Source organism: Notamacropus eugenii, chromosome 1, assembly GCF_028372415.1.
Source record: "Notamacropus eugenii isolate mMacEug1 chromosome 1, mMacEug1.pri_v2, whole genome shotgun sequence".
Taxonomy (NCBI): domain Eukaryota; kingdom Metazoa; phylum Chordata; class Mammalia; order Diprotodontia; family Macropodidae; genus Notamacropus; species Notamacropus eugenii.
In genome coordinates this window covers 210,170,937-210,448,374 of record NC_092872.1, presented here as the reverse complement: position 1 = coordinate 210,448,374, position 277,438 = coordinate 210,170,937, and the positions used below count along the sequence as shown (strand labels likewise).

The 277,438-nt window shown below is 38.4% G+C and overlaps 5 protein-coding genes and 2 long non-coding RNA genes across 11 annotated transcripts; 3 read left to right on the top strand and 4 right to left on the bottom strand.

The window, feature by feature from the left end:
- Positions 1-17,105: 17,105 nt before the first annotated feature.
- LOC140515005 (uncharacterized) lies at positions 17,106-23,092 on the bottom strand. Its single transcript, XR_011970801.1, has 3 exons — positions 22,986-23,092; positions 19,695-19,840; positions 17,106-18,277 (listed from the first exon to the last, which is right to left on the bottom strand). It is a non-coding gene; the product is annotated as an uncharacterized lncRNA (long non-coding RNA).
- Positions 23,093-39,864: 16,772 nt separating this feature from the next.
- Positions 39,865-99,695, top strand: LOC140514974 (protein FRA10AC1). Of its 4 annotated transcripts, XR_011970789.1 has the most exons (15): positions 39,865-40,663; positions 43,675-43,748; positions 52,981-53,076; positions 53,205-53,250; positions 54,986-55,062; positions 55,719-55,802; positions 57,701-57,785; positions 62,507-62,552; positions 70,493-70,606; positions 73,729-73,771; positions 75,396-75,520; positions 77,524-77,636; positions 80,646-80,684; positions 92,097-92,175; positions 92,687-95,285. XR_011970789.1 is itself a non-coding variant. In XM_072625518.1 (14 exons), exons 1-14 carry the CDS (start codon positions 40,631-40,633, stop codon positions 92,727-92,729), a joined length of 984 nt encoding a protein of 327 aa, XP_072481619.1. In that variant the 5' UTR covers positions 39,865-40,630; the 3' UTR covers positions 92,730-99,695. The 4 variants fall into 4 exon arrangements, 2 of the variants coding, with proteins under 2 accessions (XP_072481619.1, XP_072481629.1); XM_072625518.1 differs by lacking the exon at positions 77,524-77,636 and having other exon boundaries at positions 92,687-99,695; XR_011970792.1 differs by lacking the exons at positions 80,646-80,684; positions 92,097-92,175; positions 92,687-95,285 and adding an exon at positions 75,620-75,750 and having other exon boundaries at positions 77,524-77,600.
- PDE6C (phosphodiesterase 6C) lies at positions 98,079-185,027 on the bottom strand. Its single transcript, XM_072625543.1, has 22 exons — positions 184,427-185,027; positions 176,490-176,642; positions 175,061-175,150; positions 173,486-173,626; positions 172,220-172,294; positions 170,805-170,869; positions 170,613-170,679; positions 167,543-167,590; positions 163,412-163,561; positions 161,530-161,673; positions 157,672-157,740; positions 151,018-151,164; positions 150,473-150,580; positions 147,434-147,543; positions 139,750-139,837; positions 123,617-123,717; positions 121,375-121,482; positions 121,220-121,283; positions 113,109-113,183; positions 112,539-112,622; positions 111,645-111,795; positions 98,079-98,631 (listed from the first exon to the last, which is right to left on the bottom strand). The coding sequence occupies exons 1-22, from the start codon at positions 184,904-184,906 to the stop codon at positions 98,567-98,569; spliced, it is 2,583 nt and encodes an 860-aa protein (XP_072481644.1). The 5' UTR covers positions 184,907-185,027; the 3' UTR covers positions 98,079-98,566.
- On the top strand, positions 148,453-185,897 carry LOC140514999 (uncharacterized). The gene is made up of 4 exons (XR_011970799.1): positions 148,453-155,698; positions 178,126-178,206; positions 179,625-179,773; positions 184,938-185,897. It is a non-coding gene; the product is annotated as an uncharacterized lncRNA (long non-coding RNA).
- Positions 185,898-192,358: 6,461 nt separating this feature from the next.
- RBP4 (retinol binding protein 4) lies at positions 192,359-209,324 on the top strand. Its single transcript, XM_072625511.1, has 6 exons — positions 192,359-192,944; positions 196,857-197,616; positions 197,727-197,866; positions 198,226-198,332; positions 207,305-207,517; positions 209,046-209,324. The coding sequence occupies exons 2-6, from the start codon at positions 197,497-197,499 to the stop codon at positions 209,057-209,059; spliced, it is 594 nt and encodes a 197-aa protein (XP_072481612.1). The 5' UTR covers positions 192,359-192,944; positions 196,857-197,496; the 3' UTR covers positions 209,060-209,324.
- A 1,349-nt stretch (positions 209,325-210,673) lies between these two features.
- Positions 210,674-222,038, bottom strand: FFAR4 (free fatty acid receptor 4). Its single transcript, XM_072625496.1, has 3 exons — positions 221,389-222,038; positions 214,732-214,860; positions 210,674-212,067 (listed from the first exon to the last, which is right to left on the bottom strand). The coding sequence occupies exons 1-3, from the start codon at positions 221,983-221,985 to the stop codon at positions 211,672-211,674; spliced, it is 1,122 nt and encodes a 373-aa protein (XP_072481597.1). The 5' UTR covers positions 221,986-222,038; the 3' UTR covers positions 210,674-211,671.
- Positions 222,039-239,247: 17,209 nt separating this feature from the next.
- Positions 239,248-277,168, bottom strand: CEP55 (centrosomal protein 55). 2 transcript variants are annotated; one of them, XM_072625468.1, is made up of 9 exons: positions 277,035-277,168; positions 269,369-269,557; positions 265,654-265,926; positions 262,888-262,956; positions 249,042-249,192; positions 244,557-244,870; positions 243,571-243,642; positions 242,461-242,586; positions 239,248-240,412 (listed from the first exon to the last, which is right to left on the bottom strand). In XM_072625468.1, the coding sequence occupies exons 2-9, from the start codon at positions 269,543-269,545 to the stop codon at positions 240,218-240,220; spliced, it is 1,377 nt and encodes a 458-aa protein (XP_072481569.1). In that variant the 5' UTR covers positions 269,546-269,557; positions 277,035-277,168; the 3' UTR covers positions 239,248-240,217. The 2 variants fall into 2 exon arrangements, with proteins under 2 accessions (XP_072481569.1, XP_072481578.1); XM_072625477.1 differs by lacking the exon at positions 243,571-243,642.
- Positions 277,169-277,438: the final 270 nt, after the last annotated feature.

The following is a 277,438-nucleotide window of genomic DNA, read 5'->3' as shown; positions in this document are numbered from 1 at the left end:
TAATGTTTAACAATCACTGCCATACAATTGAGATTTTATCCCCCCCACGCCTACACCCCACTACCCCCCTCCCTCCCCACAACTGCATACAATTCTGTATAGATTCTACATATACTTTCCTATTGAGTATATTTTCACTATAGTCATGCTATGTAGTCAGACTAAAATAAATGAAAGAAATCGTATAACAAATCAGAACATGATACACAAACACATACACATACACAAACATGATCTGCTACATTTTGTGAGTGACTTCCATATTTCTTTCTCTGAGTGTGGAAGGCATTTTGCCTTGAGGTCCTCCATTGGGATTTTTTTTTTTTTGGTAAGAAGTTCTTGTGTTATTACAAAAATCTAAGTCTACCAGAAAAAACTCTCACACACTGTGGTTGTTGCTGTGCACAAAGTTCTCCTGGTTCTGCTCCTTTCACTCAGCATCAGGTCATATAAGTCCTTCCAGGCCTCTCTGAAGTCTTCTTGTTCATCATTTCTTATGGCACAATAGTACTCCATTACATTCATATACCATAATTTATTCAGCCATTCCCCAATTGATGGACATCCCCTTGACTTCCAGTTTTTGGCAACTACATAGAGTGCTGCTATAAATATTTTTGTACATGTGGGACCCTTTCCCATTTTTATGATCTCTTGGGGATATAGTCCTAGTAGCGATATTGCTGGGTCAAAGGGTATGCACATTTTTGTAGCCCTTTGGGCATAGTTCCAAATTGCTCTCCAGAATGGTTGGATGCACTCGCAGCTCCACCAACAATGAATTAGTGTTCCAACTCTCCCACATCCTCTCCGGCATTTATCATTTTCTTGTTCTGTCATGTTTGCCAATCTTATAAGTGTGATGTGGTACCTCAGAGTTGTTTTGATTTGCATCTCTCTAATCAATAGTGATTTAGAGCATTTTTTCATATGATTATAGATATCTTTAATTTCTTCCTGTGAAAATTGCCTGTTCATATCCTTTGACCATTTATCAATTGGGGAATGACTTGTATGATTATACATTTGAGTCAGTTCTCTATATATTCTAGAAATGAGGCCTTTATTCCCGAGCTTAGCTGTAAAAATTCTTTCCCAATTTACTACATCCCTCCGGATTTTGGTTGCATAGGGTTTGGTTGTGCAAAAACTTCTCAGTTTAATGTAATCAAAGTTATCCATTTTGCATTTCATAATGCTTTCTATCTCTCCTTTAGTAAAGAATTCTTCCCTTCTCCATAGATCTGATAAATACACTATTCCTTGCTTCTCCAGTTTATTCATGGTATCAATCTTTATACCTAAATCATGTACCCATTTGGACTTTATTCTTGTGTACGGTGTCAGGTATGGGTCTATGCCTAATTTCCGCCACACTGTTATCCAGTTTTCCCAGCAATTTTTGTCAAACAACGAGTTCTTATCCCAGAAGCTGGGGTCCTTGGGTTTATCAAACAGAAGGTTGCTATATTCCTTGCCTACTGCATCTTGAGTGCCAAGTCTATTCCACTTGTCTACCTCTCTGTTTCTTAGCCAATACGAAGTGGTTTTGATAATTGCTGCTTTATAGTACAGTTTGAGGTCTGGTAGCGCTAGGCCACCTTCTCAAGCATTTCTTTTCATTAGTCCCTTTGATATTCTGGACCTTTTGTTTTTCCAAATGAATTTTGATGTTATTTTATCCAGCTCTAGAAAGTAATTGTCTGATAGTTTAATTGGTATGGCACTAAATAAGTATATTAACTTAGGTAGAATTGTCATTTTTATTATATTAGCACGGCCTACCCATAAGCAACTAATGTTTTTCCACTTACTTAAATCTGACTTTATTTGTGCAAAAAGTGTCTTGTAATTGTGTTCATATAATCCCTGGATTTGTTTTGGCAGGTAGACTCCTAAGTATTTCATACTGTCTACCCTAGCTTTAAATGGGATTTCTCTTTCTATCTCTTGCTGTTGGACTTTGCTGCTAATATATAGGAATGCAGAAGATTTGTGTGGGTTTATTTTGTAACCTGCAACTTTGCCAAAGTTGTTTATTAATTCAAGTAATTTTTTACTTGAATCTCTGGGATTCTCTAGGTAAATCATCATATCATCTGCAAAGAGTGATAACTTAGTTTCTTCTTTGGCTATTCTTATTCCTTGAATATCTATCTTTATCTTGTCTAATTGCTACAGCTAACATTTCTAGTACCATATTGAATAATAGTGGTGATAATGGACAACCTTGTTTCACCCCTGATCTTATTGGGAATGCATCTAGCTTATCCCCATTGCATATAATGCTTGCTGAAGGTTTTAGATAGATACTGCTTATTATTTTATGGAAAGTTCCCTTTATTCCTACGTTCTCCAGTGTTTTTAGTAGGAATGGGTGTTGTATTTTGTCAAAAGCTTTTTCTGCATCTATTGAGATAATCATGTGGTTTTTGTTAGCTTTGTTGTTGATGTGATCGATAATGCTAATAGTTTTCCTAATATTGAACCAACCCTGTAGTCCTGGTATGAATCCTACCTGATCATAATGTATTAATCTCATGATAAGATGCTGTATTCGTTTTGCTAAAATCTTATTTAAAATTTTTGCATCTATATTCATTAGGGAAATTGGTCTATCATTTTCTTTCTCTGTTTTGTCTCTTCCTGGTTTGGGTATCAAAACCATATTTGTATCATAGAAAGAATTTGGGAGGATTCCTTCTTCCCCAATTTTCAAAAATAGTCTATGTGGTATTGGAATTAACTGTTCTTTAAATGTTTGATAGAATTCACTTGTGAATCCATATGGCCCTGGAGATTTTTTCCTAGGGAGTTCATTGATGGCTTGTTCAATTTCTTTTTCTGAGATGGGGTTGTTTAAGTATTCAACTTCCTCTTCTGTTAATCTGGGCAATTTGTATTTTTTAAAATATTCATCCATCTCGTTTAGATTATCGAATTTGTGGGCATAAAGTTGGGCAAAGTAGTTTCTAATTATTGTTTTAATTTCCTCCTCATTGGAGGTGAGTTCACCCCTTTCATTTTTAATATTAGTAATTTGATTTTCTTCTTTCTTTTTTTTAATCAGATTGACCAAAGGTTTATCAATTTTATTAGTTTTTTCATAAAACCAACTATTGGTTTTATTTATTAATTCAATAGTTTTCTTAATTTCAATTTTATTAATCTCTCCTTTGGTTTTCAGTATTTCTAATTTGGTATTTACTTGGGGATTTTCAATTTGTTCTTTTTCTAGCTTTTTCAACTGCAAGCCTAAGTCATTGATCTCCTCTTTCTCTATTTTATTTATGTAAGCATTCAAAGATATAAAACTTCCCCTAATAACTGCTTTTGCAGCATCCCATAAGTTTTGGTATGTTGTCTCACTATTGTCATTCTCTTGAATGAAATTGTTGATTGTTTCTATGATTTCTTCTTTAACCCAACCCTTCTTTAGAATTAGGTTATTTAGTTTCCAATTGATTTTTGGTTTCTCTTTCCATGGCCTTTTATTACATGTAATTTTTAATGCATTATGATCTGAAAAGGATACATTGATTATCTCTACCTTTCTGCACTGGATTGTGAGATTTTTATGTCCTAGTACATGGTCAATTTTTGTAAATGTTCCATGTACCGCTGAGAAAAAGGTATATTCCTTTCTTTTCCCATTTAATTTTCTCCAAAGATCTATCATATCTACCTTATCCAGAGTTTTATTTACCTCCTTAACCTCTTTCTTGTTTATTTTGAGGTTAGATTTATCAAGTTCAGAGAGGGGGAGGTTGAGGTCCCCCCTAGTATAGTTTTGCTATCAATTTCTTCCTTCAACTCCCCCAACCTCTCCTCTAAGAATTTGGATGCTATACCACTTGGAGCATACATGTTTAGTAATGATATTGCTTCATTGTCTATGGTGCCTTTTAGCAGGATATAGTTTCCATCCTTATCCGTTTTGATTAGATCTATTTCTGCTTTCGCTTTGTCTGAGATTAGGATTGCTACTCCTGCCTTTCTTACATGAGCTGAAGCACAATATATTCTGCTCCATCCTTTGACCTTTATCCTATGTGTATCCCCCCGTTTCAAATGTGTTTCTTGTAAGCAGCATATTGTTGGATTATGGCTTTTAATCCATTCTGCTATCCATCTCCGTTTTATGGGAGAGTTCATTCCATTCACATTCACAGTTATGATTACAATCTGTGTATTTCCCTCCAACCTCTTTCCCACCATTTGTGCTTTTAGCTCTCCCGTCTCTCTTCCCCTCCTCAATAGTATTCACTTTTCTCCCCCTCCTCCTGCAGCCTTCCCCTCCTTCTTTTAGCCCCCCTCCCTTTTACTCCCCTTTACTCTTATTGCTTCTTTCCTCCCTTTGAGCCACCCTCCCCTTTCTTCCCCCTTCCCCTCCTTATTGTTCCCTCCTTTGAACAAATCAGATGAGAGTACCTCTCAAACAATGCTCATCTCCCCCCCCTTCCCTCTACTATAGTTTTGTACTTCTTCCTGTGATATAATTTGCCATTTTCTGCTTCCCCCTTTTCACACCTCCTATTACAATCCCTTCTCATACTTAAATCATATTTTTGACATGACATCATTTACTTTATGCCCATTCCCTCTACATATATCCCTTTTATCATAATAGCTGCACAGTTCTCAAGATTAACAGGTATCATCTTCCCTTATAGGGAGGTAAACAGTTTGCCCTAATTGAGTAGCAAGTTTTTGTTTTTGTTTTTTCCCCTCTGTTTATCTTTTTATGATTCTCTGGAGACCTGCATTTGAAGATCAAATTGTCTATTGAGTTCTGGTGTTTTGGTCAGGAAGCTCTGGAAATGCCTTATTTCGTTGAATGACTTTCTCCTTGCCTGAAATGTTATGCTGAACTTTGCTGGGTAGTTGATCCTTGGTTGAAGTCCCAACTCCTTTGCCTTACGGCATATTGGGTTCCAATTCTTTCGATCTTTTAATGTAGAAGCTGCAAGGTCCTATGTGATCCTGACTGTGTGTCCTTGATATTTGAATTGTTTCTTTCTGGCTGCTTGTAGTATTTTCTCCTTCACTTGATAGCTCTGGAATTTGGCAACGATATTTCTTGGGGTTTTGAGTTTGGGATCCCTTTCGGGAGGGGAACGGTGGATTCTTTCGATGACTATTTTGCCCTCTGAGTCTAGTACTTCTGGGCAGTTTTCCTTGATGATTTCCTGGAAGATATTGTCCAGACTCTTTTCTTCATCATGGGTTTCTGGCAGGCCAATAATTCTTAAATTTTCTCTCCTGGATCTATTTTCCAGGTCAGTTGTTTTTCCAATTAAATATTTTACATTTTCTTCTATCTTTTCATTCTTTAGATTTTGTTTGACTGATTCTTGTTGCCTCATTGAGTCATTAGTTTCTACTTGCCCAATTCTAATCTTCATCGTATTGTTTCTTCAGTTAGCTTTTGCATCTCCTTTTCCATCTGACCAATTTTTCCCTTTAAGGAGCTATTTTCTCCATTTAATTTTTGTACTTCTTTTTCCATTCAACCAATTTTCCCAGTTAGGTTTTGGGTTTCCTTTTCCATCTGATCAATTTTCCCAATTAGGTTTTGAGTTTCCTTTTCCGTTTGATTAACTCTTCCTTTTAGGGAATTATTCTCTCCAGTTAATTTTTGAACTTCCTTTTCCATTTGTTCAATTTTCCTTTTCAGAGTGATGTTCTCATCAGTGAATTCTTTTTTTATAATTTTAAAATCATTGGCCAGTTTTTCTTTTATTTCCTCCTTCAGATGTTCCAGGTAATCTAGTTGTGCTTGCGAGAAGTTCATAGTCCCTTCTGAGGTTTCAGATGGAAGTACAGTCTCAGCTCTGACCTCTTTGGTGTTTGTGTTTTGGTCCTTATCCCCATAGAAAGATTCTATGGCTTTTTCACTTTTCGTCTGCTTTTTCTGATTCATGATGTTGGCTGAGTGTTGTAGCTTCTGGTTCTTTCAGTCAGAAGGTACAGATCTTTAAGTTGAGCTGATGTGTGTCTAGGCTAAAAGCAGGCTTTTGTTTTTTGTTTCCCAGATCAACCCTGGAGTTAGCTTGTTAGGTGTGTGGGAGGGGTGGTCTGGTCTCAGGAGATCTCCTCAGCTGACCTGAGGCAAAGGCAAGGTCAGGGGATGGTGATCCCAGCTTCCCTATTGTCTTCCCTTTTCCCCTGGAGGGCTGGGGCAAGCCTAGAAGCTAATGCGTGTTCCTGCCCCTCCTGGGGCTCGTCTCCGGGTGCTGAGGCTTGCCTGGGTCTCAGTGCGAATTTTCTCTGCCCTGGGCCATCTGTCCTTCCAGATCGCCTCCGCCACAGTAGGAAGAATCCCCCTTTGCTATTTTTCTAGCCTCTGGTGTTATGAGACTATTTGCCCCCTTCTGCTGTTCCCGCTGATCCAGGATTTATCTGGGGAAGTATTTTATGGTTCTTTCACGGTCATCAGGGGGGAGGAGAGAGCATTTACTGATCACTCCGCCATCCTGGCTCCCGGAAGTTCAAGTAGGTGACTTACTGAAGTTTAGTCTTCAGGCTGAAGGTTTCAAGGGCTGCTGCGCTGATATCTGGCGCTCAGCGGCTCTCACTGGCTCGGTTTGGCTTGTCTCCTGCTCTGCTGGTTTCGCCCGCCACTCTCAGGCTTCTCAGGTCCCTTCCACCCTGCTGCGCTGACCACGCTGCTCTGTGCGCTGGGGGCTTACCCCTGCGGAACAGATCCTTCCCGTGGACCTTCCAGTACAACTTGGGCTCCAAGTCTGTCAAAGTCTGTCACCCACTGGATTCTACACCTCCAAAGTCTGGTCAGATTCTCCTTTCAGAGATATCCAGAGGAGTTTGTCCAGGAGCTTAGGTGAGTCGTTGCTTTCACTCCGCCATCTTGGCTCCATCCCCAAACCCTCATTCTTACTACACAAATTCTCCTTTTCCAGTCATATGCCTTCTTAATGATGTCTTTTCCACCAGTTGTATGCAAGTCATCATTGGTAATATATTGCTAAAATATCAGCACATTTATATTCTTTGTATGTCTTTCCATTCCTCTTTGGGACTCTTACAATTGATTCTCCCAAAATGAGATTGTTTCATGACTTTCAACCATATATCATGACCATGAAAATATGTGTCCAAAAGAGGGACTTTGGCTGCAAGGAGTAGCTTGAGAAAGAAGGTGATGCAGTTTTCCAAATGCAGCCCAGCCTGCTGTTTTCCTTCTGTTTGATTCTGGGTCACATTCATAATCAGTCTCTAAGGTCTGTCTGAGTTATATGAATTAACTCAATGGTCTGCCCATAATCTAGGCAATAGGTATTCCTTCTCCATTTGGGCTTCACTTCAGCTGTGTGTGGATTAATGCACCAGTCACTGTTTTAGGTGACCATGGATCTCACTGAGGAGGTACTTCAGTGTTCAGGGGCTTAATGCAATCAGCTGGTCATCTACAAGCAGGAACATCCAGAAAACATCCCTTCTGCTTTGAAATCCCTCTTTCACTTGTATTTTGTGGAGGACATTCTTTATGATCATGGTGAGCACCTTCAGTGAGCTTCTGTCAACAAGTTTTATACCTCACTTGATCCTGGTAACCGAGAGATTGCTAGACATCTCTTTGGTGGCATCCATCAAGGAATCTTGTATAATATATATGCATAGGAGACACCTCATTGGAAAAACATCTCTTGAAATGGTATTTCCTCTGTTGAGTCAAATGCTTTTTCATGTAACCAAAAAAATAATAAACATAGCAGGATATGCATTCTTTATAAAATATATATATTATACTCTCTGTGTGTATCTATAAATGTTTATTCCCTTTCCTCTTCCTTCTCTGTACACCATGGTATTAAGAAACCATGAAGGTGTATTTCAGAGAATTATCTGCCAAACACTGCCTATTCTATTTCTATGTTTTCAATAAGGATACTCTCATACCTAGACCATTCTAATAACGATGGTATAGGGATGGATACTAAATTTTGATTTCTTTGGTGAAAAGAACTCTGAGTGAGGAACTTCCTGATGTTGGCACGTTCTCAGCAGCTTTTAGGGCAACATCTAGGGTAATGAGAGGGTTACATGACTTGTCTGCTGTCACATAGCCAGCGTGCATCAGGGGTAGTAGGGCTGTAACCCAAATCTTCCTGGTTCTGAGACTAATTCTCTATCCACTATACTCTGCTACCTCTTAAAGATTTTATAGAGACAAGATAAAAGGGATATGGATCATTTTTTAGTGACACTATTGTCTTCTTATCTTTCAAATCTTTCCCTCTTTGAGATATCTTGAAAGTTGATCCCTGCATGTTACAAGCCACTTAAGTACAGATTTTCTGTTAGGTCAAGCTGTGCTTCCTAATTTTATTTTGTTGAGGGCTATTTCCACTCCTTCAGTTGGTACATTAGGTTTTAAAGAATTCCAGTCTAAATGTAGTGGTTCCTCTGTCATCTGTAATGAGAATAAATTGCCATGGAAATGCTGATAGATCTGTTCCATTTTACAGCTAGTTGTTACTTACTTTCCAATTTCATCTTGAAGTCTTTTCGGATTAATTGATGTGGTTAGCTCTCATGCCAAACTTTTTATAAGGCTCATTGTCTCTTCCTGTGTTTTTCTTTGTTTTGTCAGACAGTTCTATTCGTAATCTTCCATAATTTGTTCTAAAATGTTTTGCAAGTAAATTTGTATTCTAAACCAGTATTGCCTTTGGATTTTATATTTCTCCACTTGGCAAGAAGATCAATTCTTTGCTGCCTGAGGTGGTTTCTGGTATTTTTCAGACTTTCTGTTTCTGGCCAATATCTTATAACAGCTTAACTTCTCTATGAAATAGCTATAACATGGTAGGGCGGGGAGAAGAATCTCACAATCGCCTTTGAGTATGAGTGGGAGAGTGGGAAGTACCACTAATTGTGTCCCTCACTCCTTCCAAGTTCCCATATGAGTATTCTGGGAAATGGATGGGAAATTGTGCTATGAGGAGTACTGAGATGGGTTATGACAGAGAGTGGGCATATCCCTGAATGGGTGTGTCAGGGAATCTAGTTTGATAACTATCAGTTTGAGATCTTCTGCTAATCCTTATCTGCTTGGAGAGAGTTCTGGTGTGAAAAGAATTTACTACTGATGGAGTTATGTATTTTAAAATAGATAAAAGATGAGACTGTGGCTCCTGGGGTAATTCCAGGACAAGGTCTCCCCAGAGCCTGACAATGGACTAGAACCCAGAATTCCTAACCCTCAGAGTGATGTTATCACTAATAACATGCTACTTACTTTTTTTATATATACAAAGATAATTATATGGCAAAATCCAAACTCCTTAGTTTGCCATGCAAGGCTCTTCACAAAATGGCTTCAAGAAATCTTTCCAGCCTTATCTTAAAGCAGTCCCTTCATATACTCTATATTACAATCAAATTATTCACTATCCTCTAAACACATCCTACACTCTTATACCTCTGAACATATGTATGTGTGTGAAATGTCCACATTAAAATTTCCAACTAGTAAAATCCTGTCCATGATTTAAAGCCCACCCAAAATACCATCCTTTCCATAAAGCCTTTCTGAATTTTCTAATTGTATTTTCTTTTTCAAATTCTTCAGAATACTTTATTTATAGCTCTTTTACAGATCTGTGGACCGCTATGAAACTCATGGGTATTCTGTTTTATATTTTATATGTGTCTTATTTCTATATTCATTTTAATTCTATTCAGCAAATAACTACTACTCATCTATTCTATGCTAAGCACAGAATAGGCAAGTGTTGAATCAGCAGAGAATAACAGGTAGAGTTCTGGAGCAGAAATCAGGAAGATCAGAATTTAAATGTGACCTCTGAACCTTACTAGCTTTATGACTGTGAGCAAGTCATGGAATCTCTTTGTCTTTTAGTTTCTTTATCAGGAAAAAGAACATAAAAAAACCCCCTGCAGTGTCTACTTTATAGGATTATTGGGAGAGTCAAATGAGATAAAAGTTTATAAAGAAGTATGAAAAATTTCAAGTACTGCATGAATCTCAGTTACCAGTATCATAGGCACTGAGAATATAAAAGCCGAAACTGCCTTAGAGAGTTTATAATTAAATGCCTGGGCTAAGATGTGCAAGAATAAGCATGATAAAATGTAGAATGAGAAAAGTGAAAAGGAAAGATATAGAAAAGGGGTTCTAAGAAAATTTGAGTTGGGAGAGATCACTTTTGTCTATGGTTTACCTGAGCTAGGTCTTGTAGGAGGAGAAAGATTAAAACAGGTCTAGGCCTAGAGGCTTACCTCTATTAATGCACAAGGTGTATGGATGGGAGAGTTATAGTAGTTTAGTCTAGCTGGAATGGAGGGTATGAGAATGGAAGGAATGTGAAAGTGTTACGAAAGTAAGTTGGACCTAAACTGGAGGGCCTTAAATACCAAGAGAAAGTGCTTATATTTTGTTCTATGGACAATAGGGAACCATGGAAATCTTTTGAGCTGGGGAGAGTGGATAGTTGTTCTGTGTATTAGGAAGGTCCTTATTCTGGGGAGAAGGTGCTCTACAGAGAAAATGTTCTGAGCACAATTCCTGACTTTTACTGCTATCCTGGGAGAATTGATTGCATGGACTGTGACAATTGGTGCGAAGCCACTCTCTATGGGACATTTCTGGCAGCACATACACCAAGCATGTCTTTGTAGTATTTGCTATTATTGATCAATTATACGTCCAGCAACACTGATATTTGTCTATGCCTACGTGACTAGGGTTTGAGATAAAGAGAAAATAAAATGCTTATGGAAAAAGGCTTCACCAGATTTTATAAACTGAGGTGGGGATTCAAAGCTAATTAATTAATGAGAGAGTGTTTGCATTTTTAGAAATTTGTAAGGAAATATTACAACATACCTTTTGACTGCTTTTGAGTCTAGGGAAAGAATCAATAAAATAATGTGCTAATAGCAGGCTACAGGGTAGGGTTTGGTATGTTTGTGTTTCAACTACTCAGCATCTTTTATCATCACAACACCCCATCTTCCCCCCACAACACACGCACTATGGAGTTGTTTTATAAGGAGCAGCATAGAAATCTGCCAAAAGTAGGGGGGCGGTCATATCAAAGGGGAAGGGGAAAGGAAGGGAATACGCATTTATATAGTGCTTCCTATGGGCCAAGCACTATGCTAAGAGCTTTTTACAAATATTATCTCATTTGAATCTTACAACAACCTTGCAAAGTAGGTGCTATTATTATTTCCATTTTACATGAGGAAACTGAGGCGAACAGAGTTTTTTTTAAGTGGCCTGCCTAGGGCCACACAACAAATGTCTGAGGCCAGATTTGAACTTAGGTCAATCAAAGCAATGTAGTATACTTATGATGGCCACGTCATGGTGGGTAAATTACACAGACCCTAGTCCTGCAAATTTCAACCCTTGTGAACCTCAGATGATTAATTTGATGGGAACTCAGTGAAGATGACATGTCAGCTTCATGACTTAAATTCCTCTTGTATCATCTCTCTAAGTAAAAAATACTAAGCAACGTGATAGCTGACTTTCAGTATTTGAAGGCTTATCACAAAAAAGAGGAATGAGATTGAGTTGACTTGGCTTTAGAGAGAAAGACTGGAGCAGTGGGCAAAAACTGCCATAAGGCATAAGGAAATACCTCCTTATAGACTGCCTTAGGAGGTTGAGGGTATCCTCTCACTTGAGGTTTTCAAGTAGAGGCTGGATGGTCGCTCCTTGGGAGTGTTAAAGAGGAGATGCCTGCATGGGAGTGGATTGGTCTATCTGGTCTTCCACTCCTGAGGCTGTGACCCAGTGCCATGATCAAGACCAGTAGCAGGTTCTGGAAAAGTAGGGCAATGGAAGTGGTAGACAGATAAGAAATTGTGATTAGAAAGGGGCAATTCTGAATCTTGGAATTAGGGCAGCACTCGTGCTTTATAGTCTATATATAAAATAAGGCAGGGCCTCTAAATGTCACCCCAGTGTGGTTAGACTCTGCCTGGACCAAGACTCTCAACCCTAAAGGCTCTTAAGGAGGTTTCATTTTCAAAGAAAAATGTCTACAAATAGCCACCATTCATGAACTGCATTAGAATGGTTTGAAGATGCTATCTGGTGCCAGCAACAGCTGGTCCCTTGGTTTTTAGATGTTCCTATGATCAGTTCTCTTCCATCATAGAACTTTCCTCCTTTCTCCTCTTCCTTCCTCTCTCCTTTTATCCTCTGCTGCCCCTTGCTTCCTTTATCTTCCCTCCTCATCTTCTGTCCTCTTCCTTACTTCTTTTTCTCATTTCCTCTCACACATCCAATTTTTTCAGATTGAAAAGTGCCTGACCTGATCCTAGTGGATCCTAGTACATCTCTGCTTACTGGAGCTGGGGGCAGAGGAGCATCTGTCAGGATGCCATTAGTACTATGGCAGGAGGGAGCAGGATGGAGATGAGATGTAGGAAAGGGTTTGTAGAATATTACAAAGGACCAATTCAGAGACTGAGACGTGCTCCAAACAAGCCATGCTCAGTTCAGAGGGACTCCAGGAGATCTGCTGTTGAGGGATGCTAACTGATTTAAATATTAGCCTACCCTAGGGAATGAGCAAAATTTAAGGTAGTAAATGTGTTATAAAGAGAGTAATGGGATATATTCCAAAGCCCAAAAGAGAGAATAGCTATTCTGTGGCAGAGATGCCATGATGCAGCTAGCATAGCCTTGCAGAGAAGGCAGAATGAGCTAGTTAAAAGAATGTGGAAAGTGAAAATGTTTATATATGTATATATATATATACATATATATATGTATGTATGTATGTATGTATGTATGTATGTATGTATGTATATATGTATATCTTCAAGGCCAAACAGAAACATAATCATCCTGCTTATGGTATCTGAGTATTGGCCCTCAGGCTGGGCAAATCTTCAAAAAGAATTTCCCCAAGTGTTTTTAGGAAAATGAATGAGATAGAAACAGTTCTACTCTCAGGTACTTTTCCTGGGAGGCAGGTAAAGGAAGGTCCAAACTCATTTGAAAAAGAAAAAGACTCACTGTCCCTTTTGTAGGAGTACAGAATGCTTATGCAATGGTATTGGGCGCTTATGCAATCTAGGTATTCCTGACACCCTAGGTCAGCCCCAGGCAAAATGATGCTAGGGTTGAAACTCTTTGGGGCTTTCTTTCCTACCCTCCCCTTCCCCAAATCTCTGGTGCCTTAGGAGAACAATATGAGACTTCCTACTTTGGCATCAGAGGACCTGGGTTCTAATTTTGGCTTTGGAATTTTTCACTTGGGTGAGCTTTGGCAAATCACATCCTTATTGGAGTCTGGAGATCTGAGTTCTAGTCCCAACTCTGGTAACTCATTATGTGAACCTAGGAAAGTCACAGACCCATTGGCTGCAGTTCCTTATTTTGAAAAATGATAAAGTTAAATTAGATGACTGCTAAGGAACCTCTTGCTAAAATTGCTAATGAGATAATTCACACAAAAGTATTAATTAATGACAGGAAACACCAGAGTATTTTAGTTTTTCACTTTTTCTTTTCTCAGCAGAGGTATGTGTGTGTGTGTGTTTGTCCTTCATTGCCGAAGAAGACCATGCAATAAATCCAAAAGAAAGAAACTCAAATTGTAGAATTTCAGGCATTAGCTAGTAGGGAGAGTATTTGAGGCCAAAGGGAATATTTATGTTTGAGAGCAAAGGGAATGCATCAAATCATCACCAGGCCCTAAAAAAGATATGGGTCACAGCAGGAAAGAGGAGTTAGTGTCTAGCTGGTAGGATCTACCCTTTTCCCTCATCCTGGCCATATAAGCACAAAGATGGCTGCTGGTCAAAAGAGGAGTTTGTCCCTTGTTATATAGAACAAGGAGAAAGGAGAAAAAGAAAGGTGGACAAGTTGCTAGAAGGGATCAAGAAGGCCTCAGGCTCTGTTTTGGCCACAAAGAGAAACTAAGGCCTAGACAAGGAAGTGATTTACCCAATGACACATAATTAATTAGCAGAATCAGGAGCAGAAACCTGGCATCCTGACCCCCATCCACTTCCAGGGTTCTTTCCAATGATCTTTGTTGTGGTGGTAGTGGTCAATTTGTTTTTGACCTAGACCTTTGATTTCACCAGTGGAGGAAACTCCCAGTTGTAGAAACTTCCTCCATAAATGCAAATTTTCAACTAGCCTTTGACAATTGTCTGGGGGCACTGAGAGGTAACTTCCCCATAGAGTCACGCTGCCAAAGCGTGTCCTTGGCAGGATCTCAACCCAGAGTTTCCTTATTCCAAGGCTTATCCACCACTGCTGGCTGCCAATTACACGGTGCTGTTGATTGTAAGCTAGGAAAGAAAAGAGCAAACAAAGGGGCAGAGGGTCATCTCATATTTGGAAGACCCCGTGAGGGCACATTAAGAACATCTTTGGGAAATTCACGTGCATTAATCAATAATCCATTAGCTAAAATCAGCCTAAAAGCTGTCCATGCTGAGTCCAAGATAAATCAGATGATTTTTCTCTGGCAAAAAGCTCGGTGATTTCATCTCTAGGAAAGGGAAAATCTCATACAGAAGTCACCACCAGCGTTTTTGAGTTCCTATTTTTTTAAAAAAAATAAAATTTTAGAATGGAAAAGTTCTCTTATTTTACAGATAAGGACAAGGAAGGGACTTGCCCAAGGATCACAGAGGTGGTAAGGGCAGAACCAGGCTGAATTGATGTCCTTTAACTCCAAATCTAATGCACTTACTACTGTACTGTGATGTGTATGAAGTAAATGGGCTATTTCCTTTAGAAATGTTCCTAAGTTATAATGGAAAAATGGGAAACTGTGATCCTCAGATCTCCATAAAACATCATTTCAACTATTCAGCATAAAGAGATAAATGTGGTCACAGTGCTGGCCCTGTACCTGGCTTTTCTATAGCTTTTGGTGTTGTTCAGTGGTTTTCAATCATGTTCAACTCTTTGTGACTCCATTTGGGGTTTTCTTGCAGAGATACTGGAATGATTTGTCATTTCCTTCTCCAGCTCATTTTACAGATGAGGAAAATCAGGCAAACAGGGTTAAGTGACTTGCCCCAGGGTCATACAGCTGGTAAGTAACTGAGGAAGAGTTACTCCTGACTCCAGGCCTGGCTCTCTATATACTATGCCACCTAGCTGCCCTTTCTATAGCTAAGGGATAGATTTCAGTCAGTCAGAGGATCATTATTTATTAAAGACTTACTATGAGCCAGCTACATTGCTAAACACAGGAAATACAAAGAAAGGCAAAAAGATGGTCCTTGCCCACAATAAGCCCACATTCTAAAGAGGGAGACAAGATGCAATTAATTGCGTCCATACAAGTTATATTTGGTCTAAATGGAAAGTAATCTCAGAGGGAGTACACTAGCAGTGGGAGCCACCAGTAAAACTTCTGGCAAAAGCTGAGATCTAAGCAGAGTCTTGAAGGCAGCCAGGGAAGCCAGAAGAGGAAAGAGAGGATGGAGGGCATTCCAGGCACGGAGAACAGCCAGTGCAAAGACAGGATTTGGAGACAGAGTGTCCTTGGAGAGGAACAGTCAACAGGCCTATAGGGAGCAGAAGACCCATTTGGCTCCCTATGTGACTGACACTGCTCTGATTAGGATGGCTCCAGAGGTTTCTAGGTCAGGTGCAGATGTCTTCAATCTACCTGTCTCATCACTCTTCTCCCCTGCACCTGACCTCCTCCCTACCTACTTTGCCCCACCCCATCCCTAGTGCTTTATGGCTTAGAAACAAACAGCTCCCAGTCTAATTTCATAGAAACAAAACCAAGGTGAAAAAAATGGTTAGGGCCTTATATTTACCCACCACTACGTAGTCTGCGGTTTGCTTTTACTTCCATTGTATTATTTGAGCCTCACAATAATTCTATGAGGCAGACAGGGAAGGTACAGTAAGTATCATTTTACAGATGAGGAAACTGAGGCTCCAGGAAATGGAGTGAATCCCTCAAAATTATAGCGCTTTAAAATGGCTCTGTCCTTGGCTAAGTTCTGAATTCTTTCACGGTTACTTTTCTTTGTATTGCTGTGGTCATCTTGTAAACTGTTTTTGTTCATTAAAGGTCTTCCCAAGTTTCTCTGAATTCTCCACAGCCATCATTACTTGCATACAATAATAGTCTGGCATATTAATAGATCACAATTTGTTCAGACAGTCCCCATTTAAAGGACAATCACTTTATTTGTAGGAATTTACTTTTTTTTTCTACTCAGTTAACAGCCAGTGTTTACACTGTGGTAAATAAATGTTGGGGACTGAAAGATATGTGAAAACAGTCCCTTCCTTCAAAGAGGGAACAGTCTAATGGATGAGACAAATGAATATCTTGGTATATACAAAATATAGCTACAAATCATCTCAGAGGCTGCTGGGGCAGTGGGGGACTGGGAAAAGTCTCCTAAAGAAAATGAGAATTGAGCTGAGACGAAAGAAGCTACAGAAATCCAAAGGCAGAGGTGAGAAGGGAGGGCATTCCATCAGGGGACACAAGGGGAGACAAAGCGCTGCCATGAATGTTTATATTTATGGGATCTTTGTTCTGTCTTTGGTTTCCTTGGAATAGATATCTAGAAGTGGAATCACTGAGTCCAAGTACATCTTCAAAATAGTAACATTACCAGTATAATTTTGAAAAGCTCACCTTTCCATTAAGATCCACTCTTGAAGGGATCCAGATAATGAAGTTTTACTATCTGTAGTGCAACCAACCATAGCATTTCAAAACTCTTCCTCTAAAAATAATTCAAGTAGCAGATTTATTTTCCCTTAGAATGCCTTGCTAGTTTTCTGTTATTATTAGTGCTGGTCTGTTTCTCCCTAAAGAAAAACTGACAACTTTCATTTATTTGTATGAGCCTTATTGGTTTTGGAAATGAGTGGTAGCTAATTTTTAATATGAAAATTTGTTCTCTGTTTTATCCAACATATTCCCAGGTTACCTCCTCATTATTATCTGAAAGTGTGTGGTCAGAGAATATGAGCTAAATTAAATATTGAACTAAGCAAAACTTAAGGAAGTTGCTTTGTTGCAAAGATAATAATGGGATGGATATATTCTAAAGCTAAACAGAAAGAATTTGGAATTATTTTGTATCTTGGAAAATCTGTCACTTGGGTACCCTGTTCCATTAGTATAAGTACTTGTTTTAGTGTTTTAAGGATTTATGATTTAATCTATGTAAGTACTTACAGATGCTGTCTCAGTTCCTCCATGTTGCCTACTTAGGAGTAGGCAGCTTAATGGGTTGCCATAGTGAAACACAAAAATCATTACCTGGTGGCCAACCCTCTAGTGACAAGCAGCTTTGAACTTAGCTAGGCTGGTTCTTGAATGGCTTAGGTGTCATCCATCCTCAAACTCATACTCCATACTTTTGCATCTTCATAGAATGTCAATCCATTGATAAGAAACTATGAAACACTTACTATGTGCCATGCATGTGCTGTGCCATGTGATGGGGATACAAAGACATAAATGTAATGGTCCCTATCCTCAGGGAGATTACATTTCCTTTTGTGGTTTGTTGTTCTTTCATTTCAATAGTGCCTGATTCTTCATGATTCCGTTTGGGGTTTTCTTGGCAAAGTTACTGAAGTGGTTTGCCCTTTCCTTCTCCTAGGGGTAGACAATACTTACAGAGTTTATGTTCTGTTGGCATGGACTTTGAGTCCTTAGGGTCTTCTTTATGCCCCACAGAGGTATTATAGTAGGATTTTCTCCCTAGATTTATTAATTTATTTGTTTTCAGTTTTCAACAATCACTTCCATGAGTTCCAAATTTTCTCCCCCTCCCTCCTCCCTCTCTCCCTAAGACAGCATGAAAATTTTATATGAGTTCCTCACAAGTATTCCTATTAAACACATTTTCACATTAGTCATGTTGCACGGAAGAATTAAAACGAATGGGAGAAACCATGAGAAAAACAAAACGTAAAAAAAGAGAAAATAGACTGCTTCATTCTGTGTTCCAACTCCATAGTTCTTTCTCTGGATGTGAATGGCATTTTGCATCACGAGTCCTTTGGAAATGTTTTAGGTCCTTGCATTGCTGTGAAGGGCTAAGTCTTTCAAAAACAGTCCTCACATACTATGGTCGTTACTGTGTATAATGTTCTCCTGATTCTGCTCACTTCACTCAGTATCAGTTCATGTAAGTCCAGGTTTTTCTGAAGTCCACCTGTTCATCGTTTCTCATAGCACAATAGTATTCCACTACATTCATATACCATAACTTGTTCAGCCATTCCCCAATTGATGAGCATCTCCTTGATTTCCTACAGTAGAATTTTAGAGAAGTCATAGATAACTTGGGATCACCTGTTAGAAGTAACAGATGAATTATACATATTACCATATAACATTTCTTATAGAACAAACTTTTTCTTGTTGATGGTGGAAAATACCAAGTTGCCCCAGGTTTTTGCCAGTAGGCATTAAAAGATTGCTTGGCTGGAACCTGAACAGCACAGAAGTCCTGTTAATAACAAGGAAGAAAAGGTCCCTCTGCAAGTCTCCTGATTGTGGGATCAGCTCACTCAAGGGACTCACAATAGGTACCCTTGGGTCCCTGTTCAAAACTAGCAAGGCATTCTAAGGGAAAATAAATCTGCTACATTGCTAAACACAGGAAATACAAAGAAAGGCAAAAAGATGGTCCTTGCCCACAATCAGCCCACATTCTAAAGAGGGAGACAAGATGCAATTAATTGCGTCCATACAAGTTATATTTGGTCTAAATGGAAAGTAATCTCAGAGGGAGTACACTAGCAATGGGAGCCACCAGTAAAACTTCTGGCAAAAGCTGAGATCTAAGCTGAGTCTTGAAGGTAGCCAGGGAAGCCAAGAGAGGAAAGAGAGGATGGAGGGCATTCCAGGCATGGAGAACAGCCAATGCAAAGACAGGATTCGGGAGATAGAGTGTTCAACAGGCCTGCAGGGAGCAGAAGACCCATTTGGCTCCCTGCGTGACTGACGTTGCTCTGAATAGGATAAATTATGATAAATAAATCTGCTACTTGAATTATTGACTACTGTATAAAGTTTGATGAATGTAAAAACTGTTTGTTATTTGGTGGATAAGCATCATCAGTTGGCATGAATAGATTCTTCAGTAAGAGCTCATTTTCAAGGAGTGAATGTGAGATGAGATCAGTAAAAGCTAAAGGTATTATTGCTACTATGATATGTGTGTGTGTGTGTGTGGGGGGGTGTTTTGGAGAAAAGGATGTTCGCAGAGTCAGTTTCTGTTTAAGTTCTTGGCTTAGGCTATTTTAGTGTCCCTATTCTGCATGGGACCAGGGTGGGGAGGGAGGGGGGGAAGAAATGATAATAAAGCCATGAAGTCAAACCTGGTCTAGTATTGCTTATCTAAATTGTCCAATTGAATTTTCTCCTGATTTTCTACCCTTAGAAAAGGGCATCCAGGGAAACTAGGATAAAATGAAAGGAAAAAAGCAGTGGAAGCTGTTGTGACAGTGGCAGATATAGGACAAGCAGTGCTGGGGGTGGAGGGTGGGGGTGTGGCAGTTTGAGTTGTAGAAAACAGCAGTGAAAGACCTCCGTTGTGTAGCCAGCCTCCTTACCGAGAGATCTCATCCAAGGACTTTTATTCACTTCTTTATCATGTTCTAGAGTCAAATGCTGAACTTATTCAATCAGTTGACAAACATTTATTAAGCACCTAATACTTACCAGGGGCAGTTGGGTGGTATAGTGGATAGAGGGCTAGACCTGAAATCTGGAAGAGGCATTTTTCTGAGTTCAAATCTAACCTCAGGAACTTATTCACTGTGTGACCCTGGGCAAGTCACTTAACCCTGTTTATCTCAGTTTCTCATCTATAAAAGGAAATGACAAATCACTCTAGTATCTTTACCAAGAAAACTCCAAATGGGAACATGAAGAGTTGGATACAACTGAATATTACTTACAACAAATATTACTTACTTACAAACATTACTTACCAGGCACTATGCTAAGTACTGCAGACAAAAAGAAAGGCAAAAAATAGTTCTTTTCTTCAAGAAATTAGCATATATTCAAAAATAGGAGACAATATGTATATAATTAGATAAACTTTAGATGTGTATGTACACATATATGTATATTGTTGTTATATGTGGCAATGATTGTATACATACTCACATATTCTTGCGGATATGTATATGATGTGTGTATGTATATATATCTATATGTGTGTACATGTATATATATATATATATATATATACATAGAATATATACCTATATAATAAACACACAGAGACTACATTAAAGGTAATCTGAGAGGAAAAAGCACTAGCATGTGGGAAGTCCGATTCAAGCTGGATCTTAAAGGAAGTCAGGAAAACCAAGAACAGGGCACTGCATTCCAGTTCTGGGGATATTCTAGAGAAAGTCATAAAGAAAGGAGATGGAGAGTCATATTTCAGGAACTCTAAGTAGGTGAGTATAGGTAAGTTGTAGAATAGGTGGAAGAGAATGAAGTATAAGTCTAGAAAGGCTGGAAGGCAATGGCAATGGATTATATGAATGGAGTGAGGAAGAGGGAAGAGTCCATGATGACATCAAAATAGTGAGCCAAGATGACTGGGGAGGGTGAAGGTACCCTTGACAGTCATAGGGAAAGGAAAGAGAATGAATTCTCTTTTGGATATGTTGAGTTTGAGATGTCTGTGGGACTTCCAGTTCCATGTGTCTAAGAGGCAGCTCAAGGGAGAATCTAGGATTGTATGTATATATTTGGAAATCATATGCACAGGGATGATAGTTGAACCCATGGACACTGATGAGATACCCAAGAAAGATGATACAGGTCCAAAACAGAAAAGGCCCAGGGTAAAGGCTTGGGGGATACCCATTGTTGGAGTGTGTAATTTGGATGAAGAACTAGCAAAGGAGACAGAAAACGACAGAGGCAGAGACAGGGGAGAGCAGTGTTCTGAAAACTTAGGGAGGAGAGTATTCAAGAGGAGAAAGTGATATAGCTGATAGAGTGCTGGTCCTGGACCTGACTCCAAATCAGATACTTGCTAGCTCTGTGACTTTGGACAAGTCATTTAGCCATTTTTTGCCTCAGTTTCTTTGACTATAAAATGGGGGATAATAATAGCATCTATCTCTCAGAATTGTCATAAGGATCAAATGAGATAATATTTGTAAAGTTATTAATACACAATTCCTGGCACATATAGTAGGTTATGTAAATATTAGCTACTATTATCCAATAGTGTTATTATTTTAGGTGTCAAAAACTGTAGAGAAAGCAAGGGGGAAAGTTTGAGAAAAAGTTATTAGATCTGGAAATTTAGAAATCATTGATAGCTTTGAAGAGGCTAGCTGATGGAGTTTGAAGCTAGCTTGCAAAAGAGAGTGAGAGAAGAGGAAATGAAAACTCTCCATGTAAATGAATTTGTCAAGGAGTTTAGCATGAGGAGAAATAAAGGCCAATAGCTAAAAGATATGGTAGGGTCATAGTGAGGGATTTTTAAGAAGAGGGTGAAATAGTAAGATTTCTAAGGCAGCAGAGGAGAAGCCAGTAGATAGAGAAATGTTGAAGAGTGGGGGAGAAAAAGATAGTGGCAACAACTTACAAGAGAAGTTGGGAGGGGGTGAGATTAACCTTGACAAAGGTGGGGACAAATCTTCATCTGGAATGAAAGAAAGAATAGATAAAGAAAGAAAGAAAGTGAAAGAGGGAGGGGGAGGAAAGAAAGAAAGAAAGAAAAGAGGGAAGGAGGGAAGGAAGGAAAAGGAAGAAAAATGTGAGAAAAAGAAAGAGATGGAAAGAAAGAGAGGAAGGAATGAAGAAAGATAGAAGAAAGGAAAGAGAAAGAAAGAAAAAAGAAGGAAAGGAAGAGAGGAAGGATTGAAGAGAAAGAAAGACAGGAAGGAAGGAAGAAGAAGAGAGACTCCTAAGATGGTAATAACTAGAAATTGTTTTTAATTGCTTTATGTGGCTTTTCTTTTGGGAGGAGGAATTTGGTAAGGGGCAATTTGTCTTTTAACAGGAAACAATACTTTAATCCAAAGGAATGAAAATGATGATAGAATTCCTATAATAGAAGAAAAACCAGTGTGGGTAGTACCTTAGGGCAAAAGGAGCTTTCCCATAATTCCTTAAGCCAGAGCTGGTTACTCTTAACTATAGGTTAATGGTTGACTCCAGTTACATATAGCCCTAGGCTCTTTTCCCCCCCCACACTTTCCTTTCCTTTCCTAGTTAAAATTTGGAAATATGAAAATGCTGAAAGAACTTTTTTTCAATGTTTTCTTCAGTATAGCAGGTTGTGTGGCTCACTCATGGCAGCTCACAGAGAAAGAAAGCTAAAATGGAGCTGCTCTGAAGGCTGCCAATTGGAATGCTTCACACATCGGACTCATTTCAGAACCATTATCATGTTAATAGAAATGCTCCCCCATCCTCCACACCAATACATGGCATGCTTTTAGAAAGGCAGAGTTAAAAGAAAAGCATGAAATTAATTTTAGTATCTGACTTCAAAATAAAGGCAAGAAACGCCAAAGTGAGTTGATATTGTGTCAAATGGGAGAAATCATTGTTTACATTAAAATGGGAGGAAAAAAGTTCAGGTATCTAAAACAAAAGCAGTTCTTAAAGGTAGCATATCAAAGATTTTTTTGACATTCCTTTAGTAAACAGTACCTCTTGGGGTGGGGATAAGGGTATACCTGGTAACTAACGGGATGCGTTCCCTCTTCCCGTGGTCCCGCCATGAAAAAACTGACTTCACCATGCATTTTCCTTTATCTAACTAGGTAAGGTATATCCTGGCCTGCTGTAGAAGTCCCTAATGTGGTTCTAAAAATGCTGAGGAACTTGAAAGCTTTCATCTTACAGAATGGAGACAAAGAATCCTACCCAAATACATAGAAAAAGTGTTTTCTGATGAGGCGCTGAGGCAGCATGGTTCAGTAGAAAGTATGCTGGATTTGGAATCAGAAAAGCCTTGCTATTTATTACCTTGGTGACCTTAAGCAGATTATCCCTTAGGGCTTCAGTTTCCTCATCTATAGACTCAGTTGTTTGGAGATGACAATCACTGAGCTCCCTTGCAGCTCTAAATCTGTTAATTGGAAGAAGCAGAAAAAAAAAGTCTCTTTCAATGCCAGAGTAGTCATTCATTATCTACTCCCTAAAGGAACGTGTTGAGTCTCCAGAATGTGAGGGTACCAGCTAGATTTACCTAATGTATTCTATGTCTGCTACAGCCTCCTGGGAATTTCTATTCTCAGAAACTGAGAAATGCCTGTTAGGTGGGGATGGAGCGTAATGTCTTCTCACCCCTCCCCACCACCTCAAAATGATAAATGGGGAGTTCTCACTTGGAATCCTCTTGCCTGGTGGAGGGCTCTGGTTATACACTGCAGCAAGAATATTTTGTCTTCAAGTCTTCACAAATATACCCATGTCTGTGCACATATATATATATACGTATGTGTGTGTGTGAATATTTATATACATGTGTGTCTGTATATTTCCGCCTCTGGAATCCCTTCCCACATGGTGGCTACTACTTTCACAGGTTCTACACAGGATTTCCCTGTGTAGAGCCAACTTATTACAACTATAATTCACAAGCCTTCAATAGTCTCCTTCCCATTAACAGTCAGCCAATAGATATAATTAGGGCAGCTTAGGTGGTGTAGTGGATAGAGTGCTGGGCCTGGAGTCACAAAGAATCATCTCCCTGAGTTCAAATCTGGCCTTAGATGCTTACCACTTGTGTGAATCTGGGTAAGTCACTTAACCCTGTTTGCCTCAGTTTCCTTATCTGTAAAATGAACTGGAGAAGAAATTAGCAAACCACTCTAGTATCTTTGCCAAAGAAAACCCAAGATGAGGTCACAAAGAGTCAAACTTTGAATCGTAAGCCCTAGCTATCTCTTAAGGCCATAGCTGACCCTCTTCTCTGCTACCAGGGATCCATTCCTCAAAGCAAAGTCTTACTATGAGTATAAATAACAACTGTTTTCTGTTCTGGTCAGAGGGCCAGAAGGAGGGTCTTCCTTCCTCTCCCAGACCGATATTTTTGTGATAATAAGTTAGGCCATATTTTGCCTCAATTGTTACCTAACCCTTAATCATTGAATGAGCATTGCCTCAGACAAACTGAGACCTGGGAAACGCCTTATTTTAGAAAGGCCAAGATCTCCCACTGCATGCATCACCAGTCATCTGGACTTCCATGACTCTGGAAGAGAGAATGAGGCTGACTGCCCAGCCCTGTCTCACTTAAATCTAATTCATGAGCAAGTCAAGACATCACTCTTGTGATGTCATCGGTCCTCTTCAAGAATGAAAGAAGAACAACTACAATTTCTTCCTTTAGGTACTGACTCTACATCCACATCTATCCGGAGCATGCATCTCTGCTCCCTGCTGGATGCAATGTCTCTACAGATAGAGAAACTCCATTTCAAAGTAACATGGATGATGGGATGTGGAAGTGTGGTAGGGTGTGGGGGAAGGAAAAAGCCTTTTTTCCTCCCCTCCCCCAGCAATTCTCTTTCAAGTTTGGGTGCTTGTTTCACTTCTGGCTCCCTGCTTGGCCCAAGCAGCTTTGCTCATGGAATCTTGGCCCCCTTCTTTATTGTCCCTCAATTATCCCAGCTATACGCAAGTTTCTTACAGATCCCCTTTCTCCATCTTCTACTCATCCCATCAGGAACTAGGTTCCTCTTCTAGTCTGTTTTCTGAACTTATTAAACAAACTTTTAAAGGTCACCCAAAGGTGTGGCTTCTCATTCTTCATGGTTTGGTTTTACTTCCCTTCTGATTCAATCAAGGGACTCATTTGAATTCCATAAAGGGTTCCCCTGGTATAACTGTATTGTTATAGTTAATTTAACACGTCATTATCTGGCTCCTTTTCTGTGATTAGGTTTGTGAAAGACTAAAGCCTAGCCATAAAGATAATACCTTATATTTGCATAATGCTTTTAACTTTTCTTAAGTACTTTCACATGTTATCTCATCTTTCCTCATGACAATGAAATGTTCACAATGTTCTAGAAAAACTCAAAGGCATTTGTTTGCTAGTTTATTTCTATGCAAGGAAACCTGCCTTTTATTAATCTCTCTGGTTCTCTAAAAGCACAGAAGTCTTCCTTTTAGAAATCTGATATACTTCTCCTCCCTGAGATGGAGTAATCTGTTACTTACTTGGTACTAGCTAAACTTAACAGTGGTCCTCAGGTCAGTGAAGCTGATTGCCATGGTTACATGGGATCTTCTGTTATTTCAAACTCTACATGGTAGAAACATACAGAGCATTACTACATTTAGGTAAACACTACCTTTTCCTTGACTCAGAAAGCCCAAGTTAAAAATCAATAAGATGGTGCCTGTATGCTTGGACAGTGAAGGTTATTTTCCCTCAAAAAAAAACATAGCAACAAATCTAAATGAAGCAGTGTTGGGCTTGTTGGCGGGGGTGATGGAGGATGAAGGATGAAGCAGGTGCTTATTTAATTGCTGCAGCTGGTACTGAGCGTTTGTCTCCACTTTTGACTTCATTTCCAATTATTGGCTCTGGTATTCATTAACTTTTTAGTTGACGCATTTTAGGAGAGTCCAAAACAATTCCTCACTTCTCGTTCATCTTTTTATAGGAAAATAAGGAAGCAGTACTTTGGTATGGTATATTTTTTGAAAATGACAAGTTAAATTATAGGCCTTTTCTCCCTTCAACAAAAAGGCTCCTTGAAAAAAAGAAAACTGACCTAGATGCAACTAGACATTTAATTGAATTCTGCCCAAATTACCATGGGCCAAATTTCAGGATCTGTTTCAAAAGACAACTTGGTAAAACTTGTCCAGTTCTATATAACTGAATGGACAAAGTGATGAATGATTTGATTTGAGAATTATATATTTGAGACCATAATTTTCCAAATCCTTAAAAATATAATAGGTCCCTAAATAGATATGTTAAATAACAAATACATAAAAACAGTAAGAATAAATAAATAAATAACCTTATTAGCTTATTGTCCTCTTTAAGGGCTGGAGGACAATCCTTTAAAAATCATTTAATTTTTAAAATAAAATCTAATTTAATTTAATGATTAATTTAAAATATTTATATTATAAACTTAGTATTCCTAAAAATACAAACAAACAGAATAAAAGATTTAACCTCAAATAAAACCATAGAATGTGAACTTTACATTTGATTTGAAAAAATAAACACATATTTTTATATGATAGATCTTATTTAGGAGGCTCTGAAATGCTGATATTATAAGCCCCAGAACAATATGATCCATAAACAGGAGAATATGGAGAAACTCACTGCCTGTAAGGGATCGGTCTTCCATTTGCCCTCTCTTGGACATCCTCCATAATGGTAGCAAAAACCTTTGGCAAGCTTGCATCTTCCTGTCTTGTGCTTTGCTTGATGTTCATTGATCAGAAGGTTATTGAACAAAGGCATCTTTTTTGTGACATCTCTTGAGGGATCTCATAGGATTTTTGATATGCAGGGTAGGCATCTTGTTGGAGGGCAGCCTATAAGATGGCATTATGCTTTACAAAAAAAAAATTATAGAGAAGTACAGTGGAATCATGTGTTTCTTAAACCTTTCAGTTTACTGCATGACTACAAAAAAATGTCTGGTGTAGGCTGTTTGTGAAAGCCTGACTACTCCCTTGGAGTTCGTTCATCATGGATATTCTCAATGTATGTAGAGATTATTAATGCCCTGACTAGAATGTGCAGTTGGATGGACAACTCATAAGAACTGGTCTTGGGTGTGGACAAGCATTAAAGACAACTATGTCTTTGTGAGCTTTGAAAGATCAGAAGATTGAGCTACTTGGAGATCTGGGAACTGGACCCATGCCAGAGTTTGCCAATGGATGAGTCCATTGTGCTTGAGAAGTGTCCTTGACTGAGGTGAGCAGTAGATCAACACTGAGGTTTCCTTTCCTGCAGTAAAGGAGCTTCTCATCCAGAATCCTAGGCTGAATCGAGGAGCAAATTTGGTGAGGTGAATGCTTTGTAGCAACCACTTTAAGTTTGAACCCACTCTCCCTAGGGACTGAGGTGGCAGAGAGAGAAGTACACCTCTGATGTTGAGGAAAATGTGGGTTTTTTTTATACTTTCCAGCTTTGGTATTTCCAGAGTAGTAGTTTACCCTTTGTGAACTCCCCTCCCCTCCTATCTCCTTCCCTCCCCTCCCCTCCTCTCTCCTCTCCTCTCTTTACTTGAGGGTGTTTTGCCCAAAGGAAGGTAAATTTTGATGGCCTAAAGCTGCCTAACTTGGGGTTTACTAGCTAGATTTCTTTCTCATAGACCAAACCTTAAACCCATTTCATTCTGAAGATCATAGATTGCACAACAATAGGTCCCTGCCCAAGTTCTACTTAATGGCTATTTTGGGGGCCCTCCTGGCTCAGAATGAATGTAAATAGTAACTGTTTCTCTCAAACACAGCACCCAGGAAAGAATAGATACAATAAAGACAGAAGCAACACTAGGGACTCATACTTACAAACCACATGGTATCAGTACAGGTGGGGAGATAAGGACTGAAGCCTCTGTCCCCACCTAGAGGTTTACAGCATTTTGTCCTCACTAGAATGTGTGTGTGTTGGGGTGGAGGGGAGAGGCAGAGACTAAGAGATAGACACAGGGAGATAGAAAGAGACACAGACAGAGATAGAGACACAGAGGCAGAGATGGAGTCACAGAAACAGAGAGACAGAAACAGAGAGAGAGAGAGAGAGAGAGGAAAGGAGGGAGGGAAGGAGGGAGAGAGAGAGAGACAGCAGAGACAGAAAGAGAGAGGCAGAGACACATACACACAGAGGGAGAGGGACAGACAGAAACACACACACAGGGAAAGAGAGAGAGAAAGAGAGAGAGAGAGAGAGAATAGTCAATCGAAAGACCTCACAGTGATACCATAGTAAGCAGACAGGAAACATTCTCCAGAGTAGAGATCAGGACCCTCTGATTTACAGATAAATAGACAGAGAGACAGACAGACAGATAGAAAACCCTCCGATGCATATGTATTTATGTGCTTAGAACATTCACCAACCATTCACGTGCAGAATCCGTCAGGCAGTGTGCAGTGTGCCTGCTACCAAGGAGTGGGCCCTCATTGGCCAGTCCCTCTTTGGACTTGGGTCTCCTAGCTCCCTTTGGGGCTCAGCTCAAGCATCACTTCCTCCAAATGACCCTTCCTGGTTTCCTAAGTTGTTATTGGTTCATCTCTTTCTCCAGTATTATTTTGCACTTATTTCGCATACATTTTGTTTACTTGTGTACGTACATGCTATTTTTCCCCAGTGGAATATAAGTTCCTTGTGAACAGGGACTGTTTTGTTTTTCTTTTTTTATAGTGTCTCACACATAGCAAGTGCTTAATAAATATTTGTAGAATTCAATTGAATTCCTAATGAAAAGTATTAAAATTTACTGTTTCCTCATAATTCCATCCACACTAAATATTATTATATTTAGTGATTTATATCCTATGGATAGTTTTTTCACAAATAAAATATAAACATTCTTCATTTTTCTCTCACAGAATGGTCCTTAAAGTATTTTTTTTTTTGCTCAAGCAACAGTCTTCTTTGACTTGAGGAATTAGAACATACAATGTTTAAGTTAGTGACAAAGGTTTCTTGAGTATTTGGGCCTCCTGACTCATTGTCTGTGGATCCTATGATTCCTCTGCTTTTCCTTTCCTTTTCCCTCCTCATTCTCTTCTTTACTTCCTTTCCCAGAATCCCCAGTAGAGGAATCATTCTTCATACCTCCACAGATAGAACTTCTATCATGATTGATCTGAAGCCAAGCTGGGAAAAACAGGCTGCAAACTGTAGCTGGGGATGGTGGTTCAGGATTTCAAGGCACATTCTGGGAAAGTGAACACCACAGTCACACCATTTGGGAACTACTGCCTTCACAGTACAGTAGCAACTGGAAAGTGTTTTCCAGAGAAATAATACACTGACTTTGTGAGTTAAATCACCTAGCCCCCTAGGGTCCCAGGCATCTCTTTAGGAATTGGCAAAGAGTATTATTCCTCAGTGGAAATGCCCTCACTCATGAAAGTACTCAAATTGTCCAAATTCTCTCAAATATTCCTAAATTTGGGGTAATGTTACTATGTTCTTCTCTACTTTGATTCTGAATAAGTATATCTTGTATTCAGGGGCTCCTCTCATGTCTCACATCTTTTGTTGTGAGAGAATGATGAGTGTTTTCACAAGGCAACAATTAGAATCCATGACTGAGAAGACATAGGGCAAATATGGGGGGTGGAGGGAGGGAGGTGATGTGGAGAGGTTAGCCCTCTTAAATATCAAATTACCTTGTAGACAACTAAGTGGTACAGTGGAGATGGTGCTGGGCCAGAGCTTGGAAGATGAGCTCAAATCTGGCCTCAGATACTGACTAGCTGTGTGACCCCAAGCAAGTCATTTAGTCTCTATTTGCCACAGTTTCTTCCACTGTAAAATGGGAATAATGACAGCACTTACTGTGCAAGATTGTGATGAGAATTAAATGAGATAATATATGTAAAAAAACCCTCTTAGTATGGTGCCTGGAACACAGTAGGTACAATATAAATGCTTGTTTCTGAAAATCAAGGAGATGCCCATCAATTGGGAAATGGCTGAACAAGTTGTGGCATATGATTGTGATGGAATGCTATTGTGCTGTAAGAGATGATGAGCAGGCAGAATTCAGAAAAACCTGGAAAGACTTCTACAAAGTGATGCAAAGTGAAGTGAGCAGAACCAAGAGAACATTGTACCCCATAACAGCAATACTGTGCAATGATCTACTGTAAATGCTGTAGCTTTTCTCAGCAATACAATGATCCAAGACAATTTCAAAGGACTCATGGTGAAAAATGTTATCCATATTCAGAGGAGTAAGTGATAGAATCTGAATGAAGCTAGAAGCATACTAGTTTTCATTTTATTTCTGCATTTTTTTGCTCTTATGGTTTGTCTTCTTTCACAGCATAACCAATATAGAAATGTGTTTAATCTTTATCAAATTGCTTACTGCCTTAAGAGGGGGAAATGAGGGAAGGAGGGAGAAAATTTGGAACTTGAAATTTAAAAAAATTAATGATAAAAATTGTCTTTAAGTGTAATTGGCAAAAAAAATTATTAATTCCCTTCCCTTCTTGTAGAGAGATAGCAGTATACATAATGTTGCAATGAGTGGGTTTGATTTATTTTATTTTTGATTTATTTATTTTATTAATTCAAAGGAGACTTTGAAGCCCAAAGGGAGGATAAACTAGCAAGGAAAAATTTATGGGTTGGTTTATACTGTATTTAGTTGTAAGTGAAAATAAAGCATCCAAGATATGTGGAGTTTGTTCTCATAGGACTAACAGAAGTGACAGTGGAGGGTGTGTGGAATGCAGGCCCAGGCTCAGCTGTGGGAAGAACAATGTCTCTCTTTTCCTTCCTCTTGCCTCCTTCCCACAGCCCCCATCTATCGGTATTTTTTTAAGTGATAATTTTATTACATTAAGATAAGACTCAAATGAAAACAGTGAAAAATCATCTAAGTAGTAAACAGAGGGAATTTCACAAGTACGGGGTTGAACAAAGAAACCATGCCAGGCTTTCACCACCTTGCGCCTGAATTTATGCAAATTGTCTCCAAATGAGCTCTTCTGTTTTTCTCAATTTGCTTTAGTTGTCAGGAATTATTTCCTTCAAACACCAGTTTCTCATCATATTACTTTCATACTTAAGGATCTACAGTGTGTCCCTATTGCTTATCATATCCAGTCTAAACTCTTCATTTAGGAATTAAAAGTCCCCGCTAGTGGGATGGCAAAGGAGAAAGGGCACTGGGAGGAGGTCTCTGGTTTTTTTGCCTCATCTACGTGTATACCCTTTGTAAAATCACATCTCTTAACTCCAGTTTCCTCATTTATATATTAAGGAGATTGGGCTACACGATTTTTAAGGTCCTTTTCATCTCTAAAATTCTATGTTCCCCATAAACCAATCTGGAGTAGGTAAATGTTATCCCAAGCACAGATAGAAGCAGTTAGGTGACTTACGGATGGCACTCTAGCCTGGGAGTCAGGAAGACCTGAGTTCAAAATCCAGCCTCAGATATTTACTACTTGTGTGACCTTGGATGAGTCACTTAACCTGTTTGCCTCAGCTTTCCCATCTATAAAATGGAGATAATAGTACCTAACACCTAGGACTATTATGAGGATCAAATGAGATAAGATTTGTAAAGTTCTTGACACACAGTAGGTGCTTTATAAATGCTAGGTATCATTATTACTGTTATTTTGTGCACCCACAACCCCCTTTCTATTTTCTTTTCCCCTGTACTGGCATCCTCTATATTCCTCCAGGCATTTAACTCTCTACTGGGTGGACCATTCAACTGGGCTCCCAGCTTCTGCTGCTGTCTTACGTCCATGTCTGGCACTTTTTCTGCTGTAAGAAGCTGAAGGGAAGGTCACACTCCTTGAAAGTGCTTACTTCTTCTGGTGACCATCCTTGGGTATGTGCCTCAGGCTCCTGGCTGGAGATGGCTCTTTCTTACTTGTCCAGTAAATCCAGTGATATGGCAGATGGGGCATCAGGAGGAGACCAAGTTTCCTCCTTACCATACCCCAGCCACCAAGGATCTCCTACACAAAATGTTCCTGAGCCTGGATTCCTCAACTTTCAAAACTGGAACTCAAACTGGGCATTCGTCCAAGCTATTTAAAGTTCCTACAGTTGGGCCCAGTGCTTTTCCTGAAGCAATTGTGCTTCTCTCTTCTAGGCTAATCAAAAAAGGATCCTTAGAAGGAGATGCATCTTATTTGTTCACTGTCGTTGTTCAGTCTTATTTGATGTGACCCCATTGGGGGTTTTCTTGGTGGAAGTACTGGGATGTTTTGACATTTCCTTCTCCAGTTTATTTTACAGATGAAGAACTAAGGCAAACAGGGTTAAGTGACTTGCCCAGGGTCACACAGACACTAAGTGTCTGAAGCCAGATTTGAACTCAGGAAGATGAGTCTTCCTGACTCCAGGCTCAGCACTCAATCGACTCCACCTTAACACGGTTGTCTACTTGAAACAAAGTAGAAGAAATTTTGCTTACAGGTAGGCAGAATAGGCAGCCAGTTGAGTGGCATAATTTTAGAATCTCCAAGAATACTTTTCTATGCCCTCAAAAACCTTTCCAACCTGTTCTCTCAGTCTGAAATTCTTTTAACAGGAGACAAAGCCTTTCATTCTAAAATTAGAGTTTTAAAAAAAGACAGACTGACTTAAATTCATTCACAATAAAGTGCAAATGCCTGAGAGCTAGTTCTGATGACAGGAAAAGGATAAAAAACTCTGAGGGCATGAATACCAGAAGATTTTTTTTTTTAACTTTACAAACTTACATAAGGAGGCATCTTCACTTAGATCAATCAATCAATCAATGTTTATTAAGTACTTGTAATCTGCCAGACACCAGGGCTAAGCACTTGGGACATAAAGACAAAGCAAAAATAGCCCCTGTCCTCAAGTAGCTTAAATTCTTATGGAAGAACTAACCTACATAAATCAATGCAGATGTACACAATAGCATTAGAAAGGAAGTCACTAGCAACTGTAAAGATGTTGGCACTAGGAAAGGCCTGGAGGAGGCGTCTCAAGGTCAAGTTAAATGTGTGTCAGAAATGAACTCATTACGCTGCTTGCAAATGAGCTTCTCTTTTCAAAGACCCCACTTCTCTTGGTGGTACTACGGTCCTTCGTATCCCCCAGGCTAGAATCTCCATGACCCTTTCCTGTTTAACCCAGAACTTTAAAGAATCAGTTACCAAATCATGTCGTTTTCTTCACTGAAACACCCTTGTAATTGATCCCTTTCCCTCCATGTCTAACACCTCACACTTGGATCATTGCCACAGTCTCCGAGCTCCGTGTCTCCCCACCCCCCTCCCAACATCCTGCATTATTGATGTGAGAATAATCTTTGTAAATGATCACTTTGCAAGTCTCCCTCCTCCTCAGAAACCTTTAATGGTGCCCTCCTATCTACAAAATGAAGTCTAAATCACTTCAGCTGGAATTCGCCATCTGGCTCTCCTACCTAATGTATCTGCCCCTTCAGCATTCTCTTTCAGCACTTAAGGGTTTACCACTGCTAGGCAAAGACATTTAATATGCTTCCTTGTTGTATTTATTTTCTCAACTCTAGGACTTCTCAGCTTCAGCCAAATTGAGTTACTCATTTTATTGTTGGTGTTCAGTGTCCAACTCTCCATGACCCCCTTTCAGGTTTTCTTGGTAAAGATAATGAAGTGGTTTGTCATTTCCTTCTCCAGCACATTTTACATATGGGGAAACTGAGGCAAACAGGGTTAAGTGACTTGTCCAGGGTCACACAGCTAGTAAGTGTCTGAGACCAAATTTGAATGCAGGAAGATGTCTTTCTGACTCCAGGTCTAGCATTTGATGCACTATGGCGACCCCAGGCTGCACTTATTGTTTCACAAATTAACCTGCCATAGCCTCGCTTTTGTTCCAAGCTCACAACTCCCCCCACAACTGCCACCATTCCACCCAGGGCCTTCTTTCTTCCTTTCCACACACCTATGTCTCACTTTCTCAGGCCTTCCTAGACTTTCTCAACCTTCAGTGTTCATTCTCTCCTCTTAATTCAGGAAATACTTCTTAACTGGAACATTTATTTGGAAAATGTATAACAACGCAAAGTGGAATATATCATCTTTTTAAGTATATGCATTGATTGTCTTTCTAATTAGATTTTAAGTCGCTTGAAGGCAGAGACCATATTACTTCTTTGTATCCTCAGTGCCCAACACAACAGATAATAAATAAATGTTTGTGGTGCCTCATGGAGATGATGACATTGTAATTAAGATAATGTGCTTTTTTTCTTGCATATTTCAATTGTTCCTAGAGAAGCAAACTCTTTGTTCCAGGATATATGATTTATCCCTAATATAAATTTTGTTTTCCAGTTGAAATTGCTGTCACATTGGCAAAAATGAAAGTACTTGCTAAAAGTACAGCTTAGACACAGTTCTAGAAAAATGACATTCCTTGGAACCACAACTTTGAATCCTAGATGGATTGATTCAGCTCTGTGTTCTAAGATAGCCCAAAAGTCAAAAAGAAAGGTAATGTCTCCTAGAAGCAACATAAGGTGCTGGGAGGCCTATATTCTAGTTTTAGCTTGTTCCTTAACTGGATGATTGACCTTCATTGAGCTCTAAGGCTTAGGCTCCTCAACTATCAAGTGGGGAAAAAAAATGTAGCTGCCTTACAGAGTTGTTTTGAAGATAAATTAAGAGGTATGAATGCTTTTTGAAAAAAAAACAAAACCTAAAATTTTATGCAAAGAAAAAGGGATATAAAGTAAATTAGGGGCACATAGGGTATTTTTTTAAAAATAAATTTGATTGAGGAATATGGTGATATGATATATAGGGATGATTATTCACATTACAGAATTCTTTACTAAATGATTCACCATAGAGTACCTTCAAACACTAAAGTTCTCTATTGCATTTAAAATTGCTAAATTTATAAAATATTTATTTCCTTGAAAATTTTCAGGACCACACTTATGTCTTGTATCATAGACTTTAAAAGAAGGACTTAAAACTTTAAGAATATCTTCCCATCTTCTCTTAGAAGTAATCAATAGCTGATGACACCTTAGATATTCCCTACAGAGAACTTTAAAGACCAAACCTTTGTCTACAAGTAAAATTTCATCATCTGTTTCAAAAGGAAATGTGCATATATATATATACACACACACACACATATAAAGACACACATGTATATTTATATATGAATACACATTTATGTGCATACAAATCTACTTTACATATTTAGGTCTACATTTATATATTTTTTCATATCACTACATATATGTAAGACATAGAACCAGGATTAAAAAATTATTTCCATATCCTTTAAAAATATAGATTATGAAAAAGTAAAATTTTTCAAAGTTTTACCTTTAGGCAAACCTCTGACCTTTAAGATGAACTCTAAGATGTTGTTGGCATTTGCTTACTTCTTTTGCCCATAGAGAAAATGAGAGGATCTCAATGATTTAAATCTTTCTTTTAAAGCTCATTACACAATACACAAGTGTGTTGAAAAATATATATGCATATTAAATGTTGTTAAACAAATAGGTATGAATTGAATCATATGTGTGTCTATATATACACCCATATACATATATTTATGCCAGCTTCTCATTAAAGTCTTTTTATCTTTCACTTAAGCCTCCTAACTCTACACTTGCTATTTCCTGGGCACTTTAATCAATAAATCAATAACTAAACCTCTATTAAGGCATTCCTATGTGTTAGGTACTATGCTAAGCACTGGGGATGCAAAAAGAAGACAGACGCTGCCCTCAAGGAGCTCATAATTCAATGGGAAAGACAACATGCAAACAAATATATACAAATCAAGCTAAATAAAAATAAATAGGAAATAATTAACAGAGGAAAAGCACTAGTATTAGGAGGGGTTGGGAAAAGCTTCCTTTAAAAGACGATATTTTACTAATGGTGAGGGGAGAAGCTTTTATATAGCACCTACTATGTGCCAGTTACTTTACAAGTTTTATCTTGCTTGAACCTCATGACAACAGTGGGAGGTAGGTGTAATTATTATTATTATCCCCATTTTAGTGTTGAGGTACCTGAGGCAGATAGAGGTTAAGTGATTTGTCCAGGGTCACACACAGCTAGCAAGTGCCCAAGGGCACATTTGAATTCATGTCTTCCTGAACCCAGGGGCCCAGCTTTGTATCCACTGTGACCCTTGGCTGACTCAAATGGGAGCTTTAGCACCAAAGGGAAGAAACAGACTCTTGCTGCCCAAGTTTTTCGTACATTGGGCTTAAATCTACCTCTGTGACAAACCCAGTGCTCTCATTTCTGGCCTTTGAGACCAAGCAGAATAATTCTAATCTTTGTTTAACATGATAATCTTTCAAATCTTTGAAGAAAGAAATCACATCCTATCCCTACACTAACCCCCCTCGTCCATTCCTTCAAATGATCTTTAAAGGGCAGGCAGACCCACCAGCATGCTATTACAATAGTCCAGAGAGGTGATGAGGCCCTGTACTAGAGGGGAGACAATGTTTGGGGAAGGAAGGGGGATTCTTGGAGACATGTTGCAAGGTGAAATTGATGAGCCTTGGCAATGGTTTTGGATATATATGGCAGGTGAGAGAAAGTGAGGAATTGACGATGGCACTTACAATGTGAGCATGAGGGATGGCAGGATGGTATTGCCCTCTACAGTATGTTAAAACAGGTTCTGTAATGATTATACTGTATGTTAGAACTTCCCTTCTTTACAGGGGAGCAGGACAATGGAGTTACACAACCATTCAATTACAAGGTAATTTGTACAAGGTAATTCTGAGGCTAAGCACTACTGGACATATTTGTGATCCTTTGTGAGTGAACTTTAGCCAAATTTGGAGATGCCTGTAGCTGCCAGAAACCACAGAACCAGACTTGATCAGCTCAAGGGCAACCTTGAGCAGAAGCTGCAGACTTAAGACCTTGCTTGGAAGTTTCTAAACATGCTGCTCCCTGGCTTATTATATCAGTAGATGTCTTCTCCTTTAATTCCAGCTCCCTGCACAAAAGCATCCAAAAACCGTAATATCTCATTCCTTTTCCACTCCTTTTTGAGCAGTTGAACTTTCTCCTTCTCTGCTCCATTGTAGGATCTTCCCTCCCCTACAAGCCTATTCTCAGACAATAAATGCTATTAATTGGTGTATCCGACTCTACTTCATTTCCAGTTCCTTTATGGGACTGGGGACCATTTGTTAACAAATAATAGGGAAGGTGTGTATGTGGTTGTGAGGTTTAGGGGGAGAAGTCACAAGTTCAGTTTTGGACACAGAGTTTAAGATGTCTCCTGGACATCCAGTTCAACATTACTGAAAGGCAGTTGGAGATGCAGGTATGGAAGTCAGCAAAGAGTTTGGGGCAGGATAAGTAGGTCTAAGAACTATCAGCATAGAGATGGTAGTTAAGTCCATGGGAATTGATTAGATCACCAAGTGAAGTAGTATAGAGGGAGAAAAAAAAGGCACAGGACAGAAACCTGAGGGACACCCATGGTTAGAAGGCATGATCTGGAGAAGCATCTGGCAAAAGAGACAAAGGAGACATCAGTTAGACAGGAAGAGAACCAGGAGAGAATGTTTTCCTGAAAATCTAGGGAGAAAAGAGTGTGTGGGATGACCCCCTTAACAAAATTAGAGTCTTGACCAAAAGAGTAAAAAGGAAAGATATTTATTCAGCTTTCTCGAGAAAGGGCATTCCTGTCTGTGCTTAAGATGGCGATGGCTGAGGAGGGCAAGGGTGTGCCCTGCACAGCAGTTTTTTATACACCCTGACCACAATACCCCCAACCCTAATCTCCTTCCTCTTAGCCCATTAGCTAATCCTTGAGGGTACAATCTATCCACGGAAAATCTACCCCAGCAACAAGGACCAGAGCCATTATTGGCAAAGAGGGGTAAGGGAGTCAAGGACTGTCATGTGGCATAGGGTAATGTCTGGGAAAGGAGATAAGGGAGTGAACAAAGGCAGTCTGGGAGTAAGCAAAAGCAGTTTCTGTTAAAGACTATCTCATAACACAAAAAGAATTTTAAGAGAAACAGAATCTTTATTGTTTGGTTTCTTAGGGCTGGGTGAGACAAAAGGAGCTGACACAAGGGGCCCCTGAGTAGAATAGGTCTTCACCTATTCTGCTCCCTGAGGGGTCTTCACTAAATATACTCGTTCCACTCAGGGAGTATCAAGGAGAAGAGAATGATTAACATTATGGAAAGGTTGCAGAGAGGTTGAGGGAATGAATGACATTGATTTTTAGAGAGGTGGTAGTTAGAATAAATTGGAGATTGGTTGGTTGTTGTCCTTCGTTTTCGAAGAGGACCAAAATGACATCACCACTGTAAAGCGAAATTTCAGTGTGTCTGACTATGGTTGATCAGACCAATGCAAGCTCGGAAGGCTCTACCACAGGTTGGGCACAGATAGTCCATTTGAACATTTGGAGTGGATATCCCAAATCTTTGCATCCTGCGTTTACCTTGTGCTATCTCAATTCTGCTTTGCTCAAAGAGCACAGCACCTTCTCTTATGTAAGCATGCCATGCTGAGCAGTCCTGTGCCAGTGTCTCCCATGTTGCACAGTCAAATCCAAAGTTCCTGAGAGAGATACCTTGAGAGTGTCCCTGTATGGTTTCTTCTGGCCACCATGTGATCTCCTGCCCCATGCAAGTTCTCCATAAAATAGTTTTTTGGCAAGTGTGCATTTTGCATTCGAACAATGTGGCCAACCCATTGGAGTTGCGCTCTCTGAAGCATAGTTTGAATACTTGGTAGTTCAGCTGAGCAAGGACTGCAGTTTCTGGTACCTTATCATGCCAGGTGATCCTCAGAATCTTCCTAAGACAGTTCAAATGGAAGCGATTCAGTTTCCTGGCATGGCGCTGGTAGATTGTCCACGTTTCACAAGTATATAACAATGAAGTCAGCACAACAGCTTTGTAGACCTTCAGTTTGGTTGTCAGTCTAATACCTCCTCTCTCCCAAATCTTTCTTCCGAGCCTCCCAAACACTGAGCTAGCTCTGGCAATGTGTGCATCAACCTCAGCCATGTTGACAAATGCTTTCAATGAGGATGAACAAGGCATCAAGGTCAACTACAATACTGATGGTAAGTTCTTCAATTTGAAAAGGTTACAAGCCAAGACCAAAGTGGAGGGAGTGTTGGTACATGATTTTCTGTTTGCAGATGATTGTGCACTCAATGCAGCCTCTAAAGCTGAGATGCAACAAAGTATGGATCAATTCCCTGCTGCCTGTGCTAATTTTGGCCTAATAATTAGCACCAAAACAACATAGGTGCTCCATCAGCCACCACGACACTGTCCATGCATGAAACCATCAGTTACAACAAATGGAGAAGTTTTGAATGCTGTGGATCAGTTCACTTACCTTGGTAGTATACTTCCTGGGGATGGACCATAAATTGGAGATAATCTTAGAGAAAAGGCATTCAGCATTAAGGGGAATCAGGAAGACCTTCCAATAGATGGTGGGATTTTAGCTGAGACTTGAAGAATGACAGGAGGTAAGTCAAATACCTCTTAGAAGGCTGCTTTGTACTTTTGAGTAAATAACTAAATTCATTTAACATTCATTCCATGTTACAGTCAAACAACAAAGGTTTTTCAAGTGCCTACTATGTGCCACTGCTCTAGAGGTTGTTTAGCTATATTTTTATGAAAAAAGCAGATGACTAAATAATTATTTGACATCTGGGATTTTCTTTTTTGTTTTATGGAAAGAAGATGGGAGACAGTGTCTGTCCTTAGATGACAGCTATACACTCCATCCTATCAGAGCTTACACTTCACTGGCACAGCCTTTGAGAACCCAGGATTTTCTCCACACCATGAAGATTTAGTGTAATTTCTTCATAAAGACCCTTTGAAATTTCATAGTGTTAGATTTGGTCCATTGTTCTAACATGTCAAGATCTTTTTAGATCCTAATTCTGTCACGCATCATGTTAACTATCTCTCCAAGCTCTGTCATCTACAAATCTGATAATGTGCTTTTCTATGCACTCTTCTTACGATGAAGGGGAAGCCAGGTAGCATAGTGCAACGAAGAGCTTAGTTCCAATCCAGTCTCGGACTCTTACAAGCTGTATGACCCTAGGCAAGTCACTTAACCCGTTGCCCTAGTTTCCTCCTCGGTAAAACGGGGATAACAGCACCTACCTTATAAGGTAATTGTGAGGCACTTGGCACATAGTAAGCACTATCTATATAAATGTTAGCTGTAATTATTACTATTATTTAAATCAGAAGAAGAAAATTGAGGGTAAATAGGGGAGCTCACAGGCTTTCCTTGGAGAAGATGGGGCTCCTCACACACCTGAAAACAAAAAACCCATAATCTGATGGGGAACGGGTGTGGGAAGGTAACAAGCATTTATGAAGCATCTACTATGTGCCGATATCTCTTACAAACGTCTTCTCTTGTAGCGCTTAAGATTAAAGTATTTGCAAATACCCCGCCATGGCAACAATTTCAGTTTAGGCTGCAACAAAGTTGCAGATTATTGGAAGGTGTGGGGGAGGGGCTCTGCAGGAGAGGAGGGGGAGAAAAAGGGAGGGGAGAGGAAGAGTGGAAGGGGGAACGAGACTATTTGTGGAATCTGCTTATATCCGTCACAGCTGGTTCGACAGCGGGCCTTTCTAGGCCAAAGCACCCTATGAGGCCGTGGCCGCTGGGCACCCGGAGCTGCCGCGGGGCCCCGGAGCACATTCGCCTAGCAAGGTCCAGCGCGAGCGAGAGCTCCAGGCCGTCTCTTCCCGCACCCTCGTTTCCCACCGGTGCCTTTAGGCGGCAGGACGCGGCTGCAGCGGCCTTTTGCCGGGGCGGGACCGGTGACCGGCGCTTTTCCCCAGTGACACCAGCGGCGGAAGAAGCCCCTGAGATCCGGTGTCCGGGGAGAGCGAGGCTGGAGGGGCGGTTCCCGTGAGGCTGTGCGGCTGGCGACCATGGAGCCGGCCCAGCAGCGGCTCTCTCAGGCGGTGCGTGGTCCCTGCAGCGTGGGGGGCGGAGCCGGGGTGTGTGCGAGCTGCGGGAGGAGAGGCGGGGGCGGCCACGCGGAGGGCCGCGGGGCCTGCGAGGCCCGGCCCTGACCTTTTATGGTTCCAAAAATCTAGGGCTTTTGGAAGCGGGCGCGTGAGGCTAGACCCGGGCCGTCGGGGTGGGGAGGGCAGCTGGAGCCCCTCCCTCATCCACCACCTCCCTCTTCCCTTCCCCACACTTAGCCCGGGAGAGGCCGGCACTCCCCGCGGTACCTAGACTTGCGAGACCCCACCTGCCCTCAGGGAGCTTCCTCCGGGTTTGGGGTGGGGGAAGGGGAGTGTCCGTGTGGTGTAGACCGAAGTCCGGGCGCTCTTGGGAGGCAGTGACGTCATGGATGGAAGGCCGGCCTGGTTTCCCATCATAGGCAACGTTTATTCTATGGCCCGCGCCGCCGAGACCCCAAACCAAAACGCAGACGGACGCCAACGCGAGGCTCGTCCTCGTGGACACGAGCCGTGACCATGTAGGGACGTACAAGGACGCCGGAGAGAAGGGGGAGGCCTTGGCAGCTGGGGGAGGGGCAAGGGCCAGGGCAGAGCATCCCGGACGCGGGGGAGGCGGGCAGTGTAGGAGGACCTGCACGGAGGCCGGCGTGGCCCTCCCCCTGACTGGCAGAACCAAGTGCTTTATCAACCTCAGGGCGCTCCAGAAATATGAACTGTTATTATTAAGAGCCTAAGAAGTTGTTTACATTTGGGAAATAAGATCAGATTCTATTATGGAGACCTCTAGGAGTTAGCACTGTGGAAAAGGGTTGAATTTTATTCACTCAGTTCCTTCTTTGTAACTTTTCCTTTTTACGCCGTATTTTCCTTGAAATATTTTTTAAAAAGCTTAGTATATTTCTTTAACCTCACTTGACCCTTTCCAACAATCAATCTCACTGATGTCTGTTACTAAGTCACATGGCATAGGGGACGGAGGGGTAAGGACTGAACATTTTAAGTTGTAGTTGCTCGGTTAATTGTTCATTAAATTGAGATGTGTGTATAATAGAGAATTAGTTATCACCGAAAACTGAATTGAAAAAGAGCATGTCTTTGTTAAAATAAAACAGACCATGCAATGAAATACCTGGTTGAAAGCTGCTTTGTCATTTTAACAAAAAAATTAATTTTGCAGGGATTCATTTACATTTGATATTAGAATCAGCAAACGTATTAAATGTCTACTGTGTGTCACTACCCTGGAGGTTATTTAGCCTTATTTTTATGAGAAAAAGAAGCAAATGACTAACAATTTAATGTTTGAGATTTTTTTCCTGTGAAAATAAACAGTTGGTGTATTGGTACGCATTCATGCACATATCCAACCCTGCCTGCATAGAGATTCATAGATTTGTAGCTTATTAGAGCTGAAAGAGACCTTCGACGTGATTATGAGTTTTAATGAAAAATTATATTCTACATATATATACATATATATGTGGCAGAAAAAGTTAAATAAAAGAGGTTTAAATTTTTTGAGATGGTGGGTAAAGGATTAATAAGCATTTTGTTTTTGACTGTTGGATAATATAGAAGTTATTGTATAGAATGATAACTATTTCACTGATTATGTAAGAACACCTGGGGATAGATTTCAGAGACTCCACAAACTTGGATGGGAAAAATGACATCTTTATTTCAATATAATTTTTTTGGTAATCTTTTGAATTTTATGCATTTGAAAACATTATTCTGAGAAGGGATTCCTAAGTTTCACCAGAAAGGAGCCAGACACAGAAAAGGTTGAGTCATTGTCCTGTAACTAAATGTGTTGAGAATCTTCAATCTCTAGTCTAGACCCTATGACAATAACGCTTATACTTTTAACTTGAGCACTTTAGTGGATCTCATCGATAAGAAGTGCTTCTAGTGGTACAAGCCATAACCTGTCCCTGCCTTCTTTGTTCATAAATCCACCACAGGAGGTCCACCCCAAGTTCAGTTGGCTTTCCTCTAGACTTCTTAACATTACATTAGTAGCAGTGGATTATGTGGCCTGTCTATTGTCTTGGCTTGGCTATGTATTGATAATAGTAATAAAACCTAACATTCTTATAGCTCTTTAACATTTACAGAGTGCTTTATATTTGTGATTTCATTTGATCCTCACAATAACCCTAGGAGGAAGGTACTATTATTATCCTCATTTTAGAGATGAGGAAACTGAAGTTGAGAGAAATTAAGGACTTGAGCAGGGTCATACAGCCAGTAAGTATCTGAGGCTGGATTTGAACTCTAGTCTTGATTCCAAAATGTCACTCTATTAAATCACATTTTCCAGTCATATTTTTTAAAAATTAGATTGCTTCAAATGTACAGTTTGTCATTGGTAATATGTTATAGCCTGTGTATACCCAACATATTATCCTGTTATGTGAAAAAAGGTTTTAGTATAGACAGTATGATTTTAAAGCAAGAACTTTGTTATAATGCCACATAATATTAATAATAATAATTTTTTCAGTCATTTTTCAGTCATATCCAATTTGTGACCTCTTTTAGGGTTTTTTTGGCAGATATTGGAGCAGTTTGCCATTTCCTTCTCCAGTTAATAATAATAGTTACCATTTATAAAGTGCTTAAAGGTATGCAAAGTTTTACAAATGTTGTTTTGCTTTATCCTCACAGCAACCCTGGAAGGTGCTAATAGGTGCTATTATTATCCCTATTTTACAGATTAGGAAATTCGGGCAGTCAGAGGGTAAGTGACTTGCCCAGGGTCACACAACTAGTGTCTCAGAATAGATTTGAAATCAAGTCTTCCTGACTCCATGATCAGCACCTCTATCCTCTGTACCAACTAGCTGCATTTTGCTAGTTGTTGAATTTATTCTGTAAAAATTGTCTCAAGCTAAATTTTATATAATTTCAGATACTATTTCAAATGTTAGTTCACATTGGCAAATAATTTGTAGTCAATTCCTTGTAGTAAGGTTACATGCAATCAATTTCTCTCTTTTCAGATACATGGCCATGGAAGCTATGACTCTGATTTTAGTGATGATGAGAACTGTGGAGAACCTAAAAAAAGAAAAAGGTACCTAATTTTAAATTTGGTGCAGAATATTTGCATGCTTCTGCAAATGATTCCATTTCTAATGAATAAAATTTCTTTCCAGTGAACTGTGATGCTTTGACTCAAATGCTAAGAACTGTTTTGAAAAATTAAGAAAATGATGTTGGTGCTATAGGATGGATTTGTTGGCAGTGTATGTTTTTCAGAAAACAGAAGGAAAAAAGATCAAAGCTGTTAGGTCCATCTGTTGCATATATTATTCATTTATGAAACATGCTTTGCTTAAGATTTTGTTAACTCTGAGAATTTGCCTGATCTATTTTTTTCCTAATGCTTTGCTGCAAAATGGAAGCCAAGAGTAGAAGGCCAAGTTCAAATGGGTAACTTGGATGAATAGACTGAACCTTTGATTGTAATTAAGATGGGTAGAGAGAATCTAGCTGATTAATTCAACTGGGCCTTTTGGGTGGCTGTACCTTGGCAAGATCACCATGTTCCAAGGTCCCTTAGCTTTGTAGGTTTGGAAATTTGACTTTATAAATTCATCAGAGGGTGGTCAAGCTTTTAGGGACTGATTCACATTAACCAAACTCAGAAGCGACTGACTTAGGTTGTCAGTTTATTAATGTATAATGGAAAATATATACTTGTTGTAATAACTGGGATCTGTCATGTATACACAAGACACTCCTGGGAGATGTATTTACTAGTACCAGATTATAGTTAATAAGGTTACTTATTGAGAAAAGAATTAGAACAAAGGGAGTTTGATGTTCTTCTAGATGTATTTCTGTCACACTGTGGTAGCTTGGTGAATTGCCTTTCCCCAGTCCAGAAATTTTCTATTTAACTTAACAGCATTTATTGTCTGGAATCTTGGAGTTTGTCTTCCTTTGGATTATGCTAGAGAAACGTTATTTATTAAATTTCTGGCTTTACCTGAAGTTATAGTTTCCCAGACTGCATTATTGTATAGTAAAAAGGACACTAGTTTTGGAGTCAGAGGACCTGGGTAGCGTTGTGGCTCTGACACTTCTTTGCTGTGTGACAATGAGTATGTCAGTTTCTTTAAACCTCAGTTTTCTCATCTCTAAAATGGGGATAATAGTGCTCACACATTTATATATCTCTTTACTGCCCCTCATGGGGTCAAGTAAACTGTTCTGTAAACCTTAAAATACTGTCTAGAAGTGAGTTACTATTATGAATTCCCCCTAGCTTTCTACATTTAAAAAATGTGTCAATATGTTTATAGTTCTTTCCTCATGTATGTCAGCTCCTTGAGATTAGGGACTGTTTCTTTGTGCCTAGTACACAGCCTAGTGCATAGTAGCATTTAATGAATATTTGTTGCTTGAGTGTTTCCAAATTAAGGAAGTGTACCTTGTATGAGGTCTCTAACTTTCGCTGTACTTGCTGCTAATAAGAACATGTTAAAGCTCTGGAGTTGTCCATGGATGTATGCTGCTGTCAACAAATTATATCACTTGACTTATACTAGGCAAGTTATTAAATCAATTTGAGGGTATTATCATACTTTATGTGCTATGTGGATTGCATTTTCATTACTAACCTCAACAACTGAAGTAAGATGTTACATTCCATTAATTTTTGTGTTGTTTAACTGGATATATAGGTGTTTTTTTACCCCAGAGCTTTGTACTATAGAAAAATGTTTTCATGATCCACCATCTTCTATTTGTGATGTTATCCAGTACAGCAGAACTATGCTGATGTTCCATTTCTAGAATACTACAATTTTTGGAATATTATCTTGCTATTTGGTATATAATAGGGTCATTCTTAGAATCCTAGACTTAAAGCTGGAAAGGGACCATAATGATTAAGTCACATTCTCTCATGTGTTGCTCCTGTGTTTGTGTATGTGAGATTTGTCACTTTTCTAATATAATGATAGTACAAAATCCACTTTTCCCAGTTGTAAAATTATTGAAAAAATTGTTCATACGTTTTGTTTTCACTTCTGACGTTCTTCTTAATTGTTTTCAATCCTTTTCTCATTTCCCAAAAGTCATCAGTGACTTAATTACCAAATCTGAAGGCCTTTTTTGGGTCCATATTCTTCTTTATCTCTCTTCAGCTTTTGACACAGTTGACTGTTCCCTCTACTGGATACTTTCTAATCTCTTGGCTTCAGTGATCCTATAGTCTCTTTTTCTGCTATCTTTCTAACTGTTAGTCTTCCCTTTCCTTTACTGGCTCCTCATTATCATTTCAAATTCTTTGTGTGCATATTATTTCATATCTTGAGTGATGAACAAAAAAGTTAAATTTTAACATTTCTGACCTCTTGGTGGAAGTACTTATAATACAATACTTATGTGTGGACAATAGTAACCAGTAATTGAATGTAGTGTTAGCAGCTCATGCTAGCAATAAAACATCAAAATAAGAAGTGGAAAACATACCAAAACTTTAATATAATTCATTTATTTGTCTTTAGTTTTCAACATCCACTTACATAAGATTTTCAGTTTTAAATTTTCTCGCTTTTTCATCCTTCCCAAGACAGCGTGCAGTCTAAAATAGGCTCTACTTATGCATTCATATTAAACATGTTTTCACATTAGTCATGATATAAAGAAGAATTAGAACTAATGGGAGAAACCTTACGGAGGAAGAAACAAAACAACAGCAAATAGTATGCTTCCATTTGCATTCAGACTCCAAAGTTGTTTCTCTGGATGTGGATAGCATTTTCTCTTGTGAGTCTTTTGGAGTTGTCTTAGATCCTTGCATTGCTGAGAACAGCTAAGTTTATCAAAGTCATTCATCATATAATGTTGTTGTTACTGTGTACAATGTTCTCCTGGTTCTGATCGTTGCACTCAGCATCAGTTTGTATAAATCTTTCCAGGTTTTTCTGAAATCTGCCTGCCCATCATTTCTTGTGGCACAACAGTATTCCATTACAGTCATATAACCATAACTTGTTCAGCCATTCCGCAGTTGATGGGCATCCCCTCAATTTCCAATTCTTTGCCACCGTAAAAAGAGCTGCTACAAATATTTTTGTGCATGTGGGTCCTTGTCCCATTTTTATGATTTCTTTGGGATACAGACCTAGAAGTATATTGCTGGAGCAAAAAGGGTATGCATAATCTTATAGTCTTTGGGTAGTTCCAAATTCCTGCCAGAACTTTAAATGAGTAGATATGTTAGATTAACAATTGAATTTGTTCACTAGTTTTTTTGACTAGTTTATATGCTTTACTCATTCTAAATACAGTGTAGTTCATATAGTACACACTCAAATATTTGTTGAATTGGATTTAATTCATATATGGGTCAATTATTTTGTGTAAGGTGCTGTGTTAGGTAGTGTGGAAGAAGAAGAAAGGGAGTAAATGAAGCATAGGCATAGAATGTGATGATTGGAAGGAACCTTAGTTATCTACTCTAACATTACAAAATTCTTTTCTATAACATCCCTACCAAGCAGTCATCCTTTGCTTGAAAACCTCTAGCCCATTCTATTTTTGGACATCTCTAATTATTAGGAAGTTTATTCTTATATTAAGTGTATTTGCCTTTTTTATGTGTGTGCCCACTACTTCTAGTTCAGATTCTGGGGCCAAGCAAAACAAATGTCCCTTTTCTGATCATAGCTCTTTAGATAATCATAGACAGCTATCTAGTTTTCCTTAAGTCTTCTCTTTTCTAGCTAAAAAGTAGTAGTTTCTTCAGCTTATTTATTTATGGTGTGTTATTTGATCCTCTGACCATTTCTGGTAAGGTGGCAGAAATGAGGAAAACTTGTTTCTATTCTGAAGCTGATTATGACTTCCTTGCTAGGAGAACTACTTTATTGGCCTTTGAGGTTTTCCTAAGTCTTTCTACATCAGCAGTCCTAGTTTGTCATATTCAGGTTGAGGTTCATAGTCCTTCCTTATTTTTCTTTCTGCCTTTTGAAGGATAAAATTATCAGTGAGGCATGTCACAAATTTTCAGCTCCTATCCTTTTGGTAGTGAGAGAGTTCCAGCAGATGTTTGAATAGTTTAAGTCATATACTGCTACAATATCCCAATTTTATGATGTTTTCCATAATTTTCATTTTCTATATCTAGTATATCCCTGCAACACTGTCATTTTTCATGTTCCCTCTTATTATTCCTTACCTAAAGAGACTCTACCGTATTTCTCTCCTCTGGCTAATGGATTTCTTCACAGGAGCTTATTTCATTAATATACAATATTACTTTACCTCCCTTAATTTATTCAGTTCCTTTTAAATAATTCATATTCTTGTAAAGCCATATTCAAGTTCTGTGTTCTATCCCCTCAAGTGCCTGTGAGATCAGATTTTCCTCCTCCTATTTGTATTAAGATCTCTAGTTGATCCTGTTTATTACCCCATACTTTGTGTATTTGTATTTACATATCTGATGTCTTGAGTGTTATTGCTGGCCCTCTTCTTGGATGTTGTTTTCTGTGAATAACTGATCTTTTCTTCTGGTATTCCCAGAATTATAGGATTACAGAAGGATCTCTCTGTCTTAGTCCAGCCCATATCTGAAAAAGAAATACGACTACAACACACCTAACATGTGATTACCTAGCCTTTGCTTGAAGACCTCTAATTAGGGGGAGAACCTAAGGTCTCTAGAAGCAGCTCATTTCACTTTTGGATAGCTCAGAATGTTAGGAAGTTTTTCCTCATACCAAGTCTAAATTTGCCTTGTTGTAACTTCCACCCACTGGCCATCTGGGGCCAGACAGAATAAGTCTAATGCCTCTTCCACATGTCACTCTTTCAGGTTTTTGAAAATAGCTCTCATGTACCCCTTGAATCTTTGTTTTCCATGCTAAGTATCCCCACTTCCTTTAGTGCATCCTGATGTGGCATGAATTTGAGGCCTCTCATCATTCTAGTCACCTTTCTTGGAACACTGACCTTCCTAAAATATAGTGCCCAGGACTGAACTAATACTACTAGAAACTTTCCCTACTTTAATGCAGCCCAAGATTGCATTAATTTTTTTAAAGGACTGTAATATCACATTATTGAATGAGTTGCTAAATGAGTGAGTGAAAAAGAAAATGAGTGCCTGCTATGAGCCTGGCATTTTGCTAGGTGCTAAGGACAAATATACGAAAGTAAAACAATTCCTGACCTCAAGGAGTTTACATTCTAACAGGGAAAAGAATACATATTAGGCAAAGATGACCAGAGAAGGCAGGGAAAGGAGTTTTGATCTTTGGAGTCAGAGGGATTAGGAGTAGAACCAAAGGGTAATAAGTCAGTTGTCACTTCTTTTTTAGTAGCAGTGGTAGCACTGATTTTTTTTTTATTGTTCCCAGAGCAAGAGATGGAAAATGCATAGAGTATACCTGTCATTTTTAGTTTACTTTAAAATCTACTTTCCCAAAATTTAGAGTGTTATGTCAGATTATAGCTTCACCTCTCATAGCACAAACTCTGTAACTGATGGTCAGTTTACATCATTTCTAGTCTGGCAGTCAGTTCTTTCTTGTTGGTGAGAATCAGATCTTGAACTCTATTCTGGAACTCCCTTGTTGGTTCCTCTTCCTATATTGTACCTGCTACTCCATGTGGAACTAGGCTTTTCAGATGTCCATGGGCTGTTCTCCCTTTCCCTCCCCTTTTTTTAGTTTAAAGCTCATGTTTTTAGATTCATATGACTTCAAGAAACCTTGAAGCTTATTTTAAGCTGTGATTTAGAAATTAAAATCCTATTCTTGGATACCATCTTTTTAGTTTGTTCTTCACTTTTTCAGTTCTTCCTATCTTTTCTGAATTTCCTACCTTCAATCAACAGAAATGATTTTTAAAAACCACAACAACTTCATATATGCTTCCACAGTTTTTAATTTTATTGTCTAGGAGTTCAAAACCCTTAGCGTTAACAAAGTGCTTTTCACTTCATGGGTTTCAGAGGAAGGAGAAGCAACAAATGGTTGGGATATCAGGGAAGACTTCATGAAACAAGCAGTATGATTTATCTTACAAGGCTAAATAAAGTCACCTAAACTAATTAAGTAGAAATTCTGAAGTTTTTAAGAAATTCTTCATGACAAAAATGGAATGAATTATACATCAGTGATTACCTTCTTTACCATGATAGGGTTTTGTACAGTAGGCTTTGTATGAATCAATTTTTAATGAAAAAATAGTGTCACCTAGTTTGATCATCCATCTTATTCGACACGTAGGTCTGAATTGCCTTCAGCCTCATTCCCAAAGGATAATGATTTACCACCTTTGAGACTATTCAAAAGATTATGTTGCAAGCCATGAAGAACGTTACAAAAGGAGCTCCAAAAGTGTTTTGAGCAACAGTAGCTTCATTGGAATGTGTAAAGTCTACCAAATTAGTTACTTTGAAGGGGATAATGTGTATTTATTTATGTACATTTTGGTGTGTTTGCTGTTTAAAAAAATTTACTAACAACACGTATGGGCTACTGATTGTTCTCTTAAACTGAATGTTTAGACCTGCTAATGATACTGAGCCGTTTTGCAAGAGTCTTAGTCATTTTGCATAGTCTTATGGTCTAATGAATCATGGAGTCTTAGAGTTGCAAGTGATACTAGAAACTATCTAGTCCAACTCCTACCCAACAAGAATCTTCTGTATAACATACCTGACAAAATGGTCATTCAGTCTTTGCTTGAAGTTCATATACTATTAGGCTGCATTGAGGAATAACTGCATAATGTGAAGAATTTTACTTAAATAATATTAAAGGTTTCCATCAACACTATTAAGCTGAAAACAGTTAATCATTTCTTGTATTTTGGTATCGTACTCTTCAGTGATGCAGTGATATAAGAAAGTATAAAACTGAATCTAGGTTAGCATGTCATTTTGGTAATTGATATAGTGTGGCATTATTAACACTAAGTTTCCAGATTGAAGATTCTTTGTGCCTACTTCTACTTTGTATCTCTCCCTCAGTTTCATCACTGTTCTCTCTATACTAGTCTTAATCACAAGACAAATCTATCAATGATAGGTTTCTAGGATATAGCCAGTTTATTGACATCAAAGCAAAGTGTAGCACTGCATGTCTCTTCTCCATTGAATGTGTACAGAAAATGTATGATATAATAGCCAAGAGTAAATATATGGCAAATAAAATAGGGTAACCACAGCCAAGGAGGTCAAAATTCTTCAAAAAATGTATTAAGGCTAAGATTAAAAATATGTAGTACAATTGTACCTTTTACAAACAGCATAGAGATATTCTTGGTGAATGGCATTTGGAGATGGGGCAGTTCTTAGTTTTAGTAAATATCAGTGAGTAAATTGTGAGTCTGAGGCAAGAGTAGTAATCTGTAACAATTCTTTAAATAGTGGCTGTAACTGCAAATATAAGAATGATCTTCGTGTGTGCAATATAAAGGTTACTGACAAAACTTTGTCTTCATTATACCTGCATATGTAGCCCACAGCAATCATTATCAATAAAATAATCTTTTAAAATGTGTGTAATATGTTTATAACTATTGAAAAGACAGGTCTTTGCTTTCATGGGAAGCTTTATCCACTGCAGTAAAAATCATCATATATTTAAAGATAAGAAGGAAGGAAAAAGAAAAGGAAAAGAAGATGAGTTGGTCACTTAGCAGAAATTAGGGATGACAGATGGACAGCCAGAGTGTTGCACAAGTACCCTTGCAGCGTCAGGAGAAAGTGAGGAAAACTTGCAGTACTGATGGTCACCTTCCTGGAGAATTTATGAAGGACATAAACAAGAGTCAACCCAAAAAAGTGGGCATAGATGGTTTACAATCCACATATCTGGAGGGGTTGGAGGGATCACAGATCTGTTTGAGGATAGGTGACTTTCAAAGAGAGAAAAAAAGTCTCTGTTTAAAATCCTAATTATTACTATTAGTGTTACTAATGAAGCAGAGTATCCTAGTGTCTAGAGAACCAGCTTCAGAGCCAGGAGACTTGAGTTCAAGTCCTACTTCTGACCCATATTGGTTGTATGAACCTCAGAAAGTCATTTAAGCTGTTCATGCTATGGGCTGCTCTTTGCGGAGAAGGTGCTGACTTGCCCTTGGAGAGGAAGTTTTCTAATCTAGGAGTTCTCTGTACTAATCACAGATCTAGTCTCTGTCTCCTAGCCTGCTATACTTGATATCAAATAGATGAACTATAAATTGACATTTATATAGTGCTTTGAAGTTTATGGAGTACTTTGCTTGTGTTAGATAGTGTTATTATTATTATTATTCCCATTTTACAAGTGAGAAAACTGAGTAGTAGAAAAGTTAAGTGATTTGGTCAAGGTCACAGAGCTTGGACTCAGTCCGAGGTCTTATGGCTTGAACTCCAGTATTCTTTTCCTATAGCATGCTGCCTTTCTACTATGTGATTGAGAGAACTGAGTCCTAAACTCAAGTAAAGTCAGTACTCATTTATTAAGAACTTCCTATGTGTCAGGCACTGTGCTTAGCACTGAAGATACAAATAGAAGTAAAAAGACAGTCCTTGTCCTCAAGGTGCCTTATATTCTAGTGTGGGAAGACACACATAAAAAGGAGTTTAAGGGAGGGAGAGGGAAGGAGAAGAGAAGTAACACAATTTGAAGAGCAAAAAGCAGAACCAGGAGAGGAATGATGGATGACTGACTGGCACCATTCTTCAAAACGGATGGTCTCTGGGAGGAACACACCAGTGGGAGAAGGAGACTGTCTGGGCAGAGGGATGCTTCAGGATAAGAAGACCACAGGTACTGACAACTCCAGGGTGAGAAGGCAGCTGAGGCGTGGTGGCAAAGTCTGGAGAGTCAGAAGCAGAACTAGAAGGGAAAGCCTAGCAGCACATTGTCTTTCTAATATATTATTGAGAGAATTGAATCCTAGACTGAGGCTTATGGATCATGTCTAATTTATTTTGATGGTCAATTGAATAATCTTGCCCTTATGTAATCCTCTCTATGAAGGAATTAAAAATGCCTAAAGAAAGCTCATCATCCTAACATGATAGGATTCGAGAGCTAGAAGAGCTCTCTAAAGATCTTTATACCATGAAGTATGAAGTAAGGATATGGTAAATGGTTTTTTTCCCCCATTTTTAGAGGTATGAAAATTTAAGTTACAGAGATAGCAAATTATTATTTCAAGGTCAGTAGTTTCATTTGGAATTTATTGCTGAGTGTCCTAAAATATGTTACCCATTTGCAAAATATAAAATGCCAGAAAAACTATTTTAACTAGAAACATTTATTCTGTTTTCTTCCTACTTAATACACTAGGACAATTAATGAAGATTCATTGCTCAAAAAGCCATTTCAGAAAGAAAAATATGCGAAACTGCCTCATAGACATGTTGCAGCAGAGGAGTTGGATCGGTAAGATATTTTATTGTGAATTTTTGAGTGTAAATTTTTTTCATGTTTTATATAATGTTTATATAAACCTAGGGAATTTGAATATATAAAAATTTTAGAACTTTTATTCTTAAAATTCCTTTTAACAGGGAAGAAGCAAGAAATAGGAGATTTCATCTAATAGCTATGAATGCTGTATCCTTTTAATGGTTCTCACTCCTCTAATGAATAATGTAACATTGAAAAATCTTTTAATTTTTTTTTTTATTTCAGTGAAATCTTATCTAGAAACTTAGAGGTATATGTTTCATTACTGAATATATATATGTATATACATATATATATGTCATTATTGAGCTAAAATTTTACCATTTGTCCTAATGGATAGCATTTTGCATTTTGTTAACACCTAAAGTTAAGTTAGTGACAAAAAGAATTAAATATTTCTAAAACCTTAGAGAAAGATTTAAGAAATTTACTGGCTTGAATAAGTTTTTTCTTGCCTTTCCTACCTCATTTTATCTGGTCTGTAATGCCCTTTCAACTCATGACCTTTTACATTTAAAACGTCGGCAGAACCTGTAACCTGAAGGCTTTAGTTAGGTCAGTTTGTGGTATGTTCCTAGGCCTGCGGTGGCTTTTGACTCCAAAAATAGCTTTTTAAAGTTTCCTTCTCCCTACAAACCTCGTACCTGAAAAAACTTGGTCCCAGTTCAGATTCTGCATGGGACTGGCCCACATTTTCAGTTTTTCCTTACTACTGGTCAGTCCATATTGCTGTTGAAAATACTGGGAGATGAAAAGAACCTGATTGAAACTTGATGTAGGTCAGGACAACTATTTCAATAGCCAGGGGTGGGAAGTGTCAGTGTTATTTAGATGTTTTGTTTTCCCTCTCCTCCCTTTTACTGCATTGCCTGAGTCAGTTTCAATTTACTGGAGGTGGGGGAGGAAATTGGGGAGGGGAGGGAAGAACTGATGCATAAATGAATGAATGAATTACTCTAAATGCCTTGAGAAGTGACTCATCTATGAGAAATCTTCATTGATTTTCCCACTGTATTAAAGTACTACTTAAATGTGAGTAACTATTATTTATGAATTTTATTTAAAAGGCCTCATGCAAAAGATATTTCCATTTACAAAACTGAATGTGTGACTGTTGTTAGGGAGGTGTGGTAGAAGGATTCATATTTCAGCCAAATTAGAGTTAGATGCCTTCCAAGTTCCCTTCCAAATGTAAAATTTTGTGATTCTAAGTTAAAGGTTATAATCATATTTTAAAATTTTTAGTGAGTTGTCCATCTTATTGATTTATAAGTTTTATATATATCTTTAGAAAAATTTAAATCACACTCTATTCTGGAAACAATTTTGCTTTTGTTTATCATTTGTAAGTAGATTTTTATTTCACAAACCTAATAGTGAGATTGCTTTTGCTTAATTCAACTTTATTTTCAGTTCCAAATCCTCTTCCTACTGTCCTCTTCCTCTCCTCCACCCATTGAGAAAGCAAAAAAAAACTAAGCCTGCTACATATATATATAGTCAAATTGCCACATTAACCATGTCTAAAAAAATGTGTCAGTCTGCATACTAAGTCTGTCACCTTTTCTGTCTGGAGGCAGACAGCATGTTTCATCATAAGTCCTCTGGCATTGGTTCCATTGTGGTGTTCAGATTTCTTCAGTGTACAATTCAGTTTTAGAAGTTGTAGTTTATCCTCTCCAATCTTGAATTGTGCCAGGTTAGCTGACTCTTATTTTTCTGGGTGGAAAAAGTGAATTCTCCTTATGTTTTTAGAAATTAGAAATTCCCTATTTCATTATTTGGTTATTAGAATGAATGGCATTATGAAGCATTATATCATTCATTAATGAAGTAATAATAGCTCTTAAGGACAAAAATTCCTTAATTTTTCGTATTTCAGTATGAAAGACATAAGAAGTTGGTGAATGATTATATTTTATATTATGGTGGTAAAAAAGAAGATTTCAGACGTTCAGGGTAAGTACTGTAATGACAAATTTATGTAAATTAGAAGTGTTATAGTTTATATATCTTTACTGAAGGTTATGTGAATTAGAGGTATAGCATTTCTTAGTTTCATTGCCTTGAGGATGTGTTGTACTTGTGTCTGCCTTGGTCCTTCAATTTGTCCTGCTGGAGCCCAGGTTGCCATTTCCCTGTTTGTCCCTTATCATAGTGCTGTTCTTCTTCCATCTTCATCATGCCAGAAATTTGGACTTTACCCCTGGATCCTCAGCTCTGATAGGTGAACTTTTTGCCTTGTCTTGCTGAGATCCAAGTCTCCAGGCCACTTTCAGCTGTCTCCCTATTGTGCTTAGCACATAGAAAGTGCTTAATAAATGCTTTATCTTTTTCTTGATCTGTTAATCATGGATTTACAAATTGTTTTATATAGATAGCATAAGGATCTGTATAACATCGCAACTTTTGTTCCAGGAACAACTCTTGGACCCCTTTTGTTCTTTCTTTGACCAAGTAGCATTGTACAGTTGACCATGCATATTTGTGATTGTAATGTCTGCTGAATGGCCTCTTTTGGATAAGTTCACCCCAAATGCTGGTGAATCTGGGCATGCACTTTTGTTTGAAATTATATTTAAATTAAATAATTCCTAAAACATTACCTTTTCTAGGGAAAATGACAAGACAGACTTGGATGTTATAAGAGAAAATCATAGATTCCTATGGAATGAAGAAGATGAAATGAACATGACTTGGTAATTTTTATTATATGGGACACATCACATTGAGATTCTTTGATGGTTAATTTTCAAATTCATATTGTTACCTTTTTTTGGAAAAGTAGGGAGGAAAATGCAAAAAAAAATCTAACCTCTTCAACAGTTTGGTTTATAAAAACTTTAGTAATTCGGAATAGAGCCTTGAAGGTGGGGTGATAAAGTGGAAAGAGCTAGGCAAGAAGTGAGGAGAACAAAATTCTAGTCCTAATTCTATTACTAATTAGTTATATGACTTTGGGCAATTTTCCTCCCTTCTCTTATCTTCATTTTCCTCCCTGATGGAATAAAGGGGCTGGTCATGAGGGATATACGTAGTGAATTAAAAACAACAGATTGCTGTACAAGCAGACTAGTGTTTTATTGAACCTCTTAAATATTGACAGTGTAAGATTAAACACTCACTGAGGGCATTACTTTGAACAAAAAAATTTGAAATAATATAGTCAGAGGAGATGCTTTTGTAAGCTCTGAGGATCTTTATCCCAAATCACATTTGCTTCTGGTGGGGAAAGCCAAAGACCTCTTACTGTTTACAGCACTGTCTTTTTCATCAGAACAGTTGCCACGAATAAAAGAATTGTAACAAGAGCCTTGCTTTGACTTGTTTAGTGCCTTTTGATACCCTACCCCTACCCCGACTCCTACCCCAGGTCTGACTCCATAGACAATTAAAAGGTCTTTCTTCACCATTTGGTTAGTGGACCAGAACTAGTTACAGAGTGCCTCTACATTCTCTAAATGAGGGAGTAGGGTTCTTCCCTTATATGCTATCTGATGCCCTTCTGGAAGCAGCCTCCCATCTCTGTCATGTGGGAGATACTGGATCTGTTCACCAGCTCCCCATTCCATGTAATGTAAAGCACTTTTCAAATTGTTGAAGTGCTATATAAATGTCATTACTACTGTGTCCAGGTCCTCTACTTTCTGATAACCTAACATAATAGAAGATGTCTTGGTTGAACAATAGCAGATCTTTTGTCATAGTCAGTTGATGATTGTCTTCTTTAATAGTAAGCAGAGCACAGATAGTCTGTGTTTTTGGTTAAAGAAAATGTTATTTCCTTTTGATACAAGAAGACCCAAGGTGCCATTTTGTTATGAAAATTTAAGAGCTGGTTTTAAATTCTAACCTGGACAAGATGTGAATTCACTTCAGTAGAAGTGTAGACAAGCAAGAATACTTCAGGTAGAGCCATTATTTTCCTCAGAAAATGGACTTTTGATATTTTCAAGTTCTTGGCTGGGATCTTAATGTTCTGTGTCGGTATGGAAAGGATTGCTTTAGCCTGAAAACTTTTTAGTGCAAGTATTAGCAGTTCACCATTTCATCCACAAAATAACTTTATTTTCACTGCTGTGGAACATACTTTTAAGAACTGCATCCTCATAGCCATGCCCAAAAAGCTGACTGAATTGACTTATTGAATGTGGTTATTTAATATTGTCTATTTAAATGGTGAGAAACACTTTTAAAATGAAGTTCTTTTAAATATGGTATAATTGCTATTGAGCCGTTCCTGTAACTAACTGTTGAGCTGCTCAAGTAACTAGCCAACAGGCCCAACTATTTCTTGGGACTTCTTCTAGGCAAAGATTGGAACATTTTAGGATATGAGTGTTTATTGGGTCTTTTGCTAGTTACTGGCAATTTTATTTAATCTTTGATTTATTTGACTTGCAGCTTTAGAAAGTAATTTATTAGATTTCTCAATAAAATTGTATTTGTAATGCACTTCTATGTATTAGAAATCAATAATTTCTTTTAAAATCAATAATTGTGTTTTCTGTTTATGTTGTTTTATTTGACCTTGCTTCCAAGTAATATTTCTGGTTGGATTTCTTAAATTGTAATATTTATATATTTCTGGCTCCAGGGAGAAGAGGCTTGCAAAGAAATACTATGATAAATTATTCAAAGAATACTGCATAGCAGATCTCAGTAGATACAAAGATAACCAGGTATAGCTTCAAAATTCATCATTATTATGAATTATTTTTCTAAATTTGATTTTTATTTGAGTAAAATGTTAACTTCTATAACCTATTGTATTAGTAACCTTTTAAAGATTCTGATTCTACCCAAAGCAATCTTACATTTCTGTGTGTTCACATGGAATGTGCAAATTACAGTACTGGAGTATGTAATGTGTGCTGAGATGGAACACTTTGTAGTGGGGTTGTGGTAGGAGAAGCCTACGACTGAATGCTTCCTGTGAAGTGATTTCTTTTGTTCTTTCGCATGGGACACTGGGAAGTAGAAATTATTCTCTAAATTAAGGTCAGGCAATTTATTCTGTTGCACCTGAGCTTATTCAAGTACAATTAGCTCTTGGTTATTTGTGCTAAATAGCAACGGCAGCTTATGTTACATTTTATATATATACACTAATTTAAAAATTAGTTTGCATTCTTTAAATTAACATTTGACTGCTGATGTAATTTAGAAAATCATCTTAATTTATTATTGTCTAATCCATTTCTCTCCATTTCTCTGAAAGAATAGTATAAGATATTCTATCAAAAGCTTTTCTATTATCTAGGAAACTATAACCACAGCTTTCTTTGCCTCTACTAATTTTGGAATCTTTTTTTTCCTTTGGATTTCTTGATGAAGACTCAGTTTGGTGCATTTTCTAGGTATTTGTGGAGGAGTTTTGGGGGAGAGCTTGACTGATCTTTCTTGCTACTCTGTCATCTTCTCAAGCAATTTTTCTAAAGCATAGGTCTGACTCTGTCACCATCCTTCCATTCCCCCTCATTAAACTCCAGGGGCTCCCCATTCTAGGAGCAAATATGAAATTTCCTGTTTGACATTTAAAACTCTTCATAACTTGGCTTCTTCCTACTTTTCCATTCTCCTTACACCTTAGTCCCCTCCACACCATCTGTGATCCAGCTACACTGGCCTACTGACCCTCCATCTGCTGTTTCTGTGCCTTTTTATGCTTGTTCTCCATGTCTGGAATGTGTTCTCTCCTCCTGTCTGACTCTTAGGTTGCTTAGATTCCTTCAGGATTTAGCACAGATCTCATATTCTGCAGAAGGCTTTTCCTGGTCCCACCAGCTGTTGGTGCCTTTCCCTCAGATTATCTTCCATCTATGCTTTCTTTATTTTTATTGTATCTGATTATTTACATGTTGACTACTGTATTTGAATGGAAACTCCTTTAGGGCAAGGACTGTTTGTTCTTTCTTTCTGTCCTCAATAAAAACTTGCTGAGACTGGGTATGGTGGCTAAGCTCTATTTCCTGCTACCAAGGAAGTTTAGGCTAGTGGAGCTCTTGAGCTAGGAATTCTGTGCTACAGTGGCCTAAACCAAACAGGTCTATGCACTTAGTTGGACACTAATAAGGTGATCTTGGTGGTGGAGGTGGAGGTGGTGGTGGGTGGTGGTAGTGGTAGTGGGGTGTCCTATAAGGTTGCCTAAGGAGGCCTGAAATATACAATCTTGGAAACAAGTTATAGCTGTACCAATCAGAGGCTTAAACAGCCCATGCACTTCCAACCTGGGCAAGATAGAAAGACCCACTTCTTTTAAAAAAAATACTTGTTGACTTTACTGACTGTGGCTGATGGAAGTGGCCCAGGAGCATAGATTAGTAGACGTTGGAGAAATATTTTAGGATTAAATATTTGTTATGGAAAATCTACGTGTACATAATTTGAAATCAATTATATTAGAAAAGGCAATCTGGGATTTGCTTATTCTGAGAGTCTTTTTATGTTCAAGTGATAATTAGATTTTCACTGGAATTATGCTTAAATGAAACTGTGGTTTAATAATAAATGTTTATAGTGCCTAATTGGACTTTTCACCTCTGTCAAGGGGAATGTTCTTTGTATTAGAAAGGACCAAATAAAAATAGTTAGGTACCTGAGAACCAATAATTAGAAGAATGGTCTGAGAATACCTGGCTTCTTTCCCAAGTTCAGGTTACCAGTTCCAAATATATTACATCCACAGGTACTAAAAAAAATTGTCCAGTGTGATTGCTAATTCACTGCCACTGATCTTTAAAATATTGGGGAGAATAGCACAGGTGCTATGACCTCAGTATGTGACAGGAGTATTATGTGACTGCCAAAAAATCTAATGTGATATTATGCTTTATTAAGAGAGATGCAGTGTCATGGCTAGGATGGTAATAGTTCCAGTGTACTTGCTCCTGGTCATACTACATCTGGAATATTGTGTTCTGTTTTAGGCACCATGTTTTTGGAAGGACATTGATAATCTGGACAATGTCTAGTAGAGAACAAACCATGGTGGTGAATGTCCTTGCTCATGAATATTATGTCGTGAAGTTCATTTAGAAGAACTGGGTTTTGGTAGAAGAAGAGAGCTTTTGGGTTGAATCTTTTGGTTCTCTTCTAGTGTTTGATGTGATGTTATTTGGAAAAGGGGTTAGATTTATTCTAGTCTAGAGAAGATAACTAGGAGTAATCTATGAAAGTTGCTTAGGGAAACTAAGGTTCAGTTACAGGAAAAATTTAGTTAATTGTTAGTCATACAAAAGGGATGTGGGCTATCTTGGAAAGTTTCCCTCACCAAAAGTCTTTAAGCAAAATCTAGATGACCATTCATGGATTTATTAAGTATCTACCATGTGCCACGCACTGTGCCAAGTGCTGGGGAGACATAGAAACTCAACAGTCTTTGTCATCAAGGAGATTACATTCTTCTGGTGGAAACAAACAAGAAAGTATATGAGTACCCAAAATATGCAAAGTAGATAATGATTTACACTGGGAAATGGCACTAACAGCTTGGGAATCAGGATGAACTTCCTGTAGGAAGTGTTACTAAAGATGAACTTTGAAACTCTTAGGTGGTAGGCAGCTCCTAAATATATTTATAAGCCTAATTATAGATTTAAATTGATCTGCCTCAGGTTTTTTTTTGTTTTTCCTGTTTTGGCATGGACTGTTCTGGATATTCTATTAGGTTCATATATTTATTAAATGCCTCTTATGTGCAAGGCACTGTACTAGGTCTTGGGGATGCAAAGGCAGAAACAAAACTTTCTTCCTTCTAAGGGCTTACATTCTCTGAAGGGAAACCATATGTAAGTAAATATGTATGTACACATGAGTAAATATATTTACTCTATATTTTTGGTGGAGGTGAGAGGAGGCCCTAGCAGCTGGGAGGAATTAAGAAAGGCCTCATAGATCACATGACTCTTGAGCTGAACTTTTGACAGAAGCCAGGGATTCTAGGAGTTGGAGGTAAGGACAGGTGTGTGGGATAGCCTTTACAAAGGCAGAGAGAAGAGATGGAATGTTAAGTTTGGGAAAGAGCTGGGAGGCTAGTTTGACCAGAACATAGAGATATGTGAAGGGTAATGACAAAGAATTCTGGAAAGGTGGGTGAGAACTAGATTGAGGAAGGCTTTAAACAGTCTGAAGAGTTTGCATTTTATTCTAGTATTTCATTTTTGTTGGGCTTTATACATTAAATTTTTTTTACTTTGTTTTCTTTATTAACATTTAATATAGAAAACAGAGTGCTTACTATGTACCAGGCACTGTGCTAAGCTGTAGGGATACACTACAAGCAGAAAGACAGTCCCTGCCCCAAGGAGCTTACATTCAAGTGAGGGAAGACAATACATAAAACAACTAAAAAGGGAGAAAGGTGTGCAAATGACGGTATCCATAGTGGAAACATGGTACAGAAAATCCTGTGGAAAATCAGGAGTGCATCCTGAAGAAGAATGACAATATGACTGGCCTGGGCCTCCTCCTCAAAATGGGTGTTCCTGGAGGAATCAGCCAGAATCGGCCAGTCAAAAGGAGAGGCCTCAAGGGTAGCATGGTAATTCCAATGTGAGAAGTAGTCTAAGTCTGGTATGAGCTTCCAGGAGGAAGCAAAATAGTCCTAGTTCCCAAGGAGCTAACATTCTAATGGAGGAAGACAGCATATGAAGGGGAGCTGGAAGAGGGAGGAGTATAGGAGAAAGTTGGTAAGTGTTGTGGAGGTCCTAGCAAAATAAAATGGAGTAAAAGAGTCCTGAGTAGAAAAATAGATCATTTGCTAAAATTATAATCAAAATGATATGTGAATGTCGGAGTTCTTGGAAGAAAACATGACTAGCTGTTTGGAGTAAGGGTGGGGATTGTTACTTTTTCACTAGGAGTCCAAAAATGCTTCACTTCTTTTTGCTGAACATATTTGGCCCAACCTTGTGGGGAGAAAGAGGAGTCTACTGAATAATAGCAAGGCTGAGGTCAATAAAATGCCTTCCCAGCTGAGGTTGCTTAGACCAGGAGTTTAACCTGAACTTTTTAATTTCAAAATTTCTCTTGATAGCGACAGTCATTTGCTCTTTGTTTTCAGCTTGATGTCATCACAGCACCAACATTTCCATATTAACAACATTGAGAAAAATGTATTATTCACTGAGCTAACCATAGAGGGCATAAACAGATACTTATTAACATCTGTAAACCCTAGTAGTTTCAGTGTTGGGTTGAAGTAAATAGAAGAAATGAGGAATGATAAGTTGATAATTTATCCTCCTGATTTCACAGAAAAAGAAATGCTGTAGCTTTTTTGATGAGTTATCTTTTTAATTAGATTGTATTGTCTCATTATTCTAAATCCAGGCCTCATGTTTAATTTGATTTTAAAATGTTAAAATGTGTTTCTCTTTTAATATAATTTTTTTCTTGTTAGTTTGGATTTCGATGGCGAATAGAAAAAGAAGTAGTTTCAGGAAAAGGTAATTTTTTCCCTTTCAACATACAGGCTATTTATTATGCTTCTGAATAGTTTTGGTGAAGGTTATTTCTGGGTTTAGACGATAAATATCTGTAAGACTATATAGAAGATGTGTTGTTTAGTTGTTTTTCAGTTGTGTCTGACTCTTCATGACCCTCTTTGGGGCTTTCTTGGCAAAAGTACTGGAGTGGTTTGCCATTTCCTTCTCCAGATCATTTTAGAGATGAGGAACTGAGGCAAACAGGGTGAAGTGACTTGCCCCGAGCTAGAGTTTGAGGTCGTATTTGAACCCAGATCTCCCTGACTCCAGGCCCTGCATTCCATCTACTGCTCCACCTTGCTGCCTGTAAAGCAGATGCACATGTGACACACGAGCAGACGAGTATAAGGTTATTTTACTTTTCAGCAAAAATGTAATCAGCATGTTAGTCAGCATGTTGATAAACTTCTTACTAGAGTTATTCCTTATCAGATAGCTTCTGAATATTTATTTTATACTTTTTTCTCAGCAGTTTTTCTCCGTTATGGCATTTTATAAGATTACTGTGATCTTAGGTTCTTAATTGATTGATCTTCCTCACTTTTTTGTCACTTTTTTGATCGTACTCTTTTTTTTATATTTGTTTCTTCTAATTTAAGCAGATTTTTGGAACATGTAGTTAAGGATTCTGCACCCTAGCTTAGGAAATATACTTTAGTTTTTCTTTTGCCTTCTTATATCTCTTCCAGAGGCCAAGTTTGTTTTTTATAATTTTGTAGCCTTCATTTTTAGTAGTTGTATGGTAGTGGTTCTTTCCATTTATATTGTTGTAGTTGTATATTTTATTTTCCTGACTTTTCTTGCTTCGCTTTGAATCGGTTCACATATTTTCATGCTTCTCTATATTTATCATGTCTGTCTTTTTAAATCATGATAATATTTCTTTACATTCATGTACACAGTGTATTTAGCCATTCCTCAATTGATGGGTATCTACTGAAAGTCAGAGTTTTCAGTTCTTTGCTTTCCACAAAAAGTGTTCCTATAAGGTTATCACCATTTCTTAAAGTGTTTTAACCAACTACAGGATCTCACTCTTGAAAGAGATCTAAGAAGTCATCTTAATTCCCTGAAGGATGAAAACAGATTAAAATAATTAATCTTGTTCTTAAAGTTCCTCCATAATATACCTGGCAAATAGACCTCCATTCTTTGCTTGGAGATCTCCAGTAAGACAGAATCCTCTCTCCCAAGGTAGTCCATTCTACTTAAATAATTAAAACGTTTTTTCTTTGCATCAAGCTTAAATCTGCCACTGGAAGTTTCCAGTTGCTCCTGGTTCTATGCTCTCCTGGTTCTGTGTTTTCAGGCAATCCTTCAAATATTTAAAGACAGCTATCATGTCTCACTTCGCTATTCTTTTTCACACAAATAAACATTCCTAATTACTTCATTCATCATGCTAAATGAAATTAAAACCTTTGCTATCCTGGTTTTCTGACTTTGCATACTTCTATAGCTTTCCAGTGTACTTAATGTAATTGAATAGAATACTCCAGATGTGGTCCAACCAAGGTAGGCTTAATCTAGACTATCATCTTCCTAGACACAGTGCTTTTCTTAATGCAACGTAAATTTGCATTAGCTTCTTTTGGTTTCTTTTTCAAACAAGCAACTACATAGTTATTACCTCCCCAATCTTGTGTTTATGAATTGATTTCTTTAACTCAAGTAACAGACTTTACAATTATCACAGTAATGTCATATTATCTGGTTTGAAACAGTTTCCTAGCCTGTCAAGATTCTTTTGGATCCTGTCATTTAGTGTGTTAGCTATCCCACCTAACTCTGTGTCATAATTCCATTAATACTTTTCTCCAAGCCTTTGTTAAATATTTTAAATAGCAGAGAGTTAAGCACAGATCCCTGGGGGCTCTGCCTTAGGGACGTTATTCCAAGTTGCCATTGAATTATTAATGACATATTTCAGGCCTGGTCTGTTGACAAGTTTCTCTCTTATTTTAACCTAAGCATTTTTATGGATATCTTTTTTTTACATTATCTTCATTTTTGTATACATTCCTTTCTCCTCTCTCCAGAGAGCCATGCTATATTAACAGAGTTTAAATAGGAATAAACTCATCTTGGCAAAAAGAAAAGGAGATGTATTTTCAGAGGGGTGAGGGACAGGCTTGTTCATTATAATTATACTGTGTTCAGTTGGAGTTTTTTATTGTTGTTACTCATTCCATTTGTGTAATTTAAATTGTTTTCCTGGTTTTGTTTACTTCATTTTGCATCAGTCCATTTATCTCCCTAAGTTTGTCTCTTTTCTTCATCTACCTTTTTTCTAGTTCTTTGTTCCTACAGAAATGCTGCCATCAATATTTCTTGTGTATATGCTACTTTTCTTTCTGCCTTTGACTTAGCAATAGTATCTCTGTGTCAGAGGATGCTATGAACACTTTGGTCACTTTCGTAGCATAATTAAAATATTTTTTGAATGATTGAACCAGTTTATAGGTTCACCAGCAGTGTGTTAGTGTGCATTGTCTTCGCACAGTTCCTCTTTACTGCGCTTTCATTTAACTCATATTTTCCTCCCCCTCCCCCCAAGAATATCAGGAAAGACTATCAAAATACTTTGCCAAAATCTAGATAAATTCTAGCTAATAATCTAGTAATTCAATGGGTCAGTCCAGTAACTATCAAAAAAAGGAATTAATATTAGTCTGGTATAACTAGTTCTTGATAAAGCCAGTTACTTGTTAATTAACTACACTTTTAATAATATGTTACAGCATTTTGTCAGGAATTCAAGTCATGTTGATTAGCTAGTAGTTTGCTGACTCTTTCCTTTTTTCAGTCAGGATATTTGCTCTTCTCTAATCCTGTAGTCCCTCTTCCATTCTTCTTGTTGTTTCACAGATTGCTGCTAGAGGTTTGGCAATCTGTTCTTTCATTACCCTAGGATATAGTTATCCAGGCCTAGTACCCTGAGCTCCTAAAGGATAGCTTGGTTCTTTTTTGTTGTCCTCCTAATTATCATTCATATTAGTTCCCTGTTCTTTCCAGTTCAGAGATCATTTTCCTTAGCACAGAAAACAAGCAAAATAATAATTAAAAAGCTATTCTTTCTCCATTGTCCATCGCCACCATCCCGTCCCTTCTTTGCTCTACTTCTCCCCTCCATATAGTCAAGAAGTTAATAAAATAAAACACTTTTGTTACCCTGAGATTTTTTCCACCATCCTTAGTTTTCTTTGATGGCCATAACACGTTGTTTGCTTTAATGTTCCTGTCACTAGTCTTTCAGGACTATACCACTCACTCTTTAGTAGTCACCTTCTTTTACTTGCCCTTTTGTGCATGTTTATTTTATTTACTTATTTTTTCTTTAATTTTTAAGTTGGTTTAATTTTAAATTAATTTTAAATTTAAATTTAAATTTAATTTAAGTTTGGTTGATGAGTTCCCTTTGTATCCACATCATTCTCTTTCTCTTTTCCTCACTGGAATTGTTTCTCTTAGTATTTTCAGAATTTAAATTTTTAGTGCTTTTAATCTTTAGTGCTGACTTCCCTTATAGAATTATAGTTCGTAGATCCTAGTTATCTTTTCTAAACTGAACCTTTTAAAATTTGCTCTTCTAAAATCTAGGGTGTTATGTCAAACTATGCCTGGCTTTCTTCTTGTGTTATAAAATTTAAAAATGGAGTAGTCACTTTCCCTTATGGTTTCAGTCATTTCCACCCAAGCAACCAGTTTTGCCTTGTCAGTGAGAATTAAATCCAGTATAAAAGTTGCCCTGGTTAGTTCCTCCTTTTTTTAAAGGATGAAATCAGCATTAGAGCAAGTCAAGAAGATATTAGTTCCAATTTCAGCCTAAAGGGTAGATGTTTGAGTAATTGGAAGTCTTCCATCACTTACTGTTATCATGCCTCTGTGCTAGGCTTTGATCTGTTCCTCAATCTTACCTATTTGGACTTTTTGCCCCGGTGGCCTCTTTAATATTCCTTCTGACAATATTCCTTCTGTTCCTATCCGTATTGAGCTTCACTCAATATTTGCTCCACAATTCCCCTTAAGAGTTCTTATATTTCTTCACATGAGTATGTTCTCTTAGAGTATGCAACTCTGCCACACCAACACTCCCTATTATCTGTCCTGTTATTTGTGAATAAGATAGAACCTTTCAAAGCCACATTTCAGTAGTTGTTCTCATTCTACCAGATTTTAATGATACCTATAAGGTCACTTTTTTTCAGTAGGAATGCTAAATGTCTTGCTTGTTAACTCAAACATTGTGTATCCAAGACTGTGGTTCTTTTTTTGGCATTTCATTTCCTGGGAATTTCTGATTATCATTACTCCTTTTTTTCTACGTTGTCAGCATTGCCTGTGGTATCTAGCTTTGTGGACATGCCTAGGCAGTTTTTGCCCTCTCTTTTTCTTTTCCATTTTAAATCCTTTTTGTATTTCATGATATTCCTTTTATATTTCACGCTGTGGTCTAAAACTCTAAATCCTTTCCTCAGATGGTATTTTCCTCCTTTTTTGATTTGGCAGTTTATGTCTTTTATTGTTTATCTTATTTTATCTTTTTGTTTGTTTTTGCATCATGTTTAAAATTTTCAGATATATCCATATCCCTACCCAATAATCCACCACCACCAAAAAAGTTACCATAATAATTATTTTAGCAGAATATGCAATAATACACATGCATAGTTCCCCAGTGTGGCAAATGGGAAGGAGGTACATACACTTAGTTCTTCTCTGAGGACAAACTTGGTCATTATAATTCTACTTGTTTCACTTTATTTTTCTTTGCATTGTTTTAGTCATTGTGTATATTGTTTTCCTTACTCTTACTTCATTCTGTATCATTTCATTTAAGCCTTCTCATGCTACTCTGAATTCTTCATATTCAGTTTTTTCTTACAGCTTAGTAATATTCCATTACATTTATGTGCCACAATTTGGCTGTTCCCCAATCACTGGGAGAGTCCATCTCCTTAAATAACTGTTCTCTTTCTCCTCCAAAGCCCTCACCTTTGACCAATGGCAGCAGTGAAAATATCACCTGTGTCCCAAGTTTTTGTGCTGAAGACTACCTTCTGTTTAGAAATGCATTGTAGATTATATCTGGTGTTATATATGTCCATGAGAATTACTCGAGGTAAGTGAGAAGTCATCTGGTTTGGCAGTTCTTGGGAATGACCCTGTCTCATGTTGTTTATATGCCCCAGGAAGATAGAAGAACCTGCTCTCAGTATCAGATGACAGTTACCTGCCTCAGTCTCTCTCAGTCTGGAGTCATGAGTCGTTATCTCTTCTTGTGACCATTCCTGGGTTCTCTTCACCCTGTAACCCAGTGGTATCCTGCCAGCCTCCTCTTCAGGCAGGGCTTTATAGAGATTAACAAGACTGTTCTTCTGTTTTGTTTCTTGGCAGGATGTTTTTTTTTGCCTCCGTCCTCCCAAAAGGGAGCAAGATTCTCTTCTGCCTCTTCAGACTTCTGTGTGTGGTAGTGAGCAGATCTCTTGGCTATGTCAGAAATACAGGCATTACACCTTCTGTACACGTCATGGCAAAGGCCTCCATTCACATTGTACTTGTTCCTCGGTCAATTGTCACTTTTGCTGACAGCTTCCCATGGCTGCTGTGGGGCTCACATTCAGTTTTGCCTCACCAGAAAGTTGTCCCTTTCTCAGTACCACTTTTATACCTCCTTAGGATTTTCTTATCCCCTTCACTTTCTTGTGCCTTTTGTGTGCACCGTCCTATCTATTGCTTTGTCTTCCTGCCTGCTGCAAAGACCTGGTCTTTCCAGTTTCTCCCTCTTTTTCCCCAGAGTCCTCTCAGGTCCTTCTCTGTCTTCCTGTTAGGTCCTCACATTTCCTTTCCTTTGGCTTGAGCCCTTCTCTCTAAACTTTTCTAGCTCTCCCAAATTTCATCTCTGGTTTTCTTCTTAAGTCTAAAATATATCTCCTCTTCAGTTCAAACTTTTCTCCCTTCCCTGTTCCATCTGGAACCATATGAAATGCAAATTTCACCACCTGGGATTTAAAGTTCTCCACCTTTGCAGCTTTATTTCGTATTATTGCTTTTCATGGACTCTACTTCCTGGCCCTACTGAGCTATTTGATGATGCACAAACAGTCCACCTGCTGCTTTCCATTTACAGCAAGCTTTCTGGGCCCAGTGTCTTGCTAAGTGCTGAGCTGGGAAGACAGAAGTGAAACCATTCCAGTCCTCACAGGGCTTACACTTTGTTGGGGTTGGATAGGATAACATGTACACATGTAAGTCACTACCTGTATTTGCCCAGGCCTGGAGTGTGCTTCTTCCCCATTTTTGCCTCAGAACTCTTTTTTTTTAATTTCAGGTCAAGATCTCTACTTATGTCTCTCTCTCTATGCATTGTGTTCCCACAGTAGCTCATATTCATAAGCTCTCTGAGGGCAGGAATCATTTCCTTGTTGTCTTTTTATCTCTAGCTCATGTAGATCTTTGACAGAATAAGTTAAAGGTTAATTGATAAAAACTCAGAGAAAACAGCCTCAATGATGAGTATTCTTGCACATTTGATATTATTTTAGTTTGTATCTTATGCTGTTTTTATAATGTGATGCTCCTCCCCCCCTTTTTTTTTTGACATCGTGGCATGCATGACTGTGCCACCTCTTACTTTTTTTTCTCTTAATGGTTTCTGACAACAAAGTACGTTAATGGATCCTGTTTACTCTACTAATAGAGGTATTGCTGTATGATAGCCAAATCCACATTTTGAAAACAGTAAATATTATTTTGATACTAATGGGTCTTCTAGACTGCCTGGCTCCCATTGTTTAGAAAATGGTTCTGTTTGATTATTTTACATTATCTGTAGAGGAGCAATTAGACTCCTAAATCACCTGTATTACCTTTTCATAAACTTTCACCTAAAGGTTACATCAGTATAGTGTTTCAAATAGTAAATAGTTAGAAGTTATTATTTTTGCTCAACAATTATATCATGATATTTTAACATCTTTACTAATAACTTATATTTGTATAGTGCTTATATGATATCTCTATGTAAAATCATATAGAGACCTTTACAGTATTTTGAAAATATTATTTTTGTTAAATTGAAAATCCAGGTTAAAAATTTTAAATAAGTTGTTTTTATTTCTCCTGTCAGCATTAGTGTCTGTTTGATATTGTCCAAAGTTAAGTACATGGAGTAAATGCTTTGCTTGTGTCAAGTATGAAATTAGCTGTGCAAAGATGCAAGCTAAATTGAAAGGCAGGAAATCATTTAATACTAGAGTATCCATTTTGCAAGGAAATTGAAGAATATATAGCTGAATTTTTTGCTTTTCAGCTGGTCATTTTGACACTGCTGACATAGTATATTTTTTGTTTATGGGAGCAATTTGGGCCCGAAATTTTATTAGGGTAGAGAACTCCCAGAAAGAATTCCTTCTATCAGTGCAGATTGGCATGTCTTCCACAACTTAACCTTGCAGAGGGTCCCACAGCCAGAATGTGTCAGGGGCAGAACTTAAAGCTAGATTTTTCTAACTTCAAGACTGACCCTGTATCCTAGACTGCCACAGCATTAAGAACAAGTGATATGCGATTTAACATGGCCAGTTTTGTGTGTGAATTTTTGGAAAATTGACTTTATGTTGCCTAGGATATGTTTCCATTTCAAATCTAGATTAGATCTAAACTATTTTTAGATATGGATTTTAGATTTAGGTAACAGCTAATGCTACATCATGCCAGAGAAGGAAATGGCAAACCACTCTAGCATCTTTGTCAAGAAAAACCCAAAATGGGGTCACAGAGTTGGACTTGACTACAAACAACTGAACAACAATGCTACATTATATAGGTCAGAAATGAAACATAAGCACAAACTATTTTAACTAATTACTTAAGGATAATTTTCTGTGTGATTTTTACAGGTCAGTTTTTCTGTGGAAATAAACGATGCGATGAAAAAGAAGGATTAAAGAGTTGGGAAGTGAATTTTGGTTACATTGAACATGGTGAAAAGAGAAATGCACTTGTGAAATTAAGTAAGTTGATTTGAAAAGGGTTGTTTTTAATTTACCATGACATCTAACTAGAACTGCTTCTTAAAACTTAATGTTCATTAGCAGATAAGGGAAAATTGGAAATAATATGTCAATCATTAGAAAATGAATTGATTCCTAATTACAAGTTAAAATTAAGCAACTTCCTAAAAATTGTCGTTTACTTCATGATCTCCAATGGACTTCTTGGTTCAAGAAGCTCTAGTGACTTTTTTTTCTCCTGGCTCCCTGTTGCTTTTAAGTTAAAACAAAGTCTTCTCTGTTTTGTGTTTAAACCTCTTCACAGTCTGGCTCTAACTTGTCTTTACAGGTTGATTACCCCTTATTCTGTATCCTCAGGAATCCCACACTCCAGCAAAATTGGTCTACTTCTTGTTCTCCATTTACAACATCCTTTGGACATCCCTCTATATCTGCAGTGCTTCACTTACTACTTTGATCTCTTGAAACCTTTAGCTCCCTTCAAGGCTCAGTTTAAATGTCACCTCCTGTAAGAGGCCTTTTCTGAATTCCCAGTTATTATTTGTTATTTTGTTTAAATGTGGAGTATTCCCCTCAGAACACAAACTCTTCAAGAGCAAAGACTGTCTCAATTTTGTCTTTGTGTTTCTGGAACCTACCACATATTAGTTACTTAATAAATTCTTGTTGTTTAATGAAGTTAGCTTGTTAATATTGTGTTATCTCTTCTTGCTACTACTCAATGTGTGCTCATCTCACAGGATTGCTTTAAGGAGCAAATAAGCAAATAACGTACATAAAGTGCCTTTTAAACCATAAAGCATTGTATAAGTGTCATCTATTATTCTTGTTGTTGATAACTGTACATCAGCAATTTGTAAAAATAATTCTTTATCTGTCAGAGTGAAGTACCACTGGTTTTAGGGTTAAGATATATATCCATGTGATAAGGTTTGGAAGTGGGGGAAATTCCAAGACTGGAATTCCCTGGGTGGGCCATCTGGAGAATTCATGGACTCAAGTATTATTGAGGTCAGGGTAAAAATTTATTACACTTCTCAGCAGGCAAGAGTTCTTAGGGAACCTGCAACCTTAGAGGGGTACAGATAAAGTTTATATAGGATATTCTATAGTGAAATGTACCAAATATGCTAATTAGTGATTTAGGGTGAGATTAAGGAGTGGTTAAGGGGTAGTTAGCTCTTAAAGGAACATGCACTTTTGATATCTACTATGCAGTTAGTTCACCCAGAGTTCATCGAGAAACAGCCCAAGACAGGGCTACGTAGAGGTGTGATTTTTAGACCTGAAACATCACTAAGTCAACTGGCGATCAGGGCTGGCTAAGAAATAACAGGCTGCTCTCATCAATGTCTTGTTAGACAATATAATTGTAAGGGAGTATACGTATGTTTAAGTCTAGGATACATATGATTGGTCGGTGAGTAGTCAATGTCGATATGACCCAGTGCACAGCCAGTTCAGTCAGTACACAGCTGGTTCAAACAAATAAGTTTGATAGGTGCAGGCTACTGTAATAGGAAGGGAGATAATAGTTGTTTCTGGGGCATCCTGTACCATTGGGCTGGGGAGAAATTGCCTGGGATAGTGTTTTGAGGTTAGGGAGAAATGTGATTTTTTTAAAGAGAAATGTGATTTTAGAATTGGGATCGAAGCACATGCACCCAAGCACCCCATCACTATATTATCAAAAAAAAAAAAAAAGCTTTTTAAAGTCAGTTCTTAATTGTCTGCATTTATAAAGGGGAGCATGGATAATCTAAAAATAATTTCTGAAAGCATGGGACTTTGTCTGTTCAAAAAGACTTGCTTCAGTTTAGAAAGTATTGTGAGTTTATTTATTCACCACTCATGTGCCATAGTGGAGATAAGTCACATAAGTACAGTGAGAGAAAGCTGTTTTATAAGATATGGTTCACTGTCTCCTGACTGGCAAAGTGGAACTGTCACAAGAGATTTTGGAGATTAGCATACTTAGTTATCTGTGCATTGGAGGGGAGAGGACAAAAGTATGGATAATATATAATAGTAGATAATTCAGAAATCTTTTATACTTGACTTTGGAGTGCATTAGGAGCATGCACATTCAACTGTTCATACACTACACCAACTTTTCATATATGGTCCCAGACCTGGTTTAATTTGGCCTTCTTTAGGACCTGGATGGACAAGCTAGGAGGTAAGCTAGCTACCACTACTTTTTTCAGGTGGGAATACTAAATTGGAAATCAAACAACCAAGGTTCTAGTAATTTACCACATAAATCTGAATAAGATATTTAGTTGCTCTTGCTTTACTATTTCTGGGGCACATGTATGGGAATAGATCTTTGTCCTTTCCTGAATCATGTAGATATTTTGAAGAAAAACAAAGTAGCATTCCTATTACATGTATTAATAGACTGGTTGATACTATGGATAAAGGAAATTCATAGATAATCTCCAAATTTTATTTTATCAGTGAAAAAGCATTAATATTGTGTCCACTAAGCACTATTTGCTGGTAAAAAAAATATTTTTTTTTTTAAAAAAGAAGGTATTTGAATCTTATCTCCATTCTTTGCTTCTGATCATTTCTTAGTGTTATTTCATCTAAAGGTCAGCCAGTTGGATCAAGAGCAAGGAACCTGGATAATTAAGCACCTAAAAGATGGAGCTTTAGCTGCATTTGCAAGCTCATTGGTCTCATAAGAATAAAGATATATGTGTGTGTGTGTGTGTGTGTGTGTGTGTGTGTGTGTGTGTGTATATGTATATATATGTATATATAAAACTGGTTGTTCTTAGATTTCTTTGAATTGAAATAGGTCAGTGTGGGCAGCAACCTCTGTTAATTTGTTTATCAAACATACTGATAACCTTTTTCCCCTTTTAATCAGTTGGATATGCTTATCTAACTTTATTTCTCCCCACCCCTTCTTTTGGTTATGCTTATAACATCTTTTTGAGTTTAGGAGAGATAGATAATATGCCCATTATTTCTTAAGCAGATTATTTCCATTAATACTGCTTGAGAAAAAACATTTGGAGAAAAAAAAGGAGAACCTGCAAAGTTAAAAATGGCATGGTAATTTGTTTATTCAAATTCAATTAAATAAATTCTACCGCTTATATTTCTTTTAGGACTATGCCAAGAATGTTCCTTCCGACTTAATTTTCATCACAGGTATTGTAATCTTTAAAACATTTCAGTTGGGCATTTCAGGTAGCATATCTACTACTTGATCAGTACTCTTGAAGTAGGTGTTTATTTACTTACATTAGGTACCTAACTATTGGTTCGAAGGTTGTTTGCTTGACCAAGTGATTGGATAGATATATAGAATGTCAATACTCCTTTAAATGCCCTTATAAGCCAGGAATTTGGTGCTTGTTCATCATCCATTCTTGACCAGTCATTCAGCAAGCATTTAGTACCTACTGAGTACCAAGGACTGTGCTAAGTATTTTAAGTATATATAGTCCTATACAGCTCTAAGCTGGTGGAGAGCCTTTTCTCAAATAATATAACAAATAGTTCTAGCTTTTTGGTTCAGTGCCTTTCAGGAAATTATGTCATAAAGCATCTCCATTTTACATTTCAGGAAATTATGTTATAAAACATCTCCGGTTTACATTTTCCTGTGGGAACAATGTTACAGTTGAAGTGCTTTGTTTTTGAGCAAGGACTGCTGGCCTTAGATTACAGATAATGACCACACTAGTATGTCCTAAAATCAAAGATAGAAAAACTGTAAAACTCAACACTCACTTAACATAATAAAATTATGGACCAAATCCTATAAAATGAGTACTCATTGATTAAGAAACCGAGCATATTATAGAGGACTCAGCACATAAAAAATAATATTCTTGTATGTCACAAATTTGACCTATCTACAGATGTTAAATGTCGTGGATGTTCATTCATTTGCTTACTGCTTTAGAGTTTATTAGTATTTTTAGTGAGATTTTAGATGGACTAGGTCTCTTAAAAAGCCATTAATGGAAATGTGAGGTAATATTTTCTTTCCCTTTTAATAAATTTATTTGCAGTAAGTTGTGACATTCAAAATAATTACATTGACATTAGAGATCAGAGTCATTGCACCATCGAAATATTTGGAATCTTCATTTAATATTCTACTTGTTAGAGTTTGGAAAAAAAGAATTTCTTCAGGCTAGCCTTCTTACTCATTCTTCCCAACACCACCCAACTGCTTTGCCTCCTGATGTCAGGAACAACCTAGAAAGAAAAAATAAGTTAAAGAAGGCAGGGAGGGGTTTGAGTAGGTCATGGTGTTTCAGTGCGTTTTTCACTCTCAACTGGTATTGGCTATTTCTAGTAGCATAGTTTCTGTGATAGAAACCTTTCAAACTAACATTAAAATATGATTACATTTATAATGTCCTATTATTTCACTTGCATTTTTAAAAAGGCAACTGTTTCTTGGTGTCATAGAGGGTAGAGTCTGGACTGACAGTCGGAAAAACTTGAGTTCAGATATTACCTTAGATACTTAACTAACTCTGACCCTAGGCACTTAAGACTCTTTCTGCCTCAGTTTTTTCCTTTGTAATTTAATGATATAACACCTACCTAATAGTGTCAAGAGTACTGAATGAGATAACATATGCAAAGCATTTTGCAAGCTCTAAAGCACCATATACAAGTGCTTTTATTATTATTACTTAATCATCATCATTATCATTATTTTTCCCCATTCTTAATTGACACTTTTTCACACATTGCTGCTTCTTTGGAAAAATCAATATAAAAATCTACTCTTTGTTTAATTTTTAACATAAAGGAGAAAGGAAGTTAAACCAAAAAAGAAAAGAGATAGAACTGAAAAAGATTGTGAAGAATCATCACATAATAAATCTACATTATCTTCTTCAAACATGCAGACTTCCAAGAAAAAGAAGGGAAAAGGTATGAGGAAATCAATATGCAATTTATGTTTATAAAAAATTTTAAAATATATAAAATCCATTTATGAACATAAAATTGAACCTGACTTCTGTTCTTCAGATGTAAAATGTAAAAGATGTGAGGTGAAATTCTAAATGTCTTCAACATGTCAAAAGTTGTCATTTGCCAGTGGAAAGAGAGTCAAGAAAATTGAATCCTAATTCTACCTTTGCTACTTTCTGTGTGGCTGGGTAAGACTCTTCTCTGTAAGAAAAGGGAATTGGACCAAGTGGTATCCGAGGTTACTCACACATCTAAAAGTTGAGGTCTACCTTTAAAAAAATTTCAGATAAACTTTGTCTCACTCTGAGAGTAACTTTTTTTTATTCTGTGGGCTCATGATGATTGTTTCTATGATTTGTTGTTTAACCCACTCATTCTTTAGGATTAGATTATTTAGTTTCCAATTAATTTTTGGTCTGTCTTTCCATGGTCTTTTATTACATATAATTTTTATTGCGTTATGATCTAAGAAGGATGCATTGACTATCTCTGCCTTTCTGCACTGGATTGTGAGACTTTTATGCCCTAGTACATGGTCAGTTTTTGTATATGTGCCATGTACTGCTGAGAAAAAGGTATATTCCTTTCTGTCCCCATTCAATTTTCTCCAGAGATCTATCATATCTACCTTATCCAGAGTTTTATTCACCTCCTTAACTTCTTTCTTGTTTATTTTGAGGTTAGATTTATCAAGTTCAGAGAGGGGGAGGTTGAGGTCCCCCACTAGTATAGTTTTGCTATTTCTTCCTGTAACTCCCTTAACTTCTCTAAGAATATGGATGCTATACCACTTGGGGCATATATTTAGTAATGATATTGCTTCATAATCTATGATGCCTTTTAGCAGGAGATAGTTTCCTTCCTTATCTCTTGATTAGATCTGTTTCTGCTTTTGCTTTGACTGAGATTAAGATTGCTACCCCTGCTTATTTTACATCAGGTAAAGCACAATATAGTCTGTTCCAACCTTTTATCTTTACCCTGTGCGTATCCCCCCATTTCAAATGTGTTTCTTGTAAACAACATATTGTTGGATTATGGTTTTTAATCCATTTTGCTCTCTGTCTCTGTTTTATGGGAGAGTTCATCTGTGGGCCCATTATGAAAAATGGACTTTTAAATTCACTAAATTCCCCATCATTATAGTGAACAATCATTTGAAACAAGGAGACAACTTAGAAAGAAAATAGCTTAATGAATTTGATCCTGTCCCATGCTAATGTACAAATTTCAAATCTATGGCTGAATTATATCTTTGGACAGGAGAGGGCTGTCTTGTTCCACTTATGGAAATATGCATACCGCATTTTCCCCTTTTTATTTCTAGTGAATTATTCCATGGTGAAGTATAGTAGTCTGAAGGCCTGTTTTGAAATTAAGAAGTCCTGATGGTATGTTCTACCTGAGATCAGTAATAGTTATGCCACCCTAGATAAGCCAAGCCTTTCAGTATCACTGACAACTCTCTAAGGCTGTCAGTTATAGATGACTTGCTAGGTTGCATCAGTAAACGGTGTTTCCACATTGTGAATTCCCCACACTAGTGAAATCACAAGTCTGGAATATAAAAGCAAATAACCAAATTATAAATAAACCAAACCAACCCTTCATATATTTTGACCTAGGTTTAAGCTTGACCAAGTCATCTAAACTATTGAGGAAACATATCATTCACACTGTGCTAAGAAATAGGGCTAAGAGCAGAATTCTCATTTTATCTCTTGTCTCTCAGCCTTTTTTACCAATTTAAAAATAGTAATAGGAATTGTAGAGATTTATTCATTCAGCATGCACATATGTACATTATAATTTTTAATAAAAATTTAAGTGGTTTAATTTGGAGTGATCAATCAGTTCTTAATTATGTTATAAGAATTAAATTTTATTAGTTTAGACCATTTTATTTTAGAGTCATTAATAGCCAATAATGTGCTCACTATTCTACATACTACATTTTTTAGAGCCCCTGCCTTGTGAGAATATATATGATACCTATAAGGTAGTTATTCAAGCAACTAGTCAACAAGGAACATGTTGGATCTCCCTAAGTTCATGTACATATACGTAAAAAAAGGTAAGTTATTGTTTGCAGGTGCTAGTTTGGTTGCAGGATTAAAGAACTAGATGAAAATATATCTGAGAAGTTTGTCCCAAGCTTTATCTGGGTTTAAGGGGCCAGGAATGTAGGTAGAATGTGTTCTAAGGCCATTTCTGAGATTCAGGTTTACTCTGAGCTCTGAAACAGGATAGGATGTTGAATAAATGAATTACATAATCAATCAGGTTGGCCTTCTTGGTGTTTCTCCACATCAAATTACCTCAGCCTACCCAAAATTATAGTATACATATGTGCTTATTATTATTATTATACGTATGTGCTATTGAATGAATAAACCTTTTTAGTAGGTTGTTGCCGAGTGTTTACCTACTTTTTATTTGCTTTGTTATTCATATATGGGAGAAAATGAACAAGAAAAGAACATTTGTTTGGGTTTTGACAGAGCAAGCCATACCTACCTTATAGATAGGTGCCTCTGCCCACTGTTTCTCTCATGCAGGCCTTAAAGGGGCTATGCCTGCTGAGCTTTGACCTATGAGGCATCCACTTGGAATGGAAGGTGATTGGGGAAAGCAAAACTGTGCTTAATAGTCAGGGGAGATCTGACTCTCTGCCTTGCTGCTAGTTTTGTTTGCTTAAGTAACTTAGAAAAGGGGTGAGGAACCTGTCACAGGTCTCCCACCCCTGCCTTAGAGTAACCTAGGATATCTAAATGGCACAGTAAATAGAGTGCCAGCTCTGGAATCAGGGAAGATTTCATTTTCCTGAGTTCAAATCCAGCCTCAGAGACTTACTAGCCATGTGGCTCTGGGTGAGTCACTTAACTGTTTGCCTCAATTTCTCATCTATAAAATGAACTGGAGAAGGAAATGGCAAACCACTTCAATATCTTTGCCAGTCAGTCATTTTTTCAGTGGTGTCTGACTTTGTGACCCCTATATGTGGTTTTCTTGGCAAAGATAGTGGATAAGTCTTCCTGATTCCAGGCCCAGCGCTCTATCTACTGTGGCACCTAGCTGCCCAAGTATCTTTGCCAAGAAAATCCAAATGGGATCACAAAGAGTTCAACTACTGAAATGACTGAACAATAACAACAAAAGATTAACAGCTTAGCTCTATAGAGAGCCTGGTATGAGGATCAAATGAGAGACCATGTGTAAAGCATTCTGTAGACCTTAAAGTGCTCTATATATGCTAGCTATTTTTTTTTTTTTTTGTAATTTTACCTCCCTTAGGAAATGCAATGGAGTGATTTCATTAGTTTAGGGAACTCCCAGATCAGGGAGGTCCTTATACTGATTCAAGTCACTACCTTCCCTGTAACTGAAATTCTTAAAAAATTGCCTATGGAGGTGAAGGTCTTTGTTTTGTGCCTCTAATTGTGTATGCTACTGACTGGTATTGAAAAACAGCTCTTGCCTCTAATGTCTTTGGGGTGTTATGAAAACTGTTTGTTTGCAATGTCCTTTAAGGAGTAAAAATTTCTCTAGAAATTTTTCTAATAGTTGTGTACAAACATAAATGTTTTTGAGGCAGAAATAAAGGTAACCACTTAAACTTCCTTTTTTTAATGTTTTCTGGATATTTTTTAAGGCCAGATACGTATTTATGTGGGGACAGATAAGGTAAAATGATTTTAGGTGGAAGTGTGTGTATAATTATGATCTTATATAATGAATTTTCCCCATGGCCAGGAATAATCTCATTATACGGAAGTATATAATGTGGTAGTCCTTTTATTGCTTTCTCAAGGCTTATCTGTTCCTACCCAGCCTACCTCCATTTTGTACTTCTCTTGGGATATACTTCTGAGCCCCCAAATGTCACATATGATTGAGAGAAATGACAGGTAGGCACTTGTGTAAACAAATATTCGAAATTCCGCTTTGAATACTGATGGCTGTCCAGCTTTCACATTCACGTACATGTCTGCTGCTGAGGGTGGAGATGTTGCCTCTTGAACGCTGTCTAACACAGCTGACTCACAACAGTTCAGCAATTTCCTGATGTGATTATTACCCTGAAATTACAACCTGATTTCACATCAAGAAAGAGATTATGTAATAGATGAAGAAATAGGAGACTAGGCTATATCCTAATCTACTTCAGTTTATTTTTTAAAAATTGGCATTTTGTTAAATGGCTTTTGCTTTTTGCATCAGTTATTTCTAGGTGTAATGCCCTTCCCCCAATCCAGTGACCCTTTCCTTGTCAGAAAGACTATAAAACAGTAAAACCAAGCAGCATCGACTGTATGACTTCATTTAGAATTAGAATTGGTTTCATTTACGTTATTGTTTTAATCAACAAGCATTTATTAGGCACGTACTATATGCTAGACATGCTAGGACCCAGGGATATGACAGGCATGAACATAGTTTGCCCTCAAGAGACTTTCATTCTTTTGGCATATATCTTGTTTTCCTGGTTCATTCTCCTTCATTTCTTTTAAATTTTCATGGTGTAAGTATTGTTTTTCTGGTTCATTCTCCTTCGTTTTATTTAAATTTTCTTATGTGTCTCTGGATTCCTCATATTTGTTTTGTTATGTTTTGATTAAGTAATATTCCATTATATTTGTATAGCTCAACTTATTTAGCCATTCTGCAATCTGTGGTTTTTTGCTGTATTTCTAGTTTTGTTAATTTTGTTTTAAGAAGTAAAAGATCTGTAGTATAGACAGGCGAATGGAATCAACTATAGTTAGACAGATGTGACCCCTCCCCCACTGAAGCAATTAATTCACCTTGACTGCCCAATCAATCAATAAGTGCTTGTTGCATGCCTGACTTAAGTTCCGAATGCTGTGCCTTGCATTCTGGAGAGCAGATGTATGCAAAAGGGATATGAAACACAGGCCTTTGAGGAGATTTATATTCTAGTTGGGAAGACACAACTGACAAATTTGAAACATTCAGAGAACAAAGAACCTAAACTTCATGGCACAGCTTATCAGTACCATAGCATGTTATTGCAGAAGTGTTGTATAGTAAAGCTTTAACAAGTGTGCAATTTTCTTTGCAGAACATTCTCCCTCAGAGAAATCAGAAGGGTCAGATAATGGTAAGTATTAGATTTGGGTTATTCCCATGGAATTCTAAAGATTTGAATTGTGAATTATTAAGGGGCATCTTAGCATACTGATTGGGAGGGCTTCATTTGGAATCAAAAAGACTTTGGTTGAATTCTTCCTCTGATGCTTATTGGCTAGGTGACCTCTGTATCAAAAGGTAACACTCTAGGCCTGATAAATATAGTTGGTTGTAATCTGGTAGAGGGTCCCCATTCTGGGAATTCCAGTGATGGTGAAATCATAGCTCCTTTGTTTGTTTGATCAAGTTAATGACTTCCATTTTGGAGTACTTGAATAGTGTGGATCATGTTATTAACTGTGACTAAAATTTCTTCTAACACTTAAAAACATGTCAGATTACCTTGTTTTTATTTTTGAGAGATTTTTAGCTGCTTCATTCTTTAAGGTCTCTACAAATTAGTGGAGAAATTTAACCAGGAACATTAGATGATTAAATACAAAGTCAGTAGATTCATGTTAATTCTAGAGACAAACAGAAAATGTGATTTGAGGAGTTTTAAAGAGCTGGTAGAAATAGGGAGGAAGCACATGAATATATTTTTAATCATCGTAGCATTAGAGAATAGCAGGATTTTAACTGTTTGAAGATAGTCCTAAATTATCAGGAGACTTAATTTGATTAATTCATCATCCTGTAAAGTACGTCTACTTTATAGGTTCATATGTGCCTTGGAGCATGTTTTCTCATAACTCCAAAGTGACAAAAAAATGTCTCTTCACTTTCCTTGAGACCATTTCCCCATACTTCCTTCCCCTACTTTTTAAACAATCTTTTCTTATAACTGTGGGAATCTCCTTTCTTGTCAGGGGCCACCTAAGCAATACATTTAGTAGTATATGTGGCACTAAAGTGAATACTGTCTAAAAGTCCCTGCTTGATTTTTGAGCAGATTAAATTTGGAGCAACAGGTTATCTCTGGCCAATTAAAATAAAATAAACCTTTAAATAAGAATGTTTAAATTGTTAAAAAATAGATGAGGATTCATCATTGCATTACTGAATATAAGTGGTAGCTAGGTGGTGCAGTGGATAGAGCACCAGTGCAGGAGTCAGGAGGACCTGAGTTCAAGTCTAACCTCAGATACTTGACACTCATTGGCTGTGTGACCTTGGGCAAGTTACTTAACCCCAATTGCCTCATCCTGGATCATCTGCAGTCATCCTGATGAATATCTGGTCACTGGATTCAGATGGCTCTGGAGGAGAAGTGAGGCTGGTGACCTGCACAGCCCTTTCTCACTCAAAACAAAGTCAAGTGCAAGTCATGTCATTATTTCTCTGATGGCATGGTCTTCTTGGGCAACAAAGGACGAACATACACACACTAAATATAAGTGTTTAATAAATCCTTATTGAGTGGAATCTGGTGCTTTGTAAATATTTTGTAGAAATGTGTTGTGGATTTAATTGTAAATTTCTAGAACACAGGTGAAATTTGTAGTTACTCTTAGAGTTCATCCTTAGGAGATGGATAAAATTAAATGGGTGATTTCTTGGAAGTTAATGAAATTTTTTTTCTTTTTTTAAAAATTTATTTATTTTAAGTTTTCAGCATTCATTTCCACAAAATTTTGAGTTTCAAATTTTCTCCCCATCTGTCCCCTCCCCTCTAAAATGCCATGCATTCTGATTGCCCCTTCCACCTATGTGCCCTTCCTTCCAACACCCCTCCCTTTCCTTATCCCCATCTTCTCTCTTGTCCTGTAAGGAAGATAAATTTCTATACCCCATTACTGGTATTTCTTATTTCCCAGTTGTATGCAAAAATTATTCTTAACATTTGTTCCTAAAACATTGAGTTCCACCTTCTCTTCCTCCCATCCCCACTGAGAAGGCAAACAATTCAATATAGGCTATATATGTGTAGTTTTGCAAATGACTTCCATAATAGTCATTTTGTGTAAGACTATATTTCTCTCCATCATATCCTGCCCCCCATTTCTTCTATTCTCTTTTTTGACCTTGTCCCTCCCCAAGAATGTTTATTTCTAATTGTTCCCTCCTCCCATTTGCCCTCCCTTCCATCATCCTCCTCACCCTGCTTATCCCCTTCTTCCCTACTTTCCTGTAGTGTAAGATAGATTTTCATACCAAATTGAGTGTGCATGTTATTCCTTCCTTGAGCCAAATGTGATAAGAATAAGCTTCACTTTTCCCCTCCATTGGAAAAGCTTTTTCTTGCCTCTTCTATGAAAGATGATTTGCCCCATTCCATTTCTCCCTTTCTCCTCCCAATATATTCCTCTCTCACCCCTTAATTTTATTTTTTAAATATGATCCTTTCCTATTTAACTCACCCTGTGCTGTGTGTGTGTGTGTGTGTGTGTGTGTGTGTGTGTGTGTGTGTGTGTGTAATCCCTCCACCTACCCAGATACTGAGAAAAGTTTCAGGAGTTACAAATATTATCTTTCCATGTATGAATGTAAATAGTTCAACTTTAGTAAGTCCCTTGTGATTTCTCTTTCCTGTTTACCTTTTCTTGCTTCTCGTGTTTGAAAGTATCCTGATTGTATTTCTACAATACTTGAATTGTTTCTTTCTAGCTGCTTGCAATATTTTCTCCTTGACCAGGGAACTCTGGAATTTGGTCACAATGTTCCTAGGAGTTTCTCTTTTTGGATCTCTTTCAGGCGAAGATCGGTGGATTCCTTTAATACTTATTTTGCCTTCTGGTTCTAGAATCTCAGGGCAGTTTTCCTTGATAATTTCATGAAAGATGATGTCTAGGCTCTTTTTTTGGTCATGGCTTTCAGGTAGTCCCATAATTTTTAAATTGTCTTTCCTGGATCTATTTTCCAGGTCAGTTGTTTTTCCAATGAGATATTTCACATTCTCTTCCATTTTTTCATTCTTTTGGTTTTGTTTTGTGATTTCTTGGTTTCTCATAAAGTCATTAGCCTCCATCTGTTCCATTCTAATTTGGAAAGAACTATTTTCTTCAGTGAGCTTTTGAACCTCTTTTTCCATTTGGCTAATTCTGCTTTTGAAAGCATTCTTCTCCTCATTGGCTTTTTGAACCTCTTTTGCCAATTGAGTTAGCCTATTTTTCAAGGTGTTATTTTCTTCAACATTTTTTGGGTCTCCTTTAGCAAGGTGTTGACCTGCTTTTCATGCTTTTCTTTCATCTCTCTCATTTCTCTTCCCAGTTTTTCCTCCACCTCTCTTACTTGATTTTCAAAATCCTTTTTGAGCTCTTCCATGGCCTGGGGGCTTTGGATTCTTGATGGTTGTTTTGGCAGAGGTATAAGCTCAGGCAGGTCTTCCATGCTCAAAGAACAAACATCCTAGCAAACGTATGTGTTCTGATGACCAGTTTAACTAAGCATGGAGAGGATTATCTCCAATTGCTTGGACAAATTGTAACAAATCTTTTGCAAACAGTAAAATTAAAAAAAATACAAAGTGACTTTCAGCCTTATGAGGCTCGTTTCTGCTTTTGTAGTAATGATGGAAGAATGGGTGGAAGAATGATGAGACTCTGGTGGGTAGAGAGTGCTAAAAATCTCAGTTTGTAGACTGGAAACATAACTACTGAGTAGCCTTCTCTGCTGTTAATTCATCAAATTGTTATCTCATTTGGCTTCTTGGTGTCCTAGACCATGGAGACAACTTGAAATTGCTTCTTCTTATGTACATAATTTCAGTCTTGGAAAGGTTTTACAAGTTATGAAGATCAGGAAAATGTCTAGTCTTTCATCTTTTTGGTCACATGACCTGTAAATCTTTTCCTTTAGGTTTTCTAAGTAAAGCATGATAATCAACTTGCATTAAAGGGCACACTGGATGAAGGTATAAAGGGAAACAGGTTTTCAAAAATGGCATTCTATAGCAGATAGCAACAACAGTAATAATAACTAACATTTATATAGCATTTACTGTGTTCCACGTGCTTTACAATTATTTAGTTATTTGATTATTATTCCTATTTTACAGATGAAGAAACAGGCAAACAGAGGTTAAGTGACTTGCCCAGGGTCACCTAGCTAGCAAGTGTCTGAGACCAGATTTGAACTCAGGGCTTCCTGCCTCCAGGCCTTGCTCACTATCCACTGCACCACCCAGCTTTATATTTAATTTATCTTTATATTGAGTCAGTTAGTGAAAAGTCTTATAGAATACAAGATTCTATTACTTTTTTCACTATAAGAAAACATTTGATTTGTCAGAGCAGAAAACTGCCTTAAAAACTCTAACAAGATATTGCCTATGCATATGTCAAAATCATATACAATATTCCTAGAAAGATAATAGAGCAAAGGTAACTTTGTTCAACAGTCCTCTGGTTGTTAAATCAAGTGAGGCATGACAACAATAGCATGAAGGATCAGTGTAAGTCCAAATGAAAGAAGACTTCCCAGCTGACGGTGAGGTCCTCCAAAGGTGCTTATTTCTGGAGGATGACTTTACAGTGACTGCATCTAGCCCTCCAATATTGTAGAGGCCTCCTAAACAAGGACTCTTTGGGAAACTGCATAGTATTTTTAATGACCCTAAGCTTTTCTCTAAATAAGGCTCCATCTTTATTTTTCTTTTCTTTTTTACATTAAAATTTTTTTTACCATTTATTTTTTTGAGTTCCATATTTTCTCCCTTCCTCCAGCCCCTCCCCTACCCATTGAGAAGGCAAGCAATATGGTGCCCATTTTATATGTAAAGTCTTGCAAAGCATATTTGCTTTTTAGATTTCTTATTATTTATTTTTAGCACTCTTTTAAAAAGATTTTGAGTTTTGAATCTCTCCCTTTGCCCCTCCCCCACATATTGAGAAAGTGAACAATGAATTTCTCAGTTATGCACGTAAAATCATGTAAGGCATATTTCTATATTAATCATATTGCAAAAAAAGCAGAAATAAAATGGAAAAATTATTTTCAGATTTGTACTCAAGACTTTCTCAGTTTTCTCTGTGGAGGTGGATAGCATTTTCATCATGAGTCCTTTGAGATTGTCTTGGATGTCTTGGACTGTGTTTATCAGAGTAGTCTTTCACATTTCACATCATCATTACAATATTGCTGTCCTGTGTACAGTGTTCCCTTGGTTCTGCTTACTTGTACTTTCCATCAATTTATATAAGCCTTTCCAGATCTTTCTGAACCTATCACCTTTGTCATTTCTTACAGCACAATGGTATTCCATCACAATCATATATAATTCATTCAGTCATTCCCCAAATGATGGACATCCTTTCAGTTTCCAATTCTTTCATATAAAAAGAGTTGCTGTAAATATTTTTAATATATAGGTCCTTTCCCTTTTTCTTTCATCTCTTTGGGATACAAACTAAATAGTGGTTTTGCTGCATCAAAGAGTATGCACAATTTTATAGGCCTTTTGGGCATAGTTCCAAATTGTTCTTCAGAATGTTTGATCCAGTTTGCAACTTTACCAATAATGCAGTAGTGAACCTATTTTTCTAAATCCCCTCCAGCATTTGTTATTTCCCTTTTCTGTCATGTTAGCCAATCTGAGGGGTATGAGGTGATATCTCAGAGTTGTTTTAATTTGCATTTCTCTGATTATTAGTGATTTAGAGCATTTTTTCATGTGACTCTTGATAGTCTTGATTTCTTTTTCTAAAACTTCCTGTTCATAATACTCTTTGACCATTAATCAGTTGGGGAATGACTCTTGTTTGTATATATTTAGTCCAGTTCCCTATATGTTTGAAAAATGAGGGATTTATCAGAGAAAGTGGCTATAAATTTTTCCTTCAGTTTCCTATTTTCCTTCAAATTTTGGCTACATTGGTTTTATTTGTACAAAACCTTTGTAATCTCATGTAATCAAAATTATCCATTTTACCTCCTGGTGATCCTGTCTATCTCTAGTTTGTTCATAATCTCTTCCCTTACCCAAAAATCTAATAGGTCCTGATTGGCTTATGATATCACCCTTTATGTTTAAATTAAAATGTATTTTTATTTTATCTTGGTATATGATATGAAATGTTGATATATGCTTAGTTTCTGCCAATATGCTTTGTAGTTTTCCTATCAACTTTTTGTCTAATGATGAATTCTTGCCCCCTAAAGCTTATATTTCTAGGTTTGTGTTCGTCCTTCATAGCTGGAGTTCTGTGGTCATTTGCTTCCATATATTGTGCACCTACCTAGTATTTCCCACTGATTAACCACTCTCTTTCATAACCAGAATCAGACTGGACATCTTGCTTCACCCTTGAGCTTACTGGGAAGGCTTTTAGTTTATTGTTCTTTGTCATTCATTTTTGAAGAGGACCAATGACAATCATAGGTGATGTCTTCACTCACACATGAATTATATTTAAGGGAGGCAGAGTTGCAAGAAGTCATCAGCTTCACTCTCTCTTCTAGAGACATCAAAATCCAATGGCAAGACAAAAGTCAGGATGGCTAGCAATGGCCGAGGATATAGTAGATGATATTTGCATGTTGAATGACTGACCAAGTTCAAGCACTCTACAGTGCCTGCTTTAGCCACCTTCATGGTCATTAGAGCAAATTGTTCTCATATACCCATTCTGCTGGGGGGTATTCTTCAATGCTTGGGGTAGATAGTCCCCTAACTCACCAACCAGCCCATTGGTTACCCTCAGCCTCCTTTAGCCTGTCTATTGAGATGGTTTACCAGGGCATGACCACTGTGCATGCTGCAGCTTTTTGGAGCCATTGGTGAGAGTTGAGTGCCAGAAAAACACAAAATGTGGATGAGCAGCCCTCAAAAGGGCTTGACAAGTCTTCCCATTAGAGGTGCTGGTCCTTCTTGAATACCCCATTTAAGCATTATAAATAATGCTTGCTCTTAGTTTTAGATAGATTACTACTTATCATTTTAAGAAAAGCTCAAATTGATGAATTTGTCTCTTCCTGAGTTTGGGATTTTCTTGTCAAAGATACTGGAATAGTTTACCATTTCCTTTTCCTGCTCATTTTACAGATGAAGAAACTGAGGCAAACAGTTAAGTGACTTGCCCAGGGTCACACAGCTACTAAGTGTCTGAGGTTGAATTTGAACTGAGGTCTTCCTGACTCCTCCAGGCCTGGAACTCTATCACACTGTGTTACCTAGCTGGCTCAATTCAGTGGTTTCTGCTTTGTAATATAATTTGGAATCTGGTACTGCTAGGGCCACTTACCCTTGCATTTTTTTCATTGATTATTGATATTTGATAATTCTCTTTCCTTCACATTTTTTTCATTGATTACTTCAATAATTCTTGACCTTTTATTCTTCCAAATGAATTTTATTATTTTTTCTAGTTCCATGAAATAATTCTGTAGTTGTTTGATTTGTGAGAAACACTAAGTAAACTAATTTAGGTAGAACTGTCATTTTTATTATGTTGGCTTGGCCTACTCATGAGCAATTAATCTCCAGTTTTTCAGTCTGTCTTTATTTGTGTGAAAACTGTTTTGTAATTGTGTTCATGTAGTTCCTGGCTTTATGCTGGCAGGTAGACTTCCAAGTATTTATATTGTCTACAGTTATTTTAAATGAAATTGCTCTTTCTATCTCTTTCTGCTGAGTTTTGTTGGTAATATGTAGAAATGCTGATGATTTATGTGAGTTTATTTTATATTCTGTAAGTTTGCTAAAATTGTTAATTGGTTCAATTAGTTTTTTAGTTAATTCACTAGAATTCTCTTTATCACCGTATTGTTGCCTATTCTTATTCTTTCAGTTTCTTTTTCTTTTCTTTATTGCTATAGCTAACAATCTGATATAATATTGAGTAATAGTGGTGATAAAAGCACACCCTTTCTTCACCCCTGATTTTAATGGAAAAGCTTTTATATAGATACTATTTATCATCTTAAGAAAAGCTTCATTTATTCTTATGCTTTCTAGCGTTTTGAATAGGAATGGGTATTATATTTTGTCAAAAGCTCTTCCACTATCTATTGATATAATCATGATTTTTTTTTTTTTGCGAGGCAATCAGGCAGGGTTAAATGATGACTTGTCCAGGGTTACATAGTAAGTGTCAAATATCTGAGATTGTATTTGAATTCAGGTCATCCTGACTCCAGGGTCAGTATGCTATCCTCTGTGCCACTTGACTGCTCCAGTCATATGATTTTTGTTGCTTTTATTGATGTTAATTATGCTTTTAGTTTTCCTGATATTGAACCAGCCCTGCTTTCCTGGTATATGAATTCTGCCTGATCATAGTATGTGATCTTTGTGATATATTAATGCTGTCTCCCTGTTAGTATTTTATTTAAAATTTTTGCATTGATATTGGTGAAAATGCTCTGGATGAGTTGCAGTATGTGTAATTGAAGGAAGTACTTACACTGATGAGATCATAGACCTATCAGTGTATTCAAGTTAGTTGTAGGAGAGAATATTTATTTTGCTTGACCTCATAGAGCAGAACTTGGAGCAATAGTTGGAAGTTACAGAAAAGTAGATTTTATTTGATATGATGAAGAACTTTCTATAGTAAGAGCTAGCCAAAAGTGTAATGCCCAAGGAAAATATTCCATTGTTGAAAGCCTTCAGTGGAAGCTATTGGATCACTTCTTGGAAATGTTGCAGGTTCTACTAGATGACTTGTGAGGGCTTCATACCCAAGAAAAAGCAGCTAGGAAGTTGAAGAGCTGAGACTGAAACTTGGGTCTTATGAGCAAGTCTTTGAGCTCTATCAAGTCAACCTAGTTGAGCTCACTTATTTTTTACCTTATCTAACATTCCCCCTTTGAACCTATGATTGTAGAAATATTTGCCTAGTGGTAATTGGTTTAGTGGTCGTATAAAATCTATCATATGACCATGCTGTAGGCACCAGTTAAAGAGACTTCTTTTGCAAAATTTTGGTGAATGGTTTTTTTATTCCCACATGGATGCCAGTGGTTACCATAGTAGGTTCTCTTTATCAAGCAAGCATTTATTAAGTCCTTACTATGTACTTGTATGTTGTACTGAAGACTGGGCATAAAAAGATACAAAACAAAACAGTCCTTGCCTTCAAGGAGCTTACAGTCTACAGAGGGAGTAATAACAAGGACAGCCAGATGGCATGGTAGATTGAGTGACAAACTGGGAACTGGGAGGACCTGAGTTTGTATCTTGCCTCAAAAACTTAGTTGTGAAAGCTTCTACAGGTCACTTAACCTTTTAGTCTCAGTTTCCTCATCTATAAAATGGTGATTATTTAATAGTACCTGCATCAACAGGATTATTGTGAGAATCAGGTAATATTATATCTGCACAGGTGCATTGTGCAGATATGTATATTAGCTATTATTATTCTCTGTGCCTCTACCTCTTTTTTCTGACACCTCATTCAGTTCAGAGAGCAGCACATACTTTGGTCATGGAAGAAGTACTTGATCATCAAAGAGGACTACCATTCTGAGACTGCATTCTTTGCAACATGACATAATTTAAAATTTTTAGCTTATCCCAAAAAGAATCCTCACAAAATGATTTCAAGTGTATCCATTTTTTCTGTTTGAGGACAGACACAGAGCTCATTCATTGAGTTGTTTCTTAATGTATTACTAACTGGAGATTTTAGTAATTTCTTCACTAGAATTAAAACATTTTCATATAGGCTTCATTTGGTCAGGTAAATGTATGCATATTTGCCAGTAATTACTGAATAGTTTTGAAATTGGAGTATGACTCCTGCTTTGAACTGGACATTGTTTAGCCATTGTTTCTGTGGTAACACCATTCCCAAATTCAACAGATAGCAGCAGGCACTGTTGTAATAAATTGAAACCATTGTCATTTTTGAGGAAATCTTATATCTTTGTAAAATTGGTTCTTTGAAGATACTTAGCCATGGTCTTGTGTTTATAACCCTTCAAAGTAAAAGAGATGTCTGGCAAACCAGGGGTGGGGAACCTGTGGCCCTTTAAGTCCTCAAGTATGGTCCTTTGAGTGAATCTAAACTTCACAGAACAAATCCCCTTAATAAAAGAATTTGTTCTTGTAAAACTTGGACTCAGTCAAAAGACTGCACCTAAGCACCTAGAAGGTGTGGTCTTGAGGCTGCAGGTTGCCCACCCCTGCATTACACTAACCTCTGCTTATTTTTTTCATTAAACTCAGTTGATGTGATTCCTTTCCTTCCCCAAAACAAACTGATAGAAAGTCTGCCTTCAGGGAGGATCCTTGGGAAGGATGTAGAGAGATGGAGTGGTCAGGTTATTAGCCCATTGAAAGTTGGTTCAAGGACTCTTGGCATGAGAGCTTTCAAAAGCTTTATAAATTTTTCTCTCTAGAGAATTGAGTGCCTTTACAGTAATTGCTTGACTAAAGAACCAACTCCTAAATAAGTGCCTTTTTCTTTTTTTACCTTATTGCAGTGAGATTTAGTAGAAATGGAATAAGTAGATTTTATGTTCTCTTTTCATGTAGTTCAAATTGAAATGCTAGTAATTCCCATTTAAATGCTCATTATTGAGTCTGAGATTGATTATTTGTTCTCAAACTTTTATTACGATATTTTCTTTGCATTTAGATAATCAGAGTGTTCAGTGGTTCTTTTTTCCTATCTATTTTTGTTATTGTAGTTGGCATTCTGTGCCAGAATGGAGTAGGTTAGGACCAAAGTTCAGATACCTGTGTTTATATAAGGTTCGGAGTCCAACAGATTTAGGGCCATCATGGCAAATCAATACTACTTTGTTTTCACAGTGTATTAAACTAAGTAACATTGTGCATTGACAAAAAGAATTCTTGTTGACTCCTTTCTTTCCTTTTTTAACATAACATTCCTTTTAACATAAATGGTTGTTATTGCAAGGAAATCATTTCCTAATAATTGCTTTGTGTAGGCATAATTTTAATGCTGTATGGTATAGTACTTAACATTTTGTAATACTATTTAATACAGAAAGGACCACCTAAAATTAGTTGTAAAAATACTTTTTTTCTTGGAAATTTTTATCATAATAAACTATGGTAATTTTTTTTCTAGAGCTTCTGGAATCTTTGCCTAGAGCCAAGAAAATCAAGTCCCTTAAATGTTAATTCTGCTGTAAGCTTGAAGTCTACAGAAATAGTGATTTAGAGCCTAAATATATTGGAAAAAAACCCATAAAAGTAAAGCCCAAAACTATAAAATGTAAGCATCCTTTGTGCATGGCAGGTAGATTGCCACTCTCAGAAGTTCATTAGTAAGACAGTTGTTATAGTTACATTAGCTCACGTCCCATGAACCACTAAATCTTTTATCTTTCTACTGAGAATTTCAGTGAAAGAGCTGATTGGTACACATCTATTATTTTACTTAATTTTTTAAAAAGGTACTTAATGTTTATTGGCTAATATAGTTAAGTTTGCAAGATGCTACAAGGATAGAGACCAAGTTGCAATTAGATTCAGAGTTAATTTAACATGTCAGTGGTCATAATGTGAACTGTCAAATTTTAATTTCCTCAGAAAACTGTGATGAGGAAGAAGGTACTTCAGAAGCAGAACTGTGGAAGGGTCCTCTGCAGGAAACAGATGAAAAATCACAGTAAGTTTTGTTATTGATAGGTAGTACAACAAACAAAAACCTGATCTGAAAGTTACGATCCTGCCCTGTCTTTAGCAACTAATACAGAGGTTCAGTATCAAAAATGGCTGCTTTTATGGCAGAGATGACATGGCTTAGGGAGACCAGAATCTATTCCACATTAATTGTCTGTAGCTACAAATAGGATAAAATAGAAATGATCCCAGCTCCTGTTATAAATACACCTCTTGGCTGTGAGGCCTGTGTGTATTTAGTAGCTGTCACAAAAAGTAGACAAGGTTGCATAGAAGACCCATGGACTCTTAGAGCTAAAAAGACTCTGACAGGTGGCCATCCATACACTCCTTACATCTCTCTAGTATATACTTAAATAGTGTATAAGTAGTATATATTTTAAAAACTCCTAGGATAACCTGTCCCATGTGGAAAGAAATGGTAACAGTCACCTTCATTTTCCATTCTATTATAAAGATTTCTAGGAAAATCTCTAATCTTTTTTTTCTTTTAACAGGGAAGAAGAGTTTGATGAATATTTCCAAGATTTATTTCTGTGAAATATCAAGGATAGAGCCTTTATTCCTTAATGTGAAAATCTGCCTTGAACCTCTTTTTTTATTAGATTTTCGTGTTTTCTCTACCAAGTCAAAACTTAAGTAGTTTCTCTTTAGAAATAACCAATAATCCAGTTATATCTGACAGTAAGGTATTTAAATATAACATATTAACTCTGTTACAGAGTGCAGTTTTGCATAGTCTGTAGAACTAATTGCTTCTGTGGAGGCTTAAATCACTTGGCCACAAAATTATCGCTGGTTAAATCTAGACAGATTTTCAAGAAAGATGACGTGATTTATTTTATTCTCGTTCATAAGGAAATACTGTTTGTAGAAGGGAAGAAAACCTTCCTGCTTTGCTTTCCCCCCAGATTTCTTCCTCAAGTCCAACTCATATTTGACTGTAGAAGACAATTCTTATTATGTAGCTATTTCTCTGTAATATTATGAAAGCCGTACAAAAGAATCTCATAGTTAGGAGTGGAAGTCTGCTGGAGAGGACCATAAGAAGCATACTGGTTTCCTATCTCTGTCTTTTTCAATACATTCCTAAATGGAATTTGTTTTGCTGAGGAACAGAGGAGCCAACTGGTTCTTGCAGAACCTCTACCTGAGATGGAGAGGGAAGTGGGATGTAGGAGTTGGGAAACTATTGACAAGATAGTCTTTCCCTTCTGTTAAATTTACAGAGGGTTATCCTTAGAAAGTCAACTTTGGTATGTGTTTTGTTCCTTGTTGTTATATTATGTCCTTTGTTTAAGTTAAGTGTGTTATAGGTGAAGTCATTCCACAGGGAATATCATCACAGTGAGGTGTGGCCAAGTGCATTGAAAGCTGGCCTCTGTTTTCAACAGAAAAACTTGGTTTCATGTCTTGCCTCTGACACATACTGGCTCCGTGATTTGGGCAAGTTGTTTAACCTCTCAGTGCCCCCTAGACAAATCTCAAGACTCCCATGTTGCAGAGCAGATGTCAGTCTGCATTAGTAGAGGGTTTTGCTATACCAATGAAGTCACAGGTCTGGTCCATTGCTGTAACAGAAGACTCCATATTATGAAACTGTGGGGATAGCCTAGGGAAGTGTTTTTACTGGTTTGGTTAATTGCCTCCAAAAATATCCTGCTACAAAAATTCTTTTTCTGATCTCTCTATCCATGAAATAGTCATTTTCTATAAAAGTTTTTGATTTTATAATGTTTATGGGGAAGAGGAAAAGAGGGGTAAGAAGTTACTTCTAGCCCCCCCCCCCTTGTCCCTCCTACCTAAATTTCTAGACCATTTACTTCAATAAAATAATAACACAAAAAGTTTTACAGACTTGGAGGTGGGGTGAAGAAGTTTAAATGACTCCCTTTACTTAGTAATTTACTTCAGAGAATCAGAAACTATATTTCATCCCTTAATTCTTAGTAGAAGTATGATTTCTAGTAGTATAATCATAATCATATTGGCTCATATTACATAATTCTGGCTTATTTACCATGTTGTCACAAAATCCTTATGAAAAATGTTATCAATAAATACAGCATGGTTCCACAACAATTACTAAAATATTTTATATATATTTTTAACCAGTTCAGACTGGTTTTCCCTATTGCAGTTATTCCAAATTTTACTTACTCCAAGTTTTATGGAGCCAAAACTAGGAAGTAAAGTCAAGTTTGTCTTCTCCATTCCCCTCTCATTTCACTTTTCGTGACCCATTCCCCCATAATTTTGGCATCTTCTTTTATGCACCTATTTCTGTCTAGTTAGGGGTGTGTCTAGCAATCTCTCACTTTAGGCCTACCTTTCCTTGCCTAGCATCCTCCCTGTCTTTCCACATTTAGTACCAAGTGAAATTTGTTGCAATGGAATTTAGCTTACAATAAGTCAAGGGCCACTGAGATCCCATGTACAAAATTATTGCTGTTGTATATTTCAAACACTAGCTATAATCTTGACCTCCAAGAGTTTGTGCACTTTCAAAAGCTTCTGAGAAAACACTTTATATACACTGAAAGAATTTAGCTTATATACATACATATATTCTTGGATTTATGTAATAGTACAGATAACCTGTAAGAGAGAGTAGGTTGGTAGATAAGTGATGGATGGTAATGAGAAAATGGGTTGGAAGTGAGTACAGAATTCTAGTAGTTTCATTGAAACCCATATCAATACCACATTAACTTTTAAAGACTTTTTTATAGAGTTGATCAGTTATTATTATATTAAACCATAAAATATATACTTGAAATTTTTTTTTCTTTTTTTGCTGTTTACTATACTCATTTATTTAGTCATCAGGTATGATGTATCAGGCACTGTGGAGGACAATAACATTATGCAATTTGTTCTATGCCGTTAGGAAGAAGTAAGTAGTCCATTCCTGGGTTAGTTACTATAGTATGTGATCTACATTGTGGTAAATGAATTCTCTGCTCAAATTACTATTAGCCTATTGTAGTGATTTTAAAAATGTGATTTTTGAGAATGGAAAGGATTTGATATGTTTGTAAATAATAGGAATAAGATATAACTAGTTGAATATACAATAAAAATATTTTAATAAGATACTCACATTCTTTGTATCTTCAATACTGAAAAAGAGCAAAATTCCTGTAGTAACATTGAAAATCATAATGGAAAAGATGATTTTAATAATTTGTTAATTAGGTACAGATTTTGAATGAAATTTTTTGAATGAAAAATCTTTAGGTTCAGAGACAGATTTACTGTTAATTGGACAAGGAGGTGGAGCCAAAGTGGCACAGCAGGAGGGAGCAATGCAGCTGAACTCCCATCCACAAAACTACTTCAAATTGTTCTAGAAATTGCACCAAATTGAATCCTGAGAAGGAAATTCCAAAATTCTAGCTCAGTCCTTGAGTCCTTTTTCAAGCCAGTTTCAGTATAGGAAGAAAGACAGGTCTATGGATACTGTGTATGGGTCAGTTCAAGAGCACATCATGCATGGAACACTATAGTGCCTAGAGAGAGACTGTATACCAAGACAAGAGGAGGTCATAGACCCAAATCAGTGTGCCTCCTACCCATATCAGGGCACTGAGATGGGGACAGGTGCCAACTGACAGATTTGTCACCCACGATTCAGTTCGGGGTCACCTATCTAGGACAGACAGAAATAACATCTGCTCTAAGAGGGCATTCCTCGATATACCCTGGGCCATATACTGAGAAACGAGGAGATTTATTTAGAAGGAAGCAGCAGCTTTGTGACTCAGAACACAGGAATATAGCAGGATCCCAGTCCAGCATCTAACCCAGCCTTTGGAGGTATCAAAATGTAAAGTATTTCGTAACTAAAATAAATGATCTGGAAACAGGTCAACGAGAAAATGTTATGAATCATTGGATCCCCTGAAAGCCATAACTAAAAACTGAGCTTATACATCCTATTTCAAGAAATCTTAAAAAAAAAACCCTCAAATTTCTTCGAACCTAAGTGAAAACCACATATCACTTCCTGAAAGATATCCCTAAATGAAAACTCCAAGGAATATTATAGCCAAAATCCAGAGCTTCCAGGTCAAAGGAAAAATTGCTTCAGGCATTCAAGAATTCAAGAACCAAGGAGCCATACACAAGATTACATATGATTTAGCAGCCATGATCATAAAAGAGCAGAGAGTTTAGAATATGACATTCTAGAAGGCTAAGGATATAGGTCTCTTACCAAGAAAAAAATGAGTATAATCCTATGGGAGAAAAAAAATTGACATTTAAGAAATAGAGGATTATACATATGTAGTTGATAGAGCAAGGAAATATTTAAGTTATGTTTATGTAACAGAGAAAATCTACTTAAAGGCCTCTTTAAAATAAGCTAATGGATTTAAAGGTTAATTCTTTGTTATAACACAAGCTTTACTAGAGCTTAATCCAGTGGGCAAAAGACAGTTAAACAGTGGATCTCTGGGGACTTTTGAATTAATCTATTGCTATTTTTTACTGCAAAATATGTAATCTAAATACTTTGAGACAGAAGGTGAGGATAAGACCAGAAAACATTTACAATACCGTTGTAAACTCAATACTTCATTTCATAATTGGAAATTTGAAATATTTATTGAAGGTATTTATTGAAGGAAATTGCCTTCAAGGACTGCAACACATTTTTCTGAATAGTCCCAATGATAGCAAACTTTTGTGTTTTGAAAGTAAAAGCCTACATGGTATCATAGAAAAACTGCTAGACTTAGGCTACCTGATTTCAGTTTCTGACTGTAACTTATTAGCAGTTTGACCTTGAGCCTGACATTTTACCCCTTTCTGTTTCTCTATTTATAAAATGAAGGAGTTGGATTAGATGACTTCTAAGGTCTCTTCCAGCTCAGGCTATAAGTCTGTGATTTGACTTCTGGATACAGCCATAAATAAGGTGGTGGATCAAGCCAGTCAACATCAAATTAGATTTAAATGAGGTATAATTAACAAATGAGATTGATTTTATGTGGTCCATTAGCTGGCCCTGAAGGCCTGAATAAGGTTAAATCTTCCAAATGAATGCTTCACAGGAAAACAGTCTTTTAGATATATACATGCTATGTTTTGAGTATTTAAAAAAAATTAGTCTTGTTACTTCAGATTGTGTTTATTCCATTGATGTACCATTGAATAGAGGAAAAACCAATTTTAGGGTATCAATTACTTGTACTCTAGTATTTTAAGGGAGCCATGGTCTCATTGGTACAATTACACCCTATTATATCAGTAGATTTTGCCTCTGCTCTTTATCCTGTGCATTTTTTATCCAGGTTTTCCATTAAATCCTCCTTGGAAAATCTTCCAAGTTTGAAGAAAACCTTCTTTTAATATTTTATGCATACCAGTGAATTGAGTCTATTTCCTACTTCCCTATCCAGTTATACATGTCTTTAATGATTCTATATTAGAGAATATTAGGATGGGAATTTGTCAATAAAGCTTTATTTTGCTGCTTAAGGTAAAACTATTGGTGCAGACTAGGATATATTTACATTCATTTCTAAGAATAAAATGAGTCCTCCAGGTGTCTTGAATTGCTGTCAGTCTATTCTAATTTAGACATCTTTTGACATTCATAAGTCTTTTTTTTTCTGTGTTAGTCTGATTATTTCTGTTTATTTTTAGCTTTAAGTTACTGTGGACTCAAGAAATTTACCTTATGTTCAAAGTAATGTTTCCCCCAGTTTTATTTGTCAAAATAACACTTTTTAAATGTCTGGCAAATGATACAAGAAATATTAAAAATTTTACATAAATACACGTGTATGTATATGAAGCTGAAGAGATGATAGTTTTTTGTGAGGACATGAGCTTTTTTTAACTTAAATATTGTCACAAAGGTTCAGGCAATAGGAAAGATATGCTTTGAACCTCTCTTGGCACAAAGCTATGATTTATTATAAACTGCTGGGAAATGACATAATCTAGACAAAGAATCAAGTGAGAAATATGGAGGAAAAAAGGATGATTTTTATTCCAGATGGAGGAAATCTTGAGTAGTAGCTATCTTCATCTTGTATTCCTTGTTTCTTGTATCCAAACTTTTGTTGACTTGAAGAATTTTGACTGTGGAAGCTTTCAGGTATTAAAAGGAAACTGATTTCTAACAAATAGTTTATTAAAGGTTTTGTGGATAGTGCATAGATTATACATGATTTAATTTTAAAACCTAAGATTTGAGATCCAAAGGTTGTACCCATTCTTTGTACATTGTACTTTTGCTAGTTTTGATGGTTCTTTTGTTTTACTGTTCTGTACTTAGTTAAAATCCATGGAAGCTCTTTGATCATTTTCAGTTTTTCTCCTCAGCCAGAAATCTTTGTGACTTAGTCCCATTTTGGATTACATTACAAAATTTGACATGTTTTGGACTTTTTGTCATCACCAGTACTTCCTAAATCTTCTTCAGCTACTAAAAAACATAATAAACATATTAAGACAGGTTAGTTTACATACGTCTTTTAAATGTCAATAACCTTTTAATATTTGCTTTCTAAAATTAACTTTAATATCCAAATTAGTCATTTAATTTTGAGGAGCCACAGTATTTGACTAATCAAATTTGACTAAGTTGAATTCAGATTCACTAGTTGTAAATTTTAAAAAATAGATTAATTGGATAAATGGCTCCCATTAGAGGATGATGTATTCATTGACATCTTCATTTTTCAAAAGACAGACACTCTCTGAACTCTCTGTATTGGAAGAGTATAATAGATAAAATGCTTGATTTGGCATTTCAAAAAGTGATAAAAATGTATATTTTTTAATTATTCAAGGGCGCTTTGTGCATGTGTCAATATGTGTGGTGAAACTTGAGTAGAGAATTAAATTAAAAGATGCAGAGGTATCACTTCCAAAAGACAAAAATGAATCAAGAAAACAAGACAATTGAGTTAAAAAAAAAATTAAGTAGTTGGTATAAAGAGTATGTGACCTGCTTATTGACTGGAGAATTAAAAAAAAATCCATTTTCTAAGAAATTATATTGCTTATTACTAATAAAGCACTATGTCCCATTTGAAAGTTTAGTAAATGTACTTTTCCTAAGTGTTAGCATTTCTGAATGATTCCACAGATTTGATTTTATTGGTCTTATTTATGTTCTTTTCAGTGGAAACTGATAATGTTGGTTGCACTTACGTTAACATAGCAATATCAGAATTAAAACTTACATTTGAAAGCTGTGGATCACCATGTTAATAGGTTATTTTCGACCCTTTCCACCTGTATTAAAACATGTCACATAATCAGTCTCCTACTTTGGGAAACATTTGGCTATATTTCATAGAATGAATGAAACTGATTAATTCTAATTTAGCTTTTATATGTATGTTGAACTTTCCACTGACGTAATTCAGCAGAAAAGTAGACCAAGATAATCAAAGCTAAGTGGATATTACCATTCAGTTCCATTAACTACTTATTGCGTGTTTTAAATATTTTTTAAAAATATTCATTAAAAAATTAAGTCTCCTTTCAGTTTTGGTTTTGTCATATCACAGAGTACTTTCAGTTACTGCAAGGGCCATCATGAAATTTTCTAAAAATTGTCTTTTTTTTAATGTAATTCCTCTTCAGTACGTGTGTGTGTGTGTGTGTGTGTGTGTGTGTGTGTGTGTGTGTATTCTTAATGAGATTTGAGAAGTGTTAAAATCATATAGAGATATCATTACCAAAAACCTTACCAACAGTCATAGCTGCTATCATAAAAGCAATTGTGTTTTCCTTTAAAATAGACATCTTATTCATGTGCAATAAAACAATGTAGCACATATGATAGGACAACTAGGTAACATAAGAAGACTGGTTCTTGTTATCCCATAATCAATGAGAAGGGGAGGGGGAAAACTACTTATTAAACACCTACTATGTACCAGGAACTGTACTAAATTCTTTACAAATATCTCATTTGATCCTCAAAGCTACCCTGAGAGGTAGGTGGTGTTATTCTCCTTGTCTTACAGTTGAGGAAACTAAGGCAAATGGAGTGACTTGCCCAGGGTCACACAGCTAGTAAGTATTTGAGGCCAAATGTGAACTCAGATCTTCCTGATTCTAGGTACATTTCTCTACTATAACACCTAGCTATCTCAATGGATATCTGCTGATTCAAATTTTTATTTATTTTGATCATTTATTTACATTAAATACCTCATTATGCAGGACATTGTGTTAAATGTGATGGGAGATATGTAAACCAATAAAACGTTTTTTTCTCTGTCTTCCATATCTTGTAATGTAATTGGAAAGTTAAGATGCAAAAATCTGTACATATCTGGTAAGCACCATTTGAGCACTATAGGAATTCTAGACGAAGAGGAAAATAATTTCTGACAATGGTAATCAGGAAAGGCTTGGAGCAGAGTAGGGCATTTGAGCATGGTCCTGAAGGACAGATAGAATGTTTATTTCAAAAGGGAGCAGAGGAGAGAGGGGTCTGTGTATGTCTAGGGGTGTGTGTATGTGTAGCAGCATGAACAAAGGCACAGAATCAAAAAAGTAATGAATATACATATGATTAACTAGTTCTATCAATGCAACAAGAGGATAACTTTTTAAACTAAAATAATGATTTTATTTACAAAACAACACAGTTGCCCATGGAAAGAAAAAACATTTTTAAAAAATAAGTAGGTCAGTTTTGTATAAAGGGTTCATTTAAGTAGGAATGAAAATTGGTGGGTTTAGTACCATTAAATGTTTTTATAAGGAGACTGATGTGATCAGTAGATTTTTAGGAAAATTAATCTGGCAGCAGTGGATTGACTAGAAGAGAAACTAAGACTTTGGGATATTAGTTAAAAAGCTATTGGAACAGTCCAGGTCTAAGATACAGAAGTTTAAACTACAGAGGTAGCAACAGGAATGAAAAAGAGGAGAATGCATGAGAAATTGTCTATGAAGAATCATCAGAAACTGAGAACTGGAAAAAGATGTTAGATTGTCACAGGAGGGAATACACCTCCTTACTATCCTCAAAAATAGCAATAGAAGTGATCAACTTAAGGAGAGTCCAAAAATAATCATAATATAATGGAAGAAAAAAAGCCACCAGAAGAAAGATATGCTGAAAAATAACATCGGAAACAAAGCAAGATGTCCCTCAAGATGTAACAAAATGGATAGTCTACACGACGAGGGAATTAAAGGGATGAGAGTCAAAAGATGAGAGAAAAAGAAAGGAACTAGGTGCAGCTAAGAAATGTCAGAAATCTTAAGTGATGAACCTTAGGAACTTAGAAATCTACACTAAAAATAGAAAATCATCAGGAGAAACTGAAAAAAACTATGTTGGAAGACAGGTTGGTAGAAGACAAATTTGAAAGAGAAGAAAGCCAAGAAAACTGGCAAAAGATTGGGAAAGGATGCAGATGTAGCTCATAAATATAAGTCCAGGGTTGTTGAGGTTTCAGAAACTTTTGAAGAAGATAAATAATTTGACCAACGTATTTTAGGAAATTGTACAAGAAAACTTTCTGGAAATATTAAAAATAAAACAAATACTAGAATTGCCAGGACACCAAGGAAGAACTCAAGATTAATCTCAGGCAACTATATCATTCATTAATTTCAAAACTACTCTGGCAAAGAAATTAAGAAAATTATCAGTCTAGTGCCAACAGAATTGAGATTCTAAAATAAATGGCTGAATTTTAAAAAAATAATTGAAATAAACCTGGAATGCAACAAACAAGAAATTTTCAAAGTATCTATTAAATGAATGGAAAAAATTATCGGAGGCAAAAATAGATCTATTAGAATATAAAAACAAAGTTATTTTTGTACAACAAAAGCAGTGTGTCGAAGAAGAAAAACAAGATACTGTAGAGAAATCTTTACAATAAATGTATCTGATAATAACCTGACATTCAGTATTTACAAGAAACTTTCAGGAATTTGCAAGTTTAATTCCTATCCCTGACAGGATACAAATAGTAGTTTTTGAAGGAAGAAATGCTATTTTTCCACCTGAAAACTTCAGTGCAAGTTATTCCGCTTGGCAAAGATGGCTTAAAAATAATATAATTAAATATAGGGGGAAACTGAGTCAGGGTAAGAGGGAACAGAAATGCTGTTACGTTGTTGGTGAAGTTGATTTGTTGTAGTCACTTTGGAAAGCAACCTGATAATATAATAAGAATGGTAAAAACCAGTCCAGTAATCTGAATGCTAGGGCAATATACTTAAGGTTTCTTGTTGAAAGGGGAAATAAACACTTATTTGTACAAAAATATTCAACATCTGTATTTGTAGTGGCAGAAAACTGAAGGTAACCTCTTTGTGCAACAGTTAGGGAATAGCTAAATGAACTTTGCTGTACTAGAGTAATAGAATATTTTTGCACCAAAGAATGACAAATATGAAGTTAGTTCAATAAACGTTTAGTAAGCAGTTACTCTGTACCTTTGCATTGTGTTAAGCACTGGAGACAAGGAAAGGCAGCCTCCCTTTCCCCGCTCCCCTCTCCCCCTCTACCCACCACCCCAAATCACTGTTTTCAAGGACCAGACATACTAATGAGGGAGGCAAGATGTAAATCTCTAGCTACATACAAAGATACGTGTGGAGTAAATGAAGGTAATATTAAAGCATTAGCAGGGGGCAGGGCAAAGAACAGCGTCCTGAAGAAGGCTGGATTTGAGCTGAGTTTTGAAGGAGGCCAGATAGTCTAAGGGAAGGTAAGAGGGCAGGGTGTTTCAGGCATGGAGGACACCCAGTGTAAAGGCATGGATTGAAGGGAGATAAAGGTTGTATTGGAAGACATTCAAATAGGCCAGTGTAGCTAGGGAAGTAATATGTCAGGAGTCTGGAAAGTTGGAAGGGGCAAGATTGTGAAGAGCTTTGATATGAAGGGTACAAAGCAATATGGAAAGACATGGGAAATGCTACAGAACAAAGAAAAATCAGAAAAATGACACTGCCATTATATAAAAAAAAGCAATAAAATCTGATAAGTAGACAAGGAGAAGAACAAAGAAGCAAATAAGTATTTTAAGGTCTGTATATATATGTATATATATACATACATATATAAATACTGCACTCATATTCTTGCCATCTAGCAAATAGTTGGGCATTTATAGTTTCATACATGATTTAAAATTTTTTCATATTTTATTGACTGCTAATGTTTGAGGTTTAAATTTTTTGTTTTGAACTGGATTTCACTGGTGATTTTACTGGTATTTGGATACTGGCTCAGTCGTTAACAGCACCAGGCCTGGGGCCTGGAAGACCCAAGTTCAAATCCAACCTCAGACAGTTACTAGCTATGTGACCTTGGGAAAGTCACTTAACCTCTGTTTGCCTCAGTTTCCTCATCTGTAAAAATAGAAATGATAATGGCGTCTATACCTCCCAGTATTGTTGTGAGGATCAAATGAGATAATAATTGTAATGCATCTAGCATATTACCTAGCACATAGTAAGCGCTATATAAACGTAAGCTATTATTATGGTTGAAACTCTTGGGTGAATAAACCCTCTTCCAGTGCAGATAGCCACCTGTTTTGTAACTTCTAGTCTTGAAGAGTTGCCTGAGAGTTTAACTGACTTACTAAGTCCCAGAGCCTGTTATGTGTCAGCTTGGCTCTCTACGTACTCTATGCTGCCCCTCAAAATTTATGCATCCTGGACTGGGATCATAAAAATGGACACAGCTCAAGCAAACAGTCTCTGGCCTAGAATCAAAGGCCAAAACTTCATTTGTTAGCAATGGTCTTCTTGGGACAGTGTCACAGAATTAAAACACTGGAAAGAAATCACAAAGGGGCAAATTTAGACTTGATCACAGGATCACAGATTGAGAAAACTGGAAGGAATCTTAGAGGCCATCAAGTTCAATGCTATTATTTTGAGGAAATTAGGGAAACTGAGGCCCAGGGAGTTCAAGCCACTTTCCCAGGGACACACAGCTAGTATATATCCAAGACAGGATCTGAACTCAGGTCTTTCTGACTCCCAGTCCAGTGAACTCTCTGCTACACTGCCTCTCAATGTAAGGAAGAACTTTTGAGCAGTTGAAGGCTGGATTTCTCTTCACTGTAAAACCCTAATGATCTCTTGTTAAGTATATTGTTGACAGAGGTACACCTGTCATGGGCCAGACATGCTGGCACACCCTGGAACCAGCCCTACCTTTTCCTTGGAGAAAGGGAGAAGGATTGCTTGGGGGAAATCAGAGAATCTTGAAATGGTAAAGTATCCCACAACCATGGGGAATCTAGGTGGCAGAGTAGATAGAGCTTTGGCCTTGGAATGAGGAAGATTCATCTTCATGAGTTCAAATCTGTTCTCAGACACTTACTGTGTGACCCTGGACAAGTCACTTAACCCTGTTAAAATGAACTGGACAAGGAAATGGCAAACTACTCCAGGATCTTTGCCAATAAAACCTCAGATGAGGTCACAAAGGGCTGGACACAACTGAACAACAAAAATACTGAAATTGTGGGCTGAGAATTCTGATCCACCAGGCTTCTACTTACTACATACTTATGATTATAGAGGGGGATTGATCTTCAGTTCTAATTGGGAGTAAGTAGCCTCTGAGGTTCTTTCCAAGACTGAGATCCTGTGTTCTGTGTTTCTGCGACCTATCCCTTGTTCTTCTGTGACTTTATCTACTTTCCCAGACCCTGAGCTCTGCTTGCCTTTCTGGATCCAACTTACCCTTTCATTGTTTCTTGCCTTGATCTCCTAGGCTTCCATTCCTATTTCCATCTATGGTATACTTCACTGTATCCTTACTATGAAAATTGATGCTGTAGTCTTAACTCTTTGTCTGAAGTATTCATTCATGCATTTGTTCACACTCTGGTGTGACCTTACCCAAAAGCTTCCATTCCATTAGGCAGTTAGGTGGCTTAGTGGGTAGAGGGCTGGGCCTGGAGTCAGGAAGATCTACATTTGGCTGTGACTTCAGACACTTACTAGCTGTGTGGCCTTGGGCAAATCTCTTAAACTGTGTTTGCCTCAGTTTCCTCAACTGTAAAAAATAGGGGTAATATAGCAGTTACCTCCCAGGATTGTCAGGAGGACAAGTGAGAAGATATTTGTAAAGTGCTTAACATAGTGTGGTACATAGTAGGTGCTATATAAATGTTAGCTATTATTATTAATCCTTTTTCCTCTTTGTAGATGACTTTCTCAAAGAGTTTAGTCAGACATATATAGTATGATAGCCAGTGGGGATCAATGGATAAAATTAGTAGTTTTTGAGGTTTTAGACAGGGAAGCAGCCAGTACATAGGGAAGGATTTAAATAAGAGTGGTATGTATATACACATATTCTTGCCATTTAGTAAATAGTTTGGCATTTATAATTTCATACATAATTTAAAAATTTTTCATACTTTATTGACTGCTAATTTTTTGTTTTTGGACTGGATTTCACCGGTGATTTCACTGGTATTTAAGCAGATAACTGGCATAGTCATTAGAGCACTGTGAACAATATGCTGGAGGAAAAGATGTGATGTGCATGTAGAGGGATTTGCTTTGGCAATGAGAAGGGCCACCCCTTGAGACTGAAGTGAAGGAGATGATAGTTGTAGAAGGCATATGTATGATGTGAGATCAAGAGAAGGGGAGAAAAGGGAGTTTTTGGTTAATGGCCTCCATTTTTCAGTGAAATAAAGAGGCAAGGTTTTCAGGTGAGAAGGTGTGGGGTAGGAGAGGGATGGAAAATTTGAGGAGAAATGAAAAAGTTTGGAAAAGGTACATGATCAGTGGAATGAGATTTCATTAGTGAGATTCCCTTGCTGCAGTAAGATCCCAGTTGAGATTCTGGTAATCTGGACTCTTAGGAAATGAGGAGGAGAGATAATATTGCTTGTATTAAACTGAAGTTCCCTATAAATAAGTGAATTAACATCTCAGAAATTTACCAGAGGCTCCTAAGTGGCTTGGCACACTAGATTTATGTACAATATCCACCACTTCAGTTAAGCTTTGAACAAGTATCCCCTTCACTGTCAGGAAGCTAGACATCTCTTTATTTTGCGGTTCATGTGAGTTGAAGGGGCCTTCTAAATTCTTTGCTAAGAAACCCAAATTAATCTTACAACACCAGACTAATGTGTTTATTTTCTAAGTAGTTAAACTTAGTGCAGTCATCAACATCATCCTCCCTCTCCACTGCCCTTATCACGTCAGCACCTAACATAGGGATCACATGGGGAACATGATGACCTAGTTACCCTAAGGTCAGGACATCAAAATCCTATTTGGACACCAAGGGGCTAATGTCTAGCAGGAAAAAAATAAAGAGTATATTTACTACTTAATAGTCTGTTTACCTTTCTGTTTTCAGCTCTAATCATTAGCTTGGCATAAGCTCTCTAGCCTTCACTAGGATCATTATTGCAAGGCAGTAAATCATAACCTTCAAATTCTACCAATTAACCTTCTACCCACTTTGCATTTCCTGTAGGTTCCTTTAGTATTTTAAATTAGTGATACTTAAAAATGAAGCATGAAATCTCTTCTTAACCTAACAAATCTTTATCCATCAATGGATGATATGCATAACTGCAGTTTATGAATGTGCCAGTTTTTACCAGTTAAAGATTAGCCATATATGGTTTTTAGCAATGATGTATAGCTGCTGTATTCTGTACAGTGTCAAGCATAGAAATAACAACCCTAAAGTTTCATTGTTAAGACAACTGAAACACAGAGTGTGACTTTTAATTAATTTTTTTCAGTGAATATTTTCTCTCTAGTCAATAGTCAATATATATACCTACTATGTGCCAGGCATGGCACATGCTAACCGCTGAAGATATAAAAAGAAGCAAAAGATATTGCCTGCCTTCAAAAAGCTCAAAATCTAATGGTGGAGACAAGCAAACAAATCTGTACAAATAAACTATATACAGGATAAGTAGGAAATGATTAAAAAAGAGGAGGCGCTAGAATTAAGAGAGATTGGGAAAGGCTTCCTGTAGAAGATGAGATTTTAGCTGAGACTTAAAGAAACCAGGGAAGTCGATAGGTGAAGGTGAGGAGGGAGAACATTCCAGGAATGAGGAACAGCCAAAGAAAATACCTGGAGCTGAGAATTGAAATGTCTTGTGTGTAGAACAAAAACATGGCCAGTGTCACTGGATCAAAGAGACCATGGAGGTAGGTAAGGTGCAATAAGACAGGAAAGATGGGATGGGGGTAGAATTTTATATTTGATCCTTGAGGCAATAGAGAACCACTGAAATATATTGAGTGTAGTGGGGGAAGGAGGGGAGATGACATGATCAGACTTGCTTTTTAGGAAAATCCCTTTAGTGGGAAAAGAGAAGAGGCCCCAGAAAACCTTAGAAGGAATCACAAAGAGTCAGACATGACTGAAAAATGACTTGACTTAAATAAGCAACAAAAAAGAAGTAAGACCACTTCATCATGTGAGATGAGTGAAAGAGGAGAGAGTGGCAGAAGGTATCTGAATGATAGGAGATGAAGAAGAGGGAGTTTACAGAAAGTATCCTCAACTTTTTCTGTAAAATACTATGCATCATATTTCTGTAAAACATGAGTCTCTCAGCTGACAGACTAGGGGGAGGGGGACTCAGGAAGTTTGAAGAGAGATGAAAAGGTTTGGAAGTAAAAAAAACAGGTTTGAAAGAACCCCAGTGGAGAGTGGGAGAGAGAATTGATAAGACAGTTATAGTAGTATTGCCTAGCATCAGTGAGGGCCCAATTGAAGTTACATAACATAAATTTTTAGTGGATATAGTCAGAATTGTTGCATGATTTTTTCTACCTTTGCTGAGTAACACATATGTAGGACCAAAAGCAATGAATGGAAGGACTGATCCAAGGCAGAGGCTTCAGTGGGTATAATCAGCGATATGATAAAAGTGCTAGGGATTCAAGAGAGGAAGTCAGTATAACTAAGTTGAATTGATTCAAGAAGTCAAAATGGGGAGATGAAGATTGTGGTTAATGCAAGGGAGATGGCCTAGTAGATAATTGAGGTGTAAGAGGATTGAAGGTCATGGTATATATGAAGAATAGGGTTTGATAAGAAAAGGCAGAAGAAAGCAAAAAGCCAATAGATTATGGTCAGATAAGGGGATTTCAGAATTCATGAACATGGAGGTGGCACATTTGTGGGTGACAGATCAAGGATGTGATCATCTTTGTGTGTGACTAAGGTTGGGTAGAGGAGTCATTCATGGGAAATGAATAGGATGAAGAACTAAGTGGTTAGAGTATTTGAGGGATAATTAATATGTATGTTGAAGCCCCCTAATATGAGAGCGGAAGTTGGAGAGAAGAGAAAAATGTCAAATTCATTGAGGAAGGAAGAATGACAAGGGGATCTATTGACAACATCTACCAGGATTTTGATGGGATGATAGGTAGGGATAACATGAAACTCAAAGGAAGAGAGATCATTAAGTGATAAAGGAAGGGGGAGAACCTGAAAGTGGCAATGTTGTGAAACAGGCATTCCAAGTGCTCCACCTTAAGAATGAGTAAAGGTGCAGCCAGTATTGGAAAGGGTAGCCAGGGAGGCTGTATCATCAGGACGAAGTCAGGTTTCAGAAAAAGATGAATAGACTTAAGATGAGGGGAGATTTGTTGCCTATGGATTCCAGAAGACACAGTGGAAGAGCAGGGTGGTGTTAGGATAAAACTTTGGGGTGGGAGGATTAAGGGGGTGAGAATGAGGAATTGGGTGGTAATGGATGAGGAATGTGTTTTGGATGGTGATCTACAGAAGTTCAGAATCACTGGGATATGATGGACATGACTAGGTGTGAAATTGTTCATCATTGAGTAAAGGAAACCACTCCCTCAAAAGACAAGCACAGCATAAGATGAGAAGCCTAAAGCTGAAGGGAGGGTTGCTTTTCTTTACACAGAATGTTATCTACATCCCTGCTTGGAGACTGGGCTGGCAGCAGGAAGTGACAGATGCCTTGTGCTGGTGCAGATGGAAGAGCCAGCTTTGGGACATATGGAAGATGCCTGGACTGGCCCCAAGTAGGGGACACCTTGCAGGATATGGAAGGCTCAGAGCACTTGTTTGTATACATGGGGTTTGAGATCTTCTCACCTGAGAAGTCAGGATGGAATGAGATTGCTTATTCTGATGAACACATTAGCCTAGTTAAGGAATAAGGTCACTTCTTCATGTGAAACAAGGGTGAAGGAGAAGGGAGTGGCAGAAGGAAAAGGGAGAAAGGGAGCTCATAGTCAATGTTTTCAGTAAAATACAGAGTAAGGTTTTCAGCTGAGAGGGAGAGAGTAGGGAAAGCCCTGGGAAGTTTGAGGAGGGATGGAAGATTTGGAAGAGGCACTGTGGACAGTGGGATAAGGAGTTGATGAGGGAGCTATAGTAGGACTGCTTGGCCACAGAGAGGGCCCAGTTAAGGTTGTGTACATAAATTTGTAGTGGACCCAATTAGAATGGTTGTGTGATTTTTCCCCCACCTTTGTTCAGCAGCATGTATAAAAGTGAGGTAGAAACTTGGAAGGATGCAATTGGTGATATCAGTGAGCTAAGGACTCAAGAGAAGAAGCTAGTGTAGAATTGAACTGGTTCACTGGGGTCAAGATATGGAGAAGAGGAGAAAGTGGCTAGTTCAGGGGTAATGGCCTGAGAGACAACTGAGGGGTCAAGGGATTACAGGTCACAATGTGGATAAAAATTAGGATTTGGTAAGGGAAGTCAGAGAGGTGGAAAACCAGTAAATTATGGTCAGATAAAAGACTTTCCAAGTTCCGGAATACAGAAATGGTACATTTGTGGCATGTGGTTGAGGTGTGGGAGAGGAATAGCTCATGGGAAGTAAGCAGGTTGAGAAACTGAGTGGTCAAGGCATTTGAAGGAAAAGTTAATGTGTATGTTAAAGTTCCCAGTAGGAAGGCAAGAGTTGGGAAAATATAGAAAAATTGTGAACCAGACTTATTGAGAAAGGAAGGGGAGTAATCTGGAGGTCTGTCTGTAGCCAACAACTATATGACTTCTGACTGGTAGATATTAATTGCATGAACCTCAAAGGAGAGTGATGGAGGTAGTGGGAAAACATGAAAGTGGCAATGGGAAGCATGCAGTATTCCAACCCTCCCTCCCTCTGACCCCCATCCCCAACCGGTGAGCAAAGGTGCAGCCAGGAGTGGAAATGGTGGCCAAGTAGGTGGGGTCATCATGGGAGAACCAGGTTTCAATAACAACTAGAAAACAGAGTGGAAGAGGAAAAATTTTAAGAGAAGAGAAGTTTGTTATCTGTGGAACAGGCATTCTAGAAGATTCACTGTGAAGGGTGAGTGGCATTCGATTGCAACTTGGAGTGAGAGGGTTGAGGGGAATGGGGATAAGGAATTGGGTGGTGGAGGATGGGGAATGGGGTTTGGGCAGTGGCATACAGGGTTCAGAACTACTGGGATGTGTAGGGTCTGACTAGGTGTAAGAATGTTGATCATTGAATTGAAGAAAAGTGGAGCATAAGAGGGAAAGCACAGTCAGATGATCACATAGGAAGTGCCATTTCACTACTTCTCTTCCTTCAAAGTCTGGAGATTAGCAAGAAAATGGTACAGTAGGTGATGGAAATCCTTGTTCCCCACTGGCTTTGTTCTTCCTTTACTCTTAAGGGGCTGATACAGCTAGAAATCACTCTGCTGGATTCTGGCCCCTTCAGAAGACCTGCACACAAGAGATGGAGGACCTGGGCTCAAAGGAAGGCCTTGTTCCTCTTCTTACCCATGACTGGACATGAGGCAGGTGCAGGACATGAAAGCCTTCTGGGGCAGAGGGAAGTCACTCAGCCCAGCCAGGCTCTTTGCTGCCTTCCCTCAGAGGACACGCATAGCAGTGTCCCTCCCATCTTGAACAATTGAAATGTGCTTCATTTGGTGCCACTCCATATTTTTTTAAGTGATTGTTTTTTGTTTTTACATCACGTACATTTCCCAGTACATCCCCTCCCTTATAGTACAGATTTTAAGTGGAAAAAATAAAAAAAAAGTTCTGCAGAACTGACCTGTTCCCTTCAGATTCTGTAGGTCTTAATGTGGGATATATGAGAGCTCTCTCTCTCTCCCCCTCTCCCTCTCCCTCTCCCTCTCCCTTTCTCTCTCTCCCCCTCTCTCTCCTCTCTCCCTGTCTTTCCTCTTTCTCTCTCTCTCTTCTCTCTCCCTCTCCCTCTCCCTCCCCCCACTCCCTCCCTCTCTCTCTCCCTGTCCCTCTCCCAGAGTAAAGAGAGTAAAGCTCAGAATAATGGAGCACACTAGAAACCAAGTCCTGTTTGTATAATATAGGATATCCCAAAAGTCTTGGTACAGTATTAAGCTTTATTTACTTACAACTTTTTTATTTTTAAGCTTAAAACTGCACCAGAATTTTGGGGAGCACCCTATTTATTCTAGTGGTTAGAAAAGAAGTTTCACATGACATTTTTTTTTAAGTCTCACCCTTTGGGGCTGTGTCAGCTTCTTGCTTTTTCTTTTCTTCTATCACCTTCATTTTTTCATCATATTCATCTGCTCGGGATTTCCACTCTACTCTGTTGTTCTGAAGACCATCCAACATTGGTGTAATTTCTTTGTGAAATCGGGAAAATTCCTAAACAAATAATTGTCAATGGGAAATTGTACAATTCAAACCTGAAGCTTTTTATAAATTTAGAATAATGGCAGGTGTCACTTGGGGGTTAATAAGCCAAAGTTCAGGACTGACCTAGAAGCCCAGGAACAAAGGTATGACAAATTTTGCTTTCCCATACAAAGGTCAGATGATCTATGGAATGAACAAGAGCTAGGTTCAGATTCCAAACTTTCTCTTTAGGTCCTGGTTACTCTGAGTAGTCTCATACTCTCTGAGCCTCAGTTTCCTTTTCTGTAAGGAGGGGATATTAATGTTTGTACTATCTCCCTTGGTGGTTGTGATGAGGTGAAATAATGCATGTAAAACAGGGTGTCCCAAAGTTTTAGTGCAGTCTAAATCCTACTGTAGTTGAAAACTGCACTGAAAACTGTAAGCTGTTTTTTGTTCTTTAAACCTGACAATAGAAGTCAAGTGGGCAGCTAGGTGATGCAGTGGATGGAGTCAGGAAGACTAATCTCCCTAAGTTCAAATTTAGCCTCAAACATTTAGTAGTTGTGCGATCCTGGGCAAGTCACTTAACCTGGTTTACCTCAGTTTCCTCATCTATAAAATGAGCTGGAGAAGAAATGGTTGATCATTTGAGTATCTTTGCCAAGAAAACTCGAAATGGGGTCACAAAGAGTCAGACATGAATGAAACTGAAGAAATGGCCTTTCCAACAGTGATAATCACAATGAAAGAATCAAACTGAGCCTTCTTACCTTGTATACAAAAGTACACACAAAATCGATGAAGCCAACTTGGAGCTTGGGTAGTTCATCTCCTTTTTCTCTGTCCATCATCGGCTAGAAAGGAAGACATTTCCTTATTTACTATTTCTAATTTTTCATCGCTAAGTAGACTATCTTATTATGACTGTTTCTGGAAGAACATGATTCTGTAATTCTTTAACTATCTGTCATTCATTGTGGGGTTCCCATTTCCACCAGTGAAGATTCCACCTGTTCTGTCCCTTAGCAAGAGGTTGTGTGGGAGCTGTTATGGCTAAGAAATTCACCACTCTCTGATGAGGTGGCCAACCTGGGCATGTGCCTATCTGAACTTAGCTAGGCTGGTCCTTGAAGGACAGACATACCATCTGTCACCTTGCCAGTTCTCACCCTCCAGCTTGCTAGGATCCAGCAGAGATTATGCTCTGCCAGCACAGTTCTGGAGTGCCCAAGTGTTGCTCCATACTGTGTGAGGCATCAGGGTAGGATACAGTGTAGGCTTTCATTGTGATTTTGATTTTTATAGTATATTAACGCTAGTTAACACATCAAACCCCTTACAATTGGTTGTTGTTGTAACACTGTTCTCTCCAGGTCTCCTTGTTCCCAAAATTCATTTGCAACCATGAGGGCTACCTGCAAAGAAGAAAGGTTTAATTTACCAAAATCTAGTTATTAACAGAAAAAAATGTCAGTAGAAGAGGCAGGGTTTGAACTCAGATTTTTGTGACTCCAAGAAACTTCTACCTGTTGTTCCCAGTCCTCTCTTCCAAGACCAGTTGGAACAAATCTAATCTCTTTTCTATTCATGAGGAAAATATGCTTCATGAGGGCAGGAACACTTGATTTGTAGTTGCATCCCTATCAGTACTTTGCACAGTGATTTCATATGGCAACTTGATAAACAATTATTAAGTACTTACTGCATACAATGGAGTGAGGCAACATAGCATAATGTCAAGAGAACCTGACTCAGATGTGAATTCAAGTCTTATCTTTGACACATATTGCCTTTGGAACCATGGGCAAGTCACTTAACTAAGTGCCTGAGGTAACCTCCCAAAGCTATAAGTTGAAGTGGGGCAAAAGAAGAGAATAAACTTTTATATAGTACCTACTATGTACTAGGCACTGGGCTAAGTGCTTTGCAAATATTATCCCATTTGATTCTCACAACAACCCCCTATGGTAAGTCAAAATTCTCCATTTTATAGTTGAATAAGCTGAGGCAAATCGAGGTTAAATGACTTCCCCAAGGTCACGTAGCTAGGGTCTGAGGCTAGATTTGAACTCAGCTCTTTCTCACTCTAGGCCCGCACTGCATACCACCTATCTGCCCTTCGCTGAAGAATAGCTATGAAAAATAAAAATAAAAAGAATTACTTTAACCTCTGCATCCGTGGAAAGGGTTCTTTACCAAAAGTTTCCTATACCAGTGAAATCATAGGTCTGAACATGTCCTCAGTCCATTTCTCCACCCTCCAAAGAATATGGCACTATGTTAGGTTCTAGGGATGCCAGGGCAAATATGAAATAGCCATTATCCTCAAGGAGCTTTCATTCTCCCGTACATGTATGCAGTTAAATACAATACATAGAAAATTAAGGTGTGATTAGTCCTAGTATCTGGAGGCATCAAGGAAGCCTTCTTGGGGGATGTGTCACCTGAGCAGATTCCCAAAGGAAGACCAAGATTCTGGGGCATAGATAAGGAGGGAGTACTTTTTTGCACATAGGACAATCCGTGAATCCATGAAGATGGGAGACAGGTGGAACAGCAAATCTGGGGAATAGCTTATAGGCCACCTGGGCTGGAATGTAGAGTTCATGAAGGGAATAACGTGAAATAAAGCTGGAAAGGTAGATGGGAGTCAGAGTATGGAAGATTTCAAATATCAGTATGAAGAGTGTTTTGGGAGAAGAATTAACATGTCTGTGCCTTAAGAAGATTACTTTGAGACATATGGAAAATGGATTCAAGAGGGAGAAAGACTCCAAGTAAGGAGGTCATTTACAGCCTTGGGGATAGCAAGAAGGGGACTGAAGCAAGAGATGTTATGGAGTTAAAACCAGTAGAATTGGGTAACTGATTGACATGGAAGGTAAGAGAGAAAAAAAGAATCAAGGCTCTCTCTGAGGTTGCAAACTTGGGTGACCGGGAGAATGGTAGTTTCTTTGATAGAAATAGGGAAAGATTTAAAGAGGAAGCTAATAAGTTCCATTGGAGTTTGAGATGGCTATAGGATGTCTAAGCAGAGATGTCCAGCAGGGAGCTGCTTGATAATGCATAACTAGAGTTCTCAAGAAAGAGAGCTGGATATATACATACATACATACATATATCCACATCCACAAATATATGCATATATACATACACATATGCACACACACACACATGTACACACAAGCCATCTGTATAGAGAAGATACTTGAACTGACCAGAGTAGAAAACATCACCAAACTGGTTGAGGAAAATTGAGGTAAATTTTTGCATAATTCCTTGGGCACTTCCAACATCCCACTCAAGTAGTGAGAACATACCAGCTCTCATGTTGGCTTTCTTCCTTAGATGATGCTTCTATTTCTTAGTCATTGAAGAATTTTCAAAGTTGAATTTCTCTAGAACCTCCTTTGAGCTGGAAGGTCCAGGGTTTCCTTGATACATCTCACCAGCATTTCTTCTATCTTGTTGTCAACTTTCACTATGGAGACTCGGACTGTCAGGATGATTTCCCAGCCCCTGTGCCTTTAGGGCTCTGCTAGTACCTTGAATGGGCTAGAGTTGGTCCCAATCACCAGTGAAAATCCAGAAATGTTTGCTAGTTATAGATACATAGAGGCTACAGTGTGTCTCTTCCTGATACTTGCATCTTCCCTAAAGAATGCCAAAATGAGCTAAGCATAACCCAAATATAAGTGTTCTTGTTCAGTATGAAGAGGCTCAGTTCCTAGATGGTCACTGTAAGTGCCCTTCATAAAATGACTGAAATAGAAGTGTCTTTTGAGATAAATGTCTAGCACAATAAGCATCGTCTCTACCCCTTCCAACCTAATTATCACTGCCACGTAGACTTCAGTGACTCCTGATGTAAAGGATCCAGAAAAGTTAATGGGATAGATAGATGGGAAGTTCCCTTGGCCTAGGGCAGCCCATGTCTCCCACCCCCTCTATATTTCCTAATATTAATTTAGTGGGACTCAACTCTTCATTCAGGAATTCCAAATACACTTTATCTTTCCAAAAAATACACAAAGTCTTTCCAAAAAGACATGTCCAGCTAGTCTTCAGTTATGGCAACTGAGGGCTACCCATCCTCTTTAAAGCTGCTGTATGTGGATGATGATGACAACAGCCTTGAACTTCTACAAATAAGGACTCAGGCAAACAGGAAGCTTGACTTGACTTTACCCATAAGACTGGCATCTACTTTGGTCTCTAAGGACCATATTGGTGGGATCACTTTTCATTGCCTTAACATATCTATTCTCTCCATTCATATGCTTTTCCTTTACTTCCTATATTGGCAGTTTTCGTTTTGAGTGACTTTTCCTACCTTTTATGCAGCTCCAGGTTCATTAATAGTAGGACTTCATGCCCAGTCCTCTGAGCCGCTGAGTCAGCCCTCTGTGTTCCACATATTCCATGGACCCTACAACCTACTCATGGCTTTTCTCTCCCTGTTGAGCAGTAGAGAGGCACTTCCAGGCATCCTTGGTGTTCTTATCACTACCAAATTAGCCAACACTGACCAACGTCCTAGCAACATAACCTCAAGGTCTGGTTCCCTAACACTCTCTAGTTATTGCCCCTTTCTATGTTTCTGTCCCTTGTTCCCCTTGTATCATGTCTGTGGTATGGTCTGTCAAAAAGCTATCAAAAGCTTTCTCTCCATGTAGTGTCTCCTTGAGAATATTCTTAATTCCCTAGCTCTACCATCCCCCTACTTGGGTGCCTAGGGATGTCCCAGTTTTGGGCACCTCAGATAATATAATATCATATAATATAATATAATATCATGATCCTTCAGCTCTTTATATTTCCCCTAACCTCAAATCCAAAATGTTACATCAAAAGCTTCTAATATCTGCATCAATTACAGTCCCCCACATCAAAGGTTCTCACTGAGGTCCTGGTCTCACCATGGAGCAACAATTCTCAAATACCTGTCTAGTCATCCCAGACCACAAGTATGCAGTGTACAATGACAATTCAATCATGTCACCTCAACAAAATATACACTTTAGCATGTGTATCAATGTGTCTGTCTGGATACTTGGTGTCCATCTTGTTATCTATATGTTCTTCCCCCTCCTCATTAGAACCTAAGTTCCTTGAGGGCAGGGACTTGGTCTTGCCTCTCTTTGTATCCCAATGCTTGGCACAGTGCTTGGCACATAATTAGCACATAATAAATTATTGACTGATCATCAGGTGCCTTAAATCAGTTTGGCTAGATTTCTGAGAGAATCTGCACTGGAAAAAAATTGTCAAACTAAAGTCTAGACACTAAAAAAATTAAAATTGTTCCATTAGTCCTCATATTCTATACACGTATATTTTATTATGTATCATAATATATAAGTCAAATACTCCCAGATTGACCCAATAACAAACATAAATATTAATTGTCATATATAACATAGATGAAGTCCCATGAATGGAACATGGGATCCAACTCAGCTCTGTAGCCCCTTACCATCAGGGTTCCATGAGATTGTTTTGATAATCTTAACTATGCAAATATAGTCATTTGTTATTCAATCATTTTGGTCTCATTTGACTCTTTGTGACCCCATTTGAGGTTTTTTGTAGCAGAGATACTGGAGTGGTTTGCCATTTCCTTGTCCAGCTCATTTTACAGATGATAAACTAAGGCAAACAGGGTAAAGTGACTTGTTCAGGTCACAAAAAAGTGTCTAAGGCCAGATTTGAACTCAGAAAGATGAGTCTTCCTGACTTCAGGCTCTATCCACTCTGCCACCTAGCTGCCTAGATTGGCAGCTAAATTATGGTTACAAGTTCTGAATACATATATGTACTGCAAAGAACATGTCTTTGTAAAGGAGATTTCAATTTTTAAAATCGTGTTTGAGTTAGAACACACACAAGATTTGTTTGCTTACATGATCCATTTTATGAGAAGTCTCACTGTCTGGGTCTCTCATTCTAACACAATTAAAATAACAGTGATGTAGAAAGTACATAAGCATGAAAAGTCCCATAAGATTAATAATAGCCAACATTTATATACCATACCCCGCTCCAGAAGGAAGAGACCTCTTACTGCCCTTGTTGAATTCAAGTGATGGGACTGAGATGAACCTAGGGCACTGAAAGAATTAGCCTTTGTGATTTTAATATCTGAAAGATCATAGAAAACAAGAGTGGATGCTTTCTGTCCTCCAGTGCATTAGCCAACCCTCCCAGCTTTGTGCTATTTTCAAATCTAATGAGACATCAGATCTATGGCCTCCATCTATATGTCTTTACCCAAGGCACCGATAAAGACGTTGTATAAAGGTATATAGATAAAAAGGATCCCAAGTAATCTTAACAGACCCAGAACACTGAGATGGATAAAATGAAATTCAACTGGATAAATGTAGTCTTATACTTTGGTTGAAAAACAAATGATGCCAAAAGTGAAAGCTGAGGGAAGCATAGACAGTGGTTTGTCCAAAAATGATCTGGGGATACCAGCAGACCACAAGCTCAATATGAGTAAGCAGTATGTTATGACAACCAAAAATACTGATATGAATTTTAGCCACACCAAGAAAGGCCTGACTTTCAGGAATAAGGAAGCTAGTCCCCTGTTCTCTGCCCTGGTGGAACCACATCCAGAATACTGCATTCTGTTCTGAGTCCTATGATTTAAGGAGGATGTTGATAAACTTAGGAGTGTTCAGAGTAAAACAGTCAGAATGGTGAACATTCTCATGTTCGTGTAACAGGAGGATCAGTTGAAGGAACTGGAGAGCATTAACTTTTTTTTTTTTTTAAGAGAAAACTCAGGGGAAAAACATGATAGCTAGAATATGTTCAATTTTTTGAAGAGCTGTCATGTAGGGGAAGATTAGATTTGTTCTGTTTACTCCAGACAACAGAATCAGGTTGCAAAGAGGCAAATTTAAGATTAACCTAAGGAAAACCTTCCTAACAATTGTTGCAGTTGTATCTGACTCTGTGACCCCATATGAAGTTTTCTTGGCAAAGATACTGGAGTGGTTTGCCATTTCCTCCTCCAGCCCATTTTACTGATGAGGAAACTGAGGCAAACAGGATTAAGTGGCTTGCCCAGGGTCACAAGGCTAGTAAGTATCTGGGGCTAGATGTGAACTCAGGTCTTCCTCACTCCACGCCTGGTGCTCTATCCACTGCACCACCTATCATGGTAGTGTTATTTTATGTGGCATTCTTCCCTTCTCTACCCATCTACTCCAGTCTTATTTGGTTATTCAATGTTCACTTCTCCACTTTTTAAATTCTTTACCTCTCAGAATACATCTCCTCCATTAGTCCTCAATTTCTGATGCAACAGCTCTACATCTAAACCATGTATCTTTGCATCACAAACTTCCAGAAGCAGGCTCACCACACGTCCATGTGGGTCCCTTGGGCATGCTCCCAAGACTAGTCCCTCATTGGACAATCCTCCATTACACTTATACCTGAACCCAGATAACTTCAGACCCTTCTGTTGCCTGGGTTTCCTTCATGATTTCATTATTCCTCTAAGGGTTCTATTTTTTGGGGACACAACCTTTGTCACAGACTGAGCATGTTTTTGTACTTAGAAATATTCTTGAGAGACAATGTGGTATAATGAAGAGAGTCCTTATCATGAAGTCCAGAAGACCTGCATTCAAATCTGTCTCTGACACTTCCTAGCTGTGTGTCTATGGGCATTTAGCCTCTCTGAGCCTCAGTGTCCTCATCAGTGAAACTACAGTACTCACCTCACAAGGCTGCTGTGATAACCAAATGAGCTTATGTATGGAAAATACTTTATAAACCTTAAAGTGAAGACCTACCACCATACTAAAGAACAGACTCCTTTCCTGTCCCTGACCTCTGATCTCCCAGAACTCCTCTGGGCTGTCTGACTATTCATATGGCTTGGATGAGATGGTAGTCACCAACTATGTTCCTTCATGTGAAATGGAAAACCTCCAGGCCTTACTGTCTACCCTGCAACTGAACTTTCTTTTCTATGTCTTGTCACCCCCAAATAAAATGTGAGTTCCTTGAAAGAAGGAACTGTCTCAGGTTTTCCATTTGTATCTCAAGTGATTAGCACAGTTCTTGGGATGTAGTAAGTGCTTAACCAATCAATCAATCAATCAACATATTATTGAATACCTGCTATGTGCCAGGTACTGTGCTAAGTGCCTGGGATACAAAAAGGGGCAAAAGCCAGCCCTTGCTCATAAGGAGCTTACACTCTAATGGGGGAGACAAACAAAAGAAAAATATGTACAAACAAGCTATATGCAGGATAAATAATTAGTAATTAATTTACCTTATAATTATTTATTAAATTATTATTATAGATAAATCATAATGTATGCAATTATAATATATAATAAAATATACATTATGTAACTATTTTTAATATAAATAATAAATTAAATATTCATGAAATAATTAATTAAATAAATGAGTGCATAATTAGCAGAGAGAGAGGGCACTGAAATTAAGAGGAGTTGGGAAAGCCTTCTTGTAAAAGATGGTATTTTAGTTGGAACAGGTAGAGTAGAGGAAGGAGAGTGTTTCAGGGATGGGGAGAGCCAAAGAGAATGCCCAGAGTTGAGAGATGGAGTGTCTTATTCATGGACTAACCAGGATGACAGTGTCACTGGATTGAAAAGTATATATTGGGGAGTAAGATGTGAGGCTGGAAATGTAGGAGAGGGCTAAGACATCGTGGGCTTTAAAGGTCAAATAGAATGCTTAATAAATGCTTTTTCATTCATCATTATCACCATCACCATCATCATCATCAGTGGTACAATGGAAAAAAGCCTTCTGGGAATCAGGAGACTCAGGTTCTTGACTTAACTCAGTTACCAAGCAACAAGGTGATCTTGCATTGTCTGTGCTTTAGTACTCTTGTTTTGTAAAATGAGGGATTAGGGGAACTCAGAGGTCCATTCGGGCTCTGATTCTGAGAAGTAGCATGGGGGAAGGTATTGCTTTCCATTCCTGCCTACTCTTAGCAGGGATGTAACTGCTCCTCCCAAACAACTCTGAAATTCCCTGAATGAACTTCAAATCCATTTTTATAATCTGTTTCATCATTGGTAATGCTTTCAGATAAGCTTTTATGGTTGTTAGCTAGGTTACTCAGGGAAACCAACCTTCCCTCCTGTTTTCCTTGGCCAGGATCTGACCCGATGACTCGTCGTCTCCCTGGTATTTGAAACTATCCCAGTGCCCTTTCACATTTTGTACTCACGGAGGTATGACAGAAAAAAACATATCTTCTTTCTAACTAGACCTGACCTATTTGTCTCCCTCTTCTTCCTCTTGGCTGAAGAGACAAACTTAGCCAGGCAATACAGTCCTCATAAAAGACAAGTGTGCTGAAAATTGGATGGAATAGTCAGAGCCCCTAGGTAAGACTTGGGCTGTAGCCAAGAAAAAACTAGAGGAAGAGACTCCGACTCACCTGACTTTGAATCTCCCAAGGCTTGGTTATAGCTGAGAGGTCACACCCTGTCATCATCATTGCCCTTTGTGAACAAAGCAAAGGAGGGATAAGCAAAATCATGGAAAAATGTAGATTCACGTATAACAGCCTGGAATGAAAGGCTGACCACCTACATGATAACCTCCTTTTTGGTTGGGTCAATGGATATGTACTTAATGACCTCCTCCTCAGTTTCCATTTGTTCGCAAGCGTCAATAATCTTCTGAAACATGGTTCTTTTCCTGCAAAAGACACAAATGTGTAGGTGTGACAACTGGGACAAACAGGAAAAATGACAAGATATTTCTCATTCTTGAGCATCATACTTCACCAACACATATTTAATAATAGTAATAATAAATAACAATAATAGCTAACATTTAGATAGTGCTTATTATGTGGTAGGCACTATGCTAAGCAATTTGCAATTATAATTTCATTTGATCCTCACAACAGCCCTGGAAGAAAGGTGCTATTATTATCCCCATTTTACAACTGAGGAAACTGAGGCAAGCATGTTAAGTGACTTGCCCAGGGTCACACAGCTAGTGTCAGTCTCAATTTGAACTCAGGTCTTTCTGATTCCAGACCTGGTGCTCTATCCACTGTACTGTACCACCTAGCTGCCCCTTATATAACCTCAGCAGTGGGATGTCCATGGATGGGAAAAAATGTCAAATCCTCAGGGGACCCAGAAGGAAAAGAGGATCTAAGAGGGAGATGAGATAGGAGAGTTGAAAGATGAGGAGTGGCTGGAGATTTGTGACATGGGTGGGGTAGCATTATAGCGCTAGTAAAGTAGGAAAACACACCTTGTAAATTTAGAGCAAAGTATCAGGATGCAAAATGTCATTGTAACTAACATCCCCATCAGATTTCACACAGCTTTTTTTCAGGGCTCCTATTATGTAATGTTGTGTATTCTACTGATGTGTGTTTATGTCTTGTTCCCCTATTAGGCAGAAAATTTCATGAGGGCAGGATCAGTAAATCTTATTGAAACTTTAAATCTTTCCTAGAACCTAGCACAGTGGTCTGTATACACTAGGCACTAAATAAATGTTTGCTGAATGAATGGTCTTATGGCTAGCTCATTGTATGTGTATGCATGTGGTAAGTTTGCCATGTAGCCTATTGGTCTACCATATTGTTCCTAAAAAAGCCTACCTATTCCTAAGGTGAGTGAGTTAAAGATTCCCATTTGCTAGTCACCATGAAGGGTGCTTCCCTTCATCTAGCCCATCTAATGCATTCTTGAGGACCTAGTGGGCCACATGTGGTATTGAGGTGACAGGTTCCACACCCCTGAGTTATTCTAGCCAGATGTTAAATGGAACAGGCACTAATAGAAGAACCAAGGAAATTTATTTATCTTGTTTAGCCCAAGAAGGGATCAGTGGTCTGATAAAAGTTACGAGTTATTCCATGCCATCCTGTTTGTGTTGGGGTTTTGGAACATTTGGATTTTGCCACATTAAGTCCATCCCTTAGTGGGTTGAAGAAGAAAATTAAGCTTACTCTGAATTAATGGAAAATTTCATCATCATGCTCAAAATGCAACCTTGTATTACAGACCGGTGGTCTCAGCATCGGGTCTAGTGTGACCTTATTTTCACTGTTGTACTCACACACTTCCTTTTGCCTTTTCTGGGGAAGGTGTAGATGTGAGGTTCTTATCCTTTTGTGTGTCATGGATCCCTTTGGGAGTCTGGTGATGCCCATAAACTCTTTCTTAGAATAATACTTTTAAATGCATAAAATAAAATACATCGGATTACCAAGGAAACCAACTATATTAAAATATAGTTATCAAAATTTTAAAAGAACAAGTTCATGGACCCCAGGTTAAATGGCCATGCTCTTAGCCAGTTTTAGAAGGTATGAAAAGGTGAAAAGATCTTTTGGGGCGGGGGAGAGCAGTGTTAAGGAATGGGACCTGTTCTTTATTTTTCAGGACAGGACATTCAGAAAATAGGAAACCCTATTTTGTGTACTCAGGGCCAAGCTGGATTTCTATACCTCTTTTTGTGAGTTAAAATCTCTTTTAAAGAACTGAAGATTATGCTTTACAAAGACTAGGTGCACATGAAAATTGTCTTGAACTCTATAAAGATCTGTCTGGTAGAAGACAGATTAGGCCTGTTTGGCTTAGCCCAGAGGGCAGATTTAAGCGACAATTCAAGGCTATCCCAGAACAGAAAGGTTCACCTTACTGAGAACTCAGGAGGAAAATGAACAAGTCTGTTTGCTTCAGAATAATAACCTTATAAACACCAGCTCTGCAAGTATCTCAGGGAAGAAAAAACTCCTAGCTGAAAAGCATAGCTTAGTCTCAGGGAGACATGCAAGGAAACTTATGGAGACCTAAGGACTTACTTGAAATATAAAGCCAGATCAGTCGCTATTATTGCCACTTCAAAGAGATGAATAACCGTTTCAAATTGGCGCTTATTGAGATTCTGGAAGATGTTTAAACTCTGTAAGGTGGAAAGTCACAACACGATGTCATCATTCATGTCTTCAGTTCTCTAAACCAAACCAGATAATGATGGTAGCTGAGATTCCCACAATGCTCCAAGACTGGCAGAGTGCTTTGTGTACATGATTCTGTTTGGAGGTACAGCAGCCCTGGCAGGGAGACAGGACTGAGTGGGTTTTGTTACCCCACCTAATAGTGTTAGCATCTCCATTTTATAAGAGGTTGAGTGACTTGCCACAGGCCAAACAGATGACAAGAGACTGATTTAGATCCTCCAGGGCATCCAAATCATTCTATGTTGTTGAGTCATTTCAGTAGGGTCCAACTTTTCATGACCCCATTTGGGATTTTCTTGACAAAGGTACTGGAGTGGTTTGCCATTTCCTTTTCCAGCTCATTTTACAGATGAGGAAACTGAGGCAAACAAGGTCAAGTGACTTGACCAAGGTCACAAAACTAGTAAGTGTCTGAGACTGGATTTGAACTCAGGCCCTCCTGACTCTAGGACCGGCACTCTATCCACTGTACCACCTAGCTGCCCCAAAATTATTCTACATACTCTTAATAAAAACTTATTAATTGGTTGACAAGGGTAGCTAGGTGGAGCAGTGGATAGAGCTTTGGGCCTAAAGTCAGGAAGACCCGAGTTCAAATTCAGCCTTTGACTCTATGTGACCCTGGACAAGTCACTCAACCCTGTATGCTTCAGTTTCCTCATCTATAAAATGAAGGAAATGGCAAACCACTCCAGTATCTTTGCCAAGAAAACCCCAAAGGGGGTCACAAAGAGTTGGACATGACTGAAATGACTCAACAACCACAAAAATTGATTGATAAGGTAATTGTTGTTGCACTTTAGAGAAGAAAAACCCCAGCACCTCTTTATTTTGGAATTTCCCCTGAGGAATGAATCAGAATGTCCCCACACATACCTCCGCATTTCATCATCCTCTTGCACTTATATATTCAAAAAATGAGGTTATGAAAGTCAAAAGACTCACCATTCTGTGGACCCCAAGTAGAAATAGTTATTTCCCTGACAAAGGTATCATTTTTGCTGTGAACAGCTGTGTAACATTAAAGTGGTGTGGTGGACCGTGACCTGACCCTGAAGTCAAAAAGACCTGGGTTCAAGTCCTGCTGCTGACTCATATTGGGTGCGTGATCCTGGGCAAGCCGCTTAACCTCTAAGCGTCCCAGACCGGTAAGTTGCTGAGCAGGCGTAGATCTGCTTAGGTAGAGGGCTGTTCTTCAGCTGGAAGTTACTTCTACCAGGGAAATCACAGGTCCATTCTCTTTCCTCCTGCTAAAGTATTAACAGCCCCGGGACTAAATTCACAGCCTTGGATGAGCAAATAATGATCCTTTCCATATAATCCTTTAAGATTTACGAAGTGCTTCCCAGCAGCCTCATTTGCTGATGAGATAATCCTTTAGAATAAAATATAAACTCCTTTGTTTGATTATTAAAGCTCTTCACAACCTGGTTCCAACCCATGTTTTCAACCTCACTGGGCATTACTCCTACTTCAGTCTTTAATCTAGCAAAACTGTATGTTCCTCACATACAACACTCCATCTCCAATCTCCTACCTCCTTGCCTTTGTACTGACAATCTGCCATGCCTGGCATGTAATCCCTCCTCACCTCTGCCTCATAGAATCCTTCTCTTCCTTCAGGACACAGGTCAAGAACCACCTTCTACATGAAATCTTTCCTGATTCCCGTCAATTGCCAGTGTCCTTCCTCATTAAATATCTTATAGTTGACCAGTTTGCAGTTTTTGTATTTCCCTTCTTTGAAATTTCTTATTTTTTATCCCGTGGGTAGCTTGACTTTACTGAAGGGTATTTGAACCATAAGTGTGTTTGAATTCATCTTAAATGCTAAAACCTCATTGACTTGGTATCCTGCTGTATTTTTGGTCTTACCACTGATGACTTGCTATTGCCTTTTATGGTTCATAGCTGTAAGTCTCAGAAAGACACAACAGTTCCTTTACAAAGTCTGGAATGTTTTTCTTCCTCTATGTTCCTATAGCTACCACCTTCTTCAGCTAACCCAGGCCACCTTTGCCTTAAACTTGGAAAAATGTATCATCCCCTTGGCCTAACTTGATTCTAGTTTCTGCCCATATCCCTACCCCTTGAGTATACTGGACATACCAATGCCAAATTCATTTTCCTAAAATATTATTTCCAGAATGTCACTCCCACTCAAGTTCCTTAACACAGGAAAGGATGCTGGATGAAACTCCACTGTTTTATGAAACAATACAGTTCCTACTGACCACTTCCAGGCAAAGTTCCACTGGGCAAAGGGGTGGAGAACTTATCTGCTTCTGGCTTTTGACTTTAACATTCTCTTTTCCCTAAGTGAGTACCTGCAAAGACCTTGGCCTAAAGGGGCCAAGGTCTCCTAGTGCATCCTGGGTCATTTCCAGTCATCCTGATGAATATCTGGTCACTGGATTCAGATGGCTCTGGAGGAAAAGTGAAGCTGGTGACCTGCACAGCCCTCCCTCACTCAAAACAAAGTCAAGTGCAAGTCATGTCATCATCTCTCTGATGGCATGGTCTTCTTCGGCAACGAAGGACACAGTTTATCTTCTTTATTGCCTATAAATATTTATGTGTCCTCTTCCTTGTTAGAATGTGAGATCTTTGAGAGTGGGAATTGTTTTTTTCTTTGTATTTGTAACACCACCTGACAAAGATGATCTTTTGTGATTCTTACAACACTGGGAGTTAGGTGCTGTTATTATCCCCATTTTACAGTTGAGTAAACTGAGGCAGACAGGTTAAGCAACTTGCCCAGGGTCATGTAGCTAACAAGTGTCTGAGCTGGATTTGAACTCTAGTCTTCCTAACTAGAGTTGGTTAGTGCTCTATCCACTGTGCCACCCAGCTGCCCATAGATTTTTTAATAGAAGTTTGCTAATTAATTGAAAAAATAGTCATTGTTAGAGTTTAGGGAGGGAAAAATCTACTTATGGCCTTCTTTGTCAGCACCTTTTTGCTTTGGAACTTCCCTTGATGTACTGTAAATTCAAGATATATATTTTTTGAATTAGACCTACGATTTCTTTGTCACATGGAACTCTCCAGTGAGGAAACTTGTGCTACCAACGTAAATCAGTGCATGCTTGGTCCACCTCTTAGTACTCCCCTTGGTGTCCTGTGTGGCCCACTGCATGGAGTATCGACAAGAGGGGATCTGAGCAGTGATGATAAGTCCTGCAGAGAGTGGTGGGGGTGGGGTGGAAAATAGACCTTTATATGGTGCCCACTATGTGCAGGCCCTCTTACAATTATTATCTCTTTTGATCCTCACTACTACCCTATTATTATTCTCATTTTACAGCTGAGGAAATTGAGGCAGACAGTGGTCAAATGACTTGCCCAGGATCACGCAGCTAGTAACAGTCTGATACCAGACTTGAACTCAGGACTTCCTGATTTCAGGCCCAGCTCTCTATCCACTGAACCACTAGCTGCATCACTGTATATCTGATCTTTTACAGTTAATAAATCATCAAGTACCATGCTGGGGATACAGTCACAAAGAATGGAAAAATTCCCTGCTTGCAAAGAGCTTACATTTTAATGGAGGAGACAAGAAGGACCCTCCCCCTACCTCTCTCTTCATATATATCTATGTATGTATGTGTAAATATGCATATACTTATATGGATGTGCATATGTACATGTATGTGTATATAAATACAAATATTCATTCATATGTATATGTGTATGTATGATCTCAATATCCCATCTTCGGGGAAGACTGCCTAGAAATGGAAAACTTGGTGAGGTAGATGGAACAGAGATGGTGTGGAGGTGGGTTTGACACCCTTGGCACCTGATATGGGAAGTGATGGAAAGTCCAGCGTGACTTCAAGTAGGGCACAATGAATCACCATTCCACCCCTAACAGAAAGATGGAATCTTATTATAGTTAAAGAATGCCCAAGGGCAGACCGGGTTCACTGTTTTTAATTAAGAACTCTCTAGATCCACCAATTAGCTGTTTGTTTACTCAGTTAATGGAAGAATCATAAAGATCAAAGTATTAAATTATAACCTTCAACTTCATCTGAGAACCCTGATTACCCATTACTGTCAGCATTCATTTTTCTAAAACAAGTACTCCTCACTTCAAGAAATCAGATTATGGTTATAAAACTTAGAAAACAAAATTCAACCTTATAAAACCTATCAACTGGGGGTGATTTATCTTCATTACAAAAGGTGGATACCTCACTTTATAAAGGAATTTGTCCCTGGTTTCTTTTTTTTTTTAAATGCTCCCAGAATCACAGAATTTGGGAGTTGAAAGAGATCTCAGCTTCAAATCCAACCCATATGTGAAAAAAAAATCTCTGCCTTAACAGTGGATCATAGAATCATTGATTTTAGTGCTGGGCAAGTGGTTAATTATCCAACCTCTGCTTAAAGACCTCCAGAGGAAGGGGAACCCACTACCTCTCATTCCATTTTTAAAAAAGCTTTAATTTGGAATTCAAACAAATGTTAAAAATTGTTTTTTTCCATGTAACTGGGGAAAAATAAAATACTAAATTAAGGCAAAAAAATGTAAAGTTTTACTTGTTAGTAATAATAATAATAATAGTTACAATTCACATTTATATAGCACTATGTGCCAGGCACTGTGCTAAGCCCTTTACAATTAAAATCTCATGTGATCCTCACAACAACTCTAGGATATATGTCCTATTATTTTCCACATTTTACAGATGAGGGAATGGAAACAAGCAGAGGCTGAAATAGGTACTCTTATTATCTCCATTCTACATATGAGGAAACTGAGACAAAAAGGGTTAAGTGGCTAGCCCAGGATCACACAGCTAGTAAGTCTCTGAGGCTGGATTTGAGCTCATGACTGTGCTAACCAATAGGCCTCCAGCGGCTCTCAGTTTTCCATTACATCCAGACTAACCAGGCCTCTTTATAACTTCCACCCATTGCTCCTAATTCTTCCTTCTGGGTCCAAATAAAATGTCTTATCCTTTCTGCTCGTTAGAGCCCTTAAACAATATATCTACCATGTCCCCTTCTTCTTTGGGCTATAGATGTCCAGTTTCTTCAGTTGATTCTCATATGACATGGGGTCAAGACCCTTCCTTAGTCTGGCTGTCCTGCACTGGATATCCTCCAACTTATCAATGTTTTTCTTAAACTGTAGGGCCCAGAAAGGTACACAGTATGCCAGATGAGGCCTGACCAGGACAGAGAAGAATGAGACTGTCACTTCCTAATTCTGGAAATTATGAACCTCTTAATGTAGCTCAAGATCCCATGAGTTTTCTTGATTTTGAGCTTGTCCAACTAAAACCCTCAGATCTTTTTTAGAACCTCTATCTAATCAAATGTCCTTTGTCTCACCCTTGTGAATGTGATTTCTTTTTGTGCCCAGATGCAAAAGGTTACATTTATCCCTATTACATTTTATCTTATTGTTATTGTTCAGTTATTTCAGACTATTCATGACCCTATTTGGGATTTTCTTGGTAGAGATACTGGAGAGGTTTGCCATTTCCTTCTCCAGCTCATTTTATAGATGAGGAAACTGAGGGAAACAGGGTTAAGTGCCTTGCCCGGGGTCACACATCTGATAAGTGTCTGAAGCCAGGCTTGAACTCATGGAGATGAGTCTTCCTAACTCCAGATCCAGAACTCTCCAGCCACCTAACTGCTCCTCTTTATCTTATTAGATTCAGCCCAATCAATCCTGATTAGGATTTTGGATCCTGTTCCAGGGTATAAACTCTCCCTCCTAACTTTGGGTCATTTGAAAAATCTGATTAATATGTCATCTATGTTTTTATCAAAATCATTGATAAGAGTGTTAAACATTCTTGACCTTCTGGGCCAACCACAGTTCCCTGGTGGACTTTGCTGAACATCTCTCACAATGACACAGAGCCATTAATAGCTTTATCTTGAGTCTGACTGTCCAACCATTCCAAATCTATCTTATTTTATTATTCTGTAATCCAGGGGTGGGGAACCTGCTCTAATCCACCTCTCTCCATCTTCTCTACAATCATAGTATAAAATATTTTAATAAAAACTTTGTTAAAACCTAGGTAGGTTATATCCACAGCACTCTCCTCATCTACTGGCTTAGTTCCTTGAGACATTTAAAAGGTAGTTCAATTCACCAAAAAAAAATATTTTTGGAGATATATCTATTGCATTATGTATCAGATGACTCTCTCACCTCTTTCTTCTTCTGTGAAGGCCCTTCCTTCTCTGTCTACCCATAGAAAACAGACTTGAGTGTCTTATTTTTTTTTTAGTTTGACTAATGCTGGTTTCTCTTATAGAAGGAGGGAATGTCCTCCTAGATTAAGGAAGGTATTTAAAACAATTTACAAAAAATATGATTTTTTTTCTGTCCCACTCAGTGATTTTATCAATGATTTAGATGAAAGTACAGCTCTACATAGTGATGACCTGACATCAGGAGGAATGGTCAGTATGACTGAATTAGAATTCAAAATTCAAACTGGAATGTATGCTGGGTCAAAAGCAAGAAGCTGAAATTTCCCAGGGAGAAACACGTAGTTTAGCATTTCTAGCTTTCATTACCTAGCCTCCTTCTGCCTTTCCAGTCTTCTTATACCTTACTGCCCACCATGTACTCTTCAATCCAGTGACACTAGCTAGCTTCCTGGCTGTTCCATGAATAAGACCCTCTGTCTCGGCTCTGGGCATTTTCTTTGGCAGGAATTTCTTCCCTGGAAAGTTCTTCCTCCTCAGGATTTCCCTGGCATCCTTTAAATCCCAACTAAAATCTCATCTTCTATAGGAAGCTTTTCCTAACCCCTCTTAATTTTAATACATTCTCTCTGTTAATTAATTCCTACTACACTTTATGTAACTTGTTTGCCTGTTTGACTCCCCCATTAGAGTGGAAGCTCCTTGAGGACAGGATCTTATCTTTTGCCTCTCTTTGTATTCCTGTCACTTACCACAGTGAAAGGCACATTGTATGTGCTTAATAAATGTTTATGGATTAATTGATCAACTTAGATTTCAAAAGCTAACTGCACAAATATAAAAAAAAGAAGAGACTTGTTTTGATAATAATATTATGTGAGAGAAAAGACCTGGAGGCTTTAGTTGACCATAAGCTCAATATAGTAAGTCATGTAATGCAGATGCTATAAAATCAAATACCACATTGGGCTTCATTGATAAAACATTCAGTTCAAGGAAAATTGCAGCTCTACTGGCCTTCAAAAGGCCAGTTTTTGGTTTTATTTGGTTTTGGTCAAACCATAATTAGAGGATGGTCTTCAGTTCTGGGCATCATATATTTTGAAAAGCATTTACAAACTAGGAAAAGTCCAGAAAATGGTACTGAAGGGTCATATAACTAGGACATATCAAGAATGGTTGAAGGAACTGGGGCTCTTTAAACTGAAAAAGAAAATATTCTCATTGCCAACTCTAATTGTCTCAAAAGAAATGATAAATATTAGATTATCTCTATGGGCTATTGGTGGTACAGTGGATAGAACACCAGGCCTAGTCAGTAAGCCCCAAAGTAATCAACAGACATGGCTTCCTCTGTCTGACCATAATTCAACAGACAGGTAAAGCTGTCTGACCATAATTACCAGAGAGGGAAGCACAACATCTGGGTTCTCAAAGCCAGGGGGCTCCTTAGAGGCTTCCCAAAGTCTTCATCTGGCACTCAAAACCTTCTTACCAAAAACTAAGCCTCAAAGTAAAACCTCAACTCTGAGTATTTATACCTTTTTTTTAGAGCCAGAGGGCATCACAACCCTTGAGAACCAGTACCTTATTAACAAAAGGCTTGGTCCTTCCCACAGATCTTCCCTAATCAAATTCCCTTTAATGGGTAGGCCCATTTATGTGTGGGGAAGATTTTTAATCACTTTAAAATAATTAACAATACAAATACATATACTATTTCTAGTTAAAGAAACTCTTGCTTCTGTACTTTACTTCTTGTAAAGACTCTTGCTTGATAAAGGCAAGATTCAATCAGAGGAACTTAATTATACTAAAACAAAAACTGCAAAAGATCCTATTTTGATTGCCATTATAGTCACTTAACCTCAGTGTGCCGTGGTTTCCTCATATATAAAATGTGGATAAAAATAGCACCTACCACACAAGGTTGTTGTGATGATAAAAAAAGATATTGTAAAATGATCTGTAAACTTTAAGACACTATAGAAATGCTAGTTACTATTTTTAGTACTAGTGGAGATCCAAATTCAGCAGTTGAAATGATAGAAGGGATGCTGAAAAGGTATATGGGAGGCCAGAGGGAAAAGGGATGAGGATTCTTCCATCTGGAAAGATTAATACATGGGGAGATATGATCAAAGTCTAGGAAATCATGAAGGGCTTGGTTAAGGTGAATATGGACTTGTTTGAACACTAGAATGAGGAAGTTTACTTGCTGCAGTTTAAAACAGGGAAATATGGGACAAATTAAAGGAAGTGTGATTTTATACAGCTGGTTGTAAAACTCATGGAAATCTTTGCCTTAGAGAAGTGGTGCTGGTTGAAAATGTCATTGTGCTTTCAAAAGGATGCTAGGAGCATAGAGCATACATCTGAAGTTAGAAGGGTTCACAGAAACCATTCCATCAAAAACCCCCTTACTTTACAGTTAAGGACCTGAGGCTTGCCTAGGGTCAGACAGCCAGTCTCTGTTGCACCAGGCTTTGAACACAGGATTTCTGAACTTAGGAACAGTTCTCTGTCCACTATAGATGGCAACTCTAGAATAAGTTACGAATGGAAACGTTGCATATGTGGGGAAAGAGATGGTGGAATGGTAAATGGACCAAAAATTTGACCTAGAGTTGTCATTTTACCACCTCATATACATAGGATACCTGGGTTCTTGTTCTAGCTCTGTCTTTATCTGTAAAATGGTAATAATAATCCTGTCCTACCCATCTTGCCAGGTTGTAGAACATTAAAGAAGGGAATACATACGAAAGTTCTTTTCAAGGATAAAATATTGCATCCATATGTGTTTTGTGGAGAATTAAATCCTTGATGAATTAAATTCTTTGATTTCTGAGTCACAAAAATCACTGACATCATTTCTCCTTTAATGCATATGGATTTGGTTTTGTATTAAAACTATAGTCAGCTCAGCAGTCAAGTGCTGAGTGGTTGACATAGCAGGATAGAGTTGGCATAGCAAGCATCTTTCATGCACCCCTTCTGGGGTCCAAGAGTTTATAATGGGATTTAGGAGGCTTTAAAAGTCTTTCATTTGTTCAGATTATTTACTCAGTAGTCTGAACTGACTCTGATGGGCATGTAATGACTTAATTGTCTGCTCTAAAAAGGAATATTGCCTACCAATAATCCATAACACCTTCGACAGAGCCTCTCTGCAACATGGCTCAACCAGCTAAGTGCCAATTCGGAGATCATTGTCAACAGTGTTGCTGGGCACTGGGCTCATTCAAAGCTTATCAACATATAGTAAGTTTGAACACTAAACTGCTTTGAAGTTTTTAGTCATTAAACAGTCCTGCTACATTTTTGGTAAACAGCATATTCCTCAGTTTCTTTTTTTTAACATTACAAAGATAATGTATCTGACAGTTGTCAAACTTTGTTTTAAAAATAAAGGTAAATTCTTAGAACAGATGCAGTCATAGATGAAAGGTATTTTAATGACACAGGTAATTTTTTGTTTGTTTTTGTACTTCATGTTTGCAACTAAAAATCTTTCCAAATCCCTTGCAGTGTGAAGTGTCAGGAACATACATGATCTGAGGCATATAATGGACCACAGCCTGATCAAAGTTTTTCAAGTGCCTCATTGTAGAATGACCAGAGTCACCTTGCAGTTTTGAAGGCCTGGCCAGGAGGTGTGACCAGAGGTCCTACCAAGCTAGAAGAGGCTAGTGACAGATTGTCTGATGTTGAAGGACCATCCTAGCTAGGTGTGGAGGGACTCACCAGTTATAGACTGGCCAGCATAGACCAGGTGATGAATTTTTTGCCTATGATGACTCATCAGTGAAAATGTGGAAGGTTCATGATCTTCATTACTGGAAGCTACATCCAATGTGATGACATCACAATTTTTTAAAAAGTATTTGAGGTAATGGGCCATATTGTTGTTGTTTTGTCATTTTTTTAGTTATTTCCAACTCTTTGTGACATGGGGGTTTTCTTGGTAAAGATACTACAATGGTTTGCAATTTTCTTCTCCAGCTCATTTTACAGATGAGGAAACTGAGGCAAACAGGTTTAAGTGACACAGCTAGTAAGTGTCTGAAGCTGAATTTGAACTCAGATCTTCCTGACTCTAGGCCTGGTGTTCTATCCACTGTACCACCAATGACCCATAGAGATAATCTAATATGTATCATTTCTTTTGAGACAATTAGGGTTGGCAATGAGAATATTTTCTTTTTCAGTTTAAAGAGCCCTAGTTCCTTCAACCATTCTTGATGCATCCTATTTATGTGACCCTTCAATACCCTTTTCTGGACTTTTCCTAGTTTGTAAATGCTGTTCAAAACATATGATGCCCAGAACTGAAGACCATCTTCTAATTATGATTTGACCAAAACCAAATAAAACCAAAAACTGGCCTTTTGAAGTCCAGTAGAGCTGCAATTTTCCTTGAACTGAATGTGTTATCAATGAAGCCCAACATGGTATTTGATTTTACAGCATCTGCATTACATGACTTATATTGAGCTTATGATCAACGAAAGCCTCCAGGTCTTTTTTCTCACATAATATTATTATCAAAACAGGTCTCTTCTTTTTTTTATATTTGTGCAGTTAGCTTTTGAAATCTAAGTTGATCAATTAACCCATAAACGTTTATTAAGCACATACAATGTGCCATTCATATGTGGTAAGTGACAGGAATACAAAGAGAGGCAAAAGACAAGATCCTGTCCTCAAGGAGCTTCCACTCTAATGGGGGAGACAAACATGCAAATAAATATACAAACAAGTTACATAAACAAACATACAAGTCACATAAAGAAATATATAAACAAGTTACATAAAGTATAGTAGGAATTAATTAGTGTTTATTTGGCCAGGTGAGGATTCTGGGAAGCCACTAAGGAGCTCCCTGGCTTTGAGAACCCAGATGTCATGCTTCTCTCTCTGGTAACTATGGTCAGACAGTTGAGGTCTAATTGTTTGTTGAATTCAGGCAGAGGAAGCCACATCTGTTGATCTTTTGATTTCTCTGTATTTTCTTTGAAATGCAGGGTGCTGATTCCCTGAACTAATTGAATGATATATGTACTTGGTTAAAGGAATGATACATGTGCTTGCTTAAAGTTATTGTTAACCCCTTGAAAGTTGTTTTCCTTTTATGAATGCAGATCTAAGAACCTCTGATAGCAGGCCCCCTTGTACATGTTGGGGTGCTTACTGCTACAGTGACTTGCCCAAGGTTACACAGCTAATAAGTGCATGAGGCAAGACTTGAACACAGGTCTTCCTGACTGCAGGCCTAGTACTCTATTTACTATTCTTTCTTGAGACCTGTGTATAGAATTCTAGTCAACATGCACTGAGGCCTTAAACGACAGACAGCAAGATACTATTTTCAGTTTTTTTTCTCAGCATCTTCTGATGATGCCTTGAGTTTTGCTGGTCTTTTGAAGCTACTCAAAGAGGCTGTATGGCATAGCAGAAAGTGTTTTGGACTTGACTCAACTTTATACAAGTTGTGTGGTCATGGGTAAGTCACTTAACTCCCTCTGAGCCTCAGACAGTTCTCTAAAATTTCTATGCTAATGTCAATTGGACTGTGATTTTCTTCAGTGGAGAAAGTTCCTATGCAAGAGAAATTACACTGGTGGCTGCTTGGTGTATTCTGATGGGAAGAATTAAGAAAATGGGATGGAGGAAAATACACAGTTAGCAGTCATAACTGTGAATGTGAATGGGATGGACTCACTCATTAAGTGGGAGTGGACAGCAGATTGGATTAGAAACTAGAATTCAACACTTGAAACAGAAGGACACATACAGTGTTAAAATAAAGGGCTAGAGCAGAATCTAATATGCTTCAGCTGAAGTAAAAAGGGAAGGGGTGGTAACCATGATCACAGACAAAACAAAAGCAAAAAATAGACAAAAGAGGTAACCAGGGAAATTACATTTCACTACAAGATGCTATAGACAATGAAGTAACATCAAAAAAATTTATAGTACATTTCTCTGATAAAAGCCTCCTTTCTCAAATATATACTCAGTATGGAACTGAGTTAAATTTATAAAAATTAGAGCCATTCCTCAATTGATAAATGATCAAAGGATATAAATAGTCAGTTTTCAGAAGAACAATTAAAAACTATCTATAGTCATAGGAAAAAATTCTCTAAATCATTAGAGTTTTTTTAGATTAGAGAAAGGCAAATTAAAACAACTCTTAGGTACCATCAGAAATGACAAATACTGGAGAGGATGAGAGAAAATAGGCACATTAATAAACTGTTGGTAGAGTAGTAAACTGGACCAACCACTCTGGAAAACAATTTGGAACGAGGTCCAAAGGAATATGAAAACTGTGTGCCTTTTGACCCTGCAAAAATATGGTAAGACCTTTATGAACTGAAGTGAAGTGAGAAGAAACAGGAGATCATTGTGCACAGTAACAGTAACGTTGTAATGAAGATCAACTGTGAAGAATTAGCTACTCTGATCAGTACAATGATCCAAAACAATTACAAAGGACTCGTGATGAAAAAATGCTATCTACCTTTGCAAAGAGAACTGATGAACTCAGAATTCTAATTGAAGTATAATTTTCTCACTTTATTTTTCTTGCTTTTTTTGCAATATGGCTAATATGGAAATGCATTTTGTGTGATTTCACATGTATAATTGATACCATATTGCTTGCCTTTTCAGTGACAAGGAGAGATTTGGGAACTCAAGATTTTTTTAAAAAAGTTTAAAATAAAAAAAAATTTTAAATTTAAAAAAAAAAAAGATTGAGGAGAGATCAGACAGGTAGGTGTACCAGAGCAGAAAGAAGATCCAGGAAGAAATGGAGGTCATCAAGGTATAGTAAAGAGAGTTTTGAATCAGGAACTGGAGGATGCGAGTATGAATACCATATCTGTGACTTGGGGGCAAAACACATTCTCCCTCTGGTTCTCAGTTTCCTTATCTGTAAAATGAAGCCATGTGACTGGATGACCTCTGAGATCTCTTTCACCTGTGAATCTATAAATCTCTTGGACCATTTGTCATTCAATTGTTTCAGTCATATCTGACTCCTTGTGACCCTATTTGAAGTTTTCTTGGCAGAGATACTGGAGTGGTTTGCCATTTCCTTCCCCAGCTTATTTTACAGATGAAGAAAATGAGTCAAATAGGGTCACACAGGGCCCAAGGCCAGATTTGAACTTCGGAGGATGAGACTTCCTGACTTCAGGTCCAGCACTCTATCCACAGTGTCATCTAACTTCCCGTGCACCTGTGTGGAAAGAGCTGCAAGACTTCTGTTACAAAATGTATGTTGTTGCATTGATGTTTTATATTAGGTTTATAATAAATAAGTTAAAAATAGTATGAGAAACAAACACGATAGATATAGATAGGTAGATAGATAGATAGATAGATAGATAGATAGATAGATAGATAGATAGATAGATAGGTAGATAGATAAGAAAGTTTACTACTGGTCAGTTAGTAAGTATATTAAGGGCCTGCTATGTGCCAGGAACTTTGATAAGTGCTGAGATACAAAGAAAGGCCAAACCAGCTTCTCCCCATGAGAAGCTTATATTCTAATGGAGAAGACCGCATGTATGGAAAAAGATCCATTCACAGCAGGGAGAAGATAACTTCACAAGTCAGCCTTCTGCAGTTGAGGGGACCTAAAGAAACTTTCTCTAGAAGGCTGCATTTGAGCTGAATCTTGAAGAAAACCAGAGATTCCTAGAGGCCGAGGCAAGGAGATGGAGTATGCCAGGCATGATGTTCAGCCAAAGCAAAGTCCCAGAGGTAGGAGATTGAGTGTGGTGTGGGAGAAATAGAAAGCCATTATGGATGGATTGTAGAGAGTTCAGAGCGGAGTAAAGACTGGAAAAGTTGGGAGGAGTCAGGTGGTGAAGTGTTTTGAATGTCTTACAAAGGACTTCATATATGATCCTGGAAATAACAGGTAGAGAGTGATGCGATCAGATGTCAAGAAAGGTAGGTAAATCAATTTACTAGCAAAAAAAATTAAGGGAAACATTCAGAATGACCACAGAAATGTAAAGAAAAATTCTGAAAGGCATTAGAATTCAGATCATTGCAAAAGTCAGCAGAGCACTGATGATGATATATTTCCCCTCCTCTCAGAAGAGAAGTGATGGCCTACTGATGCACAATGTGTTCATTTGTTTTTCTTTGTTTATAAGGGAGTTTTCTACGAGAAGATTTTATTAAGAAGTGAGAGTTATATTAAAAGAAACCACACCAAAAATTATTAATAAAATATTTTAGGAAAAAAATTTTTAAGAAGCACATTGAGCAACTGTCTTCAGGACTTTTCCCAGACCACTGTTTGCTCAGAAACCGCTATCTTATTACAAGCATATATTAAATTGTTTTCTCCCGAATCCAGTGCTTTCTCCATGTTTGGACTAGAGGGCAAAAAAAACTGCAGTTCAAGTTCCATCTCTGCTATTCCCTGGATGTGTGGCCTTGACAGTTCACTTAAAGTCTTTAACTTAATCATTTCCTTATCTGTAAAATGGGAATAATAATACAGGATCTGATTCACAGGGTTGTTGTAAAAAAAGCACTTTTGTAAATGGTGTCCCACTATATCCATATAAACTATGATGATGATATTAAAAATTATTTACTACTTTCTTCCAAGATCTTTTCACAATTTCTTCCCATCTGATTTTTTTATGTCTTAGAAGAGCAGTGACATTTGAAAGCCTGTTTGTTTTACTGGAATCTCCCATTTCCAGAACAATTTTTTAAGTATGAAGGCTATCTTAATAAAGAAGTGTAAATTGCTTACTTATTCCTATCCATGAATTTCCTGTCTTTTAAAATATTCCCCATCTATGACAAAAGAACAGTTTTTCTACTCCTGTTAAGAGTACTTTTGTGAGAACTCATCAAAGGTTTTGAAAGTATAAGTAGATTATATTCACTGATCCCTTCTAGCCACATTATTTTCAAAACCCTGCACTTAAATTTAATAATTTAAAAAGGTATAACTTATAGAAACTATTGCTTTTTCTATAGAAAAAAAAGCTCCTTGCCTGTTTCTCAGTGTTTTCTCTACTCTCACCCCAAACCCTCAAAACTAAGTGAAGAGATGCTTGTCTCTCTTATATTACCTGAAGGAAGGCAATGTAATATATCCTTGAGTTCCTATATGAAGTGACTCTGAGACACAGAGACACAGAACTGTTACCTTTAAATTGTAGAACAACATGACTAAGACAGAAATATGTCTTACATGATTGAATATATAACATATCTAATGGCTAACTATCTTAGCGAAGGAGAGGTGAAGGAAGAAGGGAAAAAATTTGGAACTCGAAATTTTGTAAGTAATAGAAATTGTCCTTACATATAATTGGAAAAATAAAATATTATTTAAAAGAAGAAATATTTTTAAAATTGTAGGAATCCAGGAAGAAGTTTGAAGCCCACTAGAACTCTCTGATTCCCAGGTAGTATGAATCTAATGGAAAGTATGCTAGATTTGAAGTCAGAAGACCTAGTTTGAATCTCAGCTCTATGACTCTGGATTAGTCATTTCCTTTTCTAAGGTTCCCTCCAGTTTAGATCCAACAACATTACTGGGCATTGTCATTTCAGTTGTTTAGAAGCTAGTGGTAAATAATTCATTAATTGATATGTTCACATTTTAATATTTTCTTTATGTGTTTGTTTTGCCCATAGGTATACTCCTTAATCTAAAGCCATCCCAAGAGCAAGGTTATCAGATTTGCCCTACACTCTCAGATTTTTCTCCCCAGGCAGATTTTCCATACCTCATCATGCAGCAAAGTCTTACTGAACTCCAGGTGGTGTCTCTCTAAAATGGAAGATCCATGAAGCTTGGCTAAGGGGGATGCTGATCTAGGAAGAAAACAATGTGCCACAAAATTACAGCTGTGCAAAAATTATATCTACATTCTGTGGGAGTATCAGATGCCTAAGACATTTTCCTAAGAATATCTGAAACATTCTTAGTTACACTAGATAAAATGGGAAAAGCATCATAGAGTAATTTTGGAGTTAGAAGGAGATCTCAGCAGCCATCTAGTTTAATACCCTTCCCACCCTACCCACCAAAAAAGATTTCTACTGAAAGACATACAATAATAGTCAACTCCCCAAATGAGGGGGAACCATACAAAGCAGACCATTTATTTCACTTATGAATGGCTCTACTTGTTAGAAAGCTTTCTTGACATTAATTTTAAATTCACATTTTTTGCAAGGACAGAAAGGAGTTATTTCAAAGCAACATGATCTAGTGAAAGAGATCACTGTATCAAGAGTCAGAAAACCTGGGTTCAAATTTTGGTGCTGTTATGTACTACATGTGTGACCTTGAGCAAGTCAGTTCATTTACTCCTTTGCTTCAGTGTTTTCATCTGTAAAATGGGAAAGTTGGACCAAATGATTGATATCCAAGGTTTTTTCCAGCTCTTTATCCTAGGATCTTAGTTCTTTTTCTTCCTTGTGATTCCAAAAGAGACCAATCCCTGGAACAGTGCTTTGCATGATAATTATTTGTTGCATCAACAACAACAAATTAAGATGCCTGGTCCCCTATTCTTTGAACCTATAGTGTAGAGAATTTAGAAGTGCAAGAGATCTCTCAGGTCATCTAGTCAAAGATTCTGTTACAGATAAGAAATGTGAGACCCAGAGAGGTTAAACAATTTATGCAAGGTCATCCAGGAAATAGGGATAAAAGGTCTGAGGTTCAAGTAAAAAAATCAAGTAAATGGTTGTGAAAAGCTGAGCACAATCTATCACTTTATAAATAGGACAGGGATAGTGATAGGGACTGGTATAGGGAACTCCCAGGTGAGGAAACACCTGCTAATGGATGCAGAATGGCTTCTCTGCAATTTATAGACTTGAGTTACCTAGAGTCACCTCTTGGGGCCACACAGCCAGTATGTATGTGGGGCAGGACTGGAAGCAAGGTCTTCCTGGCTTTGAGTCTGGCTCTTTATCCATTACCCAATGCTGCCTCTCATGGCCAGACTTAAATCTCCCTTTCATATCTCCTCATGACTTGGTAGTGGTACCTGAGTTCTCAAAAGGTAGGTACCAGTGAGACTGGAACCCTGGAAGGTTGCACGCAGTCAAAAACAAAAAAAACAAAACTTCAAGAATAGCAACTAAATGATGTAATGAGCTTGGAGTTAGGAAGACCTGAGTTTGAATTCCCCCATGGATATTTACTATCTGTATGGTACTGGGCAAGTCACTTAGGAACTCAGCCTCAGTCTCTGTGTCTGTAAAACAAGGTTTGATTCGATGGTCTCTAAGATCCCTTTTTGATCTAACCTCACGATCCTTTTATCCTAAGGGTATATTGCATGTCTGTCATCCAAGGATCAGTCTGGCCCTGGAGTCAGGAAGAACTGAGTTCAGACACTTACTAGCTATGTATGACCCTGGACAAGTCACTTAACCTCTGCCTGCCTCAGTTTCCTTAACTGTAAAATAGGGATAATGATAACGTATGCCTCCCAGTGTTGTGAAAATCAAGTGAAATTATATTTGTTAATTGCTTAGCAACATGCCTGGTATGTAGTAGGTGGTATATAAATGCTTGTTCCTTTTCCACCAACTAAAGTGTAAAGTATCCGCATCAGAGTAGTGAGTACTATCACACATTCTTGGAGTACTAAAAAGAACACCTAATTCTGAAAGATTTTACCACCCCAAAGAGATCAGTGTTAAAATCCATGAAAGTAAATACCATTACCATGAAAATATCAGAATGGCAAAGTGATTTTCCAGAGAGCAGCCTGCTTATTGTGAGCAACATTTAAAATAATCCTATTTCAGGTGCGGCTCAGTAGTTAGGTGATCCTTTCGTCTTCAAAGTGTGTAGGTAAGAGTGATAGAAGAGAGAAGAAAGGCAGTGGGTGGGAGGGGTCCAGTCAGGTCCATTCTAGCTCCTCCCTTCTTCCCTACCTGCCCTCTTTCTCTTTGACTGGTGAAAATATAAAGATGAGTGAGACAAGACTCCCATCCTCCAAGAGCTAATATTCAAGCTGTAAGGACTCCTTAGTTAGAGAAAAGAATCTTTGTTAAAGGGCAACAACCTTGAATATCTTAAAGAATACTTGACTTGAAATACACAGTGTTGGAGGGAAAAGGAGAAGGAGAAGAGTCTCTTGGCTGACCTAGGCTTTAACAATATGCCCCCAGAGCTAGGAAGAACCCTCAAGATTACTCTGCTAAGGACTGGTTAGGTGGGGGCTGGAAGGGGGGGCTTTGTAACTAAGAGAATGATTAAATGTTCTTACTCATCTGTAAATGGTTTCTATTTCCTGAAACCTCATTAATTCATTCAATCAACAAATGTACATCGAATACCTACTGGGATCACATCCTTGTACTGGCCACTGTGGGAAATACAAAGAATGAGATAGGATTCCTGGACTTCATCACGCAACTAGGAGTGATAAAGCGTATACATAGATAACTGTGATACAGAGTATCATGTAAAGATGTGATAAGAGAGGTGGAAAATGCATTTAACACTAGATCTCTAAAGTAATCTATCATACTGATTCTTTGTTCACTTTCAAATCTGCTCTTGATGAAGGAAAATGTCCCTAGAATAGTGAGGCATGACCAGGAATGCCAGAAGAAAAAAAAGGGGGGGGCACTTCTCCTTATAGATTTGAGTGTAAATCCTAATTCTGACACTTAATATGTGAGCAGTCCCTTAATTTCTCCTAGCCTCAGTTTCCCCATCTGTAAAATGGAAATGATATCATAATAGCTGACATTTATATAGGCCTTTGATGTTTGCACAGCACTCTGCATACATTATCTCATTTGATCCTCTTAATAATCCTGAGAAAGTATAATTACTACCGTTTTATAGATAAGGAAACTGAGGCTCAGAGATTTTGAGTGATTTGAAGATCACATCTAATGTCAGATGTTGGATTCTTCTAATTCTGATTTCAGTACTCTCTCCACTATGTCATCCTGCCTCTCAAGACAATAATCCTCTCACTACCTATATCGCCGAGTTGTTGCAAGGAAAGAACTGTTTAAGTCTTAAACAATTCTCTAAGACTATAAGTCGTAGAGAAGGTGTTGAACTGCATGGGTAGAGGGAGTTCCCTTACTGATGAATTCCCTATATCAGTGGTGGCATCATAGGTCACAGGTCCGGTTCTTAATCATATCTGTTTGTGTTAGTACAGGGACAGTCTGGTTCAGTGGATAGACTGCTGAGCTTGCACTCAGATCTGAGTTCAAATTCCACTTAAGGTATAATCCTGGGCAAGTCTCAACTTCTATGCTTCTCAGTAATTCCTAGGACCTATTTCAAAGTGATTTGAATCATAGGTTTAGAAGTGGAAGAGACCTCTGAAGTCATCTAGTCCAAGACTCTATCTTACAGATGAGGAAAGTGAGGACCAGAAAAGTTAATAATTTGCCCAAAGTTATCCAGGAAGTAGGTATAGAAAGGCTGAGACTCAAGGAAGCAAAAGGTATAGGAACAGCAGACAAGACAGGGTCAGGACCATAGAGAGCTTGGGGTGGGAGGTGGGGGTGCGGTTTGGTGGGACTTGACAGCCAAGAGACTAAGGTGTGATCTCCGCAGAGTCTTTATAGCATCACCTGAAGCTAGACTCATCTCTTCCTATTGTTTGGAATTGGCATGTGAGGAACCAGAAGGGGTAGCTAGGTGGCACAGTGGATAAAGCACGGACTCTGGAGTCAGAATGACCTGAGTTCAGATTTGATTTCAGATGCTTGATATCTGCTAGCTGTGTCACCTTGGGCAAGTCACTTAAATCTAATTGCTTCCTAATCATAATAATAAATAATAACCCAGTATCCCTTGTTTTAAGAGAAGACTTTTGTCAGGACCAGTGCTGTACAGGTTCATCTGGTGATTCTGCATCAAAATATTTGGAATAAAAGTGAAAGCATGTGTGTACAAAGAACAATGAACCTAGAGCCAAAAACAGCTGGGTTTGATTCCTAGCTCTACCTCTTATCTGTGTGACTTGGGAAGGATCATTTCTCTGAGCCTCACTTTTTTCCTCTATCACCACTTTCACAGTTCTATGGTTTTACAAAGCACATCCCTCATAATAGCCTTGCCAGGTAGATAGTACAAGTAGTATTGGCCCCATTTTACAAATGAGGAAACTGAGGATCAGAGATTATATGACTTCTCCATCACTGCATGACTAGTTGCAGGGCTGAATTTCAATGCAGATTCCTTTTCATACCATTATATTACTTTCTGCCTCTCAAAAATGATGGGATTTAAGTAGTTTATTTCTAAGATCTCTTCTGTTTCTAAAATCTTATGATCCCATGTCTAACGTGAAAGACCTTTAAGGTTCCTGTTGAGCATTTATTGGGATCTTACAGGACTTCTTCAAGGGCCATAGTTGGTATCTCCAGATCATCCCTTGGTTCTAGAGTCTCCCAACCAAGGTCTAGGACAGTAATTTATTTCATCATTTAATCATGTATTACCATGTGCTATTACTTTAAAAGCATGTACAAAGAGTAACTATAAAATCATAATGTTGATTTAAAAGAAATGAATAGATCAAAATTTATATATCCTAATAAAAACTGTCACCACTGGCTGCCATGTGTTTGTTCCAGTAATGTTCCCATCACTCAAAACCCATTTCTGTAACTCTTCTTTGTTTATAGGTTGACAGACAAAAGACAATCAGTCTCATTCTATAATAAGTATGCCTGATTTTTTAAAAACCTGAAATAGTATTTTCCAGTTATCTTATTTACCAGAATTGACTTTGAAAGACTTTGAACTCTTTTCAAAATTCAAATCTTTATCACCATATTTGCAAAGGAGAGTTCCAAGCATACTCTGGGAAGCAATAGAATTATTGGAATAAGCTTCACCAGAAGTCTGTTTTGAAAGAGATACTTCATGCCTCCAATTTCACCTCTTGGATGATGTCTAAAGCACCCACACTTCATTTCTCTGCTTATTTGTTCCTTTGGTGTCAGAAAGGATTAATTTCAGGTTGAAATCTAAATAAATTGTAAGCATCCTAAAATAATCTGATTTTCACTGACTGACTTTCTGATTCAGTTTCTACAAATACATAGTTCCAAAATATGGAGAAAGCTTGTAGAAAATCTAGGGTATTTTCTTGAAGAATTTAGGGTATTTGTCATATCTCATAAATGACAACTTGGCATTGAGAATGTATATTCACTGAGGACAGTCTAGCAGTGCTGGATGTATATTAAGGTATGTGAATACATGAAAGACCTATGATTTCTCTGTCCACCAGCAGATCACAGCCCACTGTGGTAGATTGGAATACAACATTAGATTTAGAATCAGATGCTGTTCAGTCATTTTAGTCATGTCTGACTCTCTGACTCCATTTGGAGTTCTCTTGACAAAGATACTATGATACAATGAAATGGTTTGCCATTTCATTCTCCAGCTCATTTCCTCAGATGAGGAAACTGAGGCAAACAGGAGTAAGTAACTTGACCAAAGTCATACAGTCAGTAAGTGTCTGAGGCTAGATTTGAACTCAGGAAGTTGTTTTCCACTTCAGATCCAGGGCTCTATCCACTGTACCACTTAACTGCCCAAATCAGAAGACTCCAGCTCAAATCCGAGTCACCCAGGCTCACAACCTAAGTATCATTCTTGATGCCTCACTCTCTCCACACTATACACCCCATATACAATCAGTTGTCAAGTCTTGTTGATTTTACTTTTGTAATATCTCTCCTATGTGCCCCCTTCCCTCCTCTGACACTGCTAGCACCCTGGTATAGGTCTTTATCACCTTATTCTTAGCCTACTGCAATAGCCTACTGATGAGTCTACCTGTCACAAGGCCCTACCTTCACTAGTTCACCCTCCCCTCAACTGTCAAAATTGATCTTTCCCAAGCACAGATTTGACTGTGTCACCCTCAGTGGCTCCCTATTATCTCCAGAATCAAATATAAATCCCTCCATTTGGATTTTAAAGCCCTTCATAACCTGGTTCCTTCTTACTCTTCCAGTCTTCTACACTTTACTCCCCTCCAGGTACTTGGCAATCTAGTGACTTTCGCTTTCTTGCTTGTCCTCACATAAGACACTCCATCTTCCTACCTCAAGCATTTCCATTGATTGGCCCCCATGCCTGGAACTCGCTCCCTCTTCATCTCTGCCTCCTGGCTTCCCTAGCTTCCTTCAGCTGAAGTCCCAACTTATGCAAGAAGACTTTCCCAATCCTCCTTAATCTTGGTGCTTTCCCTCTGAGATCATCTCCAATTTATCTTTTTGTATAATATATATGTTCGTACATAATTGTTTATATGTATATATTATTGTACATAATTGCTTATATGTTGTCCCTGCCATTAGACTGTGAGTTTCTGAGATCAGGAGCTGTTTTTTGGTCTTTCTTTGTATCCTCCATGCTTAATACAGTACCTGGCACACAGTAGTAAGTTAATGAGTGCTTCTAGACTCACTAATACTGATATACAGCCCAGTGGGGAGGGAGCATTTGAGTGAAAATGCAAAGGGTCCCTATTTGGTCCTGAGTTCCAGCAGGATATGTCAGCCTCATTCTGGTGCGCAAATTGTTGTAGCAGAAAAAGAATCACTCTCATAGATAGAAACCCTGCTACTGTGTGGCCATGGACAAGTCATTTAACCTTTTTGGGTCTCAATTTCTTATCTATAAAATAGCAATAATAATCTATGTCCTATCTATTCCACATAGTTACTATGAGGATCAAGTTACCCAATATATGTAAAACACAAGCCTATATACATATATACATATGTATACGTATGTGTTATAAATGTGAGTTATTATTGAAGCACACCTTTTTAACTCTAGCGCCTTCCCATGGTTAATTATTTCCTATTTATCTTGCATAGACCTTGCTTTGAATGTATTTGTCCGCATGATGTCTCTCCCATTAGATTGTGAGCTCCTTGAGTTCAGGGACTGTCTTTTGACTCTTTTTGTATCCCCTGCACAGTGCCTGGCCCATAATAGGTGCTTAATAAATGTTTATTGATTGATTGAAGCAATGTAGTGTAGTGGAAAGATCACTGGTCTGGAAGTTAGGAAACCTGGATTGTAGTCTCAATGTTGCTAACTAGGTCCCGATGATAGGGTTACACTGAGAAGTACCATGGTGTGGAATTTAGTGTCTGGCTCCGAATCCCAGCTATGCTACTTACTCCAATCACTTAACCTCTGTGGGTCTCAGTTTTCTTATCTGTAAAACAGGGGCATTGGACTAGATGACCTCTGACATCCATACCATCTCTAGTATTCACTTATTTTAAGATTCTAACAATAGTAGTAATAAGAATCAATAAGAAAAACTCAGGAGTTGAACAGAAAAGGATTTCTTTTTTTTTTGGCATGAGTGTTCCTTGGTTTCTTCAAAAATACATCAGTATACGTCAACATGGCCCTCTGTTTGCACTTACTTCATCTGGTACAAATTGTTGGTGCCTCTGTGATCAATGTCATGGCAGAAAGCAGCTGCAATCATTGCAAAGGCTTCCAGGTCAGTGTAATACTTCTTCAGTTTTCCTGTCTGCTTAAGGAAACAGAGCTGGATCAATGGAAATGGCCTAGTAGAATAGAAAGAAAACTGAGCTAAAAAGTCAAGAGACTGAGAACCCCAGGCCAGCCCTGATACCCTGTAGCTGTACAACCTTGGCCAAGTCACCTTATTCTTCTGAGACTTAGTTTCCCTACCTATAAAGTGGGAACAAAAATGTTTCCACTATTATACTTCCACTTGAATGGTCGTTGTGAGGACAATGCTTTGTAAACTCTAAAGGATTATTGTAAGTTGTAATTATTATGATCTATTTCCAGACCCATAACTAGGCTAAGGCAATTGGAACATTGTTCCAGGATGCCAAAACTTAGAAGGTGCTGACAATGTTTATATTTGTTCACTAGCACAGAAACAATAGATCCCTAGCTTTATTTAGCAAGAATAACAAGTTAAATCAAATGGCAACTTCCAAATGAGTGTCCTGATTCCTCCCTCCCCATCAACCCATGGCAATAGTTTCCCAGACAAGTGCCCCAGGGTCTCCTTTGAGGGATCTGGATTAATCTACCCCACCTCCTCCAAAAACAACAACAACAACAACAACACAAAAAACTCCTGAATTTGCCTTTAAAAATTGATTTGAACATGTGTTTTGCATTGTTTGTTTCAGGGTGGGGGGGCACAAGTAACAGCCTTTTTAAACATAAAGATTGCTTTTTAGTGTCAAAACTGTCATAATCTAATGATTGTGGCTAATATGGAAATATGTTTTGCATGACTGCATATGTATAATCTATATCAAATTGCTTACCTTCTCAAGGAGAGAATTTGGAACTCAAAATTAAAAAAAAATGAATATTAAAAATTTTTATGTACATGTAACTGAGAAAAATAATATAATTGATAAAAACTACTGAAAAAATAAGTAACACTTTCAATTATTTTATTCTGTTATCTATAACAGCATCTACATACACTTTAAAAATTGCCTGAAGAAGTTCATCAATATTGAACGTCAATTTCCTGATGGCATGTTTGCCTGGGTTATGGATAATCGACAAAACTCTCATGACTTCCCAGTCACCAAGGAGTGGAACAGGGCTGTGTGCTTGCTCTCATGCTTTTTTAGCATGATGTTTTAGCATTATGCCATGTTGACAAATACTTTCAATGAGATGAACAAGGCATCAAGGTCAACTACAATACTGATGGTAAGTTCTTAAATTTGAAAAGGTTACAAGCCAAGACCAAAGTGGAGGAAGTATTGGTGCATGATTTTTCTGTTTGCAGATGATTGTGCACTCAATGCAACCTCTGAAGCTGAGATGCAACAAAGTATGAATCAATTCTCTGCTGCCTGTGCTAATTTTTGCCTAAAAATTAACACCAAAAAAACACAGGTGCTCCATCAGCCACCACCGTACCAAGCATATGTGGAACCATCAGTTACAACAAATGGAGAAGTTTTGAATGCTGCAGATAAGTTCACTTACCTTGGTAGTGTACTTTCCAGGGATGTACACATTGACAATGAGGTTGATGTATGTATTACCAGAGCTAGCTCAGTGTTTGGGAGGCTCCGAAGAAAAGTTTGGGAGAGAAGAGGTATTATACTGACTACCAAATTGAAGGTCTACAGAGCTGTTGTGCTGACCTCATTGTTATATGCTTGTGAAACATGGACAGTCTACCAGTGCCATGCCAAGAAACTGAATCGCTTCCATTTAAACTGTCTTAGGAAGATTCTGAGGATCACTTGCCAGGATAAGGTACCAGACGCTGAAGTCCTTGCTTGAGCTGAACTGCCAGGTATTCAAACTATGCTTCAGAGAGCACAACTCCAGTGGGCTGGCCATGTTGTTCGAATGCAAAATGTATGCTTGCCCAAAACACTATTTTACGGAGAACTTGCATGGGGCAGGCAATCACATGGTGGCCAGAAGAAATGATACAAGGACACTTTTAAGGTCTCTCACAAGAGCTTTGGATTTGACTGTGCAACAGGGGAGACCCTGGCATAGGACTGCTCAGCATGGCATGCCCACATAAGAGAAGGTACTGTGCTCTTTGAGCAAAGCAGAATTGAGATAGCACAAAATAAACACAGGATGCCCAAATTTGGGATGTCCACCCCAAATATTCAAACGGACTATCTGTGCCCAACCTGTGGTAGAGCATTCCAAGCTCATATTGGTCTGATCAGCCACAGTCGGACACACTGAAATTTCACTTTATAATGGTGATGTCATTTCGGTCCTCTTTGAAGACAAAGGACAACAACCAACAAATAATTTGTAAGATCATAGACTTAGAGTAGGAAAGGACCTTAGAGGTCATCAAACCCAACTCAGTTATTTTGCACATAAGGAAATGGCAGCCCACAGAGGCTGTATCTTACTCAGGATCACATAGAGTCTGAGACAGGATTTGAATCCAAGTTTTCTTGACCTCAAGTCCAGTGCTGCTCTATCCACTACATCAGGTTGCTGTGTGAAACATACTTATGAGGAGGCAGCCCAACAGGGTGGACAGCACCATGTCTGATAAGACTTGGAGACAAGAAGAACTTGGTTCAAATTCCTCCTCTGATATTTATTAGCATTGTAACCTTGGGCAATTCACTAAACCTCTCTGGACCTCACTTCCCACATTAGTAAATTAAGGAACTGGACTAGATAATCTTTAAGGTTCCTCCCAACTTGAAGTCTATAATCATTGTGACTCTACTGGTGATTTCTTCCATCTAGTTTTCCTTCATGTTGAACTTCTGACAAAGTCAGGAAGAAATCATAAGCCTTGAAATGCTGTAGAAATGTGAAGTGTCATAATAATAATTATTATCATTATATCATCATCAACACCACCATCATCATCATCACCACAACCACCACTATCATCATCATCATCAATCATCATCATCACCCTTCTTTACAATTATCTGTAAGGTTCCCGAACCCACCATTAGCAGGGTAAACATTGTCTGTCCCACATTGAATCCATGGCGCCAATTGTGATAGGTGACAGATCGGTAACCTTTTCTCACTGTGTACATCCATCTGGTAAGGACCTAAGGAGAAAAGGAAGGAAGGAAAAAAGAGAGGAACAGAAGAAGGAAGGAAGGAAGGAAGGAAGAAGGAAAGAAGACAGCAAAAGAAGAAAGAAGGAAGGAAAAAAGGAAGGAAGGATGGAAGACAGGAAGGAAGCAAGGAAGGATGGAAGGAAGGAAGGAAGAATTAAGAATGGAATGAAAGATCTTTCAGACTTTGGAATCTAACCCCTAAAGGCTAAGAAGGTCGGGGATGGTGTAATGGACAATCTGTCTTATCTAAAAAAGGTCACTTGGCCTTGGTTAGGTAGATTTACACAGAAATATTTGCAAAGTTAGTAATAATTCCTCTCACTCAAAACCCAAACTGAAAATTCACTGTTTCTAAACGCAGAAGACATTTAATTTGAAAACTATCAGAACTGCTATACCTAGTGATCAAGTTAATGTTATCTGACCTCCACAGGCACTTTGAACTTTTCCACGGCTTTTATTTCAAAAAATAACTGGATCCCACATTTAATCAATCCATGCTCTGTAATGGGGAAGTCACTGAAGTGGAATTCATAAAGTTCTACGTCCTCTGGATTTGGCAGCTCCTCTTTCTGTTAAAACAAGGATGATATAGTCCAGATAAAATTGACCTTCCAGTCCTTTTAATACTCACAGATCTCAAACATTCATAAAGAGATGAAGGGCTGGTCAATGGGAGTCCCATCCAGCTATGAAGTGGAGAGTGGGCCCTCCGTTCTAAATGCCTGGAACCTGACTGACTCAGCCTCCACACTGTGCATGGCAGCAGGCAACATACTGTAGGTTCAGATGATGGGACTCCCATTGACCAGTCCTCTGTTAAAAACAGCAAGACAAGTTGCTTGGATAAAATATCTAAAGCTGTTAGCAGCAGCTAGTGAGTGCCAGTTTCCTCTCTCTCCAGCCCCCATGTTTTCCTATGGAACTTCTGAATTCAATGTAATTCTTTATAAAGTGCTTAGGACAGGCCAGGCCCTGAGCTGCTATAGACAGTTAATACAAAGGGCAGGAATTCCTAACCTGGTGTGTGTAAAACTCATTTTACACCACACACACACACACACACACACACACACACACACACACACACACACACACACACACACCCCAGTATTGTAATATAATTGGTTTCTTTTGTAATCCTATGAAGTTTACTTTATGCATTTAAAAACTTTATTCTGAAAAGGTGTTCATAGGCTTTATCAGATTGTCACAGGGGACCATGATATAAAAGAGGTAAGAAACCCCAGTTCTAAGAAGTCATTCTACTGCGTGAAAATAACTGGTATTCACAAAAGTAAACAAACATATTTACTAAGTAAACAGGAAGTAATTCAAAGGGGAAAGAGCTAACATTTGGGGATATCAACAAAAGACCTTAGGTAGAAGGTCAAACTTAAGCTGATTCTTGGAAAGAGTTAGGGACAGCAAAAAAGTGCCTACTATGTGAAGAGTAAAATCCAAGGCACTAGAGGGGAGAGAAGGGATGGATACATTGATAACTCTAATAAATACTTGGGAGGATGCATTCTTTCCAGAAATGAAGATCATAACTTATCTCCAACTGGAGTGTGTCTAACTCCTCGTGACTCCATAGACCTAGGGTAGGGAACCTGCAGCCTCAAGGTCACATGTGGCCCTCTAGGTCTTCAAGTGTGGCCCTTTGACTGAATCCAAACTTCACAAAACAAATCTTTTTATTAAGGGGATTTGTGAAAATGGGCCACAGCCTGCCAGACCCTTCTATCTTCCACTATCTCTCAAAGTCTTTCCAAGTTCTTGTTCATTGTTTCCCAGATACTATCTATCTATGCATCCCATCCTTTGCCCTCTCCTTTTCCTTTTGCCCTCAATCTTTCCCAACATCAGGGTCTTTTCCAATGAGTCCTATTTTTTCATTATGTGGTCAGCTTTGGTATTTGACCTTCCAGCAAATAACTTTAATTAATTTCTTTAATTATTGACTGATGTGACCTCCTTGATGTCCAAGAGTCTTCTCAAAAATGTTCTCCAGCACCACGATTTGGAAGTTTTGATTCTACTGCGTTCACCCCTCCTTACGCTCCAACTCTCACAGCCATGTCTTGCTACTTGAAAACGCATAGCTTTTGTCTCCCCGTAAATCCTCCATAGGAGGTCTTCCCATTAAACTGGTGCCCTTTTTCTAGTTCTCTTGACATTACGTGGCTACCACTGGAGGATGTGGGGCATTCATGGAGTATCCCTCATTCTGGCTAAGTGACTAGTCTATCTTTTTTTCAATCATATACTTCCTTGATGACAATCTTTAAGTGACTTCTCTTGCGCAAATTCTTCATTTATAATGTGTTGCTAATGACTAATGCTTATGCACCTTTTAAAATTCAGCATATTTTCCACTAAGTGCTTGAGAGACATATAAACAAAGACAGATGAGAAAATCATTAGATGAGTGGAGAAATAAGTTGGAGATTTTTTAGGCAGGAACTACATGTGAAAAAAGTCAGCACAGAGTGAGAAAGTACTGGAATAAGAAAAGGGACATTGTAGCTAAGGTTACTATAAGTCTTAGCCTTTCCAATAGACAGATAGATAGATAGATAGATAGATAGATAGATAGATAGATAGATAGATAGATAGATAGATAGATAGGGAAGAGAGAGAGATACATTTATGTATAATTAAAATAAACATGTCTTTGACCAGAGGGACATCACAAACTAAATAGACAGAGGACTACTAGCCTGGAAGTCAAGAAGACCTGAATTCAAATCCTACCTATGTCACATGCTAACTAGCTCTATGAGCATGGGAAAAATCAATTAACCACTCAGTGTCCCCAGGCAACTAATCTAAGTTATTTGGTTGTGGATGAGTTTCTGATCTGCATTAGAAAAGAGCATTTCTGTACCAGGAAGTTCCTTACATGAGTAAAAAATTCTATATATAGTTTTAGATTAAAAAAAAAAATCCTAACCAAGATGGGAATAGGATTGTGGGATTTGGTATGAGAACCAGAGCTGACAGGGTAGAATAAGAAAAGTCAGAGGAGGAAAAATTCCTCAGAATATGCTAGAAATTTTAGTCCAGAGTATTCCCTTAGACTCAAATAAACCATCAGTTTTAAGGGATCAGGCTCCAAGACTCCCAGCTATAGGGAAATTGCCAAGTACTATGAACCTTCCTATGTCATTGACTACCTATGTAGCTTTCGGCAAGTCAACCTCCCTCTCCAGGCCTCAAATTCCTTATATTAAAATGACAACAGTGGAATAAATGGACTCTGACATCCCTCCCAGATCTAAATTTACTAATGAGTATGAATTCCAGGTCAGGAGAATATGATTTGGACCCCATTGTATGTAAGGTGAATTTTAGTGTAAGTGAGGTGGATTTTAGTATGTGTGAAGTGTATTTTTGTTATTATTTCTCAGAGTTTAGTTTCCCAGGATCCATAGCCATAACAATCAACAGTTCTCAAGTGTCAGATATGAGTTCCCACAGGTATTGTTCAAAATATCTCCACCATGCTTGCGCATAGTTATATAATGGTAAATAGCATAAACATCCACTGCGGCTGCGCAGTGAGATACCGGGATGAGGTGATGTAAACTTGGGAGGCTATTGCTGGAGACATACCTTCTTTGTCTGTTGGCCTTTAAAACAGATGGTCACTAGACAGCGAATGGAGAACCCTTAGGGTTGAATGCACAAATGCTGTGTGTGCCTCAACTGGCCCCCATTGAGGCTTGGGGGGAACCTTAGGGTTGAATGAACAAGCTGGAATGCTGTGGTGCCTTGATTGGCCCCCATCAAGGCTTGGGGGGAATCTGTATTTGCCTCAACTGGCCCCCATTGAGGCTTGAGGGGATTTAGGGGAAGCACAAGTTGTGCCTGTCTCGACTGACCCCATCAAGAAGTAGGGGTAGTTGCCCCCCGTTCTTACCACCCTGGTGAAAAGGGTGATTAGGGAATTCTGTAGGAGTCTGTGCTCTCACCATCAGCAACCTCTTCTGAGAGAACTAGACTAGAATAAAGTAAGATTAACTCATTTTTAGTGTCTTTCCTGTCTGACCAAATCAAGAGTGAACCTCTTCTAGGAGCCCTCAAGTGTGCTGTGCTTTCTCTGTCTTATACCCATGTCCTGTAAAGACTAGAGCTGATTGTCACTGACACATCTCTGCTCTGATCCAAGGGGTCAGAAATGGCTAGATACTGGAAAGATTGGGAAAGGAAGCGTGTCTGCTTTCAGGTGCCATTAACACAATTAGACAAGTAGATTTAGTGTTCTTTGACTCATCTGGAAAGTTATATGGTTGAAATGTTACTTTTCTGAGGTCACAAAATCATGGAGGAAACTGAGATGACAATTCAGAGCTTTCAGGGTTTTGCTGAGTTGATTAGATTTCCACACCCAGCCTGATAACATGGATTAAGAGTCATGTGTCAACAGACAAAAAAATGTACTTGTTATGTAATTACAATGGGAAATACCTTAAACCCCTGGATGTGGCAGTGTGTTCCTTCCTGAAAGGAAAACCTTAGAGCCATCAGGTTTTCCTTATTGCACAATAATGTGAAAGAAATCAGCTGGGCTACTAGTGTCCTAAATATGGTTGGGCCTAAAGAGTTAATCAGTAAGTAGTCGTGATGTGGAGGCTTCTGTATCAGCATGTAGAAGATTGACCAGATTAGCCAGTAATTTCATTCTTAACTCTCCAGGGGACAGAGTAAACATCTACAAGGAGAACCTCCATTGGACTGACTCCTTAGAAACACAGCTTGAGACCCAATGGGGGTGGGGGTGGTCTGAGTTAAAGAATGTTCTTATTTGGCTAGCAATCATCCGTTGGTCATTCTCCAATTCTCCTGTTGTAGGGGGTGAACAGGTTATGAAATTTTCATTGTGAGCATTTGCACCACAGAAATCATGAAATACTACAAATCTGGGCTTGGTTTATTGTTTTGTTGATTTTCTAGACATAAGAAAGTGAAGAAAAATGCTAATAAGGCAAATTAAACTTCAAAGTGTATCTTGCATACATTCTCCCCTTCCTCAATGATGAAGACTGTTGGGAACTTTAACTTATTGGAGTAAGTTGGGAAGTGCTAGAGAATTAAAACAAGGTAGGTAAGCAACCTACATACTAAGACACATATTTGTTATGCAGGAAAATTGGCATGCAGGCCTATTTATCATGTGATAGGTGATGGGGTAAGTGTTGGTAGAACTGTAGATATTTTTGAGTACATATTCAGAGCATGTGCATCAATAGGTACAAAATGGGATTTTCACCTTCATTTTGTTTTCATTTGGGCCTCTTTTTCTTCTAGGAAAAGTGATTTGGAATAGGCTTACAAATGAGTTATTCTAAATGTTAATTAAAAGTTGGTTGTTTGGGACTTGGAACATATTTCCTATATAAACAATAATTAAGTTCTTGAGTTTTCCTGCAAAACTTTGTCTTACTTATAATATAATATATACATAATATATAATAATATGATGTATTATTATATATAATTATTAATTATAAATAATTCTATAACATATAATTATATGTCATATATAATATAATATGTCATATGTAATATAAATTAACTATAGTATTATCTAGTGCCATAGAACATAACTAATAAGAATTGTGGCCACTCTGAAGAGATCACCCAAGCCATCCGTAAAGGAAAAACCAAGTAGAAAAGTAATGTATGTTGTCCAGTTCAAGATAAGTAGTCGGATGGGCAGTCCATTGAATTTGTCCATTAATACATGTATTTTGGGCAAATAGAGAATGTGGACACTGATCTGAGCCTGTAACTGAACAGAAGTAGAAGTAGATTGCATTTGGGAAATTTTGTGCTGGGTGTTTTCCATGATCTCAAACTGGACCCTGACACAAAAGCTGATCTTATAACACCAATAATCCCTTAGGCATCCTCCAATCCTCCATTGTGGTGTGCAGGTTTTCTCAAAGGCCCTTGCAGCAAGTCACAAACTCAGGCTAGGTCTCTTCTGCTAGAAAGGCGTTGAGTATGGCCCTGCTAAAACAGGGATAAATGAGAACCTAGTTTTCCAAGGGAGCTGATATTTCCTCAAATAGAGGTTCCCAGGAGAAACTCACCATTTGGAGGAGGAAGGCAAGTATTTAAAGCAGAGTGTCTGGCACATAGTAAATCCTTAACAAATGCTTTATCTAATCTAATCCACTTGCTCTTCTTGGATATTCTACCTTCTGTCTCTCATGCCTGGAATGCACTTCTTTACCTCTCCTCCGTAGAGTCCCTAACTTCTTTCAAAAATCAGTTCAAGGGCCATCTCTTGTATGTTGGCTGTAATGAAATGGCCAAAGACAAAATCTGTATTTATTTTGTGTTTACTTGTTTTATACACATTTACTCCACCAATAGAAATATAAACTCCTTGAAGGCAGGGATTGTTTCGTTTTTGTCTGATGCCTGGTTCATATTAGACACTTAAATGAGTGTTGAATGAATAAACAAATGAATGACTGATAGAATTAGTAACTGAGTGGATGAATCCTGGGTGAAGCAAATAAAGTAGCATAAACTGTATTAGTATATTCCTAAACTGCATGTGGACAGCAGTCATCAGTGGATAGAGTGCTGAGCTTGGAATCAGGATGACCTGAGTTCAAATGTGGCCTTAGACACTTACTAGCTATGTGACCCTGGACAAGTCACTTAACCCTGTTTGTCTCAGTTTCCTCATCTGTAGAAGGAAATGGCAAACCACTCTAATATCTTTGCCAAGAAAACCCCAAATGGGGTCATGGAGAGTCAGACATGGCTGGACAACAACAAAACTGCATGTAGACTGTGCATGTAACATCCAGAAGTCTTTACTCTATAGGATCCTTTTTATGCACTAATATATGTGCTGGACAGTGTGGATAAAATAAAAGAAGGTTTGGGGAAAGTTCAGTCTTTGATTAATAAGGGTAATCTCTCCCCACATTTTGCCCAGGGTGCTAGGAGAGGTGGCCTGGGGAACTAGCTAATGACAACAGGAGCCATTTCTCTTAACACATAGTAGCCCTTTTGCCTCATGAGGCCACTAAACATAACAGGAGAGGACTTACCAAAATCTGGATGAGTTGTTTTTCTTCACAGTCTTCAATAATATTTGTATTCAATTTCTCTTTGTATTTCTAAAATGGAAAAACCTTGGAGACAGTAAATTTCTCTGAAGCAGAAATTAACCCCTACTGAATTCTTCCAGTACTATTAATAACAAAAATGTTGCTGGGTTTTTAAGAGGAAGCCTGGATCTGTGAGTTTCTGAGAAAGAACTATCATCTTTTCATCCTGGAAGAAATGTGAGAACTCAGTCCATTGGAAAATGTTTTCCTTTGTTACCTTACAATATCATAGCGCAAACTATGCTGTGTGGAACTGAAGCCAAGTGGAGAGGGGTGTAATTTTAAGTATTTCTTCATCCTCCTGAGGTGCCTATTTTTACCCACATTCTCTGAGAATATTCATCTTTTCCTCTTTTCTCCTCACCTTCATTTATACTCTCTCATCATCTGTAGAGAACAACTTATTTGGCAATTTTCCTGCTGACATCTAAAGCAGTAATTCTCAAGATATGATCTCTGGACAATTAACACTCCCCAGTTATCATCTGAGCTGGTTCCTTGCAGGAAGAATATTTCTCTTCTGGAACATCATCAGAAAGTTACTCTCATGGATTGTGCTATGAAATTATCCTATGTTTATCCTGGGTTATGTTTCAGATGGCCTTTCTAAAAATAAGAGGGAGAGTTAAAGAGAGATAAGGAAATAAAAAATAAGAGGGAAAAGATCTGGACTCTTGCCCTATAAGATTTTAGAGCTAAAAGGTACCTTAGAGATTATCTTAATCTAACCCCTTCATTTTACGAGACTCGCCAAGATCACGTAGCAAGCAAGTAGCAAAACTACTAACACATAGTTCAATGCTCTTTCTATTAACAATACTGCCATTTGGTTACTGGCTATATGATCTTGGACTCTTGAGCTCTCTTATTTCCCAGTTACCCTATTTGTAAAATAACAATAATACTTACCATATCTACCAGGCTTACTGGGAGGATCATGAAGAGTAATATATGAGAAAGCATTTTGAAAAGTATAAATAGCTACATATAAATATAAGGGTTTTTTCCTATTCTTTTATTATTAATGTGCAATGGACTATAGCATAGGACTTGTGTAGCCAAATAAAATATTTCCTTATTTTATTCTTACTCTTATTCTTATCATTATTTTCTAAGATATTAAACTTTTCAGTATGACATTGACCGATAAAATTGCACAAATTATAAATATTTTAACCTCAAAGATATCTGTTTCTCAACTAAAGAATTTAATTTGCAGATGTGTTTCATTTAAAGGATGAGTTTCCCTTTACTTGTTCATTTAATATTTATTTAAATGTTTATATGTCCTTAATTAAAGTCTTATGTTGATGTTTCATAATAATATATACATAACTTTGTGTTCTTACAGACTATACCAATGGTTCAAAGACTCTCATGATTATGGAAAAGCTTAGCATATGTTGCTGGCAAATCTTTTTGTCTGAAAATTGAGGACCAACCTAAGGAATTTTGTAAAAATTCATTAAGAATTTGGTTTCCCAGTAATGGTGATGATTTTTATTTTTTTCTTCAAAAATAACTGAGAACACATTTAAGTTACTTGTTTAGTTCTGAGCACCACAGTATAAAGAGAGTATCAATATGTTGTTGAGCATATAAAAAACAAAAATATAGTGTTACTATTTTAGCTGCAAATAGCTACCTTAAAAGTGATTTAATTATCCTGTTTATGAAAACTCCTATTTGTTAATCAGATTATTTTATAGCACATGGCAGTACATGGGGAAAAAAGTTGCAAAGATTACAAAGATAAACAAATTCAGAGGAAGACTCTTCAGTTTATCTTCAAGAATGTTGTTGAAAGGACCCGCACAGCCCTCCCTCACTCAAAACAAAGTCAAGTGCAAGTCATGTCATTATTTCTCTGATGGCATGGTCGTCTTCAGCAACAAAGGACAAACATACTGAAAGGACAGTGTTGAAATAACAGAAATGTAAGCTATTTGACTTAGTAATTTTCCTTAGTAACCACTGCTGGAGCTACGTTCACCTTCCCTAGAATGAACCAATGGATATTTGCATAAAACAAATGTAAGATGTTAATATTAATGTGCCCTTGAGCAAAAGTGCAAGATTTTTCCATGGTAGATTTCATTTACTTTAAATTCCATATAAGCCTGGTTTTGGAAAAATCCCTAACCTGCAAGTCAGAAGGAGTGTGCTCTAGTCTCATTGCTGGAATTGGCTAATTTTGAGACTTTGGGCTTTTTTTTTGGGGGGGGGGTCTCAGTTTCTTAATAAAATGAGGGATGACGCCTAAGGTTCTATGAATGGCAAGCTTCCAGTATAATGTGACACTGTCTGCAGCACACACACATCTACCACCCTCACTTAATGGCTTCAGCTGTTTATCAGCTGTGTGACCCTGGGCAAGTCTCTTAACCATCTCTGCCTCAGAACTCGTCAGTAAAATGAGCTAGAGAAGAAAATGGCAAATCATTCCAGTATCTTTGTCAAGAAAACCCTAAATCGGGTCAGGAAGAGTCAGATATGACTGAACAATAACAGCAATTTCTGGCATTGGCAAGTTGAAGAAGTTGGAATCTTCTCATCATGGATTTGCAAAGGACAATGCTGCATTCATCAAAAAAAAAAAAAAGTTGAGCTCGGCTTATATAGGTTTTTATCATATTGGATAGATCCATAGGAGATGATCTTTTATGTGTCAATCCATCAGAGATCTGTGATTTTGTCTATAGAACCAGAGCACATTTTATCTATAACAACAAATGATAAGAGAATATTAATTCATTGAGAGTAGTAGTTGGTTTCCCTACCATCAGAGCACTGTACCTAGCGTATTATTAGCTATATATTATTAGCTAATAGCATATTAGACTAATAATAAATGCTTGTTGATTGATTGACATGACCTATCAGATTGGTTTCAGAGTTACCTGAAGCTCAGAGAGATTGGATGATTTACCCTGTTTACAGAAAGCAGAATTTGAACTCAGATCTTTTGCAAGTTTGATATCCTATTCATTATTCTTTCTACTTCTCATTCATATCATGGAATCATAGATTTTAGATCTGCTTTACAAATGAGATCCAGAGATGTTAAGTCACTAACTGAAAGTCAAATATTTAAAATAATTGTTTTTTAACCCAATCATTATATATGCAAATATTTTCTAGTCAATTAAAAAAATCCACACTATTTTAAATCATGAGTAGGGTGGCCACACCTTGCTGTCTCAGGTGTTTTAACTGTTGGTATTTATGTGGAAAGCGTGATGACTTGCTAGCTTTGGGGACAGAAATCTGAATCTGAGTCACATTTTTGAGACCTGGAACTAGTTACTTTCTTCTCTGGCTTCAGTTCCTCTCTACAGAAGGAGAAAGTTAAACAAATATAAGATCCCTTCCAGCTCCAACATTCTCTTTCTTCCTCTGATTCAGGAGCTAGGAAGAAGAAACGGTTAGAGGTGGTCTGGGCATGGAAGTTCCTTCCTTCTTCTATTAGACCCCATTCTTTTTACTCACCAATGAACTTCAACGAGCCTGGATATTGTTTTGTTTGATTTCCATCTCCTGAAGCCTGAGAATATAACATTTCACCGTATTTAATGAAATTCCATTATAGAAATTCTGAATGGCCTGATGCATTTATCATAGAGGGATTTTTATCTATGGTAAATCTTCTTATGGCCATGTTAGCTCATCTTCATCCATTTCATGACCTCTCAGTAGTGGAGAAATCACATTCCATGATAGGCATGTTAACACACTGAGGGGATTTCAGGGAAAATAGGTAGGTAGTTAACTGTCGGGAAAACTAAATTATACACTTACCAAAATAGACTCAATTTCACCAGCAGTAGCTTTGGTCTGGTACATGAGCATTTCATAAGCAATGTCCTTCCTGTTTTCAAGTTTATTCATTTTCTCATATGTGTCAGTATTTAAAAGAGACCAGCCAAGAAACTGTGTGAGAATCTGAAATAAAAGAAAACAGTTCACTCCTTGAAGATACCTAGAAATAATGATTTAGGTATGAACATCTTGGCCCCCTGTCAGTGAATGTCCTCAACCACCTGGTTTCTTGTTCTGATCAAGCAAGAACTATCCCAGTAATTATAACAATAACTAAGGTCAGCCTTGATTGTAGATGAGAGGCGGTCAGGTGGCATAGAGCCCCAGGCCTGAGGACAGGAAGATCTGAATTCAAATCCAGTCCTAGAAATTTACTAGCTGTGTGACCTTGGGTAAGTCACTTAACCTCTGTCTCAGTTTCTTCATCTCTAAAGGGAAGATAATAATAGAATCTACTTCTCAGGGTTGTTGTAAGCATAGAATGAGATCATATTTGCAAAGCATGTAGCAACCTTTAAGTACTATAGAATTTTAATTGCTCTCTATATAGTAGATATCCTATATCTACTATATGTACACATATATTTAGTACTATATATAGTGCTAGTTATTATTATTCAATGGAGGCTATGACGGTAAATTTAGGAATGGTATGCTTCCATCCCCAAATTCTTTTCTACCTGCTGGTTGCTGCCTGAAGTTCCACCACTAACACTGAGCAACATTCACCTTTATTTTAGGGTTTTGATTCCTGTTAGACTGAAAATACTTCTAGGAGAGATTTAGGAAATATAAGCCTGAATGAATTAAGAATCTGAGAACAAGTTTTGTTAGGGGAGATTCAATGTACCTGGGAAGACCTGGAGAGTTGGAGAGGGTGCCACTGAATTTGGAAAAGTGGAAAGGGGAGGGAAAAATGGGGGAGGGACCTATTTTATAAACAATTCAGAATATAAACGTGAGCAATCATTATAATTACCTATTTCTCTGCCCTATGACTGCCCCCCAACAGTAATATCATAACATATTGAATGTGAAAGCTACAAAGGAATTTTCATCCACTCTGCTGAAAGGTAATTTACTTTACAAGTCAGCTTTTAGTAACATGAGAATGTGAGATGTTATAAATTCAATTCAATTGAACAAATCTTTATTAAGGGACCACTATATACAAGGCACTGTGTTAGGTGCACACAAATAAAATAACCTTCAAGAAAGTTACATTCTTCTGGTGGGATAATTGTTAATACCTATGTACTAGGGGAATTTTACTGGAGGTGTTACAGATATCTATCACCAGTGAGGTGAAATAGCCTGAGATGTTAGCAAGAAAACAAGAGGGAAAAGAGGAGTGGGGAGCACCAAAGGGATATGAGATTATGTATCTCAAACTGATAAGAACCTTTTGGTTGGTCTTCTGGTCTACCCCTTCACTGAGCAGATGGAAAAACTGAGAGATTTATAGAGGTGATGTGCTTTGTGCAGGGTCACATAGTTCTCTTAAAAATGAGAAAATGAGAGCTGGGAAATAGGATGATTGTGAGACCATAGAAAGGAGAGGAAAATAAGAAAGAACAGAATGAGTTGTGTGAGGCGGCCAGTAGTCAAGTCACCTGCCTCACAGAAGCAGGTATAACTTTCCTCTCTTCATTACCCAATTTGGGGAAACATCCTGGCAGGCCCACATTTTAAATTCTGACTACAAAACGTACTGTAGGCCGGATGCAGAAGTAACAATTTGGGGAGGTGGTTATTTTGAGCATTTGTGAATCACCACATAATGAAGCTTTCAAAGGAAATCCAAGCACACCAAAGCAGTTATTAGGCACTTATAGGCACTTTGTTAGTTCATGAAACTCGCCTCAGTGATTTGCTCATCATACTCATCAAAGGGCTTTGCGTCTTTTCGATTGTAGAACGTCATGACTCCCACGATGTCTTCCTTCTTGTTGACTATGGGTAAGGAGAGGACATTTTGAATAATCCAGCCTGTTTCATCAACGGGTCCTTTCTGTAAAGGATAAGAACTGTGGTCATTCATTGATAGGTAGGGTGGAGAAGGGGTCAGGAGTGGCTGGGGGACAGCTGCCACCCTATCCTGAAGGGCCCCAAAGTGAGATTTTTTTGGAGACCAGGTCATTTATTTGAATAAAAAGATGCCACCAAGGGCAGACTCTGTGAGACTCTAGGAATCATATGCCCAATGCTTCAAGGGCAGCAGTCCATTCCTTGCCAACCCTGTTCATATAATTGGGTATCACAGTACTCAATGAGAATGAGCCTGATAGATACAGGGCCTCCCCGCCACTGGACTGACAATCAAGAATTGTAGCCCCAGCTTTGCTACTAATTGTATGACCTTGAGCAAGTCATTTCATCTCCGTGCCTCAGTTTCCTTATATGTAAAAAGAGGAAGCTAGATTAGCTGATGCAGCTACCTGGTGCTTTAGATAGAATATTAGACTTGGAATCAGGAAGACCTGAGTTCAAATCTTGCCTCAGCACTTACTGGCTATGTGAATTTACATAAGTCATAACTTCTCCATGCCTCAGTTTCTGCATCTATAAAATGGGGATAATAATCCATTTCACAGGATGGTTGTGAGGATCAAATGACCCAACATCTGTAGAGTGCTTTGTTACCGCTAGCTGCCATGGTGATCATCTCTAACATGCCTGCTATCTTTGAAAACAGATGATTTCATGATTCTCTCCTAAAATGGAAACTAAGAAGAGTGGGCAGCCAGGGTAAGGGATGTGAGTAAAGTTTCTCCAATGTCACCTTAGTTCTCTCACTCTGGGTTGTGATTGCTGGAACAACCTTCTTCCTTGGTCCTGAGATGCCTTTCTTCTGCACCTCTCCAATTCACTTATCATGTAATATTGTACATCCTACTCAGACCTACTGATGTGATGTCCCCTTTTGAGACTGTAATCCACAAGGGCAGGGACCATGTTTTACCTAAATTTCAGATCTTCCCCAATATCTGGCACAGCGCATTGGGCCGGGTAGGTATTTAATAAATATCTGTTGAATGATTTGATAGATTCTCTTTAGGCACAAATGCATTTAGGAAATCTGATCATTTCTCCCTCCTTTGCCTTCTCTGAGCTCTGATAGAAATGATCCTACTGATCAGTCCTGTGCCTGACCATGGCCCCAGAGAGGCTTTGGTTGTAAGGAGCAGCTACATCCATTCCCTCCATCTGGTGTTTTCATGCTTCCCACATGAAAAAGCAAATAGATTAGTAGGTGGACCAGCTAGATTCTTTCCCTGGGACTGAACTAGCATGAATGCATGTGAATGAATACATGTGAGTGTATGCTGGTGTGTGGCTCATTCATTGGCCAGGCCACAGAAGGCATGGTTTTGTTGTTAAGAAAGCACTGCATCTTCAACAACAACTCAACAAACATTTATTAAGACCCTATTATGTGCAAGGCACTGTGCTAGGCAATAGGGAAGCAAAGAAAAAAAATAAAAGTCTCTGCCCTCACAAAGCTTCCATTCTATTAGGTGATACAGGATATACAAATAAGCAAATACAAAATAATTAGAGGAAACACTAAAAACTAGGAAGAACAGGAAAGGCTTGCTGGGAGATAAATACTAGAACTGAGGCGGGGAAGATAAAAGTCCTGAGAGGCAGGGATGAGGGCAGAAGGAATTCTGGGTGTGGGGGAGGACGCCTTGTGTGAGCTTCATGGGAGGGAGGGAGATGCCCGTCACCACGGACAAGAAGAACGGCTTGGCAAGGTTTATGTCTCTATGCATTATAAGCTGTGCTTTATAAGTAATATGTCTATATTATAGGTTATATTTTATAAGTTATATGCCTCTGCACATTATAAGTTATGCTTATGTTATGTATTAGAAGTTATGTCTCTAGGTAAGTTATATAAGTTATGCCCATGTAAGTTACATTGTTGTGCTTGATCCTTCATATCAGGAGAATGATGTTTTGACTTCAAATTGAAGTGAAGTAGAGCTGTGCAGACTCATCAGTCTCACTCTCTCCTCCAGAGTTGTTGGAGTCCAGCGGCATGACATAGGTCAGGGTGACCAGTTATGGCCCTGGATGCAGTGGGAGGCTGGCCTTTTTATATTTTGGCCTTTATAATTATAAGTTATATGTCTATCTGTTATATTATATGTTTCTCTATGTTACAAGTCTCTCTCTATTATATATATATGTGACTGTATACTTAAGTCTATATATTATAGACTTAAAAAGAAAAGCAAGTTGTACATAAAGATTTGTAGTTTCATGTATAATCCTCTTTTCCTGTTCTACTATACATATATGGAAATCTTTGTTTTTAATTGTGGTTAAATTCAGAATAAGTAATGTGTATATATTATATTATATTATATTACTTATATATTATATCATATTATATTGTACATTAATTACATGGAGGAAAGAGACAAAATCTTAAGTCTAGAAAACAGCTCACCATCCAGCTTGGTTGTGGTATAGAGTAAAGGAAAAATGATAACATGAAGCTAGATTGGAAAGGTAGGTTATGGAAGATGTCATATTCCAGACTGAGAAGACTGTATTTCATCCTAGAGGCAATAGGAAACCACTGGAAATATTTGAGCATGGGAGTGACATAGTCATGCTTTTGCCATAGGAAGATTATTTTATCCTTGTGCATTGTGTTCTTGCCAAGTACAGACATAGACTGAGTGTGTATGTGTCTGTCAGGCTTCCTGGATGTCCCAGACTTGCAGAAGGGTTCCAAGTTTCAGCTTTGTGCCCCTGGGAGCTGTTAGTCCCTGATTCTATCTGGGAATGGATCTTGCATCTTTAGCCAGAAGCTTGTTAAACCTAAGAGAATAAATCCCAGATAGAGCATGAAACCTCCCAACATCAAGGCCAAGCTACCTGTGATAGATCCAGTGGGTCCATGAGGTCAGCCACTGATGGGAGATGAGGAAGAAAGGAAGCATACACTCTGAGAGATTTTACCAGACCCATGACTGAGGGGTGGGGTGCTATTTGAGTAGGGAAGGGTTAGAGTGCGTTCCCAAGGCCATGTCCATCCTTGGGAACGATGGTAGAAGAAATAGGAGGAGATTGGAGAAGGAGGTAGTGTCAGAATTAGCATTCTAAGACTGCCCTGGATGTAGTGAGGCCCCAGATGGGGGAGTTATCCTAAGGAAGACAAGATGATGAGTAGCACAAGAGGGTAGAAGATCAGGCAATGGAAGCCATATTTTGGAGTGGGGGGTGAGAAATTTGACAGCAGCAGATGTTCAATTGGCTCATCAAAAACTAAGCAACTTGTATGCAACCAAAGAACCATCAAAGGGAGTTGATTTCAGGATGAAGGAGGTATATTCTACCATTGGGAGTAGGAAAGAATGGCATTGTGGTAGGGCTACAACCAAGCCCTCTCTAGGACACAGGGTCCTGGGTACCAGAAAGAAGAGAGTATGTTCCTCTCCCTCTTTCCTTTCTTTTCCCTCAGCTATGCCCCTCTTTTCTCTCCCTCTTATTTCTTCTTCTTCCCCCTACTCCCTCCTCTTAGCTGAGGGAAGGAACTAATTTTTACTTTTGTATCCTCATCATGTGCTTTTCTTAATATGGCTTTTAATAAGTGTTTGTTGATCAGTTGCTAGAAATGAACCCAATTTATATTTATGTTGCTAAACCTGTCACTCACTTCCAGCTACCAGGCAACAAAATTGCTGTACCAGTTAAATTGGACCTAAAAAGAGAAGCAGGGAAATGATGAATTTGGAATAAGAGGCCCAGGGTTTGAATCAGAGCTCTGCTTCTTAGCACTCCTGTGACGTTGTCAAATTACTTCCTCTTTCTGGGCCTTCTTTTCCTTATCTATGAAAGGAAGGGGTTGGACTAGGTGATTTCTAGGGTACATTCCTGCTCTAAATCTTAGCATCTATTAAGAAAAATGTGAATCTTATTGCCTCTGGGGTAGAGATGGGGAAAAGAAGGAGGATGGAACTGGATAGTTCCTTACCTGAAATGTGAAGTATTCATCTGCTGGTGCATTCATCATATTACAAATCTGCAGGGAGAAGAAAATGTCTTCAGAAATAGTGGGACTGATAAGTAAATGAGGCAGCAAAAACTCAGGTTAAATACAGCAAATAGCTTTAGTGCCATTACTTTCAAAGTTAAAACACTTTATGTTAACAATTGGTCAATTACCAACATAGGCAGTGACATGGGCTAATAGCCTCAACATTAAGGGTTTTTGTTTAACTGTTTTATGGGAGTATTTTGTAGATTTTGTTTGGGTATTTATCTGATGTGTCAAAACAAAATTATTAATGAACCATTCATACCTACCTATGTGAAAACTGAAGCTGATTCATTTTCTTTCAGAGTACACCAGGGGTCTCTCATAGACTCCTTTATGGAGTTATTTCTTAATGAACCAGACAGATTTTTCAAAGAGCAGCTTATCTATAGCAAATAGCCATCAATTTCTTATTGACATTAACATTTATTCTGCTTAATTAAGTCATTTGTTGACATTTAGCACTATCTCTGTTGACTTATACCTCTACATGCAAACTGATTTATAAGTAACATGAAACCAAAGCATTTTATTTCCCTTCTCCAAGGAAGACAGGGATGCAGGAGATGGAGTGTGTGTGTGTGTGTGTGCGTGTGTGTGTGTGTGTGTGTGTTGGGGACAGGGGTGGAGCAGTAGCGGGGTGGAGGAGGGGAAGGGATGGAAAGAGACCTTGCTTAGACAGGTGGTTTGTATTAGAGGACGCTAATTTCCAACACAGAATGGGATTAGGGAAAAAGGAGGGGAGGGCAGATCTAGGAAATTAACTTCCCAGCTCCTTCTGAATTAGGTTTTCACAGTGTGACTTCATTATTTTAAATGTTGTGAATTCTCTGAACACTAGACTTATTTATATTTAAATGTATGCACAAGATGACATTCCGTTATCTGCTATTTTTGGTTCCCAAATAGCAGATAATGGGGCTGTTACTCAACTTTGAGTACGTAATTACTTGCAAATTTCCTTTCCTCCTCTCCTCTTTCTAGTCCTACTTAGTCCTCTCCTCTGCACTACTCTCCTCCTTACCCACCCCAGGCTTTCTCCTATCTTCCCCTCCCCTCTCTTTCCTTCTACCCTTCTTTGTCCACCCTTATTCTGTCCTTCTTTCTATCTTCCCCTCTCCCTTTCCTTCTTTCCCCTCTTTTCTACTCCTCTTTCTTTCTCCTTTGCTTTCACTTCCCTTCTTCCATTCCCTCCCCTTTCTCTTCTTTTCCTTTCCCTCTTCCCTCTTTTGCATTTCTCTCTCCCTTCTCCTTTCCTCTTCCCTTCTCTATCCCTCCTTCTCTTTCTTTCTTCTTCTTTCCTTTTCATCTCCTCCCATGCTTGCTCCTTCCTTCTCTTCCTTTTCCTGTCCCCTCCTCTCCCTTCTCCCCTTCTTCCATTTCCCCATCCCTCTCCCTTTCCTTATTTCCTTCCTTTAATAGTCTATTAAAATTACACTCCAAGCATAGAAAAATTACCCACAGAAGAAAAATATCCTAAGGTCTCAATTCTAAATAGGTTCACACTGATTGCTTTGTAAATCTCCATGAGTCATTATGAGTCACTGAAACTCTCAACCCAGGTGGCCAAAATTTAACAGAGGCTGCCAAAGGTGCAGAGAAAATGTTAGAGGAAAAGGAGAAATCATGCAAGTAAGCACAGCAAAAACATACTTCTGGTGTTGGATTCTGAAAGGCAGAAGAGAATCCATGGTAACTAAGGGAAACATCTGACTTTGGTGACCATGTTTTGAGAATGGACAGACTTTGATACAGATGAATGAGGAGTCAGAATCTGGAAGGAGAGGGATCGGCAGGAATGCAGAGGACTACGACAAAGGTGGACAGATTTTGGGGGGCTGAATTAGGCAAGACGTTCAGGGATGAGAAGAAATAATGTGTGTTCTCAACAGTCTAGGCATTGTGGGATAGCACACAGGGCAGTGAACTGGGCTGTCAGAAGATCTGGACTCTAGTTCCAGCTTTGCCTCTAACTTGTTGAGTGAACTTGGACAACTCATTTCACTTCTCTGAGATACTTTTTTTTTGCATGTTAATAAAACAACAGTACAATAATTTTGGATCATATGGTTTCCAGCTTCTGCGATTCTACATTAACAAGGGAGGGTTATGTTATGGTGAGTGAGCCCTGATACTGTTTGGCAGAAACCAGCACAGATATGGAGAAAGAGGTATTTGACCTGGGAGAAATTGGTACACATTTCAAGTTTCTTCCAGTGCTCAGAGAATCAAAAAATTTTAGAGCTAGAAGAAAGTGAAGAAGGAAATTGAGCTGTTGAGTGCATGGAACAGATAGTAAATCCAGTAATTCATGAATATCCAGAATGGGAGGAGAGAAGGAACAGAAGAGAAGAGCAGGGAAATTATAGGAGACCATGAAAAAAGAAAAACCTGAAACAATGCTATGTAATTATGATGACCAATTTGGTCCCAGAAAAGAATTGAAAAAGTGTACTTTCCCTACCCATCTTTGCAGAGGTAGGAGATGATGAGTGTGTAACAGTGCATATATTATCAGATGTGAAAAATGTGGTGGTCTTGTTGAATTATTCTGTACAGACACATACGTACATATACATATATTTAATATTTGGGATTGCTCATTGAGTAAGGGAGGGGAGAGATAGATTGGAAAATAAAGATGTCAGAAAAATAAAAGACATCAATAAAAATAAGTTTTAAACATTTTTTAAAAGAACAATATGATAAGGAGGCCATTTATAGAACATCACAATGTAAGGGAAAAGGTCCTGTTGGAGTCCAAAGACCTAGGACCAGATTAGTAGCTTGGTTGTGTGGGCATCCTTTTGGTATTCCTCCAGTAATATGCAGTCTAGAAGTCTTTAAGTAGCTTTATAACATATGTGTCACTTTGTCTCACAGTCAGAAAAATCATCTATCCCAAGACTAATTAATGTGGCTGTATCCTGATGTTTAATTTTCAATTTTTAAGCTAATATCAGTTGGTATCTATATTTTGATAAATGATAATTGCAGAGAAACTTACAAATCCATGTTCAGCAACATATGTTGGTAAGCCACTAACAAGAGACCAGTGGTCTGCAGGAGGTGTCCTTTAGGTTAAAAAGAAGAGGAAATTATGGAGCAGATAAATATAAACTATATAAAATCTGTCAGTACACATAGTATAAAAATCATTTGCCATTCATACAACAATCTCATTCATAAGAATACTCACTGGATGACTTTGATCTCTTCTTTTCCATGTAGAATATAATCAATAATCTTATAAAAGATAATTTCCTAAATGAAAGAGACAGACTAAGAATGAATCAGAATGAACAAAAAAGCCTCCTTAGAAGGAACCCATTGTTTGAGAAATACTTTTCATAAGAATGCTGTAAAGCAGATAGTCCAGCATCTTTTCTACCAATCCCCTTCCCCCACATACCTTTTTTTCCTGATATAAATGTCTGCTTCTATGGATTAAGCCTGTCTGAAAATTAAGAGTAGGTCGCTGCCTACTTAACTACACAATAAATCTTTTTTGTTGTTGTTGCCAAATTTAGTTGTTTAAAAAAACCCAGTTGAATTTTGGTCAATTTTTGTGGGATTTTTTTGGGGGGGGGGAGGGAGTAAGGAAGAAATGGTTTTAAGTTCTTTCATCATATTACCAGATTTAATCCTCCCCCCACAATCCCCCCCCCAAACTTTTAACTGATTGCTTTCAGTAATATAAAAATAGCCTGATAGGATTTAAACTTGGTCTCAAGAAGTCACATCTAGTTTAATTTTCAGTGGGAGTTTTATTTTCCCATCTGTAAAATGAAGTTCCATACAGACTATATCTTGACTAAATGAATGAATGAAAAAACATTTATTAAACACTTTGTGCCAAGCACTGTGCTAAGTACTGATAAATAAAAGGAGCCCTCAAAGAGAGGTGTTCAGGGAGGGGCACTTTGGTCTTGAAATTTACAGGGAAGGTGATTTAGGTCTTGGAGGGGGAGGCATAGATTGACATAACCCTTCCAGGAACAGCGGCAGAGATGAATGAATCATGGTATGGAACTCAAGTTTCTCCAGTGCTCCAAGAGCCTTAGAATATTTTACAGGTAGAAGAAGGTGAGGAAGGAAATTGAAGATGAACATTGAATGTCTCTTGAATTGAACTGGGAGTGAGGGAATTTTGTAGAGGCTATCTGAAGTTACAAAGTGGTTATCAAGGTTGAAAAGAAAGATGGCTGGGGAGTAGAGAGTGAAGCCAAGCATGGCTGGTATCTTCCTAAAGTAATAATTCAGAAGCAGCAATTCCAATCAGGATAATGGGCACCAAGGTATATCATTCCCAGAATCTAGCACAGGGCTTCACACACAGTTTGCTTTGTGAGATGGATGAATGGATAGATGGATGGATGTTTGGGTGAATAGATGGATAGATGTACGGATGGATGGATGGATGGATAGATGGATGGATGTTTGGGTGAATAGATGGATAGATGTACAGATGGATGGATGGATGGATGAATGACTTTCCCAGTATATGTTTATGGGGAGCCTCCTCCCCAAAATGGAACGAAGATCCAGGATTTTCTTTGATCTAGTACAATGTGGAGTAAGCCAAGGAAAGCCTTTTTTTTTTTTTTAACTTACTCTGCCATCTGGTGTCTTTGGACCTTTGTAAGGCTGTACTTCTCCAAGCTTGATTGGCCATTCATCATAGAACTCCTACAGACAATTAGGTTTGGATGTTATTCAACAAAATATTTCACAAATCAATCTGCTCTAGATACATCTTCTGTGGTTGTTTAGTTGAGTGTATTTCACAGTATTTCTTATTCATAGGCATAGAATTATCTAGATTACTTTAGAGGTCATCTAGTACAACACTTTCACCTTGCAGATGAAGAAACAGGAAAAAAGAGGTTAAATGACTTTTTCAGGGTTACACAATTAGCTAGTTAGCAGAACTAGTCAGGGTTATTATCCTTCTATACTACCACAGCTCTTTGCTTATATCACTTCAAGTCTCAAGGATATTAAGAAAAAAATGATTGGTTATTAGTAGTATAATAAATGAAAGCCCCTGAGAGACAGTTTGTAGGTAATTAATAATCAATTTATTGATTAGGCCAGTGATCAATATATTGATGGTCAGTGGTTTTTCTCAGTAACCAAAGACCCAGAGGGAGCTCAGAATCATCTTAAATCCCTTCTGAAAGGGAATTCTAATAAGTGGAGCTCAACCCTGATTGATTAGCATTTAATAAGGGGATGGGCTAAAAGTCTTTAGTTCTTCCTGCTGAAAAAGTGGCTTATCTTGACCTCTAGCTAGTTTTCTCCTTCATGATCTGGGTTGCCCTAAACTCTAATGGAGGGGATCAAGGACAGGGGGTTCTTTCCCCAGGTAAAGACTTGCCTAGACAGGATTCTGTTTATAGTCTAAACAGGAATTGGGTTTCCACTTGGGTGGGGTTGGGCCCAACCTAGGTAATAAGCATGTGCCTTGGGATCTATCTCATCACTCAGCTAAGTCTTTTAGAGACTGAGTGACCTTTTCAGGAGCTGGGCCTTAAACAGAAAAAGCAAGGGAAAGGGTGAATCACAAATTAATAACAGTATAATATTAAGTTCTCTCAGTAGACATGGGATTTAATTACTATATATTATAAACAGGTGAACAACAAGCTCTTTATAATTCACCAAAAGTGGTAAACACCCTCACAAATCCTACTTGTAATATTTTATCATAAAGCTAACAGCTGCAAATTCATCTGAGACAAGTACTTGCAATATGATTTTAGTTAGTTATTTAAATAGTTCAGGTGAATCATGAAGCTAATTGCATTTTTTTGTGACAAGTGTGTGATTCACAGGAGACGGTAGGTGGGAAAAAAAAATCAATGGAATGATGGAGACCTTTTCTTTGGTCATATCCAGTAGGCCGATGGAGTATCTTTCACAATTCAAATAGGCTCTAATGGTGTACAGGGCTTTGTGAAATTGTCGCTCGATATCTGTAAGTTCTTCAAATACTTTGTTGGCTGACCATAAAAGGACCTGTGAATAGTTGCAGGGAAAAGAAAGAGTAAAATATATAGTCTTTAGATAAAATGTTAATTTAAAAAAAATCAATTTCCCAAGGACACAAAGAAGGAAGGAATCTAAATAGTAGTTTGAAAAAGATCTCGGGGTTTTAATGGACTGCAAGTTTAATATGAGTCAATAATATTTTATGGGTAACCGAGAAAGCTGGTGCAAACTTAGAATGCATTAAGGGAGACATAGTGTTTAGGACTGGGAGATAATAATAATATTAATAATAATGTCTAACATTGATATAATGCTTCACAGTTTGTAAAGCCATTTCCTTATATTATTTCATTTGATAACAGGCCTACCGTACTCTACCCAGGTCAGATAATATCTAGAGTATTGTGTTTGGTTCTGGATAGTAAATTCCAGAAAGGCTGTCAGTTTGTTTTGTTTTTTTTTAAATACGTATTTATTAAACACCTGCTATGTTCCAGGCACTTTATTAATGATGGGTATTCAAAGGCATAAGCAAAACAGTCCCTACCCTCGAGAAGCCAGCATTCTATTGGGAGAGAAAATATAGACACAGAAAAATATATACAAAGGATGCACAAAATAAATCCAAGATCATTTTGAGGGATGGGATCAGGAAGGGTCTCATGTAAGAAGGTGGCATTTGAGCTGAGCTTTGAAGGAAAGCTAGGCATTCTAAGAGACAAATGTAAGGATGGTCATTCCAAGAATGGGGAACAGCCTCAGAGCAATCATGACAGGCTTTGGTGACCTCCTTCTGCCCTGATGAGCTTTTGGCTTGTGCTCACATACACACACATACATACACACACACTCCCATGCATTGACTCTGGATTCCTTCATGCCTTCCTCCTCTTTCTTTTTTTTCAACTGAAGACAACTTTAGGCTCAGAACTGTGCCTATTAAGTCTGTCTGGATTTTGTCATCCTAGTTCCCAGAACTAGAATCATTCTAAGGAGATAGCAACAGAACCGAGCGCACACTCAGTCACAGGGTTTGAAGCCCCCACCAGCAGAGGAAGTCAGCCACAGTGCCCAGAATCTATATGCTCCCATTTCTCTCTATATACCCAGTGCTTGAAAATGTTTATTGATTGATTTTATATATGTATATGTAATATACAACTTTTCCTTCTACCCAAAAAACCAAGAGACTAGACTTCAGACCTCCAGTTAAACTATAATCAACAGTACCAAGTCTGGGAGAGGTGGTAGAGAAATTACTTACTGCACTTACTGCACAGCTAAATCTTCTCTCCATAGGTGTAGACCTGCCTCAGGGATCTTAGCCCTAATACCCATGCTTAATGAGACAGGACTTGCTCTGGGATCTTGGAGGAATTTGGGCTCATTGTCCCTTGTGTGCCTTCCTTCAAATTGTTAGCGGAAGAGTCTATCGCTGACTCTGGTTTTATATTCTTTTACCTGAACTTTTCGAGATTCAATATTGTGGAGGTACGCCATGTGGTGCTGCCTTAGAACAAAAGAAACAAAATTGAGGTATTTGGAAAAAACCTACAAATAAAAAAAAGAAAAAAGAAAAAATGTGAGTCGCCATTAAATTCATCTTTTGGAGGGGGGTGGGGGAGGTGCTCCACATATAGGGAATATAGGTCCAGTACAGGGGACTCCCTGCATGGAAACTTCCCTCACTGATGCAGACAGACCATTTGTTCAATCATGTCTAGCTCTTTGTGACCCCATGCTAGAGTGGTATGCCATTTCCTTCATCCTTTACAGATGAGGAAACTGCAGCAAACAGGCTTAAGTGACTTGCCCAGGGTCATACAGCTAGTAAGTGTTTGAGGCCAGATTTGAACTCAAGAAGTTGAATCCACTGCACCACTCAGCTGCCCTACATAGACTACTACTTATCTTTTTTTCCTTTTTTTGAATGTTTTATTTTTTTCCTAATTACATGTAAAGATAATTTTCAACATTCATTTTTTAAAATTTTGAGCTCCAAATTCTCTCCCACCCTCCCTTCCATTGCCTCTCCCTGAGATGGTAAGCAATTTGAGGTAGGTTACACATGGGCAGCCATGCAACATATTAGACATGTGAAAGAAAACACAAGCTAACTTTTTACACAAGCTAAGACACAAAATTTTAAAGGTGAGAAACAGTGTGCTTAGAGCTGCATTCAGACTCCATCGGTTCTTTCTCTGGAGGTGGATAGCATTTTTCATCATGAATCCTTTGCAATTGTCTTATTGTATTGCTGAGAAGAGCTAAGTCATTCACAGAGGATCATTGTACAAATATTGCTGTTCCTATATACACTGTTCCCCTTGTTCTGCTCACTTCACTCAGCATCAGTTCATGCAAGTCTTTGCAGGTTTTTCTGAAATCACCCTGCTCATCATTTCTTGTAGCACAATAGCATTCCGTTAAAAAAATCATATACCACAACTTGTTTAGGTATTCCTCGATTGATGGATAGCCCTTCGATTTCTAATTCTTTGCCAACACAAAAAGAGCTGCTATAAACATTTTGTACATGTGGGTCCTTTTCCCTTTTAAAAAATCTCTTTGGGATACAGACCTCCTAGTGGTATTGATGGATCAAGAAAGTATGCACAGCTTGATAGCCCTTGGGGCATAGTAGACCACTACTTATCTGTAACTTCTAGGCTTAGAGCCCCCTGGAGTTCTGAGAGATGAAGTATCTTGCCCATGAATATGTGGCAAAGACAGAACTCAAACCCAGGTCTTCCTGATTCCATGACTGGCCCCATACATTGCCTTTCATCTTGAAACTAAGAGATGCAAATGAGAATAAAATTTCATTTCTAATTCCTTTCCATTAAAAATGGAACCTGTGCCTGCTTCTTGTCCCCATGCCCACCATTACCTCTTCATCCTGCTTAGTAAACTCTGGCTCATTGACCTTGTTCACAGCCATCACGACAGCGAGGACCTCTTTGCCCATCATGATAGGCATTGCCAGCATATTCTTAGTGGTATAACCAGTTTGCTTATCCAGAAAGTCAGAAAAATGACTGTTCTGAAATAAAAAGAATATTCATTCATTTATTAAAGTTGTTCAGGCAGACATAGCCCTCACATCAGGGCATTAATTAGTTCTGTGAAAACTTCACATTATGTGTCTAGTAGTAGTGGGATGTGTGAGCTAGCTTGCCACTCTCACTCACCTCCTTCCCCAACCCTTGATGAAAGGGAGTTATTATTCCTTTGGGTGAGATTTTTTTTTCAACTACTCGCTTCCTCAACCTCTCCTCCTTTGGAAGAATGGTTTCCCTTTTAAATTAGCTTAGGAGAAACAATGAGAAGGAAAATAGAAAGGCCTCATCTTCAACATCATCCCAACCTAGCCAGAGCCCACTTTCTCCTTTCCCCTCCTTCAGTCATTGCCCACTCATTTATTCATTACCTAGAGATGTCCTGATACAAGATTCTCTTTCTAACTTGGGGAGTGAAAAAAATTAATTTCTTTTTCAGCTCTGAGTCCCCACTCATTAGGTTACTGGTTTTTAAAAGCAAGCTGCAAAAAATTGCAGTTTTAGATTTATTTTTCCTCCCAGATGCCCCCTAATTTCCCCTCTCTGATTCAATTTAGCAATGATACACAGAGATTAGCAGGCTCCCACCTGCTCCTCTCCCAAGGAAGGCATGAGAGGAGCTAAAAAAATAAAGGGAAAAAAGAAATGAAGAATAAACACCTGGGTGAATGTGATGATGTTTTTGGGGGGGGGGGGTCAGCAATACAGCCTCTGTTCCTACATGCCACATATAGCAATCCAATCCACTCAGCCCAGTCTTGGAGTCTGGTACTGACGATCTCGTAGCTCAGTCCCCTACTCCCATATGCTCGTGGGGCTTCTCTGGCTACTCCTTCTCCTCTGTCCCAGCCCCACGTCTACTTGCTTCTCTGATTTCCTTCCCCACAATCTCTCAGAGTGGAAGAAGCTAGGACATTGGCCATCACTCAAAAAGTCAGGGACAAATTCCCTGGAGGACCAAAGGGTGATTTTTACCAGAGAAGACTGCCATCATCCTGATCTCCTTGGCAACAAGAAGATGCCATAAATGAAAACATATTATAAAAGGAGTAATGGGGAGTGATTCCACAGGAGCAATTTTCTAAATGGGCTGAATGAAATCAGAGTTGGATTTTGAAGCATTATTGGTGGGGTTTTAAAGGAAAGGGGATATGGACTGGTCAGGTGGGCAGTGTGAGGGATAACTGATAGCATCTCTGTGACACTGATATTCTCTCATTATGGAGAGAAAACAGGGAAGAATTCTAGGATGTTTCATGGCTCTCTGTGGTGAAATTATGGGAGGAGATGGGCAAAAGTCTCATGGAATAAATGAGCATGGCAGGTTGTAATCTGCATGGTGGGGTTAGGTTGTAATCAAAGATGTGGTAAGGCTCAAACGAGAGAATGGATGTAAAGTGCTTTGCAAACCTCAAAACTCTATATAAATGCCAGTTATTATTATTAATTATTGTTATTATTATCCAGTGCCTGGGTCTGCAGTCTGGTGATAACTTCATTCCCTGAATCTCCTAATGCACTCAAGTAAGGTTACAGAGCAATAGAGAGGTACGTTGGAAAAAGTTTAACAACCAGACTCTTTGAAAAATGTGTCCGTATATACATAATACACACACTTTTAAGTTTCATCTGCATTATAAATACTTTACTAGGCCTAGAAATCAACAAAGCAATAAATCAAACCTTGATTTGCAGTGATTGGGGCTTTCTGAGGTGTAAAGGCTCATGATGAAGCTTTAACAATGAGCTCTCCTCTGACAAGGTAGTTAGAGCTTGCTCCACTATAGCCCTAAGTACAGTGTATTTTCAGGGAAGTATTATGTAGAGTAATCATAATAAATGATACTTCTCTGGTACTGCAACGTTTGCAAAGATCCTTTTAAGACTTTATTTCACTTGATTCTTTAACAACAATCCTTTGAGGTTGGTGCTATTATTATCCCCATTTTACAGATGGGCCTGAGGAAGTGTCCAGGATCATACAGCTAAGTATCAAGCTAGATTTTGAACCCAGAGTCTGATGTCAAATCTAATACTCCAGACGTTCCACCAGGCTGCCTGTATGTAACACTAGTACCCACTTGGATAGCTGGGAGCACTATTTTTCACAGACCTCAAAGTTTCTGCAGAACTAATAATTCTCAGTTTCAGAAAGGATTAAATTGATAGTTCCCTAGAAAAAGAGAGTAAAACTTGCAGGAGAAGCCCACTCCAGAAGCCTATGCTACCAAGAAATTTTCTTTTTTCCATCCCCTATTCTTCCTTTGGTCTCTTTTTGAGCTCATTGGAGATGGAGTATATGTAGCTCTGGGCTAGAAATCTGCCATAATTCACACTAAGATCTTTGGCCTCTCTGGGACTCAGAGAATAGTAATAAGGTAACAAAATTGTGAGACATCATTAACAAATAGTTTTGAGGTCAGAGCTATTGTTAATATAGGGGATAGAGACTAGATTTGTAATTTCATTGGTACGGAGAACACCTGAGTGAGGAGCCTTTCTCTACAGACATCATTCATTTTATTGGACTTTGCAGATATTGATTTTGTTTGTTGGGGGTTTTGTTTTGTTTTGCTTTTTACAAATTTCAGATCAAATAAGTCTATTGGTACCATTTTTCCAAAAGCATATGTTCACATTATGTTTCTGGGTCACATTTTGATAATTCTCACAATATTTCAAACTTTTTCATTATTGTATGGTGAGCTGTGATCAGATCTTTGACACTATTGGGCTTGTTTTGGGGTACCACGAACTATGCCCATATAAGTTGGGAAACTTAATATATGTTATGTGTATTCTGACTGCTCCACTGACTGGCTGTTCCTCACCCCTCTCTCTCCTAGGACCTCCCTATTAGATACAACAATATTGAAAAAAATTAAAAACCCTACAATAGACTCTAAATGTTCAAGTGAAAGGAAGAGTCATTCAATGCAGCAAATTTCATTGTTATCTTATTTCAGGAAATTGCCACCTTTGGCAATCACCACCCTGACGGGTCAGCAACCATCCACATCGAGGCAAGACCCTCTGCCAACAAAAGGATTACAACTAGCTGAAGTCAAAGATGATGATTATCAATTTTTTTTAGCAATAAAGTATTTGTATTAAGGTAGGTACATTGATTTTTAAGACATAATACTATCACACATTTAATAGACTATGGCATTGTGTAAACATAACTTTTATGTGTACTGGGAACCCCCAAAATTCATGGGAGTCACTTCACTGAGACATTTATTTTATTGTGGTGGTCTGGAACTAAACCTGCAATATCTCTGAGGTATATCTGTACTTAGAAACAGGTTGACACTTTTTCTGCAAATTCTAATCTTAGCCCACTCTAAAAATAGGCTGGTGGGCTGCCTCAATAGGGACTGTGTTTCTCCTCATTAGGGATTTTCAATGGAAGGAAGTTTGGTTGGCTAAGTTATGGAACTTCTTGGTTAGTTAAGGGTTGGATCAGACTTTGAGGCCTCTTTCAACTGTGAAATTGATGATTCCCCATAGCAACTGTGGAGTAGGTAGTATAAACAGTATTATCTCCCTTTTACAGGTGAGGAAATTGCAACTCTCAGAGGCAGAAAGACTTGTGGTCAAGAGGTAGAGTTAGAAAATGATGCCAGGATTCTGACTCCAAGTCATTCACCCTCTATCATGTTGCTATGTACTATGTTTCCAATCTGTTGTGCCACCATATTGTTGTTCTAGACACAGTATAATCCTCAGATGTTAAAAGGACACTTCTTTTTTAACAGTGGAAATTTGAAAATAATTAAATATAGGGACCCTTTAATAGGAATTGTGTTGGGGAGCAGTGGTAGGGGAGAACAGGAATAATGTCTACCATTAAGTTTACCAAGGTTTATTTTTGAGAGACAGAATTACGTAGTAGACATTGGCAGAGTTGACCCAGAGGTCAAAGAAAGAGCCCAGTTCAAGTTCTTCTCCTGGTAGGTACTGGTTATATGTCTCTAGTCAAGAGATTTAACTGCTCAATGCCCCTGGACAACTTGGTAAAATTAGCATAAAATGCAGAACAGTTGCCAATCTGAATTGTTAGAAGGAATTTCCTCATTGGAAGCTCTGTATGCCAATGAAAAGACAGTTCTGGTCCAAGCTATTATCTTTGGAGAGATATGGTTTGATGATACTTAATATAGGAATTCTCCTCTGGCTATGATGGGAACTTGTCATACTTTGGAGTCCTGGGTTTATGGGCATTATATAACATATAGACAAACCTTTTGATTAGCCTTGTTAATGAGAGACAAGGATAACATGGATCCATGAAATCTATAGAGTATTTTTCAATAGCTTCTACCTTGTTCCTCATTCTGCCTTCATAGCAAAATAGATTGATGAGAATTTCATATCCTCTTCCTGTGCCTGGTCACCCCCTAGTGGAAGTGCTAATAAGCAATAAAATAATTAAGAGGTAGACAGCGGATGAACGGAGACATGATCCCTAGCCCAGAAGCCCTCTTCTCCCACCAGTAAATGGGAATGGGCTTTCAGAAATCTGCATATGGATCTCTTCAGCATCCTTCTCTAGAGTAAGGTAGTTCATGAGGGCTGTACTAAAATTAGCTATGTAGTATTCTGTAGGTTTCATGGTAATTTTTACAGTACTGTAATGGGTAGAGGACCAGTCTTGGAACTGGGAAGACTTGCATTTAGGTCTTACCTTTGACACAGGCTAGCTAACTTCTTGGTTCCTCATGCAATTTTCTAAAACTACAAATTGCGTAGCTGTTCATCTGCCCAGGCATTGGCCAATCTACATCAGACATTCCCCACACTGATTAAGTTACAGGCCTGGACCCTGGCCTACTTCCTCAAAAAATCATCTACCTGTGTTAACAGCACCTCAGTTTCCAAATCTGTTGATTGATGGGGTTTGGACTAAGTCATCTGTGGGATCCTTTCCACTCTAAGGTTCCACTGATTTTGTGATTCATCTTTCTTCTGGCCCCAATAATATGCTAACACAGGCACACCTTTCAATCAACCCCATTTAGAATCATGAGGGAGAACAGAAGGAGGGGCACCACAGATTGTCTGTGGTTTTATGTCATTTTCTGTAACACCTGCTGCTCTTGGGCTATGCAGACCTGTGACTGAGGACAGAAGAATCCTGAGGCTTCAATGTGGGTTGAGCATGTCCACTGTGTTTGTTCCCTGAACTCAAGAAACTACACCCATTAATTATATAAAGGCAGTCGAAAGAAATAAACCAGTGTTAAAAAAATTTTCCTTTTTCTTCCATTAAAAATTAAAGGAATTAAAAATCTTTTGATTTAATGTTTTCTTAATAACCTAATGTCCTACTGATTATGAGCAGTAATTCGGCTAGAGATGTTATAACTCATGAAAACGTTCAGGATTTTCTTTTCTATGTAATTACCCTGAGCAAAAAAAAAAAAAAAAGGATCTTTCTGGCAGTAAATGACCCAGAGTTTCGAGCTATGGTCCTTCCAGTTGATTAAAGCTCCTTGCATGAAGGAGTCACAGATATGTGACATCCTCCTTGAATCTCTGCCCATCACCTCTAGAAACAAACTTGGGTCAGCTTCACCACAGAGAAGGATATGAAAGGAATCACCCATGTGGCATCTTTCTCGATCTCTGCACTCTTTTCCCCATGTAATCAGCTTTATGAATTTAGAAGGATTATCCTTCCAGCCTACCCGTGGCATGTCAGAGGCAACCCAACAGAGAAAGCATTTTTAATAGCAGTCCAGCATAAAATAGTCAGGTAATAGCAGTCCTTTTACAAGACACTTTCTTCCTACCTTATCTTAATGTACAATGCTAATGACGGTTTATTTTTGTACTGATTATTTCCTTCAGGAAATTTTAACTGTGTCATGTTCATTCTATGTAACTAATCTCTTAGAAGAAAGGAACTTTGGAATTAGGAAGACCTGGTTTAAGGTCCTGGCTCTGTTTCACACTAAATGTGTGACCATAGGTAAAGTCTCTCAACCTCTCAGTGCCTCAGTCTACTGTCTATCCATATTAAGAATTTGTATAACTGGAAATTCCCCCACACCAATAAAATAATATAACCAAATCCCTTCCTCTTCTCTCCCAGACAAAAATTTTCCTATGATGCAGAGAAGCTTCCTATAAAATCACTTGTATTTAATTTTGTTCTAAATTCCACATGAAAATGATGAGAAAATGAAAAGTCTGAACTTAGTATCCCACTATGGAACCTATTTTGAAATTCTTCATGCTGCAAGTAGTCTATAGACTACTTATACTTATTCAAGGACATATACATATATAAATAGGTATTACTTATATATACATATATACATGTACATACGTATATAAATATATGTACATGTATTTATACCCTAATTACTTATAGAGCAGTGTTCATGAGTGAAAACTTATTCAGTTAGATTGAAAGGAAGACTTTATGATTGGAGAAATAGAGAAGCAATCTCAGAAGCACTAAGGAAGGGCAAATAAGTAAATATATTGAAAAAGGAAGAAACAAAAGGAGAATAGGAGCCATTTCTGTTGTTCAGTCATCTTTCAGTCCTGTCTGACTCTTGGTGATCCCATTTGAGGTTTTCTTGGCTTTGCCATTTCCTTCTCCAGCTCATTTTGCAGATGAGGAAACTAAGGCAAACAGGGTTATGAGTTGCCCAGGGTCACCCAGATTTGAACTCAAGAAGATGTCTTCCTGACTCCAGGTTCAGCACTTTTACTCATTGTGCCACCTCATTGACTTATTGGGAATCATAGACCTAGCTTATAGGTCCCAGTGTACTATGGGACATTGGACAGACTTTAAATTTCTCTGGGTTCCACAACTTCAAAATAAGGACATTGGACTAAATGATCTTTAAGGTCCCTTCAACTTCTTTGATCCTACAGTTCTGTAAAAATTCACATCTCTAATAATAAATGTCTCAATATTTCAACTCAACTCAGGACTTCTGACTTCTAGAGGAGAAAAAGGTAGCATCTAGACCATCCACTTGGTAGTCATCACAGACAAACTTTACCCCCATGAGTCACTTTGGGGACACACTTGAATTTAAAGATACCCTGGAACAAAAGCAAAATTCTCCCACCTTGGGAAATAATCTCTATTTGCCCACCCCAACACTCTCCTTTGTGGAACTTTACCCCCTTTTCACAAAAGACTGTCTCACTTCAGGAATTTCTTCTACCAGGACCATGTTTCCAGATTAGAAACATTCCTGGCTATGTTTTCCACAAGAACCAGGGACAGTCTTCTCTCCCAGAAGATTGTTTTTTTCTCAGGAAAAATATCAAACTTGTTTTTTAGGACACCTTCTGTCTTCATTGGATAACCTTTCCTTAGAATGCCCCGGTGGGATCCCCAGCCTAGCATCATAGAGGAGTGCATGGAACAAACACCCAGCCACTTTATGCTCAACCTTGGGGAAAAACATTTAGTCACCAGGAAGAACTGATGACCTGATAACATATTTGTAGCAAACAATCTACCAACCTCAGAAGGTATGGGATATTGGCTGAACAAACCCCTCAGCAGGCCCCAGGTTCCTGTCTATCAGATAACAACAAAAGAGTGCAGCAAAGGCAGGAGGAGGTTTCAGTTACTGGCCCTCTCCCTACTCATGTCCAGTTAACCAGGGTCAGTCCAGCCCCTATGGGACTAATAGGAATGGGTCCCTAGGTTACATGTTTTGCTTTTCCATGACACCTTCCCCTGAAAACAGGTCCTTTCCCCTACTTACTCCACGCTCAGGTCACCTACCTTGGTTACATCCGGAATATTAAAGAATTTTTTAGTATGAGCAACCCAACCCACAATCCCGATGTCTAGAGGAAAAACAGTTTCTTTGTCAGGAGACACGAGGTTCTCCTCCAGTTTGGAGGTTGGGGTGACATTGAGCAGCCTTGACACCACCTCTGGAATTCCATTGCGTGATCGGCAAATGAACATGCTACAGCGGTCAGCAGACAGCAACTGGCATAGCCTCCTCAGACTCTTGTGTACCATGGCCTCCATGCTGGCTGCTTCATCTTGCATATTCTGCAGCAACTCAAAGATCAAGGTTGCTTCCTCTACTTGGGTCATCTCATTAAAGGAGGTACTCTCCTGGATGGGTACTGGGCTGCCTTTGAAGACTTCTCCCAGCACCTCTACCCTCAGCTTCTTGTCAAAATACTCCTTAGCAAACTGGGGGTTGTTTCCTAGGTATTTCTCCACATCCTCCTTGGTGATATCACCCATTTTATTTGTTTTTTTCTTCTTTCTTTTGAAGAATAAAGTTACCTATGGAGTAGTAACAGCAAGGAAATAAGTAGCAATGACAGCTACTGAGGAAACAGTGAAAGATACAGACCACTTCCCAATGGAGACATCTTGCAGCAGCTCCTCCACCTTTGGAAAGCCCAGAGATATGACAGAAGGTGCTGGCTTAGTGGACTCAGCACAGTAGCCTGGAAGCTGTGACTCTGTGGTTCAGGACACTAAGCCCTATAAGCACAATTAGCTCCTAAATCCGGAGAGAATCGTTTGAGCATCTTAGACCAATCCATTCTTAGACTTCAAATCACATGCAAATAAGGTACAGGCAATGGCCTAGCACTGGTTAACATCTTCGGCAGGGACAAAAATCTAGAAAATTTCACAAATTGTAGTTATTCAGTGTTCTCTTTGCAAAGTGACTGCCTTTTCACTGAAGCAAAGACTACCTTTAATTTTAAACTGCAAGTAAGGGAAACTATATGGATTTCAAAAGTGTGTTTTAATTTATCAAGTCATACTTCAATCAGGGAGGTAGCCTGATTTACAGACCATTTTTAAGTGCCCTTAATTCTAATCAAGGGAGAAGACTTTATTTAAAAAAAATCTATTAATGATTTGACTGTGAAATTAAGTTGTGATGGCATAATGATATAGGATGTGAGTAGTACAATTTTTATCCTGTAGAATTCAACAGTATATGGGTTTAAATAAACATTTATGATACATAGATATTATGGCTAATGACATAATACAAAATAATACCGACAAACAGGAAAGAAAAATGAGCCAATCCATTGTGTTTCTGTTGACAATCCTAGCATAAACATGGTTTTCTTTACTCTTCATATTTAAAGAGAACATCTATTGCTCTGGTCATGGATGGCAGTCATAAACCATTTTGTTAGTTCCCTAATCAAAATCAAGCACAATGTATGGTTTATAACAGATCCTTAATAAATGCCTATTGATTGAACAGCTAATTTTGTATATATCTTGTATTTATTTATTTGTGAACATGTTATATCCTCCTAAGGGCAAGGGACTGCTTGGTTTTTGTATTTATGTACCCAGCCCCTAAGATAATCAGTGCTTTGCAAATTGCAGGTGCTTAATAAATGTCCATTAAATGAATAGTGGATTCTATTTAAACTCAGAGCATCATCCAGGACATTGGTGAGCACCTTTGGAGATCACTTGTTTCCCTGTGTGATACTTTGATTTTTAATTTTGGCATATTATTGAATAAAATTATTCCTGTGGTCTAAGTGTCATGGGATATTAACATATACATGGGAGACACCTTGTCTGAAGAGGATCTTTAAAGCTACATTCTGCTTTCCTGAGTCAAATGCTTTTTTTGTTAATTAATAAGGGATAAACATGACGGGATATTATATTTTGATTACACGATAATAATCCAGGGCAAGTGGTGGACTGACCACAAAATCCTTTGGTCTTGAGTTAGTTTCTTTTCTTTCTAAACTGGGAAGAACCACAAATCCTAGGGGGCCAGTTTACCCCTTGCTCTGGGTAGCTACAATTATATTCTCTATACCTTGTGTCAATTATGTAATTATGAGATCATGGCCTGTTGTAAAAGCAAAAACCTGCCTATGAAAATCTTCTTGTTCCCTTCTAGTATTTTCACTGTGGGTGCCTTTCTTGCATTCATAGGCCATTCTTATAAACTTTATAAGGAAGATAAAGTAGGTATATGAGTTATCAGGACATCAGGGCATGACTTGGTTCTTAGAAGTTCTGCCAAGTCAACATAAGCTTATCAGGTCTTACTGAAACTGGAAAGATTTCAATTATAATCCCCAAAGTGTCTCCCATTTGAGGAACAGTTTACTTAAATATAGAGAGCCTCATGACCAGGAAATGACACTTGATGATGAATTTTTTGGCTATTATGATCCATGAAACAGATACCAACATAAAATGACACTTTGGAGAAAAGAATAAAGAGCAGAAGACCATCCAACTCAACCTGTTAGCAATTTCAAAAAATGAGGACTGCTAGATAAAAGTTATATCATTGTTTGTCACCTTTTCTTTGAAAAGTTTCAACTATGTGTAACAATCCCCACAACAAAGGTGCTGAAAGAACCTAGAAAAGTCAGCTAGCAAATGCTCTGTCTAGTTGTTAGCAGAGAGATATGGTAGTTGAGGGCAACGCTAGTATAGAGTTCCAGTTTATTTGCGAAAAATCATGGAGAAGAATGATGTAAAATCAAAAGCATTGTTGCCCCACTAACCACCCAAAAGTAGGAATGGAAAAAAGAGCCAAAATGTCTACTTCATTGATATAGCCTTCATGAACTCAGAGTGACCTCCATGTCACAAGGATACACTGGAACAGGACTTTTGATTACATAATTTTCATAAAAATATCAGTTTTAAAAGTCTAGGCCATGTGGGAAGGGAGTGGAGAAGAATTTAAAACTTCTGGAAGTGCCTGTTGAAAACTGAAAACAAATAAATAATTATTAACAAAAAAAAAGTCTAGGCCAGTCAGCCAAAAAAGATAATGAATTTTAACATGTATTTCCTTAGTGAATATAAAGCAGGCTTCTGAAAAATGTTTTATTTTTAAAGTTTAATTCTAATTCAGATTTCATCTACCAAAAAATGATGAAAATGATAATAGCTTAAATCTATATAGTGCTTTTATAAAAATTCTTATTTACATACTATTTTAAGGTTTACAATGAAAGAATTAAATTCTTTCAAGACAAAAAAATAGTCTCAACAATGCCTGGTTGCATGCCAGGTAATTTGACTTAGTTTTTTGTGAAGTATCAATTTAACCTATGAAATAGTAGTCTGAAACCTAGAGTATAATAAATGTATTTTATTACATTTGGGTTTTTTTTACGTGATATTGGATCATTTTCTTAATAAGTTGTTGCATTATGATTTCTTCTTGAAGCTATTTTTTTCATGAGACCGTGTCTGCCAAACTGTGCTTGGAAGTAAAAACAAAGATGTAACTGAGATCATTTGAAATCACCACCTCTCAGTTTGAGCCTTGGTCTAGTCCACTGGTTCCTTGATCTAGTCCACCGTTCTGCAATTCTCCTTCTTCCTCTTTCTGACTCCTAGTCTTTCTCTTCCCAGCACAAACGTTCAAACCAGGAGTTTCATTTGATCTCATAGCACTTTTTTTTCTCTTAACTAAGCTCCGATGTGAAGCCCTGTGATTTGGAAGGGAACGTGGAAGGGAAAGAGAAGGAAATGAACATTTATTAAGCTAGCTTCTACTATGGGCCAGGTGTTGTGCTAAGTGCTTTATAGATATTATCTCATTCGATCCTCACAAAAGTCTTGTGAGGTAGGTGCTATTATGATATCCATGTTACAGTTGAGGAAACTAAGGGAGACAGAAGATAAGTGATTTGCCTAAGGATACATAGTTAGGAAGTATCTGAGACAAGATTTAAATTCAGATCTTCCTGACATCAAGCCCAGCACTCTAAACACTGAACCACCCAGATACTTCTGATTGGCTTGGGCTTGAATGGAGAAATGGGCCTGACTAGGCCTCTCCCTGGACAATATAGTTGGGGTCACTCAAGAGATAAAACAAGTGTTGTTTTATTCAGGCATACTTTCAGCCTACTTTTCTAGCCAAAGAAATTAAATTGATTGATTGCTTTGGTGTAATTGAAAGTATCCTAGAGAAAAAAACCAGTCAAACTTGTTGTTGGCTTGCATACCATCAAAAAGTGAGGCAACTGAGTAAAGTTTTCATTTTTAGGCTTGGTTTTGGCATCTTGTAAGGAGAATCTGGGGTTGAGAGTATATGGTCCAGACTACCCATGTATAACCTATATCGAAATACTTGCCTTCTCAATGAGGGTGGCTGGGGAGGGGGGAAGCAAGACAATGTGGAACTCACACAAAGTTTTAAAAACAAATGTTAAAAAGTGTTTTATATGCAACTGGGAAATAAGATATACAGGCAATGGGGTATAGAAATCTATCTTGCTGTACAGTAAAATAGAAGGGAAGGTGAAAAGAGAAGGGGTAATAGAAGGGAGGGAAGATTGAAGGAAGGCATGCTGTCTTGGGGTGGGGGGAAGGGAGAGATGGGGAGAAAATTTAGAACTTAAAATCTTGTGGAAGTGAATATTGGAAACAAAAAATAAATTAATTAATTGAGTGTATGATTCATTCTCTGTCTTTTCTTTCTCTTGCCTGCCATTTTAGAATGTTAATTAATGAGTTCAGTTCATGGTCAATGAATGTTTAGTAAACTTTTTTTTTTTATAGTGGGGCAATGCATAGTGTGATATGATAAAAAAAAAAATCACTGGAATTAGAATCAGAAAACCAGGATTCAGGTCAGGATTCGTCATCTACTTAGCTGTGTGACTTTGGGCAATCCACTAAACTCGCAGATTATAGTAGGCAGAATGCTCAATTTGCAGTCAAGGAGATCAGAATTTAAATACTGCTTCTAAAATCTGCAATTTGTGATGCCATTGACAAATCTCTCAATCTCTATCACCTTCAGTTTCCTCATCTCTAAAATGGGGATAGTGGAACAAAATACCTATCATACTTCCCTCACAGATTTGCTGTGAGGCCTAAATTAATCTACTTAGAGTTCATTGCAAACCTTAACTCACTCTTTAAATCTACATAAGTGCACGAGGTAAAGGTGAACTATTATTAAGACACTATCTAAGTCTAACGTGTTATCATTATTGTAGTTATCTTTCAGTATAAGCAACCCAAATCTAAGTGTATTTTTTAAAAAGCATTTTCTAGGAACCAGTTTTCTCTAGTGGTCCAATGAATAGAGCACTGGGCCTGGAGTCAGAAGATCTGAATTCTAATCTTTCCTCAAATACTTAGGAATTGTGTGATGCCAAGCAAGTCTCTTAACTTCTGCCTGCTTCAGTTTCCTCATCTGTAAAATGAAGATTATAAGGGTATCTTCCTCATGGTGTTGTTGGGAGGATCAAAGGAGATACCAACTGTAAAACACTTAGCATGTAGTGAGTACTTAATAAACATTTTAAAAAAGGAGTTACACATTTTACAATAAATTTAACATCCTCCACTAAGTCAACATATATTTTCATTCTCACTGACCTTAATGAGAACGTAAGCAGAGGGGAGGAAGGTGAAAAACATATTGGAAAATATGTTTCAGCATTAAGAAATGAAAGAGACCAAAGGCTTGTAAATTACTCAAAAACTTCACACCCATATGTAATGAATATGTTTTGAAGGAGAGAGTTGCAAGGTGCTAGACATGGCAAACCCAAAATGATAACACAAAAGAAATGAAAATGCTATCTCTTGTGAAACAGAAAATAATTTTATCAGTGTGGCAGTCCTTTCAGAATTAGTTATTTGTGACTTGTCAGATAACACTAACAGTTCAGAGCAAAGGTAAAAATTAGAAGAAAGAATAAAGACATGAAGAAATTGTGTACAAATACAAAATCTCTAACTTGACCTATTTAAGCAAGTTGACTCTCCAAAGTGGGAAATGGATAAAAGTAAAGACATAAACTCTTATTATGACTAATTCTTAGAGAAGCTTAACCATTATAAACTAGTTGCCACAATGAAGATGCCAAAACTGCCTGAGGTAGCAAATACTTGATCTTGTCATAACTAGAGTGATGAGACACTCATGGACATTTTGTGGCATGACTTGGTTCCTCTTAGCTGAAAGTATTATTTTTTTCCCTTCCAATTTTCCTGAATACTTTGTCTTCATTTCTACCTTGTCTTATACTTATCTGTGTACTGTATATCTCCTAATATCCCAGAAAGAAGTCAACTCCTCAGGGAAAACTCTGTCACATTTTATTTTTGTATTCCCAACACCCTGCTTCATACATAGTACACATCTTTAATGAATACTTGTTGAATCAAAGTGAGTTGAAAACCTGTTTAGAGTACAGGCTCATTAACAAAACATTGCACAGAAAGATAATTAAGCCTATGAAGTATACCACTTTACAAAACAGCAAAAATCAATGAAGGACAAAATGACTCTGTAGAAAGCTCAAGATAAATGGAAAATGCTATCCATATCCAGAGAAAAAGCTGTGGAGTCTGAATGCAGATTGAAGCACACTATTTTCACTTTTTTGTTTTTTTCCATGGTTTTTCCCTTTTGTTTTGTTTCTTCTTTCACAACCTGATTAATGTGTTTATTATTAAACATATTAAATATGTTAAATATGTTTAATGTGATTGTACACATATAACCTATATTAGATTGCTTGCTGTCTTGGGGAGAAGGGAGGGAAGGGAGGCTAGGTGAAAAAATTTGAAACTCAAAGTCTTATAAAAAGTGAATGTTAAAAAGTATCTTAACATGTAATTAGAAAGAAAGAAAATACTATTAACAAAAAAAAAAAGAAAAGGAAAAAACATTTCACATGAGACTAAGCCAGACCATCCTGAGCATCCATATTTGAAACTGGGAATAATACTAGAAATAGGTGTCAAATGGAATAGATTGCCCAGCAACTAAATATCATCATCAATGGTAGTTGAAACAACACATTTGGACTCTCCTACCTGACAGCCTATATATAATATGAGAAAGTAGAAATGTCACTTAAGAAAATGAAATTAGAAAGAGTAGCAACCCTTGACCATACATATACAGATGAAAACCATGCTTCAGGCTATACAATTTGGAAGGCACTCAAGTCAGTTTTTAAGATTTTTCAAAAAGAGAGAAAGTTTCCCAGAGAATGAAAAGGTTACAGTTTATATTAATTCCACAAATTAATTTTTAAAAAGATGACCACAAAGTCATCAGCAGCTATTTACTCATATTTCTACTTTCTCTATAAAATCTTTATAAGAATGATCTATAGATGCATGAGAGGTAACTCTTACAACTCACAGATTTATTCAGCACCTTAAGGCTTGCAAAGTGCTAGTTTCACAATAAATCTGTGAGGTAAATAACATAAATACAATTGTCTCCATTTTGCAGATGAGGAAATTGAGATTCAGAAATAGTGTGATTTGCCCATGGTCACACAAACGAGATTATTTGTCAGAGCTGGGATTTGAACCCAATTATCCTGTCTCTGAGTCTGATATACTAATAGTATGAATATATTGAACATAGTAGAACATACTACCTTGTAAGAAGGACATGTTTTTCTTTTTCTTTTTCTCTTATAGTGGAGATGTTTGGACTAAGTTATCCATGTTTATTTATTCTGCCTCCCTTGTGACTACGTGTTTTTGCAAATTGCCTGCTCAAAGGTAGGTCAACTAGTCTGGCCAGATCAGTTTCTTTGTGTTGAAAACTACCCAGGTCACCATACAGTAAACTGATGACCTTGTGATCTCATTACCACCACACCCTTAGCTTGGGACAGAAATATATTGCAAGTATGTGTGTGATCTCACATATATGGCCTGAGAGGTGGCAATGAGGGGTAGTGGATAGGGCTCCTCAACCATGTGGCCCCAGGACAACTTCTAACCCCAAGTTCCTGGACCTTATATTCCTAGAACCAGCTGTGAAGAGGCACTGGTATAATCTTACAGCCCAAGAGATGGCAAACCAGAAGAAAGGGACCTCATACCCATGCGGTAGTTGTTCCTGAAACCCCAGCCTTTGAGTGGTGGTCCAGAAATCCTGTACTAGTGTGTGGTCCTGGGATTGAACCACAGAAGAGAGGAACATCAAGGCTCAGAATGAGCCTAAAGCAGGCAAGGAAAGCTAGGAACAACAAAACAGATTGCTCTTGGTCTGCCGTAGTTGTTAAAGCTATGTTGGGCACAGAGAAGGAGGATCAAAGAGAAAACAGACCTGCTGCTTGCAACAATAATCACTGACCACAGGGTGAAGAGACAGCTGAGCTGCCCAATCTTCATTTTGCTTCTTTTTCTCTGCCAAGGAGAAAATTCTTTTTACTAGAAGGGACAAAGATGGCTAACATGATATCGATGCCCATGTTGCAAGCACCTGGATATCCTTGATTAATTCATGTCACCAGGCCCAAATGAGTTGCAATTTCAGGTACTAAAAAAACTGACAGATAATGATTATGATTGTGAAGACACAACCAATGATCTCTGAAAGATGTGGGGAGCAGGAAATGTGTTCTGGGATAACAGAAGGGAAAAGGTTGACCTAAAAAAAAAAAGGGGGAGAGAACTGAGGCTGTGAACCAGAGACCAGTGAGCTTAGTTTTGACAATTAAAGTTGCCTTAACATTGGAAGTGGTTACTTTGGGAGGTAGTAGTTCTTCCATCTTGGAGGTCTTTGAGCTGAGGCTGCACCATCATTGTCAAGTAAGTGACAGTGGGGATTTATATTGGGATATGAGTTGGAGCAGATATGTATTGAGGTCTCTTCCAACTCTAAAACACTATGATTCTGTGTTAGACATGACTGCAAAGGAGGATGGTCATAGACAGAGAACAAGGGAAAAGATGGTAGAAAATGAGATTTTAGCTGAGATTTGAAGGAAGCCAAGAAGTGGAGACAAGGAGTGAGAGGATTCTAGGAATGAGAGACAGCTAGGGAAAATGAATGGTGTTGGGAAATGGAGTATTTTTTGTGATGAAGAGCAAGGATGCTAGTGGCACTGAATCTCAGAATATGTGAAGGGTAGTATGGTGTAAGAAGTCTAGAAAGCTGGGAAGAATGCATTTTTGAAGGGCTTTGGAAGCCAAATAAAAAAATTTGTACTTAATCTTGGAGGCAACAGAGAGCCTTTGGAATTTATTGAATGGTGGAGGCTGGGGGTGGAGTTTGGGCAGTATGAGTGGAGGAAGAGTAGGGAGAGGCTTGAGGCAGGGAATCAAATCAGAAATCAATTGCAATAGTCCTAGAATGAGATGATGAAGACCCGGACCAGGGTGATGGAAATATCAGAGGAGAGAAAGGGGAGTATATGAAATATTAGGAAGGCAGATATAACAGGACTTGGCAACAGATTGAATATAAGGACTGAGAAAAAGTGAGGAGCTGAGTATGACATCTAGGTTATGAGCCTGGGTGAGTGGGAGGATACTTCTGTAGTAATTAGCAATTTAGGAAGAAGGGAAGACTTTGGGGGGGATAAATGCTCAGTTTTGAACATGTTGATTTTGAGATGTCTAATAGGCAGTTGGAAATGTGAGTCTGAAGGTCAGAAGACAAGGGAAGGTGAAAGGACAACCCATTAGGATCAGATAAAGGAATTTCAGAGTTCATAAACATGGAAGTAGAACAAGGTCAAGGTTATGACCATCTCTGTGTGTTACTGAAGTAGGGAGGAAATGGGAAATGGGAAATGTAAGAATTAAAGAGCTGAGAGATTAGTATGTTTGAGAGAGTATCAGTATGTATGTTGAAGTTCCCTAGAATGGCAGGAATTAGGAAGGAGAGAAAGACTGTGAGACAGGCACTGAACTCAGTAAGGAAGGAAAGAAAGTGTCCCAGAGGTCAGTTGACAATAGTTATCAGAATCTTGATTTGGTGATAAATGGATTGAATGAACCTCAAAGGAGAAAAAGGTCGCTGGGTGATGGTAGTAGAAGAAGAGTCTGGAAGTGGCAATGAGGAGCAAGAAGTATTCCTGCTTACCCACTATGACCAGTGAGTCAGAAGTGTGAGTTAAAGTTCAACCAGAGTTGGAAAGGGTGACCAGGGAAGCTGTAGCATCAGGAGGGAGCCAGGAGTCAGTGAGTACAAGATGGAAGGAGTGAAAAAGGAAAAGATTTAAGATGAATCCAGGATCTCATAGGATAAGAAGGGTGAATAAAGTATAACCTGCATCAGTGGAAGGAATTAAACATGTTGATGGATCTCTGGAGATATATAAAAGAAAGTTTCAGCAAGGGAAGAATCAAATCAAAGGAACACAATGCATATGGTACACTCAGAGAGACATCAGAGCATAGTTGGCCTTCACTTTGGAATCAGATGTGGGTTCAAATCTTGCCTGTGACATAAATTATCTGGGCAAATCATTTAACTTCCTAGTGTCCTGGGCAATTTTCTAAGATGATGCTGCAATCTGCATCAGATGGAGGGAGTTTTTATGCCAAGAGTTTCCATGAGATGCTCTAGAGATACAAAGATATACTTGAGAGGCTGCTTGTCTGTTGTAAAGTATGGCAAGTAAGCTTACTTATTTAATGTGCCACAAGGGATAGGGACAGGGACAGGGACTGAACCTTTAATTTTGTTGGTATAGGAAATTTTCAAGTGGGAAACATCTACTAATTCCCTAAACTAATGATCACCTTCATTGCAAGGTCTTGGAGAGTTTCCTAGAACAACAGAAATTAAGGAGAGAAGCACTGAAAATTTACCGGAAACAGTCTTTCATTTGCATAGAATAAGAATCAACCTGAGACTGTTTTGTGGGGCTAAATCTCAGTGTGGTTCAACTTTATTTTACTCACCAAAGCAAAACTTGAGTTGACCTATATACAAGTATTTGTAATCATGAAGAAATCTGAGTAAGCATGCCAAAATCAACTCAATTTCATCAGGACCAACTAAAAAACATAGGAGAATAAAGAAGATTAAGTCCCGCTTTCCAGGGTAACTAAGAATTACAAACATTTTCTTATTAAAAATAACATCAGAATGATTATCTGTCTCTCCTTACGGTCCCCCTCACACTTGTGGTAGGTGTGGTTAGCATAGTTTCAGAATCACAGAAATAGAAAAGACTTCAAAATTTTTATTTGTAGATGCAGAAACTAAGAGTGAAAGAGGTGGAGATATGGCTAAGGTTATACAGCTAATTAGTGGTAGAGGAAAGGGCTAGGTCTCAAAGTCCTGACTCTCATGCTAGCTCTTTCTGCTATATCCCATTGGTATCACAGATCTTGTCTACAAGATTGCAGAAGTGAAAAGGATCTCCTTACTGTGTTCTTTGGTGGAATCCTTACCACCAAGAAACTGTCTAGTTCTAGCCTATTCCTGTTACTTTGAGCTGGAATCCTTAGTGTTTTCACTGGAGAAGTGATAGATATAGACCTCAGTGTGGGAAAACATTCAGCTGGTTAAAAAAAATAGGTAGGAGAAAAAAGGAGTAGGAGATAGAGAATATAAAAAAATGTTACAGAAGGAAGTCATCCCATATCTTTTTGGGAGACCCCCAAAGCCATCCCATTACTTGCCTAAAATGACCGTTCCTGGGAATCAACTATGCTCCTCTACTTTTATTTGTCTGATAAAGATAAATTTATCTGTGAAATGATCTGCAAACAACGCACTTAAAAAAAGTACTCTCATCAACTACTTGACTCATTTGTTCAAATGAGTCTTTTGATTATGGCAGATGTGGTCATGCCAACAATGTTGGCAGCATATGAACAAGGGGGAGGGGGAAATGAATACTCCCTTTCTTGGTCATTTGGACAATTCTCTTCCTCTCAGCCAAATGCTTGTGTCTTACTTGGGCACTACTAAGCTGATTCTTTGGCTGTTTCCAGACCAAAATAAACCATTTCAGACTCCAAAAATTCAGTCCATCTGAATGTCTAGTATTGTGTAGACACTTTGGAATTCCATTGGCCCAGAACATAGGTCCTTATCTGTGCCAGTTCGCCCCAGATTCTTCCCAGGACCAGTAGTTTTGCAAAAACCCAGACTCTAAAATGGTTAACTCCCCTTGCTGATAGTGTCGTGAAGTAAGGAGGTCATTGGGATTATTGCAAGTTCTCTGGTGTCCAGGGTTGCATTGCTAGAGAATATTTAACAGGGGTTTAGTGTTTCTACAGATGTTGAAAGGCTCGGACAAATATTGACCTAGGGGCACCACCACTTGCCTGGCGGAGAGAAAAATGAATCTTTTATGTAATAAAGAGTGCTTTTGATGAAATTCTAATATCCTTCATAACTTGCCCTCCCATGGGAGAAGGAAAACCTTTGACGGTGTTAGCTCGATGGTAACTAATATGATGATGACCACATTGATTTCCACAGGGTCTCTGAGGGACCTAATGCTTCTGATGACCCTTCTTCTGCAAGAGTTGCAAAGTGCTGAAGCTGCGACCTTGCAGACACATGCTCGGCCACATCTGGGAACAGCTGTTGAGAAACTGAACCCGGGGCCTTTAGGCTATGGCTGGACTGCTTCCTATACCTCTACACCTCCTCCCCTTTTTAGTTGTAGCAACACTTAGAGGTTCTAGCCATTGAAACTGAGGTTTGACGTCCCTTCCAAAGACCCCAGTGTGCGGGCTGGCTCCAGAAATCCGGGCGAATGGTGCCCCCCAGGAGGCTAGGGCGGACAGATAACTCGTTCTGTAGGCTTCGTCTCCGCTAGCCCCCTACCACCTGCTGAGCTTGACTGTGCGCGCCCCCTCCCCCAACTCTCGGGTCGGTCAGTCGGTCGGTCTTTCACCCTACACAGTTACGAAAGAGCGGCCCACCCCAGCGCTATAAAAGGGGCGGTGAGGCGCGCGCCTCCGCTTGGGCTCTGCAGTCGGCGGCAGCCACCCCGACGATCGGCCGGACCTCAGGCAGCATCGCAACCAGCCAGCCCCGGCGCCAGCAGGAGGGGCAGCCGCGTTGAGACACCCCTTCCCTTGTGCCCTCCAGCACGGACAGCAGGAGCAGGAGCATGCAGCGGGCCTCGGCTCTCCTGGGGCTGCTCCTGGCGCTGGCGCTGGGCGCCTGCCGAGCGGAGCGCGATTGCCGCGTGGACAGCTTCCGAGTGATGGAAAACTTCGACAAGGCCCGAGTAGGTATCCGCGCGGCCCCTGCGCCCAGCCCGCCGGGGACCCCGCTCGGGACCTGGCCCGGCTCAACGCGCCCTCCCCGCCCTGTGCCCCCGCCCCTTCTCCTTTGCAGTTCTCCGGGACCTGGTACGCGCTGGCCAAGAAGGACCCGGAGGGGCTCTTCCTCCAGGACAACATCGTCACCCAGTTCTCGGTGGAACCGGAGACTGGCAAGATGAAAGCCACGGCCAGGGGCAGAGTCCGGCTTCTCAAGTTAGTGGCCCGGGAAGAGCTTTGCGCTCCCACTTGGCGGGGTCCGAGCTCTGCGCTTCTGCAGCCCGCGCCCCTGCACCCCGCGCCCCTGCTCGCCTGAGCCCCCTGCGCCCCTGAGCCCCCTGCGCCCCTGCGACCTCTGCGCCCCAGAGCCCCCCGCGCCTCTGCACCCCGCGCCCCTGCTCCCCTGAACCCCCCGCGCCCCTGCGCCTCTGCCAGCTCCGGGGCCAGGGCACTGTTGTCCTAGGAGTCTGCCCCCGGGGCTGGGAGGTGGAGTGGGGGACCAGTTGGAGAAGGGACCAGAGAGGAGGGCGCGTCGGTCAGTCTCGATTGACGCTTCTTTTCTGCCCACTTGGCAGTGACTGGAACGTGTGCGCCGACATGGTGGGCACTTTCACGGATACAGAAGACCCTGCCAAGTTCAAAATGAAATACTGGGGGATGGCGTCCTTTCTCCAGAGAGGAAGTGAGTATTGACGTGGTTTGACAGCAAGATGTCTTTCTTTCAGTCACCTCAGTGCTCTGATACCCTGTCTAAATATTACTCCTTGGGGACAGAGCTGGTGATGAGCTGAGAATGCAAGTGTCCGGGAAACCTGAGAAGATGAATGGCCATGGAGTGGTGTGTGTGTGTGTGTGTGTGTGTGTGTGTGTGTGTGTGTGTGTGTGTGTGTGTGTTCCACACCAAGATATGATCCCAGATTGTCAGAGGAGGTGGCAGACCACTGGCGGGTGGTCTTCTTTCCCACCCGCTATGTCTTTAATATTCAAAAAGCACAGGTTTACCTACTTATCTTGGGGAGTTCCATTCTGGTTCAGGAAGTCACCCAACAGTGTCTCAGAATAACGCAGTAAATTGCATAGAACTTTACCATTTAGTAAGTGAATTCCCCAACATATCATTCATTTGATGTTAACAATTCCATGAGGTAGTTAATGCAGGCATTCTCCCTATTTTGCAATTTTAAAAAGTGTGGCTTCTAAGAGTTAAAAGAATTTGCCTAAGTCACACATCTGGGCGGTATCAAAGGTGAGAACGCTAGCTTTGGATTCCAGCTTGAGAGGTCTTTATGTGTTAGCATCTCTGTTTTCCCCACTCCTTGCCTACTCCATTCAGGTAGTGATATAGGGAAAGGACAGGGGAAGATATTACCTTACTTGGTTTTTCTTTTCCTCTTTAAAATCAGGCTTCATGTTATCACAGCTGCATTCTCTTTAAAGTATCTTTCCATATATGCTATTTTCAGTGAGCCTTGTATTTAGGGGACCTTGAATGAGTGGATCTTGCTCAGTACTGAATGGAGAATCACCAAATCACAGACTTTCAGAATTAGAAAGGATCAAGATGATTAGGCCAAATAATCTGTTCATTCATTCACTCTGTGGTACAGTGGATAGACCACGGAGTCTAGAGCCAGGAAGTTGTTGTTCAGTCATGCCTAACTCTTTATGACCCCATTTTGGAGGCTTTTCTTGGCACTGGGGTGGTTTGCCATTTCCTTCTCCAGATCATTTTATAGATGAGGAAATGGAGGCAAGCAAAGTTAAGTAACTAGCCCAGGGTCACACAGGTAGTAAGTGTCTGAGGTCAAATTTGAACTCGGGTCTTAACTCCAGACCCTGAGCTCTATCCACTTCACTGCCTGGCTCTCCTAGGAATCAGGAAGACCTGAGTTCATATTTAGCTTCAGACACTTTACTAGCTGTGTGACCCTGAGCAAGTCACTTAATCTCTAACTTAGTTTTCTCAACTGTGAATTGGGGATAATGGCACAAATGAGATAAACCTTGTAAACATTAAGTATGCCATAGGAACTATGTAAATGTTTATTCCCTCTTCTTCCTTAACCGATATTTATTAAGCATCTACTACATCTATTCATTAGGAGAAATAGAGCTTGATATTGGTGTCAGAGGACCTGAGTTCCAATCCCATTCTAGCAAGTTCTTTCTGCATCTATAAAGCAAGAGACCGGACTAGATGATCCTTGAGGCCCCTGCTTGCTTTAGAACTATGAGCCTATGTTTAACAAATACATTGTTCTAGATATTGGAACAGAAAAGAAAATGCAGTTGAAGATTGAGAGCTGACAAGCAACCTTAGGGATTATGGAACCCAATTACCTAATTTTCCATAAGACCTTGTGGGTGATAAGTATCGGAGTCAGGTCCTGTCTTCAAATGCCATGTTCTTTCTGTTCTCCCTCAGCTGCCATGGACATGGATCTCGAGACTTTTATGATCAATTTATTCCTCCCCGCCACCTTTACCCATGAGGAAACTTTAGTCCCAGAGGATTAAGTGACTTATCCAAGAGTATGAAGACTTAGAATTTGAATGTTGCCGGCCTCCTCATTATAGCTAGGTGTTGTACCACTCAGGGAGAGAAGGGGAGAGGGACATCTCAGACAAAGGCCAAGCTAGAAGAGGTGAGGGTTGATCAGGGTACTCAGGTATTTCAGTTGTTTACTGAGTACCCCAGACTGTCACGCACTCCCTGTGATCTATGATCCTGTTCTGTTGACAGTTCTTGGCTGGACATTGTCCTCTGGATGGGTCTGTCTCTTATGCATCATATCTTCCCCTTTCCTATAAAACAGGGATTCTGCTAGGTGCCATAGTGGATAGAGCACTGGGTCTGGAGTCAACAAGACTAGTTCAAATTCAGCCTCAGCTACTTCCTAGCTATGTGGCCCTGGATGAGTCACTTCACCGCCATCTCAATTGTAAAATGGGGATAAAACAACACTTACTTTGCAGGGTTGTTGTCAGGACAAAATAAGATAATATTTGTAAAGCACTTAGCACAGTGCTTGGCACACAGGAAGCACAATATTCCCTCTCCTACCCAGCATCATTCTAGTATTCTAAGCTACTTTCCAGAATAAATGTGTTTGGACTTGTTTTTATAGATTACTACATAGTAAGATGGGAAACTGCTGGCTTTAGAATCTAAGAAACTGAGTTTGAATCCGAGCTGTACCACTTACCCCTGTGTTGACCTTGGACTAGCCCCTTCTTGCCTCAGTTTCTCCATCTATACATGAAAGGGATTGGAATAGATAGCCCCTGGAGTCCCTTTCAGTTTTGAATCTGTGCTCCTCAGATGTCAATCGATTTACCCAGTAGATGAGTTCCAAAACTTTGTATATTAAATATTGTTTTAGCATTTTTACAATTCTAAAAAGGAAATTCATTCTTACAAAGGAAAAGAAGTTTCATCCTAAGCAAAAATGAAAGCACACTAAATAAAGCAGGCAAATTTTTTAAATAATACATTTAAAGGAAAATTGAATTTTCTATTCAAAGAGTACTATTACTAAAAATGAATTAGGACTACAAACCCCAGCTGAGATATGACTGAAATCAGAAACCATGGACATATAGTAATATAGAGAAAGTGAGGCAATCTGACTTACTCATTAATTCCTTCTGACATTAGGAAGGTCCCACCAGCTACCAGGAAATACAAACAAATATAGAGTCACAGATTGATAGAACTGGTAGAGACCTTAGAGATGATCTTTTAAGCTCAATTTTATCATTAACAAAGAAGGAAACTGAGGCCCAGAGAATTTGTTTTTATTACTTTCAGTCAGTGATATGACTTGTCCAAGGCCACATAGCTAATTAGTAGCTATGTTAGCGCAAGAGTTCTTAAATTGAGATTGGCGAACTTGTTTTTTAAAAAGTATCTTGATAACCATTTCAATATAATTAGTTTCCTTTGTAATTCTATATACTTTATTTTATGCATTTAAAAACATTATCCTGTTAAGGGCTCCAGAGGACTAACCAGATTTTCAAAAGAGTCCATGAAACCAAAAAGTAGCATTTTAGTCCTGGACACAAATTTTCAAGTTGACCAAAACCCCCTTAATTTTCCGTGAACTTTTGTGTGTTTCTCCTTCTACCCCCATGAATTTTACTTAGGCTTGAATTCTCCCATACACTTTCTTTTTCTACTTAGTGGAGAGAGCACTAGACTTGGGATGAGAAAGACCTGGATATGAGGCTCTAGCTTTGCAACCTTGGGGAAGTTACTGAAAGGGGCCTTAGTTTTCTCATCTGTAAAATAAGCATGAGAATGCTTGCCCAGTTTGCCTCATAGGATTTCTGTGAGGAGCAAATGAAATAAAATCTGTAAAATGCTTTGTAAATTGTAAAACTCCGTAAAAATGTGAGAGCCTTTTTTTTTTAGTAGCCTATTCCTTTTATTTATCTATTACTTCATATGTAGCATGGTATGGTATGGGAAGAGCACTGGATTTGGAGCCAGATACCTTGGATTTAAATTCTGGCTCTTATACTTGCAGTTTGATCTTTGGCTAGTCAGGGCTCTTGACCTTTTGCTTACCATGACCTCTAACCTTTAGTTTATCAGGGCCTCAATTTCTTTATCATCAAATTGGGGGAAGGGTGGTGATCTAGATGATTTCTACATCTAAATTCTTTGATTTTCAAGATGTTTAAAGGGAGGGATATCCACATCACCAAAAGAATTCAAATGCTACTATTTAATCATAAAAAACTCATTTATTTTAAAAGGAAAAGTTACAAAATGCCCCTAATTCCCCCAAATAAACCTACTTTCCATTTAAATATGTTTCTTTGAGTGAATAACTGTCCTGGCACCTTCCCCTCTGAGCTATGTAACCTCCTATAAATGGAGGATGAAAGAACCTCCCTCTGTTCTGTCCCAAAGCCACCATGTTCCTATTGAGTTGTGGCTACAGTTTTGGGTGATGGGGCAGCAGGGGAGATAGGAGAGAGAACTTCAACCCTTCAAACATTCCAGCCTGACTGATCTAGATAACTGGGTTGAAAATGTTTTCTTTGCCCTTTCAAGTTCTAATGTTTTTTTAATTTTCTACCAACCTTGTCCACATAGAGTCTGGAGTAAGTGTGTTTGATAAATCAGAAAAAAATCTCAACCACACTGTTTGTTTTATTGACTTGACTAGTTTTGAGGGGGAGGTGATAGCTTTTTTTGGAGTCAGAGGCAAGAAAATGGAAATCAGAGTAGCTAAACCATATAGTGTACGTACCAGCTGATATCTTTCCTTTTTGAGTCCAAGGAAACCACGTAGCAGACTTGCCACCATCTAGGACTTATGTCATGTTACCATTTTGGAATCTGCTCTCAGAATAGGGAAAAATCATATTGAATACTGGAACTTAGTACAGATGAATATCATCAGAAAAAGAAGTTCCACTGTGTTATGCAGCTCTTCTTCTCCCCGAATATCAGTAAGATTATGGGCTTGGTCTTTGTCAGTGGGCCATGAGCAATTTTTCCATTGAAAATATTCTTATAAAGATGGGACTTTGACCAATATTTGTTATCCTGGAATTATTTCTTAACACCATCACTGAGGCATTAGACTGAAAAGAAAGGGTCAGGGGAAGGGATGGAAATGACTCTCCCTCTTTTCCTTAGAGAGCTGGGGAATGGATGCAGAATCTTGCTCATCATGTCAGACAAAGGATCTGTGTTGATTGCTTTTTCTTAATCTTTCCTCAATCATGTAGAGACAGTGTGTTGTAGTGGACATAGAGATAACTTTGGAAGGCCTGGATTAGGGTGCCATCTTTGACACATACTGTCTGTATGACCCCAGTAGAGTTAAAGTCACCTCTTAGCACTCTAGACAATTCTAAGACTACACTGATCTCCACTGGTAGGGGAAGTTTTCTCATGGGGGAGTTCCCCAAATCAGTGCAATCACAAGTCTCGTACTTATCTCCTTTCCTTGTTTCAAGAGAAAGCGCCTTGTTTGAATTGGTAGATAGGGTGACATATCTAGGAAAGACTATATTGTAAAAAAAAAAAAAAGCATCAATAAAATTTTAATTATAAAAATAAAGGCTCATGGAGGGGGCAGGGATGTAGTGGAATAAACCCAAATACCCTCCCTCCTTTTAAAATAAAGAACAGTCACAAATTTGACATAACCAACAAGGAAAACAAGTGGATTTTGGTCTCAGAATTTTGTATTCTCCAAGTTATTTGGGGAAATTCACAAGGCTGCTGACCAATTCAAACCTGGAGAGCTTATCTAAGTAAAATGTCAAAGAAAAATGATCTTTACCTCCATAGGAAAAATCACCTTTATTTATGCATCATTCTAAGAAGGCCTTTAGGGGAGAACAAAGGAGAATTCTCTACACGCCATGGAGTCTGTGGAGACATGGAAGGAAGTAGGATTCATTCACATGGTTTCTATTTTTGGTTCTGTGGCTTAATAACTGACAGTGATCATAGGTCAGTCATTTCATAGATGCCCACCAGCATCTCCATTAGTAAAGTGAAGGTAATTTTACTGAGCAGAAAGGTTTGAGATTTTAATTTGGAGAAAGTAGTCAAAAAGCTGTATTAAGTGCCCAATATATCTAAGTGTGTCATGGAACACATTCAGCATATAAAGTAGGGCCTTTAATCAAATTCTTTCCCCTTCCTTGCCTGGGGTAGGAAGTACAAAAAGGTGAGCCTTGGAACCAGGTCCTGGCTCCTTCATGGGTTGCTTAATGATAGCGGATCAGGATAAGACCACAATTTCATTTTTGCACACAATTGCTATGTTAGGCCTCTTGCTAAGACACACTCATATAGGCATAAATAGTCCCTAATCTTTGTCCTAGGTCATGTGTACAAGTGCCCTGGGACAAAAATTCGGGACCCTCTATGTAAATGACTCCCACTTCTATATACCCAGCCTCTGTGGCTACCCTGAGCTTCTGACCCACATATCTCCAATTGTCTATTGAACATTTTAAACTGAATGTGTCAGAGACATCTAAAACTCAGCACATCTAAAACATTACTTCCTGTCTTTCCCTTTATACTCTCCCTTCTTCTAGACTTCTTTTTTTTCTGTTCTATACCTCAACCTTCTTTCAGTCTCTCATATTTGTTACATTGGTATTATCCATGACTCTTATTTTCTCTCCCCCAACATGTCTAATCCATTGCCAAATATTTACTTTCCTACCTCCACAATATCTCTTGTATATGACCCCTTCGCTCTACCCATACATCCACCATTTTAATTTAGGCCCTCATCCTCTCTCACTTTCATTATTGCTAACTGATCTCACTGCCTCAAGTCTCTCCCCACTCTAGTCTTTCCTTCATATCGTCACCAAAGTGATCTCAGTCCCTTCCTCAAGTGAATGCGTGTCTCCCTTTTGCTTTTAGCCCATATATACTTATTAACAAACCTAGATGTGCTGGGCATTATACTACTAAGCACTTTAGGATAAAGTATAAACCAGTTAGCTTTTGAAGTCTTTTACAACCTGGTTCCAACTATCATTCCAGTTTTACTGAACGTTACTTCCATCCATACTTTGTTATCTTGCCAAACTGGCTTCATCCGTGACACGCTATCTCAGTGTTCTTGCACTGGCTGCCATCTCCCATACCTAGAATACATTTTCGCCTCAATTCTGCCTCATAGAATCCTCACTCTTTCAAGACACAGCTCAAACACCTACATGAAGCCTCTCCTGATCCCCCTCAATTAGTGCCCACTTCTTAACTACCTTGTAATTAACTACTTTGTATTTACTTTCTTATATAGGTACTCCTCTCCCCTCATAGAATCTAATAACCTTGAGAGTATAGATTATTTATTTCTTTGTATTCCTAGTAACTGGCACAGTCTGGCACACAGCTGGTGCTTAATAAATGCATGTTCATTGACTGTCCATCCCCTAAAGAATTCTTGGCTTTACCTAGCCAGTACCCAGCATGAGCTCCAGGAGTGTGGTACCCTGCTCCACTCCCCAGTGAAAAGCAGGAGATAACAAGGTTTCTGTATCATCTTACACATCAGAGTTTATCAATTGTTAATATACTTTCTTGGCAGCCAGGTGGTGTGGTGGATAGAGCACGAGGCCTGCAATCAGGAAGGTCTGAGTTCAGACCCAGTCTCAGACACTTACTAGTTGTGTGACCTTGCACAAGTCACTTAACTCCAATTTGCCTTAGTTCCTCATCTGTAAAATGGGGACACACTGGAAAAGGAAATGACAAACCACTCCTGTATCTCTGCCAAGAAAACTCCCAATGGGGCCATGAAGCGTCATACATGACTGAACAGACTGAACAGTAACCACAACATAATGCACTCAATACTCAATTATCCACAGAGAGGCCAGACATAAGGCTCATTACCTATGACAGACCCTGGTGGTAAGTTTTTGTTGACATCATCACCCACTCTACTTGGTTCTGAGATAACACTTTGACCATATTGGTTTGTCTTTATTCCTTACAGTACATAGCCCAGCAAAAGCCTTTTAAACCTATGTACTTCAAGGCATTTGAAGTAAAATGTAATTGTGCTGAGCAAGCCTAGAGAAAGGCAAACTCTACTGAGGTTGGTAATTCACACCTGTCTAAGGAGGATGCTGATACAGGTCATACATTTGGAGCTAGAAGGAACCTTACAGGTCATCTAGTCCCAGCTGAGGATACTGAGGCCCAGTAATTTGTTCAGGGTCACACAGAGGTAGGATTCAAACCCAGTTCCTTTAATCCAATTGGGATAGATAGGGGACTTCAGGTGCAGAAGGTACAGGTACTCTTTCTACTCTCAACCATTCTCAGCATAATGTGGTTGAGTTGGAAATGACACCATAGAGGTCAGAGTAGGTGCTAAATCAAGCTATTTAGTGTGGATTTCACGATATGAAATATTGTGAATTCCTGTAAGATTCTATCAGTATTAAATCATAAATACTGAACCATCCTAAACTGTCTTCATTCCACTCATGTCCTCCTAATACACCTACTGTTATTGACTTTGATTCTTGGATGCTCAATCTGAGTGAGGTACCTACCTCTTACCTGAGCCAAGGGGGAAAGGTCAGTAACATCTCTTGCTATAACTAATTGTTTTATACTCCCCTTATTGGCTGAGATATTGACATTAGCCAAAGCCTTTTGGCTAATACCAGTATTACACATGCACATGCACACATGCACGCACACACACACACATATATCAACATTTGCTCTTTATTTATTACATGCACATCTAAGGAGGTCTCACTTATGTGTATTATAAGACAACTTACACAATAAATTGAAAATGGAGGATAGCATCATGATTAGAACCTGTTATTAGATCCACAGATAATTACTAAAGAAAATGATGTTATTCTTTGGTGTTTTAAGTGAAGCAAAATAAGATCTTTTCCAGATTTTTTTTTTCAATTCTGTAAAATTATCTGAAATTTTCTTGGTCATAAAATTTTCTGAACTTTTCTTGCTGACTTCTGAGCTTTCTACTCAGATTCTCCTAAGCCAGGTTTGTGTGTATCTGGAGAGGATTGGAGTTGAGCACTGTTCATCCTCAGGGTATCAAACTTAGCCTCACTGTCAAACTTTGTCCCTCACAAGTATTTGACACCTTTATTTCTTTGTCCTAGATGATGATCACTGGATCGTGGATACTGACTATGATACCTACGCACTACAGTACTCCTGCCGCCTCAAAAACCTTGATGGTACCTGTGCTGATAGCTACTCTTTCGTATTTTCTCGGGATCCTCATGGTTTACCCTTACGTGCTCAGAGAGTGATTAGGCAAAGGCAAGAAGAGCTTTGCCTAGGGAAGCAGTACCGGATGATAGTTCATGATGGTAAGTGTTTTTCCAACTCCCTCTGGGTACATCTAACCAGTAACCAACATGGGCTTTAGGAGTGTGGTACAGCATTTATCTCGGTGAATTAAATTGACACTCTCGATTCTTTCTACTAGGAGGTGAATTGATAGTGAACCCTGTAGAAATGAATTATGTGAATATAAGAAGAAAAGTGGGGTCTCCTGTACCCTAAATAATTATAAATCTAAATTTAAGGATCAAGTTTATTGTTGTTTTATATTCTCTATCGTCCTTTCCCTGGAAGGGATCAAGGACTGGAAAGGACACCAAGACAACCAACTGAAAAATGAAAAAAAAATCAGGTGTCTCACCTACATTCCATTGAATTATCAAGGAGCACTTTTGGCAATGATATTCTTGAGGAACATCTGGGAGAGATATCCCCAAATGCCTGCCATAGGAGAGGCTGCCACTCACTGTAGGTCTTCAGAAGAAAACTGATCAAATTGTGATTTGGTCACCAAATCCAGAAATACTGGGACATGGGACAAGGGAGATCTCTTTGACGTTGGAGAGATAAAAACAAATAATTCTTTCTAGGAGTTTGTTGTGAAAGGAAGAAGTTGATGTATCTCTAGGTTGATACCATGAGGAAATAGCAGGGATGAATAAAAATTGCTTAAGGATCAGGGAGAAATGGCAAATGCCAAGATGTACCAACTCATAGGGACAGGGACTGGGCTCTATGATTCATTGGTATAGGAAGGTCCCGGATGAGGAAACTCCTTCTGCCAAATCCAGATGACAACTATCTCTACAACATAAGAGTTTTTTCTTAGAACACTTCTAAGATTTTTCTTAGAACATGAAGAGCTCATGTGACTTGAACTGAGGAGTCATGAAGCCAAGTTTTCTTATCAGCTTTCTATCATCATGCTCCCTCACAGTAGAAATTCAGAGAGCAAATAATCATAGGGAACCCATGATTCCCTCTTCAAATCCCCAGAGGCATGCAAAAAATAGAAGAGGATTCAAAGAGATTTGGACAGATCTGAGTGACAGAACTACCTATGGCAAGAAGATGGACTATAAGCTAAGTTTTTATGATTGGTATCGAGGCTGTCTGTGTTGGACACAGGTTGTTGGACCTTGACATTGACCAATAATTCCATGTTACCATTTGGAAATTCTAAATGATTATGTGAATTTTTCGTTTTTCATCCAGGCTGGATTTTTGCTTGTTTCTTTTGGTTTTGTTTTTTTTTTGCAATCATGTAGACAAGAGGTTCATAGACTATTTTTTGCTTATGGCACAATATTATTCTTTGCCAAGAGGAACTACATTGTAATGTGGGAATTGAGAGGCTTGCAGAGGTCCATGCAATTTTAAGTTTAAATTTTATACAATCCTCTGAACCCTTAATCCAAACTCTTGGCATAGTAGGGGTGCCACAGCATACCCTTTGAGAGGTATCAACATTTGAGGATACCATTTTCTAGGCAATTAACTTGGAATGTCACCTACCTCTAAATAATAACTTTCTTTGTTTGTTTTCTATTTCAGGCTACTGCGGTTAATAGAAACCCCAAACAATGGAAACTCATTTTGTCACTACACCATGAAAGCAGAGTTTCATTTTAAAACCTCAGAAAAAACCCTTATTCAACTTTCAGATCTATTTATCTGAGTTGCCTAGTTTGTTTCCGAAAAATAGAGAAACCTTTACCAAACCGAAATTTATAAAAGAATGCATGCTAGCTGTAATAAAATGTACATGTTTACTATCAATTTATTTTAAAAAAAATATTAAAGATAAAGATTCTAAAATGTTATAAAATATAATCTCCCACTTACTCATTTTGTTTTTTGTTACTATCCAAATTAGAAGTACTCAGCTCTGTCCTATCCAAGCACAGTGTGGGCATATATTTTGATTCATATAAAGAAATTCTCAAATATTGAAATTTCTCAGATGGAGACCCCTATGTGTGCCCCTCAAGAATGCTTAAGTCCTATACAAAATCCCATGTAAGCAGGGTTAATGGGTTAATTTCAACCCTAAGCCTGGTATAGTCCACTACTGGATTTGTCTTTGGGGAACCTGGTTTTCAAATCTATCTCCACTACTTATTGTCCTCTGGGCAAGTTAATCAACCTCCATGGACCTATTTCTTTACCACTAAAATGAGGGAGTGTGAATAATCCTCCAACTATGACTGTGGTCTGCACCCATTTCCTAAAACAGAGTTTTCCTGTAATTAGGCAAGTGACCCTTAATACTTTGTAAGTGGCTCTATGCCTCTGCCCATTTGGGAAGGCTGACCTCTTAGTCTACAGCAAGGCCTTTATAGTTGAATGATAGAGTTCATTCACTCCCGTTTCACAGATTTGGAGATTTAGAGTTGGAAGAAGCAATCTAGTTCACCTTGCTCATTTTGTAGCTGTGGAATCTAAGCTCCAGGGAGGTTCAGAGCTCAAGGTCACCAGTGATGTCCAAATTGGGCATCCAGCTCTTGACTCTAGAACCACTACATTCTCCATCACAAGAAGTAAATGGAAAAACCTCTGTGCTTCTCTGTAAGTAAAATTCTAGTGTCCTCACAGAAAGTTATAATCTGTTTATCTGTTGAGCCCTATTTTGGAAGTGAGTGCTAGAAGACTGGCAAATAGGGGTGAGGAGGAATTGACATCTGTTTGTATAAGAGTAAGGACTCATTCCATCCCTCTCTCCATCCCTTCCAGCATAATAACAAGTAAAAAGTGATAGAAAGGGTTAGGGCTGAATTTCAGTTTGAGGAAGGGTATGTTAAGGTGCGTAGGTTAGTGCTCTGCTCACAATGGATGTTCCCATGGTTTCAGGCAGATAGGATGGAGCACCTGGCCTCCATCAGAGATGCTGAAAGTCTTGCCTAAACAAAATTTCTGAGAGGTCCTGCTAGGCTGAGAACCATGCCATGGGTTGATGTGCCAAGAGATATGGAAGGATATCAAGGGGCCTACAAATGAGAAATACACCCAATGATGACTTAGTGGTCATCCATCATTAGTGCCAATTTACCTGCTTTCTGAAAGGAAGAAATGTCTGGGACAACCTGGAAGGGTTTTCATTTCAATTTCTATTCTATACTGTTCTAAAAGATACTATCTAGTCTTCTTCACGTAGACACCTCCCGATCACAAAAGGAAATGTATAAAGTCTTTCACAAAATAGCTTTATTTTCAACTACATTTGTCCAAAAAGATTCCAACCCTTTGTCATAAAGTTTCATACCCACAATGACTTATTTCATTAGAAGTCTGTTATGCTGAAAATCAATTAGGAAAATTCCTGGGGGAAAAGGGAGGAGTGGAACGAAGGTGACATCATGGTGGCTTGGCCTGGCTTCTCAACTAGCAGTGAATTGAAAATACCTATGGATATCTAAGATCCAGATGTATCTCATGTCTAGAACTTGGCTTTCTGGAGGCAACCTCCGGCAAAATGAATCTAAATATTTCACATACTATCACTCCATATCCTCTGTCCTCCCTTTCCCTGAGTGCTGAATTATGTTAAAGTTAATTATGCTTGAGGAAATTCATGCAAAGTCTTGAGAAAACTGGAGACACCCTGAGGTAATCACTGCACTGGGGAACAGAGGTAGAATGGCTGTCATGGAGAAGACTACGACACCAACGGGAAGAGCTGTTTGATCTTGGTCTGAATTCAAGATCACTGATGTGCATTACAAACTTGGTACAGCCAGGAAGGTATGTCTTGTTGAGTTTAAATAGAATTAATAAAAAATGGAGAAATTATGCATAAATTAGATAGTTATACATAAATCACATTTTGACAAAGTCTTATTTTTAGTGCTCCAGGCAAATCACAAATTAAGAGGAAAATATAATGGATCCTTTTGTAAAGAAAAGAATATTTTGTTATGGTGAGTAAGCACCTACCCTCATTTAAGCATTTCTGTAAAAAAAAACAACTTTCATATAGCAAACTTTCTTAAAGGAGGGCAAACCTGTAATGAGGGGTCTTGGAAATTCACCACCATGAGAAAAACCTTGCCTAATGCACACTGAACAGAGAAAGTAAACCCACTTTAGTATAAACTACAGTTCAGTAATATGCCTGAGTAATACGCACGTGGGGGAAAAGGGTTCACAACTACCTCCATCAGGAAAATCATAGCCAGTGAACTCATTGGTCAGTGACCACAGACAAGTCATTTCTTCTCACTGAAGTTTCTGTGGCCATACCAGTCTTCTCAGGGAGCGATGAGCAGGAGAAAAGGACTCTCCACCACTCCTTCTGAAAGTTAGAAGCACTGTACAAAATGGGGTTGACCGCCGAGTTGGCTAATGTAAACACTATGATCCAGAAGAATAGGGATGGCCATATCACCAGATCCTGCTGGAAGTTCTGGATTAAGATCAAGAATATGGCGATCATGATGGGGCTCCACATGATGAAAAATGAGACCATGAGCAGCAGCAGAGTTCGAAAGAGTTTGTAATCCTGTTGGGAGACCCGCATGTGATGGTCTTCTGAGTAGGCCTGACTGACATTTAATCTTTTTCTGGAAGCTTTTGTGATCTGCAACATCAAAACAAAGTGTCAGGTGATGCTGAGAAATACTTGAGTCTTTCTTCCATTAAAAGAGCTGGCCTCTGAAAATCATACTGCTCATGTTCTAAGAAACATGATCTTCTCCGACAGATCTAGGAGAATGTTCTATCAGGGCTGTCAGACTCAAAGCAGCCTTCAAAACTTAAAATGTCACTGGGGAATGTTTAACAAAATAAATAAAAGTACACTACAACGTAGATAATGTTAATTTGTGGTTTTCTAAGTCACCATGCAGGACTGGCAAGGATTAGTTCTCTCTGAGCCTGACACACCTGCTTTACATTATCAATTAGTGATACTGCTTATAGGGAAAGGGAAAAAGAAAGGAGAGAAAGGAAAGAGGAAAGAGAAAGAAAAAGGGAAGTGACAGAAAAGAAAGGAAGGAGTCTAAATTAGAAATAGAAAAGAGGGTTGATTTAGTGAAAAAGAAAAAAAGGAAGGTGAGTAGGGTCATTCTAGGAGATGGTCATCAGCATATTTCCACTAAATACTATATTAAATTGTATCAGAAGAATTCCGCAACCATACTCAGAGGACCTGAGTTCAAATCCTGCCTCCACTACTGACTACCTGTGTGACACCAGCCTTAGTGTCCTTATCTGTAAACTGAGGGTATATGAGGCCTTCAAAGGTCCCCTCTAGCTCTGCTTCTGTGATGATCAGCAAAGTGCATTGCTTTTGTAATCCTGTCATTTCGTGAAGCTTTTTCTCACCAAAGACTATGGGAATAAGGGAGAACATGAAGGAATTCAGAGAAGCATCAGAAAATAGAACAAAAAGAATGAGACACAGGATTACAGCAATCTAAATGAAATTATTACTAAAGGAAACTGAACCAAGAGTGACTAAAGAACTGAGAATGATCCAAGAGATAAGTTAATGAAACAAAGCTCCCTCCTCTCTCAGCTCAGAGGCAGAAAATACAGAGACAGAGAGATAGAGACAGACTGGGAAAGATGAGAAAGAGAGAGCCAAAGAGAGAGCTAGGCACAAGAGAAAGAGATAGAAAGACAGTGATGGAGCTATAGAGACAAAGAAACAGTAAGACAGAAAGATACAGAGAAAGAAGAAAGAGAGCTGGAGAGAAAGAGATGGAGACAGAAGAGAAAGAAACAAGAGAGAGACAGAGCTATAGAGACAAAGACAGAGACAGAGAGATAGGGGCAGACTGAGAAAGAAGAGAAAAGGACAGACAGAAAGAGAGAGATAGAGACAAAGACAGATGTAGAGACAGAAGAGAGAGAGAGACAGAAGCAAAGGGATACACAGGGAGGGAGACCAAGAGAGACCCTTCGGATCTTAATAATAATAATAATAGCTCTCATCATACAGAGCTTTATGGTTACAAAACACTTTAAATGTCCTCCCAGCAAGAATTAACTTCCCCCACTCACAGATAAGGGAGGCAAGACTCAAGAGACTTTTCTTAGGTCACAAACTATTAAGTGGTAGAGCTTGGTCTTAAAGCCAGACCTTCTACCTCCATGTTCAGAGCCCTCTCTCTTCCCTTATACCATGGTATAATCAACCTGGTAGAATTCTCCTGGTAGAATCAACTAGTCTATGAGGGGCACTGGGTCACCTAGTACTACAGGCATCATGTATAACAAATGTCACAATGGCTGGATCTGAGTAAGGATTGGCTAAAGTCTTAACATACTATACAAGCTACCATAACACCCTCCTTAGAATTCCCTGAATTGAAGTGGTCTTCACCTGTTTGATGAGTTTGAATGTGGAAGAGGGAATGCTTGCCCTGCTTGATCCCAAAGGACAGAACCAACAGGTGGAAGTTATAGAGAGGTAGATTTTGGCACTGGAAGGAAAAAACTCGTTCCACAGTAATCCATCCAAAGTCTAAAAGGCTGCCTTAAATGTGATGGGAATAACACTTGTTTTATATAAGCTGGGCTGGTTCTTTAAAGGGCAAGGAGGCAAGTTTGCTTCTTGGGGTATAAAAGGCCCAGCCCAGGGGAAGTTAGAAACTTCCTTGTGGAAATGCTTTCCTGGATTTCTACTGTGCTGATATTGCAGGGAAACAGAAGTATTACTTTAACTTTATATTCTTAATAATTATATATTGTACAATTTAAAATTTATTATATATCATTATATATTTTAATGTATTTCATATATTTATATTTTATTTCTTTCAACTTCTAATTGGTAGAGAATTAGTTTCTAATTGGATTCTATGGTCCACATGTGTTTATTAAGGCACATTTTAAAATCTTGAACCTGAGTGATTGGGCTCAATCTAATTTAAGCTTGGCCTTCAATACTCAGGAAATAACAAGTTCTCCATTTATAGAGGTCTTCAGGTAGAGGCTGGATGTCCATTTGTAACGGATGCTGCATGTAGAAGGGAATCTTGCATAGGGAGACTCAGAGCCAGCATGGTACAATGGGAAGAGCCTAGGCTCTGGAGTCAGGGGTTCAAATCTGACCTCTGATGTTTATTATCTGTGTGGTCCTGTGTATATTATTCAGCCTTTCTCCCCAGGTTTTGGTTTCCTCATGTGTAAAATGAGGAATCAATCGGACTAGGCAGCATAGGTCCATTCTGATTCTCTGGTCCTGCAACCTACTCTGTTCCTGGTAATTGATAATAGATAAGAACAGCAAACATACCTGTAAAATTTTGGAGTAACTGATCACAATAACCAGTCCTGGTACCAAAAAGTTAAAAATTGCAAACAACACATCCCAAACGATTTCTCCTTCGGTGCTGGGCCAGACCATTGTACAAATCAGAACTTCCTATTGAGAACAAATAAGGGGAAATTTCAGTGTTAACTTTTTGTTTTTCACTCAATAAAAGGTGCCAACTTGCAAATAATTTCTTTCTGGTTTTTACAATATACAGTAAATCACTGTGTGACAGGTCTAGGAAAGGTCTTAGAAATCATGGTGTCTGCTTCTCATTTCACAGAAGGGAAAACTGAGGCCCGGAGAGCATCCCCTGAGAAGATGGTACAAACTCATACCACCTGTGAGCTTTGTTTGATACCTAGCAAAATTTCAATAAGGGGATGGTTGGTGTGCCTTTAGAAAGGAAAGCCATATGCAAGCACTAAGTATCAGTGTAGCTTATAGGATGGCAAGCAGATCGATTTAGAGCTGGAAAGGATCTCCAAGGTTATCTTCATTAATATCAAAGGAGATGATGCATTTGAAAATCTTGGAAACATGAAAATGCTACACAAATATTAGCTATGATGATGACGAATGGGTCACCCAAGTTTTACCTCATTTCTTCCTTTGACATGGTCACCAGATCAAGGGGCTATTCAAGATGGGGTAAACCAAGATTTCAGGAACACATTTAACAAAGACTCTAATGCCATCCCTGTTGATGAAATAGAAGGATGTGGAGGAGACATCACAGTCAGATGGATTTGAAATTGGTTTTAAAGTACTTAAGGCTTCACTGTCTGTTAGGATGCTGGACCAGACCCTGATAAGCTAGAATTACAATATGGAATCTAATAAGATGAAATCTAATAGAAATAAATGTAAAGACCTACACTTGAGTTAATATAACTCTTGTACAGAAGTACAAGATGGGGAAGGCATGACTATATGAGTTTGTATTAAAAATGAGCTGGAGTTTTATTGGACTGCAAATTCAGTGATTTGACAATATGGTATTTTTTAACTTAGTTTTTCAATCATTTTCAGTTGTGTCTGACTCTTCATGACCCCCATATGGGGTTTTCCTTGCAAAGGGACCGGAATCCCTAACCATTTCCTTCTCCAACTCATTATAAAGAGCTGAAGCAAACAAGGTTAAATGACTTGCCCAGGGTCGCACATGGCATCATATTAATTAATTAATTAATCACATTAGTAAGTGTCTGAGGCCATATTTGAATTCAAGTCCTCTTAACTCCAGGGTCAGTACTCTATCCACTACACCACTTAGCTGCCCCAAACGGCAGGTTAAAAAACCTAAGGCAATCTTGGGCTGCAATATTAGTGTAAAGAATAAGAGAAGTAACAATTTTGGTATACTCTACTCTGGCCAAAACTTATGTGTTGTTCTGTCCTCAGATCTGGACTTGTAATGCTAGGAAGGGCATTAATTAACTGGAATGTGTCCAGATAAGGACACAATGTGTCCAAGATAAAGGCATTGGGCCATATTAGAACTGGTTAAAAGAAACAGGCACATTGAGCCTAGAAAGGACCAAACTTGATTGTATTTGAAAGGCGGTCCTAGTGATGAAATTGTATTTGTTCTACCTATCTCTAGGGAATAACTGGTGTAAACTGTAGAAAGGCAGATTCAGGATTGATTTAGGTGTAGTGGAGGGACATGATCTGATAAATGCTTTCCCCCAGCTCAAGTGATGTGAGCTCAGAAAATATTGGACAGATAAGTGGAACAAAGGGATCCTCAGGTCTTAAAGTATGAAGAAGGCAAGGTAGATAGAATCTAAGGGTAGTTAGTCAATGAGTTGGCAAAAGATTTAGCCACACTCTCAGTGATCCTTAAAAAGCAAAGACACCTGCTAGGGAAGTAAACTCCAGTTAGGAAATGGCCTTGTGGAAGAATGGGTCTCTAAGAAACAGAGAAGAGAGCCAGGTATGGATTCAAGAGCGAACAAGCCCTGTCCATTACGAACTGAGCTGGAGAGAGGCTGATGCCCAGGGAGCCAGATGATCAATCTGCTTAGGGAGACAGCGTTCTGTGGAAGTCGTATGAGGACATCAGAAGAAGAGAAAGGTCAATGAGCCCTGCAGTGCCCCAACCATGAATTACTTTGGCAATATGTATTCCCTGAGTGCATTCCCCCTTATAAGTATGTATTGGTGTCCACTCTCTCCACTGATGCACTGTGAATTTGTGAAAGAGTGTACCGAAGGTTTATGAGTGGATGGGGAACATTTTGCAGCTACTGTTCTTATGATGCCATTTCAGTAAATGCCTTTGCTTTGAGCCAATTGTGTCTATGAGTCAACTATTAAAGGGAAGTATACTGGCAGGGGCTCATGAACTATAATTTTAGAAGTCGAGAACTTGTAGGAGTAGTTATCCCCTTTGACCCAACCTGAAACATTTCTTCCTAGGCTACCACAGAAAGTAGTCAGCCCTATCTCAGTACAAGTTGTCATGTAATGGGTGTATGATCACCTCTTGGGATTATATAGAAGAGAATTCTGTTCATGTTCCCAATGGAATGGATGACCTCTGAGTTCGTTTCCAACTCTGAAGGTGGGATTTTCTGAATGATAAAAGCAAGAGTTTTCCAAAAAATATATATCACTAAGCTAGAACAATGGACTGAAACTCATAAGGTGAAAACTAATAAGAATAAATGAAAGGCCTAGATTTCAGGTTCAACAAATCAATTGAACAAATACAGTGTGGGTTGTGGGCAACAGGGAATGGGGATAGAGGCAAGAACTGGGAGTATTTTGTGATGTACATGCCCCCTTGAGTAAACAGTGTGATGGCTTCCTGAAAAAATAATCAATATAACCTTAGGCTACGTTGATAGAAAAGGAAACTAGGTCTGGAAAAAAGGAAGGCATCACTCCACCAATGCTGGCCCTGGTCAGACTACATTTGGAACACCTGCGTTCAGTTCTGGGCTAAGATGGCCACTGACAAACTGGAAGGCAGAAAGGAGGATGCTGGGCCTCCTAGCAGAAGGAAGACATGAGCACCATTTTTGAGTATTTGAAAGAAAGCAGTATGGTAGATAGAATACTGTACTTGGAGTCAGGAAGACCTGTCTTGGATACTTATGAGCTACATGACCTCAGACAAGTCACTTAACCTCTCACCATCTGTAAAATGGCGTGATATTCACAGCATCTACATCAAAGTCTTGTTATACACATCAAATGAGGTAATATAGGTAAAATGCTCTCACACCTTAACTTATTAATATTAGTTATCATTCTCTAGATGAGGGAGTAGATTTATTCTGTGTAATTCTGAAGGTCAGAACTAGGGCAACTGGATAGACATATTTTAGTTCCACCACAGTTAAGAACTTCTTAATAATTTTAGAGTTGTGAAAAAATGAACTGGGCCCCCTCATACAGGGGGTGTCAGCGCTAGGCTCTACCACCCATCAGGGATGCTTTAGAAGGAATTCCTGCACCTGGCAGGAGGTAGACCAGACTAAATGACCTGAAAGGTCCATTCTCATTGTAACTGTGAGTTTATAGTTTAATTCCCTCACTAGTGGAATAAAGTATACTTAGAGCAAAGGTAGGTGTGTGTTAGGTTTTTTTCTCTTCTTAAGTTTATATGGCACATATAAATTATTGGCACTATATTGTACAGGTCAATCTAAGCAAAAAAAAAAAAGAAAGAAAAGAAAAGAAAACAAGCTGGATATGTAGAAAGAGCAAAGGATTAACAGATTAACAGTCAGGAGACTTGGTTCCTAATCCTGCCCCACAATGATGACTCTGTTTCCTCAGCTGTAAAATGGGAAGTTAGACTAGAAATTTAGGGGTTCTTTACCTGGTTCCACAAACTTGTTTTTAAAACTATTTTGATAACTATTTCAATATAACTAGTTTCTCATGTAATCTTAAGTATTTATGTCTTTAAAGACATAATTCTGAGAAGCGGGTTCACCAGACTTCCAACCAGCCATGACACAAATGGTCTGGATGATACATCAGGTCCACTTTATTTCTGAATTACTAAAATTTCTCTTAATTTTTATTATAAGGAGAACAATAACAATTCTTATTTATATGGCCCTTTAAAACTTAGCAAGACACAAATATTCTGAGACTCATTTGAGGCCCAGTTTTTGTCCTGTCACTGGACTTGTATGACAGGAAGAGACAGGGAGGCTGATGACTTTGCCTCACTTAAATCCAATTCACCCATAAGTCCAGATGTCACTTGTGATGTCATTGGTCTTCGAAAACAAAGGGCAAACAGCAACATGAAACCCATTTAGGCATATGAGAAAGATGTGAAATGACCTGCCAGAGTCACATAGCAAACAGTGCCTGAGACAGATATCTGAACTCAGGCCTTCCTGACTCCAAGCTCAGCATTCCATCCACAGAGGCACCTAGATTCCTTAATAAAACAGTCAACAGCAGGACTCTTTTCTCAAACACTCTTATGTACCAAGGGAATCTGAGGCAAATCAGATGAATGAGAGAGTGTGCTACAGGAAAGATAAGAAGACTGGTTAACTCACCTTGATTTTACAGATAAGGAAACTGAGGCCCAGGAGATGATGTGTGCTACCCAAAGTCACATAGGCCATACATATCGTGTAGCAGAGCTAGCTTGAATTCAAACCAGATGATGGAGAGTTAGGAAGAAACTGATGTAGGATTCCAATCTGCATCTTCCAAACACTGACCTTCCCAATCACCATGGAAACAAAAACAGCGATCCTTCTCTGAACCCTCCCTACCTCCTTTTTCCTATTCTCATTTTCCCAGAATACCCCTTCCTCTCCCTTCAAAGACAGGGAAGGGACAGGTATGAGGTGAGGTGAATGTGTCCCAAAAGGTGGGAAATGTAGTGTTGGAGCTGACAGGCAGAAAGAAATTAGATTTGGGCTTCACCAAAAGTCATAGACTAGATTCCCAGGCAGTTGGGGATTCAAATCCCCTTGGATACTTACTTCCTAGCTGAGAGACCAAGGCCTGGGAGCTTCAGTTTTTTCATCAGTAAAATAAGACTTAATAACCACCAGTCCCACTCCCAACCCCACGCCCAGTGGAATGTCCCCCCTGGGCAAGGACTGTTTTAGGTTTTTGTCTTTTGTAAGCCTAACCACTGGGTAGAGTGGCTGGCCCATAGTAGGCGTTTAATAAATGCTTGCTGAACTCAACTGCAAACTTTAAAGTGTAATTTAAATGTCAGGTGTTAAAATTATCTTTTCTGAGAAGTGGCAGGTGAGATCACCATGGCAGCAGATGAACTCACCAACCGAGAGGATGGCAAGAGGAAAAGAGAATGAGCCTAGGATATTTAATCTTTTTATCTATCCCAACACAATGCTCTGAACACGATAGAAGCTTAATAAATATTTGTCCAATGAATGAATTTGGAAACCCGAAGTTACCCAGGTGATAGGGATTATAACCTTTTGTCTAAAGTTCAAAGTCCAAAAAAAATGCTTAAAATCCCTTCCCATTTTTAGAGTTATTCCTTAAAGGGAAGATTGAGTAATCCTAAAACATCGCTTTTAATTCTTTAACACATGATGGGGGGGGGGGGGGGAAGAGTGGAGTTTGAAGGGGAAAGCTCAAAAAACAATAGAAAAATAATTAGAAATTTTGTCAATTTGATTTGTAAATCAGCTTGGGGGAGTCTACGGATTCAGATCGGCACCCAGAATAATAACAGCGAGCAACAGCTTTAAGGCTACAGTGTTTTTTATCTGTTAAGTAACTGACTAGAGGTGGCCCAGGTAAGTTTCACTCCCCAGTACGGGGGCGGGGCTCCTGACATTTCAGGGATATTTGGGGGAGGTCGTTTAAGACAAAATACACCCCGAGGGGTGGCTTTGGAAGGCGACAGGGGAGGGACGCGGGAGACAGCTACGAAAAAGTGCGAGAATATTTCTTAGTTCTAATTCACATTTCCAGAAACTCATTCTTAACTCCACCTGCTAGAAACGGAACCTGCGAATCCAGGCGCGGCAGCTCGACGCTGGTTTAGACTGACCTTCTAAACCTGGAGCCTAAAAACTCTAAAAAAGTGTTTTAGTGACTGTAACTAGTTCCCTTTGACTTTGGCGCTGTTCTGAGATGGGGTTCGTCGGTCTCGGAATTGCTATAGATGACCACTAACACGGCCAGTTAAGGGCGGCTGGTCGGGCTGACCACTCACACCTGTGCCCCTGAATCAGACGGGGCACCATGTACTCTTCTCTCCAGCCCGGCCCAGCCCAGCGGGGGTGCCCAGCAGGAGTGTCCCTCAGTTCCTGGTTCGGTCATCTGTGGGCACAGGGTGACAAGGGAGGTGACCACCCGAAGTCCCTCATAGAGGCTGACCCTGCGGCCGGAGCCTGGGGGCAGGATGGAGGCAGTGAGCTGCCGCTGGGCACCCGGGGGCGGGGAGGGGGGAGACAGGCCCCGGCCGCTTGTTCCCTCTCGGATGGGCTCTGCCCCGAGGACTGGACGAGGCGGCAGGTCGAGCCCCGAGACCCAGGGCGCTGCTGCCCTCGTGGGGTCCTCGGACCTACGCTCGCAGCCCCTTTTCTGGCCCGGTCGGACGGCGCGGAAGGGTCCCGCCCCCGCCCGGTCCTCCCGGCCCCTCCAGGGAGGCCCCGGCCGTGCGCTCACCTCGGTGCGGCCGTCGAGCGGCTGCAGGCGCACGGAGAAGAAGACGCCTATGGGCAGCGAGGTCACGATGGAGTAGGTCCAGATGAGCCCCAGCAGCGCGGCGCGGCCGCGGGGCCCGGGGCCCTGCGCGCTGGGCTGCAGGCGCACGATGCTCACCACGCGCTCCAGGCTGACGGCGGCCAGGGACAGGATGGTGACGGTGCCGCTGAGGGTCATCCCGTAGAAGAGCAGGTGGCAGGCCAGGTCGCCCAGCAGCCACTCCTCCGTCCAGCGCACCGCCAGCACCAGCGGCACGGACGAGATGAAGAGCAGGTCGGCGCAGAATAGGTTGAGCACCAGGCAGGCGGTGGTGCCCCGGCGCCGCTGGCGTGTCAGCAGCAGGATGGCACACACATTGCCCGCCAGCGACACCGCGAAGATCAGGGCCAGCGCCGCCGTCTCCACGACGGTCCGGGCCACCCCCTGGTCCCCCTTGAACTCCGAGAAGTACGAGAAGAAGGTCCGGTTGGCCGGGGGCAGGCTCCTCGGCGCGGGCAGGGGCGGGGGCGATGCCCGGGCCGCCCAGGCCCCCTCGGGGCTGTCCAGGAGCCGCGGCATCGCGCCCTGGCCGCCCGCCGGCCCCGAGACATCTGCTGGCGCGGGCTGCGATCAGCTGGCAGCCAAGAGGAAGGAGGCGGTTCTGACATCTCCCCTCCTGCCCCCTCCCAGGATCCACACACTTTACCGCTCCCCGGGCGCCCGGGAACGAGGAAGTGACTGGGGGAGGACTGGCACGCTCAGCCTGGGCGGGGAGCCGCTTCCCAGCTGCGGGGCGCAAGGGCGGGGGTGCCCCGCCAAACCCCCCGGGGCTCCACGCCCCCGGCCAGGCTCCCTTCGGACGGGCCTCCCTTCCCGGGCAATGCCCGGTGCCTGCCCATGTGGGGTAAAGCGCACGGAGAGCTTGGGGCTCTGCCCAGCCTGCGGTGCCGGGGACAGCGGGGGCCAACCTCCGCTCGACGCTGACCGGCTGCGTGACAGGCAGGTCTCAGCCTCTGTTTCCCCGTTTGTAAAATGGCGGTTAATATCTGTGCTAATTGTATTAATTCAAGAGAATTAACGTCTAATACTGTCTTCGCACTTGAACGTTTTATGTTTGTCAGCTACGATCACTGATGACCGACGGACGCTTTCTTCTACTTACCCATTTAAAAATATATTTCATTTTATTCTGAATTTAACAAAAAATCGAGCATTTCATCTACTTGTAAAACAGATGATAGGTAGTACCTGAAACTGCCCCATTACCTGCAGCTTGCTTTTCTTTAAGTATATAGTAAATTTAAATAAAATAAAATAAAATATGTAATGAATTTTCAGTCTCATAGGGAAGCTCTTGCCCCTCATCCTTTGTGATACTGAGCACACACACACAGACACCCAGACACACAGACCCACACACAGACACACACACACACCCCCCTTCCAAAGCTGTCCTGGTTGTATGTCACTGTTTTTAGCTTTCCTTCAGTTCTCTTCCCTCTTTTTTGGGGGGGCAGCTTTGGTTCTGTCCCAAAAAGCTTTCCCTCTGTGGAGCTTTCCTCCAATTCCCCATTTTTTCATCTACATACATACTCATTCGGTCAGTTCAGAAACAAGCTAGAAACTTCCCTGGGGCCAAAGAATGGATCCATTCTGTATAAATAAATACTGGCAGTCTCAGTCTGTCACATATGTATGCATGCATATGTATATATGTGTGTACCTGTATTATGTATGTAATTACATTTGTGTGTATATGTGTGTTTATGTATATGGTGGCGAAGGAGTGTGTGTGTATGTGTGTATGTACGTGTGCTTAATTTCACAAAAAGATGAGGGAAAAGTGCTTCCATATGAGACTGAAAATTGTTAGCCAAAGTCTAGTCAATTCTGCCTCGGTAAATCTCACATCCTCACCAACTTTCACCTGGACAATTTGAATATCCTCTTAATTGACCTCCCTGCTTTCTGTGTCCCGCTGAAAACATGCCCAGTGTGTGTATCATCCACTAGAAGGGACACATCTTGAGGACAGCTACTGTTCTACTCCCAGTGCTGTGCTTCTCATACAGCAGGCCCTGATGACAAAAGAGCTTTTATTTTTGTTTTGCCTGCATATTTTCCCTCACTCTGTAACCTGTTTGTAACTTGAACTGTAGACATCACAGACTCCATTTGGGCGAAGGTTGCCACTGAATGCAGGGGCAGTGAATTCAGGGGCAGTGACAGGAAGGGATGGCTCATTCACTTCAACATCAACTGAGCTCAGGAACAAGCAGAAAGGACCTGAAACATCTCATTCAGCTCCCTCATTTTACAAATGAGGAAATTAAAGTTTATGTGGGGGAAGTGACCGCAGCTAGCTAGACAGCCCAGACTGGATCCCATATCTCTCAGCTCACGCTAATCTTCATTTCATTTCACAACATTCTCCACCTTGGATTTAGCAGTTGGAAAATTCCTTTCTCACCTAGACCCTGTGCACAGTCTGCAGAAGAGATACAAGTAGAGTATTTGTGTCTGGGGGAAGGTGGTAACAAATAATTGACCTTTATATAGCATTTTAAGGTTTGCAAGGTGTTCCATGTATATGATCACATTTGATCCTCATAACAATCCTATGACATGGGGACTGCAAGTATCCATGCTTCCATTTTACAGAAGAGGAAACTGAAGCTTAATGAGAGATTAAGTGGCTTCCTTAGGGTGATGAGGCTAGTAAGTGTTTGAAGTAGGATCTGAACTCAGGTCAGAGTTAAACTGCTATTAAAATAAAAGTGTGTATATAGTCACTTGGTATTCTGAACTTTCTTCTTTGATTCATTCCACTGTTAGATAAATCACTGGGAACAGAGAGTGGATCTACTCAGTATGAATATGTGTGGCCAGTCTGTCTTCCACTTTGAGGTACAGGGGATATAGTTAAAGAGAGTAAAAAACACTGACCCTGGAGGGAGAAGATGTGTTTTGATCTTTGCCACTTATCACACGAGTGACCGGCACATTATTTCATCTCTGTAGGCTTTGGTTTTCTCACTTGTCAAATCAGAGGTTGGACAAGAGTCCTGTTCAGCTCAATATCTACGATCTTGTGAGATGAATTTTTTTCCTAAAGGAGTTTCTTCCTATTTTCAACCAAATGAGGATAAAATGCAATTTCAGTTGATAAGAACTTCTTATTTCTTGTTAGGAAAAAAAATTAAATCCAAAATTTTTTAGAGAAGTCAAATTTTTAAATTTTATTTTTTCTCCCCAATTACATGTAAAAACAATTTTAACTTATGTTTTGAGTTTTGAGTTCCAAATTCTATCCTTCCCTCCTCCCTGAGAGGTGGTAAGCAATATTATATAGGTTATACATGTGTAATCATGTCAAGCATTTCCATATTAGTCATTTTGTGCAAGAAGGCTTAAGAAAGAGAGGAAGGAAAAAAAGCAAAAAGGAAGAAAGAAAAGGAAGAAAGAAAAATCTTCAGTACTATCTCTGGAGGCAGATAGCACTTTTTTCATCAGTGAGTCCTCCAGGGCTGTCTATTGCTGAGAATATTTAAGTCATTCACAATTCAAGAAGTGAAATGTTAACATCTTATGATCAAGTTGTACTGATGGGGAAGAGTCTTGGAAAAAAATCGTGGTTCAAAGATGAAATTAAAAAAGGAAACTAGATTAACTCAAAATGAGTAATCGTTCAATTCTGAATTAATCATGTCTGACCAAATGTATTTCCTGAACCACAAGGGTTTCAAATATTATGCACAATATTATGTGTATGCCCACACAATCTATCTATAGCAGACACCAAAGTACTGTCATCCCACAATCTTTAAATATACATTTGTTCATTTCCACCCAATTATTTTTCAAAAAATAAGGAAGCTTATAGCACATCAGCAAAAATTATAAGCATAGAGTCAATAGACATATTTATTAAGCACCTATTATGTGCCAAGCAGTGTGCTAAGTGCTGGAGATACAAATAAGAAAAAGACAGTCTGGCTCCAAGGAGTTTGCAGTCTAATTCATAAAATTCATAACTCATAAAATTCATTCATTTTCATAAAATTCATGAAAATTCATAAAAAGAAGCTGAAAACGGGCAGAGGGGATTTGGTTGAGGCATGATGTTGACAGAGCTGAAACCAAGTTCACTGGTATGAAATGAAGTTAGCTTGAAAATTCTGAGGTCCCCACTAGCACTGTGTGCTCCTTGAGGGCGAGGCCTGTCTTGTGCCTTTCTTTATATCCCCAGAGCTTAGCATGATAATACATTTAATAAATGCTTGTTCCCTTCCTTTAAAAGGTGGCTCTGAGAAGTAGCTCCGTCCTGCCTCCTGGTGGTAGTTGCTGACAGGCTTTTGCATTTTTTTTTTTTTTTGTCTCTAGGGCAGCTCCCTCTTTTTGCCTTTTGCCTGATGATAGCGGTCTTAGCTAAGCAGGACATTAATGAGGCTTCATGACCAGAAGACCTAAAAGGAAACTGACACATGGAGTTCCTATTTTAAAAGCTGAAATTGATGTACATGAAGTATATAAAGGTCTTTAACTTTTCATCTTTAGTTGATCCAAACTTCTCGACAGGAACCCTTGCTCTAGAGAAGAAAGGAAAGATGGCAGCAGAGGTGGCTGCCTATGCAGGGCTTGTAACTGCATTGGGACTGATTGTGGCAGAAGAGGAGGGAGTTTAGCATTGATGCACTGGGGCCAGGACTAGTCCTAGTGGTTTCTCTTTTATCAACAGTTCTCTGCCAAAAAGGGTATTCTCTGTCACTCTCTCTCATCATGTTCATTAAAGGAAGTCATTGGACACATCTTTTCTAGCTCTCTGTGCCCTTTGGACTCTCATCTACTCTAATGTGGGAGGCACCTACTGATGGGCTAGATCAATACTTCAGTTCTGAATATTTCTTATCAGCTGTCTATGCTGACTGGAGTTTATATACCATTTGTGTGAGCTGGATTTGTTCCTTGAATCAAAGTGAATCGTTTCTAAGTTTTTAACAGAAAGTTTGGCTTAAGGAACAATCCCACTTGCATTTACAAAATATTTTGCATTCAGTATCCTTGGATCCTTACAACAGACCCCTGAAATAGGATCATACTTCCAAGATCTGTAGTATTGATCACTGCGGGTGGTCTTTGAGTTGGTGTTTTAAAAGGTTCATTTCCATCAGTCTATAGGTGTAAGTTGGAGTCACTTCTAAGATTACAGTGTCTAAATTCAACATCACTCATATGCTAGGTTCATGTTTTAAAATCACTGACAACTTTTTCCTAAGACAAAGGCTCATTAAAAAAAATACTAATATTATACTAGTGTTGGTTTCATGGCTGTGAGTCATGGAATACTGTGTTTCCTAAAAAACTGAAAATGAGCCAGGCATGATAGCACATATTTGTAATTCCTGCTGGGAAATAGGTTGAGTTTGGGAGTTCCGAGCTGAATCAGAGGGGCAAATAAATAGGCCAAGATGAGAAATAAAGCAAGTCAAAGTTTCCACAGTGATCAGCAGTGGGGTTAAACCTATGAGTAGCCACTACAGTTCTGGCCCAGGTGAGATAGGGAAACCCAGTCTTTAAAAAAAATAATAATAAAAAAATTACTCTCACCCAGATGGTATTGGAGAGGTGCTTGGATAGTAGGAGTGGCTGCAACCTATTATAATAGACATAATCCATCAAGGTTCTGTAAGTCTTTCCAGTTTATAACCTACCAGAGCTTACACTCTGCTGGCACAGCCTTTAAAAACCAAAAGTTACCTCTGTGACGGGATGAGGCACCATAGTAGGAATTTAATGGACTGAGGGAGTCAGCGTCAGTAGTAGTATCTTCATATTATATGTGAAAACACTGCTGCAGAAGAGGCTTCTTTCTCTAAGCTCACACAGCTTAATACGTCTGGATCAGCGAATGTTCCAATCCTTCCCAGTGCAGAAGGACCTGCCAAACCTTGTGACCTGCTGTACCCTCCATGACAGGATAAGATGAAGTAACTTGTGAAAGTCCATGTGACCACTTAGTGGCAAAGTCATGACTTGGACCTGGGTCTTCACTCCCGTGCTCATTCTATTACTCTAATGGCCATCCACTTTAGTCATCTATTTCTCCCTAGAAAATTGTCCCACTTCACTCTCAATCCATTTGAAATATACCTCTGGGAGGCAACTGAACCCCTTCCCACAGGGAGTCACTGCTCTTGTAAGGGGGGAAGGGGGGAAGGTGTTTCCTGTGGGGCCATGGGTGTGTACATTAGAGTTGGCTAATACCAGGCAGGACCAGGCAGGACCATGTAGGTTTGGAGGTTCACTTGGCTGCAATCACACAACCCCTGACTTGCTCCAGGATATTCTTTTTTTTTCTTCTCTCTGGATTCTAGAAGTCTAAAGTGTATTTTATAAGGTTCTCAGAAATGATCTGAGCTGAGGCTACACTAGGAAGAAACTCTTTGGGGAAGAAAATTAGGGATCCAGCTACAAGAGTAATTCCCAGCCTCTTGGGGGGTGTTTCTTTGTCCCTGCATGTATCTCTGCTGTAGATGGTCTACGTATCCTAGGAAAGTCCTAGTTCTCTACTGGATTTTGTCCCTTAGCAATAGCTTTCTGTTCCTTGGTAAAGAACCCTACCATGAAATTTTCTTTACTGCATACTCTTTTGGCTTCACCCATGGAATTTTAATTTTAGTCTTCTGGACGTTTGGGTCAAGAACATTTATAAATCTTCATTTCTCTTGCCTATGTTTCTTGAATGGTCAGTACCCTTCCAGGTAGACATTTGTGCAGGAAAGGGTGATCAAGGATCGTTCAGCTACCAGAAAGAACATGGTGAAACCAAAAACCACCCTGAGCACAGAAGGACTTTGCAATAATCTAAACCTGGAGATGAAGATCCTGCTTTGAACACAGATATCAGAAGTTATTTCCAAAGGCAAGAAGAGTTTTGCTCTGTTTTTCGAGAAGTATTTTATGTAGGTGAAAAACTAGTCAAATATTTGCTTTCTTTATAGCTTACATATTTGAAGTCTGCTTTGTACAATATTTGATACATATTTATGCCTAGGTAAGTATTGAGTCATATTCCCCAGCTACTATATATCAGAAATTCTAAAGATATTATACTTTGCTTGTAAGCAGACAAATATAGAAATGCAATAGTTCATGAAAGAGTCTTGTAGTTTCTGGTCTTCTATTAGCATTCTTTCTGTCAAGCAAGTCAATTGAACGTTCCCAAGCATAAAGTCTGGTAGAGAGATGAAGGGTGAAATGTAAGAGGACTGGATTGAATGGAAGCGTTAACAGAACTCTGCTCATAAGAGTAGTAACTGACAGTGGTCTTTTGAGGGTACTGAGCACTAGTGGATTTCATTTTGTAAAAAATATATTGAAGCATTTGCTGTCACACAACAAACACAATAATCACTCAAACAAACTGACAAAGTACATTTCCTGGAAACAGTGAAGCAAAACCACCTGATATCATTGTATATTACATTTTTGATGGATATAACTTTCCAACTTTGTAGCTTACATGATTATCAACAGGTCAACGGAAAGGAAAGACATGTACCCATCTGTCATCTGCTATGAATGTCTGTCATCTTTGACCTGTGTGTTCCCTATGAGTTCCTCTATTTATGATTTTAGTCATTGGTCATGATTCTTTCTGAGCTTTCTTCTTTCTGCATCACTTCATACAAGTGTTCCCATGATTCTCTAAAACCTTCGTATTTGTTCTTCCTTGTGGTACAATAATATGTCTACACATTATATACACAATTTGCTCAGTTGTGCCCTAATTCCCAGGAACATATATGGCTTCCAGATTTTTGTCATTACAAAAGATGTTGTGACTAATATTATTGTTACATATGAACCTTCCTCTCAGCTCTCCTATTTTTCATTTCAGTAGATCTGACAAAGCTATATGCCCTTCATTCTACATTTTTTCTTTATTTCCCTTGACATTTTGGAGCTTTTGTTCTTTCATATCAATTTTGTAATTATTTTGTCTAATTTGCTAAAGTATTACCTGAGTAATTTAGTTGGCATAATGCTAAATCTGTAGATTAATTTGAAGTTATAATGTCTAGTCATAATGAATATGTTTATACAATGTTCTAGCCTCTTTGCTAATATTTTAGCAATCATTTTGCATCAATATTCATCTTTGATATTGGGCTATGCTTCCCTTTCTCTGTTTTCTCCTTCCCTTGTCCAATAGAAGTGGTTTACTAGAATGGCTTCTTCCTCTGTTTCTGAGAAGAGTCTCTACAGCAAAAAAGTTTTTTCTTTAAATGCTTGATAGGATTCACTTGCAAATCCATCTGGAACATTCTTTTTGCCTTTGGGAGGACAATTATGACTTACATGATTTCCTTTTCTAAGATTAGGCTGTTTAAATTCTCTATTCCCTTTTTGATTCATTTGATTGTCTTTTCTATTCATTATGAATTCTCCCTTTTTGTTTTTGATTTTGGTAATATGATTATCTTTTTATTTTTGAGGAATCAAATTAATTAATGGTTTACTACATTAATATGGGAATGAACTATTTGTTGAATGGATTTTGTCTCATGGGGGATTTTCTTTCCCATTGTGGGAAATCTTTCGAACAATACAGATCATAATTCATTTATGACTGAATAGTCATGTCCTAGGAAGTAATGTGAGGCATACAGAGGTTAATTAACTTAAACAGGGTAACACAGCTTTGTAGGTGTCAGAAGTGTGATCTGAGCCCAGAACTTCTTGGCTTTAAGCCCAGAACTCTATCCTCACCTCTATGCTAGGGATCTGAGCTCTGTGAACTTTTTAAACATTTTGATGACTGTATTTAAACATATTTGATGACTGTAGTGTAACACTACACATTTTATTTTATTCATTTAAAACATTACTCTGAGAAGGGGATCCATGAAACAAAAATGTTGAGGGCTAGGATGGAGTTCAGTGACAAGTTCAGGATGGAACTTCAGGAAAACCTATTCTCTGAGACCGTGCTCATTATCATCCAGAATGACTCTGCAGGCTCCCCTGGATGTTGCTGTCTCCATGAGATAAACAAGAGAACTACAGAATACAAGGGATATGTAAAATAGACGATGCCCTTTAGGCTAACATTCTTTAAAACTACGAGAGTGGCCAAATTACTAGGACGGGAGACAAGTAGCTTGCCACATAGACTTGCAGTTTCTGTCTTTAAATACTCTGACCCTCAGATCAATAAATGGAGTTGCCCTATCTTCCCCACCTGCCCATGTGTCTTTCTTTTTCACTGCTATCACTGAGCCAGGTAGGGACGCAGGCTGTCCACCACACAAAAAAAGTTATTGCTCTATAGTCAGTCAATAATCAATAAACATTTAAGTGCCTACTATGTGTCAGGCATTGTGTTGGGGATACAAAAATAGTCAAAAAAAGGCCATCCCTACCTTCAAAGAGCTTACAATCTAATGGGGATACACACACACACAGAGATTTTATTGATTTTCATACAAACTTTTATCAGTTCAATGGTCTTTTTGTTTTCCAATTTATCACTTATTTGATTTTTAAACTGCCTTCTTTTGATAATGCTAATGAAAAGAACACTAAAAAGAAGTTGAACTCTAAGAAATAGAAAAACCAAGTAATGTCTTGAAGATGAGATAATGAAACATGCCTCTTCCTTCACAGCAGCAAGGAAGGGTACTACTAGGACAGAATATTCCATATATTGTCAGACTGGGTCACTGCACTAGATACTTTTTCTTAACTGTTTTTCTTTGTTGCAAGGAGAGGGTTCAATTTGAGGAATGGGGATAGGAGTTTACTGTGATGTAATGACAAGAGGTATCAACAAAACATGTTTTAAAATGTCTTTAGTATTTGTTTTGTGATTCTTAATTTGTTGGCTTTCTTGTAAAATTGCATAATTGTTTCATTAATCAGTCATTTTTTATCTTTCATTAATGTGTTCAGAGATATAAGGGCTATTCTGGTTTCATTCATTAGATACTGCCAGCTATCATTCTTTTTAGGAAAATTATTCATTGGTTTCATAGTTTGTTCTTTGACTCATTCATATCCGTGCCTGTGTGGATTTAGGGCAGACACTCATTTAGCTTTTAGCTCCATTGCAGTTCAGAACTCCCAGACTCAAGGGGCTGGCCTCCTCTCCTAGCAGGGATTACAGACACCAATATACCCCACAGGATACCACATTTAAAGAAAGTCATTGATAAATGGAACACATCCAAAGGAAAGCAGTCGGAACAGTGAAGGGCATCCAGGTCATCTCATATGAGGATTAATTAATAGAAATGAAGATATAAAAGAGCTTTAAAAAACAAACATGAAACTGGAAAAACAAAAACCAACTAATTGGTCGTAAGCCCCATAGCATCCAGGAATAAATAGGTGATTGCCTATTGCTGTTTACCGTTGTCATGCCACCATTGGATGCCACCACTATGATCATTCCAAGTGCTCTTTGGAGTTCTATATTCATTCACTGTTTTGTTTTTGTTTTTTGAGACTGGTTCTCCTTTATCTCCCCCAGGCTGGAAGTGTAGTAGTCACTCATTTGGGATCCACTGCTGCCTGGCAGGGAAACTTTAACATACTCCATTTCCAACTTGAGTGATTCCTTAGGCAGGCTGGTGCCCACCCTGCTCCCAGGGTCTCACCATATTCAAACTGCAAGAGATGTAGGAGGACAAGAGAGCTGTTTTCAAAGGGCTGTTATGTAAAAGAAAACCTTCATTCTACTTGGGCCTATAGGGCAAAAGTAGCTTAGGAGAAGTAAAATTTAGGCTTCATGTAGGATAAACTTCCTAATAATTACAAACATTCAAAAGTGGCTCCTTTGGGAGGTGACACAACTCCCTTCATTGGAACTCTTCAAGAAGAGGTTATGTTGTGAAAGGTTTAGTTAATTTCACCACTGAGGTCCCATCCAGCTTTGAAATTCTGTGGTTTCCATCAATGACAAATTTTATCTGAAGTTACCTGCCTTTAGGAGCCTTAGACTAAAATTCATTTCCCCAACCTAAAGATGTCTCTGATTTAGTCTCAGTAATTAATTCAGTCAATTGTTTTAATACTAATTGCTTTTACATCATTTTGTAACATGTCCAATTTTCCCCCCATCTCTCCCCTCCCCCTCACCCCTAATAACTTGCATTCTGATTACTCCTTCCTTCAATGAGCCCTCCCTTCTATCACACTCACCCTTCCCTTATCCCCATCTTTTTTCTTGTAGGGCAAGATAAATTTCTATACCTCATTATCTGTGTTTCTTATTTCCTGGTTATATGCAATAATAATTCTCAACATTCGTTTCTAATACTTTGAATTCCACCTTCTTTCCCTTCCTCTCTCCCTCCCCATTCCCACTGAGAAGGCAAGCAATTCAATGCAGGCTATATATGTGTTGTTTTGCAAAAGACTTCCATAATAATCATGTTGTGTAATACTAACCATATTGCCCTCTATCTTACTCTATCCCCCCCTTATTTTTTTATTCCCTCATTTGACCTTGTCCCTTCCCAAAAGTGTTTATTTATAGTTACTCCCTTCTCCCATTTGCCTTGCCCCATTCCATTTCTCCCTTTCTCCTCCCAGTATTTTCCTCCTTCACCCCTTAATTTTTATTTTATATATATTTTTTTGTGGATATCATCTCTTCTGATTCAACACAGCCTGTATGTGTGTGTGTGTGTGTGTGTGTGTGTGTGTGTGTGTGTGTGTGTACAATCCCTCCACCTACTCAAATACTGAGAAAAGTCTCAAGAGTTATAAATATTTTCTTTCCATGTAGGAATGTAAACAGTTCAGCTTTAGAAAGTCTTTTATGATTTCTCTTTCCTGTTTACCTTTTCAAGCTTCTCCTGATTCTTGTGTTTGAAAGTCAAATTTTCTATACAGTTTTGGTCTTTTCAACATGAATGCTTGAAAGTTCTCTATGTCACTGAATAACCATTTATTCCCTTGAAGTATTATACTCTTTGGATTTCTAACATTGCTAATGTGGAAATACATTTAACCTGATTGCACATGTACAGCCTATATCAGATTGCTGCCTGTCTAAGAGAAGGAAGGGAGAAAAATTTGTAACTCAAAATCTCATTAAAAAAATCAACGTTGAAAACTATGTTTACAAATAATTGGAAAACAAAATACTATTTACAAAAAAAGAGATAATAAAATGGCCAAAAAAAAAAAGGAATGGTAGACAAAGGAGAAATTTTGGTTTGAGAAGGCACAGGAATGGGGATGGGAAGTATAAGAATAAAGCAGTTGATTGGCATGCTCTTTCCAGAAGCAGCAGTATTGTTGATTTGATTACTGTTCTAAAGTGGAGGTGAAAGGGAAGAAGAGGAAGGCCATGCCTTATAGCTGGGTGGAGAAGTTGACTCAATATGGTGGGTTCTCAACAACCAGGACAGCATCATCCATTAGATGCAGGAAACTGAGCTGAATCTGTAACTAACTATAACACTTGAGGATTAGCTTTAAGAGAAATAGATCTCCAAATGTCAGGAGGCTTTTCCCCTGGCCATTTACCATCTCATAAAAGTTGAGTAAATATATGGACTTGTACGAGGCCCTGTGCAGCCTAATAGGGCTACCTTTCACAAAGTTTAATGACTATCTGAGAATGAAGCTTGCCTTTATTAAAAATCATCATGTACGGCCTTTATGGTTGTCCTTTGACTTTTCAACATTCAAAATTCTCTATTCCATGATGCTACAAGCAGTTTCAGGTTCCTTGTCAGCTTCAACGTGTTTTTCAACTTCACTGTATTCAGCTTCTCAGTTGAGAAGGAACTATTGTTCTGAGAGTCTATGTTCATAGAACATGTCTGCAAATTCTTCATCAAAATAAATGTCTGGCAAACATAACATGGGCCATCATTTTCTTCAAGTTCTCCTCAACAGTTTACTTTTAACCTAATTCTAGGCACAGGTAACATTAAAAATGGCATCTCTTCAATGCAAGAGTTAACATTCTGTTCTCTGTAATCCCATTCATATGGGGTAGCATGATGTACTGAGTTTGAAATCCAAAGGCATGGGTTAGGTGCCTCTGCCACTACCTACCTGTGTAACTGAAGGCAAATAATGATAATATGAGAAACTTCTCTGGACCCCAGCCAAGTTTCTTACTCTAGAAAATAAGGATGATAAGGCTACCTACATCACAAGATTACTACAAGGAAAGCACTTTGTAAGCTGTAAAATCTTATGTAATTTTGATTGTCTGTTTATTTTATATCCTTATAAAATAAGGATATATTTTATATCCTTTTATCCTGGTCCATAGTTTGAACTACTAACATAACATTGGCAGGCAGGTAAATGGTAGAACTATCACCAGATACTAACTTCAAATTCCTATTAACCTACTGGACACCTCACCATTCACCCTCCTCTTTTTCCTTGGTTTTCGTGACCCCACAGTATCCTGGGTCTCCTTCTACCTCTCTGAACACTCCTATTTTCTTCCTTGATTCCTCATCCTCCTTCCATTCCTTAACTATCAGCAATACCTAAGGCTGTCTTCAGTGTTTCTGTTCAAGTTCTCTCTTGGAGAGCTCATCCATTCTCAAGGACTTAAAATCACATAATAATAATAACTGGCATTTATACGGAGCTTTAAGGTTTGCAAAGAGTTTTACAAATACCTCATTTGATCCTCGCCACCCCAGTAGGTAGATGACGCTATCCCCATTTAGAAGTAACTGGTGGCCCAGTGGGGAGAATACCACACCTGGAGTTAGGAGATCTGAGTTTAAATTCCACTGAAGATACTCACTAGCTGTGTGACCCTGGGCAAATCACTTAATCTCTGTTTGCTTCAGTTTTCTCAACTGTAAAATAGGGGTGAAAATAATAGCACCTACCTCTCAATGTTGTTGCTGTTGAGATAAAATACATAAATACCACCTGGCACAGTGATTGGCACATAGCAGGTACTACATAAATGCCTATTCCCTCCCTTCTTTTACAAATGAGGAAACTGAGGCAGACAGAGGTTGACTTGCCCAGCATCACACAGCCCATAAGTATCAGAGGCCAGATAGTTCTCCCTGACTCCAGGTCTAGGGATCTATCTATTGCACTACCCAACTGCTTCAATGTGGGTAACTACCCACATCTGCACTAATGTTTTGAACATTCTTATGATTCGAATGCGCTGCTATTCCCTTTAAAGTCAATACATCCAAAACCAAGGCATCATGATAGCCAAAGGATGAGATAGTTTTGGACCGGATGTTTAAGGGGGATGAGAAAGGGAAACAAAAGGCTCCAACATTTCATTGGGACGCGTTCTTACTAAAATGAAGGAAGGGAACTTCGATTGCGGGGGGTTACAGAGGGAGAAACTGATGAGAAAATGGACGCAGTGGGTCTGGTGTATTTGTCTGAGATGTTGTGGCTGTGAATTTTGGTAGCTGGGATCAAACAAATGAAGATTTTTTCAAGACAGGAATTAATTGGGTGGAGAAGGAAGAGATGAAAATAGGGAAAGGTCCTTTAGGAGATAAAAAGGAGTAGCCTGGAGAGAAAGGATCACTCATAGCAGTGGAAGGCTGGGACCTGGAGTGACTCAGGCCCGCAAGGGATGGGGAAATTGAAGTGTTCTACAAGCTTGAGGAAATCAGGAAATCACAAGCAGTTCATTATACAGTGTATACTTGTGAGTGAGGGAGTTGTGCTAGTGACAGTGGCTATATGGAAAGGAATTATGATGGGGAAATAGTTGTGTATGAGGTATAGGGCTTGTGAGGCTTAATGGCTCCTATGAAGCAAGGTCAAAATGCCTAAAACCCAAGTACCAGAGTTATAAAAGGTTTGTTAGTCATGTGACCCATCTCTAGGGAGAATGAGCCAGGTAGTCACAGCTCTCTCTAGCATAAGGGGGTGCTAGATGGATGGAATGTAGCCTTAGGTGAGAACTGTCCCCATGTTCTGGGCCTTGATGGTTATCAGGGCTGAAACTCCCTTTTTGTCGAATGACTTGGAATACAGTGTCTTGGGGATCTAATTATCCACTAATCAATCAATATTGTGGGGAAGTTGTCATGGATAGGCTTTCCAGAAGTAACTAATCTTCTCTTCGAAGTCATTTTAGTTTTCTAATTTATTACTTTTTGTTTACAACACAAGAGATGTAGGCTAATGGCACTAGGCCTAGTGAGTCCTTCCTAGCTTCTGATCATCTAGTAATAGAAAGAGAAGGGCACAGAGATGCCAGGACCCCAGGACAGCTTAGTCCTGACAGCAGCACCTTTACTTCTGAGATCAAATTCCCAAGGGCACTGTGGCCTGACTGTTTCAGGCTGAGTCGTTCACAGAGGCAGCATGAGTCAGTGGAAAGACTAGAGCACAGAAAAAAGATGCAAATAAAGTGGGTACTCTTCAGCTGGGAATGACTGAACAAACCAATTCACAAATCTAATGGAATATCATTGCACATTTGTTATCCTTCAGTCGTTCAGTTGTGTTTGACTCTTGGCGACCCCATGGACCACACTGTCCATGGGGTTTTCTTGGAATAGATATTGCAGCGGTTTGCCATTTCTTTCTCTAATGGATTAAGGCAAACAGAAGTTAAGTGACTTGCCCAAGGTCATACAGCTAGTAAGTGTCTGAGGCTGGATTTGAACTCAGATCTTTCTGGCTTCAGGTCCAGTGTTCTATCCACTGAACCATCTAGCAGACTCCATTATTGTACCATAAAGAATGATAAATATGAGGAATTTCAAGAAACATGAGAAGCCTGTTACCAACTGATTTAGAATGAAGTAAACAGAAGCAGGAGAACAAGATACACCATGAAAACGACATTAACAGGCAGCCAAACTCACATTAACTGTGATGATTTCTGTCCTGGATGTCAGATAATGAAACATATTTCCTTTCAGTGGAGGGAGCAAACCATAGGAGCACAATTCAGTCAGACAGGGTTGTTTTGTCAGTCAGTTCTACTTGTTGTTGTAAGAGGGTTCACTGCAGTAGGGGTATATATGGAAATGACTGTTTAAAAAATCTAGTTCTTCTGCTAGTCACTGTTCTATCCTTGCCTCTAAGAAATCTGTTATCCTTGAGGGATGTGTGTGAACACCTGGAAGTCTGGTTTAGTGTCTTTACACCACCAAGCTAGTCTTCATGGATGTCTAGTTTGCTATCCAATGTCTAGCTCACTATCTTTTAACCTTGCAGGGGGTTCAAACAATGAACTTCTTAGTCACTGAAAGGAAGGAGGTGGTTGTTGCTGGCCCCTTATCCCAGCTTCCAACCAATCATATTGTTCCCCACACCTCAGCTATGTAACCAGTCATGTTTCCTTCACCCTCATGATGTTACCAACCACATGACCAACTGCACTATTCCTCACCTGCTCTGTTGTGTTCTTTGTTCCAATCTTATAAAAAGGAACTGAGTTCCCCTCTCTGAGTCTTTGGCTAAACGGAGGCAGACATCCTTTCTATTTCTATTGGCAGGTAGCACCCCTATTAATAAAATGTTCTCCTGCTGGGAGAAAACATGCCTCAGCCAACTTTGTTGAATTTTACTCATGACATTATGATATCAAAACAGGTGAGAATGGGTTCTAGTACCAGTCAAGAAACTATAGTAGTTCCAGTCTAGTCATTGACTCATTGATGACTTGAGATAATAATGCTTGTACTCCCTACTTCATAAGATTTCTGAAACAATAACACGACAGCTCTGAAATTTCTCTTCAAAAAGTTAAAAGCACTATTCTTTTGGTGATAGGCAGTAACAGGTCACAAAAATATTCTATGCACACCAGCTTATTTATCTTCCTACCAATCACACAATTTAGACAGCACTGGCGTTCCATGCCCATTTTACAAAGGAGGAGGCTTATATGACTAGTAAACAGTAGATCCAAGTTCAGCATGAAGTATTGTGACTCCAAAGACCCTATTGGGGGACATGATTACTGAGCACCATTGTGTCCTCTATGGGAATAGTGAGTGAGCAGAATAGAAGGCTCATGAAGGGGAGAAGCAGGACAGAAGGCTGGCAAGGGAGGTTAGGGACAGATGATGAAGATTTTGAATGTCAGGTTAAGCAACTTCAACTTAACTCATGGATGACAGGGAACCTCTTGTCTCAAATATTAACATTTTCAAAGTTACATATCAGTAGTGAGGGTTTTAATTAGTTGTGTAACCTCAGGCAAGTTATTTGCTATCTGATTTACTATCAGAGGGGTCAAACACACTTGTGGCATTGCAGCTACAACACTCTTGAGTGTGGCCTGACCAGATTCAAGCATAATTGGGAAATATTTAACAAAATAAATAAAAATACACCAGAACGCAGATAATGTTAATATGTGGCCCGCGGGGAACCTCATGCACATTTTGTGCGGCCCTGTTTCTTTCTGAGTTTGACACCTGTGGTTTAGATGATTTTTTATGTCCAAGTCTACCATTCTGTGATTCTATAACTCTGTCACTCAGTGTCCTTTACATACAAGATAAATATCTGTTTGAGTTTTAATTTGAGGTTTTGCCTCTGCCAATGAATCTGAATGCTTTCATCAGCAGGAAGCAAAACTAAGAATAAGATTATTATTAACTTACAGAATGAAGTTTCCTTTTGTCTAGAAAACTAGAGACACTAGAAAATTTAGAGCCAAAAGAACTTCAGGCACCTGAAAAACATCTGCTTCACTTCTCTATATGACCTACGTCGTCTGCTGTCTGAGTATTAAAAGGTTTTATTTTTTTGCTGTGTTTTGACCTGTAAGTCATCTCCATTTGTTTTAGTATTAAGAAGGGTACAAATAACTTTTAGTAATCTACTTCTGTACTGCACACATTAAAACTTTTAAAAATTATTTTATTTTCTCTTTTATAGTATTACAAATATCCCAGTGTCAAGAATTTTAGAAAAACAAAAAAGTAAAAGCATATAAAAAATTATTCTGAAAAGTTACCCAATATTTACATTTCCTGAATTTAAGTTACGGAATACAGAAATGCCAAGAAAAATTTAAAAATGTTTCTGGTTCAAATGAGAGGCCTAGATGCTTTTGGTAGAATGAGTTTTAATTTTTCAGCAGACTAACATATGCTATGGGAAGTCTGACAAAATGCCTTTCCAGTAAATATGAAAGTAAACATCACATCCAGCTACTTATTGTTACTTTAAGCACAGGTAATCTGCTTTACACTCTGAACATGGCTGGTATAGCAGGCACATCAACAAGCAGCAAAGCATGTCACTTCAGACTTGTCCAGTACTATGCTACAATATCAAGTAAAAATAATGGAAAATACTACTGCGGTTTTTTAAGCGACATGCAAACCAGTGTTTGCAAACCAGTATTCTAGGTTTATAAGTTTATAAGTGCTTGGACCAAAAAGAGGAAGCATTCCTTTATAACTGTTACTGATTTTCTACAAAAGTTCTTGCCAGTGTTTATTTTATTGCACCATTGAACATACAATATTTGATGTATGAGCACTAAAAATAATTTGAACTCCATATGTATTTCTATTTCCCAAAAGAATATTTTATAGTACAAAATGTCAGTAGTCTCAATATACATATTCAGAAAAATCTATTATCTTTAACATGCCTAGATGATGCATGAACCCTGGGAAATATCACTGTAATGGAAAATATAAAGTAGCCAGATAAGTATAATGACGGACTCCTTCAGTTGGAATCTAAAAGGCAGGCAGAAGCATCTTCTACAGTTTTAAATCAAATGTGAATCCAAAATGTCCATAAGCTAATGTAAGATACAGTACTGGATCTTTGATGCATAAATACAAGTATTACTTTGCTAGTTTTCACAGAAATCAATATGAGCTAATAATTCTCTGTGCTGACTCGTTGGGTACTGTGCTTTACATTTGGGACACTCTAAGAAGCTTTCATCCAACAGATTACAGTGCTTCGGTGAATCAGTCTTTAACTTCTCCTGTTCTTCTGAGAAAAGGTCAGACTGCTCTATGTGGACATACTCCTGGACTTGTTTCTGAAAAAGAGATTTTCATCTGAAACTACAGTGCATAAAAATACAATGATAGATAAGTTCATAGCTGTTAGTAAACACCTTTGTTCCTACAGATGGACTTTCTTGGGAATCTCTACCCCCTCTTCCTCACAACCCTATCTATAATAAGGATTCCCTGGTGGCAGGGGGGCACCAATCACCCAATAAGGGCTGGAGCTGGATATAATTTTCATTTTAATTAAAATTCTTAGCCAGAAAAAAATCCCCCTCGACCTTCCCACACCCCTCCTCCCCAGGGTCTGTAGACCAATGCTAATTTTGCAAAGCTAATTAATTTGAGAGAAGAGGAGGAACAGATCCAGCAAGAGTACAGAATGAAAAACCAATGGATACATTTATAAGAGGTTATATTGAGTGTGCACAGAACACTTGTAAAACTAAAACCCTATCTTTTTATCATTTCCTCTGAGGAGTTTAGAGCCCTCTAATAAGCCTTAAAACTCTAATGGGACAGATAAAAAAGAAGTATGGAGAATGACTGGCAGACAACCTGAGATACTCCTGAATTTTAAAAAGCACCTGGTCATGCACAGAAAAACAATCTATTTCATTTTTAAAATAAAATGTTAAAATCAGTGCTGTACTAGATACTGGGGACAGAGCACTGAAAGAGTGGGAAAGGCGGAGAGACTAGGTGCTCTTCAAGGTCTTATGACTCTGCAAGACTCAAAGTCTACATTTTGATTGTAGAAAATTTATAAGGTTACAACTCGGGAGAAAGCAAAGTGCTTTTTGTTATCTAGATTATGATTCCCCATCTCCTACCTACCACCAAAATGCACAAATGGGAACACCATAACAATCTGTCATGGCTATGGGTTGTAGTCTTCACATTATGAAGACGCCATATAGTGTCTCATTCAAAAAAAGTGAAGAGTATCACGATTCAGGTTTTTTTTTTTTTAGTTCTCACTATGTAGGACAATATTCTGTACATGCCAGGTACTTAACAAAATGTGTGCCGAACAAATGAAATCAATACCCTGGCTCCACCACCTACTAAATGACTTTGGGCAAATAATTCCTCTCTGGGGAGGATATAAGATTTGGACATAATATGGTCCTTTCATCCAAGTGATTGCCCAAGGTCAAAGACCTGATCAATGGAAAAGGTAGGATTTAAGCCCAGGTTTCTCTGACTTCAAGTCCAGCACTTAATACTTTTTCTGACTCTAAAATTCCATGAACCTAAAATCACAAAACATCTCCAATAAAAATAATCAACTCTTCTCTAGAACTTGTTTTGAAAATATGAATCTGTTTCCAAGTGACTGATATACTGGGGAACAACTTGAACATAAAGTGAATTTCGAGTTTACTCAAGTTCAGTTTTATACTGGAGAAACAGCAAGCATGCTGAAAACTACACTACTTCACAATAACTCAGAAGTTACAACTCCTTTGAGTTTCTATAAGAAAACTTCAGGTTTTTTTCTAGGTTAAACTGCCAAACAATTTATCTCCAACTTATAAACAGACTGAATTCCAAAAGTCTATAAATTGGTATTTTGGAACTTGCAAAACATTTCCTCACAAAAACACATGATAAAATGGTGCCTAGTTCCCAGTCTACTCCATAAAAACCTGCTGAATACACAATGTAGCTGAGATATCATAATAAAAGTACTATTTCAACTATAGCTAATCATTATGTCAATGTTCCAATAGGAAAATGCATTCTGAATTTCTAACAGGAAACCTGAAATCCCTCTCGTAATTAAATGGTACAAGCATCTGGGAAGGGATTCTGTCATGTGTAATGCCTACAGTCCTGGATACTGGCAATCTGTTCACCTTCTATATAGGAAAAGAAGAAGGCATTTCTCTAGATTAACACGTCTTAAGCTTCAAAGCAAAAGGCAGCCGTGTTCATTGAAGTGTGGGCTCATGCTTTTTCCTGCACAGGTTCATCCTTCCCTGCCCCTCACCCAGTACGTACACAAATATATCCCAACTGGGTGAGATTACCGTTCAAAATGAAATACTAGTTTTAAGTATCCAAGACTCACCAAAGGCTCCAGTCGTTTGATTTGTTCCCTTGCTCTTCTTAGCTCCTTAATAACTCTATGCAGTTGATGCTGCATATTCTGACGATCAAATTTTTCATTTTCAAAATCTATAGTACAAGCTTGGATCTGGTAAACCCCCAAAACAAATAATTACAGAGTTATAAATATTATTTAAGTAATAATTACAATATAGTTTCCCTTGCTGTATATCTACATAACTGATTAATAATAAGCATTTATTATTGATAAATAGTAAAAAATCAGTTTAGTTCAGAGGAATCTGAAAATTTAAGTTTCAATTAGTGAAGACTATGGAAATCCAAGGAAGAAGATGACTGACTGCTTGAGGTAAGGATGAGGGGAGAAAAATACTTCCACTCTTTCCTAGTGCACTTATTCTGTCCCTCTACTTCAAAACTGGGTACAAACTGTCCCAAAGTGGTTTTCTTCCTACCTTCTTTTTTAAAAAAATTTTCTTTATTTAGACCTGCAAAATCCAAGTGATAAGATAGGCACTGTGGGTGTTGTCGGGCTTGTCATTTGAGAAAGGTTGGATGGTCAAGTCAAATCAGGAAGTCTTCATTAAATGTTTATTATGTGCCAGGCACTAACACAATGTTAGGAAAAGTGTTTTTGGTTGGTCTTTCAGGAATTTGATTCATTTGTTCCCTCTATCTCAAATATCAAGGGAAGGAAAAACCACACTCTTAACGGTCATGCATTTTTCCCATAAGGTTAGTAAGGAATTCAATGCTGGGAATATTTGCCCCACTAGATGCTTTTAAAAATCATAGAAACCTTTGCTTCTATTTGCCATTCCAAGGCAGCTCCATTAAGGAAATTTCCCAAGATGGGAACCGATGAAGGAGATGGAGCAGAAATCCCCATCTACTCTGATGTATCACTGCGTACCAAAGGACATCTCTTTTCAACAGGTATTTTGGGCTCTCTCTCAAGCAAGCCTCAGGTGTATAATCGGTATGATCTACTTAAAAATTTAAAAAAATTTCTCATGTATTTTGTAAGAGTTGTCCACATGATATTGCAAAGATAAAAAAACCTTTAATCTTCATTGATGGATTCATGTTAAAAAGAATCTTCAAGGAATACCTGTTGTTCCAATAAAGCCACCCTTGTGTGTTCCTCCTGTTGCTTTATCAGAGATGTGGAGAGAAACTGGACCTACCGCAGAGAGAGAAGAGCTACATCATAACAACAGAATCTGTCATCACCTTTGGGAGTTGCTATCTGAATTCATGCTCTAGTCAAAGGGCAAGACAGGCTTGTCTCTGGAGAGTCATGTGGATGTAGCCAAAGGAAGGAGCTATTCTAATTTGCTATTCTGACTATAGTTGGGGGATGAGGATGGGGGCAGTGACATGAGGAGGACTGAGAAGGGACGTGTCACAGAACAGAAAACTGATGAACAGTTTCTTGAAGTCTGTAGCAGCCACCGCTACTACTTACCAACAGGAGGCTGCATTTACAAGGGGAAAGAAGGCTGAATCCAGAAAGGACCTGAGTTCAAATCCTATCCCAGATGCTCTTGCCCTGGATGACCTTGGGCAAGTCCCTTAACTTTCTTGGGTTTTACTTTCCTCATCTATAAAATGTGAACCAGATGACCTCTGAGGTCCCTTTCAGCTTCTCTCTCTCTCCCCCCCTTTCTTTTACTAGAGGGACTACCTGACCTCTGCCAATACTTCTTGAAGTGTGCTGATTGGAAAAAGTAGACTGTGGGGAGGCTATCCTCCCTTGCCTATAATTACAGAGATCTTTCAAACTGTCAAACTGCCACCCGAAACAGAAAGAGCTGGTTGTGGTAAGACCATAAAGAGCTACTCACCTTCCCATTTATTTCTTCTGAAGTTTTTTAAAAGGCTGTTTTGTATTTTTAGTGAATCTCTACTGCAAGTAAGATAATACTGAGAAGGATATCCCACTTACAAACACCAAAGCAAGTCACCTTAAATCTGCTAAGTAATCTAGCACAATCTGGAAATAATGGAGCCCAACAAATGCTATTTAGACATGAACACTTGTCAAGGTCATGGAATCTAACTGGTAGCATGCTAGAAAAACTGCAGAGGGCTCACCTGAGATAACAGATCTTCAGACCTTCTTTTTTCTTCTCCAAGTTTCTCTCTGACAATTTCATTCTCTTTCTTTAGCTTCTGTATTTTCTCTGTTTTGTATCTGTTATCTTCCATATGTTGTACATCAGCCTCTCTTAGAGAAGACAACAGGTTGTTTAAATCTAAATTTTCTTTCTTGGTTTCTTCATATTTCCTTTGGGATTCATTAAGTTCAAAATTCAGCTGGGTTACAGTTTGGCGTTCAGCCTCCAGGTCCTTTTCGACCTTCGTCAAGATATGGTTGTAGTATTTTTGCTTCTCTTCTAGAAGATGGCCTACAAGGGACAGTAAAAAATACCTCATTTTAGCCAAGAAATTTGGTCCTCAAAGTTGGCTAGAAAGCAAATTGCTACAAACCACATTTTTTCACTGCCTTCTGTTATAACTATGGAGCTTATTTCCCTAAGTTCTCAGACCCTATATGGAATTAAAATCACACTTGAAAAAACAGCAAACTTTTATTTAAAATATTATGTTCCTTTAGGATTAGATCCAAGGGCCACATCATTTACAGAGAGGATTTCCCTTTAGATACTCTCTGTTCTGCTACTTCCATCTTAAGTAATTTCATTTGAAACCAGAAAATTGTAAAATAAGCTTGCAGTCATCAGTTTTCTGTGCCAATGTGAATAAGATTAGTGCTTTATTTAAGTGTGTTTTCTGCCTTTTTGAAACTATTAACATTTTGAAGAGTATTTTGTTCTGATGAGATTTATTTTTTCTGAGTTATTTATTTACAATTAATTTCACCAGGAATTTCTGTATTCTAAAGCTCTTGTGAGGACATGTGAATAAATAATGATCACAGAAAAACTTAAAAGACTCATTTGCATGCTTCACTACTTCTGTAGGAACAGATTTCCTTGAATTCATAGAATTTATATAGCTGGAAGAGACCTCAGATCTATTTCTAACCTGCACCTGGTCATGAGTCCCCTTTATAATGTATCTAGTAAACAGTCATCTTGGAGGGCACTTAGGTGGCACGATGCACAGAGAACCAGGCCTGGAATCAAGAAGACTCATCTTCCTGAGTTCAGATCTGGCCTGAGACTAGCTGTGACCCTGGGCAAGTCACTTAACCCGGTTTGCCTCACTTTCCTCTAATGAGTTGGAAAAGGAAATGGCAAACCACTATAGTATCTTCTCTAAGAAAACCTCAGATGGATTCATTAAGACTCAGACATGACTGAAAAAAACTGAACAACAAAATGGTCATCTGGTCTTTGCTTTAAGAACTCTACTAAGAAGTAACCCATTTGGTACATTTTTACAAAAATACTCTAAATCTTAATTATAGAAAAATAATGTAACTCATTTTATATAGTGATTCAAGGTTTGCAAAGTACTTTCCTCACAACCCCCCTGTAAAATCTGTAGTGCAGGTTTTATTCTTGCTGTTTTGCAGATCATGACAATGAAGCTCAGAGAAATGAATGACTTTTCCACGGCTTTCTAGCAAGGTCAAGGACAGAACCCTTTTCAGATGGCTCAAGTTATTTCTGGTTTTCTATGGGGAAGCCCATGGAAAAATTACTATTATGATAGGTTCTTTAAAAATTCATGTGAAAAAATGGAAATATAGGGGGGTAAAACCTGAGAAGGCCGAAAGAATTAAAATTTATCATGGAAGTGTCCCGCTAGCCTAAGTCAAACTGCTCCAACTCTAATTAATGAGGAAAAGTAATGTTTTGTTTTGTTTTTTGAAAAGATAAGAAGTCCAAGTCAAGGTCAATAAACTTACTGGAAGTGAAAGCAGAAAGACAGACTAGAATACTAGATCATCTCTCAAGGTCCTTGTGACTCTGCAGGAGTGAAGAGCTAGGTTTTGGTTAGATAAAATGTATGTGTTTATAAAAAGCAAAAACCAAGTACTTTTAGTGACCTAGAGCAGATGATTTCCCATTCTCTATCTGTAGGGCTACCAAAAGGCATAAATGAGCACACTAAAACAAACTATATTTTCATGTCTCTGCCAGGGCTGCTGTCTGGAGACTTCATATTCCAAAAGCACAAGTAATGCAGCATTCAGAAATGGTGCTGACATGTATAACCTATATTAAATTGCCTACCATTTTAGGAAGAGGGGAGGGGAGAGGAGAAAAATTTGGAACTCAAACTCTTGTAAAAATGAATACAAAAAATTGTCTTGACATGTAACTGGGGAAAAATACTATTAAAAATGGTGCTGAGGGACTGTGAACTTATTAGATGCAATGCTAACTTCTGATTCATAGTGCCATTAGAGCAAGAAATATTTAGCACATGGAACTTTCTAAGGTTTATAATGAACTGATTCCTAAAGACAGGGCAACATATTTCATTAAAACAGAATCAACATGTGCAGTTAAGCTAATTAGTCTCTCTCTTATTTGTAGAGGCCCGTATTTGGCAAAATCACAACTTTAAGAAATCCAGAAACTGCTATTTCCAGTTGTATAGTACTGACCTGTCAAATGAGTTAGCTTATCTTTATATGAACCCATCAAGAAGTGCCTTTAGATTCAAAGCATACCTCTGTCTCTTGCTGTCTGTGTAATCTGGGGCAAGTCACTTTAACCCCTCTTGGCTTCAGTTTCCTCATCTGTAAAAGGAGGGGGATGGACTCGATAGCTTCTAAAGTCCTCCCTTCCAACTCTATATCTAAGATCTTATAATAAGAAATGAATTCTTTTGGTGATGGCAAGGTATATTTCCATTCCAAAGACATCAGTTCCCAAATGCATGGTTCATCTGGCATTATTCTCTATCAATTTTTATAGTTCCCATTTTAATGGAATACAAGAAATAGCTTACATTTAGATTGCATCTAGAATCTCTTTACCTCCTTCAATCTTATCAATTTTGTTTCAAATCTGGATTTGGAACAGAAACTACATAACGTAGAAATACCAAAGTTCTCCTCAATTAATTACCAAATGCTCTTGTCTGGTTTGAATGTTGGGTGGGGGCTGCTGAACAACAACTAAATGATTAGATCTACTTTGTAGAAATGGAAATAGCCATGTGGAAGGTTAGCACATAATTCTTGCCAAGGTCCAACAGGTCAGCCCTCCGTACACAGTGTAAAACACTCTTGCGCATCTTCTACTGAACATGCTTAGGACAGCTCTTGCCTCATTTTTATGAAGCCTTCTGAGGTTACTCTACAAACCATGCAGGCAGCTGATAGTGTGTGTATTCATGTTACTCCCCTCTGGTAGCTCCAAAGATAGAAGTGTGACATAGTGGATAAAGTGAGTGGACTCAGAGTCAGAAGACCCAAGTCTGAATCTCATCTGATGTTTATTTGGTACTCATGGGTAAGTCACCTGACCTCTTTGGACCTCAGTTTCCTCATCTGTAAAATAAGGGGATTGGTCTTGTTGACCTCCAAGGTCCCTGTCAGCTCTGACTTCACCTTCTTAGAATTAGATCCTCAAGAGCAGGTGCTTTCTGAAGTTGGGCAGACTTTAGTATTTCTTTGGATGCCCATAGCTCAGCATAATGCCTAGCACACAGAAAGAGCTTAAGCCATGCGTACTGAATCTGGGGCACAAAGGGGAGGAGAGCTGCTTCTCTTCACTGCGTCCCCTCTTACTACCACAACACTCAGCTTTCTCCCTTACAGGAATACTCACATGATGTAAGATGTGGGAATGGGAAGAGGAAAGTCATTTTTGACTCTCCTCTTGTAGTGCAGGCCAACTCTCCTTCAGCCCAAGCTGCTTTCTGAGCTGGAAGCAGGAATTAGTCACTATTCCATTTCTTTTTATCTTGCCAGCTTCCTATCACGAACTTCACACACCAGGGTTACCTGGTCTCATCTTACACCCTGTGTTACATAGGGCAACTCTTTGCAAAAGGAGGGAGGACTGCATCACCTGAGGCTAGTATAGCTATTGGGTCATCCCAGTTCACAACTTCAGAAAGCACTTGTCAGTCAGGGATTCTCAGAGTATTCTTTAGCAGAAGAGGAAGGGTCCCTCCTAGGTTTTCCCCTGGGGTACAGGAGACACACACACACACGCACGCACGCACACACACATGCACGCGCACACACACACACGCACACATGCACGCACGCACGCACACACATGCCCCTGAGGACAAGGTCTCAGGCCTTAAGAAATGAGAGAAACAATAATGACCCTTACTATATATGAGTAAAAGCAAATGATTATTTGGTCAAAGTATGGCTTCCTCCCTCAATTATCATAGCACTAAGCTTACTCTCCTACAGAAAACACTCAGCACATGTAAGTGAGGAATCAGAGAAAGCTTCCAAAAGGGAATTCTGAAGGAATAAAGAAACATGGATTGGTAGGAAGACTGGAGGAAAACTGAGAGGCAATGTGGTATTGGGAAGAGAGTGATAGACTTGGCCTCAGAAAAACCTACGATATATTCTATTTGACAAATGATTTTTGAGAACTTATTCTAAGAGATCTTTTGGATCAGCCTGACCTTCTGAGTCACTCTTTTTTGACTGCTGTTGCAATGAATGAGCAGCTGCTTCCAAATGCTGTTCCAATTCAGAGATTTTCGTCCTAAGTCCCCTCACATAGGCCTCTCTCTGCTGATCATATATGAGCCACTGCTGATTCTTCTCCAGAGCCTGTGAGTGAAAATGAAAAACGAAATAAACAAATGAAACAGAAAAAGTAAAAAACAGAGGGGCCCAGATATTATTTTCAAAAACCCGAAGAAAGTCCTTGGCGTAGAAGAGAACTTAATTTGATCAAGCAGGAAAACCTATTTAAAGTGCTTTGCAAACCTAGTAAGTGCTTGCTCCCCCAACTACTTTGCCTCCTGTTTGACCTATGTGGCATGGAGGTGATTTCTAAAAATATTCCACATCTACTTAGGCACATTTCCACATAATTGTGATTGCTATAGTTAAATAAGAGTGCTCCAAATTGAAAAGTTAACAATTCTGACAAATTTTGGGTTATACCTTAGACCTTGAGTTTGCATAAGTAACGGAAATTTATTAGTCATTGTACAAACTAATAAGTGTGAAGGCCATATCGTCAAACGGAAAGGGGGACAGACTATTATGCCCATAAAAGAGATGAACCGTGATACATTTCTGTCTATGTTGTTCAAGTCTAAGGAGAAGAGCACCATAATTCAAAATACTAGAAAATTCACCGTATGTAAGGGGCTTTTTGGAAAGTTTTAACAAAGTAATTACATTTTGTTTTGCTAATATTAAAATACAAGTGCATTTACTGAGGAAACACCAAGTGACTGCTAGGTAAGATGGCTCAAGAATGTGTCAGGTAATTTGAAGGAGAAAGACCAGAAATGAAAATTTACCAGGGAAAATTGCATAAATTACTACAACTCAATAAACCATGTGAAGGTAAAAAAAAGGGTTGATTGTATTATGATAATCTGAGGCATTATAATTCCCTCAGTAACAATTTACTGATTAAAAACCAGTTATTCTATTCTACTATAGCAGAGAAGATGCTGGTAAGACAATCCTACAAAATCATGGAGATCTAACACTTGGTCCTCCCATTCATTATAATTCTTCTATGCAATATGACTAATGCAAAAATGTGTTTAATAGGAATATATGTGTAGAGCCTATATCAGATTGCATGCCATCTTTTGGAGGAAGGGAAGGGGAGAAAATTTAAAACTTATGGAAGGAAATGTTGAAAACTAAAAATAAATAATTAAAAATACATATTATACATATTTACATAGCCATCTTGGTGTGGCAGGAGGAGAGAGAAGTGAGAAAATTTGGAACTCATAATCTTATGGAAGTGAATGTTGAAAAATAAAAATAAAAACAAATTCTTCTTTATCTCATACATCCTCTCATACTTTTTCCAGCTTGTGGTCCTCATGAAGCACTGGGATTTTTTGTTTGTTTGTTTTGTTTTTCCTGAAGACATTGAATTCTTTTCTCCTGCCTACTCTTCCGTACTCAAGATCTTCTGGCAGTTTGTGGCCATGTTTTAACTGGAACATGGTTTCCCAAACACAGTCAGCTGCACCTGCGCTTCACATTGAACCCCGGTCATCTTGCCACTTGCCTTCCTGTGTCCCTCCCCTTTTTCACCTCCAGTTGTTGTTGCTCAGTCGTTTCAGTCATATCCAACTCTTCATGGCTCCATTTGGGATTTTCTTGGTGAAGATACTGCAGTGGTTTGCCATTTCTTTCTCCAGCTCATTTTACAGATGAGGAAACTGAGGCAAACAGGGTTAAGCAACTTGCTAGGGTCATACAGCTATTAAGTGTCTGAGGCTGGATTTGAACTCAGATCTTCCTGACTCCAGGCCAAGCGTTCTACCCACTGTGTCACCTAGCTATCCTCCACCACTAGAACCATAGTTAAATCACTACAGCCATTGCTCAAGGAAGCAACATGGTATAGGGGAGAAGAGCACTAGAAATGAAATCAGAAGCTGGGTTCAAATCATGCCTCTATCTCTCACTACCTATGTGACTCAGACAAGTCACTTGACCTTTCTGGGTCTCAGGTTGCTGACTTGCAAAATTAGGGTGTTGAGATAGATAGTAACTAAGGGCCCTCCAGCTCTCTATCAATAATTCTATGATCTATTAGAAAGTATTTCAATCAACTCCTCTATGGCTCCACTTATTATTCCTGGGATTTTCCAAATCAAAAACACCCCTCCTCAACCACCATTCCCCATATGTGTTATCTTCCCTTTTCAGACTGCAAGCTTCTTGAGGAATGTCACTTTTGTATCTGAATCCCCAGTGCTTAGCACAATGTGTGAGATATGCTAAGTGCCCTTTCAGTCAGTCAGCTCACTCCAACCTTCCACTACTAAAAGGCCAGAACCTCACTGCCTCTCATTCACCTTGCAATCTGGCTTCCATGTCTACTACTCCGCTAGAACTATTCCCTCAAAGGCTGCCAAGATAGTAAATCCTATGATCTTTTCTTGGTCCTCATCCTCCTTGATCTTAATGCAGCTCTTGACACTGTTGATTTCCTTCTCTTCCTGGATACTCTCTCCTGTCTAGGCTTCCAGATCACTGATCTCTCCTGGTTTACCTCCTACCAATGTAACTGATCCTTTATAGTCCCTGGTCCTGGTTCCTCAGCCATCTCCCCCCATCTAAGGAAGAGTGTTTACCAAGGCTCTATCCTAGACCCTAGTCTCTTTCTACTCACTTTCTCTTGGTGATCTCATCTACTCCCACGGATTCAATCATCACTAAGGCAGATGATTCCCACATCTATTTATCCATCCCTAATCCCTTGATCTCAATCTCAAGTCTTGCATCTTCAACTACCTACTAGACCTTTCTCCCTTGTTGTTCCACTGGCATTTCGATCTCAACATATCTAAAATCAAATTCATCGTATTTCCCCCTAAAGAAAATCTCAAAACTTTGCTATTTCTTTTGTTAATGCTACCATCTCCCCAGGAACTCAAATTAGAAACCTTGAGGTGATCTTTGCTTCTTCACTCTTCCTTCCTCACTTATCCAATCAGTTTCTAAAAACCCATCAATTTTGTCTCCATGGTATCTCTTGCAACTATTCCCTTCTCTTTACTCATGGCAACTTAATTCTTCACCTAAATCTTCACCTGTCCTCTTCCTTTGCTACTAAAAAGTGCCTCTCTTCATTGCCAGCTCTGTGATCTTTATATCAACTGTGATCTTTGTGTTTACATTTTCAATCTTTCCCTCCCCTCTACCTGCTAACATGCTACAATCCTCCAAACCTAAAATACCTCTTCCCCCAACCTTTTCTCTCCTCAATTTATTATTCCATGTCTCTCCTAGTCACCACCAAATTTCTAGAAGAACAGTCTGGGTACTCACTGGATCTACATCCTTGCTATCTACTGAATTTCTGGCTTCACTGCATGTGTTTTATTGGAACTGCTCTCTTGAGTTACCAATAATCTTTTTACTGCTAAAACCAATGGCCTTTTCTCTGTCTTCATAGTTAGCACCTCTGTAACATCTGACACTGTGATACCACTCTTTGAGATGGGTCTCCTTTCTTCATTTCTGTGATAGTGCTCTCTCCTGGTTCTCCTGCTACTTTGCCTGGCTCCTTTGATGGTTAGTCTTCCTTCTCCCACATTCCAAATAGAGTCATTTAGCAATCATGTTGCACAGTGACTAGACTGACTTAAAAGTCAGGTTCACCTACGTTCAAATCCCACCTTAGATATTTACTAGCTTTGTGTTCAAAGGCAAATCACTTAATTCTCTGAAATTCAATTTCCTCATCTGTAAAATGGGGAAAATCACATTTGCTCTATCCACCTAATGGCTGTTGTAAGGACAAAGTTTTGCACAACTTAAAGTGCTTTGGAATGTGAATTGTTATTATTCCCAATGTTCTGACCCCAGTCCTTTCCTCTCTATATACGTTATCTCTTGGTAATACTCTCTACTCATGGCATCTACAGTAGCTCTATGAGATGACAAAAATCTCTATTTTTTTCTGACCTCTTAACCAAAGTTCCAGTTCGTCATTTCTCTTTCCTGACACCCCATATGTAATGTCCAAACTAATCTTTCCTTCCAAACCCATTCCTCCTTCTGACTTCTCTATTTCTGTTACTGGCATCATTACTCATCCAGTTCAGCCTGGAGGTTAGCACCTCCTTCCTCTCCCTCATTCCCTACATTCAATCAATTGCTAAGATGTACAAACTAGGAAATGACAATAAGAGTGGGAAAGGAGAAGGCAGATTTAAGAGACACTGCTGAAGTTGAATCATTAGACCTTAGATGGGGGAGGGGAAAAACAGATGACTGAGGTTTTCAGAAGCTTATAAAATATGAAGACATTTATTGTCTTACATTACACGATTTATTGTCAAGCTTTAACAAATACTGTTATAGGAAACAGAGTGTGATGAATCCAACAAAGACATTAGTGGATGTACAAATATGGGTGTGTGGATTTGAGATCTTTTTTAAGGCTCCTGTTTGACAATAGTAATAGCTAAGAGAGTCTTGTAAAATGTGACAAATGTATAAACCATCTGTAGATGAATGAGTAGTGGATCTTGACATCACCAATAAAAGTTTATACAAAGATAAATTGCTTTTCTTATTGCTTAGAACAGTGTCATATTAAAATGTAGATCTATATTTGCTATTACTCTTAGAAACCCTAGACATGGAAGAATACATGTTATAAATTTCCAAAGGCTCTTCTGTCAGTAGTTGGGAAAAGAATGTGACCCTTCTAAACACCCCAGTGCCCTGTGTACCACACTTTGGAACAAGGGTGAACAGACTGGAGTTTGAAGGAGGAAATGGCTGTACTACCGACAGATGAAAAATGACTCAGAGAGAGAGGGAGAACTATTTGGAAAGGTGGAGATGACTCTGTCAGCTGATACTAAAACAAGGGAGGTTCGTATAATTAATTCATAATCCCCACCACACACATCATAAAGCCAGAGCAATGTGTCCTCTCTCACCTTCCATACACATCTCCCAGACTGTCACTGTATTAAAATTTCTTTTATCCTTCCAGTTTGATATAAGATGTTGGTCTAAACCCATTTTATGCCAAACTGCTTCAGGTTAAACAGAGAGTCACTGGACTGCTGTTTGATAGCTTCTTTTAGTTTTCTTTGTTTCATTGATCTATTCTTCTTTTTCACTAATACTACATAGTTTTTATAATTATCACTTTACAAAGTTTGCAATCTGGTAACACTTTGACCCTTCCAGATCTGATTTCAGTGAGATGAAAAGGATATATGATTTTGCCAGTACAACAAGTTCCCAATGTGGGAATTTCCTTTCTGAATATAGACCACAGATCATAACCCACCATCCCTAGTCTTATCTGTGGCACAAAGAGCTTATGTGATCTGCCCAAGGTCACAGGGAGGATTTGAACCTAGGTCTTCTGATTCTAAGCCACTACATCATGCTGTTTGATTTCACTTCTATAAAAACATATTGGGGGCAGGGGTGGCAGCTGGAGAAACAGAACTGAAGGTAGGTTTGGTTTTTTTCCCAAGAGATAGACTGGTATATTTGACTTTGGTTCTGAAAAAATTCTACAACACATTGTTAAAGGGATAGTTTGTGAGCACTGAGAAAAGGAAATAGTGATTACTAGTCAGTGTAGGTTCACTGAGAACAAGTCACAACAGACTAACTCTTCATTTCCTTTTTAATAGTATTACTAGTGGAATCAAATCAGGTTCAAATTTCAGCAAAGTGTTTAACAAAGTCTCTCATAAGATTCTTATGGACAAGATGGAGAGGGAGGGACCGGATGATAGTAATTAGATGTATTTGAAGCTGGTTGAATGATCAGACCAAGAAGTGGTGATTATCAGATCTATATCAAGTTGTAGGGAACAGTGGAGTACTGCTGGCATCTAGCTCTGTTCTGTTCAATCTTTTTTTCAATGACTTGAACAAAGATATAATTACTTGTCAAGTATGCAGATGACACAAAGCTAGGAAGTCTGGCTAGTTAGTGCTGGACTTTTGTTTGTTTGAATTTGTTGAATGATGAAAATGTTAGAATAATGGGCCCATTTAAATTCGGTAGAGATAAGTATAAAGACTTACACTGTAGTTAAGAAATCAACTGAATAGAAGCAGTATGATTTAAAAAAAGTCTTTGTGAAAAAGATCTGAAGGTTTTATCGGACTGCAAGCTCAACAAGAGTCAACAGGGTGACATGGCAGCCATAAAAGCGAATGCCATCTAAGGCTGCCTTAATAAAAGCAGAGTATACAGAATGAGGGAGGTTAGAGTCCTGCTGCCTTGTCTTGGTCATACAATATCTGGTATATTTTGGTTCAGGCATATTTTGGGAATTATGAAAGAACTTGGAGAAAATTTAGGTGGACATAATAACAATGACTGATTATTTGAAAAGTTGTCATAAAATACAGATTGAAACTTGTTTGGTCTGAACATAGAAGGCAGAACTAAGAGCAATAGGGGGAAGTTACAGAGTCAGATTTTAGACTCCAAATAAGGAAAAACTTCCTAACAATCAGAGCTGGACAAAAGTAAAATAAAAATCCTCAAATGGTAATGAACTTTCCATCACTGGATATCTGTGGGGCAGGCTACACAGACATTTTCAGGGACATTACAGAAGGGTTTCCTTCTCAGATGTAGGTTGAACTAAATAATTATAGGGACACCTTACAATGCTGAGAGTCTGTGCCTACAGGGTGAGAACTGACCTGACTCCCATACTTCCTAGGAACTGATCTGCCAATTAATACCAGAGTGCTGTCCTCCCTAGCCATAACTGTAAAAGGTACTCTTTTGTTTTCTTAAATTTTTAATGCTGTTTCTTTCACACATGAATACATATATGTACACACATGTATATGTAACACATGTGCACTGCACTGTATGTACACACATGTATATGTATGTATCACATTCATTTGGAGCTTATTGTGATATATAAGATCTTGGCTTAAACTACTTTTTGCTAACCTCCTTTGCAGTTTTCCCAGCACTTCATGTTAAATAGGGAGTCACTGGACTTCTCTTCGGTATCTTCTTTTGCATCCCCTATTTCATTGACCTACTAATTTTAACCAATATTAAATACAATAATAACAGTTTGAAATTTGGTAATGCTTTGCTCCTTCCTTGTTGCCTTTTTTCTCTACCCATGGAGATTCTAGACCAGACCTGCACAACCTGCTGCCAGTTAGCAGGCCCACGGGCCACATGTGGCATGCCAAAGGATTTCCTCTACATACAAAGGATGTTTTCCTCTACATTTTTTGCAGGCTGCAGGAAATGCTTTGGCTTGCCACAAGCAGTACAAGGGTCATAAGCCTCTGAGGGCCACAGGTTGTACAGGTCTGTTTTTGACCTTTATTCTTAAAAGTGAGATTTAATTCTATAAAACTGCTATTGGTTGGATTAGTTTATTCCTAAATCTACAAATTAATTTAAGTATCACTTTTATTATATGGGCAAAGCAAGGAAGAAAAATAAAACAGCCCATAACTGGGCCCATATCAGTATGGACATTTCCAGCTTTCCCAGCTTCACGGAACCCACTGGCATTTATGCTCCATTGGATCCAAGGCCCTGGGGTCATCTTCACATCATAAGGCAACAGAATAGGATGTTATTTTATCTAGTGCTTAGCACAGTCCTTGGGCTTCACATAGTAGGTTGCTTAATAGATGCTTACTGGCTGACTTTAGCATAGGCAAATCTTAATGCATTAAATAATGAATTGTTTTAAGCTACAATGAGACTGGAACAGGTTTTCAGTAGTAAGTATAACAAATATAATGGATTTGTGCTAATTAGCTGAGTACTAAAAAATTTCAGAAAAGCTTTATTTCAAGACATTTAAAAGGAAATAAACATGGATCACTATCTACTGGGCCACAGCAAACAGAGGATGGATAGAAAAGATCACTGTAAAAGTTAAGTAAGGTGAGGAGAAGTTGAAAGACCATCTAATAAGGGATACCTTATGTGCACGTAGACACATGCAGAAATATATAAGGAGGAAAAGGCTGTTTAATTGAAGAATGGCTAAATTATGGCCAGAAGAAAATATAAAGTAATACCTTTGGGTGGTATTTAATGTTATATTATACCTATGCAAAAATCAACAGAGCTAAATTAGGTTTGGAGCGTAGGTGGGCCACACCCTCAATGAGCTAAATCACATGGGATATAAAGTTGTACCAATACTTGTATCATAAACTGTATCTCTGGGAGGGTGAGGAGGGTAGGTAGGATCGAGATAACTACTGGAAGAGAAACCAGAGTTAATAATCTAGTGGAAATCTCTTTTTTTACAGAAGAGGAAACTGAGTGGAAAGTTAAGTGACTGCCCAAGAATGCATGGCTAAGTTGATGTCACAGTAAAGATCAGAATCAAGGACATCTGTTTCTCAGTTAAGTGTTCTTTCCAGAATATCACAGTGCCTCTCAAATGAGCTCACTTAAAAGTTTCACATGAAAGATACAAAATGATGATTGAACTCTTTAATCATTTGTATATATTGCTAACAGGTTAGCTGAATAATAAAACAATGAATCAATATTTTTGGCAATCACCGTTGCCATTAGGTACCATCTAGAGAGATGGTGCCTAATTATCAAAATATTTAGTTCCAACTATCATCCTACTGTAGAGTTCATGCATAAGACCCTAAGTGCTTTTGATCTAGACAGATGTAAACTCTTAGAGTGATCCCAATGAAGAATGACCATGGATTTATATGAGCTACTATGGATTCTTTGCATGTTACCATGTTATCTGACAACTCATTGAGATAGATTCTTTGGCTTTGTGTTCATTTTAATTCAAGAAATTCTGAGCCTGGCTTTAGGCATGCATCAGCCATTCAAAGATATGTGTGACTCTAGCACTATGTTGAATGCTCAATGTTTTGCCACAGTTGCTACTGTGCATAGTCCCAGAACTGCTCTATCATAAGATCATAGGATTCAGAGTTAAAAGATCTTAAACATCTAATCTATCCTCTTTATTTCAGAGATAATAGAACTGATGTCCATAGAGATTAAGTGATTTGAACAAGGTTACACCAGCAATAATTTGGACATAAGTGCTCCGACCCCAAAACTAATGCTTTTCTCTACCATACCATTCTGCCTCTTCTGATAATCAAGCATGCTAAGTTCAGATAAGTTTAGTATTACGGGCTCCTGATTAATACATCTTGACAGGTTCACATACTGCTGGATCTGAACAGCTAGCAAATAGCAGTCAGTAATAATACTGAGTCAGATCCAATGTCACCAAAGGAGACTGTCTTGATTTAGCATTTGATGCACCTTTGACATAGCACTACAGTATGGAGCTATAACCAGTCAGTCCAGTCTGGAGATTAAACCTGGATTAGCATTTGTGGTACTGACAGCCTTACTAGGATTAGACCAGTTACAATTCTGATATCATAGTACTAAGGCCACCTTTAGATAATAGTCTACCACCAATAGTGTGTTGTGCCCATTTCCATGAACTGAAACATCAGAGTTATATCGTCACATGGTAGGGTAGGGGGAGAACCAATGACTTTCAGACTTCATCAAACCTTTGTCTGAACTTTAACTAGCACGCAGGTGATGCACTATGGTAATAACACACACAGACTACCAAAGTGCATAATGATTTAAAGTCTAGAAAAGCAATATTCTAAGAGGCCACAAGATGGTGGTATTATTCTAGGAAAATAGAAAACCTCCTTCTCACTTTGGTTTATCTCTGTACAGTCTTAGATTCATAGATCAAAAGAATTATTAGGACTCAAAGGGACCTTCGAGGTGATCTAGCTCTGTCTTCTCACTTCACAGATGATAAAACTGAGGTCCACATGTCTTCTTATGTCTTTCCTTTCTCTTTAAATGGTTAAAACTATAGAACTCATTTATTTTTTACATAGTGATGAATTTTGTTGAAAAGTGCAGCTAAAGAAATGTTTTATATTTCTTGTGCTAAAAAACAAATCAAACAAAAACCATACCCCAGCCTACTAGAGAACTATGTGACCCTATACAGATTAGGGATCCTAGATAAAAAAAGATGTTGCCAACCCTTCAGTAAGTAATGATTGTAGAATTACCTCCATATAGGTGATGTTAGTTATATAAGCCAGGCTTTAACAACATTCAAAGAATGTAACAGCTGAATCTTTAGAGAGGCAATCATTAACACCAAAGGCTTTCCATGGATTAACCTAGTCCTACAAAATTAAAAAAAAAGTATTGAGAATCATCTAAGGGGATCAACGTAGGAACTTTGAGAGGACTGTGGAGGCAAGAATTGTAGCCTAAATAGCTAATTAATTCCTCTTCTACTTTCTTTGTGGATTTTCATTATAGATAAATAGATAGACAGATGATATCTTTCTATTTATCTGTTCAAATAAAGGGAAATCAGTTCTATGATCCTTCAAATAGCTGTTTGGTGGGAGTGGACAATTTTTACTATTCAAGATCACTGCAAGATTAGAGAGCAGACGAGGTACAATATGATCTCAAAAATAAGTAATAAATATCAAAACACACCAAAGAATGACTCTGGGCAGCAAGTAATTTCTCAGTACAATGAAAAAAAAGTTAGTTGGTTTTTGGGGAAAAAAAGGGAATTAAAAAGATAACCCAAGAAACTTTTGGAATACAATGAGATACAGGGCAGAATAAAAGATAATGCAAAAGATATAAGATGGAGTTACCTGGATAAATCAAATTTGTATGTACAAATTTCTAGAGCAGATCACATATTCTCAGGTAAGCACCTGACAACAGTGTAGAAGATACCCTGCTTTGTGTGTTTGCTAATTACAAAAAAAACATTTGATTTGCTAGTGTAAGAAAAAATCATGGGATTTACTCCTACAAGTTGTCTCCTATGCACATCAGAAGTTCATGACTCACACAAAAGAAATTTTCTAATATATAAAATTAACAAGCTTTCCAGGATCAAAAATCAATGCCACTAAAAGAAGAGGAGAAGATTATTGAGTGTGTGTAGGAAAACTCTGCATCAAACCTCTCTAACATAAATCCGATATCCAAAGATCTATAGGAAATTGATGCAAATTCACAAGACTAATAGCTACGCCCACTAAATAAGTGGTCAAAGGATGTGAACAAATATTTCAAAAGGACATCACACTAGCACGAGGGAAAAAAAACAAACCACTCCAAGTTACATAAAAGAGAAATGCAAATTAAAACAACTGTGAAGTTTCTCCTCGCATCCATCAACTTGGCAAGGATGATTAAAAAAATAAAATCATATTGGGAAGGAATATAGGAGGACAGTTACACTAAGGTATTGTTGATGGAGCTGTGAATTGGTCCAGCTGCTGTGAAAAATATTTAGAATTATGAAGAAAAATCATTAAACTCTCAATCTACTACTCTATAGCTCCATTCATCATTCCTGTAACTTTCCAAACCAAAATACCCATCTCTGACCGCCAATCCTTTATAATAAAATTTTATATAGCACTTACTCCGTGGCAAGCGCTGTACTGAGCACTTTACGATGATTATCTCATTTCATCTTTATAACAACCTTGGGAGGTAGATGCTATTATTAATTAAACAATAAACAATTATTAAGCACCTATCCCATTTAACAGATAAAGAAACTGAAATAGAGGTTAAGCAACTTGTCTGAGGCTACCCTCTTACGCATTGTCTCTTCCTATGAGGATGTAAGTTCAGTGCAGGGACTACCTTTGTTTTTATACTTGTATTCCCAGTGCTTAGCAAAGACTCCATAGAGCACAATATTAAAAGCAGTGTTGTTTTGAATGGTAGCAAAAAACTGTAAAGGAAATAGGCACCCATCAGTTGCTGAATGTTTCAACAAACTGTGGCATACAAACTGAATGGAATGGCATATATGCTTAAACAAGGACGAATTCAGAGGAACATTGAAAGACTGGCATGAGCTGATGCAGAATGAAGAATGTAGAACCAGAAGTGTATACCTAATTATAATAATATAAATTTTTTAAAAACCCACTAAAAGTGAATTTGGATTAAAGAAAATTACTCAAGATGATACCCCTTCTCCTTTCAGTTAAGAATTCAGTGAGGAGAGGTCAGGGGTACTTGCTGTTTGGTAGTAACAAATACGTGTTGCATACACTACCACATATGGTCATTACATCACTCAGTTGTGCTTAATTTATCTTTCTACCTAGGGAAGACTGGGGGTGGGTATTGGGAAATGAAGCTGGTGACATCAAAAGCCCTCAAAATCTTAAAGATCATGGGATCACAGGATACATATAACTACAAAGAACTTCTGAGTATCAATACTGAATGTAGCATAAAGTAGGGAGACATGCTCACTAAAAGGTTTTTGACAGTACCGTGGGTGATGTTTCATATACACAAATGGAAGAGGAGCACTTTATAGCTAGAAATGTTTGTCAGTTGTACCAGTTTGAAGATAATACTATGGTGATTGTATAAAGCCCAATAATGTTAAAGAACCTATGTAATAAGACCCATGGTCATTTGAGAAGCTAGCAATTCACACAAGTAGATAAAAAATATGTATGGTTGAATGAGTAATCCATTCAACTACACATTCTGGGTACTGAAGATGGCCAATGAGTTGGCTCCAGAAATGAACAGGAAGAAGATAGCCTAGATTACATTTGGAAAATCGTACTGTGTTTTCCAAGTTCACAACCTGTTCTCCGCTGTAAAAGTGCATTTTTAACACCAATATTTTCATGGCAATGCCAAATGGCTATTAATCATGAAATACCATCACCTCAGAAGAATAAATGTTTGGGTGACCCAAAGGGCAACAGAAAGATTCATGGTAAAGTAGGTTGCAGCATGTTGCCAATAATAGTCTTCATACAAGAAGTAAAGTAAAAGATGTTGCTGAGAATGATTGGTATGATTGGAAAAGGAGGTAGGCCAATCACATAAAACTGAATTTTTCAATTACCTCTAGAAGAGGCACTATGACAAAGTTTGGGCTGCTCCATTGTGACCTTTTTTGCAGGGGAGTAAACTGATTCCATTTCTCCTTCCAGAATGCAAAACTACTTCACAGAAGGTTTGTGTACTTACTGGTCAGAATAAAGCAGAAACCTTAAAAGTCCATCTGTACGTTTTTCAGGCCAGTTACTTTTTCAGGTTCAAATGACAACTGCTGGTCTGATAATCAACTCATGATTATCATTAACCCTCATGTGTTAAATATCAAAAAGAGAAAAGATGGCCTATGAACATATATTTTATAGTATCTTTAGTTTATTCATTTTTAATTATGTTAATAATCCATGTATAATTTATTAAGAAGTCATGTAAAAGTACAATTTTATTAAATACATGTGTGAGTCTAGAGTAAAATCACATGACTAAGAGCAAAACATAATTTCTTCATTTTATGACTAAGGATTACAAGATTAAATAATTTTTCAAACTAGGAAATGTAAATCTTAAAAATGAGACATGTAAAAAGAGATTATAATTTATATAGGTAAAGACAAAAAGGAGGACAGCTTATAAAAACTGATTCTGACAACTAATTACATTATAGGTGATGTATTATAGATGACTTGAAGGTATGGAATTCTTTAGGAAGAGGGAAATTTTCAGTATCCACTAATGGCAATGGACAAACTTTCTAAAGTTCTCTAGGCTACATGGGGAAATATCAGCATGGGGGGGGGGGTCTCTTAAAAAAATTCAACTCTGCTAGCTCTTCAGTAACTTATTAAAATTATACTATGCATATGGTGCCATAGAATGTAAGCTCCCATTTAAATAAAAAAACTCATCAAAAGGAAGATGCCCATTGAACTTACGTCTTTCAGCTGTATTTCCACTGCATGAATATTAACCACAGATGATTCAGTGAAACCTGTAGCCACGTTCTACAAACAAATCAAAGGTATTAGGTGCTTAGACTAAATATAAGTTTATGAATCTCTCCAGTCTCATGATTTCCAGTACAAAACTAAAGGTACCTATATATCCCAGACTGGCATATTCTGAGGAACTATCAGGACACAAAAGTATTGTATGGTTTTAGGCAGATGGAATAGGGATCTCTTGGAAATTTAAGTAGATTGAAAGAAGCAGAGTTCTTCAGGTATGATGTGCTTTAGCCCACCGCAATGGCCCAAACTTCCTTGTAAATAGCTCACAAATAGTCTAAAGATTTTCATCCAAATGGAAATTATTGTACTATTTAAATGTCTTTCGAGAGACAATGAATTGTCATGTCAAAACATAGTAAGTACCTGCTTGTTTTTTTAAGTTTCATTCCAAAAGTCTTTTTGTTACCCTGTCAGCTATATAGATGATTATAAAATAATAGTTAAGTATTCAGACCAGATCATAAAAAGCCTATAATGGAAAGATATTTTAGCTCTTTAAGATTTAGTAATAAAGAATCTGGTTGCCATTTTTGACTGAAAAACTCAAAAGCTTTTTTTTAAAGACTCTGCTCTATATTCTATTTTGTATCTTGCCATGACTCCTTGGCACACAATACAATAACAAGAGGTGAGGAGGCCAAGGATAATGTATCAGAATGGAAAAATTACTTATAGATACAATGGTGTTTGATAAATGATTTTTAAAAATTTGTTTGGAATTGTGATTTCATTGGTGTAGGGAACTCCCTCCACAGGTGCAGACAGCAGCTAGTGTTTAAGCTATTATTTTAAAGAGAGTTGCTTGGAGAATTGAGAGGTTAGATGACTTACTGCTCTCACACAGCTAGTACATGCTAGAGACAGGACTTGAACTCAGGTCTTCCTGATTCTAAGACTCTCTATATTACCTCCCAAATATCAATTTCTATTTAAAATTTCTATTTAAAATTAGAATTTCTATTTAAAAATTAATGTTTGCATTCCATATTCAAATATTTTAGTTTGGTTTTTATAGGCTGACTTTTTTTTGGAAGATCTAGCTATCTCTGATCTTATCTAACCCCCTTAGACAGCACTTTCAATTATATATAAATATAACTTATGTAAAACATTAATAGCAAATAAATTGGTGGATAAAACAGAAGCAACATGCAATGATATTCTAATACTAATTGCCCCCATGTTATCAAAGTATATTGAAAAATACTCTTAAAAATCAAGCATTTCATTTAAGAAAGTAATATTTAACTTCTTCCAAACACTTCCATGAAAATGTTAAAATTTTCAGCAGCAATACAGGTTTTATCCTTACAGCATCTATTACATAACTAGCTTGGACAAACTAATTCTGATACAACTATTTTTATGTGAAAATGAACAAATGAACAGTTCAGCAAGAATAATATTGGGGTACCCAGCAAAACTGAGTATAATACTTCAGGGGAAAAAATGTCCTTTCAATGAAACAGAGGACTTTCAAGCATTCTTGATGAAAAGACCAGAGCTGAAAAGAAAATTTGACTTTCAAACACAAGAATGAAGAGAAGCATGAAAAGGTAAACAGCAAAGAGAAGTCATAAGAGACTTGCTAAAGTTGAACTGTTTACATTCCTACATGGAAAGACAATATTTGTAACTCTTGAAACTTTTCAGTATCTGGGTAGTTGGTGGGATTACTTACACACACACACACACACACACACACACACATACACACACACACACACACACAGAGCACAGAGTGAATTGAATAGGATGGGATCATATCTTAAAAAAATGAAATTAAGGGGTGAGAGAAATATATTGGGAGAAGGAAGGGAGAAATGGAATAGGGCAAATTATCTCTCATAAAAGAGGCAAGTAAAAGACTTTTCAGTGGAGGGAAAAAGGGGGGAGGTGAGAGAAAAAAACATAAAGCTTACTCTCATCACATTCGACTAAAGGAAGGAATAAAATGCACACTCATTTTGGTATGAAAACCTATCTTACAATACAGGAAAGTGGGGGAGAAAGGGATAAGCAGGGTGGGGGGGATAATGGAAGGGAGGGCAATGGGAAGAGGGAGCAATCTGAAGTCAACACTTGGGGAGGGACAGGATCAAAAGAGAGAATAGAAGCAATGGGGGTCAGGATAGGATGGAGGGAAATATAGTTAGTAGTACACAACACGACTATTATGGAAGTCATTTGCAAAACTACACAGATATGGCCTATATTGAAGAGAAGTTGGAACTCAAAGTTTTAGGAACAACTGTTGAGTACTGTTCTTGCTACTAGGAAATAAGAAATACAGGCAATGGGGTATAGAAAGTTATCTGGCCCTACAGGACAAAAGAGAAGATAGAGACAAGGGAAGGGAGGGATGATAGAAGAGAGGGCAGATTGGTGATAGTAGCAATTAGAATGCTTGGTGTTTTGGGGTGGGAGGAGGGGACAAATGGGGAGAAAATTTGGAACCCACAATTTTGTGAAAATGAATGTTAAAAGTTAAATAAATAAATTAAAAAAAAAAAAAGAATAATGCTGGGGTAAAAGAAAATAGTTGCTGAAATTAGTTACCCTACAAATCATGAGATAATTTCTATTATATATTTTGCTATAGTCACACTAGAGTTACAAAATACATTTTCTAAGTCTAACTATGTACCAAAATAATTCAGATGCTAGGATTTCTTGTTTAAATTTAAATACCTGTGATAAATGAAGTATATTGGCTTTGCTTTCAAGTTCTGACACTCTTGTGGTTGCTGCACATAACTGCTTTTTTAAAATGTCGGTCTCTTCTGATAAAGACTTTAAGAGTTGATCTCTCCTTTCTGCCTCTTTGGTTTTTTCTTCTAATTGACTCAGTAAAGAACTGGTGCTCATAGATTTCAGCTGGGCTTTTAATAGCTGTATTTCTTTTTCTTTCTCTGCCAGATGGTAACTATTCTTCTCCTTTTCAGTTTCAAGGGCAGATATTTTCTAGATTTAAAAAAAAGGTAAAAATATTACTACAAAGCTAACTCAAACATGACAAACAATGTGATACAAATGTCAAAATGAAGACAAGATAATGAATATCACTACAAAATAAAGTTTTCAATTAGTACTCAAATAATTTTTTTAAATTTGAAAAATATGTAAAGAAATAAACATGAATATTTGAATATTTTACTACCACAGTCTCATACACAAAGCCAAGAACTTCCCACTTCTCTCTCAATTTTAGCCTCAATTCCTAGGAATAAATCAATCTTCATTTGATTAGAAGAACACTAAAGACAGGTAAGAAGGTAGAGTTCCTACTTAAAGGAAATTATAAGGAGTGAGCTATTAGGAACTCAGGCACTACTAAAATAAAAAGTCATAGTTTAACAGCTGTAGCTTCTTCTTTGGATGTAGAAACATTTCCCCCATTTCCCCTTTCAGATTAATTCAAAATTAAGACGCTAATTAAGAAAAAGTGAGATGCCTTATCTTTCTTTTTTAGCATATGAATAAATAATAAAGGTAGGGTAAAAACTAAATTACATAAATCTTATATTTAAAGGGTTTTGTGTCAAACTGGAAAAAACAAAAAAACTTTTGCTGCTGGTGACAACCTACTTGTTATGTTCATTCTTCGTGTTTTGAAGAGAATCACGACATCAGAGAAACAATGACAATGACTTGTACTTGACTTTGTTTTGAGTGAGGGAGGGCTGTGGAGGTTATCAGCCTCACTTCTCCTCCTGAGCCATATGAATCCAGTGACCAGATATTCATCAGGATGACTGGAGATGGCCCAGGATGCAATGGGAGACTTTGTCCTTTTTGGCTAAGGCCTTTTCAGGTACTCACTTAAAGTGAGGTAAAGCCCATTCAGTGAATAGGCCTCTTTAAAAAGTAGTCGGGGGATGGCCCCTTTAATAGAAAAGAAAAAAAATAAATAGGGGCAGGAGCCTCAGGATTGTTGTTTCAAAGAGAAACAGTTACTATTAACATTCACTCTAAACCAGGAGGGTCCAAAACAACCATTAAATGGAGCTTGGGCAGGGACCCATTGCTGTTCAATGTATGGGCTTCAGAGTGCACTGAGTCTAAGGTTTCAGAGAATAAAAAGAACGAAAGAAAGGAAGAAAAGAAGGAAGGAAGGAAAGAAGGGAGAAAGAGAGATAAAGAAAGAAATCTAGCCAGTAGTACCAGTAACTAGTAACAGTACTAATACTGTATTCATGTTTAACCTGTTGAGTGTTGATTAATTGCCTGTGGTGTCAAAGGGCTCTGTCCATGGTACTACTCTGTTCAATATTCTTATCAATTGAAGTCAAAGAAGACATTCTATGAAATTTGTAATGATAGGAAATAAGTAGAGACAGTTACACCTAGCAATTACCCATTTATCATACAAAACATAAGAATATAAGCACACTTAAAATTTTCATCATTTGAAATATCCTTTCAGAATAATTAATAATAATTCATAACTCATGATAACAGAAAGATATAACTTAACAGGATAAACATAAAGTCTTTCACTGAGTTAAAAAAAATCAGTTGTATATTTATGGGAGGGCTAGCTTGGAATGAGTTCAAGTGAAGGAAGACAACCTGTCTTCAAATACTTGCAAGACTTCAAAGATATTTAGACTATCTCAACTAACTGCCCTTTCCTAAAGTCCAAAAGCTAATTAAGCGTGTCTTATAGATAAATAATGGTGAAGTACTGACATTATGGAATCAAGACTTTTTTTTAAGTTTTAGAAGGAAATTTATTAGGTTGTTTGGTAGAAGTAAAGACTGTATAAACCATTTCTAAATGATCATTTTTATACATCTTTATAAAATATTCCTTTGGTAGTTTGAGTGGTATAATGCTAAATCTATAAATTACCTTCAGAAATAGCATCATTTTTATTTTTTCATGGTCTAGTCATGAGCACTGATTATTCCTTCAGCTATTTAAGTAGTTCTTTATGTGTCTAAGGAACATCTTGTAATTGAATCTATACAGGTATTGAGTGTTTGGTAGATTTGGTAGATTGACTCATAAGTATTTTATGCATGGGTATTACATTTTAAGAGAAGTATTGACAAACTAAAGTGTATTCAAAGGAATGGGAAAATGGGTCTGGAAACAATGTCACACAAAAATAGAATATTTGGGGGCTTCTTAGTCTATACAACAGAAAAGTAAGAAAGACAATCTTATTGTCTTCAAATACTTGAAAAGGCTTAAGGATATTTAGAATATCTCAAATAACTACTCCTTCCTAAAGTCCAAAAGCTATTCTGGATAAATTGAAATTTAATAAGCACTTTACTTAAAATTGCATGGGGAAAACTATCAGACTACCTAAAAGGAAGCCAAGATGTGAAAGGTAACATGGTGAATATAGCACTGGACTTAGAAAGACCTGGGATCAAATCTTGCCTTGAACAATTACTAGGTATATAACCCTGGGCAAGTCGATCTCTGGGCCTCAATTTCCTCATCTGTGAAATAAGAGGGTTGGACTCAATGCTCTCTCAGGGTCCTTCCAGACCTAAATTTATGATCTAAATGCATGATAATCTATGACATAAGAAAATGTGTTAAATATTCACATGAAATTTTCACATTGTTAATTCAGTAATCTCAAAAGAACAGCCTTGATTTTAAGAAGTTAGTGAAGAGACAAACCAGAGTGTGGTCATGACAAAGATTTGATTTAAGTATATATGTGTATGTATATGTTTCAGGAAAAATCAAATACTTTAAAACATGAAAATGGCTGGTATTTGATAAAATAATAAGATGCAATGACCACAAAACAGCCAGTCTATAACTTAAATTATAAAATGTGAAAATCGTAAATACAAAATAATTTATATAGACTAAAATTTTTAGAAAAGAAAAATCCAGTTAAAAATACTCCTGCAATTAAATTTAGTTAAATGTGTTTTATAGATAAATAATAGTGAAGTACTGACATTATGGAATCATATAAAGACTTTTTTTAAGTTTTAGAAAAAAATTTATTAGGTTGTTTGGTAAAGATTCTATAGGTCACTTCTAAAGCATGTTAATATATAATGGCCTGCTGGAGTTGGATTTAGGACCTGAATTTAAAACTTGGGTTCTTCCCCTAACATGTATGACCCTGGGTAAGTCATTTAACCTCTCGTAGTCTCATTTCTTTTCTCACTTCTAAAATGAGAGGGTTCTATATTAGATGACTTCTAACATACATTTTAACTCTATATCTAATATACACCTAATGATTTCAATGAATTATGTGTGAATTTAAAATCCCTTTGGGTATGTTTAAGACAAAGTAATATTCTAAAGCAGTCTCGATATTATCTACCCTTTTCATCAGATTGATCTTTGAAGAATTACATATGTCAGAAGTTAATAGGATAAGGGGAGGAAATGATGAACAGAATGTGTAAAACCATCTACCTGTAGAAGTCTGTGTCTTTCTTTTTCTGCCTCCTTTTCTTTTGCATTTTCTTCCATAGACATTTTAAAGGCTGCATTTTCTTTCTTAAAGTTCTCTAAATGAGTTTCAGATTTGGAGGTGCTAGTCTTTAATCCTAATTTACTTTTAACAAAATCTTTGGGATTTCTGGAGGACATATCTGGAATATTCTGTAAAAACAAGAATGAAAGTATATAAAAGGATATTAGTTGAAAGATTGAATTGATATACGTACTCAGCTGCTCTCAGCAAAAGATGAACCCAAAATGAAAAGGTGTTCAAATCATACATTGGTTCTACCATATATGTCACAACTAAGAACATTTCCAACCTAGAAAAAAATGCTAAGTGATCCTTTACATCTCTATTGCACTTCACAATTTAGCACTTTCTCAGACATTACCTTATTTAATCCTTATAACAACTTTGTGAGGCAAGGATATTCATTATTATCCCTAGTTTTACAGATGAATAGAGGATTACACACATACATACAATACATACAATAAATTCACAAGGTGATGGAGCTTTTAAATAGCACCTGAGCCCACTAAATCTAGTTTCAAGTACAATGTACTTCAATAACCTCTTTCAGCAAGCACTCAGGAGATGATGGATATAGGTTTAAGTGAGAAAGAAATAAGACTGAGCACCGTACAGAAAAAATGACAATATCCATGGAATCCAAAAATGAAAAAAATCAAGTAGGCAAATCCCAGAAGTAATGACTGGGAGTAGTAGAGAGCCAGTGTGATATAAGGAAAAGACTACTGAATTTGGAATCAGAAGATCTGGGTTCCAGTTCTGTCTCTGCCATTTACTATGTGACTTTGGGCAAGTCAATTATCCTTTATCAAATCATCCTCAGTTTCTGCATCTAACACTACCTACCCCATGGGTATGGGTGTGGCAAAGCAAATAAGATAACATCATTAAAGTACCACCTCTTATATAAGACTTTTTTCTGATCTTCCCACACTACCTATATAGGTGCTAATGACACCCTCTGCACCCACTCCCCATTACCTTATATCTATTCATGTATGTGTTGTTTAATGAGGGCAGAGACTATTAAATGTTTCTCGTATACACAGCAGCTTAGTGTCTGTTACATAGTAGGTGTTTAAATGCTTACTAATTGGTTAATTTCAATTAATTGGGGATATAAAGGTAAGAGGAGGATGTAAGCTTCTCACTTTACTTTCCAGGCCAATTGGCTAGTATTTTGATCATTTCTTGTCACCAGCCCTTAATATACAGTTAGTTGTGATTTTTTATTGTTTGATTTTTTTAAAAATTTTTTAAGCACTCTTACTATTCTACAGCCAATATGTGTCAGAGGCAGATTTTGAACCCAAGTCCTCCAGGCTTTGAAGCTTGCTCATTACTATATCATGCTGCCTCCTATGCTGACTGTGTGGATTTGGGCAAGTCATTTAACTTCTTAGTGAATGTAGGTAACTTTCTGAGACTATAGGTTTCATAAAAGGTGTTAACCTGCATTGGTAGAGGGAAGTTCCTCACCACAGAGTTCCTTATACCAATGTAATCATAGATCTAATTCCTATCTTTATTTCTCTTATTGTATCATGTTGGCATGCTGTGATGAATCCAAATAAATAGAATCGTAAGTGTGAAAGAGCCAAGAAAGTTACAGAAGTTAGTTAAGACAAAAAGTTTCACTCACTATCTAAGCAGTGTCCTGTCTTTTTTTCTCCTTAATATACAGGCCACATTCCATGTTTTCTTGATAGTTTGAAATTAATAGGCCACCTTATAACACACTGCCAAGCTATACATGGTGCTTTATTATAAACAATGCTTTAATGATATTTTTTAAAAAAATACTTCAATTTATTATTTATTTTTAATATTCTTTTAAAATTTTAAGTTCCAAATTCCCTCCCTCCCCTCCCTACTGTTCCCCAAACAATGGGACAACAATTATACCTGTGAAATCACGGAAAACATTTCCATATTAGCCATATTGGGGGGAAACACAAGAAAAATAAAGAAAATGAGAAAATTATACTTAAATTTGTATTTAGAGTTCTTCAGTTCTCTCTGCAGAGGTAGAAGGCATATTTTTCATCATGAATCCTTTGGAATTGTCTAGGATCATTGTATTGAACAGAGTAGCCAATTCTTTCACAGTTAATCCTCATTACAATGTTGCTGTTATGGTGCATAATGAACTCCTGGTTCTTCTCATTTCACTTTCGTTAGTTCATATAGGTCTTGCCATGTTTCCCTCCTAATCATGCCACAATACTATGCCATAATGAAAAAAGAACTGCTATAAATATTTTTGTACGTGTAGGTCCTTTTCCTTTTTGTTTTTTAATGTGCTTGGAATACAGACCCAGTAGTGGTATTGCTTGGCCAAAGAGTGTGCAGTTTTATAGCTCTTTGGGCCTAGTTCAAAATAGTTCTCCAGTATAGTTAGAACAGTTCACTACTCCACCAACAATTCATTAGTGTACCTCTATTTTCCCTCATTCCCTCCAGCATTTGTACCTCAGAGTTGTTTTAATTTGCCTTTCTCTAGTCAATAATGAGTTAGCGCATTTTTTTCCTACGACTATAGATAGCTTTGATTTCTTCTTCTGAAAATTGCCTGTTTATATTCTTTGACCATTTATCAATTGGGGAATGTCTCTTCATAAATTTGACCTAGTTCTATACTCACTATATATTTGAGAAAAGAAGACTTTATCAGAGAAACTTGCTGTAAAAATTGTTGATATTACTTTATTGTTTGTGGTACTTTTTAGCAAAATGTAGGTGCTCTATTATCCCTTTTAATTAATTGTTTTTGTCTTTGTTTTTGCTTTGTCTGCGATCATGATTGCTACTCCTGCCTTTTTTCAGTTTAGCTGAAGCATACTAGATTCTACTCCAGTCCTTTATTTTAACTCTGTGTGTCTTTCTGCTTCATGTATGTCTCTTGTAAACAATATATTTGGATTCTGGTTTCTAATCCATTCTGCTATCTGCTTCCATTCTATGGAATTCACATTCACAGTTAATGATTACTAACTTTGTTTTTCCTTCCATTCCATTTTTTTCTCTTTCTTTTCTCTTTTTTTATCCTGTCCGTCCTCAAAAGTCTGTTTTGCTTCTAACTATTGCCTCCATTAATCAGTACTCCTTTTTATCATCTCCACCTTTCTTTTATTCCCTTCCCCTCCTATTTCCCTATTGGATAATTTACATTTCCATATACAACAGAGTATACATATATGTATGTATGTATGTATATGTATACACATACATACATATATTCCTCCCTTTGAACCACTTCCTATGAGAGTGAGATTCAATCATTTCCTAACATTCCTCTGCCCTATTTTCCCCTCCACTGAAAAGGCTCTTCTTTGCATACCTTTGTTATGTGAGAAAATTTTCCCCATTCTTCTTTTACCTTCCTCCTTTTAATGCATCTCTTTTTCTCACCCCTTCAATTTATTGGAGATAATTCCAACATAATCAACTCATATCCATGTTCTCTGTCTGTAAACTCCTTTTAACTGCTATAATAATAATAAAGTTCTTAGGTATTGCATATATCATCTTCCTAGATAGGAATGTGAATAGTTTTAACTTTATTGACACCTTTATGATTACTATTTCACATTTACCTTGCATCTTCTGTGTTTCAAAGTCAAATTTTTCCATTCTATTCTATAATATTCAACTTTTCATCTTTTCTTCAGGTATGCTTGATAATCCTCTATTTCATTAAATATCCATTTTTTCTCATGAAGGATTATACTCAGTTTTGCTAATGTTATTCTTGGTTGAAAGCCTAGCTCCTTTGCCTTCCAGAATATCATATTCCAAGCTCTCTACTCCTTTAATGTGGAAGCTGCTAAATTTGTGTTATCCTGACTATGGCTCCACAATATTTGAATTGTTTCTTTCTGACTGCTTGAAGTATTTTTTGTCTTTGACGTGGGAGCTCAGGAATTTGACTGTAATATTCCTGGGAGTTTTCAGGAGGTAACAGGTGGAATTTTTTCAACTTCTGTTTTACCTTCTGGATCTAAGATATTGGGGCAGTTTTCCTTGATAAATTCTTGAAATAAGATGTCTATGTTCTTTCTTTGATCACATCTTTCAGATAGTCCAGTAATTCTCAGATTATCTCTCCTTGATCTATTTTCCAGGTCAGTTGTTTTTCTGATGAGATATTTCACATTTTTCTTATTTTTAATTCTTTTGATTTTGTTTTATTGTTCCTCAGAATCTCATTGAGTCATTAGCTTTCACTTGCCCAGTTCTAATTTTTAAAAAATTATTTTCTTCAGTCAGCTTTTGTACCTCTTTTTCCATCTGGTCAATTCTGTTTTTTAAGGTATTATTTTCATCAATATTTTTTTTGTCCTTTTTTTTTTTTTTTACCAAGCTCTTGGTCTACTCTTCAAGGAGCTACAGTTCTAATGAGGTAGAAAATATGCAAAATGATTATGTTCATATAAGATAAATGGTGTAAATGGAAAGTAATTTTGGGGGACGCCACTATGTGGGAATAGGGGAAGAGACAGGACCAGGAAAGACCTATAGAAGGTGGGATCTAAGCTGAGTCTTGAAGGAAGCCAGGGAGGCTAGAAATCAGAAGTGGGAAGGAAAGCATTCTCAGCATAGGAGAAAGTTAGTGAAAGGCAAGGAGTTGGAAGATGAATCTAAATGTGGTAGGAACAGAAAAAAGACCAGTGTTACTGGATGTCAAAGTATATGGAGAGAAATAAAAGGTAAGATGACTGGAAAGGTAGAAAGGGGGTCAGGTTGTAAAGGGCTTTAACAGCCAGGGAGTGCATAAGGGTAGTAATGAATAATAAGGCTGGAAAGGTAGACTGGAGCCAGGCTAGAAAAGACTTTAAATGTCAAAGAGGAATTTAATAATACAGTGCCGCTAGGATAAATTGAGTAGGACAAGTAGATGGTCAGATCTATGCTTCAGGAATATTACTTTGGCAGTTGCTTGCAAAGATGGACTGGAGAAGGAAGAGGTATATACAGCTGGCTTTCCAACTGTCTGGTTTTTAAGGTAGGCCCTCCATGACTGGGCTCCACACTACTCACTACCTTTCCAAATTCATTTCAAATACAACCCAAATCCAGTCTTTCAGTCTAATCCTGCTAATTTTCTTATTGTCCCCCAAATATACAATATTCATTTCTTCTTCCTCATGCTGTTCTATTCTCTCTTCTGTTATTAAAACCTATCATCCTTTAAGACCAAATTTAAGTCCTAAGTCCCTGAAGCCTTTTCCAATTCCCAATTCCTCATAGAGCTCTCCCCTGTTCTGACCTCCTAGAAAAAGTCTAGTTGTTAAAGCACAATTTAATTTCAAGACATTTTTCGCACAAATAAAGTCAGATCTAAATAAGTGGAAAAACATCAGTTGCTCGTGGGTAGGCTGAGCCAATATAATAAAAATGACAATTCCACCTAAATTAATTTACTGTCATACCAATTAAACTATCAGATAATTTTTTTCTAGAGCTGGATAAAATAATATCAAAATTCATCTGGAAGAACAAAAGATCCAGAATATCAAAGGGACTAGTGCAAAGAAATGCTAGGAAAGGTGGCCTAGCCCTACCAGATCTCAAATTGTATTATATGGCAGCAATTATCAATACTACTTGGTACTGATGAGTAAGACACAGAAGGGTAGACAAGTGGAATAGGTTAGGTACTCAAGTCACAGCAGGCAATGAATATAGCAATCTATTGTTTGATAAACCTAAGGACCCCAGCTTCTGGGATAAGAATTCACTGTTTGACAAAAATTGCTGGGAAAACTGGATAACAGTGTGGCAGAAACTAGGCACAGACCAATGCCTGGCACCATACACAAGAATAAAGTCCAAATGGGTACATGATTTAGGTATAAAGATTGATACTATGGACAAATTGGAGGAGCAAGAAATAGTGTATTTATCAGATTTATGGAGAAGGGAAGAATTTTTGACTAAAGAAGAGATAGAAAGCATTATGAAGTGCAAAATGGATAATTTTGATTACATTAAACTGAAAAGTTTTTGCACAACCAAACCCAATGCAACCAGACAAACTGGGAAAGAATTTTTGCAGCTACTGTCCGTGATAAAGGCCTCATTTCTAGAATATATAGAGAACTGAGTCAAATGTATAAAAATACAAGTCATTCCTCAATTGATAAATGGTCAAAGGATATGAACAAGCAGTTTTCAGTGGAAGAAATTAAAGATATTTATAGTCATATGAAAAAATGCTCTAAATCACTACTGATTAGAGAGATGCAAATCAAAACAACTCTGAGGTACCACATCACACCTATCAGATTGGCAAACATGACAGAACAGGAACATGATAAATGTTGGAGAGGATGTGGGAGAGTTAGAACACTAATACATTGTTGGTGGAACTGTGAGCTGATCCAACCATTCTGGAGAGCAATTTGGAACTAAGCCCAAAGGGTTACAAAAATGTGCATACCCTTTGACCCAGCAATACTACTTCTAGGACTGTATCCCCAAGAGATCATAAAAATGGGAAAGGGTCCCACATGTACAAAAATATTTACAGCAGCACTCTTTGTGGTGGCCAAAAAATGGACAACAGGATGCCCATCAACTGAGGAAAGGTTGAATAAGTGGTGGTATATGAATCTAATGGAATACTATTGTGCTACAAGAAATGATGAACAGGAAGACTTCAGATAGGCCTGAAAGACTTATATGAACTGATGCCGAGTGAAAGGAGCAGGACCAGGAGAACTGTGTACGCAGCACCGACCACAATGTGCCACAGTATTTTCTGGTAGACTTGAAATTTCATTGCAATGCAAGGACTTAAAAAAATTCCCAATAGTCTTTTAAGGCAAAACACCTTCGGCATCCAGAGAAAGAACTACGGCATTCAGTCACAGAATGTAACAGGTCTTGCGTGTATTACATTTTGGTTTGTTATATGATTTCTCCCATTCCTTTTAGTTCTTCTGCACAGCATGACTATGGTGAAAATGTATTTAATAGGAATGTATGTGTAGAACCTATATAAAACTGTATGCCATCTGGGGGAGGGAGGGGGCAGCTGGGGATACAGTGCTGGGAATACAACTACAAGCAAGTATTTAAGCATCTTACTGGTGGGAGGGAGAGCAAAACAAAAAAAATTAGATAAGACGCAGTTTCTGCCCCCACGGAGCTTACAGTCTGGGGGGGAGACAAGATAGACACAGACTGTTTTAATACGCAGGGTCACAAGGCAGATATATTAAAGAGCTGCAGAACAAGGTGTGAAGCGTTGGAACGTTGGAGAAGGGGACCCACCCACCGAGCGGCGCAGGGGGACTCCGAGGGAGGGACCCCGACTCGGAAGGCGAAGGCCTCCCCGGCCCGATCTCCGCCTGGGGTCCCCAATCCACGACTCCGTGATACCACAGAATCCGGAGGCGAGGGAAAGGCGAGGGAAATCCGCAATCTGGGACCGCCGCCCTTAGGACCAGGGCGGGGCGTCGCAGACAACCTCGGCCGCGGGGCGGGGCCCTCGCGCATCCCGGGTCTGCGGCCTCCTCCGTCAGGGCCTCCCCCGGTGCCCATCCCCTGACGACGGACGGAGCTCGGCCCACCCCGGTCACCGGCGCCACCACCCACCTGAGACTACAACGTCGTCCGCCCTCCTCCACAGCCGAACGCTCCTCGGCTTCCGGAAATTTGAATCCCGCGGCTGAAAGGGCAAGAGCGTGACGTCACTGCCGGCGGGGGCGCGGTTCCGGCAGAGAAGGGGCGGAGAGAAAGCGCTCTCTTTCTGGATTGGCTATGAGCGCTGACGGGCGGGACCTGAACACGTGGACGGAGGAGGGGATGGAACCAGTCCTCCCCGCCCGCCCCTCTCCGCCCTGGCCCGGGGCTCCCAGCTCCGCCTCTTACACCTGTCGGAGCCGCCTAGCTTTGGACCGGCCTTTAGAAAGAGCCCCGGGGCAGGCTCCAGAGGTGGAATGAAGCTGCCCAGCCCTGAGGCCGCTGCATCCTTGCGGCAGCCCCGCGGAGCCCGGGCC

Coding starts and splice junctions, on each gene's coding strand:
- RBP4 (XM_072625511.1), top strand. CDS start 197,497: ATGCAGCGGGCCTCGGCTCTCCTGGGGCTGCTCCTGGCGCTGGCGCTG. Junction 197,617..197,726: donor AAAACTTCGACAAGGCCCGA/GTAGGTATCCGC, acceptor TCTCCTTTGCAG/TTCTCCGGGACCTGGTACGC. Junction 198,333..207,304: donor GTCCTTTCTCCAGAGAGGAA/GTGAGTATTGAC, acceptor TCTTTGTCCTAG/ATGATGATCACTGGATCGTG.
- FFAR4 (XM_072625496.1), bottom strand. CDS start 221,985: ATGCCGCGGCTCCTGGACAGCCCCGAGGGGGCCTGGGCGGCCCGGGCA. Junction 214,861..221,388: donor CGCTCGACGGCCGCACCGAG/GTGAGCGCACGG, acceptor TGTTCTCAATAG/GAAGTTCTGATTTGTACAAT. Junction 212,068..214,731: donor GTTACTCCAAAATTTTACAG/GTATGTTTGCTG, acceptor TTGATGTTGCAG/ATCACAAAAGCTTCCAGAAA.
- CEP55 (XM_072625468.1), bottom strand. CDS start 269,545: ATGTCCTCCAGAAATCCCAAAGATTTTGTTAAAAGTAAATTAGGATTA. Junction 262,957..265,653: donor ATATACTTCATTTATCACAG/GTATTTAAATTT, acceptor ATTTGTTTGTAG/AACGTGGCTACAGGTTTCAC. Junction 242,587..243,570: donor TGGCTTTATTGGAACAACAG/GTATTCCTTGAA, acceptor GGGGTTTACCAG/ATCCAAGCTTGTACTATAGA.
- PDE6C (XM_072625543.1), bottom strand. CDS start 184,906: ATGGGTGATATCACCAAGGAGGATGTGGAGAAATACCTAGGAAACAAC. Junction 173,627..175,060: donor TTGAATCTCGAAAAGTTCAG/GTAAAAGAATAT, acceptor AACTATTCACAG/GTCCTTTTATGGTCAGCCAA. Junction 98,632..111,644: donor AGCTGACACAGCCCCAAAGG/GTGAGACTTAAA, acceptor TATGTTTTTTAG/TAGCTGAAGAAGATTTAGGA.
- LOC140514974 (XM_072625518.1), top strand. CDS start 40,631: ATGGAGCCGGCCCAGCAGCGGCTCTCTCAGGCG. Junction 55,063..55,718: donor GAAGATTTCAGACGTTCAGG/GTAAGTACTGTA, acceptor TACCTTTTCTAG/GGAAAATGACAAGACAGACT. Junction 80,685..92,096: donor ATCAGAAGGGTCAGATAATG/GTAAGTATTAGA, acceptor TAATTTCCTCAG/AAAACTGTGATGAGGAAGAA.